The sequence below is a fragment of the Euleptes europaea genome, chromosome 20 (genome assembly GCF_029931775.1).
Source record: "Euleptes europaea isolate rEulEur1 chromosome 20, rEulEur1.hap1, whole genome shotgun sequence".
Classification (NCBI taxonomy): domain Eukaryota; kingdom Metazoa; phylum Chordata; class Lepidosauria; order Squamata; family Sphaerodactylidae; genus Euleptes; species Euleptes europaea.
Window position 1 is genome coordinate 5506287 of NC_079331.1, and position 244975 is coordinate 5751261.

The 244975-nt window shown below is 50.0% G+C and overlaps 11 protein-coding genes and 2 non-coding genes across 18 annotated transcripts in view; 7 read left to right on the forward strand and 6 right to left on the reverse strand.

Annotated features, from left to right (window-relative positions):
• SEMA7A (semaphorin 7A (John Milton Hagen blood group)) overlaps window positions 1-17607 on the reverse strand; it is a 31223-nt gene extending 13616 nt beyond the window's left edge. Inside the window, exons 1-8 of the mRNA XM_056866048.1 lie at window positions 17447-17607; window positions 7400-7458; window positions 3438-3571; window positions 2770-2808; window positions 1942-2010; window positions 1744-1839; window positions 732-816; window positions 16-120 (exon numbers count right to left, since the gene is read on the reverse strand). Of these exons, the coding sequence (XP_056722026.1) occupies window positions 16-120; window positions 732-816; window positions 1744-1839; window positions 1942-2010; window positions 2770-2808; window positions 3438-3571; window positions 7400-7458; window positions 17447-17607 (748 nt within the window). The remainder of the gene's footprint in view (window positions 1-15; window positions 121-731; window positions 817-1743; window positions 1840-1941; window positions 2011-2769; window positions 2809-3437; window positions 3572-7399; window positions 7459-17446) is intronic.
• Window positions 17608-24723: 7116 nt separating this feature from the next.
• UBL7 (ubiquitin like 7) lies at window positions 24724-33579 on the reverse strand. The gene is made up of 10 exons (XM_056865865.1): window positions 33381-33579; window positions 32048-32167; window positions 31488-31570; window positions 30078-30162; window positions 29398-29455; window positions 28552-28685; window positions 28130-28179; window positions 26779-26946; window positions 25626-25748; window positions 24724-24899 (listed from the first exon to the last, which is right to left on the reverse strand). The coding sequence occupies exons 1-10, from the start codon at window positions 33562-33564 to the stop codon at window positions 24762-24764; spliced, it is 1143 nt and encodes a 380-aa protein (XP_056721843.1). The 5' UTR covers window positions 33565-33579; the 3' UTR covers window positions 24724-24761.
• Window positions 33580-40181: 6602 nt separating this feature from the next.
• On the forward strand, window positions 40182-41297 carry LOC130492342 (actin, clone 302-like). Of its 3 annotated transcripts, none has more exons than XM_056866144.1 (2): window positions 40206-40784; window positions 40959-41297. In XM_056866144.1, the coding sequence occupies exons 1-2, from the start codon at window positions 40230-40232 to the stop codon at window positions 41295-41297; spliced, it is 894 nt and encodes a 297-aa protein (XP_056722122.1). In that variant the 5' UTR covers window positions 40206-40229. The 3 variants fall into 3 exon arrangements, with proteins under 3 accessions (XP_056722120.1, XP_056722122.1, XP_056722121.1); XM_056866143.1 differs by having other exon boundaries at window positions 40212-40311; window positions 40387-41297; XM_056866142.1 differs by having other exon boundaries at window positions 40182-41297.
• Window positions 41298-42266: 969 nt separating this feature from the next.
• On the forward strand, window positions 42267-43397 carry LOC130492216 (actin, clone 302-like). Of its 3 annotated transcripts, none has more exons than XM_056866015.1 (2): window positions 42297-42893; window positions 43059-43397. In XM_056866015.1, exons 1-2 carry the CDS (start codon window positions 42315-42317, stop codon window positions 43395-43397), a joined length of 918 nt encoding a protein of 305 aa, XP_056721993.1. In that variant the 5' UTR covers window positions 42297-42314. The 3 variants fall into 3 exon arrangements, with proteins under 3 accessions (XP_056721991.1, XP_056721993.1, XP_056721992.1); XM_056866014.1 differs by having other exon boundaries at window positions 42297-42401; window positions 42474-43397; XM_056866013.1 differs by having other exon boundaries at window positions 42267-43397.
• A 5778-nt stretch (window positions 43398-49175) lies between these two features.
• LOC130492192 (actin, cytoplasmic type 5) lies at window positions 49176-50313 on the reverse strand. The gene has a single exon (XM_056865987.1). The coding sequence runs from the start codon at window positions 50304-50306 to the stop codon at window positions 49176-49178; it is 1131 nt and encodes a 376-aa protein (XP_056721965.1). The 5' UTR covers window positions 50307-50313.
• A 9559-nt stretch (window positions 50314-59872) lies between these two features.
• On the forward strand, window positions 59873-94455 carry ARID3B (AT-rich interaction domain 3B). The gene is made up of 8 exons (XM_056865744.1): window positions 59873-60478; window positions 72933-73004; window positions 73997-74069; window positions 88934-89117; window positions 90044-90306; window positions 92060-92314; window positions 94032-94136; window positions 94278-94455. The coding sequence occupies exons 1-8, from the start codon at window positions 59909-59911 to the stop codon at window positions 94433-94435; spliced, it is 1680 nt and encodes a 559-aa protein (XP_056721722.1). The 5' UTR covers window positions 59873-59908; the 3' UTR covers window positions 94436-94455.
• Window positions 74824-161992, forward strand: CLK3 (CDC like kinase 3). 2 transcript variants are annotated; one of them, XM_056865742.1, is made up of 14 exons: window positions 74824-74827; window positions 138470-138505; window positions 146666-146817; window positions 150057-150273; window positions 152610-152703; window positions 153009-153075; window positions 154722-154838; window positions 155773-155945; window positions 156590-156684; window positions 157926-158055; window positions 158366-158448; window positions 159835-159914; window positions 160456-160546; window positions 161796-161992. In XM_056865742.1, the coding sequence occupies exons 3-14, from the start codon at window positions 146666-146668 to the stop codon at window positions 161979-161981; spliced, it is 1485 nt and encodes a 494-aa protein (XP_056721720.1). In that variant the 5' UTR covers window positions 74824-74827; window positions 138470-138505; the 3' UTR covers window positions 161982-161992. The 2 variants fall into 2 exon arrangements, with proteins under 2 accessions (XP_056721720.1, XP_056721721.1); XM_056865743.1 differs by lacking the exons at window positions 74824-74827; window positions 138470-138505; window positions 146666-146817; window positions 152610-152703 and having other exon boundaries at window positions 150165-150273.
• LOC130492251 (synaptotagmin-15-like) lies at window positions 95608-114465 on the forward strand. Its single transcript, XM_056866049.1, has 9 exons — window positions 95608-95620; window positions 104569-104667; window positions 104755-104853; window positions 104941-105039; window positions 105168-105386; window positions 111022-111911; window positions 112738-112897; window positions 113496-113662; window positions 114301-114465. Exons 1-9 carry the CDS (start codon window positions 95608-95610, stop codon window positions 114463-114465), a joined length of 1911 nt encoding a protein of 636 aa, XP_056722027.1.
• Window positions 154349-154417, reverse strand: TRNAV-GAC (transfer RNA valine (anticodon GAC)). The gene has a single exon. It is a non-coding gene; the product is annotated as a tRNA-Val (tRNA).
• Window positions 161993-165058: 3066 nt separating the features above from the next.
• Window positions 165059-183813, reverse strand: EDC3 (enhancer of mRNA decapping 3). The gene is made up of 6 exons (XM_056865847.1): window positions 183639-183813; window positions 180502-180821; window positions 175566-175898; window positions 168906-169059; window positions 166488-166705; window positions 165059-165394 (listed from the first exon to the last, which is right to left on the reverse strand). Exons 1-6 carry the CDS (start codon window positions 183800-183802, stop codon window positions 165060-165062), a joined length of 1524 nt encoding a protein of 507 aa, XP_056721825.1. The 5' UTR covers window positions 183803-183813; the 3' UTR covers window position 165059.
• Window positions 183814-192605: 8792 nt separating this feature from the next.
• LOC130491978 (cytochrome P450 1A4) lies at window positions 192606-198591 on the reverse strand. Its single transcript, XM_056865748.1, has 6 exons — window positions 197755-198591; window positions 196778-196901; window positions 196157-196246; window positions 195292-195415; window positions 194470-194556; window positions 192606-192894 (listed from the first exon to the last, which is right to left on the reverse strand). Exons 1-6 carry the CDS (start codon window positions 198589-198591, stop codon window positions 192606-192608), a joined length of 1551 nt encoding a protein of 516 aa, XP_056721726.1.
• A 21670-nt stretch (window positions 198592-220261) lies between these two features.
• TRNAD-GUC (transfer RNA aspartic acid (anticodon GUC)) lies at window positions 220262-220332 on the forward strand. The gene has a single exon. It is a non-coding gene; the product is annotated as a tRNA-Asp (tRNA).
• Window positions 220333-221195: 863 nt separating this feature from the next.
• LOC130491981 (cytochrome P450 1A5-like) lies at window positions 221196-226685 on the forward strand. Its single transcript, XM_056865752.1, has 6 exons — window positions 221196-222041; window positions 223449-223569; window positions 224197-224286; window positions 224381-224504; window positions 225104-225190; window positions 226379-226685. The coding sequence occupies exons 1-6, from the start codon at window positions 221208-221210 to the stop codon at window positions 226683-226685; spliced, it is 1563 nt and encodes a 520-aa protein (XP_056721730.1). The 5' UTR covers window positions 221196-221207.
• The last annotated feature ends 18290 nt before the right edge of the window (window positions 226686-244975 follow it).

The window sequence follows — 244975 nt, forward strand, 5'->3', positions numbered from 1 at the left end:
TCTGGCCATACTCACGGCTCCATAGCGAATCTCCAGAATACAGATCCCAAGACCCCCTCACGCGGCGAAAACGAATCAAGTTTCCCCCGTTCTTACTGATGGCAGAGTAGATGTAGTCTCCTGTAAAGCAGGGAAGGGGGGGGGGAATTAGGTGGTGGAGGAGGAGGAAAGTGCCGTCAAGTCAACAGCTGAGTCATGGCAACCCGGTAGGGTTTTCAAGGCAAGAGACTGAACTACGGTGGTTTGCCATTGCCTGCCTCTGAATCACAACCTTGGACTTCCTTGGGGACCTCCCATCCAAACACTAACCAGGGCTGACCCTGCTTAGCTCCCAAGGTCTGATGAGATCAGGCTAGCCTGGGCCATGCAGGTCAGGACACAACTAGGAGCTAGGGTTGCCAGGTCTCTCTTCGCCACTGTCAGGAGGTTTTTGGGGTGGAGCCTGAGGAGGGCAGGGTTTGGGGAGGGGAGGGGCTTCAACGCCATAGAGTCCAATGGCCAAAGCAGCCCTTTTCTCCAGGTGAACTGATCCCTATCGGCTGGAGATCAGTTGTAATAGCAGATCTCCAGCTAGTACCTGGAGGTTGGCAACCCTATTAGGAGCTTAGAGGAAACCTGAGCTTGTTAGATAGTTTCTGGGACCCCACAGAGGAGAAGATCCCTAGGAGTGGCAAAAACTTTAGAGGTCACGCATTACTGGGTGCCAACATCTTCGAAGCGCACACGCATACCGTAAAAAAGGACGAAGGAATTTTGCTCAAGGTAATGGGGGGCCAGTCCCCTGGCTTCAATTCCTGGCTCTTTCTTCCTGTCTACCTGCAGGGAGAAAAAAAGGCAGTAGTGATGAGTAGATATGTCCAAGGAATGTTCCACCTAGCCTCAAAAGGGTGAAAATAGAGGTGGCAACACCTTCCTCTTCACACCCAAGCCTCCCACCCCCCTACACCAAGGGTCCCCAAACTTTTTAAGCCTGCAGGCTTAAAATAATCGCCACAGCTTAACTTCAGTAACAGAGTGCGGATCCTTGTGTTGTGGTGGTAGCTGCTGCCGAAGCAACATGGAAATTAAATCGCCAATAGTCAATTGCCACACCAACTCTTAGGTGGGATCTTGTGATGATCATTACGGAGGGGCATGCCTTGTTGGCTTGTCGCAGCAAAATTCGACAGGGATCTAGCGATACCTTAAAGATGAACAACATTTTATTCCAGCGTAAGGACCGGGAACTCACTTGTACACATGAACACATGAAGCTGCCTTCTACTGAATCAGACCCTCGGTCCATCCAAGTCAGTATTGTCTACTCAGACCGGCAGCGGCTCTCCAGGGTCTCAGGCAGAGGTCTTTCACATCACCTACTTGCCTAGTCCCTTTAGCTGGAGATGCCGGGGATTGAACCTGGGACCTTCTGCATGCCAAGCAGATGCTCTGCCACTGAGCCACAGCCCCCTGTATCTGAAGTAGCAAGTCCTAATCCATGAAAATGCACGTAGGAATAAAATGTTGTCAGTCTTTAAAGTGCTTCAAGACCCCGATTTAATTCTTCCTAGGTTGGGGTTTCTCAAAGAGAGATGTGCTTTCTCAAAGGTCTTCTTTTTCTTGACCTCGGACCGCTTCAAAAAGGAACGGAAACAGATGCACAGCTCCCAACTTCCAGGATGGAGGCCTCAGATCAGCCGCCAGAAGTATCAATATTTGCAAGAACCAGCGCTCAGCAGCCAAAAACCAGGCTCCATCACATACCCAGTTCCAACAGGCTGGAGAGCAGGCGTTGGTCCCGCAAACAAGCAGCTTCCCTTCATAGTTCGCCACAAGCGTGAGATAGTTCTGGGCATGTTTCTGGGGGGATAAAAGCAAAAGGAAGGAAGGTGAAGATGAGGGGCGAGAAACTCCCACAAACAGCAAAGCCACTTCTAAGGACTGTTGACTCCGGCCGCTGACCTTGCAAAACCCAGACCCAGAAGAGCCGCCCACACTTGGCCTGGAGCCCAGCTGATAATCGCAGGGAGCCTGGGGTTGAAGAGACAACGGCAGCGTCCCACGGTGTGGGAACAAAGGACGATTTGCAAGGTTTTAAAAAAGACTTGGGTAACAGTTTGGAAGTACTCTGACTGGTAGGAGCTCTCCAGGATCACAGGTGGAGAAAGGTCTCTCTCAACACCAGCGACGTGAGAGTTTTTTACGATGACAGTTGCAAGGAATGAACTGGGGAACCTTCTGCTTGAAAGAGATCGAGTCCCCAGCCCACCCTAGGGTTGCCAGGTCCCTCTTCGCCACCTTTGCAGGAGGTTTTTGGGGTGGAGCCTGAGGAGGGTGGGGTTTGGGGAGGGGAGGGACTTCGATGCCATAGAGTCCAATTGCTGTAGTGGCCATTTTCTCCAGGGGAACTGGTCTCTGTCGGCTGGAGATCACTTGTAATAGCAGGAGATCTCCAGCTAGTACCTGGAGGTTGGCAGCCCCGCCCCACCCCGTTGAGTAACTACGGCCATTTATGCACGGCCGTTTTCTTGCAGTCACCCCACCGACTACTTCAGGGCTTTGATTTATGTTTTTCATTTTTCCGACTATCAGAGGTCGCCTCGCTCTCCCTGCTTGTTTCTGCACATTTCCCCCACGTTTTCTGGATGCTGGCTAAACACAAATCCAGAAAACGCGGCCAAAAGAGTGAGCCAACATCTGACGGTCAAAAAATGCCCCAAAGTAGTCAGCGGGGTGACCGCGAGGAGACAGCCGTGCATAAATGCCTTATAGGTATTATTCCAAACTTACCGAATTTTCACAGTTGGACTCTGTTATGTTGAAAGGTTCCTGAAAGAGAAAGAACCACACTGTTAATTCTGGTTTCTATCTATATCCACTGAATGCCACCCATCCACCACAAAAAAGCTACAAAAAAATGATATAGCCCGATCGCTGTCTAATAAGAGACAGTATTCACACACACACAAACCAAACTTGTAGCTTAGGAAGGTATAATGGAGGTTTAAGAAAAACCTCTCATTGGGCATAACAGTGAACGAGTGTCAAATTTAAACAGAATTCCACATTTGAGGATCCAAACAAATTAAAATGCAATTTTGAGGTCTGAATTTAGAATTATAGAATCATAGATTTAGATTTAGATTTAGAAAACAGATTTAGAAACAGATTTAGAATTATAGAATCATAGAGTTGGAAGCAGAAGAAATCTATTCCCCGAAGGAATAGGATCTGTGTGATTGTAAATGTATGTATGTGGTTGTTTTTTTCTTGTTAAAAAAATAATAAAATATCTTGGGGGAAAAGAAAAGAGTTGGAAGGGACCACCAGGGTCATCCAGTCCAACCCTCTGCACAATGCAGGAAATTCACAACTACCTCCCCCTCCCACACCCCAGTGACCCCTACTCCACGCCCAGAAGATTTGGATGGCTGAATTTGGTCCCCGGTTTCCCTTACCACGTAGTGTTCGGACGTTTCAAAATCATAGTAGTAAAGCTTGTTCATGGCGCCCACAAAGACCGAAGAAGTCCCGTTTTTATGGTAGAGCGTCACATGTGCCTCTGTGGTGTTGAATAGGAATCGTTTCTCTCCTATAAAAACACAAAAGGAAGGGAAATACAGTACCAGGTCATTCCCAAAAGGAATACCCATTCCCAAAAGGGGTTTTCATGCATTCTGTGTACAGAAACCAACATGTTGCAATTCAGTGGCATTTCTGCACTAATTCTCCGCTTAGATCAAGAGTGAAGACTTGGTGGCCAAAAAATACACACTGAAAAGAGCCCATCTTAATAGGAAGCACTCTTCAGTTGCTTCGTCATCATGAATGATCCTCTTCTGGACATCTTCCAGCTCCGAAATACAGTTATATAAGTCATTGTGGTCAGGGGGGCTGGCACTGACCCAATGCCCTCCATGGTTTCTCTTACACTCCCAATCGAACTAGGGTTGCCAACCTCCAGGTACTAGCCGGAGATCTCCTGCTATTACAACTGATCGCCAGCCAATAGAGATCAGTTCACCTGGAGATAGGGTTGCCAGGTCCCTCTTCGCGGGAGGTTTTTGGGGTGGAGCCTAAGGAGGGTGAGGTTTGGGGAGGGAGGGACTTCAATGCCATAGAGATCTCCAGCTAGTACCTGAAGGTTGGCAACCCTAGTTCGATTGGGAGTGTAAGAGAAACCATGGAGGGCATTGGGTCAGTGCCCGCCCCCCTGACCACAATGACTTATATAACTGTGAAGGAGGGCTGGCATCAATCCAGGGCCACCCATAGTTTCTCTTACACTCCCAATCGAACGGTACAAGGGAAGTTTGTGCTGAGTTTTCCACCGCTTTGGCGAGAACGAAACAGCGCTATAGAAACTGAAGGCAAAGCATCACACACCACACCTTCGAAGTCACTCACTTCTGTATTCTCGAGACTCTGGAGGCCGTGATATCACTGCTCTAAGGTGTAAGTGTGGCGATACCTCTTCCCTGAGGTCCTATGAGTCACTGTTTATTATAGAGAGAGGGAATCCTCATGCGATGACTCAGTACGCCGCTAATCACATCCCGCGCGGCTTCACAACCCTCCTTGCTGGTGCCCAGAAGCACAGTGATAGACACACACCGATGGGCCGAGACGCACCTTTTCCATGCTTCCGATTTGTTGATGCAATTGATGCCAAACCTCCATGGGATTGTGAGCCCGGGTGCCAAGACCGGTGTGCGGCAGAATCTTTGCTGCAACAAACAGGAGGCTAGCGGCACGTTAAAAACCAAAATGTTCCTTTTTGCAGAATGACCTGTGGGCTTAGGGTTGCCAACCTCCAGGTACTAGCTGGAGATCTCCTGCTATTACAACTGATCTCCAATCGATAGAAATCAGTTTCCTCCCTGGAGAAAATAGCTGCTTTGGAGGTAGGGTTGCCAACCCCCAGGTAGGAGCTGGAGATCTCCTGCTATTTCAACTGATCTCCAGCCAATAGAGATTAGTTCACCTGGAGAAAATGGCTGCTTTGGCAATTGGACTCTATGGCGTTGAAGTCCCTCTCCTCCCCTAACCCCACCTTCCTCAGGCTCCACCCCAAAAAACTCCCGCCGGTGGCGAAGACGGATCTGGCAACCCTATTTAGAGGGCTGTAGAATCTGCCCTCCAAAGCAGCTATTTTCTCCAGGGGGGAAACTGATCTCTATAACGTGGACACCAAGTCTAATTCCAGGAGATCTCCAGGCCACACCTGGAGGCTGGCAACCCTACTGTGGAGCTTCCTGCCCTCCCCAAATTCAGAGCCATAGATTTTGATTTTATTTTCTCAATAGCAGCCTTTGTCCTGAGCAACTGAGCATAGCAGGGGAGGGGCAGGGATGAAGTCACCCTTCCTTATCCATGGGCAGAAAAGATAAACGATATCTCTCCTCCATCTGCACAAGGGCCACACTGCACAAAACATTTCAGCAGAATGCACCACCTTATTAGAGAAGAGAAACTGCTTTTATTAGAGAAAAGAAACTACTTTTACAGTACTGGAAATACTTTTTGTGGTTTCGTACCCATCCACAAGCAGCCAGCCCTGTTCACTTCCCCGCAGTTCTAGAGATCTTTTCATACATGCTGGTTCTTTTATTTTTTTAATTCACTGCCAACCAGCATCCTTGCCTCGTGACTAGGGTTGCCAACCTCCAGGTAGTAGCTGGAGATCTCCTGCTATTACAACTGATCCCCAGCTGATGGAGATCTGTTCACCTGGAGAAAATGGCTGCTTTGGCAATTGGACTCTATGGTGTTGAAGTCCCTCCCCTTCCCAAACCCCGCCCTCCTCAGGCTCCGCCCCCAAAATCTCCAGGTATTTCCCAACCTGGAGCTGGCAACCCTACCCGTGGCACGTGTTAATCTAGTAAGCCCAAGGAATTCAAATGCATGCATTCCATCAGACCACTTTCCTAATGTGCAAAACGCCAAAAGGAGTTAATGTGCGGTTTCGTGTGATACAATAGCAGCGTTGTGCCGGTCAGCTGACATGTTTGAACAAAACGGCCCAGTCACATCCTTTCCAGCCTGGGGCCAGCGTGGTTTTGAGCCCGCCCATGCCGACTTAACCACACGGCCGTGGGCTGCTGAACTAAGTGCACCCTGCCCACGCCAGTGTGGTTAAGTCTATTTTGTGCTCAGCGGAGCCATGTGCTGAAGTCAGCACCAGAGGTTTGGCAAGCCTGAACACCACTATGGGTAGAAGGGCAGGAGAAGGGGAAGGGTGAGACAGCGTTTCGAGCCATTCCAGCCTTCCCTTGAGTCCAATGGCCAAAGCGGCGATTTTCTCCAGGTGAACCGATTTCTATTGGCTGGAGATCAGTTGTAACAGCGGGAGATCTCCAGCTAGTACCTGGAGGCTGGCAACCCTACTACCCTCTACAACAAAACAAAAAAGACAGTTGAATGCCCAGTTTAATACCAAATGTTTAATACCAAATTGTCTTTCATCGAAGAACTTGTCTTTGCAATATGGTGTTCTTTGCAAAATTAGCCTCTGACTTGCTGCCCGCAAACAAGCACACTCTTTTTTTTATACAAGGAAGGGATTGTTTTCAAAAGATGTTTGTCCACGCAGAAAAGGAAAACAGTCTCCTGGCTGAACATGTTTTCTTTGGGCCTCAAAGATACCCCGGCTTGGTATGCAGTTTGGTTTCGAGACAAACTGTGCAAGGTCGCCCTCCCAAATAATAAATTCCTCCGTGCTCTGAGCGAAGCAAAAATAACTTATCCTTGGAGGAAATGTTTCTTACCCGTTGATCTGAACGTCAAATAGATTTTGTGGCTGTTCAGTCCTATATCCTGCACCATTGCATGGATGAAAACAAGAACACTTGGGTACATATAAAATCCCTGTGGCTCTAATTATCACTCTGATCATTAGGGTTGCCAGGTCCCTCTTTGTCACCGGCAGGAGGTTTTTGGGGTGGAGCCTGAGGAAGGTGGGGTTTGGGGAGGGGAGGGGCTTCAATGCCATAGAGTCCAATGGCCAAAGCAGCCTTTTTCTCCAGGGGAACTGATCGCTATCGGCTGGAGATCAGTTGTAATAGCAGATCTCCAGCTAGAACCTAGAGGCTGGCAACCCTACTGACCATTGTATTGCTGCAGTGACTTATCCTGCAGGAGGTAGGGTTGCCAATCTCCAGGTAGTAGCTGGAGATCTCCTGCTGTTACAACTGATCTCCAACCGATAGAGATCAGTTCACCTGGAGAAAATGGCTGCTTTGGTCATTGGACTCTATGGCATTGAAGTCCTTGGTAAATAGACACCACTGGAGAATAGCCATATGACTTTCGAGCAGGATGAGGCCACGTTTCAAATGCTGTTGAGTCTCAGAATATTCCTGTTTTGATTTTGTCTTGTGTAAAGCTAACTAGCAAGTCTTGGGTAGGAGGATTCCCGTACCGTTAATAGTAGCGGAGACTGCTATTTGCGGTTCATTATGCCAGAAGAAGGCAAAGAACCTTGAGGCAAAAAAGGGGGGAAAAGATCCAGCAGGAAACCCTTAAATAAGAGTCCAGGCAAGTAGCTCAGAGGAAGAGGTAAACATAATTCAAGATAAAAATGTTTATAAATCAGAGATCGCAGGGGTCATCTTTGCATCTTTGGCCAGAACAGCCTACGTAGGGTCCACGCAATGCCCTTTGTACAAACCCCGTGGCAGCCTCAAAGTTGAGGACTGTATTATCTGAACACTGTGTACTTTGTGGGCGGGGAGGACACTGAAGATACTGTAATCTGAAGAGGAGGGAAACAAACTTTACAAAGACAGAAGCGTGTAGGTAGCAGCCAAGAATCCATCGAAAGACTTAGAAGGGGATGTTTCATTTTAGGATTCTTACATACGAGGTTGTGTCTGGGCCAAAGTTTTTGCGTAGAGGAAGAATTAGGATTGCTATTGTAAATTTAGGGGAGGGCGTGGCTCAGTTTGAAGAGCCTCTGCTTCGCATGCAGAAAGTCCCAGGTTCGATCCCCGGCATCTCCAGTTAAAGGGACTGGGCAAGTAGGTGATGTGAAAGACCCCTGCCTGAGACCCTGGAGAGCCGCTGCCGGTCTGAGTAGACGATACTGGCTTTGATGGACTGAGGGTCTGATTCTGTATAAGGCTGCTTCATGTCTTCATGTCGTGTCTTCAACTTTACCCCCCTTCCATCCGTTCATTTGAACATGGCGCTCCCAGTCAGGCAGAGAGCACCAAGCTTATGCACACCTGTACCCATGTAGGCTGTCCATGTGATCGAGAACTCTACTTTTTGGGGACAATAATGCAGAGAACTCCATCCTTGTCTTATGATTGCCAACCTCCAGGTGGAGGCTGGAGATTTCCCGGTATCACAACTGATCTCCAGGCGACAAAGATCACTTCAGCTGGAGAAAATGGCTGCTTTGGAAGGTGGACTTTATGATATTATACCCCATTCAAGTCCCTCCCATCCTCAAACCCTGCCCTCCTCAGGCTCCACCCCCAAAAACTCCAGGTTTCCCCCAACCTGGAGCTGGCAACCCTACCCTGTGTACATGTGTATGCATGTAGGTTGTAAGGCCCATTTCATTGAGTATATGTCAGTCGGAGTGTGGAACCTGTTGTCATTCTTCCCCTGGATGCCATCTCCCGGTTGGGAAATTCATGAAGATTTTTGGGGGGTGGACCTCTCTGTCCACCACAGAGGGAACAACCGCTTCCACAGCTGATATCAGAGGTTAAGAATAGCTAGCCTGGACCATCCAGATCAGGGCCCACAATAATTAAACCAGTTTAAAACAGGTTTCCCTTGAAAGCAAGTGTAGGCATTTGTCGAACCCCGGCTGAATCCTGGAACCGTTCCCACCCCCTGCAGGTATGAGCTGGAGAGAAAGAGAACAGGAAAAGTGACCTAATCTGGAACAGGGCACCTTTTCAACTACTGAAGGGAATTGTCCGACATCCCGATGAGCGCTTCACCTGCGGGGAAAACCAATTACTTTGTACATGGGTTCCTGTTTAAGCGTTTTACTCTTTCCCCGCAAACGCTCCAGAAAAGCAGGCGCCACGATGAACTAAAGCCGACCACGCAAGTCCAGGGCTGCGGATTCTGCAAGAAGTCAGATAGCGTTTTGGACGGGCAAACAATATTTTGTATTGTGCTACAGAACAGGGTTTTAAATATGGGGGAGCGAACCTCCAAGGCCAAAGGGCTAAATGCAGCTGCAGAACAAAGCACCCCATTGTCTTTATGGGAACAAGCCACAGCGTTGACGTCTTGCCGCGTTTCGGTTTCTTTCAGCCCTTGTGTTGTGTTGTGTTAAATTGTATTCCGTAGCTGGCAACTTCCCAGGTCCTCCAAGGCCACATCTAACATACCATTCCACTAAAAGTTCATAGCTTCTCAGTGATTATAGCATTCCTTACCCTTTTTCATTTTTACTCTGGCATCCCCTAAAATAGTTTTGGTTTATAATTTTATTATTAAAGGTCTCAGGGTGAAAGCTGGCAGCCACTTGCAGCTGCCGTTCAAACAGACAACTCTCATCCCGTCCTTAAAACTGCAGGCCTGATGCCGCCGCGATTTGCCCCGGGACTGTGCAGGAAGAGAGGGTGTTTAACCCTTCGACTTCCACATGGTACTGCTATCCAAAATCGGTCTCCCCGGTTTGTTAGTATTTTAAAAGGGCGGGATAGGTCTTTTAAAACAAGGCTTTGTTTCCTACAGGAGTTTTTGAAGGTAGGTTGGTAGAAGGAGAGTGCCAGCGTGGCGTAGTGGTTAAGAGCGGTGGTTTGGAGCGGTGGAGTCTGATCTGGAGAACAGGGTTCGATTCCCCCACTCCTCCACATGAGCGGCGGAGGCTGATCTGGTGAGCAGGATTTGTTTCCTCGTTCCTACACACAAAGCCAGCTGGGTGACCTTGGGCAAGTCTCTCTCAGCCCCACCTACTTCACAGGGTGTCTGTTGTGAGGAGGGGAAGGGAAGGGGATTTTAAGCCGGTTTGAGTCTCCCTTAAGTGGTAGAGAAAGACAGCAAATAAAAACCAACTCTTCTTCTTCTAATGTTTAGGGTTGCCAGCTCTGGGTTGGGAAATATCTGGAGATTTGGGGGGGATGGAGCTTGCGGAGGGTGGGATTGGGGAGGGACCTCATTGGTATATAATGCCATAGACCCCAGCCTCCAACGCAGCCACTTTTTCCAGGGGGACTGATCTTGGTTGTCTTGAGACAATAGCAGGAGCTCTGCAGGTGACAGCTGGAGGTTGGCAACCCTACTAATGTTCCCTCTCAACTATCTTCTCCTTTATCCCCCTCCCCACCCACCTTGTTTTTCTTCTCTGCTAAGCTTAATTCTAGGCTTGGAAACCAGATTAGAAGGGAGTGACCATAAGAGAACGTGTTTAAATTAAAAATGGGGGGGGGAGCAGGAGACAACTGGTGGGTGTAAGAAAAGGAAGTCCAACCACATCGCCCTCCCGCATACTTATTATCTCCTACAAATCCACCTTCCAGCTTAGAATTCTGAATTTTTTTAATTGTTTGTTTTATTTTAAGTAATAAAAATTTAAATTTTTTTTTTTAAGTATAGATTTTTGAAGGCTGTTATGTGACTCACAAAATTATGGCTAGAAGACAGATCAACTTTGAAGTTGTCCCCGAGACCACCAGTTATGATAATTACTACGTCTGCTGTGTGAATAAAAGCAAGCAGAGACCTGACTGTAAGACCGAGCCCCTGAATCAGAACCAGCTAACGTTACTCCAAGGGGAAAAGGAAGAGAGACTCATTGGAAACGGAGAAATTCATCTTTCTTCCAGAAGACCTCTAAATAGATCATACATGATTCAGCATCACTACGGACCTGTTTTATTTAAAGAAACGGCGTTTCCACCACAAAACTTAAACTCAGCTGTCCTCCTGAGACATAGACCGCACGTCCTGAAAAGCTCAGCAGTTTTGTTTTGTTTTTAAAGTTTTGCGCTCGGGATGCATATAGTTCAGCTGCATGCACATTTTAAGTAGGGTTGCCAAATCCAGGCTGGGAAACTCCTGGGGGTTTGGGGATGGAGCCTGGGGAGGACAGGGAGTGGGGCACAGTGCCACAAAGTCCACCCTTCAAAGCAGCCATTTTCTCCAGGAGAACTGATCTCTGTAGTCTGGAGATGAGATGTAATTCTGGCAAATCCCCAGGTCCCACCTGGAGGCTGGCAACCCTAAGTTGAAAGGACCAGGCAGTAGGTGGGGTTGCCAGGTCCCTCTTCTCCATCGGTGGGAGTTTTTTTTGGGGGCGGAGCCTGGGGTGGGCAGGGTTTGGGGAGGGGAGGGGACTTCAATGCCATAGAGTCCAATTGCCAAAGCGGCCATTTTCTCCAGGGGAACTGATCTCTATCAGCTGGAGATCAGTTGTAAAAGCGGGAGATCTCCAGCTGGTACCTGGAGGTTGGCAACCCTAGCAGTAGGTGATAGGAAAGACCTCTGCCTGAGATCCCGGAGAGCCACTGCCAGTCTGAGGAGACAGTACTGACCATGATGGACCAATGCTCTGATTCAGCAAAAGACAGCTTCACGTGTGTTACTACAGCACAGAGGACTAGGGCTGTGCCGTAACCGTGGCTATTCAGAGCAAGAGGAAGGGGAAGGGCCATAGCTCAGTGGTAGGGCACCTACTTGGCATGCAGAAGGGCCCAGGTTCAATCCCCTGCATCTCCAGGGCCGTGCCCGTGGCTATTCAGAGCAAGAGGAAGGGGAAGGGCCATAGCTCAATGGTAGAGCACCTGCTTGGCATGCAGAAGGGCCCAGGTTCAATCCCCTGCATCTCCAGTTAAAGGGACTGGGCAAGGAGGTGATAGGAAAGACCTCTGCCTGAGACCCTGGAGAGCCGCTGCCGGTCTGAGTAGACAATACTGACTTTGATGGACCGAGGGCCTGATTCAGTAGAGGGCAGCTTCATGTGTTCAAGAGCTTAGGAGGACAGACGTGTGCCGAGCGATCAGCAACTATGTTTGGAGAAGTGATGCTTCCCCCTTTAGTCAGCAAGGAAGAAGTCCGCTGCGCTGGAAGGAGAAGCAAATAGTATATACGAAATGAAAACACTGCTTGCGGGGGACGGGGAAGACTGGAACTTCTTGAGGGAAGTTCACAAGGGTAAGAGCCACTTTGGAGAAGCCCGTGCAACAAAGAGGGAATCTAGCATCGACACCCCGGGACTTTTCCCAGTGGCCTTAACAGTCAATTCTCCCCTGCATTGAAGGAAATGCCCACCAGTTTCCGTTCAAGCCTTCCCCCAGTTTTGTCTTCCTGGAACTTCATTCCAGCCCTGCTCTCCTCCATCCATCTCCTGTGATAATTTATTTATTTGTGACATCTTTAGCGTGCCTTTCTCGGACAAAGGACTCAAGGCGGGCAGCAGCTTTACATGAAAGTTCAACAGAGGCATCGGCAGCAAACAAAACGAAACCGCATAATTCAAATAGCAACGGCCACGCCGAGCCCTGGATTCTCGGCCTCCTACACAGGTTATCAGAAAACCACAAGCCAAAATAATACACCACGCCTTGCCTCCCATTTTTAACATGCCTTGGATGGGTGGTATCACCAGGTGGGGTTGCCCACCTCCAGATGGCACCTGGAGATCTCCCGCTATCATAATTGATCTCCGGACTATCAAGACGAGTTGACCTGGGGAAAATGACAGCTTTGGAGGGTGGACTGTATGGCATTATGTTCTGCTGAAGTCTCTCCCCTCCTCAAACCCCATCTTCCCCAGGCTCCGCCCCCAACATCTCCAGGTATCTCCCAACCCAGACCTGGCAACCCCAGGTAGGGGCTATGATGACTCCAGACTAGAACTCTATATTGCATAGAGAGACCCAGCGTGGTGTAGTGGTTAAGAGCAGTGGTTTGGAGCGGTGGCCTCTGATCTGGAGAATCGGGTTTGATTCCCCACTTGGACGCTAATCTGGTGAACTGGATTTGTTTCCCCACTTCTACCCATGAAGCCAGCTGGGTGATCATGGGCTAGTCACAGCTCTCTTAGAGCTCTCTCAGCCCCACCTACCTCACAGGGTGTTTGTTGTGGGGAGGGGAAGGGAAGGGAAGGTGATTGTAAGCCGGTTTGATTCTTCCTTAAGTGATACAGAAAGTTGGCATATAAAAACCAACCCTTCTTCAGCCGCCAAGAGCAAAAGGCAGAGCTCTTTATTATCCTCGTTATTACAATGATTTAACTTTGGAATTTTATTTACATATTGATGCTTCATTTCCCCTTCTCAATAAGGATCAAAAGTGGCTTACAATGTCATTTCCTCCTCCTGTATTTTATCCTCCCAACAACCCTGTGAGGTAGGGCCGGCAGAAAAGAAGGTGACTGGCCCCAGGTCAACCAGCAAGCTTCTACGGCAGAGCGGGGATTTGAACCTGGGGCTTCCAGTTCTTAGTCTGACACTCTAACCACTACGCCATGCCGGCTCGATCAGTACCATACTTCCCAGAATTGGCTTTATTGTGTGTGTGTGTTTTAGTCTATCTTGTTTGAGGTTGACACCCCAGCTTTGTTGCCGCCTGTGCAAATTAGACCGATCCCCGTGCTTCAGAGAGAGTTTGGGGCCATGAGAAAGGGAAAACAGCAAAAATGTCACTTGGATCAAGATTAAGGAATAAGGTGTCAGGGCCCGAAAGCCACAGACAGACACCTTACAGGTTTTACAGGTTCAGAGTTTTCATTACCTGGGTGCTTCGTTTGCCTACGTGATACTCAAAAACGGCATTTATTTGTAACTACTCTGAAAATACCGTAAACCAAACTGTTGGGGGTTTTGCGAGAGGGGAGGGAGAGGGGAGGGAGGGGAGGTGGCATGGTATAGCCCCATCTCATCAGGTCTTGGAAGCTAAGCAGGGTCAGTACTTGGAAGGGAGACCACCAAGGAAGGCTCTGCAGAGGAAGGCAATGGCAAACCACCTCTGCTTAATCACTTGCCTTGAAAGCCCCTCGCTGGGGTCACCATAAATTGGAAGCTAAGCAGGGTCTGTTCTTGGAAGGGAGCCCTCACATGAAGCTGCCTCATACTGAATCAGACCCTCGGTCCATCAAAGTCAGTATTGTCTGCTCAGACCGGCAGCGGCTCTCCAGGGTCTCAGGCAGAGGTCTTTCACATCACCTACTTGCCTAGTCCCTTTAACTGGAGATGCCGGGGGATTGAGCCTGGGACCTTCTGCATGCCAAGCAGATGCTCTACCACTGAGCCGTGGCCTATCCCCATGAAGCTGCCTTCTACTGAATCAGACCCTTGGTCCATCAAAGCCAGTATTGTCTACTCCGACCAGCAGCGGCTCTCCAGGGTCTCAGGGAGGGTTCTTTCACATCACCGACTTGCCTAGTCCCTTTAACTGGAGATGCCGGGGATTGAACCTGGGACCTTCTGCATGCCAAGCAGAAGGTTCTCTGGGAGGCACAAAACATGGCAGCTGCTCCCTATGTTTTGCATGTGCCTCATGGGACTTGCTCACGGGGTCACCATGACACCCTATATCCAAGGGAGACTCTGCAGAGGAAGGCAATGGCAAAACCACCTCTGCTTCTCACTTGCCTCAAAAGCCTCTTGCTGGGGTCGCCAGAAATCGGCGACTCGAGGGTACTTTACACACCCGCACAAGGGAGAGGGGAAGAGATTTCTCCCTCCTTGCACTGGGTTGCCAGTTGTCATTTACAGATTGCAGTAACTTATTACGGGGCCTGGCCAAAGCTTTTTAAGCGCCTAACCAGGGGGTTCCCCAGCCACAACTGCAAAGGAAACGAATACAGATTACCTGCTATGTCTGAAACAGAAGACTCCCAAGGGGAGACGTTTCTTAATTAACTCCCCAAACTATCTTTTTGTTGAACTGCGTTTACCCTTTTGGGGAAATGACATAACAAAGGGTTATCTTTTTTTCCAGGCAGGCATAAAAAGCAGCTGGGGGTGGGATTTTCAGTAAGAAAAAAGGTACGAAGGGAAAGGGTTTTACAATAACCCCTCTCCTTCCACCCTGGACTTAGCATCCTCAGAAGTTGCAGGGTGTTTTATTTTTTAGCATCCCAATGAAGAATTGCACATCAGGTGTGTGTTTGCTTCATGGAAGCCCCATGGCAGAGGCAGGGATTATAAAATAATGCCTTGGGGGGTTGCTTTTGGGGGGGGGATCCTTCTCAGGCAAGATACTGCTGTAACCCTTCTCTCATTTCTCCATCCACTACGTGCATTTTGGTACATTTATTTATACATATATGCACTTTACTTCCCAGCTGGGCCTCAAACCGGCTTAGAACATCACTCCTCTGTTTTTTTCACAACAACCCTGTGAGGTAGGTTAGGCTCAAGGTCTGTGACTGGCTCAACGTCACCAAGCGAACTTCCACAGTAGAAGTAGGGATTCGAAGCCAGGTTTCCCAGGATCCCAGCCCAACACTCCATCTGCTACGCCTTGCTGGTTCTAAATTGATGGGGGGGGGGATTACCATAGGCTATCTGCGAATGCCAGAGGGAGAGGATAAATCAGCACATCAGAGCCCTGGGGCTGGTCCAGACATGTCCTCTGAATTCCAGTCAACTGTGCCAAGAGAGATGCCTTCTAGGAACATGCTCTTCTGCGGAGGTGGAGATAGAGCTGGCCAGTTCTAGAAGATCCGTACAAAATGGCTTTCTGGTCCAGTTCCCAGGATCAGTCTGTTCTTCCCATCAGTCACCACCCAAGACTCATCTTCCTACCCTTTTCTGTAACCAGCATCCCAATAAGGCTGCTTAAGTGCTTAGGCTGTTTTGAGAGTCTTGCATCAGGCTGCAGAGGAATGAGAAGAGAACCAATCGAGAAAGCCTTGAGTAATCCAAGCCCTGACCTGGGTGGCCCAGGCTAGCTCGATCTTGTCTGATCTTAGAAGCTAAGCAGGGTCAGCCCTGGTTGCTACTTGGATGGGAGACCACCAAGGAAGTCCAGGGTTGCTATGCAGAATGGATGGGAGACCACCAAGGAAGTCCAGGGTTGCTATGGTTTGCCAGTGGCAAACCACCTCTGGACGTCTCTTGCCTTGAAAACCTTCCAAGGTCGGCATAAGTTGGCTGCAACTTGGTGGCCTTTTCCACCACAACCAGTGCAAGCAATTTCTTGCAAGGCCAAAGAGAAGCAGAACCGAACAGCAACCGCAACCACCAAAAAACGGTGCTCTCTTCAGCTAACGCACGTATGCTGCCCCAGCCGCTGGACTTTGCCTTTCTCCCTTGACCCTAGACATCACCTACTTGCCTGGTCCCTTTGACTGGAGACGCCGAGGATGGAACCTGGGGCCTTATGCGTGCCAAGCAGATGCTCTACCACTGAGCTAGGGTCTCAAGCGGAGGTCTTTCACACCACCTACTACCTGCTTATTTCCACTGGAGATGCCGGGGATTGAACCTGGGACCTTCTGCATGCCAAGCTCCTCAGCCTGAGACCCTGGAGAGCCATGAAGAGGGACCTTCTGTGTGCCAAGCGGATGCTCTACCACCGAGCTCTTCTTCACAGCTCTCAAGGGTCTCCGGCAGAGGCCTTTCCCATCACCTACTCGCCTGGTCGCCCTGACCTGGATGGCCCAGGCTAGCCTGATCTCATCAGATCTCAGAAGCTAAGCAGGGTCAGCCCTGGTTAGTATTGGGATGGGAGACCCCCAAGGAATACCAGGGTCGCTACGCGAACCACCTCTGAATGCCTCTTGACGTGGAAACCCTCTGGGGCCACCCAATTTTAATAAGCGTTCTCTTTTCAGCATCACTCAATCTGCCATCCAGTGGTGGGAACCTTGTGTTCTCATCCACCTAGAGGCAACTCTCAAAACAGGGATTTTTAACTTCAGATAGCACCAAGATGGCCCAGGCTAGCCTGATCTCGTCAGATCTCAGAAGCTAAGCAGGTTAGTATTGGGATGGGAGACCCCCAAGGAAGACCAGGGTTGCTGTAAAGAGGACGGCACTGGCAAACCACTCTGTTAGTCTCTTGCCATGAAAACCCCAGAAAGGGGTCACCATGGGCCATTTATTCATGGAAGGTTTTGCATTGGATTTGCCACTCTTTAGATGCACTTTCCCCCCACCCGTATTCTCAAAACTCAACGATAAGCCGCCATGCCGAGTTTTGAGAAGTCAGACGGGGAATATGTGCTTCTATAGAGTGACAAATCCAATGCAAAACCTTCCATGAATAAATGGCCCCATAAGTCGCCTGCGACTTGATGGCACTTGACACACTCACCCGCCTGGTCCCTTTGTCTGGAGATGCCAGGGGTTGAACCTGGGACCTCCCGCGTATCGAGCAGATGCTCTCCCACTGAGCCCTGTGCCGCACAGGGCTGCACTGTGTGGGGGGGGGGGGGGGAGCGAGCCCCAGCCTTCCAGCTCCGCCTGCCCCGGAGAGCTCCCTCCTCGCGAGGAGGCGCCCCGGGAAGCCCAGCCGACCCCCGGCGCGCATCCCTGCCCCTGCTCACCTGCCGGGGCGGCGCGGATCCTGGGGCTGGTCCTGCGAGGCGCCGCCTGGAGGAGCGGCAGCTGGCTGGACCACAGAGCCCCCAGCAGCAGCAGCAGCATCCTCCTCCTTTCCCCGCCGTCGAAAGCGCTCCGTGGCTTCGGCAGGGCTGGGCTGGAGCATCTTAAGGAGGCGGAGAGGTGGGCGGGGCGGGGCGGGCCCCCCCTTTCCCTGACGCTCCCCCAGGTAGGGAAAGCCCTCCTGGCCCCTTGGCGCACAGGTAGCAGCAGAGGCAGGGGAGGCGGAGTGTGAAGTCTCTGGAAACTGACTTATGAATTAATAGTGCTACCACTGAGAGCACTGGCTCCCAACCGGGGGTCATTTCGAGAATGAAATTCAGGTCCGCAGAAACCAAGTTATCAACCCATAATAAATTAAGATTTTCAATTAAAAGTTCTCGGTTGGATTGGCTTGGGACCTAGGGATGCGGGACCTGGGCACACACACCCGGAATCGCAGCTCCTCTTTCCACTACAGAGAGAGATCCGTTCCCCCGGAGAAGAGGGATGCTTTGCAGGGCAGGCTTTATGGCAGGGAACACGCGGAGCTCAGACCCTTGGTCCATCAAAGTCAGTATTGTCTACCCAGACCGGCAGTGGATCTCCAGGGTCTCAGGCAGAGGTCTTTCACATCACCTACTTGCCCAGTCCCTTTAGCTGGAGATGCCGGGGATTGAACCTGGGACCTTCTGCATGCCAAGCAAAGCCTCAACCACTAAGCCAGGGTCTCAGATCAAGGTCTCTCCCATCACCTAGTCCCTGCCACTTTTAACTGGGGATGCCGGGGATTGAACCTGGGACCTTCTGCATGCCAAGCAGAGGCTCTACCACTGAGCCAGGGTCTCTCAGTCTCTTCGGACTGATTTCAAAAGCTGATTTTAAAATAAACAGATAAAAATTGTTAGCCAGCTAGAAGCAAAAGCTGATTTAAAATAAACAGATAGCAATTGTTAGCTGGGCAGAACCGGTGCTCTAACTTGCCTCGTGATCCCCAGCGTTCTCATCTTGATTATGGCTTTCCTTGGCTGGGTTTCCGTACTATTTTAGGCATTAATTACGCTAATGCAGTTTCTTTTCCACCTGAAGACGTCTTCTGCCGGGAAGAGAGGTCGATTTTTTACATGCTACGCTGGTGTCATAAGCGTAGGAGACCGCACGGGGGAATGAAGCTGGCAATTAAAAACCTGCATTTTGCATTTCGCTTTTGCAATTCCACGCCATCTCTGTAGGCTAAGCTATTAAAATTCTTTGGAAGCTTGGGGGGGGGTATTGGCAGGTGGGGGGGAATAATGAAGGCTAATAGGTCCAAGACTCCCTGAAGACAAGAAGTTTTGACTCGGGGCATCTCTTCCTTCATTTTATCCTCACAACAGCCCTGCGATGTAGGATGACTGGAGAGAGAGAATTAAACAAGAGACTTAGATTTCTTTATTCGCCACTATATCTAATAGTTCTACAGGTGCCACTTCTTAGAAACTTTCATGGGTTCTTCCTATGATGTTTTATGATACTATAACCTTTTTACTGCCGGGGTTTTCAATAAGGGGGGAATTCCCCCCAGGGGGGAATTTTAGGGTTCGGGGGGGGGGGGGAGAATTTGGACCACTGTTCAGCAAAGTGTGATGTCCTGTAGATTATGTACAATCTGTAAAATTGTAGTGTTTTTTTGTTTTTTTTAGCAGCATTGTCTACTCTGTCAACGACTCCCCAGGATCTCAGGCAGAGATCTTTCTCATCCGCTACAGCCTGGTCTTTTCATCTGGAGATGCCGGGGATTGAACCTGGGACCTTCTGCATGCAAAGCAGAGGCTCTTCCACTGAGCCACAGCCCCCCTCCCCTTAGCAATTCACCTAGGGTTACCAGATATGGAAAAATTATCCATTCGAACCTTTCCCCATCACTTCTACTAAAACTCTCTTGCATGAAATTGGCAGGATATTCCACCTCCCCCCACCCCCAAGAGCAGAGAATAGGAAGCTGATGCAGAGGTCCTCTTTTTGCGGGATCCAACGTCAGCTGAATCTTTGCTTCCTTTTCATAACGTTTTAGCTCAGCATTCAAGACAACCCTGCCCTTGGTGGATTTAGGGAAACGGTGAGCTCAGTGCATTTCTTTTCACTATGGTTGGCCCTGGCAGTAAATGGCATGTTGTTGTTAGGGGTTTTTGGCAAGGTTTTAGGCACCCTCAGGAAAAGAGCTCCGTAAACATCACTTTTCTGAGCAAAGAGCCGGTCATCGTATGGGAGGCCAAAAGAAGGAGGTTAAAACGGGCAGCGGCTCCGAAGATCCACACCCAAGGTCGGTGTGAAGGAGTTCAAACTAATTTCCAAGAACATCTGGCTGACCTACCCTACCTTCTCATTGGTGCCAGGAAGGGTGGACATGGAAAATAAAACGTTTCCTACTGACACATGGAACAGAGCTGACATATGTTATGAGCAAAATATCACATAGTCAGGTGTTTCTACGGTTGCCAACCTCTAGGTACTAGCTGTAGATCCCCCGCTATTACAACTGATCTTCGGCCGATAGAGATCAGCTCACCTGGAGAAAATGGCTGCTTTGGCAATTGGGATCAATGGCATTGAAGTCCCTCCCCTCCCCAAACCCCGCCCTTCTCAGGTTCCACCCCAAAAACCTCCCGCCGGTGGTAAAGAGGGACCTGGCAACCCTAGATATTTCAAACGGCCCCAGGTCTGAATCCTGTCTATGTCATGGTAGTCAAAAACAGTAAAAGGCCCTTCCTAACACTCTAGGGTTGTCAACCTCCAGGTACTAGCTGGAGATCTCCCGCTATTACAACTGATCTCCAGCCGATAGAGATCAGTTCACCTGGAAAAAATGGCCGCTTTGGCAATTAGACTCTATGGCATTGAAGTCCCTCCCCTCTCCTAACCCCGTCCCCTTCAGGCTCCGCCCAAAAAACCTCCCGCCGGTGGCGAAGAGGGACCTGGCAACCATATAACACTCTTGAGTGCCTTCAAACAAGGGAAGTTCTCACCTTTACCAAACTTTTCTATTCCAACAAGGAAAAGTGCAGGTATATGATTTTACACTGCGACTTTCTTACAGGGTCCCCATTTAGATAAGGTGTACTTAAAATGTGAACCTTCAGCTTGCTATATTTTTTGGGGGGGGCAGACTTCTGCCCCACTTTTAAATCTGGACGGCCCCACTGCCAGCAACCTGCAATGTTATTTTGTTCTGTTAATTGTACAAGCCGGGCTGAATATTAATAAACTTTTTTTTAAAAACTGTACTCACGTCTTTCCAAACTCTGCAAATTTATGGAAAAGTCTGGCATAGCTGGTATGCCAGATGTTTCAGGCTTCAGCAGTAGAAATACAGCTTCTGGAAGCTCACACCGTTCCAATAGCCCTCCTTTTGGCTTGGGTCAAGGATGCAACTGAACCTGTTAATGGCGTTTCCCCCCTCCACCTATCATTTCCTATTCTCCAATTCTGCCCTCAAGGTCAATACCGAGGACATCCTGGAAACGGTCCTCTCAAAACTGCAGGAAGTGGAGTCTAAAATCTGGAAAACCACCTAGTGCATTTTTAAATTTGTCATTGTGTATTCTACCCATGTCATTTCTAAAGAAAACAGCATGTGTCAGAGGCCTGGAAGTTTACACTACCGATTGTCTGTTTGCGGGACAGAAGGCTTGTGAATTCTGACCATGCCTCAGGGTTTTTTACGGACCTGAGAGCCGGCCAAAGCGGGTCTACTCAGAAGCAAGCCCCATTTTATTCAACAGGGCTTACTCCCAGGACGGTGTTCTTAGGATCGTGGCCCTATCCTGCCCAGTTCTGGAATAAACGCAGACGTCACAATTGCACAAATGTTATTTTAGCCCACGCTGGCAATTATTTCCAGGTCGGAAAATTAGAAGTTGGCCTTGTGCAAGATTCTTTTTTCAAATATACAGAGATTGCACGCCACCAATTTCCTGTAGTTAAACACGCACAAACACTAAGACAAGTCTGTTAGCGTTGGACTTTCAAACCTGATCTACAAGTTTATAGAGATTCATCTTCTCTTTCCCAATAGTTTACTTCTTTAAAAAGGCTAAAAACCTGCTTTAGTTATATTCTCCAACATGAAAACGCTTCCTAAACCTATGGAGGCCAGTTGGAGACTCACAAGGATATGCCAAATACATTCTGAACATGCTCAGAGGTAGTTTTTCCAGGTCTGAGTTAAAGAACAGCTAACAGCACTAGTCTTAACGGACTTCAGCGTAAACAGTTCCCAAATTTCACACCCACCCACCTTTCCAGGCTGGTGTTTGGTTTCTTCGCTAGAACAACCGTAGATTACTCAGCTAAGCTATTTCTCATTTTCCTAAAATATTTTAAATTGCTCCAGAGGTTTGAGGTCATACCATATGTGACTGTAAGAACCTTTATGAGTTCCCCTTGAAAGCAAACATTGCATGACCGAATTTGATTTGCTGTTTTCCCCGTACCACATCAGCAGTGGAAGCTTGAGCAGAGCTTCAGCCTTCAACAGCTTCTTGACTTCAATGGACACCATGCGTTATGTGCCATCAAGTCATTTCTGTCTGACGGTGACCCTATGAATTAACAACTTCTAAAACATCCCCCTGTACCTGGATGGGGCAGACTAGCCCATTCTCATCAGGTCTCAGAAACTAAGCAGGGGTTGGCCCTGGTTAGTATTTGGATGGGAGACCAACAAGGAAGTCCAGTTGCTACACAGAGCCAAGCAACGGCACACCAACTCTGAATGTGTCTGCTGCCTTCAACTTTTCCTAGCATTACTGTCTTTTTCCAGAGAGCTCTGCCTTCTCACTAAGTGACCAAAGTACCATAGCTTCAGTTTAGTCATTTTAGCTTCTAGGGAAAAGTTCAGGGTTGAGTTGATCTAGAACCCACTGATTTGCCTTTTTGGTGGCCCACAGGATATGTAAAATTCTCCTCCAACACCATATTTCAAATGAAGCAATGTTCTTTAGAAGGTTATAATTCTGTTTACGATTGCATGGCTAGCCAATGACTGATAATAGTTTCCGTAGGGTGGGGAGCGTCTTACTTCACCGTTTATTATTGATGTGTTTTTGTAGAAGCGCACCCGTTTTGATTAGCGTTGCTACATTTTCCCCCAGAAAACTGAAGTAGAAAATTGGCAGGGCAAATCTGCGAGTGGGTGTCCAAATGATGCCCTTAAGAAAAATGCATCTGTGGTTATGTAATGTTCTGAGCGTTACCGTACATGGTGAACCAACTCCTTTTAATTGCAAACAAGCGCAGGGCTACCAAAGGTTTTTGAACAAGTGCTCATAGCATCGTAAAGAGAATTGAATCTGAAATAAGGTTTGGACACCCTCCTTGGAAAGGTTCCAAAGCAAATACAATTTCTGTACTTCCCTTACGAATTGGGTTTTCTAACTATACAAAAAAAATGCATGTCTATATATGCATGATGAAGATTCAGAAGCTGGAAGGAGTCTTCAGCGCCTTTTCTTAGGTGAAGTCGCAAATGCCTTAATTCGCTTTTAAAAGGTATAGGTAGTCCCCTGTGCAAGCACCGGGTCATTCCTGACCCATGGGGTGACGTCAAATCCCGAGGTTTACTAGGCGGACGACGTTTACGGGGTGGTTTGCCAGTGCCTTCCCCAGTCATCTATACTATACCCCCAGCGAGCTGGGTACTTGTTTTACCCGCCTCGGAAGGAGGGAAGGCCTGAGTCAACCTTGAACCGGCTGCCTGAAACCGACTCCCGTCGGGATCGAACTCAGGTCCCAGGTCGTGAGCAGAGCATTCGACTGCAGTACTGCAGCTTACCGCTCTGAGCCACGGGGCTCTTTTAATTTGCTTTAACAGGTACTTAAAAGAAGTCCTCTTCTCTGTCTTGTGTTCTGGTAGGGCCGGATTGCAATGCTGCAGCAAGTGCGCCCCCTCCTGGTGCAAAATATCTTTCCCAGTAGGCATCTTTTTTGAGCCTGTGGGGCACCTTTGGGATTCTGACACAGGTTGTTTTAGCCTGGCAGTTTCACCTGGGGCTCAAAGGTCGCCCGTCCCACACTCTTCTGTAGCGAATGCTTAAAAAGCCACGCACCGGCACAATCACCAGCTCCTGGCGGGTCCCCGCCCCTTGAAACACTGCTTAGTAACTGGCTGTGGTGCTTACTGTGAGAGAAACATCCAGTCCCCTTCTCCCCCACCCCCCGCAGAAACCCAAATGAAGAAGAGTTGGTTTTTATATGCCGACTTTCTCTACCACTTAAGGGAGACTCAAACCGACTTACAATCGCCTTCCCTTCCCCTCCCCACAACAGACACCCTGCGAGGTAGGTGGGGCGGAGAGAGCGCTAACAGAGCTGTAACTTGCCCAGGGTCACCCAGCTGGCTTCGTGTGGAGGAGTGGGGAATCAAACCCGGTTCTCCAGATCAGACTCCCCCGCTGTTAACCACTACATCAGGTTGGCTCAAGGGGAATTTCAAAATCCGGACACCCTGGTCTCAACCCAACACTATAACTCCTGCAGTATGATTCTGTATCGATGACCCACATTTAACCCCAACCTGGGACCTGCTTTTTAACATTTTAAGCATAGCTAGAATAAATATTTTTTTAAATACTACTTATCCAGATTTGTCATTCTCTTTTCCTTACCCCACCTTTCTCCTACAAAGATAGTTGTGGTACCACTGTCTAAACCCACCAGGTTAGGAAACCCGATACTCTACAGCACCTAGAAATGGCTTAGCTATAGCCAAGCATCACTGTCTCAGATCCTGAAGAAAAACCCTGGACGACCGGAGAAGGAGATATTTAATAAAATCCCGTACAGTCATGCAAGTCCGGGCGGACGTAGGAGAACGGCAGGAATGGAACTGCAAATGCAAAGGAGGAATAAAAGTTTGCAGATTCGGGGGCGGAGGAAAGAAAGTAGAACTGCTCATTTCTCTGCAACTGCTTCAGAACAGGTATTCAGAGCAGGATGCTAGTCTAAGGCGCTTGGGCCCGGGTTATCTTTCTGCCCCCCCTCAGCTGCTGCGAAAGGTCCCTGCATGCAAAAAGAACAAAATCATTCCGGGGTCAGCGCTCGACAGTTTCCCTCCCCCCACTCTGCTGCAGGCTCCATTCAGATGAGAAAAAGGGGGCGGGGCATCGTGCACGGGAGACGGCGGAGGGTCCGACGGCAAGGCGGCAAAGATATCTGAAGACGGAGCAAGCGTCGTAGAGATCGGACACCGCAAGACGAAACCACCTCCCAGTTTCCGGGGCCTCTGCAGAAAGGGGAGGGGCGCTAGGGGGCTCCTCCGGCAAAGATGAGCTCCAGGGCGGCCTGGATGTCCCCCCCGGTGGCCTGCAGGGCTCGGAGGCTGAGCTCGTCATCGTGGATGCCCATGTCCCTCAGCTGCTGCAGCTGCGGCTGCCACTGGCTCTGCGGGGAAGAGAAAGGGGAAACGGGGACGGCGTCACCCTCAGGAAGAGGAGTACGGGGCAGGGGGAGATGGGCAACAGGGTGGGGAGTTGGGAGAACTGGGCGCAAAATCCTTGCACAGCGGACAAAGCTTACAGAGCACCTCTGGATGAGATCCACTGTACCCTAGCCCAAGTGGGAAGGCAATGAACCTTCCACAAAGGGTTATGGGCCTTTCTGGATGAAGCGCTGTCTGCTGTACCCTACCCCATATGGGAAGGCAACGGACCATCTGCAAAAACCTACGGGACACCTCTGGATGAGTTGCTGTCCGCTCTAAACTAGCCCATACGGGAAGGAGACAAGATCTTCTGAAGATTACGGGGTACCTCTGGACGAGTTGCTGTCCGATCAACCGTCGCCCGTACGGGAAGGAGATGGGGACCTTTTGCACTCAAAGCATGGCTCCTCCCATATCCTCATACCAGCCAATTACACGTGCACAGGATGATACTTTATTTAAGACTACCCCATGACCTCCCAATAAATGGTCAATTCTTACGTGGTCCCGTGATACCAATATAAACTCATAGTTACTGAAATCCCTCTCCTACAAGCTACCCCCTGCCCCACACATGTATATTTCAAAAGGATTATTTGCCATGCTGTTAGATGCTGGGGGGGTTGCCCACACAACATGAGGCCGACCACTCCAAGGGTGTCTTGGCTACAGAATGGGCAACTAACCTGCAGGTTGGGCTGCCCGGAAGCCTGCAGGGCGTGCTGCAGAGCCTGGCTGAAGAGGTCATTGGTGATGGGCGTGCCCGACTGGACGCTGGAGGACATGGGCGACGTGCCTGAAGAATGGCCCTGGGAAAAAGAAGACTGATTATGATTAAGAGTCCTGGAGCCAAAAGGGATCTTAGAGGTCGCATCGTCCAAACGACCCAGGAAATCCAAAACTAGAGAATCTTACTTGAATTAAGAGAACCCCTAATTCTCTTTCTAACTCTCAAAGGGAGGGGCCATGGCTCAGTGGTAGAGCACCTGCTTGGCGTGCAGAAGGGTCCCAGGTTCAGTCCCCGGCATCTCTAGTTAAAGGGACCAGGCAAGGAGGTGATGTGAAAGACCTCAGCCTGAGACCCTGGAGAGCCGCTGCCGGTCTGAGCAGACAATACTGACTTTGATGGACCAAGGGTCTGGTTCAGCATAAGGCAGTTTCGTGTGTACCTAATGGAGGGTTGTCCACTCATAGAGGGGCCTGAAGATCTCAAGCAAGAGACAGACCAGCTAAGAGGTTCCATTGGCAAAGTACTCTTACCACTATGATAGTTTTCGGCCCCCAAGCATTTCCCTTCTACTCTAATCAAGCTGATTACAACGGGCATTGTACCCCGGCATCCCTCACAACACACCTCCCACCTTCTGAATAGCATAAAAGGACCCAGATCTCCATTTCTACTCGTATCTGATGAAGGCAGCTTTGATTCTCGAAAGCTCACACCCGGAAAACCTTGTTGGTCACTAAGGGGCTACCGGACTAGGATCGAGCTGTCTGACCATTAAAAGGTTCCTCCTAACATCTGACTGAAGTCTGCTAGAGCTGGTTTGGTCCCGCGGAGCAGCTGAGAAGTCTTTATCCTCTCCCATGTGGCAGCCCTTCCAGATATTTGAACACACATAGGCAGGTCACTTCACCAGCCTTCCCCTTTCAGGCCAAGGACTTGTTTCCCAGACCCCTGGGCACCTTTGACACCTCCTTCTGAACCCATTCTGGTTTGTCTACGCCTTCCCGGAAGCGGGGTCCCCAGAATGGGGTTTGCTCCCCCCCAAGGGGGCACTTCTTTCCCCGAGAGGTCTCTTTTGCCTGCCATCTTTGCTGCCCGTGACTCTCCTTTACCTGTGTCCCAGGAGTCGGGGTGTGTGAGCTGCTCTCGGGGGTGCTGGCCAGCGCCAGTGCTGTCGCCAGCTCACTCTGGGTGATGGGCCGGGGTCCTGCTGCCCCGGTGTAGCCGAGGGAGGCAGGGCGGGACCCAGATGTGCTGCTGGAAGGAGTCGTCCTCGTGCTCTGTAGAGAAAAAAGAAATCCTGCCGATGACCATCTTTTAATTTAAGTACATGAACGCACTCATGTCCTGCCTTTCCTCCCAAGAAGAGGAAGAAGAAGAGGAGGTTTTTATATGCCGACTTTCTCTATGTCAGACTCAGGTGTCCATCCCTAGTATCCCATAAACAGACACGCTCAGGCAGGTGGTCCTAAGCAATGCTAATTTATTAGGAGCAAAAAGACAGATAAACAGAAGTTGACTGCCTCTCACGCAGAAGAGAGTGTTAATGGGGTCTATGCAGGTGGGTTAAAGTATAAAAGCATTCTAGGCAAAAAGCAATACAAAGTGAAACCATAGGGCCGTACTAAGAGATAACGATTCCCAGAGACTCAAAGACATAACACAGATACAGGATAAACAGGATTTGCAGCATGAGAACAAGACCTTGACCAACAGCCAGAACCTGGCCTTGACAGGAAGCCAGCCTCTGGCCTGCAACTGCCAAACCTCCAACTTCAAAAGAAGCAAAGGCCTGACACTTTTCAAACGAAGGAAAAGCCTGACATTCTACCACTTAAGAGAGACTCAAACCGGCTTACAATCACCTTCCCTTCTCCTCCCCACAACAGACACCCTGTGAGGTAGGCAGGGCTGAGAGAGCTCTAAGAGAACTGTGACTAGCCCAAGGTCACGCAGCTGGCTTTGTGTGTAGGAGAGGGGAAACCAACCCGGTTCTCCAGATCAGAGACCACAGCTCCAAAGAGCTGAAGGCAGCTAAAAATATACCCTGAAAACTAACTGGTATATGCCACCTCAAGCTCATTGAAGAAGAGTAACGAATAAAACAAATAGATCCCCCACACACACACACCCAAAACTTAATCCTCACGATCATGTATCCTCAGCTAAGATGCCCCCGAATTAGAGACGGGATCGTCCAAGGAGCAAAAAAAAAAAAGACTCCATAACAAAAGTCAGATGACCATAACAGATTCTAGGCCACTTTATTTAATTTTATTACGCTCACAGACAGGCCAGCAATAACATAATCAGAGTCAGAAGGGATCTAGCCAGCCTGGGCCATCCAGGGCAGGGCAAAGCTAGGATTACAGAACTGAAAATAAAAACAAGCCCAAAAAAACTGTCTGAAGCAACCAAAGCGTTTCGAGTGATACTCGTCCGCCTCTCAGCCCTTGGCATTACCTGATGGAAGTCATCTTCGTCATCCGAGAGACCTTCGAACAAGAAACCACCTGCGCAAAGGAGACAAGACTGCCGTGAAACCCAGTTTCTTCCAAATTCAGGTTCCGTTAGACACCTCCCTCACCAAGCAACAGAGCCCCAACCCCTAGATTTAGAATTTCACATGCCTCTAAAGGAAACTCGTAGAAGGGAGGCAAAAACTTGTGAAGGGATTTCTGCTAATTCTGCGGTTACCCCTCCAGCACCACATTGCTCTCAGTTCCTAAACACCTCCCAAAAAAGCAATTTTCCAAGAGAAATGCAGGAAGCTGCGGTGAGACAGGAGAGAGTGCCTTTCTGTGAACCGTTCAGAGTTTGTTGGATCCGACCAGTTCTTTAGGAACTGTGCAAGCTCGCACCCCGGGCTGGAGCGCACCACTCACCTGGCATGTCCCGGTAGGAGCTGGACGGCATGCTTCGTGAGGAGCTCTCCGGGGTGGGCAGGGGTGTGCTGCCCGCCACGGAATGCAAGACCAGGACGATGGCGTTCACCAAAGCGGGATGGGTTGGGATGAGCCTAGCGAGTAGAGAGGGCAGAAGCGTCACGGGGGCCTGATCTTGATTCGGGATTCAGAAAACAAGCTTCTAGTCCTCAGGGCTTGCAAATACAGGCTTTGTGTGGGGGCAGAGTCTGGTAAAAATCGGCTAAAAGGTGGGAGCGAGCAGTTTCTACCGGTTAAGGCAGGCAAGCAGTTGACTGACCCACACACAAACATTTACGGATCACTTTTCTTATCAAAAGAGGAGTCAAGTTCATTGAATTATAGAGATGGAAGGGGCCATACATACTAAAAAGGGGGCAGAAGTTAGAATCATAGAATCATGGAGTTGGAAGGGACCACCAGGGCCATCTAGTCCAACCCCCTGCACAATGCAGGAAATTCACAACCACCTCCCCTCCCCCACACCCCCAGTGACCCATACTCCATGCCCAGAAGATGGCCAAGATGCCCTCCCTTTGTTATTTGATTACAAATGTCACCTGAGTCACAGCAAGGAGAAAATTTTATTTTTAACAGAATGTTTTATTTACTTACATAATTTTAACTAAGTAACCGTTATTCAGGTAAACTCAGTAAAGCAACTGCATATAATATACTATGGATTTCCCTGAAGAAGCCTGTTGGTGAAACGCGTAGGGAATTTTAACTGAGCAATAAAATATATTTTTACTTTATTTCGCACCATCGGCCTTGGGCCGTGACCCAAGGGGGCAATCTCAAACTCACGTGTCCAGCATGACCGGATCAGCAAAGACAGAAAAAAGATCCTTATCCTGCAAAACCCCTGAAAGAAAAAGGAGGGGGGAAAAGAAAACCAGGGAAATGCTAGTTAGGATTGTACAATGACGCCTGGCTAATTATGCTTTCTCTCCCTTCCCGCCCGGAGAAGAAAAAGAGAATTGGCTTCGCATCGCAATTCCGCACACCATTAATGGGATGCAAATGCCACCGAAGACTTGCTTCAAACTAAATTCAGTCAAGCTTGGGCTGTTCCGGCAAAAAGAGGAGCCACAGCCTCCAGAGGAAACAGATACGGGCGTGGTCATGATTGAGCAGAGAACTGAAGGATTCAGCATGCTGGGCCACATTAGAGCTCTTCCCGGTTTCCCATGGAAGCTAAGTCTCTATGGCAAGAGGGCAGGTTTCTAGGCCGCATGGAGGAGAAAAAGAATTTCGAATCCTTCGGCCGCCCCGAAATGTAACAGAACATGTCAATGAACATCCCCCCCACTGCCCCAAGTTAGGTCCCCCGGCGCAACGTGGGCCGCAACAAAATTTAGCCGGCAAACGAGAGATGAGTGTTCGCTGAAAACCTGGACCCGACTGCTCCCCTTTTTTATATTGCGTTGCTGATTGGGAACAGTAAAGTCCTTCCATTCTTCCCGCCCCCCCTATCCTCGACTCACCCAAAGCGAACGAGTCGCTGTTCAGCCCAGGAGTAGCAACGATGATCTGATCCAAGGACTCCTTGTTCCCCAGCATTTTGAAGACCTGCAGGGGAAATGTAATAATAATAAAAATGTGCCGCCCTCCCTCTGTCAAAGCAGGGTTGAGGGCGGTTTGCGTGTGCGTTAAGTGCCATCAAGTCGCTTCCGACTCACGGCGACCCTATGAATCAATGTCCTATCTTTGACAGCCTTGCTCAGGTCTTGCAAACTGAGAGCTGTGGCTTCCTTTATTTAGTCCATCCATCTCTTGTTGGGTTTCCACATTCTCTTTTAAACTCTCTTTGTACTTGTTGGGTCTTTCTCTTTTCCTACTGCCTTCAACTTTTCCTAGCATGATTGCCTTCTCCAGTGACTCTTGTCTTCTCATAATGTGACCAAAGTACAACAGCCTCAGTTTAGTCATTTTAGTTTCTAGGGTCAGTTCAGGCTTGATTTGTTCTATAACCCACTAATTTGTTTTTTGGGCAGTCCATGGTATCCGTAACACTTTCCTCCAACATCACCAATAATATAGGACATAAAAACACCAAAGTTAATATGTTAAAATAGAGAAAAGCACAACACTTAAAATATGGTGCCCACAAATCAATCAACCCCCAGCTGTTGGGAAATTAAGTTATTGTCCAACTGTGTGGGGGGGAATGATCAAAAATCCAGCCTAGTTAAAACAAAAACAAAAAGGGAGGTTGGAAGGGAAGAGAGCTGGAAGATCAGTTGGTTTTTATATGCCGACTTTTTCTACCACTTAAGGGAGACTCAAGCCGGCTTACAATCACTTTCCCTTCCCCTCCCCACAACAGACACCCTGTGAGGTAGGTGGGGCCGGGAGAGCTCTAACAGAACTGTGACCTGCTCAAGGTCACCCAGCTGGCTTTGATTGGAGGAATAGGGGAACAAATCCAGTTCACCAGATCAGCCTCCGCTGCTCATGTGGAGGAGCGGGGAATCAAACCCGGTTCTCCAGATCAGGCTCCACCACTCCAAACCACTACACCACGCTGGCAGGAAGAGGCAGGCGGGAGGGGAGCGCAAGAAACCAGACCAGTAAATAGAATGTCAGATGTAAAACCGCTGCTGCCCTCAACCTGGTAGAACACTGCTTTCTTACAGACCCTCTCGAACCAGGAAAGATTCCCCACTCCTCCACATGAGCGGGTTTCTACAGATTAGAGTCCGCCACTCATGTGGAGGAGCAGGGAATCGAACCCGGTTCTCCCTCCGGAACCAGGGCCCGGGTCTCATTGAACAGAGAGTTCCACCAGGCAGCAAGTATTTGGGAAACCCTGCGGATATCCTAAACTGGCTCTTCCCCGTCCCCCTGTTTAAAGGTCAGAACCGGCACAAGAGGGCAGATTCAGCTGTACCCACCGAATCCCGGAAGACCGGGCTGCTGTGTAAGGCGGTGTGCAGAACCCGGAACTCCCGAACAGCAGCCCCTTTATCCACTGGCTCTGGAAAAGGAAAGCCAACAAAAAAAGAGTCAGTCATACATCCATTGCGCCAAAGTTAAACACAGGGCATGAATAGGTCCTTATGCAGTTCTTTGCAACTGTACATCGAGCGTAGTATTCTGGAAAGGTCAGTTTACATGTAAATAACAAACACCCGTTGCTAGTTTCTTTGGTTGCAAAGACAGGCTCGAAAGCATGAGGGAAACTACTGTGAAATCCAAAGAAATGTTAGTTTTGAGTACTGCCGCTTTCTTCGTACAGCAAAGCAGGTGGTAAAGATTGTGCCGGGCAGACCGGAAACGGTGGGTCGGGTCTCTCAGATACAGGGCTGCATTCGAGGAGGAAGCCCACAGAGGTGGAGGGAAGGGTGGTTTTGTTTTGCTGAGGGAGGAGCAAAGAGACAATGGCCAGGCCACAAAGTATCCACAATGCTGCAGGTACAGAGATTCGTAGCATGCCGCGAATCATGCCCCTTACCTGGTTTCTGATCCGGTTCCGGCCAAGACTTGCGGAGGACGTGGACCGTGGAACCGGACTGGATCCCATAAAATTCTAGGGTCTGGTCGTCCCGCAGCTTCCGGCCACAATAGATCAGATCTGAAAGACAGTTCAGGCTTGTAGCTCTGGGTGACTCACCAGGAAATTTGCGAGGCCAGGACCCCACTTAGTTCTTTGAGCCATACCAGGCTACAACACCACAATCCCAGATTTGCTGCATAGCTTGCTTCCCTCTCCACAGTTATAAACAGCAAAGGCGGATAGATGCCTTTGACCAGCCGGAAAATTGGGGAACATTTCCCTAGAATCTGAAGGTTTTCCACTTGGCCCTTTTGTGGTGGGATGCGAAGCCAGGAGCAGGCAGGGGCCACAAAGATCTTTTGCGACATGCTCCAGGGGCATCATATCAGAAGGAAATTCCCCTGAGGCGGGCCCCTAGGCACAGATGGGTTTCTCCGTCGTTCTCCTTTCCGGAGTGACTTGGCAAAATTACTCAGCAGCCATCTAAGGTGTCAGACCTTTGGGTTTAAGCGTCCTAGCCCAGCAAGCACCACGGAGATTTGGTCTGACCTTAGCGGACCTCTGCTGGCAATCTTAAAATCATTGAGTTGGAAGGGACCACCAGGGTTATCTAGTCCAACCCCCTGCACAATGCAGGAAACTCACAACTATCTCCCCCACACACCCCAGTGGCCAGACGATGGCCAACATGCTCCCCCCCATGAACTGCCCAAGTTCATAGAATCAGCATTGCTGACAGATGGCCATCTAACCTCTTCTTAAAAACCTCCAGGGAAGGAAAGCTCACCACCTCCGGAGGAAGCCTGTTCCACTGAGGAACCGCTCTGTTAAAAAATTCTTCCTAATGTCTAGATGGAAACTCTTTTGATTTAATTTTAACCCATTGGTTCTGGTCCAACCTTCTGGGGCAACGGAAAACAACTCGGCACCCTCCTCTAGATGACAGCCCTTCAAGGACTTGACGATGGTTATCATATCCCCTCTCAGTCTTCTCCTCTTCAGGCTAAACATACCCAGCTCCTTCAACCTTTCCTCATAGGACTTGGTCTCCAGACCCCCTCGCCATCTTTGTTGCCCTCCTCTGAACATAAGAACATAAGAAAGGCCCTGCTGGATCAGACCAAGGCCCATCAAGTCCAGCAGTCTGTTCACACAGTGGCCAACCAGGTACCTCTAGGAAGCCACAAAGCTCTAGACACGTTCCAGCTTATTTTACCCAGTTACCAGCCTCCGTGAGGATGGACAGCCCCAAACCTTTAAAGTTCTGATAAGCTATAAAGCACTCGCTCACCAATAAGCTCTGGGTCGGGGACAGATTCCTGCAGTTTCCCGGTGATGAGCTGTTTCAGGTAGGAGATGCTGCAGCAGCCCAAGGGACATTCGCCCAGTTCCGTTTCCGGCAGCCGCAGGATGGACTTAGGAGCCAGCGGCTGGTCGGCTAGTTTCACCGCGATGTAATACTCAGAAACAGACATGGCGCCGGGCGGGATGGATTCGGCGAGGTCCCAATCTGAGCTCCAAGTGGAATCTGCAAAGGGATCCGAAGACAAGGAGGGAGAGTGGTCGGGGGCTGATTGTGCAGTGAGACACCTGGGAGAAGGGACCCAATAGGCGAAACCTCCTTCCCACCGAATTAACATGCAAAGTTTCTTGTTTGTCCTGCACTGAATATTTCAGACCCCAGTTGCTGCATTGTTTACAGAATATCATACACCCTTTTTCTTCATCCTTTTGTGTTCCTAACCGTTGTCCCCTTTCAGCCTCAGCAAGAAATCAGACTATTAGCATCTTAAATAAATTAATTAAATCAAGGCCTCAGAGACACATGAACACACGAAGCTGCCTTCTACTGAATCAGACCCTTGATCCAGTACTGTCTACTCAGACCGGCAGCGGCTCTCCAGGGTCTCAGGCAGAGGTCTTTCACACCACCTACCTGCCCGGTCTATGCGTTCCAAGGGCTACGAATTGCAGGCCATTGTTATTTCTAATCCCCGCTTTTAAATGTTGTCAAATTCTTTTAAAAAAAAAAACAATGATGAGAGACTCAATACTTATTATTTCCAAGAGACAGGCAAAAGCATTTCTTTTATAAAGACAAACCTCCCCACCACCACCACCACCAGAAACCAAAAGTATTCCAACCTATATTTGGAGGAGGTCAGCTTACCCTTACTGGGTACACCGATAATTTACTTATTTATACTTCCTGTTTCTATCCTCCACGGAGACTCACTGCAACATCCAAAATCATTCTCCTCTCCTGTTTTTATCCTCACAACAACCTGGCAAGGAAGGCTAGGCTGAGAGCGTGTGATTGGCCCAAGGTCACCCAGCAAACTTCCACGGAAGAGCGGGGATTTGGACCGGGGTCTCTCGGAACCTAGCCCGATGTTAGAGTATGTGAAACGCCCGATGTGAAACGCTGTCTCTGAGTCACAGACATTACATGCAACAATGAAGCTCAAGACTATGCGTTCTCCAGGGCTTAACAGAGATCTGAGATTCCTGTCTCATTACCAATGCTGATTTCTTCATAAGAACATAAGAAGAGCCCTGCCGGATCCGACCCAGGCCCATCGAGTCCAGCAGTCTGTTTACACGGTGGCCAACCAGGAAGCCCCCAAACAAGACAACTGCAGCAGCATTATCCTGCCTGTGAGCCAAAGCACCCAATATAATGGGCGTGCTCCTCTGATCCTGGAGAGAATAGGTATGCAGCATGACTAATATCCATTCTAACTAACAGCCATGAATACCCCTCTCCTCCATGAATATGTCCACTCCCCTCTTGAAGCCTTCTCTACTTAAGGATCGATGGGCTCACCTCCTAGCTGCTTCTGAAGAAGCGACCTGTGGCTCACGAAAGCTCACAAACCCTGCCAGAAATCTTGTCAGACTTTAAGGTGCTACTGGGCTCCTGCTCTTTTTGCAACTGCTAGCAACAGACTAACACAGCAATCTATTGCATGCAATGGAAAAGTGATTGGGGCTGCCAAGTCCCCACAGAGCCAAAGAGGAGGGGGGGACAGAAGAAACCTCCCCAATCTCACCTCCTAGCTGCATCTGAAGAAGCGACCTGTGGCTCACGAAAGCTCACAAACCCTGCCAGAAATCTTGTCAGACTTTAAGGTGCTACTGGGCTCCTGCTCTTTTTGCAACTGCTAGCAACAGACTAACACAGCAATCTATCGCCTGCAATGGAAAAGTGATTGGGGCTACCAAGTCCCCATAGAGCCAAAGAGGAGGGGGGGGACAGAAGAAACCTCCCCAATCTCAGCTCCTAGCTGCATCTGAAGAAGCGACCTGTGGCTCACGAAAGCTCACAAACCCTGCCAGAAATCTTGTCAGACTTTAAGGTGCTACTGGGCTCCTGCTCTTTTTGCAACTGCTAGCAACAGACTAACACAGCAATCTATCGCCTGCAATGGAAAAGTGATTGGGGCTACCAAGTCCCCATAGAGCCAAAGAGGAGGGGGGGGACAGAAGAAACCTCCCCAATCTCAGCTCCTAGCTGCATCTGAAGAAGCGACCTGTGGCTCACGAAAGCTCACAACCCTGCCAGAAATCTTGTCAGACTTTAAGGTGCTACTGGGCTCCTGCTCTTTTTGCAACTGCTAGCAACAGACTAACACAGCAATCTATCGCATGCAATGGAAAAGTGATTGGGGTTGCCAAGTCCCCATAGAGCCAAAGAGGAGGGGGGGGACAGAAGAAACCTCCCCAATCTCAGCTCCTAGCTGCATCTGAAGAAGCGACCTGTGGCTCACGAAAGCTCACAAACCCTGCCAGAAATCTTGTCAGACTTTAAGGTGCTACTGGGCTCCTGCTCTTTTCCAACTGCTAGCAACAGACTAACACAGCAATCTATTGCATGCAATGGAAAAGTGATTGGGGTTGCCAAGTCCCCATAGAGCCAAAGAGGTGGGGGGACAGAAGAAACCTCCCCAATAGACCCCCTCCCCCAACTCAAACCCAGCAACAACCCTACCTGGATGTTGACAACCGACACTATCCCCCAGCCGGAAACGCTTCGCCTCTCCCGCGAGAGGCATGCTGGGATCTGTAGTTTCCGCAGGGAAGGAACCTTTTACATCTCCCGCCGGCCGGGTGGCTGGCGACGGTGTCTTCCCCCCCAGGTGCGCCGCAAAGGATCCTGGGAATTGCAGTTCTCGACGACAAAGGCAGGGCTCTTGCTCCCTTATACGCCCAGGCGGAGGGGCGGGTTCTATGACGTCAGAGAGCGCCGCCTTGTTCCATATAAGGGGAAAGGAGGGGGCGTGGTTTCCTCCTCGGGCGGCCAATGGGGGCGGGAGGCCGAGGGTTTGAAAACAAAGGCGCGCGAATCTGGAGCGCGTGTGGACCGTATAATAGGGTTAATGGGTGTTATCTGTACGGGCAACCCAACCAAAGGGTTGGGTTGCAGCTCCCATTAGATGACTTTAAGCGTAAATGGCTACCACTATGTGACAAATACGCTTCAACCACGGATTTTTGCCAGTTGCATTTAATATACCAATTTGTTAAATATAATCTGAAGTTAATATTCAGTGCTAGCCTTTAATAGAGGGATACTTAGATCTGCTTTCCATCAACCAAAAAGATAATTCACAGTGGGTCGCCGTGTTAGTCTGTTTGCAGTAGTCAAAAAGGGCAAGAGTCCAGTAGCACCTTAAAGACTAACAAAAATATTTTCTGGTAGGGTATGAGCTTGTCAGACTGTAAGGTGCTACTGGACTCTTGCCCTTTTTGACTACATCAACCAAAAGGGAGACTGCAGCCAAGAAATCAGAAGGAGATTGAGACTGGGAAGGGCAGCCATGAAGGAGCTAGAAAAGATTCTTAAGTGTAAGGATGTGTCACTGGCCACCAAGACTCGATTAATTCACGCCATCGTATTCCCTATTACTATGTATGGGTGTGAAAGCTGGACAGTGAAGAAAGCTGATAGGAAGAAAATAGTTTCCTTTGAAATGTGGTGTTGGAGGAGAGGGTTACGGATTCCGTGGACTGCCAAAAAAACAAAATCAGTGGGTTATAGATCAAATCAAGCCTGAACTGACCCTAGAAGCTAAAATGACTTATTGTATTTTGGTCACATTATGAGAAGACAAGAGTCACTGGAGAAGACAATCATGCTAGGAAAAGTTGAGGGCAGCAGGATAAGAGGAAGACCCAACAAGAGATGGATTGACTCAAATCAAGGAAGCCACAGCCTTCAATTTGCCAGATCTGAGCAAGGCTGTCAAAGATAGGACATTTTGGAGGACTTTCATTCATAGGGTCGCCATGAGTCGGAAGCAACTTCACGGCGCTTCACACACACACACACATCTGTATGGGACTATATACGCGCATGCTGGAAATAAACATTTCACCTCTTTAGTCCAAATTCATAGCAAAGAGGAGACGACTCAAAGATCAGGAACGGAGGTTTTTGTTTACCGACGGGGGAGAAAGAAGCTTCAGTGGTTCAAAGCAATTCTCCCACCCTTACACCATTATACATCTTTGCATTACCCATATTAGGATTTACACGACTGGGAACTTATCTTACACTTGCTAGCGGTTTTGCTTACGTCTTTCCTTAGTTTCCATTCTCTCGGCTCCCCCCTACCTTTGCATTTCAAGCGGATTGGTTATTTCATTTTCCTCCGCAGGTCTGCCCTTTGCTTGAACTGTACATTCTACCTAGAGTTGCTAAAAATGTTATTTCCTCTTCTAAAGCTCAGGGTGTATTTCTGTGCCACCAGGCAGCTTTCTGATAACAACTGATACATAGTTATAGCACAAGGTCTGCATTTGCAGTCTAAAACAAGTTGTAGCGCCCTTATATCTATTGCAACTGTGGGTGTACATATGCATCCCCCCGCACCTTAAATCAAGGATAAACCCCTCCTCATTTGGGAGGTTGTTCTGGATTGGAAGGTGTCAGAGATTTGAATACAATAAAACATATACAATCATAGAGTTGGAAGGGACCACCAGGGTCATCTAGTCCAACGCCCTGCACAATGCAGAAAATTCACAACTACCTCCCCACAACACCCCCAGTGACCACTACTCTATGCCCAGAAGATGCCCAAGATGCCCTCCCTCTCATCGTCTGCTTAAGGTAATAGAATCAGCCTTGCTGACAGATGCCCAGGGGCTTGTCTTATTGCTGTACGCTTTAGGGCACTGGTTCCCAAACGGGGGTCCGGGGACCCCCAGGGGTCCGCGAGAACTAAATTAAGGTCCGCAAAACAAAGTTATAAACCCATAATAAATTAATATTTTCAATTAAAAGTTCTCTATTATAAATATATATATATATTCAAATATTATTCTAAGTTTAATGTTTAACTAACAGTTATGATTAAAGTTTATTTTCAAATTCTCAGAATTTTTATTTTGAACCTTGGGGTCCCTGCACCGAACAAAAAAGTCCTAGTGGTCCCTGGTCAAAAAAAGGTTGGGAACCACTGCTTTAGGGGAAGTCGCAACTTTCATTCATTTGAGGAGGGAAAAATTAGAAACGGTTATGACCCAGGCTCAAAAAAAAAAGTGCAAACAAGAGGTCTGCCTGGGTGGAGCCAAGACAGGGCTGGGTGTTGCAGGTCGTCCGGGTTTAATTGTGCTTCCAGCAGACCCTTGAAGGAAGCGGTCCAGCGGCAACTGCTAAGGTACGTGGGGTCAGTGCTGGCTGCGTGACTCCTGCCCTCCCCCTTGGTGGTGCGGTGTAGTAGTTACGGTGGCCTGGGAATCCCCGCTCTGCCGTGAAGCTGACGGGTGCCTCCTGAGCCAGTCGTTCATTTCATTTTGTTGCATTTCCTTTGGCATTTCCCTGGCTTTCTCCCCAGTGGGGACCTCAAGCTGCTTACTTGGCTCTCCTCTGTTTTTAGCTTCACAACAACCCTGTGAGGTGGGTTAGGCTGAGACCAGCCCGAGCTTCCAGGGCAGGGTGGGGATCTGAGTGTATGCCAACACTCTAACCAATATACCGCACTGTGAGAGGACGCACTCATGAGTGTATAAATGGGGCAAGAATCAATGTTTTATCCCTGTTTCCTCCCCTAATAACGGTGGATTTTCAAAGGGGTTGTGAGTGTCTCTGCCAGCCAGCGTGGTGTAGTGGTTAAGAGCAGTGGTTTGGAGCGGTGGAGTCTGACCTGGAGAACCGGGTTCGATTCCCCGCTCCTCCACGTGAGCGGCGGAGGCTAATCTGGTGAACTGGATTGGTTTCCCCACTCCTAGACGCAAAGCCAGCTGGGTGACCTTGGGCAAGTCACAGCTCTCTCAGCCCCACCTCCCTCACAGGGCGTCTGTTGTGGGGAGGGGAAGGGGACTTTCAGCCAGTTTGAGTCTCCCTTAAGTGGTAGAGAAAGTTGGCATATAGAAACCAACTCTTCTTCTTCCTATGGGCTCCATGCAACAAAATGCGCTCGATTCCTGCCGTTTTACTTATTTCCTTGTCTCTTCCCTACCCCCTCAAGCACACCCCTTTATTGGACTGAAGTCAGCGAGCCTGCAAAAGCCGGAAGACTCTGCTTAAGTAAACAGAGAGCAACAGAAGGAAACAGAGAGGATGAGTTTGTAGGGGGCAAATAATTGTACAGAAATTGCAATTGCTTTGGGGGACCATTTTGACTGAATGCAACCGACTGACAAGGGGGAAATGGAGTTGTCTGTATTATTAAGAGCTGATCAAGGGCTAAGAAAGAGAGTGAACATGATTTCTGTCGGAACGAGAGCTTTACATGAACCTGCTCTTTCTGTCTATAACGTACGTGTACGGAAAGGTGTGTCAGTGTGCCTCGTCTATAAAATAAGGTTAATGTTTCTGTGAACGTTACAGACACATGGGTAGAGCCCGAAATGGGAGGAAAAGGGAAAATTTCATTTCAAATTAAACCGGATTCGGTTTGGCCCGTGGATCATTAACCAACTTCATAGCCATGCAACTATTTGCTTTGGTTAAAACATGAAGGAACAAACATTCTGGCTTCATAAGCTTTGCAAGCTGACGGATCCCCTCCCCATGCTACTTAAATGAAAAATGAACATAAGTTAGTCTTCGTTTCTGTTTGCATTATCAGCAGAATAGCTTGAAATGGCGAGTGGCAGAACTGCCACCGTGGTGGTGGACAACGGCGGCAGAATGTGCAAAGTGGGATTTGCGGGAGACGACGCCCCCCGAATCGCGTTCCCTACTGTCGTTGGGAGACTCCGACATCAAGGGGACATGGGCCAGAAGGACACCTACGTGGGGGACGAAGCACAGAGCCAGAGGGGCATTCTTGCCCTGAAGTACCCTATTGAATATGGCTACGTCACCAACTGGGATGACATGGAGAAGATCTGGCACCACACTTTCTACAATGAGTTACGGGTTGCCCCAGAAGAACACCCAGTCTTGCTTACCGAACATCCCCCAAATCCCAAAGCACACAGGGAGAAGATGACACAGATCATGTTTGAGATCTTCCACACGCCGGCTATGTATGTGGCCATACAGGCTGTGCTGTCCCTCTATGCCTCTGGCCGAACCACTGGATTTGTCATGGAGTGTGGAGATGGAGTCACCCGCCCTGTGCCCGTCTATGAGGGTCATGCCCTGCCCCATGGAATCCTGCGTCTGGACCTGTCTGGCCGTGACCTGACAGACTACCTCATGAAGATCCTGACCGAGAGAGGCTACAGCTTTACCACCACGGCTGAGAGGGAGATTATGCGGGACATCAAAGAGAAGCTCTGCTACGTGGCCCTGGACTTTGAGCAGGAGATGGCCACGGAGACCTCATCCTTGGAGAAGAGCTATGAGCTGCCCGACGGCCAGGTGATCACCATTGGCAATGAGCGCTTCAGGTGTCCAGAGGCCCTCTTTCAGCCCTTCTTCCTAGGCATGGAGTCCTGCGGGATCCACGAGACGGCCTTCAACTCCATCATGAAGTGTGACATGGACCTCCGGAAGGTCCTGTACGCCAACACAGTGCTGTCGGGCGGTAACTCCATGTACCCTGGCATCGCTGACAGAATGCAGAAGGAGATCACGGCCTTGGCCCCCAGCACTATGAAGATCAAGATCATCGCTCCACCGGAGCGCAAATATTCTGCCTGGATTGGCGGCTCCATCCTGGCGTCTCTCTCCACCTTCCCGAAGATGTGGATTAGCAAGCAAGAGTATGATGAGTCTGGCCCCTCGATTGTCCACCGTAAATGTTTTTAATGGTTATGGGCTGCTAAGTTCATAGCTAGAAATGGAGGGTATACGAATGAAAGATATTTTTTAATCTGCAATTGTTTACCAAGGGATATTGTTTTTGTGAGAATAAATTGAGGAATGATGCATGTCGCTTGGGGTCCCTTTGGGGAGAGAGGTGGGATACAAATGACAAAATAAACAATAAATAAATGAATGCTTGGCCTTCGATCATCAGATCTACCTACAAATTCTGCAGTTTCCTTCTTTTTAATATGCTCCACAATCCAACAAAATTCCGGTGTTACTAAATCTGCATAAAATTGGAGCGGGGGGGAAACAAACTGGCTTTCTTTGCACAAAGGTGGTGTTTATTTTTAAATTATTGGAATAAAGTCCAGTTGGAGGAGATCGCTAAACTGCCAGTTCTTAGCTGTATTTAATTGTTTGTTTACTGTTAATTTATCACTCGCAAGGAAAATAAGGAACTATCAGAACAGACTTTATTTGCAGTCATAGACCATCAAATATCCTAAAAAAAAGAAAAGAAATTAAATACATACATAAATAGTTATGGACCGGTAATACAAAAGGTAAAAATGTAGTAGAGATTAATAACGGGATAAAATCCTCCAAGATATGCATAAAACAGTAGAGGTTCTAATCACAGATTGGTTATTCCAGAGCTTTAAGTGCATTTTGTCTTATTTTAGTTGCCAGCCAGGCAAATCTAGGCATACTAACAGGATAAGGAACTATCTAGAGTTATATGGTACTGAATTCATTACACGTCCGCTTATGTCAACAACAGTGGTTCAAACACTCAAAGCACGAATCTTGTGAGATTGCTTCAATCGGCTTAGGTTAAAAGAGAAGGCATGAACATGCGTTCTTCTTTCATGAACCCACTGACGGATCCACCCCCATCCGTTCTACTTAAAAAAGAACGTCAGTTAATCTTTGTTTCTGTTTGCATTATCAGCAGAATAGCTTGAAATGGCAAGTGGCAGAACTGCCACCGTGGTGGTGGATAATGGCACCAGAATGTGCAGAGTGGGATTTGCGGGAGAAGATGCTCCCCGAATTGCATTCCCCACCGTCGTCGGGAGGCTCCGTCATCAAGGGGTCAAGGTGGGCATGGGCCAGAAGGACAGCTACGTGGGGGACGAAGCGCAGAGCAAGAGGGGCATTCTGACCCTGAAGTACCCTATTGAACATGGCATCGTCACCAACTGGGATGACATGGAGAAGATCTGGCACCACACTTTCTACAATGAGCTGTGGGCTGACCCGAAGAAACACCCAGTATTGCTCAACGAACCACCCCTGAATCCCAAAGCCAACAGGGAGAGGATGACTCAGATCATGTTTGAGACCTTCCACACGCCGGCTATGTATGTGGCCATCCAGCCAGTGCTGTCTCTCTATGCCTCTGGCCGGACCACTGGAATTATCGTGGACTCTGGCGATGCAGTCACCCTCCCTGTGCCCATCTATGAGGGTTATGCCCTGCCCCATGCCATCCTGCATCTAGACCTGGCAGGCCGTGACCTGACAGACTACCTCATGAAGATCCTGACCGAGAGAGGCTACAGCTTTACCACCACGGCTGAGAGGGAGATTGTGCGGGACATCAAGGAGAAGCTCTGCTACGTGGCCCTGGACTTTGAGCAGGAGATGGCCACGGCGGCCTCCTCCTCCTCCTTGGAGAAGAGCTATGAGCTGCCCGATGGCCAGGTGATCACCATCGGCAACGAGCGCTTCAGGTGCCCTGAGGCCCTCTTCCAGCCCTCTTTCGTAGGCATGGAGTCCTGTGGCATCCACGAGACGGCCTTCAACTCCATCATGAAGTGTGACGTGGACCTCCGGAAGGTCCTGTACGCCAACACAGTGCTGTCGGGTGGTAACACCATGTTCCCCGGCATCGCTGACAGACTGCAGAACGAGATCACGGCCTTGGCCCCCCGCAATATGAAGATCAAGATCAACGCCCCATCGGAGCGCACGTATTCTGCCTGGATTGGCGGCTCCATCCTGGCGTCTCTCTCCACCTTCCCGAAGATGTGGATCAGCAAGCAAGAGTATGATGAGTCCGGCCCCTTGATTATCCACCGTAAATGTTTTTAATGGTTTTTGGCTCCTACGTTCATAAGTAGAAATGGAAGGTATACAAATGAAAGGTACTTGTAATCTGTAACAGCCTACCAAGGGATACTGTTGTTGTGAGAATAAATTGAGGAATGATGTATGTCGCTTAGGGTCCCCTTCTGGGAAAAAGGTGGTACATAAATGACAGTAATGGGCCATTAATGAAGAGATCTACCCATTAATTCTGCAATTTCCTCGGTAGTAGCCAAACTGTAGTCCTCTTTTTAATATGCTCCACAATCAAACAAATTCCAGTGTTGCTGAAGCTGCGTAAAATTGGGGGGGTTGGGGTTGAAAATACAAGCAGGCTCTCTTTGCACAAAGATGGTCATTATTTTCAAATGATCGGAATAAAGTCAAGCTGGAGATAATTAAACTGCCAGTTCTTAGCTGTATTGAATTGTAACATTTACTGTTAATTTATCACTCGCAAGGAAAACTAAGTATTCTAGAGTTATATGTAGGGTTGCCAGGTCCCTCTTCACCACCGGCGGGAGGTTTTTGGGGCAGAGCCTGAGGAGGGTGGGGTTTGGGGAGGGACTTCAATGCCATAGAGTCCAGGTGGACTGATCTCTCTCGGCTGGAGATCAGTTGTAATATCAGGAGATCTCCAGCCGCCACCTGGAAGTTGGTAACCGTAGTTATATGGCACTGAATTCATTACGCACCTGCTTATGTCATCCTTTGCGGGATCACTTCTAGCCCAAAGTCACCCAGCAAGCTTCCGTGCCATACGTAAGAACTTGGGCCAAATAGATTGTGAGTTTGTTAATGTTTAAATGCTACAGTTGAGATAGATTTAAAAGCTGCTTTATTAAACAAGGTTTACATCCCCCTCTCACAACTATTTGAGTAGTTTTGAGCAATGTTGAGAGTTTTCAAGATTTCCAAAAAAGAGGTACTTGCAAAACCCAGTGCATAGGGGGGGAAACCAGAACAAAGTAGTCTGAGTGATTTTCTTCGTTTCCTTTTTCTATACAAGCCAAGTCTGGCTCATGCTTTTTAAAAACCTTACAAACCAGCGCCAGTGCTCGCTCTTTCTGATTCACACATGCACCTAATTCGCTTTAGCCTTGCGCACCCTCTTCTGGTTTAAACGCTCAGCAAACCCACCTCCCATTCGCGCGTCACAATCACAGGGGCCATTTATGCATGGGAGGTTTTGCCACTCTCTAGATCAGTGGTTCCCAAAGTGGGTAGTACCACCCCCTGGGGGGCAGTGGTATTACCTAGGGGCGCACGAAGAGGCAAGGGGGCAGCAGGGGGGCGCTAGAGGTGGGCCCCTTCAACTGTGTTGTTCTCTAATTTACAATAGATCAAGCTATGGCACCGTGCTGGCAAATTTGGAGGAAACTATCAGATTTTTTTTCCAGACTTTGAGGAGCTGGTACCACTGGATCAAGTCCATCAGTTTTGTTGAATAAATTTCAACTAAAAAGTTTTAATTTGATTTTGAATAGATGTGCAATTAATTGTTACTGTTTTGAAATTTTATTGTTATGAATCATGCAAACCCCTATTTTGAATAATGCTTTTTATAGGGTAGGGGGCACTGGGGTTGAGTTTGTGGAACCAAGGGGGCGGTGGCCTGAAAAGTTTGGGAACCACTGCTCTAGATGCACATTTTCCCCATCCGAATGCTCAAAACTCTGCATGGGGGCTTATTGATGAGTTTTGAGGATTTGGATGGGGGAAATGTGCATCCAGAGAACAGCAAATCCTCCCGTGCATAAATGGCCAAGGAAACCATGCCCCTCTATTTCCTTTATATGGAAGAAGGAGGAACTCTCTGACGTTCTCTCCCACCCATTAAATGCACAAGGGTGCCGGTGAGAGCTGCAGTTCCCAGAGAGCAACCTGAAAGTTGGAGCGGCTTCCGGCAGGTCCCTCGCCCGGGATCAGAGTCACAGTTCCAGCTAGAGGCTTGGTAAATGGACATCATTGGTGGGGAGGTTCACCCACTTCATCATCTGGCCTCTTTGGCATGTTCCTGGTCTGCTGACTGGGCATTGGGATCTTTGGCCAGCCCAGGTTGCAATGCTGCGTTCCGTAGGGACAGGGTTGCCAACCTCCAGGTGGGAAGAAATCATAGAAGGGCTAAATCGCAACACAGCCAAGCACCAATTCCATCTCTTCATATATTAAACACACATCGATACTGTGTATTACACATGACAATTATGCACACAAATTATAGCAAATATGCATAAGCCGATTGCAATAAAGGCCATATAAAGGGAAAACCATAGCTCCAAAATAATTAATTTATGTGCACAATTGACACAGTATCAATATGTGTTTAATATATGAAGAGATGTAATTGGTACTTGGCTATGCTGTGATTTAGTCCTTCTATGTTGATTTCTTCTCAGTGTTAACCCCATTAACATAGAGGTGTTTTATTTCTTTGGTAACCTCCAGGTGGGGCCTGGAGATCACCAGGAATTACATCTGATCTCCAAGAGATGGAGATCAAGTCCCCTGGAGAAAATGGCTGCTTTGGAGAATGGAGTCCAAGATTTGCCAGTAATCCGCCAGGGCACCTTTGCTGTCTGACCTGATTCAAGCTCCTGACAGTTTGACTATCTGTAGAGACGTACCCCTGGCATTTCTAAAATGAAAGAATGCCATTCAGCGCCCCATCCTGGCAGGAAATTAACCTTGGTTGCATGTTCAAACTGCATTGCCGTCAAACAGGAACAAGTTTATTATTAGGACAGCCAAAAGCTTTGTCAAGCATCTTTTTACTTGACTACTCCCTTAGTTGATTAAATCAACATACGCTTAAATGAAGCTAAAGCCACACTTCGGGAAAGAAAAGTAGTTTGAGGATTGAGGCCACGCATGTGCACAAAAGCCATTCAAAAGATTTCGTCCATTGAAAAGAGCAAAATGAGAATACCTGTCTACCTGCTACCGTTTTGAAAAATGACCTTAAAAACAAACAAACCTGCCGTACAACTAATTGGAATGATCTTTGATCAACCAATTTTTTAAAACCCATCTCAGCTAAATACTACTGCTCTAAATGTGTTGAAACTAACAGCATGATTCTTACCTGTATGAAGCTGAGGGTCCCTAAAATCAATGACAAAAAACAACATTCAAAGTTATCATCCATCAGGAACATGCAAATCGGCCACAGACACTACTACATGGCCTAGCATGCAGCATGTTTGAACAGGCACAGGTTGGCTCTTTCAGGAGCAACTGTCCCCTGTCCGTATCTCCCTCAAGAGGGAGACAGTTCAAGGAGAGGCTGTGGCTCAGTAAAGAGCCTCTGCTTGGCTTGCAGAAGGTCCCAGGTTCAATCCCCAGCATCTGTTTGAATAGGTTGATACTTGCACACGACTTATGTGGGAGACATATACAGCCCAGCATAAAAACCAGATGTTGGTGTAATTGGTTATACAACCTATCACATCCCTGGTCTGTTGTATATTGCCTGTACATGTAAATATATTTGTAATGTGTGTGCATGTTTTATATATGATTTAAACAGACCACTGAGGAAGGCCATACAGGCTGAAACACGTTTGGCTTGCGGTGACAGACACCAACCTTAAGAAATGCCATTGTGCTATTTTAATGGTTTTAAAATAATTTTAATTCTTATATAGCGTTTCTAATAAATTATATATTTTCATTATATATATATTCCCCCCCCATCCCACCCAACCTTGGGTACCCAAGTTCCGTTTTCTAGGTTGGGTTCTATTCCCCTTTTTTCTTCTTCAATCCCTGGCATCTCCAGGAAAAGGACCTGGCAGTAGGTGACATGAAAGACCTCAGCCTGAGATCCTGGATAGACGCTGCCAGTCTGAGTAGACAATACTAACCTCGATGGACTAATGAAAACGTCTTCACGTGACAGTGTGTGTGTGACAGTCTTGGACACCCATCTGCCATGGCCCTTTTCGTGCCAACACCCGCAAACCATGTTTAAAATCCTAGCAACTGCCTCCACCGCTTGAATCTATACATAACCAGGAAGGGACAGTGGAGAAAAGTGCATGGCACTAAAAAACATTGAACGGAGATGTCCAGAATGCTACCCTGGAACTGGATTGCACTCTACTGCAATGATTAGCACAGGTTATCACCTGGTTTCGCTGCATGGCCCTGTATCTTGTAATCCACTTTGTGTTGTTTGTAGCATAACTAAACAAAAATGTAGCGATGCCTTGCAGACTTAACAGGGCTAGCCCTTTATAGTCTACTGCCATTGAGAGTGTGCGAGCATGGTTCTCCGATTGTCATTCTAGCCCTACTGCCTTGTCGCATCAGTTGCGGTACGCAGTCTGATTACAGTTTGTGTGTCCTGTGAGCCAGTCGGGATCCCAGCAAGAAAGACAGACGATTTAGAAAACACTTCCTTCAAGTCTCCTCCAATTCTGGGGAGGGCCAACTCTAACCTTCCTGCACTTGGTGATGCGTGTGAGATTCCAGGCCAACTATGGGGGGAGGAAGCTAAAGAATACTAGATAGGCACACCTGTCTTCACTTTGAGAGGTGCATTGTTTACCTCTTCCGTCTAGGAACCAACCCCTCTAGCAGAGTCTGCAAACATGCATGTAAGCAGAAAATACTCTTGCATTACTCGGACAATTCAGGCACCGATAAGGATCTCGGCGACCTCAGTAATTTGTGCTGGCACAGCTAAAACGCTGGAATGCTGAAAGGTCAGAGGTAGACACAATTGCATTGCAAGGGGTAAACAGCCTGGCTCTGCACAGACGGTCCCGCTGGTACAAGGGAGAAGCTTCACAGCCAGCCTGGACAACCAGGTTAAGATCCTTCTGGGATTACCAAAGGAAAATGGAAGCCCAAGGAGGATGCTTTGAATAAGCAGCCATCAGAGGTTGTGTTCCCCACCATCTCCAAATGGCAACACTTCTAAATTAGTAAAACCTGATTCATATAGGACTGACTTGCTAGAGCAGGGGGGGAATTGGGGGGGAATTGGGACCACTATTCAGCAAAGTGTCCTGTAGATTATGTACAATCTGAAAAACTGTAGTTTTTTTGAGACTATCTTGGGAAGGGGGGAATTATATTCTGAACAATGGTGAAAGGGGGGAATGGAGCAAAAGTTGAGAACCACTGTGCTAGTGTCTTGGGGAATGAAGCATCTCTTCTGTGGACCTGGCCATGTTGAGACAGTGTAGACAAGGTAGCCAGTTTGCCCAGTTCCCTTGCAATTCATCCTTTAGCTACAACTACTTATTAAAACTGGGGAAAATACTGCTTAGCCCACTCTAGAAGTACTACCCAACAATGTTCTTGTGATATTTAAGTGAAAGACCTACTGAATCACAGATCTAAATGTCATCTTCTGCTGGTATAAGGCTTATCCCCCCCAACTGAAGTAAACAGCAGTGTGTCAATGCCTCCTTCCCACTGAGCGGGGGATTTACATCAAGCAACACGATTATTGTTAGCAACCATTTATTAGCTTTCCTTCTACAGAAAAACTGCCAATATCGGCATCTACAATTCCTACTAAGGTGGTTAACATTTCATCCTCAAACACCACCAACGTTTAGGGGAACAGAGGTGGCAAAACACCAGCAATGGTCCCCAAATTGAATTTTGTCACTGGCCATTCAATGGACCTCAAGGTTAAAGAGTATGCGAGACGTGTTTTTGGAATGGGAGAGATTATTCAGAAACAGTCCAATACTAGGGAATTTACCAGAAAGATTGGCCTCATTTTCCACAGCTGACTCTACACAAAAGACTGGCTTTGTGGACCCATTAGAAACATTTACGGTGGACGATAGAGGGGCCAGACTCATCATACTCTTGCTTGCTGATCCACATCTGCTGGAAGGTGGAGAGAGACGCCAGGATGGAGCCACCAATCCAGACAGAATACTTGCGCTCCGGTGGGGCAATGATCTTGATCTTCATAGTGCTGGGGGCCAAGGCTGTGATCTCTTTCTGCATTCTGTCAGCGATGCCAGGGAACATGGTGGTGCCGCCCGACAGCACCGTGTTGGCGTACAGATCCTTTCGGATGTCCACGTCACACTTCATGATGGAGTTGAAGGTGGTTTCGTGGATGCCGCAGGACTCCATGCCCAGGAAAGAGGGCTGGAAGAGGGCCTCGGGACACCTGAAGCGCTCGTTGCCGATGGTGATCACCTGGCCATCGGGCAGCTCATAGCTCTTCTCCAAGGAGGAGGAGGAGGCCGCCGTGGCCATCTCCTGCTCGAAGTCCAGGGCCACGTAGCAGAGCTTCTCCTTGATGTCCCGCACAATCTCCCTCTCAGCCGTGGTGGTAAAGCTGTAGCCTCTCTCGGTCAGGATCTTCATGAGGTAGTCTGTCAGGTCACGGCCTGCCAGGTCCAGACGCAGGATAGCGTGGGGCAAGGCATAACCCTCATAGATGGGCACGGTGTGGGTGACTCCATCTCCGGAGTCCATGACAATTCCAGTGGTCCGGCCAGAGGCATAGAGAGACAGCACTGCCTGGATGGCCACATACATAGCCGGCGTGTTGAAGGTCTCAAACATGATCTGAGTCATCTTCTCCCTGTTGGCTTTGGGATTCAGGGGAGCTTCAGTGAGCAGGACTGGGTGTTCTTCTGGGGCAACCCGCAACTCGTTGTAGAAAGTGTGGTGCCAGATCTTCTCCATGTCATCCCAGTTGGTGACGATGCCATGTTCAATAGGGTACTTCAGGGTCAGAATGCCCCTCTTGCTCTGCGCTTCGTCCCCCACGTAGCTGTCCTTCTGGCCCATGCCCACCATGACCCCTTGATGCCTGGGCCGCCCCACGATGGAAGGGAACACCGCCCGGGGGGCATCGTCGCCCGCAAATCCTGCTTTGCACATTCCAGATCCGTTGTCCACAACCAAAGCGGCAATCTCCTCATCTGCCATTTTGAATTGTTCTGCAAGAAACAAGCAAGGAGTTTTATCTTTCAGACATCAGTTTTTTTTTTAAGACCGGCAAGTAGCAGATATTGGAGACTTTGATATGGTTATTGATAATGAATTTGTTGACAATCTAAAATCAGGAAAAAGCCCAGATTCAGTTGGAGAAGGCAGAATAGACAACCTCTTAGCACAGCTACAACCATACCTGGCCCTTTCCCCTGGCATTGCTTACTGCACTTTAAGCATTTTACTTAATCTGGCAGCTACATTACACCATAAAATAATAAACTCCTGTTACTTCTCATCTTTTGAGGATCTCTCCTCTGGACCCAATTACGTAATTATTTGCTTATACCCTCCTTTCTTCCTGCTGCGTTGCAGATTAAGGCTACTGCTGCTCAAAACCTTCCGTTCCCAATAACTTAGTGCATGCTTCATGCCACGATTCCCCTTCACCTGTTAGCTACAGCCTGCTCCCCATCTCCTGTTCAACTCCCCACCCCCAACCTGTTGGTACTAGCTCCCTCCAGCTCTGCTTCACACCCTTTTAAGCACCTACCCTTTGTCCTGTGTTCAAAAGGGGAAGTGCGCTTACTCACCTCACCCCTCCAAAGACTGCCTCCCAACAGACCACGCCTCACCTCTCTCCACAAGGCGGAACAACAGGCTCAGCAGGCAGATAACCATCGCGCCACAAGCTGCCTCTCCCCTTAGCCAATTACCGTAGCAATATATTTTTTCCCCTCTGCACAGTGTGGTCAAACAGCTTCTCTCCAGGCCTCGCCCGCAAAAAAACTGCTCTGTAAGTGCTCCCAGCTCATTAAGTCCACTTTATGGCCCTATACCTACACAAATCTTGAGTGCGCTTTTCAAGTTGTAGCCATGGCACCACATTGCCAGGAGCGTGACAGGCTCTCCCTTTGGCCGCATCACCCTAGCAAAAGTTCCACCGGCCCTTTCTACCCTGGTGCTTTTCTGAATGGACCCAACAGGCTAGAAATGCCATTCAGAGGGTCTAAGACAAGCAGTAAAGTTATGCTGGGCGCCATTGAGCGTAGCCAGCCTCAGCCCCACCACCAGGCCTACAGCAGGGCTACTTTTTAAAAGGTGTTAACTGGAAGACCCCTTTCAATCTCCCTTCGCTCCACCTGCCAGGCAAGATGCCTTATAGGAATATGGGGTTGCCAGGTCCCTCTTCTCTACCGGCAGGAGGTTTTTGGGGCGGAGCCTGAGGGTGGGGACTGGGGAGGGACTTCAATGCCATAGAGTCCAATGGCCAAAGCAGCCATTTTCTCCAGGTGAACTGATCTCTATCAGCTGGAGATCAGTTGTAATAGCAGGAGATCTCCAGCTACTACCTGGAGGTTGGTAACCCTAGATTGCCAGCTCTAGTGTTGGGGAATTCCTGGAGATTTTTTTTTGGGGGGGATGCAGCCTGGGGAAGGAGGGGCTTGGGAAGGGACCTCAGCCAAGGTATAACTTATTTATTATTTTATTTTATTTAATTTATACCCTGCCCAGTGGCACTACACTGGAATTTTAAAAAAAGGAAGGGCGAGGCAAAAAAGAGGAACAGGGAGTCTTCTTAAATTTGTTACTTGGCTTCCCCCCTCCACCCCAGAATTTTAAAAGTGACAAATGAAAGTAGGAAAAAAAGGAGAAGCCTATAGAAATTTATTTTTAAATGTGCAAATAGTTATTTTTAAATTTATGTTAAATTCATATACATTATGCATGCTATATGTTACACACAGACGTGTGTGTGTGTGTTTTAAAAACAAATCCCAAGGTTAAAAATAATTATTTGCAAATTAAAATAAATGTAGAACATATAAATTTAGTATCTATATTCTACATTTATTTAAATTTGCAAATAATTATTTTTAACCTTGGAATTTGTTTTTAACACACACATATGTTTGTAACATAGAATGCATAATGTATATGAATTTAACATAAATTTAAAAATAACTATTTGCAAATTTAAATAAATGTAGAACATATAAATTTAGTATCTATCTATATTCTACGTTTATTTAAATTTGCAAATTATTACTTTGAACCTCGGAATTTGCTCTTAAAAAAGCGGAAAACAAACAGAAGAAGGCCTGGGCCTACTTCCCGAAATAACCGCCATTTCCACCCACCTCGCAGCTCCTCACCAACAAACGCGACCAGAAGCTCCGCCGACGGGCCGTTGAGCGGCCGCCTCCCGACGCGCGCCTCTTATACTCCCCCGGCGCAGCCCCGGCGCTCGCTCTCATTGGCCGCCCCCCTCGGAAGTCCCGCCTCTCCCAGTCAGCGCGGCTCCCTTCCCTGGCGACATCCCGATTTCCGAGTTCGGCGGTTGCTATGGTTACAGTCCCTACGGTGGCCGCCGCGCTCCTCCCCCCCCCCGCTGCCCCCTTCTGTTTAAAATCTTTTGCCTTTTCGGAGGATTCTCCCCTCCCTTCATCCCAACCTCCAGGTAGTGGCTGGAGATCCTCCGTTATTACAAACTGATCTCCAGGTGACAGATATCAGTTCCTAGGGTTGGGAAATACCTGGACATTTTTGGGGCGGAGCTTGAGGAGGGCGGGGTTTGGGGAGGGGCTTCAGTGCCATAGAGTCCAATGGCCAAAGCGGTCGCTTTCCTCCAGGGGAACCGATCTCTAACGGCTGGAGGTCAGTTGTAATAGCAGGAGATCCCCAGCCACCACCTGGAGGTTGGGAACCCTATCAGTTCCCCCGTAGAAAACGGCCGCTTTGGCCATTGGACTCGCTGGCCTGGAAGCCCCTCCCTAAACCCCGCCCTCCTCAAGCTCCGCCCCCAAACCTCCAGGCCACCACCTGGAGGTTGGGAACCCTATCAGTTCCCCTGTAGAAAACGGCCGCTTTGGCCATTGGACTCGCTGGCCTGGAAGCCCCTCCCTAAACCCCGCCCTCCTCAAGCCCCGCCCCCAAACCTCCAGGCCACCACCTGGAGGTTGGGAACCTTATCAGTTCCCCTGTAGAAAACGGCCGCTTTGGCCATTGGACTCGCTGGCCTGGAAGCCCCTCCCTAAACCCCGCCCTCCTCAAGCTCCGCCCCCAAACCTCCAGGCCACCACCTGGAGGTTGGGAACCCTATCAGTTCCCCTGTAGAAAACGGCCGCTTTGGCCATTGGACTCGCTGGCCTGGAAGCCCCTCCCTAAACCCCGCCCTTCTCAAGCTCCGCCCCCCAAATCTCCGACTTCTCCACTGACTAGTGCCGCTCTATCCTTTGGCTTCTCAATAGCCCCCCGCCTGGTGGCGCGGGGGAGCTCGGAAGTTCCGTTCTGTACCGGAAGCGCGCTCGGAAAGTGTACCCGCCCCTGCTCCCCTGCCCCACGCAGTCAACGACGCGGGAGACGTCAGTTCCGGCCCAGCGCCAGCCCGCCCCCCCACCTCTTTCGGCCCTCCCTCAGCCCCCATTTCCGGTCTGGGTGGGGGAGGGGAGCGGGGGCGGCCGCTGCGCGTGAGGCGGCGGCTGGCTGGCTGGCTGCGTGAGGCGAGGCCGGGGCTGCGGGGGCCGAAGGAGGCCCCCCCCCCCGAGGTGAGGTAAGCGGGGCCGGGCAACCCGAGGCGGGGTGGGAAGAGAGAAAAGCCTCCCCCGTCTACTCGCGAGGAAGCCTAGCCCAGCTCCTCAGGGGCTTTACACCCAAGCCGCCCTGAGGCCTCCAGACTCGGGGTTTACTCGCAGGTAAGCCCCCCCCGCCCCTCTTTAATGGGGCTTGCCCCCAAGTAAACAGGTAACAGCCTCGGGGAGACTTCCCTTTTTTAATTTTTTATTTTTTTATTTTCTTATATAATTCCATACATTTAATTAACATTGTCATTTAATCCCTTCTAGATCTATATTTTAATCTACAATGTAGAATGCTACATAAAAAAATCCCCCCTCTAACTTCCCCTCTTCTTATCTCTAACTTATCTCAATAATCCTCTTTGCAATTATCTTCTAATTCATTACAAAATATCCTATACTTATATTAAACTACTTAATTTCCTCTTTCATCTAACGCCTCGGGGAGACTTTCGCGGAGCAAAACTTGAAAGCCTTTCGGCTGACTCGGGAGTAAGCCCCGGGGTTTGCCACCCCTCCCGGTGAGGCCGGGAGATCTCCCGGAATGGCAGCTGATCGCCTGGCGACGGAGACCAGCTCCCCTGGAAGAAAAGGGCTGCTTTGGAGGGGGGGCGTTATGCCCCACTGAGGGTCCTTCCCCAACCCCCCCTTCCAGGCTCCACCCCCACCCCCCAAAATCTCCAGGAATTTCCCAGTCTGCAGTTGGCAACCCTAATAAACAAGCCCTCCAGGATTTTTTTATGGCGCTCTCGTTCAACTAAATTGTATTTATTTACTTATTGGGCTTACAGCAGATGCGGGGCTCGGGGCAGCTCACAAAATAATAAGATATGCAATTAAACGCCATAGCCGTGTAAAAGCAATTAGTTAAAATGGCCTTCTAAGATAACAGAATAAAACATCAGATGTTCCAGTGGTGCTTGGCTTGCAATATAAATGCCTTTGTGGGCGTGTGGAGGGGGAGAATAAAACCTTCTAGCTGATATTTACTTGGAAGTCCGCCCCACGGGGTTTGGATGGCAACCTTTACTGGACTAAATCTGGGGGAGGAGGGGGGAATAAAGCCTTCCAGTGGGCATTTACTTGGAAGTAAGCCCCACAGGGTATAATGGTACTTGTGCATGTGTGTCACAAATCAACTTATGGCAACCCCTCATGGGGTTTTCAAGACAAGACTAACAGAGGTGGTATGCCATTGCTTTCCTCTGCATAGCAACCCTGGTATTCCTTGGAGGTGTCCCATCCAAATACTAACCAGGGCCGACCCTGCTTAGCTTCCAAGATCTGACAAGATCGGGCTCTACCCTGCCTTCCCTCCACGATGGTACTTACACACTACTAAAATTTTGAAGGCTCGTGGCTTTACGTTTCTGTCCCTGCTGATTCAGAAGTTGCACCGAGTTGGATATAAGGGGACATAACCTCCACATGTGAACGCTTAGGTTTGCAGCCTTCACTTTGTTTTTGGAAGGCCGCTTGTAGATATTGCAGCAAAGTGTGGGGTGGTATTTGTGGGTCTGGCCAAGCATTGGGTGATGCTTTGAGAGTCTCCAGGATATAAGCTCTTGGGAGTCACAGCTCTTGTCAGTTGCAACCCCATTCCCACTTGCATCTGATGAAGGGAGCTTTGACTCTTAAAAGCTCATACCTCGAAAATCTTGCGGGTCTCCAAGCTGCTACTGCACTCCAAAGTAGTTATTCTACTTCACACCGACATGGCTACCCTCGTAAACTATCTTCGAGGATAGAGGATTACGGGGAGCCTGAACCACTTGTACGTAGAGGAAGAGAGACTTGTAGGGTGTGGGATGTTTTTAAAGGATACGAGGAAGAAAAGCTTCTCTGATGGTGTGGGGGTGCATGAGTGAGAGAGAACTCCTTTGGCTGTAATGCAGTGGTCCTCTGCACAACAACCTGGGAGTATGCTTTGTGAAACATAGTGGAACTTGGGTAGAATTGTGCTTCTAGCAGTGGCCAGACAGATGCCTTCCCTAGAATGCTTGCTAGGTGGGACCTGATGAGGATCATAATCCTTTTTGCCTAATCCCTTTAAAAAAATAAAGCCCGAACGCTTAGTGGGTATCGCCGCACCTTGTGGCAAGGAATTCCTAGACTTGATTATGCACCACACAGATAAATGCTCTTTCTGGTTAGTGGTGATCTTGCCGCCTGGCAGCTTCAGTTGTGGTGCGTTGAAAGAGACAGTTCCTCCATCGTCGTTTCCTTCACACCCTTTCGCAACGCACTTCTCCTAACGAGATAACGGGCAGATTGACAGTGCCACCCTAAACAGAGTCCCACCCTTCTAATCCCATTAACTTCAGTGGATTTAGGAGGGTGTAATTCTGTTTAGGATTGAACTATGCAAACCTTACCTGGGATCGAGCCTCACTGGACACAGTGAGCCTTGATTCTGAGTAAACAGGTATGGGTTTGGGGTGCGGGGGGAGGGAGCATAAGACTCAAGAAGGAAACCAGTTTATGGCTGGCTCTTAGGAGTGGAGAAAATTCCAGTTCTTCTGGACCCTGTGACATTGCTTGAAGGGGAGGGTCTTCGTTTAAGAAGTCGGATTGTGGTGAGGGATATAAGGTTTTTAGGTTGCATCTGTTTGGAGGAAAACAGGAAAAGAGGAAGACCCAACGTGAGTTGGCTTGACTCTATAAAGGAAGCCACGGCCCTCAGTTTGCAAGACCTGAGCAAGGCTGGGAACGATCGGACGGTTTGGAGGTCCAAAGAGTCACCATGAGTCAGACGTGGCATGGTGGCATTTAGCACGCACCCTCCGTTTGGAGATTAATCTCTTGCTTTGGTGCTCACTTCCGTAGAGATGTGTTAAGGGCGGTTGTGTATAGTTCTGACCCATTTGTTTAGTTGCGATTTTGGTTTTGGTCGATAAGATTTATGGCTGGGGAAGGGCACGCGTATGGAGAAGAGTACTAAGGGCCAGGCCATGAGGACGATCTCACGCAGAGTCAAAGTGGGAACAGGATAGCGAAATGCGTACAGAACTGGAAATGCAACATATTGCATAGACTGGTGTTTAATTATATTACAGGGTGATGGCGATGGTTATTTATTATTCCGGAACGTTAATCGGAGGAACAGGGATGTCAGGCTTTTTTCTCAGGGTGATTTTTGAGAGTCAGCCAGACGGAAATCCTTACAGATACCTCGTGATGGTTGTAGTTGCCCTTGGATTCCGTAGGGTATTGAATTTACACAGCTATTCTCTGAGGCAGTTATTATATTGGCAAGCTGTTACTTCGAGGCTTTAATCCTGAACATGTGTGCCACGGAACAAGTCCCGTTGAACTCGGTTCGGCTTCCTCCTGCGTAAACATGTTCCAGGTCAGATATAGATCCTGCTCAGAGATTGAAATCCAGATGACACTTAATTGTCAACAAAAGATGGTAATCAAGCGTTTAGTGTGTTTTGGGGCAGCCATTTGGAAGGCTTGGTAAGTTACTATAGGTTGGAATTACGCATTTTCCCTTTGATGCCCCCAAAGAGCCTAGCAATTTTGGAGGAAAGCACTCTGGGGACTGGAATATTCTGAAAATGTCCTGATGGGCTTTTGATGATTGCATTAAATGCTCAAGGTGTGGCGGGCCTCGCTCCAAAGCCTTTCTTTGGCTCCGGAGGCGATTGGTGCTCCGCAGTCATGTTTAATTGCCACACGCCGAACAATGTGTCAGGCTTGCTCGAACCTGCCATTGGAGGGTTGTTTCTGACCTGGATGAGACCTGCAGGATCCAGAGAGCATGTCTCTGCACCTGCGACTTCCCCCCGGCACGTCAACGAAACATCGAGTCATGAATTATAGTATTGTTCCTCTGGCGCGTGTTCCCTGTTCATCATCTTTAGGTGTCTTTGCGCCTGAAGCCTGATGATAATAAAAGCAAGGGAAAGATGATGTGCTATAAAATGTGTCATGCTGCAGTTTAGCCATAACCTCACTCTGCATCCTAATGCCACACTTGTGTTAATATCCTTATTTTCCAGGAGTTAACACTCCTGCCATTTATAAACAGTACGTCTGGTATTGGCTTAGCCATTATTGTATTGTTTCTGGCATTGTAATCTATCTGAAAGCCCACAGTGAACTACTGCGGGAGCTGATGGATCGATCGCTTTGTGATTTTCTCAGTCTTTCTTTATAACTTGCAAATGTTGCTTTTTAAAATTTTGTTTGCAGCCACTTTATGGGAACATTTGAGAGAGACCTAGAAATGCTCGATCGCTGCTAAATTAGGAAGGGGTAGTTTTTATTACCCTTTCATTCTGTCCTTCCTCCAGAGTGATCGGGTTGGTGTTTCTAGTTCTGTCCTCCTCCATTTTACCCTTGCAACACCCCTGAGAGGTGGGCTATGCTGAGGGAAAGGGGTTGAGGGTGACTGGTCCGAGCCTAGCAGAACTTCAAGCTGGGCATTGCCCCTTGAGATTAAATGCTTAATTTTAGCAAAAATATCCCCAGTTTTTAGAAAGCATTTCTTCAGCAGAAGGGTAGTGGAGACAAGGATGAGATTTTTTAAATTGCTGTACGCCTTCTGATTTACCACTTGAATATTAGCATGGTCTGATAAAGATTGTGCTTCTTGTAATTTATCCTGAGAAAGTTCACTCTTAACTTTTAATGTTGCTTGTATGGAAGGACACCTCCTCAATTCCACCATCCCCTTGAAAACTCAACACCGTTTTCCTGATTCTGGACTAGGGAGTGAATTTTCTTTGAGGATTATTGATGTCAAAATTGTCTACTGCAAGTTTTCTTGTTACTTCTTTAAAGCCACCTGACAGTCACTGGTTGTTTGGGGGCCATATCCATGGGCCTCAAACTGTCTTACTAAAATAAGAGCTGTTGCTATGGGAGAGGGAATCTCTTTCCTGGCACCCTGTTGGCGTCGTAGTGGCGACTGATAATGCTAGTTCCTAGCAAGAGTCTTTCTCCCGTCCTGTCCCCCCATCTCAATTTTTCCACAGGCATTTTGTTTCTGAAGTTGGACATATTTCTGTAGTCGGGAAGAGTGTTGTGAATGAAGGGGGAGGTTTGCTAAAGATGTATGTACGCACCAGATAATAAATTTATATTGTAATCCGCCTTGTGTGTCCCAGGGTAGAAAAGCAGCTAATAAATGTGTTAAATAAAATAAATAAGTGAATCCGAGGGGTTTGATCACACGTTAGATGGGTCAGTCCAAAGCATGGCTACTCTGAATCCTTCTGAGGTCTGTTCAGTAGGGCTTACTCTGAGGAAAGAGTTCTTACCTCGTTTGTTACTTTTGTTTGTTCCTGAAAATGGCGTCTCACTGACCTCTGGCTTGGTTCTGACACCCAGTACATACAAACAAAACCCTCTGATACTTGGATAATCCCAACCTTACTGAAACAGCAAACGGAGCAGAATATTTTTTTCTCCCTGCAAACATGCTTCTAGGTAAAAACAAGTCTTTCTCAATTCATTCAGAAATATAAACCATGGCAATTAATAAAGAGGCCTCGGTTTTGGTTTTCACTGTATAGATTGTAACTGTTCATTTTCCGTAAATTGTATTTCCATTGAGATTTGCGTCCTGCTAAGGGGCTGGCAGGCAGGATAAGTATTTTAAACAATACACACAGGAAATGTAATATTGTAAACATAGTAAATATTTAGAATATTTGGCAATCAGGGAGAAAGACGCTCCCTTTCCACAGATAATGGAGCCATTTTTGATGCTGTATTGGGGTGTGTGTGTGTAAATGAGCACTGTATCGAGTTGGGAAAGGAACCCAGCATTGATTGAAAATGTGAGCTCCCCCCCCCCCCCAGTGATTCCCGCTCCAGGCTGACCGTTTGGGTTTTTTTTTTTTTTTTTGCAGCCGCCTCCTCGTCCTGCGGGGGGTGGGGTGGGGGTGGAAGCCTGCGAGTGATTTACCCAGGGCCAATATTTGTGTTTCAGATTTCATTGCACCGTGGCGGCTTTAGCTGGGTCCCGGTCCGGCAGAACCCCCCTCTCGCCACAGACATGTTAACAGCAGGATGAAGCTGGAGGCCGTGGTGGAGCAGCTGCAGAAGCAGCAGCAACAGCAGCAGCAGCAGGCCCCCCTGCAGATGGATCCCCGGGAAAGGCAGCAGAGGCAGATGCGGGAGGCACAGCTGCATTATGGCCAGCCGCTGGCAGCGCAGCAAGCGGCGCTCTCGGCCGCATCCGGCAAGCCTTCCGGCGGCGTGGCCCACGCCCACGCCCCTCCGGCCCGAGTCCCGCCCGTGTTCGGGGCTGCCCGAACGTTCGATCAGAGCAGTGTGAACTCGGAGGAGGAGGAGGAGGAGGAAGGCGAAGAGGACTTGGAAGACCGAGACCTGGAGGACGGTGTCACCACCGCCACGCGCAGCAAGGACGCGGGCTCCGCTCTGAAGTATTTTCAGCCTTCCAAAGCGGCCCCCCACAACCAAAGAGTGGCTTCCTCCTCACATCCCTTACCAGCCCTTGGGGCGCAGCGGGGACACCAGGGAAAGGAAGAGCAGGGTAAAGACGCCGCAAACCCTCTGTATTCTGGCTCCTCGTCGGGGAGGCAGTCGTGGAGACTGGATGAGCAGCAGCTTAAGCAGGTCAGTGAAAATGCTTGCCCCCCCACCGCAGACATTGGTTGTTTAAAATGAGAGAGAGAGAACACACATTTGATGCTCTTGGAGGCAACATTTCCCATGTGGGTTCCGTTGGTGGTGGATAGGGCCATCAAGCCACAGGACTTATGGGGTTTTAAAGGCAAGAGAGTAACAGGGGTGCTTTGCCATTGCCTGCCTCTGACTAGCAACCCTGGACTTCCTTGGTGGTCTCCCATCCAAGTACTAACTGGGGCCCTCCCTGCTTAGCTTCCAAGATCTGACGAGATCAGGCTAGCCTGGGCCATTTGTGACTTTGTTCCGGTAGTATTGCCACCTGCCAAATAGTTGTAAGGTCGGAGCACCCTGTTGGCTAGGGATCAAAAGACTTACTGCAGTCAGACTCCTTGAGAAATATGGGTTCAAAAAGAGACAAAAAAGGTTCCTTGGCCATCGGTGCAGCTTCTCGACTATCTTTTAAGAGCAGCAGTAAAATGGGGGGGTTCCTTTTTGTGGTTCCTGCCTGCCAGATGGGGCCCCAAAAGGGCCAGGGAAACTTGCAGCCAGGGTGGGGTGAGGTGCTCCAGTTGTGCAGGCCCCTGGAAGCCTCCCCTTCATCCATTTGGCTCAATTTGAATGTTGACAGCATTGGTGTGGCGTGACCTGATTGGCAGTGTGTGGTCTGCTGTGCGACTCTTGTGGTCCAAGGGCCTCGGGTGTTGTAATTTAAAAAAAAAAACACTCTTCAGGGTGATGCAATTGGCAGAAGTCCACCACCCCCTGCAGCTGCTGAGTCAATGGTGAAACAGGCGTCTACGTTTCAGGGAGTTCATGAACCGCCTTGCGCAGGGGGCTGGCGGCCTTCCAGTTGTGTTTCCTGCTCGCCCGTTGCTCAAGAGGGACTGTTTTTGAAGGGCAAAAGACGTCTCTGCAGATGGAGAAGCGTGATGTGTCAGATAGGTCCTTTTCAGAGAATCGGCACGCTTTCGTATGCTCTAGTGTATAGAAATCTTAGCAGGAAGGGATTTCTTTAGAACGGTATGATCTGGTAACTGTAAAGCAACTTTAGGAGAGGCCATGGCTCAGTGGTAGAGCATCTGCTTGGCATGCAGAAGGTCATCTCCAGTAAGGATCAGGTTGTAGGTGATGTGAAGGACCTCAGCATGAGACCCTGGAGAGCCGTTGCCAGTCTGAGTAGAGGATAACTATATTTGGCGGACCAATTCAGTATAAGGCAGCTTCATGTCTTCATGCAGGCCTGTGCACATCGTGGGTCACTCTTGGTAACCCTTCTGGTAAAGACTCGTTGTCCAGTGATCTGTGGCTTTCGAGCAGATCGAAGCGGCAATATAAACGTCCTGGCTGAAGTTGGGGGACCTTGTGCAACGTGGTGCAAATTCTGCCGCTGCGAATCGTAGAGGGGCTGCTGCCCCCGCTGTCTCGTGTGAGTGCGCTCGAAATAGTTTTGGAAATTGCTAGCCCCTCGACGTTAGAAGCAGTCGCTGGTGGACTCCCCCGCCCCCCCAGCCGTGGGAAGGTTGGGTGCCTCCTGAAGGTTGGGTGCCTCCTGCTGTCCTCTCGTCACAGTGTTTGGAGGGATTCGGCCTGCGGTCGCGCGGCTGGCAGTTGTCGACAGAGCACCTAGATAAATGATGCTTCCGCCCCAGGGAGTAGCACTCAAGAAATTTGGCAGTGCATGTGAACTGGGTTCGCATCAAGAGTCTGTAGGTTTCGGAACAATTTGAGTCCCTTTTCACGGACAAGCGTCCTCCCTCACCCCTTCTCTGTGATGGACAGGCCATTTTAGATTAAGTTGCCTATTAAGAGCGTCTTTTTCCTCATCAACCGGACTGAGTAGCAGATGCAGGCCATACATGTTTTTTGTGCAGAAACAAAGAGCCGTGGCTTCTTCTGAGTAAGCGTCTTGCTGGCCCTACCTTTCAAGTCAACCTATGAACTGATTACAGGCTAGTGTGTTGTTGTGTTTTTGTCCTTACTGGCAGGGTGATTTCAATAGGATTTATTTTGGAAGGGGGGGAAGAAAGTTCTATAATGATAAAATTTTACTCAGTACTTGATCCTATGTAAAAGACTGTCAGCCTGGTTCTATGTCTAAGCAAGGTATTTTGCACTCCCCTCGCCCCTCCCCAAAGAGACCCTGGAGCATAAGAACATCAGAAAAGCCTTGCTGGATCAGACCAGAGGTCTGTCTAGTCCAGCATCCCGTCTGGCACAGTAGCCAGCCAGTTCCTCTGGAGGTCCAACGACAGGGCATAGAGGCCGAGGCCTTCCCCTGATAAGCACATAAGAAGAGCCCTGTTGGATCAGACTAGTGGTCCATCTAGTCCAGCATCCCATTTCACACTGTAGTCAACCAGTTCCTCTGGAGGTTCCACCGACAGGGCCGTCTCCTGATGTTGCCTCCTGGCACTGGGATTCAGAGGTTTACTGGCTCTGGAGATTCCCTGTAGTCACCATGGCTAGCAGTAGCCACTGATAGACCTCACCTCCATGAATCTGTCTTATCCCCTTTTAAAGCCATCTACGCTTGCAGCAATCCCTGCATCCTTTGGCAGTGGACTTTATATTTCAGTCATTCATTGTGTAAAGAAGTATTTCCTTTTATCCGTCCTGAATCTAGTGCCTGTCAGCTTCATGGGATCCCCTTGATTTCTCCCTCCCTGCCTCCCCCCCCCCCGCTGCTTCCTAAAAGGGAAGCATTTAATAAACAGACCCCCCCCCTGTGCGAGGCCCCCGGAAATTCATTTTGTGATGTAAAGCTAAATTCCACAGCCACAAAACCGGAATTATCTCTACAATCCTTGTTTGGATGCCGGCTGGTTTTGCAAACGGCTGGCTTTTGCAGTGGTTCGGTTTTGTTTCATCCTCATTGCAAAAGCTTATAGGCTTTTATCAGACCCCAACAATATATATATATTTTTTTACAATGAAAGGCGCAGCCTGGATGGAAAAGGGAGGGGAGATTGCAGTGACTGTCTCCACCCCTCAATTTGTTGTAGCTGCTGATTGTGACTCATGGGCCCCTTCTCCCCAGATAGCAAACAGTTTTCCCTTTGTGAAGAACACATTTTTTGCTTCGAGGTGGCCTGTTTGTGATGCTGGTGCAGTTACGAGAGCCGAAGCGAGTTGGCTTGGATTGCCAGGCGAAGACTTTGCAAGCCCCAGACTGCCATAAAGTGTTCTGTAGTGATGCATACCTATTCTCTCCAGGATCAGAGGAGCATGCCTATTATCTTAGGTGCTGTGGAACACAGGCAGGATGGTGCTGCTGCAGTCATCTTGTTTGTGGGCTTCCTAGAGGCACCTGGTTGGCCACTGTGTGAACAGACTGCTGGATTTGATGGGCCTTGGTCTGATCTAGCAGGGCTTTTCTTATGTTCTTATGACTAATGTGAGATTAGTGGTTCGGGTTATTTTAACAGAATTTCCCTGCTGCCTTTGCGCCTGGAAAGGAGTTTTTGAGACAGCTTAAACATGATGTAAGGTTGTTGTTGTTTTTAGAAGTTGGAGTTTGCTTGCTTGGCCTTGTGGGTCAGATTGCCTCCAGCGCCCCAGCTAATGTGCATGTGTTGTGTAGCGGGGGAGGATACACGGGGCAGGGCCCCCAGTTTTCTCTTGCTTTCCAGGTGCTGCTGACGCTTGCTAAGTGGATAGCTTTGCCCCCTGAGTGAGCTCCGTCCTCTTTGCCCATCGACTACCTTACCCCTTCCAGGTGGGAGGTATGGAATCTTTTGATCCTTCTTGGATTATTTGACAGATACCTATTACTGCTCGGCAAAGCAATACAAATTGCTTTTTCCTATTGACTAGCACACACTCTTGATCAAAACATGGCCCTTCCTCTGCCTCGCATCAACATTCAGAATCGACGCCTTCCGGACTAAAAGGCGTTCTTGCCATCACCTGCGTTCTTTTTGTTACTTCTTTCCCCCCCCCATCCATTTTAGTTGTTGTTGTTGTTGTTCAACTCAAACCTCGAGTGTCCTCGCCACGACGTGAAGATACTCCAGCGTCTATGGTTACTCGGAACGCCCGACTCGGATGAATGCAGGCGTCCACGCTCGGCTGCTTTGAATTCCATTCGGCCTCCCGCCCACCCCGAGTAAATAATTGTCGAACACACTGGTGGACAAAAGAGCTGGCTCAGCTTCTGACATGGGGGCGGCGAGAATCTTGTCAGCACAAAACAAGGAGGGAAGTGTTGGCCGCTTGTCAAGGGTCTGGCAAATCCCCAAAGAAAGCTCCCCCCCTTCTGTCCTTCTTAGCAGTTCCCAAATCCATCTGGAGTCAATCGACAAGGCCTGTGACTAGGGACCAATTCTGGGGGTTTGCCATTATTGAAAGGAAGAGAAACGATGAGAAAAACTTTATCAGGGGAGGGGAAGAATGTGTTCCTGTCACTCCTTGCAAACCCCCCCTTTTAGGCATAGCTGAGCTGGTTCTCAGGTTTCTAGGGAGGGGAAACCCTGCATAGACAGAACTCCCAGCAAGTTTTTTATTTATTTATTTTAGGCTATTTTAATCCCGCCTTTCTGCTATATTCTCTCAGCGCACAGGGCAGCTGACGAGAATCTAAAAATATCCAGACGAGGTGCAGATGTTTGGATTCTGCAGTTAAAGACCGGGGTGTCTAGAAAAGGCAATCCAGATTACGAAAGGCAGCGGGCGTCAGAAATATTACTGGGCTGTCCTCTCTGGAAAAAAGATCCGCCTTGGTGAGGAAGGGGAAACATAAGGCAAGCTTTGTTACGGACTGTTATTGATCTGCTCTGCATAATCCACTTTGCATCTCAGTGAGAAAGGCGGACTATCAATACAGCAAAATACTCTTGACAGAGAGAAGTCATTCCCAGGTCCTGAGAGGTTTGGAATTGCAGATGCCAAGGATTGAATCTGGGCACATCTGCACAACACGTGGCTCTACAACTGAGTGTGCACTTCTAGGCATGCACGTGTGCACCGAGGGGCCCCTTCGAATAAATATCCATGCTCTCTGTCAGAACAATGGATGTGTTGCTAGTAAAAATTGCAAGGGGTCAGTATGGTGTCAAAGAGCATTGGATCAGCCAAAGTCGTGTAGTGGTTAAGAGCGGTGGTTTGGAGCGGTGGATTCTGATCTAGAGAACCGGGTTTGATTCCCCACTCCTCCACATGAGCAGCAGAGGCTACTCTGGTGAACTGGATTTGTTTTCCCACTCCTACACACAAAGCCAGTTGAGTGAACTTCGGCAGGTTACAGCTCTGTTAGAGCTCTTTCAGCCCACCAACCTCACAGGGTGTCTGTTGTGGGGAGGGGAAGGTGTTTGTAAGCCGGTTTGAGTCTCTCTTAAGTGGTAGAGAAAGTCGGCATATAAAAACCAACTCTTCTTCTTCATCATCAGGATCCGGAAGACCCGGGCTCAACTTCCCTCTCTGCCACACAGCTCCTTGGGTGGTTTTGGGCACTCCACTCTCTCTCTCAGCCTCACCTACCTTATGGGGTTGCCGAGAGCATAAAACCAAGGCAGGGAAAACCATAAAAGCTGCCTGGAGCTCTGCTTGAAGTCAGGGTGGGATGTTAATGTCCTAGGTACACATGAACACACGAAGCTGCCTTCTACTGATTCAGACCCTCGGTCCATCAAAGTCAGTATTGTCTACTCAGACCGGCAGCGGCTCCCTAGGGCTTCAGGCAGGGGTCTTTCACATCACCTGCTTGCCCAGTCCCTTAAACTGGAGATGCCGGGGATTGAACCTGGGACCTTCTGCATGCCAAGCAGATGCTCTGCCACTGAGCCACAGCCCCCTCCCATAGGATTTTCACTTGCCTAAATCCACAGTTCTGAGGATGGGGTGTGTGTGTGTCTTTGTCAACACTCTCTTCCACTCAGAATAATCTTTCTGAACTGTAATCTCTCAACTTCCCATATTATTTCAGGTTACTTGTTATTAGAAAATACTCAGATTTATCTAATTGTTGCCATTAATTGGGCTGCACGCTGGTGTTTCATTATCCATTGTTTGAAGCTGTGATGTTTTCTGTCTGAGTGGGTCAAGTTCTTAGATTGACACGAACATGGAGGGGAGATATAACGTTGGGTGTCTTGCAGATGGGGCGGGGGAGGGCAGAAATCGTTCTTTGCCACCATGTTATTTCAAGAGATCCAGAATGGAGTATCCGGAATGATCTGTGGGGTCGGAGCACCTTCCTTATGAGAAATCAACTTTTTTAAAATGTTTTGTCCCTCCCCCAAACTTAGTACCCTATATGCATCGTGGAGCCTATAACACGAGAAGATCAAACGCTTAAACCAATGGGCATCAGATTCGGGACAAATGAAATTCACAGCACCTGTTCTGGCGACGATAGAGAAGTCCAAGACTAGAGCAGCACCATTCCTTGCCCAGGGAGAGAGAGAGCTGGACCAAAGTCCCCCCTCCTTCTCGCCCTAAACTCTTTGTGGCCAGGTGAAGCTCTGCGGATCTCTAAAACTTCCACTTTTCAGACCTGAAACATGGGGGCGCTAGTGGAAGGGGGGGCAGAAATGAGATTGTAATGCCTTCTCAACAACCGTGGCAATTGGTAGTCATAAAAGCCCAGCTCAGATCAATGGAAGGCCATATAAACGTGAAACCTTGAAGGAAACAAGCATCTATTTATGTGTGCGCCTGTTGTAGCTGTGAGAAGGGGCACTTCGGCGGAGGCGGGCAGAGCTTCGATTCCCGTCTGCTGCTCTTCTGACAAATGCTCGAACTGGGTGACTTGGGAGTAAGTGCGCCGCCGAGAATGCTCCCAGGGAAATCCCAAACGAAAAAGGCAGCTGGTCGGCTGCCCCCGGAACAGGGAGCGTTTCCTATTTCCCGCACCTCTTAACCTTGAGATCCGCTTGATGCTTCTCGAGAATTTTTGAAAGCCGCAGACACGATTCTGAGCTCCCGTGCCTCTAACAGGGGACAGGATTATTTCTCCTGCCCTTGCAACCTATAACAGGTAGTGGAAGGGGCGGGGGCGTGTTTGTATGTCTTTGAGATAATTGCCACTCTTCTCCTGGCAGGGCTGTGAGCTTCCAACCCAGAGCAATAATCCTGATCTTATCAGAGTTCTGTACTACAACAGGTTTTCTTTCCTTTCCTTTTTTTTTTAAACAGCATCTGGTTCACTTCCTGAGGCTCATCTCCACCCACAGAAGGAATTTCTGCTGATTCTCTGATAATCCTCGAATGGGGCGTTTCCCTCCTTCCTTTCTCCCCTTTAGCTCAGTCCCTGCAGCAGGGCCGGAGGAATCAAGTCCAAACGGTTCCCTGGAGGAACCGTTTCCTTCTCTCAAGATTGGGTGTTTGTTACTGGGGGGAAGCAGTCGCTTTAGAAAACAGCCAGGCTTGGGAAATCCAATTGGAGCTTGGTGGCGTGCTGGGTAGAAAAGCAGGAGGTCAGCAAATAAAGAACATTGAATTAACATGTGGCTTGCAACTGGGGGTGGGGTGGGCAGAAACGGGGCGCAGGCCTTGGTAGGGATCATTCTGCCCCCTCACAGAATGGGATTATTTGGGGAGTGGAGGTGTTTCCGCCTTCATGGCTGTCCCTGAAGTGTCATCATGGTGGCCAGGGAAGAAACTTTCCCTAATTCTAATTCTACTCAGCCGAGAAGACTTCAGTTGCATTTTTCAAAATTCGGGTGTAGCGGTTGTGTTTTGTAATAGCAGTCTTCAGACTAAATTAAAGAAGCACGTTATATGTGGGGCCGCCCCTTGTTCGAAAGCTGCTGTGAGATTTACAGCAGTTTATTAAGTTTGCGGTAGCAGACTTTTACAGTTAACAGCAGTCAAGACCTGGGCTTTGATCACACAAACACATGAAGCTGCTTTATACTGAATCAGACCTTTTGGTCCATCAGTATTGTCTACTCAGACTGGCAGCAACTTTCCAAGGTCTTAGAGCTTTTCCACATCCCATACTTCCTGGTCCTTTTAACTGGAGAGGCTGGGGATTGAACCTGGGACATTCTGCATGCCAAGCAGATGCTCTGCCACTGAGCCGCGGCCCCTCCCATTCCTTGAATACTTCTTCCAGAATGAAAAGGGTGGAGTTTTGATATTTGAGGTGTTAGATGCTGTTCTGTTATCCCTCGAAAGTTATTTTTTTAAAGGTAATGTTATATCTGGGCATGCATCTTTTGAATGGTCTAATAAACATAACACTTTGACAATGTTTCAGCAGTCTCCTGGCCTGCTCGACATGAGGCATAAACTCATGAACACACGAAGCTGCCTTATACTGAATCAGACCCTTGGTCCATCAAAGTCAGTATTGTCTACTCAGACCAGCAGCAACTCTCCGGGGTCTCAGGCAGAGGTCTTTCACACCACCTACTTGCCTAGTCCCTTTAACTGGAGATGCCTGGGATTGAACCTGGGACGTTCTGCATGCCGAGCAGAGGCTCTGCCACTGAGCCACAGCCCCTCCCCAAACTCCAGGAAGGCTCTTCCTGTCTATACCATTGATTTGAAGCTTTGCTTCCGAGAGGACCCTGCACAGACCTTGGGACCTTCCTCAAGGAGCGACAAGAAAAATACGTTAATAGCGCGAGTTCTTGCATTTGCTCTTGAGGAAAGGGTTAACCGGCCTTTAATTGGGAGGGGAAGCACGGCAGCAAAACTGGAATTGTTTTGGACATCTGAATTCCACTCTAATAAGATGTTCCAGGTGGCTCGGGGAGTAATCCTAAAATAGCCGCTGGTATAATTGCTTCTGTAAAGTCAGGCTGGCAGGCTCTGGGGAGGAGCGCTTTTGATAGCTAACTAACCTCAGGAGGAGTGTTGGGGCGGAGGGAAGGGGAAGTGTAGCCTGCAGGCGTGGGGCGAGAGGAAGGGGGACCTAAAACTGTTTTTTAAAGGGTGGAACACTTAGGAATGCTCCCATGCGGAGCTGAAACCCAATTGGGCAGGATTTCCTCGCAATGGTCAGGCATCCTAGAAATTCATATTTGCGAGGGAGCCGGACGAATTTTTGTGTTTGCTGTGGTGTAGATTGAAATACAATTGTATTAGCAACAATGCTATTAACCAGATCATATGTACAATCTGCATATGATCTAAGGATGGGAATTCCTCTGAGCAAAGGATGGATACCCAATTATACAGTCAGTAGGTAGTCCATAAAAGTAAAATCTTCAGAGCAAGTATATCGTGAATACTCAAAACAACCATGGTCAATCCCAATTCCAGATGACTTTCTACTCATTTCCCAAACCAGGTTTGCATGGTAGTGAGGTTGCTGTAACAATTAAATGTATCTTGGTTTGCATCTAATGAAAAACTCTGATGCTACTTACGGGCACAGCCTGAAACGTCTGGCCGTGCAGAGGACAATCCTCTTGCGCTATACCACTTGGATTTGCATATCGACCCTGGAGGCAAGATGTGAGGGAGTAACAAGTGGATTTATCTTTGGCTGAATGTGGTCATTAAACGTGAAAAGTGTGCGAACCAGTTAGAATGTGTTGAACGTGTCTTATCTTCCCCTTACCCTAGGTAGCTCAGGGTAGTATGCGTAGTTTTCCCAGCCCTCCACTGTGTCCTCGCGACACCCCTGAGAGGTAGGTCGGGCTGACAGGGAACAACTGACATGGGGTCTCCCCGCAAGCTTCATGGACAAGCAGAGATTTGACTTGGCGTTTCTCCAGGCCTGCCCGGATACTCAAAAACTCTACGCCTCACCGGCTGTATGGTCCTGGGTTCTCTGCTCAGGTGCTCGGAACGTCCCAGGAATCCAGGCTGTTGACTCCTGGGCAAAATTCAGGGAGGGACCGTGGCCCAGTGGTAGAGCATCTGCTTGGCATGCAGAAGGTCCCAGGTTCAATCCCCGGCATCTCCAGTTAAAGGGACCAGGCGGGACCAGGCAAGTAGGTGATGTGAAAGACCCCTGCTTGAGACCCTGGAGAGCAGCTGCCGGTCTGAGTAGACGATACTGACTTTGATGGACCAAGGGTCTAATTCAGCAGAAGGCAGCTTCATGTGACCATGTGAAAATTGCCGCTAGATCTTGGCTGAGGTCGAGAGGAACCTTGGTTTGCCGTTTCCAGCGTCTCCTTGCAAACGACAGTCTCGGGTATTGAGAAAAACCAGTCATTCCTGTTTTCTCTCTCCCCCTGATGTAGCCTTTTATTCCCCCCCCCAAAAAAATTGCCCGTTTCTCCTGACTTGTGGGCCGAGCTGTTCCCGCAAGTCTTGTTAACTCGCTTCTTTGATCAGCAGAATTTTTTGGGAGGATCGGTCGGACGATGGTTGTCTCGCGGAGGGGGAAGGAAGGCACGGAGAGGTGATTTCTGCAGGAAGAGCCTTCCCAGAACCCCAGTTTTCTTCTCGGCACTCTTCTCGAAGGAGAGGAGGGCCTGCCCTAATAAGCAGCTGACACAACAGAAGCGGCAGTAATCGCCCATTAAATATCTTTCAGCCGGTTGGGGCTCACCAGATAACTGACTTTCCAGCAGGAATTACTGGCTCAAACTAAATCAGCGGGCATTAAGGTGGCAGGCTGCTTTTTTCCAGAGAGGGGGTGGGGAAGGGGTTTGTCTGACTGTGACAGAGGCCATTCGTCTTGGTAATTCAGCGTCCGCATCACGACCAAATGACACTAAGACCCGCAGACATTAAAGTGGCTTTAATTTGAAAAAAGCAAAACCCTGTTTTTGTTTGCAAACCCCTTCGTGAATTTCGGTGGTGGCTGTTTTTATCCGATTTGAGGTATCCATGTTGGCCTCCTCTGCTACCAGATGGTGGGTGGGTGATCCAAACCAGCCGGCGATGTTTGACCTCCCTTGGGGCGGCTTCTTGGCTGGTTGCCCCGGCTACCTTTTCACGGCGGGTGTTAGCAGTTGAGATGGCTGCAGAATCTAGCCTTCCCGTTCCCACTGTCATTAGAGGCCCAACACAACTTTCCCACCTCCTTCCTGGAGGGTTAACCCTGTTTATTTCTGGTCACCTGGCTGAACCGTCCCTACCTGTGCAGTCACGACACAGGTCGGAGGGCCAGTTCAGGAGTAACAGGAGGCCGTGGTTTAATTAGGGGCCGTGGCTCAGAGGTAGAGCATCTGCTTGGCATGCAGGAGGCCCCGGGTTCAATCCCTGGCATCTGCAGTTAAAGGGACCAGGCAAGTAGGTGATGTGAAAGACCCCCCTGCCTGAGACCATGGAGAGCTGCTGCTGGACTGAGGAGACATTACTGACTTTGATGGACCTAGGGTCTGATTCAGTAGAAGGCAGCTTCATGTATGCGGCTTGGGACTGGCAGACACTAATGGTAATCTAGTCCCATCTGAGCCCACCTGACCATTACATTTTGGGGAGAGGCTATGGCTCAGTGGTGGAGCATCTGCTCGGCATGCCGAAGGTCCCAGGTTCCATTCCCGGCATCTCCAGTTAAAGGGACTAGGCAAGTAGGTGTTTTGAAAGACCCCTGCCAGAGACCCTGGAGAGCCGCTGCCGGTCTGAGTAGACAATACTGACTTTGATGGCCCAAGGGTCTGATTCAGTAGAAGGCAGCTTCATGTGTGTGTGACCACGTGTGTGGTATGGTTTTATGAATGCAGACAGTCAGCTCAGTAGGGGCCGTCAGGATATGTCCAAGCAGGTTCTGAATCGCCTGTCTGAAGTTGGTTTCTTGGCCACGCTTAGGCTGCGAGCCTCTCATTTCTCCACTCATCCATCCCATGACGTTCCTTGGGGGGCTCCCCATTCTCCCAGGGGGACATTTTAGGGGGTATTTTGGGCTGCAGCAAAGAGGGGGAAGTGGGGGGGATTGCGCTCTGGGCACAGAAGTCTTTTGGCTGTTGGGAATCCTCCGTGGGATTCAAGCCCCTGTCTGAAATTACTCGGTGGGATTCCTCAAGGACTCTTCAAGGGCTGTCTGTGGGTGCAGAACTTGCAGGCTCTCAGGTACGGCCCTTGCCAGCCTCCTTGCGGAAGGCACTTGGGACAGGTCGGACAGCCAGTGTGGTGTAGTGGTTAAGAGCGGTGGTTTGGAGCGGTGGACTCTGATCTGGAGAACCGGGTTTGATTCCCCACTCCTCCACATCACTGGTGGAGGCTAATCTGGTGAACTGGGTTGGTTTCCCCCACTCCTCCACACAAAGCCAGCTGGGTGACCTTGGGCTAGTCACAGCTCTCTCAGCCCTTCCACACAGGGTGTCTGTTGTGGGGAGAGGAAGGGAAGGCAATTGTAAGCCGGTTTGATTCTGCCTTAAGTGGTAGAGAAAGTTGGCATATAAAAACCAACTCTTCTTCTCCTTCTTCCTGTTTCCTTACTTCAGCACTTCCTATCCTGTGAAAAAAGTTCCCTTGGCCATCTCCGGAACAGCCAAGGAGCATGACCTATCTCGCTGGGGTCTTGGAAGTAAGAATGAGATGTCCTTTCATATTTCGACATGCTGTCTCCTGTTAATTTCCTTCTTTCTCTTTAAAGAATGGGAACCTGAGCTGGAACGAAGATGCAGACAGCAGCAGAGGAAGAGAGGTGTCTCGAGACTTTGCCAAGGTTCGTGCCGTGACTTAGGTTTCAGATACCCTGTGGGATGATGTCGAACTCAGATCTCGAAGTACCAGGTTCCTGATCCCCCCCACCCTGCCACATAACTTACCGGGCGCGGGGAATCTTGGGCAAGTCATATTCTCAGCCTGATCTACGTCATAGGGTTGTTGTGAGGATAAAATGGTGAAGGGAGAATCCCTGAGTATTTTGGAGGGAGGCTGGGGTAAAAAGGTAACTAACTAATAGCTAGAACAGACTAAGAAGGACGCAAACGGAAGCAAGGCTTAGGATCCGAGCTGGTATCCCTTTGTGTGTCTAAATGGCTGAACCGTGCTTCTTTGGCTTCGGAGCCCGAAATGCAAACCTGTATCTAGCCCTCATAGAATCATAGAGTTGAAAGGGACCACCAGGGTCATCTAGTCCAACCCCCAAGATGCCCTCCCTCTCATGATCTGCCTAAGGTCATAGGATCAGCATTGCTGACAGATGGACATCTAGCCTCTGCTTAAAAACCTCCAGGGAAGGAGCGCTTACCACCTCCCGAGGAAGCCTGTTCCACTGAGGAACTGCTCTAACTTGGTCCATCGAAGTCAGTATTGTCTATTCGAACTGACAGCGGCTCTCCAGTGTCTGAGGCTGAGGTTATTCACATCACCTACTTGTCCAGTCCCTTTAACTGGAGATGCCGGGGTTGAACCTGGGACCTTCTGCATGCCAAGCAGAGGCTCTACCTCTGAGCCACAGCCCCTCTCCATAGCTCTCCAGGGTCTCAGGCGGAGGTCTTTCACATCACCTACTTGCCCGGTTCCTTTAAGTGGAGATTCTGGGGATTGAACCTGGGACCTTCTGCATGCCAGACAGATGCTCTACCACTGAGCGACGGCCCCTCCCCTCATGGTTAGTTTTCTCCATCCTTTTCTGTCTTCCATCTGACTCGAGCCCCACCGAGCCCTGTTGGAGTTAATTTTTTTTACTTGCCTTCCCCCCCCCCCCCCTAGTTGTATGAACTGGATGGTGACCCTGAGCGAAAGAAATTTCTGGACGACCTCTTCGTTTTCATGCAGAAAAGGGGTGAGTGAAACTCTGTATTGGGATAACCTGAAAAGAGACAGTGGCGGCATTCACACATGGAGACAAACCTGCGTTCGTTCACCATGCGCACAAACAAGGCACATTCGCCGTATCAGCACGCCTCCCTCCTTCGCTTCTTCCCGTGCGCTGAAAGCTTACTGGTTTGGGAAGCCTTGCGAGAAACCCCCGTTATTCCGTGTCGTCTGAATGAGGGTGCCCAGGCAAACTGGAGTTTGTTTTCTCCTGGTTGTGAACTGGAAGAGAACCAATTCCTGTGTACCTCCTGTGTGGGAACTTGAATAATAAAGAAAGCTGCTTCTTCAAATGTTCGGGGGTGGGGGTGGGGATGCAAATCAGGGTCTGGTTCTTCTAAGGGGATAATGATACGAGATCACTCTATGAAACTGCGTTTCTGCTTGATATTGGATTATAGAGGTATCCCCAGATCTGCCCTTCCCCCAGACTTGTTTTGGAACAGGTGGTATGCCGTCGATGAACTCTATGTTGTGTGGAATACCTTAACGGAGGGAGGGGGGGGGGAAACCTAATCCCTGCCCCGAACATCTCACAATCTGAATTTCTTCACCATTGTCGGGGCCGGGCCCTGCTTGCTCCTGGCCACCAGTGGCCCTCGAGGGCAGCGGCCCACCAGGAAATTTCCCTGCAAGTTAAACGGCTGGTCCACCTCTGCTGAAAAGCCTCCACACTTGGATAATCATCCTCTGGAAGGCGCATTCTGCGCACGATGCTCTGGAAAGGAGTCAGCTCGAGCACGTGGGCCACCTTGGTCCTTAAGCACAGCGGCTCTCGCTGGCGATAAAATCTCTCCTGTTGCAGTAACAATGGGGGGAGGGGTACGGGTAAACCCACCGGGCGGGTCGAGGGGGTCGCCCCGGGCCTCTGTGGCAATCCAACAGGAAATGGAGAAGAAACTGATCGGATGCATCAACATTATCCCGGGCTTTCGAATTATAAGACGTGATTTTAGCCCCAGGAAAACCTCACACGTTCTTTCCTGTACCTCTCTGCTTGAAAGCGACTGTTTGCCCTTGGTCGGAGGCCCTTCCGGCCGCTCTGCAGAAGGAGCCGAGCAAGAAACAGCCGAGCTCGTTCAGGTGTTATCCCCTCCCTACAGCGGTGGATAAACAGCCAACTTATCTGTCTCTAATGCAAACACCTTTGAACTAAAAACTGATCAAAGGACCACACTTCAAAGAGGGGGGTTGTAGGGCTAGTGCAGCGCGCCCCCCCCCCCAGCATCCTCAGCACAAGAAGAGGAAGGTTCATTAATCGAGCACTTTTTTGTGGGGTTATTCTTGTAGCATGCCCCCTTCCACGCCTTCTGGATTGATCCTCACTTCTTACAAAGTGGCAGGCGATACTTTTTATACAAGGAGAAGGGAAAAGAAATAGTCACCCTTCTTTTATGTAAAAAAAGATCAGGCCTCTTAAATCTACGGAAAGAGAGCGCAAGGGACCTCTGGAAATTTTATCTCTGGCACACAACAAATCGATCAAAAACTATCGAAGGCTTTAGTTGTTGGGGGCTTCATGCTGAGTGTTCAACAGCTAGGAACAGGAACTGATTGAAACTAGCTATGTAGCTAGGGTTCATTAGCAGCTTCAGTAATATGAGCACATGAAGCTGATACTGAATCAGACCCTTGGTCCATCAAAGTCAGTATTGTCTATTCAGACTGGCAGTGGCTCTCCAGGGTCTTGGGCAGGGGTCTTCCACATCACCTACTTGTGTAGTCTCTTGGTCTGGGGATGCCAGGATTGAAACTGGGACCTTCTGCATGCCAAGCAGATGCTCTACCACTGAGCCACAGCCCCTCCCCTCATGGTTATTTCCTTTGCCTAGAGAAGATCCCCTCATGGTTATTTCCTTTGCCTAGAGAGGCCCAGTTTAACAAAGCCGGATTACCCCGTGACTAGTTAAATCTGTTAGTCTGATCTAGTAAAGTCAGTCTTGTTTTAAAGTTGCAGCGTTCTTGTTTAGATGTTCTGGTCTTCTGCTCCGTTGCGTGATGGGGCTACATCCTGACATGCATGGACATTGTGGAACCCTCTCGTAATAGTAGGGGCTGCCGTAGGCGAAGAAGCATTGTCGCTGTGTGTATGTATGAGAGAGAACGAATGACTTCTGGAACTTGGGACGGCGAGTTTGTTAAGACTGCAAACGGCGCCATGGCCGGGCAAAAATGCTTTGTTCGCTTAAGTGCCTCCTTTGTGACAAATCTTGTAAAAAAAAGGGGGGAGGGAGGAGCTTCTGATCACACCACGCTGCTACTGCTCAAGGTTTCTGCATGACCTTAGTTTTCCCAGGTGGCTTGTCCATTCTGGTTTTGATGTGTATATACATAGAAGGGGCTTTGTAAGCCGGGGCGTGGGGTTTTAATGTTTTCCTGCTGTTGTATGCCTTATCTGCACGTCTTCAGATGTGGGAAAGCCTGCCGCGAAAGGCTGATATTGATGAAAGGGTTTGGCACTGGGCCCTTTTATCTGTGGGCACCGGCGGCGTTTATCTTTCCTATCTAGGGAATACCCTAAAAGCCCTCCCTTTTCTCAACCTTTGCCAGTCAGCGGTTTTTGTTTTTTGCTGCCTGGAAAGACTATTCCATAGCGAAGGATTGACCGCTCTGGTGCCAACATTCTTAATCTGAAATCCTGCCACCGGCTAGGGATTTTGACACCGTGATAATTTCCCCAATACCTTGTTCCCCTGCCCAGTCACTGTGCCTTGGGCCTTTTCTTAATTTTCGGTTGGCAAAAAAACCCTTTGTTTTTCAGCAATTAATGTACCTTCCCCCATCCTTTCAAACCATTTCCTCGTTTGGTTTTCCATACCTTCTGCTACAGTGCTGCTTACTTCTGCCAAAAAACCTTTTCTTCTCTGCTACTTCCGCCTACTTTATTAGGCACCAGGCTAAACCACATCTTTCTACCTAAGCTTTTAATTATGGGTTTCTCTTATCACTTCTTTAACCACCTCCTTCTGTTTTATGGATAGTTTTTTATGCTGCTTGGATTTTAATGTTGTGGTTTTTCCTTGCATGCTGCCTCGAACAGGATTTTGAAGAGGCAGCATAGAAATATTCTAATTTTTTTAAAAAAAACTTTCCTCTTGATTCTCCTCTGGACTGCTCCCCCGTCTTTTCGATACTCAAGGCCCGATCTCTGTGCAAGCTTCTGACCTACGCTGTTTGCCCAACGGGACTGCTCACACTTCCATCTTTGGCTTATAATCGCCTTCCCTTCCTCTCCCCACAACAGACACCCTGTGAGGTAGGTGGGGCTGAGAGTGCTCTAACAGAGCTGAGACTAGCCCAAGGTCCCCCAGCTGGCATCATGTGTAGGAGCGGGGAAACAAATTCAGTTCGCCAGATTAGCCTCCGACGGTTCTCCAGATCAGAATCACCGCTCCAAACCACCGCTCTTAGCCACTACGCCACGCTGGCTAGCTGGATTGGTGCTCCCCCCAAAAAACTGTCAGCTTGGTGGCCATTCAGAGGGGGAGAGCAGGCCCTGTTTGGGTCTCCACCCACTTTTGAAGGCTACACCTCTTCCTGCTTCCAGCGTCATCAGATCTGCCCACTCAGGGCTTCTAATGACTCCGGCAGAGGTGTGATTGTTCAGATCTCTCACTAGGGGGGAAGGTATAGATTCATCTGGGTCCCCTATATCTCCTCAAAGCCTCTCCTTAGAAGTATAGCTTCTGCTTCTCTGAACGTCGGTTGATTCAAAATATTTAACTCCCCATAGGGTAGGTGGCGTGAGGATCGTATATTTCCTCTTTTGCTGGGGGATGCCCACAATCTGGTAGATGGCCCATCCATTCGGCACTTTTCAGCTAGTTAAGGTCTCATCCCTTGGGGTATTCTCTTGGGTACTGACAAAAGCAGGGCTTTGGGCCATGACGTCACCAGAGGTCTTCTCTCCATCCCTGAAGCTGGCCAGCTTGGGGTGTCAACATTTCAGCCTCAGACGTCAACGGGGAACTGCTTTAGACTCTTCCTTCTCTTTCCTTTTGGGGGGGGGGGAACAACACACGTTTCGACTTAAGATTTCACTGGGGAAGAGGAGTTAGTCCAAGGGTCAGAGGGGTGAGAGCCCCACCGGTAGCAGAGCTGTCGAGCATCTGGTAAAGATGTTGCGAGTACGAAGTATATTAAACCCAGCTGCGCCAGTAGCCGGTTGAGTGATTGAGCACCGGCGAGGCTTGGTGCGAAGAGGGGCGTCCTCCGGGAGGGATAGACACAACGGATACGGTGGCTCCATCGCGGTTACGAAAGCGGGGATAAGCTTCGGGCCCGGCTACTCGTCTGATAAAACAGCTGTGATCCGTCGGGGTCTCGGTACTGGTGGCAAGCGGGGGCGGGGGGGGGGAGCAAAGCCATGGCATTACCATGGGCGCAGATAAGTCAAATGTCGCATGATTAATCGCCCCCCGTCCCAAGCTCAAGCTTCGATAGCTGCGCGTGACGGTCCGCAGGCCTGCGGATCAGGTAATGACGGTCGCGGTGGGAGGTGCAGCAACTGGCTGTGGAAGTAGGCAGAGGTTGGGGGTTGTGGGGGGGAGTTCTGAAGTATTCTGTGGGGGAGGAAGCGAACAAGGATTTCTTCCCCTCTCTTCCGCCGCATTTTTCATATCAAATCTTCAGCCGTGACCCACAACTAGAGCTAGCAGCTTGTTGCTTTGCCATGCACATGGCGGTTGGGGTCATGGGCACCAAATTCTTCATCTTGCCCAGCATGGTGTAGTGGTTAAGAGCGGTGGTTTGGAGCAGTGGACTCTGATCTGGAGAGCCGGGTTTGATTCCCCACTCCTCCACGTGAGCGGCGGACGCTAATCTGGTGAACTAGATTTGTTTCCCCACTCCTGCACATGAAGCCTACTGGGCGACCTTGAGCCAGTCACAGTTCTCTCAGCCCCACCTACCTCCCAGGGTGTCTGTTGTGGGGAGGGGAAGGTGATCGTAAGCCGGTTTGATTCTTCCTTAAGTGGGAGAGAAAGTCGTCATATGAAAACCAACCCTTCTTCTTGGCCATCCTTGTGTGTGTTTGTGTGTCAGGGTTGTGTCGTCCCCCCCCCCCTTTAACAGACAGGAATCAGTTATAACCTGACCCATGTTTCCTGTTAGCTCTACCCCCTTGAAATTGTTGGTTACGGAACCTGTTTTGTGTCAATACGGTCATGGAGGCTAAATAGCCATGGGCATTATGGAGGAAGGGCATTATGGGAAAGCAGGCGAAAGGTACAGAACTTTAGGCAGAGAGCAAAGAGATCTAATTCCCCTCCACAGTTCTTTTTCGCATCCCTTCTTGTAGCTGCCTGTTGCTTAGCTAGACCTATACCTGCTGCTTTTTGGCCCGCATACTGCACACAAATAAGGCTATAAGTTGGATAGCAAGTTCAGAATGAAGCATCCAAACTGGTAGCGTATGAGCGTCAAGGGGCTGCATCCCCCACCTCCAATGATGTCAAAATGAAGAAATTGAGTATTTTCTTGGCTTTTCACGGCACAATTTTTTCTTTATTATTCAAACTCCTATATGTGTGTAGTAGCTATTCCAGGGCTGTTCAAACCTGATACATTTAGGCAAGGCAACCATAGAATCGTAGAGTTGGAAGGGACCTCCAGGGTCATCTAGTCCAACCCTCTGCACAATGCATGAAATTCCAAACTACCTCCCCCACACACAACCCCAGTGACCCCTACTCCATGCCCAGAAGATGGCCAAGATGCCCTCCCTCTCATGAACTGCCTATGGTATAGAATCATAGAGTTGGAAGGGAGGTACCCTTTATATATATTCCTAATTTTGCAATGGTTTTTGATGCCAAGTCTGGGTTGTTGTTTTTTTTTAAAAAAAAATAGCTTTGAATACAATACACATGCAAAAAGAGATGGCCAAAGCTCAGTCAAAAATATATTCAGATACTGCTGACACTCAGAATCCTAATGTGTTCTGATTGATCATTACATTCAGGGGACTATTTAACGCTAACTCCAGCAGGATAATCGCGGGGGGGGAGGGACTCAGTAGGTGTATCTGCCTTCGACTCAGAAGGGAAGCCGTTGTGAACCTTACAAGCCATAAGGGAGATGGGCTTATTGATTTTTTTTCCTGAATATCAAGCTACAGCTGGCGTTAAAAATCTCGGCTTTGGAACAATCAATTTTCTGTGCATCCATCACGATTGCTCGTTTTTTCTTTTCCTCCTCCTCTTCCTCTTCTGAAAGGGGAAAAATGATGAAGGTGGAAAAGCTGGCATGGCAGACGTATTTCTCATCTCTTAAAGAGGTTTGCAGGTATCCATTTTTTACCTCAGAAGTCATTTCCAAATTGTTGCCATTTTGAAAGGTATCATGAGGTTGGTTTAAACCAGATTATAGAATCATAGAGTTGGAAGGGACCACCAGGGTCATCTAGTCCAACCCCCTGCACAATGCAGGAAATTCACAACTACCCCCCACACACGCATACACCCAGTGACCCCTACTCCATGCCCAGAAGATGGCCAAGGTGCCCTCCCTCTCATCACCTGCTTAAGGTCATAGGATCAGCATTGCCTATAGATGGCCATCTAGCCTCTGCTTAAAAACCTCCGGGGAAGGAGAGCTCACCACCTCCCAAGGAAGCCTGTTCCACTGAGGAACCCCTCTAACTGTTAGAAAATTCTTCCTAATGTCTAGACAGAGCTTATATGTATGTCTGGATTATATGTATCCTATTCTCTAGCAGGGTCTCTTTCTGGCCACGATCCCAGGGATGGATTTTTAAAATTTGCTGGAGGTAGGTTTAAACACGCATGAAGTCTACGCAAAATTTCAAAAAATCTATGGCTGCGATGCAAACCCACCCCACCCCCATTCATCGATTTGGGGTGGAACTCCCTCAGCCCTTACCAGAACTTGAACACGCACTCCAGAAAAATATCTCTGGCATCCTGGATATTGGAAGAAAATGCAGCCGCAAATAAATATGCGTCTGGACTGAGTGAAGAAAAGTTGCCACCTTGACGCAGAATGTGGAGCCTGGGTGCCAGAGTAGACATAATCCCAAGTTCCCACCCCCTTCCCCCCACACTATTCCTCTGCAGATCTTTTTATCTTTCCCCTTCACGTTGCCCTGTCACATTGCCTCTTACCCAGCTGGTCAGGTGGTCTGTAAGACAACAAGTTTCCCGCTGTCCGCGCGGAGCTCAAACCCTCTTGGACATGTAACACCATTCAAACATACATTTTTGCCCAGTTTTTTTTTTGGGGGGGGGGGATGAGAAGGATACATATGTGCTTGCTGCCTCGGGCATTTTAGAGGGAGAGGCAGGGCGGAGATATTTTAAGTATAGGCTGGACTGACCCTTCTGCGAGCTAGCACAGGTCTAAGGAGAGAACTATCTGTAGTCTTGGTGCTGTGTGTGTGTCAAGTGCCGTCAAGTCGCAGACAACTTATGGCGACCCCTGTTTGGGGTTTTCATGGCAAGAGACTAACAGAGGTGGTTTGCCAGTGCCTTCCTCTACACAGCAAGCCTGGTATTCCTTGGTGGTCTCCCATCCAAATACTAACCAGGGCTGACCCTGCTTAGCTTCTGAGATCTGACGAGATCAGGCTAGCCTGGGCCATCTTGGTGCTATCTGAAGTTAAAAATGCCTGTCTTGAGAGTTGCCTCTAGGTGGATGAGATGGCAGATTGAGTGATGCTGAAAAGAGAACATTTATTAAAATAGGGTGGCCCCAGAGGGTTTTCACGTCAAGAGGCGTTCAGAGGTGGTTTGTGTAGCGACTCTGATATTCCTTGGAGGTCTCCCAACCAAATACTTATCAGGGCCAACCCTGCTTAGCTTCTAAGATCTGATGAGATCGGGCTGGGCAAGAGATGCAGAGGTGGTTTGCCATTGCTTGCCTCTGTGTGGTGACCCTGAACTTCCTTGGTGGTCTCCCATCCAAATAGTAACCAGGGCCAACCCTGCTTAGCTTCTAAGATCTGATGAGATCGGGCTAGCCTGGGCAAGAGATGAACAGAGGTGGTTTGCCACTGCCTGCCTCTGCGTAGCGACCCTGGACTTCCTTGGTGGTCTCCCATCCAAGTACTGACCAGGTCCGACCCTGCTTAGCTTCTGAGATCTGGAGATTGGGCAAGCCCGGACCATCCGGGTCAGGGCTCTGATCTTTTTCCTCTCCTTTTTAAAGGAAAGCCCGTGACCAGTAGTTGCGCGGCCTTCTCTGTTTTGGTCCCTCAAGTTTAGAACTTCCTCTGTTCTCACCATTCCTGGTGTATTCCCCCCTCCCCACTTGTTGAGAAGTGGAACAGGCTTCCTCGGGAGGTGGCGAGCTCTCCTTCCCTGGAGGTTTTTTAAGCACAGGCTAGATGGCCATCTGTCCGCAATGCTGATTCTATGACCTTATGCAGATGATGAGAGGGAACGCATCTTGGCCATCTTCTGGGCATAGAGTAGGGGTCAGTGGGGGTGTGGGGGAGAGGTGATTGTGAATTTCCTGCATTGTGCAGGGGGTTGGACTAGATGACCCTGGTGGTACCTTCCAACTCTATGATTCTAAGTCCAAGGCCCCAGCTATGCTATTCAGCATGGGATGTCCTCCATGCATGTTCCATGTTCGTAGAGTGCCAATTCATCATCCAGTTGGTGTGCCGTTGTCCCAATGCCCCCCTCCGAAGAAAAATTTCTCGCTCTCGGTTCTCTCTGGACGCAAAGGTGATTTGCCCCCCAAGTCTCGAAAAGCAGGCCTCTATTTATTATCTGTGTCCAAGGCCCCGTCTGATTTTGATTACTCGGTATCAAAGGTGAGGCGTCCTGGGATGGCGTGGCGGTGGGGGCGAAGAGAGAGTGGCTGTGTCCATGGGGCAGAGAGCGGCCGTTTCACCCGCAATCCGAGAGGAGAGGAAATGCCCCCCCACCTCGTGTCGACAAGAGTCCGGCCCCTCTGTCGAGATTGCCCACAACTTGTACATAAGGGGCTTTCTGTGCTTTGGGGTGGGGGTTGCGGGGGGGGGCAGCAAGTGCGGGCTAAGAAGGTACAGTAAAACGAGTTTGCCATCAAAAGCCAACAAGTCTTGCAACGTGCCCCCCAGTCGGTGACCTTTCCCTTTGGAATTCTCCCCTCTGACCCCCAGATCATTAATCCCCACACTGCCAGATGACAGTAATCCATCATGGGCCTTGACAAGGCTTTGCGGCCGGCTGTGAAGGATCCGCTCCGCCCTCTGCCTCTCCGCGTCCCATGATGCCAGTAGGCCTTTGCTGTTCCACGTGGAGGGGCTTCGCTTTCCCCTTTCTAGCAGAATACGTGTGTCTTTGCGTGAAGGAGCTTTCTCGGTAAGCGTGGAAAGGTTCTCGGGCTGTTTGCATATCTTTGTACCAGTGAAGCATGCCAAAATTTGCAGATTTGGCCTGGCTAGAGAGTGGGATATAAGTTTGATAAATAAATAAATACAAATTAATGAATTAAAAGGCCGAGACGACGACAACAACAAAGAAAGAGCAGGAAAATGCGTGGCTTTTAGAGAGGTGTTCGGAAAAAGTCCTCCCTGCCCCCAGGGAGTTCCTGGTTCTGCCCCTCTTGCTTCTTACCCTTACAGCAATCTTGTGGTGCTGTTCTCTCCCCTGATCTTTTCCTGGGTCTTCTTAGGGGGACACTCCAACTACTCCAGAGCAGCCAGCAAGCTACAAGTAGCTCGTGAACTACCTGTTGGAGACCCCCTGTCTATTCTGATTGGCAGCAGGTCTCCGGGGTCTTGGCCCAGAGGTCTTTCCCATCATCTCCTATCTGATCCTTTTTTTTTTTTTAACTGGAGACGCTGGGGTGGGGGATTGAACCTAGGCCCTTCTGCACCTGAAGCAGGTTGGCCGCCACTCATGCGCAGAGCCCCTCCCCACGTGTGGAAAGCAGCCTTGGGATTTTCCTTTGGGCAGCCAACTAGAGGTGCTCCTCCCAAAGTGCTTTCCGAATGCGCACCGAAAGCTGAAGCCGGCACTTCACAAAATACGTGCATGATGCTTGCCGCGGGCTGGGAGCCAACCTTTGCCGGATTTCTCAAGCGTGAGCACCACCAATGCTCCTTTGGAGCCTCTTAACAGCTTCCTCCCCTTTCACTCTCTGTCTGCCCCATCTGGTCAGTGGATCAAGCTTGCTTAGGGAGAAGCTAATGCCATTCTATAAATGGGATTGAGGAAGAGTGGGTGGGGAGATTAGCCACACGGGAGCCCCCCCCCCCCGGGGGGGGAGCGTCGAAGTGCATTTGGTTAATGCGCTGACAGTGCGTTCTGGGGATTTAATCTGTTAACGTTTTCCCGCACCTGGCTAGCACCGGCCCTCTAACCCGGAAGAATGTTTATCAGAAATGTGTTCGCATTTAAATATATTGAATTACTTGTGCAGGTAGAGATAAATGGGCAGCTCAACAAACTGGCAAAGTTTGTGGCCCGGGTTATAAAGATTCCGCCAAAATCCTCTTATGCAACATTGGACAATGAATAGTTCCCTGGTTTATCCTGGATCACTCCTCATTAAAATTGTATTTTAAACTATTTTAAAGGGTTACTGTTTTATTGTGTTTTAGATTGTGTAAGCCGCTCTGAGCCCGACCTTCGGGTTAGGGAGAGCAGGGTAGAAATGTAATTAATAATAATAATATAGGATCAGTAAACTGTTGTGATAAGTTTGTGATAGTTTATTGTCTGCGGCCGAAGGCCATCACAATCCACCATACAAAACATTAATATAACATTAAAATAACATTAAAATTAAAATAGTCTGACCCACAAGAAACTAGTATTTAAATATGTTAAGTTCCCTGATTAAAACCAGCTTTAGCTCGGATTTTCTTAGCTGCTAAAGCAAAGAGGGAGACTGTAGGAAACATCGGGATTGGCGTCTGATAGGAGAAAGAGCAGCTTCTCTGGATCTGGAGAAAGATTAGGCCCTTTAGAAACGCTCCGAGGAATTTAGATCTGGGCTCTGTGTAAAGAGGACAGAATAAGGTGTAATGAATTAGGTCCTCTGGAGCGGCTGTAAACTATTGTTCGTTGTCCTTCTTTTAGCTGTAAAGCTTGTGTGTTAAATTGCTTATTACGTATTTCAATCCTCTAATTGATATTTGATGGGTTTTACTCGGATTTTTTCTTTGTTTGTTGTCTTTATTGCTTTGCTACGGCTTTGAGCTTATGCAGTGAAATTTATCATTGAATTCCTTATTTAACTTTGAATAGGAAAATATTGCACTTCAAATTTCCATGGAAAAACCCGCATCACTAGTGCGCATGCACTAGTTTGAATTGCAAAATTTCCCTATTCAGAGTTAAATAAGGGATTCAGATATTTAAATATTGTTAGCAGAAGGAGGCCAGTGTAACCATGTACAAGCCCTGGGATTTATCCACGCGTCATATCCCGCATTTCAGCCCTTATAACATTAGATTTGAGGGCACGGCAGTCCTGGCCACTATAGATAAATGGTCTATATTTGCGTATGTGATGCAGAAATTTTTCCATGGAAAACTACTAGGAAATTTTTCCGCCCCGCATCACCGGCGCACACACTTTTTTCCTAATACATTCTCCGGGGTGAGGCTGTGGCTCAGTGGTAGAGCATCTGCTTGGCATGCAGAAGGCCCCAGGTTCAATCCCCGGCATCTCCAGTTAAAGGGACCAGGCAAGTAGGTGATGTGAAAGACCTCCGCCTGGGACCCTGGAAAGCCGCTGCCGGTCTGAGTAGACAGTACTGACTTTGATTGACAAAGGGTCTGATTCAGTATAAGGCAGCTTCATATGTTCATATATGTTCAAAAGCCACGTGTGTGGGGAGAGTGAGGACAGAGCAAGCCCCATGATCTGGGGCCAAACCTAGTCTCCACGACCATTTGGCAACCTGCCCAAGTGGAACATGTCTCATCTTGGGCAGAATATCAAGGGAACGTCAAGGATCCTGAATATTTTGTGCACTGGAACATGATTGAGGCTTCCAGGAAATCTGTCCTGCGGGCAGCATCTCTGGTGTTTAGTTAGAGGATTTCTTTTCCTTTCCTGCCGAAGCAGCTCATCTGCGTGATCTCCTCTCTCTGGCATTTCCTATTCCGATTTGTGTTTGCGTAGCTTCTTTGTGAGCCAGATTTGCTATTGTAATTAGCTTAGGAGAGAACCTCCAAAGCAGGCCGAGCGTTTAGAAACGGCGTTTGGGTTTACTGATCTGAAATATTTCCATTCCCACCTCGTTTCCTTAGATGCATGGCAGCCATTGAAGCAACGAATGAGCGGCAAGTTCTTAAAACTCAATGCAACAATCAGCTGGCAAGATAAAAACAGCACACAATATTTTTTTTTAAAAACAACAATCTGCAGCCTGATCCCTTAAAGCAATTTACCTTCCACCAACTGCTCTCTGAAATCGGACCATTTTGCATGCTTCCTGCATCCACTTTGCTAAGTTTCAAATAACAAATCCCAGCATAGAAGTGCATAGGTTTAAACTTGGGAACTAACAGAAAACATGCATGCGTGTATCCGTGGGCTTTCCTTGGAGAAGCAAAGCTGTTTCAGGAAGGGGGTACATGAACACACGAAGCTGCCTTATGCTGAATCAGAACCCTTGGTCCATCCCATTCAGTATTGTCTACTCAGACCGGCAGCGGCTCTCCAGGGTCTCAGGCAGAGGTCTTTCACATCACCTACCTGCCTAGGTGCCTAGAATATTACAGAGCTTGAGAAGGTGCAGAAAAGAGCAACAAAAATGATTAGGGGACTAGAGCAATTGTCCTATGGGGACCGGTTAAGATGCTTAGGGCTGTTTAGCTTGGAAAGAAGGCGGCTGAGGGGAGACATGATAGAGGTCAATAAAATTATGCATGGTTTGGAGAGAGTGGACAGGGAGAAGTTTTTCTCCCTCTCCCATAATACTAGAACACGGAGTCATTGCTAAAGCTGGAGGGTGAGAGATTCAAAACAGATAAAAGGAATTATTTTTTCACACAACGCATAGTTGAATTGTGGAACTCCCTGCCCCAGGATGTGGTGATGGCTGCCAGCTTGGAGGGCTTTAAGAGGGGAGTGGACATATTCATGGAGGAGATGGGTATTCATGGCTGTTAGTAGCATGGATATTAGTCATGCTGCATACCTATTCTCTCTAGTATCAGGAGCATCCCTATTATTTTGGAACACAGGCAGGATGGTGCTGCTGCACTCATCTTGTTAGTGGCTTCCTAGAAGCACCTGATTGGCCACTGTGTGAACAGACTGCTGGACTTGTTGGGCCTTGGTCTGATCCAGCAGGGCCGTTCTTATGTTCTAGTCCCTTTAACTGGAGATGTCGGGGATTAAACCTGGAACCTTCTGCATGCCAAGCAGAGGCTCTACCCCTGAGCCACGGCCCCTCAAGTCAAGTAATTTACAGCCTGGGATGACTAACTGTGTCCCTGCCCACCGTTCTGTTGCGGTCATTCACACACGCGTCAGCTGTTGGTGGCATAGCAATAGCTGCCGTTTTGGCTGTCGTAAAAACTCCTTGAATTTGAACCCAGACCCCAGCTATGCTCAAGTGAACCCCTGAAAGCCTGCAGAAGGAATTGGTTGTGGCTTGGCTGCCGATTGGCCACATAGTCAGCGTAGGACAACTTGCTATATTTGTTTGTGTGTGTGGGGGGGTCCCTTTTGGTACATCTTGCAGTCTTCCTCGGACCCTGAATTAAGCGTTGCACAAATATCCCCTTTCTAACCCCAATTTTTGAAACACTTGCTGACATTCCCCGCAGTCTGCAGCTTACGGACCGAGCTTTGTTTTTGAGCGAGACGCTGTTGGGTCTTTCAGCAGACCCCAAGATTTGAAAAAGGCTATGAGGCAAGGGGTGCGTTTCGAAACAACCCTTTCCTTGTTCTCTTTTCCAAATCTTGGGGAATTAACGGGACCACCGGATCCTCGGCTGACGGAAGGAAACGGTGCCTGAATCGAGAGAGAGGTCTTTAAGAGGCGACTGCCTTGAAAGCATCCGACCTCCAGGCACCGGTTGATACCCCGGAGGCCGACAGCTGTCCGTCACGGGATGATAAATATGTTGCTGACGAGCTGGGCAGTCTTGAAATCAGTCAAGTACAAGGTCACGGGCAGGCTTCAAAGGAACCTCGGAGATGTTTGGCATGGGATTTTTGCCCCTGCTCCGTTAAAAAAACAAAAAAACCTTCCTCAGTGTACCTTTTCAGAGAACAGTCGTTTCCTCCTCTCTTTAGCCCAGAGCACACAGGCAGAGGCTGTTTCAGATTTTGGGAGATGTCGCGAACCACTGTGTGTTGTGCCGTTTCTCCTGACGGTCCCAGATTCAATCCCCGGCATCTCCAGTTAAAGGGACTAGGCAGGTAGGTGATGTGAAAGACCTCTGCCTGAGACCCTGGAGAGCTGCTGCTGGTCTGAGTAGACAATACTGACTTTGCTGGACCAGGGGTCTGATTCAGCATAAGGCAGCTTCGTGTGTTCATGTGACAGGAGCCAGTATTTGTTACCAGGTTGGGCTACAAGTGAGGTTTTGTTTCGCTATGCTCTTCTCTCCCCTTCCTCGGGTAGGTGCTTGCCTACCACAAATGCGGTGGTTCTCGAACTGTAGATTAATGTTTTTTTAAGGTTTTAGGTTTAGAACAAAACAGTGTTCTTTTTCACTTGAAAACTACTCAAAAAAACCCATTAAAAGCAACAGTTTGGGACGCGTGGCTGTATTTCAGTCACATTTTATAGTAGCAAATTCTGCTTTCCCCCCTTTTTAGAGCAAGACAGTTTCCTACCTTTTATTTCCCCCCCCGCCTGCTCACTCTCTCCCCTTTTTCTCTCTCTTCCCCCCCCCCACCTGGCTTCAGGGACGCCAATCAACCGCATCCCCATCATGGCGAAGCAGATCCTGGACCTGTACATGCTCTACAAGCTGGTGACCGAGAAAGGCGGGCTGGTGGAGATCATCAACAAGAAGATCTGGCGGGAAATCACCAAAGGCCTTAACCTCCCCACCTCCATCACCAGTGCCGCATTTACCCTTCGCACACAGTAAGCCGCGGAGCCCTTTCCCGAGCGGCCGTGTTCTCTCTGAGCGTCGCCGGGTGAAACTGGAGCACTGAGGAAGAGCGTGGTTTGGGAGGCGGCGGAAGGACGCAGCGATCTGTTGCGTCGCGGGGGAAGGAAGGCCCTTGGGCCGGAGGAAAGCACTGCCTCTCGGGGAAACAGACCCCCGCCCCCAGGATCTAGCTCGTTCTTTCCGTTGCTGTCATTTTTACAGCAAAGCTCTAAGCATAAACCTATTAGTTTAGTATATCTGTATCTCCCACAAGGACCCAAAGCAGCTTTGAAAAAAACAACCAGTCTGAAACAAACGTACACAAAAAGCAATAGAACAACCAAACGAAAGACAAAAGAGTGGGTGAGACATCCTGGGTCGGGATCCCCCAAGTTAATCCATCTGGCTTGTGCTACTGGATAAGGGCCAAGAGCCCTTTGGCTTGCGCCCGCGGACATAACCAGAGGCTATAAATCACTGCAGCAGGTATTTTAAATCTTAAGAGATTGGCTTAGCCAAATCTATTCGGCAAGCATTACATTTGAGCAAAGGCTCAGTCCGCCTGTGGTCCATAGAAAATGCCACACCTCGTCCAGCGTGGTGTAGTGGTTAACAGCTGTGGTTTGGAGCAGTGGACTCTAATCTGGAGAGCCAGGTTTAATTTCCCACTCCTCCACATGAGTAGCGGACGCTAATCTGGTGAACTGGGTTGGTTTCCCCACTCCCACACATAAGGCCAGCTGGGTGACCTTGGGCTAGTCACAGCTCTCTCAGCCCCACCTACCTCACAGGGTGTCTGTTGTGGGGAAGGGAAGGGGACTGTAAGCTGGTTTGATTCTTCCTTAAGCGGTCGAGAAAGTCGGCATGTAAAGACCAACTCATCTTCCGAGTACTTACACTTCCCCTGTATTCCCTCCAGGTATATGAAGTACCTCTATGCCTACGAATGTGAGAAGAAGTGCTTAAGCTCCCCTGCCGAGCTGCAAGCCGCCATTGATGGCAACCGGCGGGAAGGCCGCCGGCCCAGCTACAGCTCCTCCTTGTTTGGCTACTCCCCCGCCACCACGGGGGGACCGCCTTCGCTCCTGTGCCCCCCCAAGATACGCTTCCCCGTCGTCAGCCTTGCCCCCAGCGGCACAACCAGCAACCCCCACCTGTCTTCGGCGGCAGCTCTCAGGAAAGGTCAGAACAGACTTCATCTGCGTCAAACATCCTAAAAAAAATTGAAATTAAATACATACATAAATAGTTACGGACCGATAATACAAAAGGTAAAAATGTAGTGGAGATTAAAAATGGGAATAAAGGGATAAAATCCTCCAAGATATGCATAAAACAGTGGAGCTTCTAATCACAGATTGGTTAATCCAGAGCCTGAAGTGCATTTGGTCTTATTTTAGTTGCCAGCCAGGCAAATCAAGCCATACTAACGGATAAATTTGGAGTTGTATCTGACAAAAGGAGCTCTAGACGATGTTTTCTGAGAGATCTGGGACAGTCCGCTAACAAGGGACTCAGAGGGCCTGAGCGTATATGATCGTACAACGCACACTCAAAAAGGACGCGTTCAGTGGTTTCTAATGTGTCCCAGTTGCATATACATTTTTGTGCATCCATTGGCTTTTTATTATATATCCCTTGAAGAAACTTGGAAGGGAGAGCATTATATCGAAGGAGCATGAAAGCCCTACGATATTCATGATTTGTGATACCTGACAAATAAGGCCTAGTGGCGTTCCTAATAAGCAGGAAAGGTCAGCTGGGTAACTCAGCATTTCTGCAAGTGGCCGGCAGACTGGCCCGTTGGCAAGGGGCAGGGACGCAGAGCCCGGGGGTCAGGGCGCGAGAAGCGGCCGCGACCGTCCCTCTGCCAGTTCCATAGGGAGGGTGTCTCGCTGCTTCTCCGCTCTGGGAGTTAACGTTTTGATATATCAAGTTTATTGCTTGGCTTTCATTTGCATTTTTGACTGTTCGGTGGCTTTGAGCGACTCGGAAAATACAGTAAATAGAGGGAGGAAGTAGATCGGGGTCCCCAGCAAAAGTGCCTGTGGGTGCCATGATGCCCACCAACACATTTACTGGCACCCACCGATTGTTTTTAGAAGAGTGGGTTGGGCTTTTTCCCCACAAGGCTTCTGATTGGCCGCTGGAGATTTGATGGGTTGTGCGGATTTTGAAAGATTTTGGTTTAGCAGCTGCCAGCACAGTACAAGGACCTGGACCGGGTGACTGAACATAAGCCGCGGCGGCCATTTGCTGGCTGGCTCCGCCTCCTGAGGCAGCCATTTTTTGGCTGTGCCCGCCATGCTGTGTCAGAATTCCAAAGGTACCCTCAGGCTCAACAAGGTTGGGGATTCCTTTAAAAAAAATTTTTTTTTTTAAATTAAGGATACAGAAGGTAAAAATGATAGGGAAAGGCAAGGCATTGACAAAACAAAGGGGAAAAAAACATACATTCTTGCTCATACAAAAAATTAACTGAGCAGGCTACATAAAGATTGTCTCTCAAATTGGCTATCATCTAAGTACGAATATACAAGTACGAATATAGGTTCATTCTGATAATAAACGTCATCATGTGTTTCTTATGACTGTTTACTACTGTACTTCGAAAAACTAACTAGTAATTATATCACTTTAGGCTTTTACTGTGGTTTCATGTAGCCTCAAGATAACTATAGAAGAGTTTCCACTTTTCATTATGCTGATCATGAGACATCTCATGATCAGCATAATGAAGCAGGGATTCCTGAAGCAGTTCGTGTAAGTTAAAGGCCATGCCTGCAGGGAAATAAGACACTCTCGAGTCTTTATTCTTTTAAAGACTTCTCAAGTCTCTACTCTGCAAGACTTTGGGAGCCTGCAGCTGTTCCCTGGTCACCTCGAGGAAGGCGCCTGGCTTGAGATCCTGAGAGCCTCTCTTGGTTTTCCCCAGGCGATGGCATCCCTGTGTCCGTGCCCACGCCAAATCGCGTTGCCATGCCTGTGACCTTGGCCAACCAGCAGGCCACCGTAGCAGCCAGGACGGCCACCCTGGAGCAGCTGAGGGAGCGGCTGGAGTCCGGGGAGCCCCCCGAGAAGGCCCCGCGGATGACGGAGGAGGAGCAGCGTTTCGTCCAGCAGGCCTTTCAGCGCAACCTGTTCAGCATGGCCCGGCAGCTGCCCATGAAGATCAAAATCAATGGCCGAGGTGAGGGGAGAGGGTGTTCTTCCTCTGTGAACACACATGAAACTGCCTTATAAGAACATAAGAAAGGCCCATCAAGTCCAGCAGTTTGTTCACACAGTGGCCAACCTGGTGCCTCTAGGAAGCCCACAAGCAAGACAACTGCAGCAGCATTGTCCTGCCTGTGTTCCACGGCACCTAATATAATAGACGTGCTCCTCTGATTCTAGAGAGAATAGGTATGCAGCATGACTAGTATCCATTTTGAGTAGTAGCCACGGGTAGCCCCATCCACCATAAGAACATGTCATAAGAATATAAGAACATAAGAAAGGCCCTGCTGGATCAGTCCAAGGTCCATCAAGTCCAGCAGTCGGTTCACACAGTGGCCAACCAGGTGCCTCTAGGAAGCCCACAAGCAAGACGACTGCAGCAGCACCATCCTGCCTGTGTTCCACGGCACCTAATATAATAGACATGCTCCTCTGATCCTAGAGAGAATAGGTTTGCAGCATGACTAGTATCCATTTTGAGTAGTAGCCATGGATAGCCCCATCCCCCATAAGAACTTAAGAAAAGCCATGCTGGATCAGACCCAGGCCCATCAAGTCCAGCCGTCTGTCCACACAATGGCCAACCAGGGGCCTCTAGGAAGCCCACGAACAGGATGACTGAAACAGCATTGTCCTGCCTGTGTTCCACAGCACCTAATATAATAGGCCTACTCCCCTGATCCTGGAGAGAAGAGGTCTGCATCATGACTAGTATCCATTTGGACTAGTAGCCATGGATAGCCCTATCCTCCATGAACATGTCCACTCCCCTCCTAAGCCTTCCGAGTTGGCAGCCATACCCAACAGGACCCTTGGTTCATCCACATCAGTCTTATCTACTCAGACTGGCAGCGGCTTTCCGGGGTCTCAGGCAGAGGTCTTTCCCATCACCTACTGGCAGATCCCTTAACTGGATATGCCGGGGATTGAACCTGGGACCTTTTGTGTGCCAAGCGGATGCTCCGCCACTGAGCCATGGCCCTTTTGTGGGTCTGAGGGCTGCCTTGCTCGGTGGCACTCCTGACCTTCGAGGCAAACGATCTGAGAAGCAGGTCTTGCACTGAGTCAGGTACTTCTGTTGTTTCGGTAGGTCCTGATGAGCTTGGAGCCAAAGATTTGCCTATTCCAAGTCTAGGAAATACAAGAATCGGCTACAAAAAAGGGTGGGGGAGGAATGCACAGATTCCCTCACAGTAAGGAACCTTTGAGGGAATCGTCTGAGGGCAGAATGGTGCTTGCTTATGTGTTTAGGGTCTGTTAATTCAAATCTGAAACATGGCAACGTTGAGCACATGAAGCTGCCTTATAGTGAATCAGACCCTTGGTTCATCAAAGTCATTATTGTCTACTCAGACCGGCAGCGGCTTTCCAGGGTCTCAGGCAGAGGTCTTTCACAGCACCTACTCGCCTAGTCCCTTTAACTGGAGATGCTGGAGATTGAACCTGGGACCTTCTGCGTGCCAAGCAGATGCTCTACCACTGAGCCACAGCCCTGTTAAGCATCTCTAGTTGTTTCCAGTGCATTGTCCCATATTAACTGAGACTTCTGGGATCTACGACATATATCCCCTCTCCTGGCGAAGGATAGTACTGCAGGCTGCTGCAGGTGACGGAATCCTTAACAATGAGACAATCACAACCCAAATCACACCACTGCATTTTTCCTCCCCCACTTCCTTTCCCAGCAGAAGATAAATCAGATTCGGCGTCGACGGCGGCATCATTGAATTGGACCCCGTCTGGCTTCGGAAGCATTAACATGTCGGTGGAAATCAATGGCACAATCTATGCTGGTGAGGAGAAGCGGCAGTTTCTGGCCATGGGGGAAGGCGGGGAGGTTGGGAGGCTCTACTAGCAATCTCTCAACGGCTCTTGGTTGGTTGGTTCTTGGGATAACCCTCCGTTGCGCTTTTCTCTCTCTGTCTGCCCCGCAGGAGTGCTGTTTGCCCAGAAGCCGGTCGTCCACCTCATAGCCGGATCCAGCGCGCAGAGTACAGGCGGGGGGAGCAGCAGCAGCTCCCACTGCTCCCCCAGCCCCACCTCTTCTAGGGGCACCCCTAGCGCCGAGCCCTCAACCAGCTGGTCTCTCTGAGGGAAACCGAGGGGCGGGTCTCTGGCCTTGGAGCGGCTCCCGCGAGCCAGAAAGGAGTCGGCCGAGTTTTCTTTCCTTTTTCTTTTTAAACCTCATCTTGAGGGAGCCCGCTTTTACGATTGGCTGATGGCAGAGAGCGGGAGATTCCGTGCCGGCCGAGTTCCTCGTCGGGACGGTTCTCGCGGTCTGTCCATAGCCTTTCTTCAGGTTTTTACTGTGTCCTTGATGGGGGGAGGGGGAGAGTGGCAAAGAAGGACACAGGGCGTGTTTCAATCAGGGATTCTCTCGAGGGGCTGTGCATTTTTGTAGATGACTGAGCATCGCCGTGGTAGCAGAAGGCTGGAGGGTATTGGAAACCCATTCCCCAAATCAGAAGCCCAAAGGAGTGTGCTTTTAAAAATAATAATTTTAAATGTCTGCAGTGTATTGACAATCCTTATCCATGAGGCTGCGGCGGGACATGGCTGATACTTTCTCGCCCACCCTCTTGGATTCTTCTTCCCGGTTTGGCGCGCACGCTCACTCATTCACCCAACCCTTCCATGCATTGCCGGCACATGATACCCCTCCTCTCCTTCCCTCATGCGCCTTCCACTCCTCTCTCCTAGGCTTCATCGGCCAATGTGTTCCCCGTCCCCTTCTCTTCCGCCTGCCCCTTCTTCCTTGAGTTCAGTCCGCTGCCTTCCTCTGGAGGGTGCTGATGTCTGGGGCAAGTCTTGCGGGTGGGGGGCGGATGGGGAGGAAATCAGTACCGCCTTCTCCATGGTGGAGACCTTCACAAGCTCCTGGGAAAGCCCCACCCTCCAGCCTAGCTGGGCCATTACCTTTATGTTTGGCTGTGAAATTCCTTTGCCAAGGGGTACAGGTACCATTGGATCTTTTCTTCCCTTTGCCTGCCAAATATCTCAGAATTACGGCTGCTTGAGATTCCCCCAGAGGAGGGACACATGTGTGATATGCAGCTCTCCTTCCCTGCAATGCCGCCCCATCTCTTGGGGCCCACATCCTATCTGCGTTTGCTGCCGGGGTTAACTCTCTCCAGCTTTCAGCAGGCCCCCTTCCAAAATCTTCAGCGGACCTGGAAAATCCCTGTCGAATTATCATTATTATATTTTCATCCTGCTCGTCCAAAGAGCTCAGGAGAGCACGTGTGGTTCTCCCTTTCCTCCGCAATGCCCCTGAAAGGTAGGCCAAGCCAGGAACGAGCGATAGCCCCCCCCCCCAAGGTCAGGTTTCACAGACGTGGTGGGGATTTGAAGCTCTACCCCACCCCTTCCCCTAATCTGATGCGCTCTCACGGCTACACCGTGCCAACTCGGCGGGGCGTTTGCGAAAGGGGAAACAACCGCTCCCCCGTGTGGCTGCATCACGGCTCCACAGGGCCCCCCCCTTCTCATGTCTTCTTCCCTTTGAAATCATCATAGTGAGCAGGGAAACCATCTGGGTCGCTTCCACGTCTGGCGCTCCTCCTCTTCTCGCTGACTTTCCCTCCCTTATGCCTCCCCGTTTGTCCCCCTCCTGCGCCTAGACGCAACTGTCATTCTGGGCCGCCCTCTCTCTCTCTCTCCCTTCTCGATCCCTCCATTCATCCTCGCCACCCGGTTCCCTTGCCGGAGAGATCAGCCTTCCCCTCTCCTACCCCGGCGATCTCGGTCATCCTCCAGGTATGCACCAGCTTCTCCTGAGCAGATGAAAAAATACCTCAGAAATATACTTAATTGCTGTGTGTGTGCGTGTGTGTTTTTCCCCCCTTCTCTCTCTGTTCTGGAAGGATTTACGTATGTTAAAACTTATTTTATAAGTACTGTTGACTGCTTTTATTATTATTTTTATTTTATATATCGTAGCACCAAAGACACGCCCAGCCCCCCCCCCAAATGGAACCCCTGAGTGGGAAGGTTCAGGTAGCTTTTCGAGGTCTCTGATTCAGCGCGGAAGCGCTTGGCTGATGGTATCTCAGGCGAGGGGCTGCTAGTGGCGACCGATGCTGACGGATCTCTCCGGCCAGCTTGCCTTACGCTTGATTTAAAAGATTGAAGGGTGTGCTTGTGTATGTGTTCAGGGGTCAGGGTTTTCGGAACAACCCAGGTTAGACGCGCGCACTAGCTCGCCTCTGCTCTTTCCCTGGTTCTCTGAACATCAAGCCCTGCTTGTAAGAGGCAGTGACCGAAGGGAATCTTGGCCTGTCCGCGGCACTCCTAAGCTTGCAGGGTCCAAGCCCCAGCATGTATGGTAGATACGAACTCGGGTCTGGAAAGATTAGAGCCCATGGTTCCGAAACAGCTGGGTCTGATCGCAACTCCGTCCTCCCCTTATATTGGCCGCATTGTTAGCAGCGGTCGCTTTCCAGAGGGAAGGCAGGGTCCCCATCTTGGAAATTCCATTCTTGGCACTTCTATCGTGGGTTAAGCTGCTGTTCTGACACTCGTCCCCTGAGCAGAGGGAAGAGGGGAAACCCCCACAACTGGAAAAATTCCTGCAAAAAATATTTTTAAACGTTTATGGAGTAGTTTCTTTGGAACTGAAGAGCCACCATGGACATATCAAGGAATAAAATCCCAGGTGGACTTCTTGTTCTGACATCTTCCAGGCATGTTCCTCTGTAAAAATGTGTCTGAAATCATTCCTGAGCAGCATGTGATACTTGGAAGAAGTTCTCATGGGAAAGAAATTAGCCGAACACTCCCTAGCCAACAAAAAAGCCATGCTTTTTTGCTTGTCGCCTGCTCGATTAGCAGTGGGGCCTTTAGAGGAGAAAAAAGTTATATCAGGGTTCTGCCAGATGGTATGACAACTTTTGAGACCAGTTCTTCGGGGCAGAGCCTTTTCGGTGGCAGCCCCGCATTAGCACATACGTAACTGGCCCTTCTGTGAGCGGGCAGGCCGCTCGAGGCGCACCAGGCTTCTTTCCTTTTCCGGCTGCGGGGTGAGAGCGAACTTAAAAATGGGTGTCGCTGCGCTGAAGTCACCCCGGGAAAAGAGGGGATGCGCAGCAAAATGGTTCCCCACCCCCATCCGGAGAGCAGAGTGGTCATTCTGTAAGCCCTGGGTGTGGATACTGGCACCCTCTGCCGACAATTCTGCTCAGTCTGTCGCTCCTTGAAAGCACGGTGGTTCATCCCTTGGGAAAAGACGGGGATAGAAACAGCTGGACTGGAGAGCCAAAGTTGAATGCAGAAATCTGAGGGCTGCCTTCAAATTTTGCGCATTAAAAATTAGCAATAACACGGCAGGTCAGAAATGGGAGCAGGCCAACTGGTTTTTACCTGCTAAAACCGCTGGTCTTAATACTAGCTATTTTATTTTATTGTGGGCAGTGAAGTTAGGCTTGATCTCCCATCGACTTTGGCTTTCTCCTTTGCGCAGAATTTGCACCATAATCCAGTGGCCGGTCCCCCTTATTTCTCTGGGACATTTCGTTGCCTGCGCCTCATTGAGTTTCCCTTCCCACGCGCCCGAGGGATTTGTCTTCTTTGCAACAATGACGTTTAGCAAGAGAGGCCGTGGCATTCTGGGCTGGTGAATGTGACTTCTAGCATCCGTTCACGTGGAATCCTGTTAGCTCCTGTTTTCTTTTAAGAGCACATTTCTAGTCCTCATTACCAGAGGACAGGGAAAAAAATCAAAATGTGTGGTGTGTTTGTTGGATCAAACTCACTTCCTAGCCTTTCTAGACTTCAGCTCCCCAACATTCGGCAAGCCCCAGTATTCCTTCCCTAGTGCCTAAACAAAATGGGACATAAACTTTTTTTTCAAGCAGAAATTCTACAGCCAGAGCCGATGACGCGAATATTCTCCCAAACAACTTAACTTGTGCATTTCTTAGTTATATAGGTTGATTGGTCCCAGTTTCAAAAACTTGTAATTCTTGCCTCCACCTTTTCTTATGTAGGATTCTGAATCACTGTCCGAAGAGGAGTTTTATTGGGGGGGTGCTTTTCCTGAATGAATGATAATTTTTTTTTTTTGCAAGTTCTGAGGTCAAAGAAGCGTTCTGGGAGCTGGTTTTCGGTTGTGTTGGTCAAACACAAATATTAAGGCAAACCTATTTACTTACTTCTGGGTACTCCCCAGCTGTATATAAGGCAGGGGGCAGAGATCCGTGGGCCCACGTTCTGGCCGTAGGGGGGCTGAACCCTCCCCACGCTTCACACAAACACTCCCCCAACTTGCTTTTGATCTCCTGGCTCGACTCAACAAAAGCATCGGGGAAGAGAGACACTTTGGGGAAAGGGGAGCATTCATTACTTCGATCGAGCCGCCACCAACCCTGCTTCATGCACAATTTGGGGCTGAGCCAGGGCTTAAAACCGACGCCTGCAGCCTCTGTGTCTAATTTTGGTCTCGGGCGTCGCGTTTGCTTGCACAGAAAGCTGCTCGGATCACGGCGAAAAAGCTTCCGCGCCACGAGAGTTTTCACGCCTCTAAGCTTCACAGCTAGACAGGGCACCAGGCAGGGATGACGAAGATTGTCCGAATCCAGATCAGGGATAAAGGGTAGACTGCGCTGGGATTTGTAACCGTATATACCTCATTTTAAATAAGCTGCAGCAACACTCCGGGGCCTTTATTTCTGGGGTCAGCTGTTTAAAACTGTGAAAATCACAAACCCTTTTTCTCTACCCTGGTTTTGATGCTGGTAATTTTGACTGCATTTTTGTTTCTGTTTTTTTGTTTTTAAAGCCGTTTTTGCTGCTGTGACCAGGCCTGGGTGGGGGACTGGAATGAGCTTGGAACCAGCAGCGGAACAGTGACTGGGGTGAGGGCTTCGCCCAACCTATCTCGATTGTCGACCTTTAAAGATTTTATGGCACTCAGGGCTTTTGATAATGAGAGAAAGGGCTGTTCCTTCTAGCATGCTGGGTTTCCTTTGGCAGGGGCGCTCTGGCTCTCCTTCCCCGTGCCCCTTTGAGCGCCAGACCAAAGCCCCAGCTTGCGAGAGCAGCAAAAACCAAACCTTCAGTCGAGGCGAGCTGCCCAAAGGCTGATGAACGAACCTGAAGCCGTGTTTTGTACCGAGTCGGACCGTTTGGCCCAGTGTTTGACCCTGGGCGGTTCTCCAGGGTCTCAGGCAGTAGGCTTTTTCCAACCCGTCCTACCCAAGACCTTTCTTTTGCCGGTGATTCCAAGGACTTGAAGCTGGGACCTCCGGCACGCCACCGAATCTGCACCGACTGACTGAGCTTCTGTTTTGAAGGGGGACCCCAGCGCTTTCTAGCTGTACCAGAAGACTTATGGACACGGTTTCTTCTACTGTCGAGGGTGGGCGGGAAGGAGCGTTCTCCCCCAGAGTGTGCCCAGGGCCCTCCCAAACGAACCAGCTGGGATACTCAGTGCCCTTTTCTCGGCTGCTTCCGGGCGAGTTCCAAGGAGAAGCTGCTTCCTCGATCAGCAGCAGCAGCCGCCGCCTTGCGACTAGTTTATCATTAACTATTTAAAGGAAAATGAAATAAAATGTGATAGCCTAGATGGTGAATTAAATACCTCAGATGTCTCCTTCCAGCAAGTTGTCTGTATATGTTGTTGTTGGATTTTTTTTTTTTCTATCTTACATGTTATCTGAATGTTTATATTCCAGTAAACTTCTACCTCTTCATATAATGGCTGTGCATGTGTTCTTGGTCTATTTTTTCCCCTTCTTCTTCTGTGCTTCCTCCTTAGAAAGAGATTCTCTCGCCCTCCCTCTGGCCACCTTGAATTCTCCAAGCCGTTAATCTTCAGCTCGTCAAGTGGGTTGCAGATGCCCTTGTGCCTGCCAGATTGCAAGTCCTTATAGAGCAGGAGTCCCCAGGAACCACGAACACCTTTCCTGGTGCCCGCCAGCATTCTTAGAAAGTGGACAGAGGCAGGTTGGGCTTTTGCCCAGCAAAACTTCTGAATTGGCCATTGGAGATTTGGAAGGCTGTGCAGATTTTTTTTTAAAAAAAAAAAATCTTGCTTTAACAGCAGCTGCCACCACCCCACAGGGATCTTCACTGTGTGAAGGTAAGCGGCGACCGCCATTTTGTGGCTGGCTCTGCCTCCTACGGTAGCCGTTTTGTGGCTGCAGGCACCACACTATGTCAAAATTCCAAAGGAGCACACAGGCTCATAAAGGTTGACACCCCTGATATAGACTTTTGGTGGTGGGGGAAGGCTTCCTTTTGAAAGAACCTGCTGCTCATGCGCATGTGCAGGGAGCAGCGGGCACCACAGCTCCTGACTCTTGGCATGCACACAGAAAGGAGCAGAGGGGACAGTCATTCAGCAGCGGAGAAGAGCCCGTTTCAGACCCTTCTCCCTGCAATGACTCTCCCTTGTTCTCTCATTTCTGAGTCCGATCTGGCCACCCCTCACCAGTCAGTCCTCTGACGCTGCACACGGTTGCCATGTGGAGATCCCCCTCCCCACGGCTGAGGTCATAACTCTGGCTCCTCTTCCTGCCCCCCTTTGGGTCCTGTGCATCTTCCCAAGGAATAGAAGCTGGCCCTGCATCTGGAAAGTGAGGATTTTCTCGATCAGTTTCAGTATCCCAACGAACGAAACGAACAGAGTTTTTCCTGTTTGGGGGTGGAGGAGATTTCCATGCGTTTGGAAATGAATGCACATCTCTGATGAGGTCCAGGCAGTACCTGGGGCAGAGAAGTTACTTTGCAGGGGCCAATGCTTCCTGCTCCACTAAGCCCATCGTTGACTTGGGGCCAAGCAAAGGCTCCCTACAGCGTCTGGTGTGGCCAGAACCGGTTCCTAAATCCCATCAGCGGACGCTCAGGTTTGCTTCTTACAAGAGCTCTTAATATGCAGAACAACAGTTGTGAGGTTTACATATCAGACCCCGGAGGGAGCGGCGGTTACTGCCGTTGAACCAGTCTGGCTGGATGGAAACAGGCTTCCCAATTTTTGTTTGCGTCCAATTTCACAGGAGATCCGGAAGTCTGTAATGGTAAGTAACCCTAGAGAATAGGAGAGTATCCATGCTCTCTCTAAGGTGGGGGAAGCTTATCGAGTTTTATGTGCCCTTGTAGTGATTCCTCCCCCCCCCCCCCCAGTATGTAGTGGTATTTTCAGGGCTTGAGCAAATTAGACAAAAGGGGTGCTGAAAACGGGTATGTTTGAGAAACACGTTCCATTTTTCTAGCCGATCGGCTGGTTTGGTCAGGTTTTCAAAAACTGGTTGGCTAAAAAAGTAATTGCAATTTATCTATATATTTAGAGAGTGAGAGCTGGATTTTGTACATTCAAGCCGGTTTACGTATTAATATAAAAACGATCTAATCGTAGGAGATGCCAAGGATTGAATCTGGTGCCTTCTGCCTGCCACACGGAGGTTCTGCCACTGAGCCACACGCTATCTCAGCTTAGCCTCCCTCCCAGGGCAGTTGTGAGAATAAAATGGAGAAGAGGGAGAACGAAGTAAAATAAAATACGTTTTTATCATCCCAATGGTTGATTCCCGGTTGGCTTGTAGTTCTCACATCTGAACACCAGAGGGAAGCACTGATTGGGGGAAAACTACGAGATGCTCTAAGGATTTTCCCTTCTTTCTCTTTTGACCGGTTGCATCCTCTAGCCCAGGACCTGTTTTCAGACTTTTTTGTCCTGCGCCGCCTTCTGGGGAGGGGCTGCATCTGCTTGGCATGCAGAAGGTCCCAGGTTCAATCCTCGGCATCTCCAGTTAAAGGGACCAGGCGAGTAGGGGATGTGAAAGACCCCTGAATGAGACCCTGGAGAGCCGCTGCCGGTCTGAGTAGACAATACTGACTTTGATGGACCGAGGGTCTGATTCAGTAGAAGGCAGCTTCATGTGTGTTCTTCATCCAAACACACCACCACCCTCTTCCTGGCATCCAGCTCTTGTGCACTAAAGTAGTACAACTTAAAATGAATGCCTCTCCTTTCCAGATACATTCGTACTGGAATTACACCAGTCTGAGCATGTGAATTGCCACATTTATGCAGCTCCTACCCTCCTTTTATGAAATCTGGGGGCCACAGTGGGGCAGAAGCTTCCCCGACACGGACACTGCACCTGTCCAAATGTACCCATGTCCACCCCAGCTCAATGGCTCAACAGCCCCCCCTTCAAGAAGTAACTGGCAAGTCCCATTTAGCACAGTAGACATTATTTATTTCAATTGTCCTTTCTGTCCAACGTGGAGCGAAACCGACTTGCGTCTTTTCCCTCTCTTCCACTTTATCTTCGCAACAACCTTGTGAGGTAGGCAAGGCTGAAGGGTGTATCAGTTCCCCTGGAGGAAACGGCTGCTTTGGTGGGTGGGCTCTGGTGCATTGCAGCCTGCTGAGGTCCCGGCCCGCCCCCAAAACCCACCCTCCCCAGGCTTTACCCCCAAAGTCTCCAGGTATTTTTCCAGCCCAGAGCTAGCAACCCTAGGCGCTACTACATTTTCTTTTTGGGAGAGCTGCCAGTCAAGCAAGAGGGGCTGTGCAGAGCAGTGATTGGTTGGGGAACTGTGATGTCACAGAAACACCCTCCCCGCCTCTCCCCAGAGTGGTTTTTCAGCTTTAAAAAAATCCTTAACCCCCCTTCCAAAAAAACCCAGGTGTTTGTATCATTAAGCGACTAACCATAGATGCAGCACTTTACAAACAAAGGGGAATTTCCTGCTGGAATTAGTGGGCAAGTTAAGGTTGCCAACTTTGGGTTGGGAAAGGCCTGGAGATTTGAGGATGGAGCCTGGGAAGGGGCGGGGTTTAGAAAAGGGAGAGACCTCAGCGGGTAAAAAAAAAAAAGCCATCCATTCCACCCTCCAAAGCATCCATTTTCTCCAGGGGAACTGCTCTCTGTCGCCTGGAGATCGCTTGTCATTCCAGGAGATCTCCAGGCACCACCTGGAGGCTGGCAACCCTGTTCGATAGGTATGGCAATTGGCATCTGCTGCAAAGGAAGCCGTACCCCACCCCACAAATGCAGACCCCCCTTTCAAGCCTCCGTTTTTATCTATACCTAATTCACAGCGGGTAGCCGTGTTAGTCTGCCTGCAGCAGTAGAAAAGGGCAGGAGTCCAGTAGCACCTTAAAGACTAACAAAAATATTTTCTGGTAGGGTATGAGCTTTCGTGAGCCACAGCTCATTTCTTCAGATCTGAAGAAGTGAGCTGTGGCTCACGAAAGCTCACACCCTACCAGAAAATATTTTTGTTAGTCTTTAAGTTGCTACTGGACTCTTGCCCTTTTCTACTGCTTCAGATCTGAAGAAGTGAGCTGTGGCTCACGAAAGCTCACACCCTACCAGAAAATATTTTTGTTAGTCTTTAAGTTGCTACTGGACTCTTGCCCTTTTCTACTGCTTCAGATCTGAAGAAGTGAGCTGTGGCTCACGAAAGCTCATACCCTACCAGAAAATATTTTTGTTAGTCTTTAAGTTGCTACTGGACTCTTGCCCTTTTCTACTGCTTCAGATCTGAAGAAGTGAGCTGTGGCTCACGAAAGCTCACACCCTACCAGAAAATATTTTTGTTAGTCTTTAAGTTGCTACTGGACTCTTGCCCTTTTCTACTGCTTCAGATCTGAAGAAGTGAGCTGTGGCTCACGAAAGCTCATACCCTACCAGAAAATATTTTTGTTAGTCTTTAAGGTGCTACTGGACTCTTGCCCTTTTCTGCTATCTATCCCTAGAGTGTGTCAAGGGCTGTCAAGTCGCAGCCGACTTACGGCAACCCAGTACCTATGTCTGCAGGTGCCTTAAAAAAGTAAACAGGTAGGGTGCGACCGTTCCAAAACCCCTGGCCTGCCGAGGCCTCCTTTTCGGGAGCGCCCTCCCTGCGCTCCGGGCCTCGGGAGCCCTGAACGGGCCTCCTGCCTGCCATCCCGCTCCGCCGCCTCCCCTCCCACCAAAACTCCTCGGAGCCGGTGCCTTGGCAACAAAGCCCTTGAGAGCCAAGAGCTCCTTTGCCGCCTGGGCTGGCATCCCTCCCCCTGCCCTTCGGGTGTGGGAAGCTGTCCTTTCCTGGGCTCAGACCCGGGAGCAAACACTGGCATCTCTCCGCCTGTTTGCTCAGCCTGCCGAGCCTGAAGCGGTTCCCGGCCTCTCTTTATCAGACAGCCCACGGCCCTGCATCCCACCCGTCTCCCTCTCGGGCAGAGCCTCCGCCAAGCAGTTCTTAACTTTTCCTTCCTTCCTTGCCCCCTTCCAGGACTTTTTGCTGTGGACACCCTCGTGCCTGCAGTGCCAGGATCGCATGGAGAGTCGCCCGACCTGGCATCACACCTGAGAAGCAGCAAAGGGGAAGCAGGTGAGGAGGGAGAACGGGCAGTCCCTCTCGGGCAGAGCCTCCGCCAAGCAGTTCTTAACTTTTCCTTCCTTCCTTGCCTCCTTCCAGGACTTTTTGCTGTGGGCATCCTCATGCCTGCAGTGCCAGGATTGCATGGAGAGTCGCCCGACCTGGCATCTCACCCCAGAAGCAGCAGAGGGGAAGCAGGTGAGGAGGGAGAACGGGCACTCCCTCTCTGGCAGTGCCTCCGCCAAGCAGTTCTTAACTTTTCCTTCCTTCCTTGCCTCCTTCCAGGACTTTTTGCTGTGGACACCCTCATGCCTGCAGTGCCAGGATTGCATGGAGAGTCGCCCGACCTGGCATCACACCCGAGAAGCAGCAGCGGGGAAGCAGGTGAGGAGGGCGAACGGGCACGGTGGGCGGTTTGGGCACACCTTCGCCGGCCAGAGCCTAAATGAAGATCCAAGAGGCAACAGGCGGTTGTAGGACCCCCCGGGGTCATTTTGTCCTCCCCTTTTCAGGATTTCATCTGGCGAGCCTTCTTCTCGCCGGTTCTTTCGAGGTGAAGACGGCGGGAAGTATTTCTTGCTTACGTCTTGCTTACCAGTTCAACGTTTGCTTGCCAGTTCAACGGCTTGCTGCGAACACCCTGCGCCAATTGCTGGCATGCCTTTCCAACTCGATGCGCTATTGTCGTTTTCAAACAAGCAGGTCGACGCGGAAAGCGATGCGCAAGCAGGGTAACGGGAGAGAAGACGTCTGGGGCAAACAGGGCGGCTTGTGTGTGACAGTGGCAAAAAAAACCCGCCCTCCAGTGTGGTGTTTGCAGTTGCACCCCTGCAGGGGGGGTGTCACTGGGCCCTAGGGACATTCTTAGGGTCAAATCTAGCTAAAAAAATTTATCCCCCCCTTTGGACAGATGTGTGGGTTGTAGCAAGCGAAGAAAGCGGGGAAGAGGCAGCCCTTCTCCGTCACCTAGCCAAAAATGCCTCTCGTAAGATCACACCCTCTATAGTTTGTGTAAGTTGTTGTGTTTTTTAAAAAGGGAACCTTTTAAAAAATCTGGCGCTCGGTTGGCTGAGAGCTCCTTTTTAAGCTGATCACAGCATTTGGAATCGGGTTACTGTACTGACGGAGAGCAGCATTTGAGTCCTGTAGCACCTTTTTTTAAAAAAAAATTTTTAATAGAATGTTTATTGATAGGAAAAAAAATTTAACAATAAAGAAGTTACAAGAAAAAGAAAAAAGATTTTAAACAAAATTAAGGCAGGTTAACAAAAACACACGAAAAGTAATATAGAGTTGAAGGTGAGAATCCCTTTCCACCCCTCGTGTTATGTGCCCACCCACCCACCGTTGTGACTTCCAGAGAAGTACCCCTTAGCTTTATTTAATCCATTGTTTATTTAGTTTCCCTTTACTACAATATTTTATTTACAACACTGTCACAATCTTTGTAAAATCAGTCTTTGCCGTGTTATCCCAGCGTACAAAGGCCTTATGCCAGTCTCTTTTAAACTCTTCTACATCATCTCCATGTGGACTATTAGTTAACTTGGCCATTTGTACAAATAGAAAAAGTCCCGTAGCACCTTAGAGATTGACACGATTTGAAGGGGGGGGGGGTATGCGCTCTCGAGAAGTCAGAGCTCCCTTCTTCAAAGCTCTGACTCTCAAGAGCCCACACCCTCAAAATCCAAGGTGCTCCTGGACTCAGATCCTGCTCTTCTAGCGCAGACCGACATGGCTCCCCTCTGAAAAGACGTCGGCGAATTGCCAGAAGAGCTTTGAGGATCGGACCGATAGTCTTGGCTGACATCCCAGGACGATGCTAACCCCATATTCCCCCCCGAGAGCCTACAAGCAGGGCGGAGAGGCCACAGTCTTCCCCCTACGGTTGCTTTCCCAGCAGGTGGTATTCAGAGGTAGACTGCCTCTATGCAGGCAGGTTCCATTTAGGCGTCGGGGCAAACAGCCCTTGGGCGACGCATCCTCTTTTCTGTTTGTCCGAAGCCGCCCGTGCTTAGCGGTGGTCGCAACGCTACCGCCTTCGAGTGTTTGATATCATTCCGTGTAGAATGAAGAGTTAGTTTTTATACCCTGCTTTTTCTCTACCTTTAAGCAGTCTCAAAGTGGGTTGCAATCACCTTCCCTTCCTCTCCCCACAACAGACACCTTGTGAGGTAGAAGAGGCTGAGAGAGGTCAGAGAGAACCGTGACTAGCCCAAGGTCACCCAGCCGGCTTCATGTGTAGGAGTGGGGAAACCAACCCGGCTCATCGGATTAGAGTCCACTGCACATGTGCAGGAGTGAGGAACCAAACCCAGTTCTCCAGATTAGAGTCCACCACTCTTAACCACTACACCACCTACCAACATGGCTGGTGGGACATACATTGTATATTGTATATATTGTATATATACTTGACAACACATATGCCAGCCCCATTGCATGGGCAGGTTTGGTGGCCGTTGAAGGAATGCTTCTCCACGCGCTGCCCAGCCACCGATGCCCATGGAGTCACGCAGGTATGTTGGCGGGGCCGATGGCAGAGGTGCGGTTTACCTCTGAGCCTCTTTTGTTCGCCCGCTTGGGAGAGAAGGGCTCTGCTTTAGGAAAACAGTAGGGAGCTTTGTCCGGAGCCACAGAAGGGAGGGGACGTTGCAGAAAGGTGCAGAGTTACACGGGGACGGTGGGGGGGAGGCAATGGGGATCAGGAGAAAGTTAGAGGGCGGGAGCCGCTTAAAGGGCTCTGGGAAGAGCGGGGCAGAGTCGACCACGAACGGTCCATTCGCCAGTTCAGGCGAATGGACCATGCCAGGGCGGACTCGGGGCTCGATTTAAGGTACTGGCTACCACATACGTGGTAAGTATTTACTATATCATTTTGCCACTATAGTAAGTATTTACTATATCATTTTGCCACTATATCAAGCAAACGTGTGTGTGTGTTAAGTGCTGTCAAGTCGCTTCCGACTCATGGCGACCCTATGAATGAAAGTCCTCCAAAATGTCCTATCCTTAACAGCCTTGCTCAGATCTTGCAAATTGAGGGCAGTGGCTTCCTTGATTGAGTCCATCCATCTCTTGTTGGGTCTTCCTCTCTTCCTGCTGCCCTCAACTTTTCCTAGCATGATTGTCTTTTCCACTGACTCTTGTCTTCTCATAATGCGACCAAAATACGATAACCTCAGTTTAGTCATTTTAGCTTCTAGGGTCAGTTCAGGCTTGATTTGATCTAGAACCCACTGATTTGTTTTTTTGGCAGTCAAGCAAACGTATTGGTCTATAATTCTGTGGTTTTGCGTGTGTTTTTTTTAATCAGAGCATGCCCCTGTTTACTAGTTGGGACCAAAGCACCTGACCGTGAATTTCCAGGTAGAGTCAAAAAATAGATCTGTTGCTGCTTGTCCCTATCAGCTGTGCCAGGTCTGTCTAAGGTAGAAAGGAAACCTCTGCTGTTGTCCTGGGTACCTGGTCTGTCCTTGACAAGCCAGGGAGGACAGCTGCAGGCAAGCTTGGAACTCCCTGGCTGTCTGGGCACATGGCCCTGCGTGCCCTTGAACACGCCCCCCTCCCCCAGTATTGGTGTAGCAGTTAGAATCATAGAGTTGGAAGGGACCACGAGGGTCATCTAGTCCAACCCCCTGCACAATGCAGGAAATTCCCCACTACCTCCCCCCCAAAACCCCAATGACCCCTACTCCATGCCCAGAAGATGGCCAAGATGCCCTCCCTCTCATCATCTCCCTAAGGTCATAGAATCAGCATTGCTGACAGATGGCCATCTAGCCTCTGCTTTAAAATCTCCATGGAAGGAGAGCTTGCCACCTCCCGAGGAAGCCTGTTCCACCGAGGAACCGCTCTAACTGTTAGAAAATTCTTCCTAATGTCTAGATGGAAACTCTTTTGATTTAATTTCAACCCGTTGGTTCTGGTCCGACCTTCTGGGGCAACAGAAAGCAACTTGGCACCCTCCTCCATATGGCAGCCCTTCAAGTACTTGAAGGTGGTTATCCGATCCCCTCTCAGTCTTCTCCTCTTCAGACTAAACATACCTAGAGCAGGAGTTCCCAGCATGGTACCTGTGGGTGCCAAGGCAGCTGCTGACACTTTTCCTGGCACCAGTCGAGTGTTTTTAGAAAGTGGGCAGTTGGGTTTTTTTGCTGCACAGGGCTTCTGACTGGCCACTGGAGATTTGTTGGTGGCGGGTTCAAGAGGGGAAGGAGGGCCTGGGAAAACCTCGAACCGGCCCTTGCCTAAGAGCTGGTGCCAGTCAAGAGACAACAGACCAAGGGTCTGACTCTACAAGGCAGCTTCATTTGCTCACACAGTGCCCCCACCCCACCCCATCTCTCAGCGTACCCCTAAGTGAAGCAGGTGTGTTGACCCGGGCGGCACGTCGTTTCAAGGTAAGGTTGCCAACCTCCAGGTACTAGCCGGAGATCTCCTGCTATTACAACTGATCTCCAGCCAATAGAGGTCAGTTCCCCTGGAGAAAAATGGCCTCTTTGGCCATCGGACTCTATGGCACTGAAGTCCGCCCCCTCCCCAAACCCCGCCCTCCTCAGGCTCCGCTCCAAAAACCTCCCGCCGGTGGTGAAGAGGGACCTGGCAACCCTATTTCAAGGGAAAGTTCATTCCCATTTCCAGGTCTGCTCCCAGCCCGGGCTGCCAACTGCCTGGAGGGGGTGGTTAAAGGGAGGGTCCGGCGCTCTTCCTAAAGGGGCCTTTGAGCGGGCAGCCGCTTTGAGAAGGTTTTGCGTCAGCAAAGCAGCAGGTCTGATAAGGGGAGCTTTTTTTTTCCACGAGCGTTATCTGTCTTGAGGCTCGGCTCGGTTTATTTTAGCTTTTGTGCAAACGCGCCGATCTGATGTAATGGTTCCGGACATGCTTTGCCGCTGTGTTTTGTACGGGACGGGATTCGAAAGGGGGCAGTGCTCCTCATGGGTATCTCCGGCAAGCCCCCAGCCTCCTGCCGGCCTTGTTTCTACGTAGCTCCCAGTCTATTGTAGGGATGATATTTTGGACTCTCGTCCAGTTGGAGAACCAGCGGGTTAGCGTGTTAGACGAGGAGTCTGGGAGACCCAAGTTCAGATCCCCGCTCTGCCGCGGAAGCTCACTGGGTGACCTTGGCCCAGTCACACACACTCTCAGCCTAACCTACCTCGCAGGGTTGTCGTGGGGATAAAACGGAGGAGAGGGGGCCTGGAAGCTGCTTTGGGTCCCCGTGTTGGAGAAAGGCAGGGTACCAATGAAGTAAATAAAGAAACTGTGTGACCCGGGCTCGACGGAAGCACTTTCCCTTGCAAAGTGTTTCTCTCCCCGAGGTAGACTTCAACAGCTGCGTGCATTTTGCTGCATGTACATATAAAGGGATTCTTCAGGCCAACTGGATTTGATAGCCGTGGATTGACTTAACAAGGCCACGTTTACGGACGAGTAAAAGCAATCCTCAGCCTCTTTAGTATCGCAGAATGTTATGGGATGGGCGGGAAGGATGAGGGATGAGGCTATGTGTAGTTTTCTCTCCAAATGTGATGTAATATTGGTACGGAAGACCTGGTGTCTAGAGACACCCTTATTTAATGGTTTAAAAGCCTATGATCTAGCGTCTGAGCCCTCCCCATATGGAAGAGTGACAGGGGGCCCTGGGAATTTTAGTCTCTACAGTCCTGAATGTTAAGTTAGTCGAATAATACTCTCTCATAATACTAAGTCATCTGCTGAAGCAGGAGGGTGAGAGATTCAAAAACTGATAAAAGGAAGTATTTCTTCACACAACACAAAGTTAAATTGTGGAACTCCCTGCCCCAGGATGGGGTGATGGCTGCCAACTTGGAAGGCTTTAAGAGGGGAGTGGACATGTTCATGGATGGGTATTCATATCTACTTAGCCAAAATGGATACTAGTCATGATGCATACCTATTCTCTCCAGGATCAGAGGAGCATGCCTATTGTATTAGGTGCTGTGGAGCACAGGCAAGATGCAGTTGTCTTGCTTGAGGGCTTCCTAGAGGCACCTGGTTGGCCACTGTGTGAACAGACTGGTGCACATATAGATTAAAAGCATAAAACCCCTAATAAAGACAAAAACTAACACATTCAATATATACAAACATGAACAACTGCGATGTACAATCTTTTATTGACCAATATGGATCTCATTTTGGTCAATGAAAGATTGTACATCGCAGTTGTTCATGTTTGTATATACTGAAAGCAACAGCCATGCAAATCTGTGGCGGTGTCTTGAAATAGCAGAAGCGCTCGAAGGGCACATTTGGATGCTATTTGAAAGGGCCACGGAAGAATATGGAACAGGGACAGGACACGAACCCCTCAGATTCATGCCTCCACTTTTCTCTGTTCAGTAAACATGCAGGTATTCCTGGGAGCAGGGCTCGCCATCCTGTGCTTCTGCCTCCTCCTTGGCTGCGCGATCTGCTGGCACTGGCAGAAGAAGCAGAAAGACAAGAGCGAAGCGTGGCCGCCGGACTGCACCCTGGTGGATCTGGGGCCGGCCCTGCCTTCCCGAGTGACAATCCAGCAGCAGTACACGGAGATAGAAGGAGAGGTTCTGGAGCGTCCATCTCCCACGGTTGCTGATGCGCCGGGGGTATCCGGCCACGGCAGCCCACCCAAGAGCCTCCGCCGTGGCCGCGCTTCTTTACCCAGCATCCCCTTTCCATCAAAGCTGAGCCTGCCGGGCAAGCCCACGCTGCACCTGGAACGGCGTTGCACCATCTCCGTGAGTAGCGCGCTAGGGGACAAGAGCAGCCTCCTCTCCAGTCCCGTCCAGGGTGCCGACATCTCGCAGTTGTACGCCACGCCACGGAACCTGTCCGGCGCTGGTCCGAAGCCACGGCCGTGTCTCCACTTCACTTTGTTTTACTCGGAGCCTGAGGCCACGCTGATTGTGACGGTGATCGGCGTCTCCCACCTGCCCAAGGGCTTCCGAGCCAGCCGTGATTCCTACGTCAAGGTCTGCTTGCTTCCGAAGTCTGCCGAGCCCCAGCGCACTGCCGTGCACAAGAAGAGCCTGAATCCCGAGTTCCGCGAGCAATTCCATTTCGGCCACTACGGTCCGGAGGAATTGCGGGGTCTGACCCTGCGCTTTGCCGTCTACGCAAAGGGGTTCCACAACCTGAAGGATTTCTTCATTGGGGAGGTGATGTTCCCGTGCACGCAAGCAACCTGGGAACAAGGCGTATCCTCCGCCTACACCCAGGAACTGTCGACAACCAAAACCAAACTTAAAAAGGTGAGGGATTGTGCCAATGAACTGATAGGGGGGTGCTCCATACAAACACACATGCCAGCGTGGTAGCAGGACAGCAGGAAGTGAGGCAGGAAGTACTGTTTTACAGAGCTGCTGCTTGTCAAAGAAACTTAGTGCTGCTGTGGCTATTATGGGGTATTAGGGTTGGCACAGAAGAAAAAGTGTTTCACATGTTTATCCCAAGTTTCCACTAAGGAGCTCAGGGTGATCATTCCTCTCCACCACATTGCTCTCAAGACCACCACCTGAGGTAGATTAGACTCTTGTTGGTCTCTAACCAACACACCTACCCTATGAAATTAAAATTGCATGTCTGTCTTTCACATGTATAGGCCAAGGGGAGGGGCCGTGGCTCAGTGGTAGAGCCTCTGCTTGGCATGCAGAAGGTCCCAGGTTCAACCCCTGGCATCTCCAGTTAAAGGGACTAAGCAAGTGATATGAAAGACGTCCGCCTGAGACCATGGAGAGCCACTGCCGGTCTGAGTAGACAATACTGACTTTAGAGGAGGGGCTTTGGCTCAGTGGTAGAGCACCTTCTTGGCATGCAGAAAGTCCCAGGTTCAATCCACGGCATCTCCAGTTAAAGGGACTAGGCTATGGGAAAGACCCCTGCCTGAGACCCTGGAGAGCCACTGCCGGTCTGAGTAGACAATACTTGACTTTGATGGACCAAGGGTCTGATTCAGTATAAAGCAGGTTCATGTGTTCATGTGCCGACAGTACAAGAGAGGCTTGAAAGCCCTTTAATTGGCATGTGTGAAGTCGGTTGCTGTCTAACCATCTCTTTCCCCTACGTTTTTGATTCCAGTGTCTCAGTTCCCAGGACATGATCTCTTCGCTTTCCCAGCCCAAGTCCGCTGGGCAGCTGTTCCTCCTCCTGCAGTACCAGGCGCTTGCCAGTCGCATCAAAGTCCTGGTGCGCAAGGCCGAGAATCTGGGCCGGCTCACCCGCATCCCGGGGACGCCAGGTAGGATGGTCCAGATAGGCACTCCGCCGTATGCATCAGCCCTTTGCGATTCCACGCTTGCTAAAATCTTATCCACATTTAACCGGAGACGATGGGGCCCTGTGGCGCAGAGTGGTCAGCTGCAGTACTGCAGTCAAAGCTCTGCTCATGACCTGAGTTCAATCCCAACAGAAGTCAGTTTCAGGTAGCCGACTCAAGGTCGACTCAGCCTTCCATCCTTCCGAGGTTGGTAAAACGAGTACCCAGCTTGCTGTGGGTAAAGTAACCTCCCTGCAAACATAGTCTGCCTAGTAAACATTGTGATGTGACATAACCGCTGGATCAGTAATGACCTGGTGCTTGCACAGGGGACTACCTTTACCTTTAACCTTAACCGGAGACACCAGGGATTGAACCAGGCATCTTCTGACCTATATTGGGCCAGCCTCCCCTGGTGCTTCGGCATCCTGGACCATCCCTATCAAATTCCACCGTTTGCTAGTAAAGACAAGTATGCTGCAGACTCTTTTCCCCAAACCACTCTGGTTACAAACTCCTCCATCTTGAGGTCTAGATGCTTGGCCCTTTACCTACAAGTTCCCACTTTTCCTGTTTCCAGACCACTATGTCATGATCCGCCTGCACCACAACGGAAAGGTCGTAGATACAAAAGAGACCAAGTCCATTGCCGGCTGCAATCCCGTTTGGAACACCCCGTTCCTCTTCAGCGTTCCCGCGGGAGACATTCTAGAGCAGGCGCTGTCCCTGGAGTTCACGGTCATGCAGGTGAGGAAGAAGAGACCGTCTTCCGAACTGGTTTTTTTTTTAAGCGAATACATGTTTGCACGTAGCAGGCCCCGTGGCGCAGAGGGGTAAATGCAGTGCTACAGTCTTCACAACCTGAGTTCGATCCTGACGGAAGTCGGTTTCAGGTAGCCGGCTCGAGGTTGACTCAGCTTCCCATCCTTCCCAGGTCGGTAAAATGAGTGTCCGGCTTGCTGGGGGTAAAGTGTAGACGACTGGGGAAGGCAATGGCAAACCACCTTGCAAACATCGCCATCCCATGGGTCAGTAATTACCCCATGGGTCAGTAATCACCCGGTGCTTGCACAGGGGGCTACTTTTACATGTTTGCACATATCGGCAAGGAGGACTTTGCAGAAGAAGGCAGTGGCAAAACCACCTCTGCTTCTCACTTGCCTTGAAAGCCCCTTGCTGGGGTTGCCGGAAGCTGGCTGCGACTTGATGGCAGTTTACACACCCGCGCAATCTTTATGTTCTGGCGATGCATTTTTTTTAAGTGATGCATTTAATCACGGGGAAAGGTTTGATGCTCCCATGGGACGGCCGTGAGTCTCCAGGGACTCAAACAAATCATTCGCACCAACGCTGCTTTCTTCCTCGTTTCCCCTCACCCCTCCCAGGCTCGCCTCTACACTCGCAGCTGCCCCGTGGGCCGAGTGCTGATCGGACCAGACGCTCCGGAGATGGGGCAGACCCACTGGAAGGAGATGTGCAGCCGAGGGAACGTGGAGTCCGCTCGCTGGCATTCGGTTCAGCCCGAAAGAGTTCCTCTCTGCCCTCGATGAGCACCCCTAACGGTTCGTAGTCATCGGCCACAGGGGTGGCTGTCGTTAGCAGTGCTCTGGGGATAACGGGTGGAGGAGCCATCGCAGTGCCGGAAACCTCCTCTTCTACCTAGGAGGGCTTGGAGGAGTTTGAGACGGTGACTTTCGACTGGGGTGAGCCCGGCGTGAGAATGGAGCTAGTTGAGAGAGACTGAATGGACTCCTCCAAGCTGATATTGAATGCTATGAAGTAGGGCAGATCGGTGGCTTGGGAGATTCCCCCTAGACAACCCGGAGCTTAGAGGAAGTCCTGGGCTGTTCCAAGAACTGCCTGTACCATAAACAGAAAGGCCAAAGAAGATGGAAGAAGAAGAAGAGCTGGTTTTTATATGCCGACTTTCTCTACCACTTAAGGGAGATTCAAACCAGCTTACAATCACCTTCCCCTCCCCACAATAGACACCTGTGAGGTAGGTGGGGCTGAGAGAGCTCTAAGAGAGCTGTGACTAGCCCAAGGTCACCCAGCTGGCTTCGTGTGTAGGAGCGGGGAAACAGATCCAGTTCACCAGATTAGCCTCTGCCGCTCATGTGGAGGAGCGGGGAATCAAACCCGGTTCTCCAGATCAGAGTCTACTGCTCCAAACCACCGCTCTTAACCACCACACCATGCTGGCTCTCCAGGAGAGGGCGAACGAATAGAAACTTGTGTATGCTAGATTCTTTCCACAAAATCAGGGCATGCCCCTCTGCCCCAAAAGGGCTTGACTCAGATGCCATGAACAAGATTTTGTTTGTGATGAGAACGATCCAGGGAAGTCCTCAAGCTCTTTCCTGATGCGTGACGCAGAGATCTAATAAACTGCAGTTTGTCCCAATGCCCAACTGTGTCTTGCTGCCTCCGACCTGGGGTTCAAATCTTGGTTTATAGGCAATGGAACAAACCACAGTTTGTCATTGTTCCTGTTGTTCTCTAAGATGCTACCAGGCTCGAATCTAGATCTTCTACTGCCGACCAACATGGCTCCCCTCTGAAACTGCCTCCCGTTTTGAATCGTTCAGAGCATCGGGTTAAAGTTTGGGCTTTCGAGCCCGGCTTACTTTTTCCTGTCCCTATAATTCTGTATTTTCACTCCATAGACCCAATCATCCCGCATTCCTAGCTTATGCTCCTTGTAATCCAGAAAGAGGAAAGTCCTAGGGGAAAATATTAAAACAAAACTCTCCGCGTAATATGGAATCTTTTAATTAAAGGGGGAAGGGAACACACACTTCTTAAAGTTAAAATGTGGGGCATAAAGTTTGGCCTTATGACGGAAGCATCTTGTTGGACTTGAAAAAACTGAGATCTTAGAAGAGGTAGGAGAAGCTGCCTTTCCATTCAGTGCTTCTCTCTGTCCTCTGGAAGTTCGGGGCTCCCTCTGAATCTGAAGGGGGACCAAGGCCTGGGGGGACCAAAAGGCCTGGGGGACAGAAGAGCCGAGCCCCGGGGACTGAGTAAAGCCCCTTCGCTGTCAACCTGCAGAGGAGGGACGAGCTCGAGCGAGAAGGATTTGGTGGGAGGCCCGGCGGGAACCGGGGGGCTCGGTGGGGCCAGGGGCAGCGGGCCGGCTCCCTCATCGGAAGAACTGCCCCTCCGCTGGTCTTCAGCGCCGGTGGGGTGACGAGAGGCCCGCAGAGCCTGGCTCAGGTCCTCTCTGCTGCCCGTGAACGGTGGCTCGTCGCTTTGGGGGGAAGGGATGGAGCTGTCGCTGCCCGGGACACTTTGCGAATCCTGCCCCAGGCTGACCGAGAGTCGCGGCACCATGATTTCGGGAGTGCTCCTTTCCAGCCGTTGCTTAGGAAGGTTGCGGATCTGCTGGATTTGCTGCTGGAACCTCAGTTTAGCTGTGTGGAGGAGGGAGGGGAACACAGGGTTCACGTTTCCCTGGGCATTAACGGAATAGCTCTGGCATCATTTGCAATGTGTCTGGAAACTGGCTTCCTAGCTGCACCGGCCGGCTCTGCTCCATGACGAGGGAGGAAGAACCGAAGCCAGGAATCATAGAATCATAGAGTTGGAAGGGACCACCAGGGTCATCTAGTCCAACCCCCTGCACAATGCAGGAAATTCACAACAACAACCCCCCCCAGTGCAGCCATGATCAGTGAGGACCAATGCACTGGATGCAAAGTAATACCCCCTCCCTTTGCGGCTTTGATATGGAGCTGCTGAGCTGTTGCAAAACTCCCGTCAAGGGTATGGATACTCATTGCCTTGTTATATACCCCAACTAACCACATGAGGTTTGAAGGGTTGTCATTTCAAGGGAGATGCCTTCCATTTTTCTGGACAATGGTAGGATCTTCTGGCAACCCTAGACTCTGATAAGAAGGACCTGGGGGTGGGGGCAGAGGTGTCTTTGGCAGAGGGGTACACTAATAAAAGTAACCCTATGAAGGGGGAAAGGAGGTTTTGAGGCCTTTCTTGCCAGCACATCAACATCAGAGAAAGATGAGGACTAGCCACATGACGCAACCCTTTGCCTGTTAAGGCCTGCAATTAAAAGCAGGGAACTGTGCTGGAACGGTCAGGGAAGCCGCGGCCCTACCTTTCATTAGAGACTCGTTCTTCTGCTGCAGAGCCTGAATCTCGGAAGCCATGGAGGAGATCTACAATGGGAGAGAGAGGGTGGCTATTCAGAAAATGGATCCCAGCGGAAGAGCATTACCTTGGCATGCATGAGGCCCCTGGTTCAATCGCCAGCTAATAGGACCAGGCAGCATGTGACATGAAAAACATCCACCTGAGATCCTGGAGAGCCACTGCCAGCCTGAGCAGACAATACTGGCCTTGATGGACTGATGGTCTGATTCATTCAGAACGTGATCATGTTAAGTAGCTGGCCCTGGGAGAACTCTAACAGAGGGGTAAGCTGGCTTTCTCCTACATCTGCGTTCTCCTACATCTGTTTCAGCTGCCGACAGCTGCCCCTTCCAGCTGTTTTGATGCAGTGGTTGCCGCCGTCCCCCCCCCCCACCCTCAAGATGCATCGAGAAGGACCAGCAAACTGGTCTCTCTGAGCAAAGCGGGACCTGACCCCTCGCACTGCGAGGCCAGCAGGGAAAGAGGCCCTGGAATGGCCCACGAGTCCCACTTTACTGTTTCCGTTTTCTCCTTCAGCAGTTGCCGGAGGCTCTGTACTTCTGCGCTGCTGCTGGGAACGTCGGGGGCTTCCGGAGGCCTGGTGCACTTGGGCGCAGCCTGTACGGAGAGACGAAGAAGAAATCCTGGGAATTCCAGAAGGCTATTTGCTAGTCGTCTTTAGGGAACTGCAGCCAGGCAACGTGGATCCGCGCTAGAGCTCAGGGGCACGATCCCAAACCCATACATAACAATCCCGTGACTTGCAAAAGGAAATAAAAAAATTGCGGCTCTCTCACCCCCTCGAGAAGTGGCGGCTCTCTACAGCATAGGGTTGCCAGGTCCCTCTTTGCCACTGACGGGAGGCTTTTGGGGTGAAGAGGTTGGGGACTTCAATGCCATAGAGTCCTATTGCCAAAGAAGCCATTTTCTCCAGGGGAACTGATCTCTATTGGCTGGAGATCAGTTGTAATAGCAGGAGACCTCCAACTAGTGCCTGGAGGTTGGCAACCCTACTGCGACACCCCAACCAAGAGGCACACGGCAGGCACGACGGCAGCCAAAACAGGAAGCCCCAAAAGAAAAAGGAGGAAGGGGCAGAGTTCTTACCAGGACCTCTGGAGACTTCCGAGGGTCCCGCGACCGCTCTTCCTTGCCCCCACCGGGCTGTTTCTTGGACTGCTCCAGCTGCTGCCGCTGTCTGAAAAGCCCCTTCAGCTATTGGGGGCGGGGGGGGGGAGGAAACGTCAGATCCAGATGGAGGCCAGACATTGCAGAAGAAGAAGAGTTGGTTTTTATATGCCGACTTTCGCTACCGCTTAAGGGAGACTCAAACCGACTTACAATCACCTTCTTTTCCCCTCCCCACAACACACACCCTGTAAGATAGGTGGGGCTGAGAGAGCCCTTAATAGAACTCTGACTAGCCCAAGGTCACCCAGCTGGCTTCATGTGTAGGAGTGGGGAAACCAACCTGGTTCTCCAGATTAGCCTCCGCCGCTCATGTGGAGGGGTGGGGAATCAAACCCGGTTCTCCAGATCAGAGTCCCCAGCTCCAAACCACCGCTCTTAACCACTACACCACGCTCTCTCTCTCTTACCAGGGCAATGCAGATTGCCCTGGGGGAGTAGGTGGGGATACCAAGGATGATTACGTTGCTCACGGGCGGTAGATTCAGAATGGACGAAAGGGAAATACTTTTCTACGCAGTGAGGGATTAAAATGTGGAATCTGCTGCCAGAGGATGTTGTCACGGCCGCAGGCAAAGTTGGCTTTAGAAAGGGATTAGACTAAAAGAGCCAAGGTGACTAAATGGAACCTCCACGTCCAGAGGCAGTCAGCCTCAGAAAGCCAGTTCCAGGAGGTGACCTCAGGGGAAGGCTCTGTTGTTCGACCTGCGGAGGAACTGGTTGGCCTGTGTGAGGTGGGGCTCTTCTTATGTTGGATAATCTGGTTTAGATGCAGTACTTAGGTACCCAACGGTTTGGGCTGGGTTGGGGGGTATTTAATGTTATTTCTTTTTTGGTCCAATTATCTCGATCAGTAAAGTGTTGTTAATTTGAGTGGTATATTCAGACACAGGGACAGGATTCCTTTAGGCTTTTGTGGGGTGGGTGGGGAGGAAGAGACAACGCAAACAGTTTAATTTGGCTTTCAAATGTCTTGCCTCGACCAGCATTACTCCTGGCTCGGAAAAACAACAACCCTGAATTGCCCTTGGCTTCAAGCGACTAATCCAGAATCTCTGAAGCCCATTACAAGGATGCTCTAAAGAAGAAAAGCAAACAAGCTAAGTCTTTAAATGTAGCTGCGACAGACTTGGGGAACTCGCCACGCAGGGGGAGATGACGCGAGCCGTTCCGGATCGCATCCGGCGGCTCACGCACATCCCCGCACGCCCACGCCGTGACATTTCCTTCGGCCTGCTCTCTTCCAAAAAGGCGCGAACCGTACGATGCACCAGAGGGAAAGAACGGAGGGCCCAATAAGGGCAGCGGCTCACCTGCTCGGTCACCAGATGATGCTGTCGCCTCAAGGTCTCCCGCTCCTGTTGGGGACTCTGGATAACTCTCGCAGAGGGGTCTTGGCTTGGACTCGGGCCCTGGGTGGGAATAAAACACACCTGCATAGGTAAAAAGGAACAAGCGGACCGCCACGTCTCGCTGGAATCCCCGTGGCTTCGGCACCTCCTAGCATTTGTGGGTGGAAGGTGGATTCGAAATCGGGACTTGCTGTGAACGGGTCACTCGCCAAGGGCTAGGACAGGGCCGCAAAGAAGTAACCAGGTGGGGGCATACTTTTGAGTCGCACCACACCGGTTGCCTGCCAACCTGTTCTCCCAACCCCAGTGCTACATACACTCAAACAGATAGTCCTTGGAATCTCATATTAAAGAATCTCAGGCAAGAGTTTTTCAGAAGGACCTTTCTCGGCCTTAGAGAACGTCCTCTGTAAACAACAGATAAGTACTCAATGGACCAAGATGGGGAAGGGAAGGCAGCACGGTATAACCTGATCTCGTCAGATCTCAGAAGCTAAGCAGGGTCGGTCTGTGGAAGAGAGACCCCCAAGAAAAACTTTGCAGGGGAAGGCAATGGTAAACCCACTCTCTTGCCTTAAAAACCCCTTGCTGGGTTTGCCATAAGTTGTCTGTGACTTGACAGCACTTTACACACATGAACCAAGATCCTGAGTTGGGGTGAGACAGTTTCTTTGGTTCATATACATGGTGGTAAGCTCTCCTTCCCCGGAGGTTTTTAAGAAGAGGCTAGATGGCCATCTGTTAGCAGTGCTGATTCTATGAGCAGCTCATGAGAGGGAGGGCATCTTGGCCATCTTCTGGGCATGGAGTAGGGGTCATTGGGGGTGTGGGGGTAGTTGTGAACTTCCCGCATTGTGCAGGGGGTTGGACTAGATGACCCTGGTGATCCCTTCCAACTCTATGATGATATGACTTGCTTCCTTCGTCAGTCAAGGTGCACATGAACTCATGAAGCTGCCTTATACTGAATCAGACCCCTGGTCCATCAAAGTCAGTATTATCTACTCAGACCGGCAGCGGCTCTCCAGGGTCTCAGGCAGATGTCTTTCACATCATCTACTTGCCCAGTCTCTTTAACTGGAGATGCCGGGGGTTGAACCTGGGACCTTCTGCATGCCAAGCAGACGCTCTACCACTGAGCCACAGCCCCTCCCCAAGATTTGTGTCTCTCTTTTGCATTTCAAGAGGCAGGATCGTAGCTGTGTGCTACAGCATGAATAAAAGCCTACAATTTACCCCCTCCCATTAAACAAGATTCTCAGCAGAGGCGGAAAACAATTTGGGATTGAGAGTTAGGAGAGCTACCCCCAAGCATGGAAGACTGGTCTGCGTTAGAAGCACCAGTAATCTGGCTCAGTAGACGGCCACTTCACATATCTACAACTCCAATGGGGTGGAGGGGGGGCACTCAACTATCCAGATTTATTTATTTTGTATTACAGGGTGCCTTTTCTCCACCTTCCTATCCATTACACGGGGCTATTGCAGGATGCTCAGCTCTCGCTGCTGGATATTTGTAAAAATATGCTAACTACAAAATGTGTGTGGATGCACTTAAAAAAATGTAACACCGAGTCCTTCCACGCTTGCCCTTTTAGAGTATGCTTACCGGGGTGGGAGCCACGGCCAGGTCTGATGTACTCCCTTTCAAAAGGTCCTGCACTTGGTACAAGCAAGCCAAGGTCTGATCTTCCTTCTCACGTTTTATCGTACCTTTTCCAGCAAAAAAAAAAAGGGGGGGGGACAAAGCAGCACAAGAAAGAGCTGAGTCAGAATGACCACAGTGTTTCCATAATAAGAAAGGCCGTGCTGGATCAGACCAAGGCCCATCAAGTCCAGCAGTCTGTTCACACAGTGGCCAACCAGGGGCCTCTAGGAAGCTCACAAACAAGACGACTGCAGCAGCACCATCCTGCCTGTGTTCCACAGCACCTAAGATAATAGGGATGCTCCTCTGATCCTGGAGAGGATAGGTCTGCATCATGACTAGTAGCCATGGATAGCCCCATTCTCCATGAACATGTCCACTCTCTTAAAGCCTTCCAAGTTGGTAGTCATCACCACATCCTGGGGCAGGGAGTTCTAATAGATAAGAAAGATTAGAAAAGCCCTGCTGGATCAGACCGAGACCCATCAAGTCCAGCAGTCTGCTCACACAGTGGCCAACCAGGTGCCTGTAGGAAGCCCCCAAACAAGATGGCTGCAGCAGGACAGTCCCGCCTGTGTTCCACAGCACCTCATATAGGGATGCTCCTCTGATACTATGGAGAATAGAAGGAAGGAACATAAGAAAGGCCACGCTGGATCAGACCAAGGTCCATCAAGTCCAGCAGTCTGTTCGCACAGTGGCCAACCAGGAAGCCCATAAACAAGATGACTGCAGCAGCATTGTCCTGCCTGTGTTCCACAGCACCTAATATAATGGGCATGCTCCTCTGGTTCTGGTCCATCCATCCCACAGTGGCTCTAGCATTCTACATCTACAGCCCACAGAACATCGGAGAGCAGATCCTCCCAGCTCCCTACTGTGGGAGTACTTGGTTTCATCCCTGCTCTAATAGACAGGGATCATCGAAGACAGGGATCAAAAGCTCTTACTTTGAATCGCTTGATTCAGCTGGGCCAGAGCAGCCCTACAGTGGCGGCATGTCCCCCGGGATCCGCTGTCCTCGCCCGGCGCGCTCTCCCGCACTTCTTGGGTCTCGAGAGCTCCGTTCGACCCCAGTCCTTGGAGATCTTGTCCCGGTCCCATTTCTGCCAGCTAGGAAGAGCGCCAAAGGGGTATCAGCCAGGAAGAACGGCAGGGAGGCAGAAAGAGATGTGCCCCCTAGCTCATCGCATGTATCAAGTCGCAGCTGACTTATGGCCACCCCGTACGGTTTTCCAGGCAAGAGACAAGCAGAGGTGGTTTGCCGTTGCCTGCCTCTGTGTAGCAACCCTGGACTTCCTTGGTGGTCTCCCATCCAAGTACTAACCAGGGCTGACCCTGCTCAGCTTCCCAGATCTGATGAGATCGGGCTAGCCTGGGCCATCCAGATTATGGCCCCTAGTTCATTAGTTCTACCTTCCAAAGTGGACATTTTCTCCAGGTGAACTGATCTCTGTTGCCTGGAGATCAGTTGTAATAGCAGGAGATCTCCAGCCACCCTAGGATGGCAACCCTAGGATGGAGATCTCCCAGAATTACAACTGATCTCCAGATGGTGGAGCTCGGTTCCCCTGGAGAAAGTGGCTGCTCTGCAGGGTGGCGTTTCTGAGGCCCCGCCCCACCTTCAAACTCCAACCTCCACCCCCAAGTCTCCAGGAATTTCCCAAGCTGGAGTTGGCAGCTCTACCTTCTGCCCGGCATCTCCAGTTAAAGGGACCAGGCAAGTAGGTGATGGGAAAGACCCCTGCCTGAGACCCTGGAGAGCCACTGCCTGTCTGAGTAGACAATACTGACTTTGATGGGCCAAGGGTCCATCATCATTCAGTATAAGGCAGCTTCATATGTTCATGTGGGTCTCTCTTACCTTCCTCTCCAGCAAAGAAATTTTCATCTCCCTCTCTGTTCTGTCCTCATTCTCGGCTTCCTCGAGGCATCTCAGGGCCTGTTGTCTGAAGACACAAGAGTCGTCTTCTGTGGTCTGTGTGGTGCCACGGATCCACACCGCTTCACCCCTCCAGCAATGTTTCCCTCCAGCAATGTTTCCCCCCCACCAGTTTGCTCACTTCTCTGCCAGCTGGTCTTCCAGAGAGGCAACGAGTCGATCCAGACGCCGCTTCTCTGAGAGGCATTCTGCATACTGCAAAGAGATCAGTAACGCACATCAGGAGAAGCGGAAACAAAGTTTAGAACGAACAATGTGGATTCTTGTAGGTTATCCGGGCTGTGTAACCGTGGTCTTGGAATTTTCTTTCCTGACGTTTCGCCAGCAACTGTGGCAGGCATCTTCAGAGTAGTAACACTGAAGGACAGTGTCTCTCAGTGTCAAGGGTGTAGGAAGAGTAATATATAGTCAGAAAGGGGTTGGGTTGAGCTGAGTATTGTCCTGCAAAAGTAATGTGCTAATCATTGTCTTGTAAGTATCAAGATAATGTGCTAATGAGGGTATGGTATGTTAATATGGAACCATTGTATCCTGAAGTGATCTGTTAATGTGTGTAATCCAAAACTAATCTGCATGGCTATTGTTGAATGTTGTTTTTGTTAGTCTGGAGGTTTTCAGAACAGGAAGCCAAGCCTTATTCATTCTTAAACTCTCCTCTTTTCTGTTAAAGTTGTGCTGATGTTTATGAATTTCAATGGCTTCTCTGTGCAATCTGACAAAATAGTTGGTAGAATTGTCCAGTCTTTCAGTGTCTTGGAATAAGACCCTGTGTCCTGTTTGTGTCAGTCCATGTTCAGCCACTGCTGATTTCTCAGGTTGGCCAAGTCTGCAGTATCTTTCATGTTCTTTTATCCTTGTTTGTATGCTGCGTTTTGTGGTCCCGATGGCCAGGGAGGTTTATATACCACATGTCTTACCGTATCATCATGTATAACGGTGGAAGCAGCAAATTAGAAATGATAAAAGAGGGTTTCCTGCTGGAACTACAGGGAGAGGAATTTGCATTGACAGCTTCGGCTTGGGAAATTCCTGGAGATTTGGGGGGTGGATCCTGGGGAGGGCAGGGTTTAGGGAGGGACCTCAGTAGGGTGCAATGCCATACAGTCTACCTTCCATTTTCTCCAGGGGAACTGATCTCTGCAGGTTGGAGATCAGCTGTAATCCCAGGAGATCTCCAGCGACCGCCTGGAGGCTGGCAACCTTAACTCTACCTGGCTCCTGGTAGATTCCAGTTCCAATTGCTTCTCTTCCAGTTCAGCATCGCGAGCCTTCAGCACGTCCCGGAGTTTTTGGAGCTCCTCTCGGACCAAGGCCACTTCTCCGTCTACTTCCTGTAGGGGAGTCGAGGATTTTAGAGAGAAAGAGCTCCTCTTCGCGGTGAAGGCGGATACGCGGTTGTAACTGAAAACTAGACTCGCTGCTAAAATGGGTGGTTGTTTTTTTTTTTTATAGCGTGGGTGAATTGATGGGGAAACAAACAGAGCGGTTCCTCGGCAGGACAGGCTTCCTCAGGAGGCGGCGAGCTCTCCTTCCCTGGAGGTTTTTAAGCAGAGGCTAGATGGCCATCTGTCAGCAATGCTGATCCTATGACCTTAGGCAGATGATGAGAGGGAGGGCACCTTGGCCATCTTGTGGGTGTGGAGTAGGGTCACTGGGGGTGTGGGGGGGAGGTAGTTGTGAATTTCCTGCACTGTGCAGGGGGTTGGACTAGATGACCCTGGTGGTCCCTTCCGACTATGATTCTACACCAAAATGCAGCCAGGAGGCCCAGATCTTGCTATCGGAGAAGCGAGGGGACACTGCTAGCCAGCTTCAGCAAGGTCTCCTGAGGCAAACTGGAACTGCAAAAGCCTGAGGGGGTGTCGGACTCACAAGACAGTCCTCGCTTGTAGGAATGGCGTCGGTCTGGGTCCCGGACTCCCAGCGCTGGACGCGATGACACGGGGCCCAGCTGTGGTTCCTTTCCAGCTCCGGTTTACAAGCTTCTAGCGGGATCTGGTGAGGCAGAGGAGTTTCCAGCTGCCCGGGGAAAAGCAGAATGGAGACTGGTCGATACAGGACGGATCCATTCCAAGACAAAAAAGGGAGTTTTTGCCTTTTGTTTCCACCTAGCCAAAAAACACCCTCAGATGTGCCACCTTCCTACACCTTTAGCAGCAACTAGGATTTCAGCCGATGAACCTTTTTCCAAGGAGGGGCTTCCAGGCCAGAAAGGGGGAAGCCCTAGAAGCAGGCGGCGAGAGGGGGGCTCTCTGAATGCCACGCACCTGGGCAGGTGAGGCTTGGTTCTGCAGGCGCATTTGCTCCAGCTCCTCCTCCTTGGTCTTCAGGGCGGCGGCCACCTGCTCCCACCTATCCTGCCAGTCCCGGGACATCTGCTCCTGCTCCGCCAGGCGCCTCTCCATCTCCTCCCGCTGGCCCCGCAGAGCCGCTTCGAGCTCCAGGCAACAGGTCTCCAAGCCACCTTTCTCCCTTTGCAGAAGGGACTGAGATTCTCTGCCGATCAGAAGAAAAGTGTGCATGGGATGCTATTGCGGGCAAATCCGAGAAAGTGCGAATAACCCCGTCCCCAAACGCTAACGAAGGGCTCGCAAATAAGAAGGACAGGTCGGAGGTCGTTCGAAACCTCTCTCTCACCCAGATCTCTCCGGGTCTAACGGTGCTTCTGCTCCTATTTGGTCCCTACACTCTAATACCTGCATGGATTCCCTGTACCACCACGTCCAAGCATTTAGTACTTTTTGTTTTCAACTCCCCCTCCCCATAAAACATCTGCGTTGAGAAGATTCTCCCGTTGCATCTGAAGAAATAGACTAGTTCAGGAGGGGATAAAATTATGTTAGCCGTTATTCATTCATGTAGAGATCTATACCTACCTTTTCTCCCACAAGGGAGAAAAGCAGTTTACAAGACTCTCCCCTCTTCCAGTGTGGCGTAGTGGTTAAGAGTGGTGGTTTGGAGCGGTGGAGTCTGATCTGGAGAACCAGGTTTGATTCCCCCACTCTTCCACATGAGCGGCGGACGCTAATCTGGTGAACTGGGTTCGTTTCCCCGCTCCCACACACGAAGCCAGGTGGGTGACCTTGGGCTAGTCACAGCTCTCTTCGAGCTCTCTCAGCCCCACCTACCTCACAGGGTGTCTGTTGTGGGGAGGGGGAGGGAAGGAGATTGTAAGCCGGTTTGAGTCTCCCTTAAGTAGTAGAGAAAGTCAGCATGTAAAAACCAATTCTTCCATTTTTATTCTCACAACAACCCTATGAGGTAGGTTAGGTCACCCAGTGAGCTTCTACAGCAGAGTGGAGGTCGGACTGTGGGTCTCCCATATCCTGGTCTGGCACTCTGACCGCTACACCATATGTAGTGGGTAGAACGGTGAACTAGGACCCTGGACAACCTGGGTTCGAATCCCCACTTGTACCACGGAAGCTGGATGGGCAACCTTGGATCAGACCCTTGGTCCATCAAAGTCAGTATTGTCTACTCAGACTGGCAGTGGCTCTCCAGGGTCTTTCCCATCACCTACTTTCCTAGTCCCTTTAACTGGAGATGCTGGGGATTGAACCTGGGACCTTCTGCATGCCACGCAGATGTTCTAACACTGAGCCACAGCTCGGCTTACCTCACAGGGCTGTTGTGAGAAAACGGAGGAAGGGAGAACGATGCTCTAAAAGCTGCTTTTGGTCCGAAATGGGGAGGAAAGCGGGATATAAACAAATGCGAACACATGCAAAATACCTGAGATGTTCACAGGTCACTTGCACAGCGTGAAGCTCCTCCTCCCGGCTTGGCCCATCCAGCTGTCCTTTGGGGGTCTCTCCTTCCCTCTCCCTCAGCAGCCGGCCACGTTCGTCCTCCAGAGCCTGGATGCGGCCCTCCAGGGTCGTCTTCTCAGCCTCCAAGTGACGAAGGCCGTCCAAAGGGGCTTCTGGGCTCTGGCGGCTCGCGGCCACCTCCAAGGAAAGTTCCTCGTTTCCCTGCAAAGACAGATTCCCTCAAGGCCGCAGTCTATTGGCAAAGCCACGGAGACCAGCCTCCAGCACCAGAGGTGTGCTTTGCCGTAATAAGAGCACAATTCGAATCCAATTGCACCTTAGAAACCAATGAGATTTGGGGGTGGGATATGAGCTTTAAAGAGTCAATGCTCCCTTCATCAGATACCTTTGACTCTCGAAGGCTTATACCCCCCAGATCTCATTGCTCTCAAAGGTGTTACTGGACTCCAATCTAGCTCTTCTGCTGCTGACTTACATGGCTTCTCTCCTGAAACTGCCCTAATAAGGATATCCTCCCCTATGCAACACCCAAAGGAACAGTTACGTATATATTGTTGTGTCCAAGTACTCTGAAAGGGTCTGCGGAGAATGGTAAGAAGAAAAAGAGTAGATTTTTATACCCCGCTTTTCTCTACCTTTAAGGAATCTCAAACCGGCTTGCAATCCCCTTCCCTTCCTCTCCCCACAACAGACACCATGTGAGGTAGGTGGGGCTGAGAGAGTTCGGAGAGAACTGTGACTAGCCCAAGGTCACGCCGCAGGCTTCATGTGTAGGAATGGGGGAGCCAACCCAGCTCACCAGATTAGCCTCCGCCGCTCATGTGGAGGAGCGGGGAATCAAACCCGGTTCTCCAGATTAGTGTCCGCCGCTCTTAACCACTACGCCATGCTGGCTGAATAAAGCCCTTTAACGCCCATAGACGGTACCTCAATGTGCCCCAGTTAGGCTGCGAATCTCCAGGTAGGGTCTGGAGCTGGCCTGGAATTACAACTGATATCCAGATCACAGAGATCAGGTCCCCTGGAAGAAATGGCAGCTTCATAGTGTGGACTCTATAGAATTACATCTCTGCTGAGCTCCGTCCCCAAACACCACCTTCCCTGGGCAATTGCAAAATTTGCAAAATTTGCTAATTTGCCACGTTGGAGTTGGCAACTCCCAGCTGTGTTTCTGAGCCTAGGAGACAGAGAAGGCTTGCAGAAGACAGAGCAGCTGGGAATTCCCCTTCTCCATTTGGCCCTCACAACAACCCTGGGAGGTTGGTTAGGCTGAGGATGTTTGATGGAGCCCGAGCTCACTCAGCAAGCTGAGTGGGTATTGTATTTCGTCTGAGGTCTCCATTCCCCCCCACCCCCGTTCCTTATTGCCGGGGTCTGTTTCCCTGAGAGGCCGACCGGCACCCTTGGAAGTCATTTGTGACCTCCGCAGGGAATCATTCACAAATCCGCTCAGGGTGCACAAAAGGAAAACCCGGCTTCAGTGCCCAAGCCGTGGCTTGTGAATCAGCTCTCAGTTGTCGGCAAACTGATAAAATAATGGAAACTATTTCAGATAGGGTTATCTGAAACGTTAAGCTGATTGTCGTGCTTTCCCCAAAAGCGGGAGCCGGTTAGGTCCTTTTCACACGCCCCAAAGTCAAATTTGTTCTGGCTCGGTGAAACATGAATGCGGCTCTCAAAGGCTACCCAGAACTCAGTTTGGCGTAACTCTGTCGGACCAGAACCAACGGGTTGAAATTAAATCAAAACAGTTTCCATCTAGACATAATTTTCTAACAGAGCGGTTCCTCAGTGGGGAACAGGCTTCCTCGGGAGGAGGTGAGCTCTCCTTCCCTGGCGGTTTTTCAGCAGAGGTTAGATGGCCATCTGTCAGCAAGGTTGATTCTATGACCTTAAGCAGATGATGAGAGGGAGGGCATCTTGGCCATCTTCTGGGCATGGAGTAGGGGTCACTGGGTGTGTGTGTGGGGGAGGTACTTGTGAATTTCCTGCATTGTGCAGGGGGTTGGACTAGATGACCCTGGTGGTCCCTTCCAACTATGATTTCCCCCCTGTGTGTTTGGTTCTCAGTCTTTCCAATTACACTTTTTAAATGCATTACTGTCACATGTTTGACTGAAGATTTTCCTCCCTGTCAGTTGTTTGCAATCACAGCACATTCAAAATTGGTCTCTTCAATTCAAAAAAACTTTTTCACACATTATTATTATTATTATTATTTTTGCAAACTGGAGGCATATATGCTGCAAAATTCACAGATGGCGATATTTGTTTCCCAGCATTTTGTGTTTCCCACAGTCGGCGTGTCGGGATAGCGTGTGGTAGATTCCACGTTCAAATCCCAGCTCTGCCATCGAAGCTGGCTGGGTAACCTGGGGCCAGTCACATACTCTCAGCCCAACCTACCTCGCAGGCCTGTTGTGAGAATAAAACAGAGAAGAGAATGACGCAAGCTGTTTTGGGTCCTGGCTGGGGAGAAAGGCGGGGTACAAAGGAAGTAAAAGAAAAATAAACTAAAAAAATGAAATATATCAGGAATGTTGGAGTCAGGGTTTAGTAAATCGAGAAAGTGTGCCGTGTTCATTTTATGTGCTGCGTAAGTCTCTCAAAAGCAGTTCTGCTCAGGAGCTCTGGCTTCTTTGGGGTCTCGTCCACCAACCACTCCGAAATTTGCAGGCTCCCGTTCCAAAAGGTTTTGCTCTTTGCAAACCTAACTGAAATACCTGATTCCGGACAGCAGCTCATTTAGCTTTTTCTATGGACTACGGTTGCCAGCCTCCAGCTGGTGGCTGGAGATCTCCCGCTATTACAACTGATCTCCAGGCGACGGAGATCAGTTCCCCTGGAGAAAACGGCCGCTTTGGAAGGTGGGCTGTATGGCATTGAAGCCCCTCCCCTCTCCAAACCCTGCCCTCTTCCGGCTCCACCGCCAAAAAACCCAGGCATTTCCCAGCCTGGAGCTGGCAACCCTTCTGCGGACTGCTCCCACGACTGGAGGAATGAGCACAGGATCCATTCCCACAGCTGAGAATCACCTGCCTGGTGGATTCCAGTTCCCCTTTCAGGAGGACTGTCTCTTGGTCTTCCTGGCTGACCTGGGACTTGGAACCCATAATGTCCGGGCGGAGAGCCGCCGCCTGGACCACAGGCCCTTCCGGCTTCTGCACACACTCTGGATCCAGAGGGAGCTTCCCCGCCTGGTGGTAGAGGGCATCTTCCTCCTGCATCTGTAGCAACAGAAGCACAAGTCACGATGGGAGCCAGCTGTTGGCTGGATAGATAAATAAATGCAGAGGGAAGGAACACATGAAGCTGCCTTCTACTGAACCAGACCCTCGGTCCATCCAAGTCAGTATCATCTACTCAGACCGGCTGCAGCTCTCCAGGGTCTCAGGCAGGGGTCTTTCACACCACCTACTTGCCTAGTCCCTCTAACTGGAGATGCCGGGGATTGAACCTGGGACCTTCTGCATGACGAGCAGATGCTCTGCCCCTGAGCCACGGCCCCTCCTCAAACGCTTGCCCGAAGCCCGTCACGACAAACCTCTCCAGCAGATTTCATCCGCTGTGCCCCTGCCTCCCGCTCTTTGACCGAGGCCTTTATGCGCTTCTCTTGAGCAACCAGGGTTTCTTGAAGGGCCGGCATGCCTTGGCTAGCATCCTTCTTTCCCTGGAATTCAAGAGGGCAGGAAAATCAGTGTGAGGGAACGGGCCAGCCGTATCTCCTTTTGCGTGAATACAATTCGGCTTGCAGGATCTCCATTTTCAAAGCGATACGCCTGCCTTCGGTTCTACGGTATCACACTGGTGGCTGTGAAACGCCTAACCCAGATCGGCTGAGCTGGAATGCAATGCCAGGGAACGTTCTCGAACATCCCAACTGCTCAGGGAAGCAAGTGGGCAAGAATGTCCGCAGTATCTTTGTGTTAAAAAAAAGAAACCCGACAACCTATAAATCCCTTCACTCGGGCAATTCAAATTTCACATTAAGGGACATTCCGGGGTCCTGTACAAATTATGCAAACTGAGAAAACCTGCACAATTTCTCTTATTCTGCATAATTTATTCTGGTTTTGCAAGAATCCAGGACCAATGCAGCTGTTGACGCTGGCCCAACACCACTGGTAACCTATTTCAGCTCTTTCCCGCTGTGGCCTGCCTCCCCCTTTGAAGCATTTCTTTACCAACATAAGGACTAGGAACTTGCGTTTTTTAAATTAACCGGCAGAAGTCAACCCAGCGTGCGGCTGCTGTAAAAAAAGGCAAATTCAATGCCGGCCATAATTAGACAAGGAATAGAGAATAAAACTGCTGATATCATACTGCCCAGTTCCCCCTGTAACCTTACCAGGCCTTTCTTACCATTTCTCGACACCGGCTGGAGTCCTGGGGCAGCAACCCGTCCCTCCTTCTCCCGAAATGCAATTTGGCTTTCAGCAGCTCCGTTGTCAAAGTGCAAATCCTAAAAAATAAGGCGCCTCCAGTCAAACAGGTGCCCTTCCATCGCTCCCGCTAAGGTCGGCTCATTGAATTTCCTTATGTGAACGGACCACGAAAGAGTGACGTTAGCTAAAATGTACACTTGGTTTTTACAGGGCTCTTTCCAGCCTTCTGTCCCAGCAGCAACATCGACAGAGAGATCCTAAGAATGCTTTCCTGGGAGGGAGAGCCACTGGGACTTATCTTCTACTCACTTCTCCTTCCGCTTCCCTTTCCTCTTCCTGTCTCCAAAAGGCATCGTTTCCAACCACGTCTTTTCCTTTTCCAGTATGGCAAAGGAGCTCTCCATCTGCTCGAGGAACAACACTGAATTAGAGAGGAGATGGCAGAGGCAAAATGGGAAACTGACCCCATTAAGGTCAGTATTCTCTACTCAGACTGGCAGCCCCTCTCCAGGGTCTCTGGTCAAGGACTTTCCCGTCACCTGCTACCTGATCCTTTTAACTGGAACTGCCGGGGATTGAACCGGGGACCTTCTGCATGCAAAGCAGAGACTCTTCCAGCAAACCAGGGTCTCTGGTTAAGGTCTTTCCCATCACCTGCTTCCTGATCCTTTTAACTGGAGATAGTGGGGATTGAACCTGGGACCTTCTGCATGCCAAGCAGAGGATCTACATCTGAGCCATGGTCTCTGGTCAAGGTTTTTCCCATCACCTGCTACTTGATCCTTTTGACTGAAGATGCTGGGATTTGAACCTGGGACCTTCCGCATGCCAAGCAGAGGCTCTTCCAAGGAGCCACAGCCCCTCCCCAGGAGTTAACAGGGAACAAGTTTATATGTTTGTTTTTCATGCTTAGCTTTTCTGAATATATAGCTGTACTTCAGAGCTCTCCTGCACATTATGTGGAGACAGCCCCCCCATTTGCCACTGAGCCTCTTCTCCCCCCTCCTCCCCCTCCCTCCTGTCCCCATGACCAACCTGCAAGAGAGGTTTTTGGGATGGAGCCTGAGGAGGGTGGGGTTTGGGGAGGGGAGGGACTTCAATGCCATAGAGTCCAATTGCCAAAGGGGAACTGATCGCTATCTGCTGGAGATCAGTTGCAACAGCGGGAGATCTCCTGCTAGTACCTGGAGGCTGGCAACCCTAACTTCAATGCCATAGAGTCCAATTGCCAAAGCGGCCATTTTCTCCAGGGGAACTGATCTCTATTGGCTGGAGATCAGTTGTAATACCGGGAGATCTCCAGCGACTACCTGGAGGTTGGCAACCCTACCCACAGCTGATTTAAAAGCAATGGTATTAATAGCAGATCAAATCAAGCCTGAACTGACCCTAGAAGCTAAAATGACTAAACTGAGGCTATTGTATTTTGGTCATGTCATGAGACGACAAGAGTCACTGGAAAAGACAGTCATGCTAGGAAAAATTGAGGGCAGCAGGAAAAGAGGAAGACCCAACAAGAGATGGATTGACTCAATAAAGGAAGCCACAGCCTTCAATTTGCAAGATCTGAGCAAGGCTGTCAAAGATAGGACATTTTGGAGGACTTTCATTCATAGGGTCGCCATGAGTCGGAAGCGACTTGACGGCACTTAACACACACACACATTAATAGCAGACCCCACGTTACCTTCTGCTTGAGGGACAGCAGCTCAAATTTCATCACGTTCAGATCCTCCTCCAGCTTCCTGAGCTCTTCCATTTCTCCTTTCGGCATCTGGGCAGCGTCCTTCAGGAAGGCTGCCAACTCAGCCTCCTTCTGCACCCTCTCCAGCAAGGGGGCTCTCAGGTCCCACTCCGAGACGCTGCGCCGTCTTCTGGCTGAGGTCTGGGTGGGACCCGACGTTCCTGAGTCGCAGCTTGGAAGCCGGGATAAGGAACGCCACCGACCCATGGTCGAGCGGGAATGTCCCCCAGAGGACTCCACATCAGAGTTTAAACCCCTGCAAAAGAGTCAGCAGGCCATGCATCAGGGTTTTGAAAGGATTTGGAAGAGAGAGCTTTCCCAGCTTGCTTTAAACGAGATTTGGGCTCTCGCGGTTTATATTTTCGTACTGATACACACTGCTCAATTATAAGACTGGAACAGTGAACCTTGAAACTTCCTAGTCCCAGAGGGTGTCTGAATGGCCGTCTTATGAACACATGAAGCTGCCTTATACTGAATCAGACCCCCCTTGGTCCATCAAAGTCAGTACTGTCTACTCAGACCGGCAGCTGCTCTCCAGGGTCTCAGGCAGGGGTCTTTCACGTCACCTACTTGCCTAGTCCCTTTAACTGGAGATGCTGGGGATTGAACCTGGGACCTTCTGCATGCAGAGCAGAGGCTCTACCACTGAGCCACAACCCCTCCCAATCAGCATTGTCTACTCAGACTGGCAGCGGCTCTCCAGGGTCTCAGGCTGAGGTCTTCCACATCAACCGCTTGCCTGGTTCCTTTAACTGGAGATGCCGGGGATTGAACCTGGGACCTTCTGCATTCCAAACAGATGCTCTACCACTGAGCCACGGCCCCTCTCCATGGTTCCCCAGGGTCTCAGGCGGAGGTCTTTCACATCACCTACTTGCCCAGTCCCTTTAATTGGAGATGCCACGGATTGAACCTGGGACCTTCTGCATGCCAAGCAGATGCTCTACTGCTAAGCCATGGCCCCTCTTATCTCATAGGTTCCAGCCCAGGGATTCAGATCACAGGGAGAGGCCCTCTTGACTGTCCCGTCCATCAAAGAAGCTCATCTGGTGGACACATATTGGCAGTCCTAATTGGGAGTTTTAAAATTGGGACCGTTTATGTGTTTTTATGAGTATTGTTTTATTTTGGGTTTTTTATTTTTTAAATTATCTTTATTTATACGGCAAGCTGCCTTGAGTCCTGCAAGGGAGAAAGGCAGGTAAATGTCTTAAATAAATAAATAGTTCCGCAGTACGGTGGGGGGGGGGTGCGGTCCTGAAAAAACGTTCGCCGCTTGGCTCCCCACCCCAGCCCCTGAAATACACGATGAAAATCATTTTTGCCTGCTGGGTTGAAGCGGGCTGTTGGAAACCAAAACCTACATTCCACTCTCCCTTCGCTGTGGACTAGAGGACCAGGCTCTGTGAAAACGCTGGAGGCCGAGGGATACCCCGCCGAATTCTCTCCCTGGTCTTCTCCAGCAGCTGTGCTCCAGAGATCCCGGGGTCCCGTCGGCAACCCCCTGAATGACAGGAGAAAAATAATCATTTTCAGAGGTCTCTCCCCTCCCGGTTATCCCTTTCTCCTATATGCGCCTCCTCACTGGCAAATGCATCACGTTTACATTGCTAACAAGCAACTCCAGTCTCCTGTGCATAGTCTGGTTATCGCTCCCACCTCGTTGGATGTGAGCTACCAAATTTTGAATTTCCATGGAACTACACTGTGTCTTTCCCAGTGTTTTTGTCGGATTACTTCATCCAATTAATTCCCAGATTAAATTCTTGATGGGCTATAATGAAGGGAGTTAATAAGGCAAAGCTTCAAGTAACATATTCATAAAGGAGTTGCCTGTTACATCTCTGTATGCTTTACTGCACTGCCATTGTCTCCTTCCATTACTCCTCTACCAGTGGCCTGTCTCTGTGTGAGGCGCAAGTAGGTCGCTTGTAACACACATGCAGCACAATCACCCACCCTCAGAGGATGGTGATTGTTCCATCTCTGCGTGAGTCACTGCACAAGGCTTGCCTCTTCTGATCAGCTTCTGCCAGATCTGGGCATTTCTGCTATTTTTCAACCCGCCTCAGTGCAGAGACACAACACGGTTTCTCTTCTTAGAGGACACCCCCCCCCCCAACAGTAACTCTTACAGAGACATAGAGATGACCTCTTCGAAGACTGAATATTTCTTACTCTAAAAGCGAACTGGGGCGGGAGGGTTAAAACTGGACTATGTAATTTCAATTTAGAAAAAAACGTATCTCTGATAAAAGTTTGGAAATGCACTCATCTGCCACATGCAAGAAACCCATCTATAACACAGTGCAAGAGACCTGTCGTAAACGGATGTAGGAATGAGGCGTGAATGACATTTGTAATGCGGTCTTTTATAAAAGGCTCCTTGCAAGAAGAAAACTAGCAGTTAGAAACTTTATTTCCTTGACATGCTAATTTTTTACTTGCAGGGAGTGGGGGGGAGAATCCAAAATAGCTTGCATGACCTGCAGTTTGCAGTGGTGTTCTTCACTCTCCCCCCCTTAGGCTTTTGCCACCTGCTTTCTGCACAGCCGAGCCCAGAGGAAAGAAATCGGACCAGAAGGGGGCGATCAGTGGGAGACCGTGCTCTCTTACCTTTGCCGGAGAGAGAAACGTATCCATGTTTCTCCATTCATGTGCAGTACTAGCAAAGGACTGATAGTTTCTTGTAGGACTTGGATCTTTGCTGGAGAGACCTGGGGACTCAGTCCCTGAACCACACCGCAAGCACCTGCTGCTAGGGCGGAAAGGGGAAGGCAATCCCACATATCCGTTTTTCCTCTGGAGTAACATTTACAGAGAATCACAAGTGAAACCTGCCCTCCCTTGCGGGGTTTGGTTCAGTTGCCAATACCGGAAGTCTCCCAGATTCAGGTTCACGGCTCAGGAGGTCGGGAGAATCCAAAAAATGGCCAGAACTGCAGAACGACGGAAAGAGAGATCTCATAAATATGTCTAGTTGTAGCTCCCGCAGGCCAAACACCATAAAGACTGACATCTTAGATCACGTCATATCTCTCCCCTTTTAATATATAATTCTAATGCCTCTGTGTCTGACATTATGCCTTTTTTAATTAAGCGACAGGGATCCCAAGGCTATATTGTCACTGGCAAGATTTATATCAGTCCTTATATCCCTCAGACATTAGATTTAAAATTATGCTGCTCAAGATCAATGGATCAAGGAGCTTCTAAGGGATAAAGGAAAGACCGACATGTTAAAGATGCATGGAGATACAGTATATTTTTATAATATGCGAACTGTCCCAAGTCCCTCTTGAGTATCACATCTGGACATGAATTCCCTTGAGATGTCCATAGGCAGTTACAGTGCTGCAGGTGGTGGCACAACGGTTAGAGCTTTGGACTAAGACTCAGGTTCGAATCCCTACTCTGTCTTAAAGCTCGATGGGTGCACCTTGGGCAGTCATTCCCCCTCAGCCTAGCCCACCTTACCAGGTTGCTGTGAGGATAAACCAGGGAGAGGGAGAACTGCATATGCAACCCTTGGAGGAAAGGGGAGGGTAAAAATAGAGAGATCGTTCTCAGGTGTATCGAGCAAGCGAGCCAAGCGCCATGCACAGGAGAAGCCATTCTCAGGGGCCGCAAATAGAGCTCTGCCTTTCATCCAGGCTTACCTCCTAACAACCTGCAATGTGGCCAGGGATCCCAAATGTGTCCAGTCGCCTGCTATGCGCCAGTGTTCCCCCATGCTAAGAAACACAGGGCAGCTGCTACTATGGAAACCGTGGCTGTAACAAGCCTCCCAGCGCTTTGTACAGATTGGCCATTGTGAAACTAATGACCTGTCAAGCCGGAACTGAACTGAAAGGAGTGTCTCTTCTATGCAACGCTAGAGAATTACTCCAGTCTTTTCAGTAGGCTTAGACTGGAGCAACTGCATGGGACTGCTCTGAAAACCTTATCGAGAACATTCCTTAAGGGTTTGTGTTTATTTAAAAAGGAAAGTTAAGGTCAACATGATCTTGCATGAGAAATCTGCGGGGGGTCAGGCTGCCCTGTGCAGAGAGCATGCGTATGCGTGCGCACGTAAAGCAGTGCGCTGTGGTTTGAGAGAGTATTATACATGTATAAATGTTTCTATGAAATGTTGGAAGTAGGGTTGCCAGGTCCCTCTTCACCATCGGCGGGAGGTTTTGGGGGCGGAGCCTGAGGAGGGCAGGGTTTGGGGAGGGGCTTCAATGCCATAGAGTCCAATGGCCAAAGCAGCCATTTTCTCCAGGGGAACTGGTCTCTATCGGCTGGAGATCAGTTGTAATAGCAGATCTCCAGCTAGTACCTGGAGGTTGGCAACCCTAGGATCCAAGCCAACTAGGGTTGCCAGCTCTGGGTTGGGAAATCCCTGGAGATTTTGGGGGTGGACAAGGGCGGGGTTTGGAGAGAGGAGGGGCTTCAATGCCATAGAATCCAATGGCCAAAGCAGCCATTTTCTCCAGGGGAACTGGTCTCTATCGGCTGGAGATCAGTAGTGTGTGTGTTAAGTGCCGTCGCTTCCGACTCATGGCGACCCTATGAATCAACGTCCTCCAAAATGTCCTCTCTTTGACAGCCTTGTTCAGATCTTGCAAATTGAAGGCTGTGGCTTCCTTTATTGAGTCCATCCATCTCTTGTTGGGTCTTCCTCTTTTTCCTGCTGCCCTCAACTTTTCCTAGCATGACTGTCTTTTCCAGTGACTCTTGTCGTCTCATAATGCGACCAAAATACGACAGCCTCAGTCTTTCAGTAGTAGATCAGTAGTAGTAGCAGATCTCCAGCTAGTACCTGGAGGTTGGCAACCCTAGTTGAAAGCTATGCAGAAAGCAATGGTTTATAAGTGATTGCTATGTCTCTGGACTTTCTACGCATGCCCACACGGCATATCCTTCCATGAATATATTGAAAATATTTTTGCAAAGGTTATTTATGATTACATTAATTTTTTATTTTTTTAAAAAAGCAAAAAGATAATGACTACAATTTAAAAAAAACATATACAAAATTGTCAAACAACAAAGGTTACAATCATATCAACTCGTTTAATTATTTCTTTTTTAAAAAATGATATCCTGCCCCGCTCCCCCTCCAATGTATTTGCTCGTTTCCCTCCTCCAGGCGCTTGAAATCAGGACCCGGAAGTTTTTGCAGCGCACCTTTGCCGCAGTCATCCACGGCGACAGAGAGGGAGCGCTAGAGCGGCCAGCGGCGCAGGAGTGGGGGCGCGCGAGGCCGCTCTGGCCCGCGCGACGCCTCCCTCTCTCTGGCCGCCCGGGGCAGGGGGAGTGCGCCTGCGCAGAGCCTCGCTACGACGACGGAGGCAAAAGAAGAGGCGGGAGGGCGCTGGAAACCTCCGCTCTCCCTCGGCCGGCGTCGAAAGCAGCGCGGTGAGGGGCCTTTGTGACCGGTTCGGCGGCGAGGAGGCGGGTAGGGAGGGCCGAAACTCCCGCCGTACCCGGAGCGGCGCCTAGGCCGCTCCCGTGAGGGGAAATCTCGGCTCCGAGGTCGTGGGGGGGGGGGGAGAAAGAAAGGCGGGGCTGTTTTTCCTTTCAGGGAAGCAGGCCTGGGCCACGCCCCCTGGGCAAGCCCCGCCCCCTGGAGCTGCGAAGCGACCGGCGCGATCTCGGGCTGGGAACTATCGCGATATTGTAGCTTCTCTAGTGGCTCCGTCCTTGTTCGTACGTGGAGTGGGGGCAAGTCTCGCGATATTTAGCTTTTCTAGCGGCTCCTTCCCAGCTCTTGCGTGGGGGAACGAGATCTCGCGATAGGTTGTCCCACTCTGCCTTTCGGCGTCCCGCAAGGCGACGCGTTGGCCCCTTTTCTTTCTCCCTTAAGGGGCGGCGGGTTCGATCCCCGCCTTCCTGGGGTTGAAGGATCTTGGCTCAGAGGCAAGTAGGCGTCGGTGATCCTTAAAATGTGTGGGTTGGGTTGGCGATTCTCTCTCGTTACAGATGGGGTGCGAGGCTCGGAGGGGTGGGGAAAACAAGGAGAAACAGGATGTTCTGGGCGGTGGCCAGTGTTCCTTCGCACAACAGCTTAATGAAGCTGTGGAACTCCCTGCCCCAGGATGTGGCGATGGGGGCCACATTATTAATAGGGGAGTGGGCTTGCTCATGGAGGAGGGGGCTACCCATGGCTGCTAGTCATGATGCGCACCTATTCTGTCCAGGATCAGAGTTGGAAGGGACCACCAGGGTCGTCTAGTCCAACCCCCTGCACAATGCAGGAAATTCACAAATATATCCCTACACCCCCAGTGACCCCTACTCCATGCCCAGAAGAGGGCCAAGATGCCCTCCCTCTCATCATCTGCCTAAGGTCATAGAATCAGCATGGCTGACAGATGGCCATCTAGCCTCTTCTTTAAAACCTCCAGGGAAGGAGAGCTCACCACCTCCCAAGGAAGCCTGTTCCACAGAGGAACTGCTCTAGTAGAAAATAGGAGCATGCCTATTAGGTGCAGTGGAAGACAGGCAGGATAATGCTGCTGCAGTTGTCTTGTTTGTGGGCTCCCTGGTTGGCCACTGTGTTAACAGACTGCTGGACTTGATGGACCTTGGTCTCATCCAGCAGGGCCTTTCTTATGATCTTATTTGCTTACTTAACTGCTTCGTTGATACCCCTCCTCTTTTCCCCAGTGGGGGACTCACAGCCATGTACACTGTTCTCTCCGTTTTAATCTTCACAACAGCCCTGTGAGGTAGGCCAGGCTGAGAGCGTGTGGCTGGGCCAGGGTCGCTTCCACGACAGAGCAGGGATTTGAAGCTGGGTCTCTCTGATCCTAGATCTTTTTAAAAATCTTTTATTAATACTGTCAACTGACGAATCGCGTGCCAACGCATCAAACCCTGATCTTAGATCAACACTCTAACCCAGCGTTTCTCAAACTTTTTACCCTTGTGGAACCCTTGAAACAATATTCGTGTCTCAGGGATCCCCTACATATGATTAGCCTATTCATCACTATTTCTCACAGAACCCCTATCGATTTCTCGTCGGAATCCTGATTGAGAGAAGCTGCTCTAACCAGTAAATCACTCTGGCTCTTGCTTCATGTGCAAAATGGCTCTGAAGTATCGCGCCTTGCTAAAAGAACAAAATCCCGAGCATATAGCTGTGTAGGTCTGTTTCAAAATCCTAAAAGCCATCTAAATGAAGCGTCTGGTTTTTTGCCTTATTTTTAGCCTGTTACTCAGTAGTGGTGTATACCTTTAAAATGATGTGGAAACGTATAAGCTTGATGTGTGTTTCAAGGATGCAAGGTTTCTGCATTTCTTGATGGGGAGTGGGGTGGAGTTGTTTGGCCAGGATATCCCAGAAAAATGCAGTGAGCTTAGAAATGGGGTTCCTTTCAGAAACTTCTGAAGACCGTGGTGTTAGGGAAATGTCTTTCTCTGCCTCTTCTTGCCAGTCCGATAGGCAACACTGGGCTGGATAGCCTAACTGCACGAGACAGTTTTGTACTGGGAGGGGCCGCAGCTTAGTGGTAGAGTATCTGCTTGGCATGCTGAAGGTCCCAGGTTCATATCCCCGGCATCTCCAGTTGAAGGACTAGGCAAGAAGGCGATGTGAAAGACCTCTACCAGTATAATGCAGCTTTATGTGTACATTCCTGCTTACACAGGCCTAGTTCACTGTCCTACACCCAGTGGGGGTTTGCATTTGGGTTTGTGTTCATGGCTGTTTCCCCCCCCCCCCAAAAAATCTTTTTATAAGCATCTTTGAAGGTTTACATAACGCTTCCGTCAGGCTGCAGTAGAGCAGAGCAGATTATAGGCAGGGGTTTGTGCAGCTGGCTGCTCCTTTCTGCCAGCAGGGAGGGGAAAAAAACCTTCCCACATAGAAAACGAATATGTCACGAAGGAAGATGGGTTTTAGCTGGGTAAGGAGGTTCTGTGTAAACGCCAGTTCTTTTCCCCTTCAATAGGGCAGAACATACAGTGGAAGTCGAGCGCCTTTCAGCTTGTGATTCCGAATTTGCTTGGTTGCATGATATCATACTGTCTTATGCATGTTTATAATGGGATTTTGGATAAAAGGTCTGCAGCTGGGCTCCAAATGCTCCTCTGTACAATATATTATCTCCATATAGAAGAGTATCATGTCGAGGAGAAGGATTGTTCTCTCTAAAATGCTGTTTTTCTGTATGGATTTTTTTTTTAAAATAAGGAACATTCATTCCTTATCAGCTCCCATTTTCCATCAGATAAAGAACAGTCCTGACAGATTCATCTTATTGAGAACCAAGCTTGAAAAAGGCAAGTTCTCCTTTACAAAAAGGAACAAACCTCTTTTTATAAGCCCCAGTTGTAATTTTAAAGCATTTTCATTTGCTTCTGCCCCATCCCACTGTTAATTGCATGTTTCAGATCTTTGGAAGTTGTGTAAGGTTATTTTTGGATGGGAGATAAAACTGTGTAGATGCTAATGTCTCTCTGAACCTGTGTGTGTGTGTTTCGGTGTATCACACAAATTGATTTGCTTTTGGAACAAGAGAGGTGGCTTGCGAGACAGGAGAGAAAGAAGCCTAAAACTCCCTCATTTGGCTGCGTCACAGTAATATTTTGTTGATGTCGATTTCGGCTATCGCTTAATGCCAGGTAGTGTCTGAAAGAGGCCTGTCAGATGAGGAAAGGTGTATAGGTTAACGTATCTTAAAATATCACATTCATGAAGGGAATGTCCATCAGTGGCTACTAGTCAAGATGACAAGAGAACCTCCACCTTTAGAGGCAGTAAACCTCTGTATAGCAGTTTTAGGGGGCCTTGGCCTTTATGTTCAGATAGCTCCAGTGAGCTGTGACTCATGAAAGCTCCTACCTTGCCAGAAATTTTGTTGGTCTTTATGGTGCTAATGGACTCTTGTTCTTTTTCTACTGCTACAGACAGACCAACATGGCTACCCACCGTGGACTATACATAATTGTTCTATATTGTTTAAACTTTTAAGGAGAGAGGGTTGTGGTCTTTTGGGATTGGCTTGCTGGTTACACCTCCAGGGAGTTTTGAGCTGAGTTTGAGGCAAGGCATAGCAGTCTCTCCTGGAAATATTTGCTTGCTAACACAACAGCTGTTTTACGTTGGCACAGTCCTTAAAATAAGGAAGACGTTGGCCTTTCATCCCTCATTTCTTTTTGGGTCTGTAGGGCTGTCAGACTGACAAGAGAATGTTACCAGAATGGAGGGGGTGGTGAATGAACACCTCCAAGAAAACAGGATCAAAGGAATTTGCTGTGAACATAACTAATAAATAATTTAAAGGGTGTAATTAACTCAGTGCCCTGACCTGGATGGCACAAGCTAGCCCGATCTCGTCCGATCTTGGAAGCTAAGCATGGTTAGACCTGGTTAGTACTTGGATGGGAGACCACCAAGGAAATCCAGGGTTGCAACACAGAGGCAGGCAGTGGCCAAACCCCCCCTCTGGACATCCGTTGCCTTGAAAACCCTACAGAATCACCATAAGTGGGCTGGGTCCGATTCCACCACCAATTCACCTGACAGGGCTTGCCAGTATGTTCCTTTTCAGTATAAAATGTCAAGAGAGCCAGCGTAGTGTAGTGGTTAAGAGCGGTGGTTTGGAGCTGTGGACTCTAATCTGGAGAACCGGGTTTGTTTCCCCACTCCTCCACATGAAGCCAGCTGGGTGACCTTGAGCTAGTCACAGCTCTCTTAGAGCTCTCTCAGCCCCACCTACCTCACAAGGTTTCTGTTGTGGGGAAGGAGATTATAAACCAGTTTGATTCTCCCTTAAGTGGTAGAGAAAGTCGGCATATGAAAACGAACTCTTCTAAATATTTCTGTAGGCAATATTATTTACGGATATACTTTTAATCATGTTTGTTTCTGGACTATGGTATCACTTTGACCCAGGCCTTCCTTGGAGTGCATTGGGCTTATTAACACTATGGAGATTACTGACTCAGGTACCTCTTCTGTTCAGTTGTACCCCGATACTAAAAATAACATTTAATTTTTTAAAGAAGAATTTATGTTGTTTTCATGAAATTGGAGCCTGATCAAGCACTATTAACTTAATTGGGGTCTCAGTACCTCTTCTGTGAAGTAGTTTTCCCCAAGGCCCCAGCTATTTACTTGCTTAAACCATAGGCCACAGTGATCAGATATCATTAAAACATAATAAAGGGCACAGGAACTCTGGCCATTTATGCACAGAAGGTTTTGCCTTGGATTTGCTGCTCTATAGAAGCACATTTTTCCCAACTGAATTCTCAGAAATCTACATATGGGCTTATTTTTGAGTTTTAAGAATTTTTGATGGGAAAAATGTGCATCTAGAAAGCAGCCAACGACCACAGCCAGAACAGTGCTTTTAAGAGTTAACTCACAAAAGGCATTTTCCTGGAGCGGTGCGATATTTCGAAATGCATCTTATTTTTAAAACATGCAGACACCTCCAACTGCAGTTGTGGCAAATGTGTGTGTTGCGTCAACAGAGGAACAACTTGGAGCTGCCCTGATGCATTATTAAAGGTTAGCTGTGACTGCTTAACAAAAAAGCGTCAGTGGAGCAGCTGGAGAGAGGCAGGGAAAGGGAATACGGAATTATTACGTGGATGTCTTAATGGCATTTCAGGTTATTACTTGGCTGTCCTCAGCCAGCAATGTTTGCTCTCAGGCTGCTGAACATGCACAAATCGTACAGCTGGTTTGTTTATATATTTGAAGGGACACTAGATTTCCGAGTCGCTTTGCTTTTAGCAGCTCCACCCATAAAAGGAGCTGCTGGTGGTGACTAAACATGGCCTAGCAGTCTCAAAGGAAATGGTTTTCTCCCATATGTACCAATTAACTGGTCTCTTTACTGATGTCTCAGTCAGTTCTTTTCTAGTCCTGTCATTGGAATGTCATGAAAACGGAGAAATCCTGCCTTGCCCCTCACCTAAATTACACCGTCTTGAAGTATCGCCTGTTTTAAAAACAAACCAACTATTCCTGTGTTCTAATTTATAAATCTTTATACGGAACCACACTTTTTAATGTTTGCTTCTGGCTGCTTCCTGCCGCTGCAGTCATCGAGCTATAGAAGTTACCTTAACTGCAAGAGTGACATTTATGTTAGAAGTTCCAACATAAACAGAGAACGGACAATAATTTTAAGAAGATTTTGAAACTGTCGTTAATTACCTCGTGTAAATGTTTGTATCGGGTGTCGAAACTCTGCAGTCAACAGCCCGCATCCTGCCTTTCCACCCAGTAAGTTGGAAGCCTTCCTCCAATTTAACCAGACCTTCTTCCTGCAGAAAGAGCCACTCAAGGGGGGGGGGATGTCTCTTTAAACTGAGGGAAGGGCTCCAACTTTGCATAACCAGGTGGTAGGATATGGGCCATTGTCTTTGAAGAAGATGAAGAGTTGGTTTTTATATGCCGACTTTCTCCACCACTTAAGGGAGACTCAAACCAGCTTAAAATCACCTTCCCTTCCCCACAACAGACACCCTGGGAGATAGGTGGGGCTGAGAGAGTTCTAACAGAGCTGTAACTTGCCCAAGGTCAACCAGCTGGCTTCGTGTGTAGTAGCGGGGAAACAAATCCAGTTCACCAGATTAGCCTCTGCCACTCATGTGTAGGAGAGGGGAATCAAACCCGGTTCTCCAGATCAGAGTCCACTGCTCCAAACCACCCTTCTTAACTACGCTGGCTTTGAAATGGCTGGAGGAATCCATGCGAGAAGTCAGTTGAAATGCAAATTATTTTAATCCACGGTTCAGGAAATTGTAATTTTGAATCCACATTCCTGCCAGGGGAATTCTAGAAGTAGTTCCAGAAGTCAGGAGAGGCAGATCGCTTTATTCCGTTTTCCCCTTCTCCCTAGGACAATGCCACACCCTGGGATAAAGACATTACTGCCCTGTATGTCCAGAGGGGTTTCCCTTAAAGGAGGGTAGCCGGCTTAAATGTGCCTTCGCAGGGTGGCATGCATGTGTAATGTGCTGATTAAAATTACTGTTTTAATTGTGTCCTCAGGTTTGCTGAAAACCAAGACAGATTTGTTCTGTAGGGACCATATAATAGTTCCCAGACAGCAGAGATTACTTTTTGGCCATGAACATCTGGCCGCCTGGTCTTCCGGATGCTGTATGCTATGGCCAGACCAAACCAGCCTGTTGACCACGATGCCATCTGTTCTTCGTCTTGTGACAAACCCGCTGAGTTCTTAGTCCTTTAAGAACAGGTGCCACCCAGTTCTCGGCATGTTTACTTGGATGCCAGTCCTGTTGAGTTCAGAGAAGCGTACTCTTAAGTTAGTCGCTTTAAGAGTATGTGCTCTTATCCAGCTGCCTCTACGTTGGCTGTTACACATTTCTGATGAGTGTTTCCTTTGGGTCAGCAAAAGCAGTGAACTCACCTGCAGTCCTGAAAGCACGTTGCATCGGTACGGATGCAAAAATAGGATTCGTGACAAGGAATGAAACCTTGATACCCTCATTGTCCTATGGTACTCGAAAGGGCACATCTTTCAGATGCATTTGGGTGATGTCTCTTCTAAAAAGGTGGTTCTCAACTGGTATATATTTGTGCTACGTGCTGTCAGGTCACTTCCGACTCATGGCGACCCTATGAATCAATGTCCTCCAAAACGTTAATGTCATTAACAGCCTTGCTCAGGTCTTGTAAACAAAGGACTGTGGCTGCCTTTATATACTCAATCCATCTCGTGTTGGGTCTTCCTCGTTTCCTGCTGCCTTCAGCTTTTCCTAGCATGATTGTCTTTTCCAGTGACTCTTGTCTTCTCATAATGTGATCAAAGTATGATAGCCTCAGTTTAGTCATTTTGGCTTCTAGGGGCAGTTCAGTCTTGATTTGATCTCTGTGTGTTAAGTGCTGTCAAGTTGCTTCCGACTCATGGCGACCCTATGAATCAATGTCCTCCAAAATCTTTGACAGCCTTGCTCAGATCTTGCAAATTGAGGGCCGTGGCTTCCTTTATTGAGTCAATCCAATTGGGTCTTCCTCTTTTCCTGCTGCCCTCAGTTTTTCCTAGCATGATTGTCTTTTCCAGTGACTCTTGTTTTCTCATAATGTAACCAAAACACGATAGCCTCAGTTTAGTTGTTTTAATTTCTAGGGTCAGTTCAAGCTTGATTTGATCTATAACCCACTGATTTGTTTTTTTGGCAGTCCACGGTATCCGTAACACTCTCCTCCAACACCACATTTCAAAGGAATCTACTTTCTTCCTATTTGATCTAGAGCCCACTTATTTGTGGGTTTTTTTGGTGACCCTATACTAAACTGGTACTATGACTTTAACATGATGGGTCTTGCAGGATGTGATGCTTATGTCACAAAGGCCCTTTTACTGGCACTGAGACATGAATACTCTGGGCCTGAATTTCCTACCACGCCTGGCCTAACTGCCCAGCATAAATTTAAAATACACCTTTTAAAGTACAATCAGATTCACATGGTGTGAGTAGGCACATCAAGTTGGCCAGGATTGCAGGAGCGCTTTTTTAGGACGGACTCATTTCGCTGACGGCAGCTTTCTGGTGTTTACCAAAGTGCTTCCTTTGCGTCCGCAGATGCATCACTGTAAGCGCTTCCGCTCCCCCGAGCAGGAGTCCTACATGACCCACAGATGGAAGAGGAGGCGGTCTCGCAGCAGAGAGCATCACGAAGGGAGGCCGCGATACCCCAGTCGCCGGGACCTGTCGCGGAGGTCACGTTCCAGAAGGTGAGCCGAGCCTCTTTTTGGAGAACAATTCTTTGCGTCAAGGCCGCGTACATCTGCTTAGGATATTTACCATTCTTCAGAGTTTGAACGTTAAGAAAGCGTAGGGCCGGAATGGGCTTACGTCTCTGACCAGCGCCAGGGCCTTTTCCGTCGTGGCCTCCCTGAAGAGGTGATGGGGGGAGGAAGAATCACCTCCTTGGGGATCTTCAGGAGGCGCTGTAAGGGCTGCCTGCTTGCCAGGGTTTTTGAGGGGGGTTTGAATGGCAGGCATCTTTTAAGGGGTGGGGAGAGATTTAGGGTTTGCCATTTTATTTTGTTTTTAACTGAAGTTGTTTTTAACTCTTATTGTAAGCCGCCTTGAACCATGAGGAAAGGCGGGATAAATGCTTTAATAAATAAAATACTAATATTACTAGTTGTCTAGTCAAGAATGGTTTCTAGTCAGATGACCCAAAGCGGGCTAACCAGGGCAAGATCTCCATCTCCACTTGTCTGAGTTCAGGAGCAATCAGGAGCAAGTATATAATAATGGGAGATGAGCCGTCTGTGCGTGTGCAGTTGTTAGGTGTGATATTGGCGACGTGATTCCCCCTGAAATAAACCACCAAGCGGATGGATCCCAAGATGGATCCCATCTCGGCTTTAAAAGTGACCAACCTGGAAGGATTGCAGGTTAGCATTGGATTTCACCGGGCTGGCTGGGGGGGCGGGGAGAGGGAGAGAGCCGGCCGGCACAGGAATAGATGAAACCGAAGAAGGGAGCGCAAAGGTCAGCACTGACTTAACGTTGTGGCTGGGAGGCTGTTGAGCAGCATGTGAGAAATGGGCAGCATTTGCTAATAGGAAGAGGACCCCCCCAATTTGGGCCCTTGATCCAGCAGCCTTTGTTCAGGTGAGGGCTGTTAGGAAAGCACATGTGTCTCTTGAACCTTCTTTGCTCTGCTGCCCCCCCGATGGGAAATGGCCAGACCATTTCAGTGTCTCCAGCAGGGAGTGGTCCCACTCTGGCCTGCTGCGAGCCTTGGCTGGCATCCAGCCCCTGACGCCAGCCTTGCTGATGAGGTGGTGGCTTTTTTGCAGGGTTGCAAGAACGTATGAATGACGGAACTCTCCGTGCCTTAAAAAGGGGCTGCAGAGAAATGATGGATGTGAAACGGTCGCCTCTCCTCTCCTCCCCGCCCCCCCAACCCCGGTGACTTTGTTTCTCGTGAAATAACAAATGCCCAAATGCCACCTTTTGAAGAGCAGCCTCTGCCAGCCGTTCATTATTAAGCTCGAGGCTTCCACATGCTGTGAAAAGCTAGTACGAACGATGGATTGTAGGATAGCCTCATTCAAGAGTTTTGAATTTTGCCCTTGCCGTGATCCACATAGAGGTACGCACGCACATACCCATGAGTTCTCTTTCCGTGCACGTGCCTATGTCCTCCTTGCTGCAGCCAGAGGTCTGGATACAGCCAGCAGTTGGGGAGGGGCTGTGGCTCAGTGGCAGAGCATCTGCTTGGCATGCAGAAGGTCCCAGGTTCAATCTCCTGTGTCTCCAGTTAAAGGGACCAGGCAAGTAGGTGATGTGAAAGACCTCTGCGTGAGACCCTGGAGAGCCGCTGTCAGTCTGAATAGACAATACTGACTTTGATGGACCAAAGGTCTGATTCAGTATAAGGCAGCTTCATGTGTGTTTGGGAAGAAAGAACCTAATTTTGGGGGTGGGTGGGGGTGGTACGCAATTTTCTGTTCTCCTGCTAACAACCAGCCGGTCCCTGGGCATACCCTCTATGGCCCTGGTAAAGTGGCTGTCGTTGGCAGAGATGAAGGCGAGAGAAACTAAAGGACGCTGGCTTTCCAGTACCGCTCAGCAAATTCAGAGGTGCCTGCCTCCACCCATTTGTACCTTTGCTAGTGGTGTGTGGCAATAGGTGGAGGTAGGAATGTATGCTGAGTGTGCTCTCTGGAGTGTTGGCAGTTTGGTCTGAGATACTCGTCATACCAGTCCTGGGAGTTTGGGCTGTCTCTCCCACAATCATAGCTCGCAGAAACTTGCTGCTTAAGCTACCCCAGCTGCCTTCGCCTCGCCCTGCAGTGAAAGTGTAGGCCAGCCACTGTCCAAACCATGGAGGGGAGGGGCCGTGGCTCAGTGGTAGAGCATCTGCTTGGCATGCAGAAGGCCCCAGGTTCAGTCCCCGGCATCTCCAGTTAAAGGAACTAGGCAGATAGGTGATGTGAAAGACCTGAGACCCTGGAGATCTGTTGCCGGTCTGAGTAGAGAAGACTGACTTTGGAGCCAGGGTCTGATTCAGTATAAGGCAGCCTTAAGTGTTCATGTGTTCACACACCTCATTGCCCATGCACTGTTGGGCCACTGTAGCCTGTCTCTTCTGTGGGACCGCGGCTCAGCGGTCGAGCTTTGACTCCGCATTGCAGAAAACCCCCAGTTCAATCTTCGGCAGCAGTTAAAAGGATGAGACAGTAGGTGACGGGAAAGACCTTGACCTGAGACTCTGGCTGAGTGGTAGAGCTTCTGCGTTGCATGCGGAAGGTCCCAGGTTCAATCCCCAGCATCTTCAGTTAAAGGCTCAGGTAGCAGGTTCACATGAACACGTGCAGCTGCCTTATACTGAACCAGACCCGCGGTCCATCAAAGTCAGTATTGCCTACTCAGTCTGGCAGCTGCTCTCCAGGGTCTCAGGCAGGGGTTTTTCACATCACCTCCTTGCCTAGTCCCTTTAACTGGAGATGCCGGGAACTGAACCTGGGACCTTCTACATGCCAAGCAGATGCTCTGCCACTCAGCCACAGCCCCTTAACCAGAGATCTTAACCAGAGACCCTGGCTTGCTGGAAGTGTCCCTGCTTTGCATGTAGGAGGTCCCAGGTTCAATTCTCAGCATCTCCACTTTTAAAGGATCAGATAGCAGGTGGTGGAAAAGACCTCCACCTGAGATCCTGGCTCAGTGGTAGAGCATCAGGTTTGCACGCAGAAGGTCCCAGCTTCAATTCCCGCCATCTTGTGTTGAAAGGATCAGATAGTCGGGGATGAGAAAGACCTCCGCCTGAGACCCCGGAGAGCCACTACCAGTCAGAGGCAGCAAGACTGACCTTTATGGACCTGTGGTCAGATTCAGTACAAGACATGCCCCCCCCAAACATGAGTTTTGTAATCAATCAATCGATGGATCTTTATTAAAAACAGCCATAGACCAGCACAGCTCTTTTGTAATCTGGTTTCTATATCCGCTTCAGCCAGGACAGAATGCCCTATCAGAGACGATACCGAGAGGGAATGGACAATGAGGTCTACGGGTTTGAAGAACGGAGCGCATCTTTCGGAGAGGACTATTACTCTTCCCGCCGCTCACGCCACCGCCGGAGATCCCACGACCGAGAGCGCCACCGGACACGGAAGCACCAGCATCGCTGCCGGAAACGCAGGACCAGGTCTTGTAGCAGTACTTCCTCGGTGAGTAGCATCCAAAACGAGTTCAGGATTGGTGAGGGACCTAACCCCCTTCTAGCTTTTTCACAGCTCTGAGTTAACTTTGGGTGAGTACCTCTAATCTCTGTCTTCCTCCTCCGTACAGTTGTAGAGTTCCATTTTGTTGCGCATTTTGTGACACTGGTTATGTTAGCTGGTCTCAGATTTCTTGCTGATTCCCTGACGGGGGTGTTTCTTAAGGTGAATTTGGGAAGGAAAGCCAGTCGAGACAAATCGGGCATGTGTCCATGCGATCCAGGGGTCTATATTCACATATATGCGTGCGTGTGTGTGTGTGGTTTAGGATGGCCGTGCCTTCTGCCATCGCTTGGCCCCCCTGGGTTTGCTGACGTGGCGTTGCGCTCCTTAACTGAAAACTGCGACACTATACGGTTCCGTCCGGGGATACAGGGCAGCCCTGCACCAAGGTAGAGGGACGTTCCTGCCAGCGCCCGTAACTCCTCAAGGCCAAATCAAGCTATGTCAGATGCATTGCTAGGATTGCACTCCAGCTTTCCTTTCCTACGGCCCGCGGCGGCACTGTTAACTTCCTGAGGTAGGGGGCGTGAAAAGAAGAGTGCTGAGCACCTGAAAAAGGTTGTAATAAAGACCGGTTGGCCATCTTTAGTTAGTTGGGTCTTAAAAGGCCTGCAGCCTAAGGTTCCTCGCTTCAGCTTCGCAATAGCACATCTTGCATTGCAACACAAACTCACACTTGCCGTCTGCATCCCCGGTATCTTATTTAGCATCTTACTGGGTGGTTGTTGTTTTTTTAAAATGAACGCTATTGTTACTGACTTTGACTGTGATTCACAAGCAAAAGTAATCCCCAAGTCCCATCCCTGCAGAGAGCAAGAAATCTTGAGAGGAGGGAGGTTGAGGCCCTTGTATGACTCCGTTTCACCAGCTCAGTTGCATCCCAAGTATTGAACATTGTGAGCGCTCAAATGGGGCTTAGCCTGTAGTTTTTTAGGCAGTGTGGTTGTTGTGGTATCGACACGGGCTTCGATGTTCTGGAACAAGCACACACAGGTAGAGCCCTCTCCGTCCTCTCCCCCCGTTTTTCAGTCACGTTTACTGACGTCTCAAAGTTTGAAATAACCAATGCTCCCGTAAATACACTCCCCTTTGGGGAAATCTGTCCCATGGTTATTTGCGCGCGATGCTAAAAAAGGTGTGGACTTTGATCGAGGTGACCTTTTAAAAACTCTTTCTCTATTGCAAATCTTCTTTTAAGGATCTCCTGATGTGTTCTCTCCACTTTCCCCTCATTTTCAAACCCTCTTTTAGGATTTGTGCGTAGTTCTGTCCTGCAGTGCAGGGGGAATCGAAGGCTAGGGCACGGAGCCTGTGACCGGTTTCTTGCATCTCAGCCGAAAGATGATAATAGGAGGGAGGGAGAGGAAAGCTGTGAATTCTTCATAATACATGGAGCCCTTCAGGACTGCTTGGCAGTTTTTGGTCTTCTTCCCCCTTCCCCGTCAGTAGAAGCTAATAGCGATGCAGGATCAATCCGCAGCTGGTTCTTTCTCCGAGAGCAGAAGCTGTGAGCCGAAAGGTTTCCCACAGCTTGGGAGGCAGGTGTCCCGGTCGGCCACGACACCCCCCTCTCCCCCCCCGTCCTAGATCTTCCCACATTCAGCCGGGGCTGTGGCCCTTGCCGCTGCTGTTCCGCCCAGTTTTATTTCTGCCGGAAATGGAAAGCTGAGAACTCCAGCCCAGTTCTGTGGGAGCTGGCTGCATAGGACAGAGTCCCGCAGGGAGGGGAGGTTTGCCTCCGGAGGGCGCTGCCAGCCAAACTGACTCTCTTTTGGGTTGCCCGTTGCCGACGGAGAAACTGCCATCCTTGAGTCCTCTTCGCTGCACTGCTGGTGGTTCCCCCCCCCCCAGCAGTTGAGAAGGGGCAGGAGGTTTGTCCTTGGGGAGGGGGGTGTCCAGCCACGGGAGAGTCCGAGCCGCCGCTTCCCTGCTTGAGAACCTGGCGGCGCTTACCGCTGAGACGCTGCCCGCCGCCTCCGCCTCCCGTAGCTATTCAGAGTTTCTTTTACGTACCTGTAGCTGTCTTTTTTTAAAGAGAAAAAGAAAAGAAAAAAAGAACTTTTGTTTTGAAGTCGGTTTTGTGTCTTGACGTGTCCCCTTGCAATATCCCTATCGTTATATATGCTGTGTGCCTTATGAAATGCCTGGGATCTGGAAAATCCAACCAACCACCGGACGCATCGTCGTCTCTCCGCCTTTGAATGACAACTCAATCTGCCAATCGGAAACTGCCCGCTGTGCGCGATTGGTCGGATGGCCGTTTCGGGGGGCGGTGTGTGCAGAGAAGCCAACAGAGCAGTAAACGCGGCAGGAGCGTGGAAGATGACAAGGAAGGTCACCTGGTGTGCAGGATCGGCGATTGGCTCCAAGAGCGATGTACAGCCACCTTTCGTAAAACTTTACCTCTCTACTTTCTATCCCCCCATGTTAGACGAGATCGCTCTCAGTGTACGGGAGGGGTCTCTAGCGTTGTTGTTTTATTTTTTTATCGTTTATAAAATGGACTGACCAGTAAAAAAATTGCCTGAAACAGGAAGTAGCCACTTGTGTGTTTAAAAAAAGAAAAGAGGATAGTAATTGAGAGAGCCTTTTTCTTCAGATTTTGTATGCTGTGAAATTGCAGGACCATCGCTCCCTCTGCCTCCCCGGCGCTCACTTGGGGTGTCTGTTTTTTCTCCTAGATGAAATCGTCGGGAGCCTGGGCGAGGGGACGTTTGGGAAAGTCATGGAGTGCGTGGACCATGCCAGGTAGGCCCTCTGCCTCTTGTTTCCTCTGCCCCCCACCCCTGAGCCAAAATGAAACCAGGAACATGAGGCATTTACTGATCTGACTGAAGGCTAAAACGTTATAGAATCATAGAGTCGGAAGGGATCACCAGGGTCATCTAGTCCAACCCCCTGCACAATGCAGGGAATTCACAACTACCTGCCCCCCACACACACACCCAGTGACCCCTTCTCCATGCCCCGAAGATGGCAACCCCCACCCCTCCAGGATCTCTGGCCAATCTGTCCTGGAGGAAAATTGCTTCCTGACCCTACAGTGGCTATTGGCACATTGCTGCCGTCCTCCTCCAAGGGAGGTCAATCTTGTGGCACAGGTGATTCCTCCCACCTGGTGCGGAGGCAGGTGCTGTCTTATGTGGAGCTTCCTTCTCCTGTTCCTTTCTGCCTAGGAAAGGGGATGCAGTTGGTTTAGAAGAGGGTTTTTAAAGAGAAATTCTCTTTAATTCCTCCTTAACCAAGTTCTCCCTGAAACCCAACAATCTTTTTTTCCCCCTTTGGAATTTGGAGTCAGTTTCTAAGCCGCCCCATCTTGATCAAAGAGAAACACCAAGAGGGGAAGGTTCTGCAAAAATTTCACTCTGTGGGTCCTCCGTGGCAAACAATGTCTTCCCAAACCCCTGTTCCATTTGCTAGGGCACCCCCCACCCATTCCGTGGGATGTACCATAAAACTGCTGAAAGGGCCGAGAGTTACAGAAAGGCACATTGATTTCCCTTCATAGCAAAACAGAAATGAGAGAAATCCTTCTTTTAATAGAGGGAAGAAAGAGAAATAGATTCATCAGCGGCTAAATGTTTTTTATTATTCCAAGCTACCTTGAACCGTGAGGAGAGGCAGTATGTAAATGCTTTAATAAATAAATCTAAGAAAGTGAATTTCAGGGGGGAAAACTCCACTCCCTGTAACTCTTGTTTAGAAGAGCTCTAAATATATGTGGAGAACATGGTGGATTCTTGCAAGAAGGAGGTCTCGGGAAAGGGCACGGGAACATCTCTTGAGTACAACCCATCGCTCAAATGAATATAATGGGCCCAGCTGGGCTGGTAGAACCAATCCACTGGTAATTGTTTTGCACTGGATAAATAGCTCAAGTCGCATGAACACATGAAGCTGTCTTATACTGAATCAGCCCCTGGGTCCACCAAAGTCAATATTGTCTACTCAGACCGGCTGCAGCTCTTCAGGGTCTCAGGCTGAGGTCTTTCACATCACCTACTTGCCTAGTCCCGTTAACTGGAGATGCCAGGGATTGAACCTGGGGCCTTCTGCATGTCAAGCAGATGCTCTACCACTGAGCCACTGCTTTCTTCTTTTTTCTGAGCCGTGACCCACCCTTACTAGACCACCCTTACTAAGAGTCACAGGAGTCGAGGAAAGCGAACTTTTAGCTGTCCCCCCCCCTTCAAGTTTCGGCATCTGTCTCCTCGGAGATCGCATTTGGGGGCCAGAAGGGAAGTACTCGCTTCAGGATTCATCTAGCCGAAAGCGCGAAGGCTTGAACTTAGTTCCGGCCGTTTTCTCCCCTCCCCATCCAAAGACGGTTGCCGCTGACTTTGTTCATGTCTCTCTGCCGCTCCTTTCTCTCCCGCCCCCTGGCCGTTCTGCAGGGGCAAGTCTCTGGTAGCTTTGAAAATCATCCGAAACGTGGGCAAGTATCGGGAGGCGGCCAGGCTGGAAATTAACGTCCTCAAGAAAATTAAAGAGAAGGACAAGGAGAACAAGCAGTAAGTCTCACCTCTGGGATCAGCTTTCGTATTGGCTGTTTCGGGGTTTTTTTCCCAACTCGTCCACCGCCACCACAGAGTCTCTCAGGGTCCATCCTTTCAGTTCTTTCTCCATTCGTGAATACTGAAACAAGAAACTGTTGAGGGTGGCCAGAGGCAGCTGGGAACTGTAGCACAGTGGTAGCATTCCGTGTATCCCTGTAGCTGTTAGAAGCGGCAGGAGCAGTGACCTGAACACACATGAAGCTGCCTTATACTGAATCCGACCCTTGGTCCATCAAAGTCTACTCAGACCGGCAGCGGCTCTCTAGGGACTCAGGCAGAGGTCTTTCACATCACCTACCTGCCTAGTCCCTTTAACTAGAGACGCCAGGGATTGAACCTGGGGCCTTCTGCATGCCAAGCAAAGGCTCTACCACTGAGCCACAGCCCCTCCCCTAAGCTCTCCAGGGTCTCAGGTGAAGGTCTTTCACATCACCTACTTGCCTGGTCCCTTTAACTGGAGATGCCAGGGATTGAACCTGGGATCTTCTGCATGCCAAGCAGATGCTCTACCCCTGAGCCACAGCCTCTCCCTGCTTGGATATCGATAGGAATTGGAGTCCTGTCTCTATTATACAGCTTGATCTTTAAGAGAAGGAAGGCTCTCCTAACACTTGGGTTTTCCCGAAGGAGTATTGTACAATTCAATCAAGCCTAATTCCCTCCCACCCCACCGCACCCCAGCCTAAATGTCGCAAATAATGTGGCAGCAGGAATGCTGTGCTGTTGTTCCCGGGCAGGTGTGTCAAGTGTGTGTGATTTTGCCGTCAAGTCACAGCCGACTTACGGCAACCCCCGAAGTGTTTTCAAGGTCCTCGAAGGCTTGCTTAGGAGGAACGGTCTAGCCAGTACCTCGAAGCCGTCTTCTCAACGCTTCTTGTTTTGCCTTCAGATCCAGCTTGTGCGTCCTGATGTCAGACTGGTTCAACTTCCACGGCCACATGTGCATCGCGTTTGAGCTCCTGGGCAAGAACACGTTTGAGTTCCTGAAGGAGAACAACTTCCAGCCCTACCCCCTCCTGCAGATCCGGCACATGGCCTACCAGCTCTGCCATGCCCTGAAGTGTAAGCCTTCCTCGTTCTCAGCCTGTTGAAAAGCTCGGCTGCCTTCTTAGCCCACGGGTCCTCAACCTTTTTGAGCCTGTGGACACATTTGGAATTCTGGCGCGACATGGTGGGCGCAGCAGCAGAATTATTGCCACAGCTTAAGTTCGGTAACACAGTGTCGATCGTTTTGCTGTGGTGGCAGCTGCTGCCAAAGCAACATTTTTTAAAAAAAAAATCTGCACAGCCAATCAAATCTTCAGTGGTCAGTCAGAAACCTTGCTGGGCAAAGGCCCTACCCGGCCCCACAAATTCCTAAAAACACTTGACAAGCACCAGAAATGTCACATGAATACATGAAGCTGCCTTATATTGAATCAGACCCCCCTTGGTCCGTCAAAGTCAATACTGTCTACTCAGACTGGCAGCAGCTCTCCAGGGTCTCAGGCAGAGGACTCACATCCCCTGCTTGCCCGGTCCCTTTAACTGGAGATGCCGGGGACTGAACCTGGGACCTTCTGCATGCCAAGCAGATGCCCTACCACTGAGCCACGGCCCCTGTCGATGGACAGCCTTGAGCTTTGCCCCTCGGCAACCACAAACGCCGGTGCGGAGGGCCTAAGAATTTTGAGAAGCAAACAAACCTTTTCTCTTGTCTTCTGCAGTTCTACACGACAACCAGCTGACTCACACTGACCTCAAGCCGGAAAACATCCTGTTTGTAAATTCAGATTACGACACCTTGTACAACGAGAAAAAGGTGGGCTTTGAGGGTGTGATTGATTGTACTCTGCGTTGCTCTTTTTATTGTTTATTGTTATTATTCTTTATTGGATTTCTATCCCGCCCTCTGTCCCAGCTAAGAAAGAGGCTGGCGTTCCCCCACTGATTTTATTCTCTGTCCCTTAGCTCTTTCCTAGGCAGTCGTTCGGGGCATGGCTTGCCTTACCTTAGGGAGCCAGCATGGTGTAGTGGTTAAGAGCGGTGGTTTGGAGCGTTGGAGTCTGAACTGGAGAACTGGGTTTGATTCCCCACTCCTCCACGTGAGTGGCGGAGGCTAATCTGGTGAACTGGATTGGTTTCCCTGCTCCTACACACGAAGCCAGCTGGGTGACCTTGGGCAAGTCACACTCTCTCATCTTCACCTACCTCCCAGGATGTCTGTTGTGGGGAAGGGAAGGTGATTGTAAGCCTGTTTGAGACTTCCTTAAGTGGTAGAGAAAGTCAGCATATAAAAACCACCTCTTCTTCTTACCTTCTGCCACTTTGTGTGGCCTGTTTGACATGCTGAGTGTTTGCTTTCATTGTTATTGTACTATCTTTTAACAAATGGTCCACATCTTCTCGAGCAACTTCGGAGCAAAAGGTTCAGTTCCTCTTAGAGGACTCTGACCCTCAGCGTACTTATTTTGTTGCTTGTTTTTTGGAGGCTGCAGAGAAGAGACGAAGGGAGGTGTTTTTAGAGATGGGTCTTATTGAAATGTTATGGTGTTGTTGTTCAAGACCTTGGTCTAAGAACAGGAGGGAAAGAAAGAAAGTCATTTTACTATCATTCCGTAGCCGCCTTTCTCCCTTGCCGAATTCAAGGCGGCTTACAATGCAAATAAAACGACAATTTAAAAGAAGCACGCACACATAAAAGGCCGCATTTAAAATCTCCAACTCGGACTGCCAGTAAACAAGAACTGAATGAGTCAAATGCAGTCCTGAATGAAACTGCCTCCTAAAGAATGAATGTGAGGGGGCCAGGCGCACATTTCTGGGAAGGTTGTTCCATAACTGTGGGGCCGCTCCCAAAAAGGCCCTCTCGTGTTCTCCCCAGACCAGCTTCTTTGATTGGCAGAACAGTCAGGAGAGACTTTTCCTTGCTATCCGAATTCAGTCTCCAAGCCCCCCAGTAAAGCCTTTGCTTTAAATCTCCGACTGTAGCAGACGGTCATCTGCTAGAAGATCCCATCATTGGAAGCTTAACTGAAAAGGGCCCTGTCTCGTGTCTTACAGAGCTGCGAGGAGAGGTTGATCAGGAACACGAGCCTCCGGGTGGCCGATTTTGGGAGCGCCACGTTCGATCACGAGCACCACACCACCATCGTGGCGACACGGCACTATCGCCCGCCGGAGGTGATCTTGGGTGAGTCGGCTTTGCCTGCCAAGATTTTGAGCAGCTAGGAAAGTAACACAAAGGAGGAAATTTTTATGGGGCAGGGGGGTACATATGCTGGTTCTATGACCTTAGGCAGTTCATGAGAGGGAGGGCATCTTGGCCATCTTCTGGGCATGGAGTAGGGGTCACTGGGGGTGTGTGTGTGGGAGGTAGTTGTGAATTTCCTGCATTGTGCAGGGGGTTGGACTAGATGACCCTGGTGGTCCCTTCCAACTCTATGATTCTATGAAAAACGAGTTTCCAGCCTTCAGTCAGCATTGTGTGTTCCTCTTTGCAGAGCTGGGCTGGGCACAACCGTGTGACGTGTGGAGCATTGGCTGCATCCTCTTTGAGTACTACCGGGGGTTCACGCTCTTCCAGGTACGTCAGTTGGGATAAATCCAAATGTGCCCGCCGAAATTATTTTTTAACTTCCCCCTCAACCGATCTAGCAAGCATTTCTCAATGCTCATCTGTGGTTAGGGACCGCTCTGTAAGTGCTGGGAAGCCGCAGAAAAACAAACGTTGATGCACCACCGCTGGGCAGTGGGCTCCTTCCACCTTCATCTTGGCAGGAAGTGGGGCTGGACTGAGGATTAGACAGGGCAGCACATGGCCCAGTATCTCTCTGTCTCTCTCAAAAAAATGCAGGGCTTGGCTGGACAGGATTGGGGAGGGGACTGAGGATTAGACAGGGCAGTATCTCTCTCAAAAAATGCAGGGCTTGGCTGGATTGGGGGGAGGGGTTGTGGCTCGGTAGAGCATCTGCTTGGCATGCAGAAGGTCCCTGGTTCAATCCCTGGCATCGCCAGTTAAAGGGACCAGGCAAGTAGGTGATGTGAAAGACCCCTGCCTGAGACCCTGGAGAGCTGCTGCCAGTCTGAGTAGACAATACTGACTTTGATGGACTGAGGGTCTGATTTAGTACAAGGCAGCTTCATGTGTTCATTAGACAGGGTAGCACACGGCCCAGTATCTCTCTCTCAAAAAATGCAGGCATAGTGATGTTCTTTGAATAGCTAAGACAGGGATCAGGCAAGTGATTTTAGAAAGAGGGCAGGCCAGGTAGGGCTTTTGCCCAGCAAGACTTTGATAACGCCATTGGCTGTGCAGATTAAAAAAAAAAACAACGTTGCTTTGGCAGCACCTGCCACCACAGCACAAGGATCGTCACTATGTGGCTGTAGGTAAGCTGCAGCAGCCATTTTGTGGCTGCGCCCACCACGCTGCGTCATCATTCCAAAGGTGACCACAGGCTTAAGAACATTGGGGGACCCCTGAAGTAAGAGCTGCTAAGAAAGGCTGTTAAAACAGCCTTGTCTCATGCCCTGTTCTGAGGCAACGGAGGATGGTTGTTTCCTCAGGAAGGCATATTGGGCAGAGTTGACATAGAATCATAGAGTTGGAATGGGCCATACAGGCCATCTAGTCCAACCCCCTGCTTAATGCAGGATCAGCCTAGAGCATCCCTGACAAGTGTTTGTCCAGCCTCTGCTTCAAGACTGCCAGTGAGGGGGAGCTCACCGCCTCCCTAGGTAACCGATTCCACTGTTGAACAACTCTTAACTGTAAAAAAATTTGTTCCTAATATCCAGCTGGCACCTTTCCTCCTGCAATTTAAACCCATTTTTGCGAGTCCTATCCTCTGCTGCCAACAGGAACAGCTCCCTGCCCTCCTCTGACAGCCCTTCAAATACTTGAAGAGAAAGGCAGGGTATAAATGAATAAAATAAAATAATAAAATGTGTCTTTTGTTTTACTCCACAGACTCATGAGAATAGAGAGCATCTTGTGATGATGGAGAAAATTCTCGGCCCGATCCCACAGAACATGATCCGCAAAACAAGGTGAGCCCATTGGTTTTGTCGAGCAAAGACCTGCCTTCCTCGGGAGGTGGTGAAATCTCCTTCCCTGGAGGTTTTTAAGCAGAGGCTAGATGGCCATCTGTCAGCAATGCTGATTCTGTGACCTTAGGCAGATCATGAAAGGGAGGGCATCTTGGCCATCTTCTGGGCATGGAGTAGGGGGTCACTAGGGGTTTGGGGGGGCAGGTACTTGTGAATTTACTGCATTGTGCAGGGGGTTGGACTAGATGACCCTGGTGGTCCCTTCCAACTCTATGATTCTAAGAAAGACATAGTGAGAGAACTCCCGCTCTGTTTTCTCGATGAATATGAGCAAAACTCTTTCCTCCCAGTTTCTCTGGAGGCACTAAGCCCTCTCTGTAGATAGCAAACTTGTGTGCCCTGGACTCCAGTTGTGTATATTTTGCTTTCGAGGTTGCCCGTGTTACAAACCCATGGCGAAGTTGTCGTGGGGAAGGAAAGGGTCCTGCTTTAGACGTTGGTAACTCTGTTCTCTTAACCGCTTCTGTCTCTTCCCACCCAGGAAGCAAAAGTACTTTCACAAGGGAGGCTTGGTGTGGGACGAGAACACCTCTGACGGGAGATACGTCCAGGAGAACTGTAAACCACTACAGGTGAGAGCGGGCGACGTTGAGAAATAGCGAGCAGGTTCAAAATAAGTGTGTTCTGACCTCACAGGGCTCCGTCAGTGATGGAGCATAGGCAGATGGTCTACTCGGTGCCTGCAAGATTCTCTTACATCATTCTTCTCTCCATTTTATCCTCACAATAACCCTATGAGGTAGGTTAGGCTAGGAGTGTGTGACCGGCCCAAGGTCACCCAGGGAGCTTCTATGGCAGAGCGAGGATTTGAACCTGGGTCTCACTGAGCTAGCACAGTGTGGTGGTGAAGAGTGGCGGACTCTGATCTGGAGAACTGGGTTGGTTTCCCCACTCCTCCAGGCGAAGCCTCTTGGGTGACCTTGGGCCAGTCCCAGTTCTCCCTGAGCTCTCTCAGCATCACCTACCTCCCAAGGTACCTGTTGTGGGGAGAGGAAGGGAAGGCAATTGTAAGCCAGTTTGATTCTACTTAAAAGGTGGAGAAAATCAGCATATAAAAACCAACTCCTTCTTAAGAACATAAGAAAAGCCCTGCTGGATCAGACTAAGGCCCATCAAGTCCAGCAGTCTGTCCACACAGTGGCCAACCAGGTGCCTCTAGGAAGCCCACAAGCAAGACGACTGCAGCAGCATTGTCCTGCCTGTGTTCCACAGCACCTACAATAATAGGCATGCTTCTCTCATCCTGGAGAGAAGAGGTATGCATCATGACTAGTAGCCATTTTGACTAGTAGCCATGGATAGCCCTCTCCTCTATGAACATGTCCACTTCCGTCTTCAAGCCTTCCAAGTTGGTATCCATCACCACATCCTGGGGCAGGGAGTTCCACAATTTAACTATGCGTTAACTTCCTTGGAGGCGTCCCATCCAAGTATTAACCAGGGCCGTCCCTGCTTAGCTTCCGAGATCTGATGGGATCGGGCGAGCCTGGGCCCATCCACAGGCCTTGATAGACTGAGAGTTTGATTCGGTACAAGGCAGCTTCATGTAGGATTTTTTAGCACTTTTTGTGCTTCTGTTTGTGGACTGCTCGGAAACTTGCCGAAGCAGTGTGTCAGCGAGCCCTTTCCTTCTCTCGCCACATCCTGGGGCAGGGAGTTCCACAGTTTAGCTGTGCATTGTGAAGAACTACTTCATTTTATCAGTTTTGAATCTCGCCCTCCGGCTTCAGCAGATGACTCCACGTCCTGGTATTACGAGAGAGGGAGAAAAGCTTCTTCTCCTCATTCCCCCTCTGACTTTTCTTCCCTTCCCCCCCCCAGACCTACATGCTGCACGATTCCCCCGAGCACATGCAATTCTTCAGCCTGATGAGGCAGATGTTAGCGTTTGATCCCTCCCAGCGGATCACGTTCACCGAAGCCCTGCTGCACTCGTTCTTCGCCAGCCTGTCCCCGGAGGAGAGGCGTCTGACCTGCCGAGACTCGAGCCGGGACCTGAGCAGATGACTGGCGGGCGGAGGCGGGGGATCCCGCGGGGAAGTGTACATAGTGCAAGACTGGCCTGGCCTGTGCGTCGGGGGCTCCGGAGAGCCTGGCGCGGCGCGGCATTTCGAGGCATCGGTGCAATGTCAAACGGACCCTGGTCATGGGAGGGGAAGAGACAGCTCCTGAGAAGCACAGATTTGTCTCATATTTATATGTTGTAAAGTTGAAATAAAGTGTTTCATATTGTTTGATAATTTACTTGTATGATTGCGTCCCGCTGTTTTTTCTCCCCAGGTTTACGGACCTTTTTTTTTTCTTTTGGTTTAACAATAAAAACAGTGGTTTTGTATCTTGCCACGAACTTTAACCAGGAGTTTACAAAGTAGTTTCTTACCTTGCTGTGTACCAGTCAGCCCTTAACTTTCTTTTTTTGTGTGTGCAAAGGAGCCAGTGTAAGATGTAGGAAGCGGGAATGGGAGTATGATTTTTGTGCAGCTAATCCATGCCTTGGTTCCATCACCAGCCAAAAGGGAGACTGCAGCCAAGAAATCATAAGGAGATTGAGACTGGGAAGGATGTGTCACTGGCCACCAAGATCAAGTTAATTCATGCCATCGTATTCCCTATTACTATGTATGGGTGTGAAAGCTGGATATTGAAGAAAGCAAGTAGATTCTTTTGAAATGGGGTGTTGGAGGAGAGTGTTACGGATACCGTGGACGGCCAAAAAAAAAAAGGGTTATAGGGGCTTCCAGGAAGCCCACAAACAAGATGACTGCGGCAGCATTATCCCGGCTGTGTTCCACAGCACCTACTATAATAGGCATACTCCTCTCATTCTGGAGAGAAGAGGTGTGCATCATGACTAGAAGCCATGAATACCCCTCTCCTCCATGAACATGTCCACTCCCCTCTTCAAGCCTTCCAAGTTGGCAGCCATCACATCCTGGGGCAGGGAGTTCCACAATTTATGCATTGTGTGAAGAAATACTTCCTTTTATGTGTTGCGTCTCCCGCCCTCCGGCTTTAGCAGATGACCTCTGAGAAACCATTTAACTTGAGCGCTGACGGAAGCCTTCCTTGAGAATGCATAACCGCAGTGACATTGCTAGATTCCAGTAGCACCTTAACGGCTGCCAATATTTCCGGGGGGCCAGCTTTTGACAAGTCAAGCTCATACCCCCCCAAAAGCTTGTTAGTCTCGAATCTGGCTGTTCCGTTGCAGACCAACACGGCTACCCTCTGGAACGACAGTTAAATTAGCAGCCAATTTAAACATGTATGACCCTCCTGAAATTTCAACAGTGCCAGTGATGCGCATCAAAGCTGCCCTCATACTATGTGCAGCGCCTCTTGTCTATTGACGGCAGGAATGTCTACGTTGCCGGCAGCTCTCTAGGGTCTTTCCCGTCACCCACCCCTCCAATCCAATGAAGTTTCTTTTTAAAAACAACAAGCCGCCCTCCTTAAAGGAGGTTTGTTCTAAATCTGTTTTTTATTTCCCCCTTAGGGTAACTCCCAATGGATCCCAACAGAAGTCGGGTTCAGGTAGCCAACTCAAGGTTGACTCAGCCTTCCATCCTTCCGAGGTCGGTCAAATGAGTACCCAGCTTGCTGGGGGTAAAGGGAAGACTGAGGAAGGCACTGGCAAACCACCCCGCAAACAAAGTTGCCTGGGAAACGTTGGGATGTGACGTCACCCCATGGGTCAGGAATGAAGGGATCCTTTACCTTTTAAGGTAACTCCAGCAGGAGAAAAACGGCTCCTTCGAGACAAATGACAACACACGAAAAGGTTTCCTGCTTTTAACTGTATGTTTTAATCACTGTCACGGCTGGGCAAGAGAGTTTCAGTATGGCACCTGTAGAGACACGGACACGGGGTGTCGAGCGCGGTCGATTGCTCGGGAGGCATTCAAGCTTGGTCGCTTCGCAGCGCTTTTCGTCCCCGAAGCCTAGACAGTGCTGGGCCACACAGCACCCTGGGGGAACAGCAAGCGGCTGCCAGCAAGGGGCTAGTCTCCTGAGTGGGAAGGGGAGACAGCGGCAACGCACGACTCGCTGGCAGTGTTTATACAGAACTCATGCTCGAAGCGCAAGAGCCAGGTTGGATCAGTGCAACGGCACATGCGGGGACAGAAGTGAGTATGCAGGCCGGCCTTGGAGAACGCCATCTTCTGCGATGCTGCACCCTCGTGTTCCTGACCGAGACATACCGACAACGGCGTGAAACAAGATGCCGCGGTTGCGCATACAAATCTTCCTTCGGCTTTTGAGCCGCGGGGGGCTGAAGTGCCTTCCTCCGCCCGCATTTGTTCCCAGAACCTAGATGAAGAAGGAATTGTGGGGGGGGGGGGGGAGAGAACCACCAGCAATGTGGATTCTACAGTAACATCGCAGGACGACTACTTGTGAGTGGCCAGCACAAGTATCAGCACCGTTTCGCCCGCTCCCTCTCAGCTTTAAGCCACTTGCTCAACCAGCGAAGAAAGAAACAAAACCCCAAAAAGGGAAGCGACCGCTAGCTAGCTGGTTCGGCGTCTTCCCAGCTGCCAGCGAGGACACCAGGCAGAATAGTCCAAGGTCCCAAAGGGTGGGTTGAGGTGTGGATTGAGAGATGAGCTTTAGCTGCACAGGAAGGGGGCGCACAGTAAAAGGGGTGCAAGAGTTCCCGTGTGATGAAGGAGTGGGGGGCTGCACCCGAGAAACCCCTCCTCCCACTACAGGGGAAAAAAACCCCCACAGAAATCCCATCATCCAGTACACAACTGGGCAGGGGCACTTGCATGTGTGAATGGACACATTTCCCCACCACCGACAACTTTCTTAACCGGTTGAAGCCAGCGGCTCTCCGGGGTGTTCGTTCAGACAACGAATGGCACTGGAGCAACCAAGGCTCTGCGGTAACACACCAAGTCCCTTCTTCGTTCTCTCTAACACTTCGGGTTTCTCCTGGAAGGAAACAACAAACCCAGGGCTTTTTTTCTCTTTTTTTGCTTCCTTAAGGCGTCACAGTTTTAATAAGGTCAGGATTCCTTTTGTGAAGGGGGCGGGGGGCGACTCGGCCCCCTCCCGCCTCCCCAGAGTCTGCGGCCGGCCCTAGGTCGAGTGCAGGGGGATGACGAACTTGCAGCCGAAAGGCGAGTGGTAGTTGATGCCCACCTCCCGGAAGACCTGCTGCGGGATGCCGATGTCGCACAGGTACACCCGCCCGGCCCTCTCGCCCAGCGGCAGGGGCAGCCCCAGGGCCAGCGACCACTTGGCGTCGATGCCCTGCTCCGCCTCGCTCACGGGGGGGTCGATGCTGAGGACCGGGGCGCGGTTCTGGTTGGCCCAGTCCACCACGGCCTTGTACCATGGCTGGTCCCGCAGGAAGGCATTTTCGTGGCAATCCAAGCAGTTTATCACTAAGTCGACGGGCGTGGCTGGAAGATCTGGTGAGAGAAAGAAAGGGCTCGCTGACACACCGCTTTGGCAAGTTTCCGAGCAGTCCACAAACAGAACAACAAGTGCTAAAAAATCCCACATGAAGCTGCCTTGTACCGAATCAAACTCTCAGTCTATCAAGGCCTGTGCCTGTGGATGGGCCCAGGCTAGCCCGATCCCATCAGATCTCGGAAGCTAAGCAGGGACGGCCCTGGTTAATGCTTGGATGGGACGCCTCCAAGGAAGTTAACTAATAGTTAAATTGTGGAACTCCCTGTCCCAGGATGTGGTGATGGATACCAACTTGGAAGACTTGAAGAGGGGAGTGGACATGTTCATGAAAGAGAGGGCTATCCATGGCTACTAGTCATGATGCATACCTCTTCTCTCCAGGATCAGAGGAGCATGCCTATTATATTAGGTGCTGTGGAACACAGGCAGGACAATGCTGTTGCAGTTGTCTTGTTTGGGGGCTTCCTAGAGGCACCTGGTTGGTCGCTGTGGGAATAGACTGCTGGACTTGATGGGCCTGGGTCTGATCCAGCAGGGCTTTTCATAGCAGTCCAGGGCTGCTATGCAGAGGCAGGCAATAGCAAACCACCTCCATACCTCTCTTGCCTTTAAAACCCAACGGGGTCACCATGAGTCGGCTGTGACTTGACGGCACTTTACACCACCAAAGTCCACTCAGATAAGCAGCAGCTCTCCAATCTCCTACTCTGATCCCTATAACTGGGAGATGCCAGTTGCACGTTTCCTCCCTCTGCATCAGCCAAGTCTGAAGCCTTCACTCCGAAAGAAGCCCCCCCCCCCCGAGAACTTTGGCTGAGCTGAGCGGCAGGGTATGCCACGTCGCCCCTTTCGGATTACGCGTCCTTCGGTAGACCCACAGGGATGTTAGAAACACACCAGGACTTTTGCCACTAGATGGAGCTCCTCCATCAGAAGCCTGTGCTGCGCAGCCTAAACTGGCCTCTTGACCGGCACGCATATCACACCTCGGCGTTTAACTGATTAAAGGCGTGCGCAAGGCTGCCCTAAAAAAAAAAAAAGACGGACCCGGGCTCTTCAGCGCCATGCTCTGAGAGATGCTCGCCTTACCTTTGACGCTGGACACTTGCTGCCCATGAGTCTTCCCGAAGAGCGTCAGCTCGTTGGTGATCGACTCCAGCATCTTGACGAAGTTGGGAAGGAAGAGGATGACCTGGACGTCGTGGTTGGAAAGGTGCCGACCGCAGCTGATCCCCTGGGCCCCCTTCACGTGGGGGCCGCACAGCAAGGCCACCGTGGGGCGCTGGTGTATGTTCTTCGGGTTCAGCCTGGAAGTTGAGAGGTGCGGAAGGTCAGCTGGTTTCCCAGAGTGCCTTTGTCATCTATACTCGCGGCGTTCAGGCTAAGAACCCTGGCCTTTCCAAAAGGGGGGCTTTGAAAATCACAGTGGTTCAGACGGTGAAACTGCTGTGATCGTAACTCTTCAAGACCCCGGGAATGAGAAGGGCATGAAAATCTAGTTCCTCAAAGGTTATTTATTTGTTATTTTATTTAATTCATTTATACTCCCCCTTTCTCCCCAATCATAGAGTTGGAAGGAACCACCAGGGTGATCTAGTCCAAACCCTGGCACAATGCAGGAAATTAACAACTACCTCCCCCACCGCACGTGACCCCTACTCCATGCCCAGAAGATGGCCTCCTTCTCATGATCTGCTTAAGGTCATAGAATCAGCACTGCTGACAGATGGCCATCTAACCTCTGCTTAAAAACCTCCAGGGAAGGAGAGTTCACCACCTCCCGAGGAAGCCCGTCCCATTGACTGTTCTGATAGAAATGGGGTCTCAAAGCCGCTTACATCATTCTCCATTTTATCCTCACAACCATCACCCTGTTGAGAGTCCCAAGGTCACCCAGCCAGCTCCCAAGGCAGAGTGGGGAATTCGAACGCGGGTCTCCCAAACCCTAGTCCAACACTCTTAACCACTACAGCATGCTGGCTCTCAAGGCTGCTTTCTAAAAGTGCCGGAACAATTCTGTTGTCTCGCTGGCACAAACGAAAGGTTCGCAGTTGATATCTCACGCAAAACTACAATTTCACTACAGTAGTTAGCTTGCGAAGCCAAGATTCGCTTTATGGTTTCAAACCCCGGTTTGCCTCAACAAATGCTGGCTCCGCTGCCATCTCTTCGTTGTCTGGGAGGACACAGCCAGGAAACAAGCCAGCATGTCTGAATTCATACACCACACAAAACCGTAGCTGACTAATTGGGGACTGTTAACAAACCAACTTCCCTCTTTCAGACCCATTAACTGCTAGCGCGGCCTGCGTGCAAACAGACAATCCCCATTATCCACAGTTAATTTAAGCAAGCCGCGCCGCCTGTAATGAACCAGAGAATCAAACGCTTAGATCTCCTCAATCTTGGCAACCGACCGAATCTTCGGAACATGCCGTTCCTTCTCCTGCGTTTGATTGCACCAGCCGGCGGTGCTGCCAGGTGAATTCCCCGGGTCAGACTGCGCCGACACATTCCGCTGGCGTGCAGGAATGTAAACAAGCCCTTCGTGGAGTAATGAAGCCGATGGCTTGACAAAGGAAGGAGAAGCGGAGGTTCCAAAGTCTTCAGGTGGTTGGCTTGTGGGATTTCCTTGCAGCTCACAGGCAAGGGCCCTTTGTGTAAAACAAGAGGGCTGCAGGCTCAAAAGAGGTAACGGGGGTCTCTGGGGAGATCCCCTGAAGCACGTTTTAACTTCCACTGAGCAAACGAGATTTTTTTTTTTTAAGCCATGCTAATAGCCCCAACTCTGCTGCCCTTTAGTCTGAACTATGGCTTGTGTTCCTTGCTGGGAAGGAGAACCCCAGAGTTGCTTGGATCCACTGAAGGATTCCTACAGACAAAAAGGGGAGGCAATTTTAACATGGTTCAACCCCTCCTGCTGCAGACTCCCAAGAGAGAGCTAGTGGGGTGTAGTGGTTAGGAGCGGCAGACTCTAATCTGGAGAACCGGGTTCGAGTCCCCGCTCCTCCACACGAAGCCCGCTGGGTGACCTTGGGCTAGTCACGGCTCTCTCCAAACTCTCTCAGCCCCACCTATCTCACAAGGTGTCTGCTGTGGGAAGGGGAGGCGACTGTAAGCCGTTTTGATATTCCGTAAAAGGTAGAGAAAAGCAGGGTGTAAAAATCAACTACTCTTCATAGGTCCCTGGGAAAGTAAACAGGGCTGCGTGCCTGCTTCCCAGTGTGGTGTAGCGGTTAGGACTCTAATCTGGACACTCAGGTTTGATTCTCCGCTCCACCATGAGTGGCAGACACTAATCTGGTGAACTGGTTGGTTTCTCCACTCCTACACATGAAGCCAGCTGGGTGACTTTGGGCTAGTCACAGTTCTCTCCGAGCTCTCTCAGCCCTGTCTACCTCACAGGCGGGTCTGTTGTGGGAAGAGGAAGGAGAGATGATTGCAAACCGGTTTGGTTCTCCTTAAAAAGGTAGAGAAAGCCAGCATATAAAAACCAACTCTTCTTACCTGTTGGGTCCTCCGAGCAGACTCAACGCCATCTGACTGGCACAAACCCCAGTCATTTCCAGCCTCCGCTCCAGGGTCAGCCCGTGTTTTTCAGCCACTGAGAGCAGCTTCTTGTGCAGTTCGTAAGAGACGCTCGGGACGACCAGCCCAGAATCTGAAAGGCGGAACGGAAGGACACGATTAGGCAATCCCAACTCCTCTTCCCCCCAAAAAAGCAGCTAGCTCTCACGCACGCGCAAAACGGTTCTGCTTTCGTACCGGTGTTGTCTTTTCTTGACCACCAAAGGCACACAAATGCAGACAAGTAGCTGCGCATTTCACACAGAATTAAACACAGTAAACAATTATAGTTGAAAGGGACCACCAGGGTCATCTAGTCCAACCCCCTGCTCAATGCAGGAAATTCACAACTACCTCCCCCACACACCCCCAGTGACCCCTACTCCATGCCCAGAAGATGGCCAAGATGCCCTCCCTCTCACCATCTGCCTAAGGTCATAGAATCAGCCTTGCTGACAGATGGCCATCTAGCATCTGCTTAAAAACCTCCAGGGAAGGAGCTCACCACCTCCCGAGGAAGCCTGTTCCACTGAGGAACCACTCTGTCAGAAAATTCTTCCTAATGTCTAGACGGAAACTATTTTGATTTAATTTCAACCCGTTGGTTCTGGTCCGACCTTCTGGATCAGTTCTAACCTATTCCAAACTGGGCCTTGATGAGTACATCAAGACTAGAACCGGCCGATGCAGCCTTGGGGGGATAAGAAGAAGGAAAAGAACAACTAGGTCTCGGAGCCTAGTTTACATACTAGAATCAAAGTAACCGATGCAGCACTGAACGCAATCACCTCGTACAGAATCAGACCAACCGCCCATCTAGCTCGGTAACGTCTACTCTGATTGGCAGTTAGTTGCTCTTCAGCATGGTGTAGTGGGTAAGAGCAGTGGTTTGGAGCGGTGGGCTCTCATCTGGAGAACCGGGTTCGATTCCCCCACTCCTCCACATGAGCGGCAGAGGCTAATCTGGTGAACTGGATTTGTTTCCCCACTCCTCCACACGAAGCTAGCTGGGTGACCTTGGGCAAGTTACAGCTCTGTTAGAGCTCTCTCTGCCCCACCTACCTCACAGGGTGTCTGCTGTGGGGAGGGGGAGGGAAGGGGTTTGGAAGACGGTTTGATAGTGATAGAGAAAGTTGGCCTATAAAAACCAGCTCCTTTTCTTCTTCAAAGGGTTTTATGGCAGATCTTAAAAGAAGCCAGGGACCTTCTGGGTGTGAAGCACATGCCGGTCGGAATAGACCTGGGTTTGGCTCAGCGTAAGGCACCATGTGTCGTTCATGAGTGTTTTCGCCTAACAACCATGTCCTTTCAGGATGTCCACACACACGGGTGTTGGTCGTTCACCTGGCTGTGAACACCTGTGTACATGTAGCCCTTGTGCTTGCCATGCAGCCGCCCACAGAGGTACGTTAACTTGCAGGACAGCAAGCAGCTTTCGGGGTAAGAGTTGTTAGGTCAGCTGCGCTAAGAGTTAACCAACTGATCTAAAAAGATCTAAAAAGGGACGGAGAGCCACTAGGAAAGGTCCAGGAGCGTGGGGAGCTGGCTGGAGACGCAACCCCCCTCCCATCTACACACCCCAATTGTTAATTTAATTGTAGGCCATTTTGAGACTCCTTAAAAGGTAAAGAACTGTTAATTGGGAGGGACTGTGGCTCAGTGGTAGAGCATCAGCTTGGCATGCAGAAGGTCCCAGGTTCAATCCCTGCCATCTCCAGGCAAGTAGGTGATGTGAACGACCTCAGCCCGAGACCCTGGAGAGCCGCTGCCAGTCTGAGTAGACAATACCAACTTTGATGGACCTTGATGGTTGGATTCAGTATAAAGCAGCTTCATGTGCAAAAAGGCCTTATGGCAAGCGTGGGAAAGGTGAATTGCTTATACACCTGACCTCGCATGTTAACAGCCAATTAAGATAATTGCCTTCCCTTAATCAGTTTTATTGCGTGCATCGCCCAGGTTAACGCTAAGTTGTTCTCAAAAACACTTGATAGCAGAAGCTCGGGAGGGGGAAAAAACCCCACAAAACAAAACCCGAACGTTCAAAGTCACAAGCCCCCCCCACACACACACACACTTCTGAACTTGTCACACGGCATTCACGGCGCGCCTTCTAGAGTCATGCAAGGGTCAACCGCTGCCTGCTCCCGCCTGCCTTGGATCCAAGCTCCCGGCATCGAGAGCTGGAGGGAAATTCAGGGGCCGAGGTGGACGGCGGAGCTGTGCTCCCTGCCAACCCACATCCTTTTGCTGTCTTGCGACGGCGTCCCACAGGAGCAACCACCACCACAGGCCTTCGTAGGCGCAGCTGGTTTTTTTTCATCTTTTCATGTTCTGGGAAATTTGTTCCGTTCACACTCTCGCCTTCCTCCCATTTGGGAACTTGGGATGGGACACGGTTCCCCAAAAGTCTCAGCAGGAAATAACCCGAGCCTACAAGCCCCGTGGTGCAGAGTGGGAAGCTGCAGTACTGCAGTCCAAGCTCTGCCCACGACCTGAGTTCAATCCCGACGGAAGTCGGTTTCGGGTAGCCAGCTCAAGGTCAACTCAGCCTTCCATCCTTCCGAGGTCGGTCAAATGAGGACCCAGCTTGCTGGGGGTAAAGGGAAGAGGACTGGCAAACCATCCCCTAAACAAAGTCTGCCTAGGAAACATCGGGATGTGACATCACCCCATGGGTCAGGAGTGACCCGGTGCTTGCACAGAGGACCTTTACCTTTTTTTTACGAGTGACTTTGCAGCGGCCCCTAACCAAGTTGGTACCTGTCAAGATGGGAGAGGAGGGCTTAGCTTTGAAAAATAGTGCATGTGGACGAGAGGGGTCCATAAATATTCCAGGATATGGTCATTAAAAAAAAATGCTGTCAAGTAGCAGCTCACTTATGGCGACCCTTCATGGGGTTTTCAAGGCGAGAGACAAACAGAGGTGGTTTGTCATTGCCTGCCTCTGCATAGCAACCCCGGACTTCCCTGATGGTTTCCCATCCAAGCACTAAGAGCTAGCATGGTGTAGTGGTTAAGAATGGTAGTTTGGGGCGGTGGACTCCGATCTGGAGAATTGGGTTTGATTCCCCACTCCTCTGCATGAGCGGCGGAGACTAATCTGGTGAACTGGGTTGGTTTCCCCACTCCTCCACACGAAGCCAGCTGGGTGACCTTGGGCACGTTTCAGCTCTTTTAGAGCTCTCTCAGCCCCACCTACTTCACAGGGTGTCTGTCTGTTGTGGGGAGGGGAAGAGAAGGCGATAGGAAGCGGGTTTGAGTCTCCCTTAAGTGGTAGAGAAAGTCGGCATATAAAAACCAACTCTTCTTCTTCCTCTTCTTCTAACCAGGGCCGACCCTGCTTAGCTTCCCAGATCTGACAAGATTGGGCCAGCCAGATAAGGGCAAGAGACGGACAGAGGTAGTTTGCCATTGCCTGCCTCTGTGTAGCAACCCTGGACTTCCTTGGTGGTCTCCCATCCAGGTATGAGCCAGGACTGACCCCGCTTAGCTTCTGAGACTGGACAAGACAGGGCTAGCTTGGCCTATCCAGGTCAGGGCAAATGTGGCCTCCCAGCCAACATTCGAAATCCGTATCCTAGGCAAATGCCATTCTAATCCGAGGGCAGCTGACTCAGAAGCAGGTCCCAGTATCACAGTGGGCCCGACCTGTGTTGCCAACAAGATGCCCAGATTCAGGCTGCGACGCTTGGCAGAGCACGAAGCAAGACATGCCCCGTCCTGCACACAAAAGCCAGAAAGGAAAACAGACCAGAGGCAGAGTCGGAGAGCCAAGAAAAATGCCACGCCAGCCAAGATCCGCTGTAATCTCCGCGCACCGGGGCTCCTAATCAAGCAGCTTCCGACCCCTGGCTTGGATACATTCCCTAGCACCCCTCTCCCCGCCCGCCCCCCCAGATCAACAGGGAAGAAGCTTGCTGAACTGCCTATGTGGTCCTGCAAGTCCCCCAACCCTCCTCAGTTACATTCTGTCCAGAAGCTTAGGCCAAGCTTAGGCAGAAAGTCCCAGGTTCAATCCCCGGCATCTCCAGTTAACGGGACTAGGCAGGTAGGTGATGTGAACAAAGGAGAAGAAGAAGAGTTGGTTTTTATATGCCGACTTTCTCTACCGCTTAAAGGAAACACAAATCAGCTTCCAATCACCTTCCCTTCCCCTCCCCACAACAGACACCCTGTAAGATAGGTGAGGCTGAGAGAGCTCTAAGAGAGCTGTGACTTGCCCAAGGTCATCCAGCTGGCTTCATGTGTAGGAGCGGGGAAACCAATCCGGTTCACCAGATTAGCTTCCGCGGTTCATGTGGAGGCGTGGGGAGTCAAACCCGGTTCTCCAGATCAGAGTCCACCGCTCTTAGCCACTACGCCACACTGGCTCTCAGCGTGAAAGACCCCCGCCTGAGACCCTAGAGAGCCGCTGCTGGTCTGAGTAGACAATACCGATTTTGATGGACCGAGGGTCATGTGGCAGTAAAGGACCGTAAAAGCTCGCATCTCTCCACAGCGAGCCCCGCTGAAATAAACGGGAGCTGTGCAAGGGGAAAGAGAACCTCCACGGGGAAGATCGTGCCCAATTTGACATGCGCTTCAGCTCCATTGGTTCGACACCTACAGGGGTTTTGGATTGTAAGCCCTCCCCCAGAGAATGATATGACCTTAGACAGGTATGATCTTAGGCAGATCATGAGAGGGAGGGCACCTTGGCCATCGTCTGGGCGTGGAGTAGGGGTCACTGGGTGTGTGTGTGGGGGGGAGGTGGTTGTGAAATTCCTGTATTGTGCGGGGGATTGGACTAGATGACTCAGGTGGTCCCTTCCAACTCTATGGTTCTATAAATTACACACACACACACCCCGGTTCAGTTTCTGGGAGCTCTCCAGTCCCAAGGCTGCTCCAGGGACATAGTTTGCAGCGGGAGAGGTAGATAAAGGAGGGAGATTACACCGCGCTCTTGCACGCGAGGACGCCGTGGCCCCGAGCGGCATTGACGCTCGGCCCTGATTGCCTCTCCAGTGGAAGCGTGCGAGCTCCCAGGCGACTTCCCTTCTTCTCACTCACGCAAGGCCCGACCGGTCCGACCGGCTTATCGGAGCCAGACTGCACTAAATAAACTCAGAGGGGAAAGCCGATCGGGAGGAGGCGGCGGCGTGGAAACCTGAAGAACAACACGGGCGGCCACAGAGGAGAGCTGGACGGGGGCCAGGCTGGGTTGTGCTCGGGCCGGGAGACAGAGGGAGGGGGGGTTGTATTGTTCCCTAATTAAGAGGTAATAAAAACAGATCCGTTCAGGCCTTGATCTCTTTCACAGCCGCTGAAGACACCACAAAGGCAGATACTGGAGAAATGCTGGGAGGGGGCATTTGCCACACACACCCCAACTGTGCTCTGCCCCTGACCTGGATGGCCCTGGCTAGCTCAGTCTCATCCAATCTCATAAGAACATCAGAACGTAAGAAAGGCCCTGCTGGATCAGACCAAGGTCTATTCACACAGTGGCCAACCAGGTGTCAATCTTGGAAGCTAAGCGGGATCAGCCCTGGTTCGCGTTTGGATGGGAGACCGACAAGAAGAAGAAGAGTTGGTTTTTCTATGCCGACTTTCTCTGCTACTTAAGGGAAACTCAAACCAGCTTACAATCACCTTCCCTTCCCCTCCCCACAACAGACACCCAGTGAGGCAGGTGGGTATGAGAGAGCTGTGACTAGCCCAAGGTCACCCAGCTGGCTTTGTGTGGAGGAGTGGGGAAACCAACCCGGTTCTCCAGATTAACCTCCACCGCTGCTCGTGTGGAGGAGTGGGGAATCAAACCCGGTTCTCCAGATCAGACTCCACTGCTCCAAACCACCGCTCTTAACCACTACACCAAGAAAGTCCAGGGTAGCTATGCAGACGCAGGCAGTGGCAAACCACCATCTCTTGCCTTGAAAACCATACAGGGTCGCCATAAGTCGGTTGCGACTTGATGGGGAAAAAAACCCCAAACAAACGCAGAACAAACTCTGCTTCTATATCCCGTCCCCTCTTCGTACTTCCCGCTTGCCGCCACTTCTCAACACCTGTGACTACGTGTGGCAGAAACAAAGCTATTTACCTCTGTAGTGAGTGTGTCACATAACCACAGTGCTCCGTACAACAACCTTGCAGAGTAGGTACATATAACCCCCCCCCCCCCGGCCTTGTTACAGATTACAGAAGTACTGGCTGGATATTAGGGAAAAGTTTTTTAAAGGAAGAGTTGTTTGACAGTGGAATCAGTTACCTGGAGAGGTGGTGAGCTCCCCCCTCACTGGCGGTCTTTAAGCAGAGGCTGGACAAGCACTTGTCAGGGATGCACTAAGATGATCCTGCATTGAGCAGGGGGTTGGACTAGATGGCCTCTATGGCCCCTTCCAACTCTATGATTCTGTATTTCTGTTCTTCTCCAAACACTTGTGCAGCTTTCCACACAACACATGGAAAGAGGATCACACTGCACTTAACAAAAGGGCTTCGCCGAGATGAAATCTGATTAGCCCAGATGGTCTATGCTGACAACACAACCCTCGTCAAATCGTTCTCCGGCTATACCCCAAAGCTGCCAAGTTTACTAAAAAGCTGGCATACCAGTGCAGAACTCTTTGCTGGCCTGGGGCACGGTGATCCTCCGGTACACGATGGGCTCGGATTCCAAGATGTTCTCGTCGTGGCGATAGCGGGCGGACTTCTCGTTCGGCGTGCCCCTGGAGCGGGTCCCGCTCTTCCGCTCAAATGTCTCTATCTCCTCGAACACGGCTGCCTTGTCGAAGAGCGCCAGGTTCCCCTCGAAGTCGAAGTCGGTGTCCGGGATCTCCTCAATGTCGTCCCCAAAGCACTCGTCGTCCTTGTTCTTCATCGGCCCGTTCTTCGCACCGCTCTTCTTCGGGGTGGCCTGGTTCGGGTGGCGGCTGCTGGAGGACCCTGCATCGAAGAGCGAGGCGGGGAAAGAGGGTCAGGCGCAGGAGGAAGGACTCGGGGTTAGCAAAACGCTCTTTCGCTGCGGGACGTCCACGTATTTTAGGAATACGTGAAACTGCCTTATGCTGAATCAGAACGTTGACCCATCAAGGTCAGTATTGTCTACTTAGACTGGCAGCGGCTCTCCAGGGTCTCAGGCACTTAAAGGTCTTTCACATCCCCTACTGTCTGGTTCTTTTAACTGGAGATGCTAGGAATTGAACCTGGGACCTTCTGCGTGCAAACGCTTTACCACTGAGCCAGGGTCCCAGATCAAGGTCTTTCACATCACCTCCTGCTTGGTCCTTTGAAATTCGAGATGCAGGGGACTGAACCTGGGTCCTTCTGCATGCAAAGCAGCTGCTCTACCACTGAGCCAGGGCCTCGGGTCAAGGCCTTTCCCCTCTACTGATCTTAACAACCAGAGACGCCAAGGATTGAACCTGGGACCTTCTGCATGCAAAGCAGAGGCTCTTCCAATGAGCCAGGGTCCCCGATCAAGGTTTTTTTTAATATCCTTGATCATTAATCTTCTAACCAAAGCCCTTCAATGTCAGCTGTGACTCAGTGGTAGAGCCTCCACATGGCATGCAAAAGGTCCCAGGTTCAATCCCTGGGACCTCCAGTTCAAGGGCCCAGGCAAGTAGGCGATGTGAAAGACCCCTGCCTGAGACCCTGGAGAGCCGCTGCCGATCTGAGTAGACAATACTGACTTTGATGGACAGAGAGTGTGATTCAGCATAAGGCAGCTTCATGGGTTCACAAGACGGTAAAAGTTCAGTTTTCTCTAAGAGAACTGTGACTAGCCCAAGGTCACCCAGCTGGTTTCGTGTGCAGGAGTGGGGGAAACAAATCCAGTTCACCAGATTGGCCTCCGCCGCCCATGAGGAGGAGCGGGGAATCAAACCCGGCTCTCCAGATCAGAGTCCACCGCTCCAAACCACCGCTCTTAACCACTACACCACGCTTGGCCCCTAGACGCCGACAGAAGAGCTGTCACCAGAGCAGAAAGAAACGATAGTTGGGACGCTCCCTGCAAGCTCCCAGCAGACACCCTGAACCAGTGCCAACCTCGGGCCCCACCAAAGCTAAACACGCCACGGAGGTCAGCCGCTTAATCCGCCCGAATGGCTTGCCAGCCTCAGAATCTTGCTGACTCCGCGGCTGGCTTCGCTATAAAGACGGTGGAGAACCAAAAGTGACATCACGTGTCAAGATCAGCCACCGAAGCCTGTTGGCCGGCGTCCTCAAAAGCACCGCCGGGCCATGGGGAGAGTTCGAGATGAAAACCAGTCAAGAGGGGCCGGGGGCGCTTTCTGCAGCGATGCATCAAACTGACTACGGGGGGCGGGGGGAGAACCTCTCAGTTTTAGGAATGGGGAGAGTACATTTTATTCTCGAGATCAGAACTTCTCAACCATAAATCCTCAACCACTATGGGTCCAAATGCATGAGGTACCAGGCAAATGAGGACGGGATCCGCCCAGCATTTTTAAAATGCAAACGCGCGTGATCTCCTAGGGGCTTGTCCATTTTAACCCCTGAGGGAGGTCCCTTCCAAGAAGAAGAGTTAGTTTTTATATGCGATGTTCTCTACCTTTTAAGAAGAATCAAACCAGCTTACAATCACCTTCCCTTCCCCTCCCCACAACAGACACCTTGTGAGGTAGGTGGGAATGAGAGAGTTTGGAGAGAACTGTGACTAGCCCAAGGTCACCCAGCTGGCTCCATGTGGAGGAGTGGGGAAATGAACTCGGTTCACCAGATTAGCGTCCGCCACTCCTAACCACGACCCCCCACAACGGGCTGCTGCCCCCCGGTCTATGGACCAGATTGCCTCTAGAACAAGTTCTCAACAAGGGGGGAATTTTAGGGTTCCAGGGAGGAATTTGGACCACTATTCAGCAAAGATGTCCTGTAGATTATGTACAATCTGTAAAATTGTAGTTTGTTTGTTTTTAGTTATCTTGGGAAGGGGGGGGAATTATATTCTGAACAATGGTGAAAGGGGGGAATGGAGCAAAAAAGGTTGAGAACCACTGCTCTAGAACCAGCATGGTGTAGTGGTTAAGAGTGGTGGTTTGGAACGGGTGGACCCTGATTTGGAGAATCGGGTTTGATCCCCCACTCCTCCACATGAAGCCAGCTGGGTGTCCTTGGGCCAGTCACAGCTCTCTCAGCCCCACCTACATCACAGGGTGTCTGTTGTGGGGAGGGGAAGGTGATTGTAAGCCAGTTTGATTCTTCCTTAAGTGGTAGAGAAAGTCGGCATATAAAAACCAACTCTTCTTCTTCAGGTTAAAATCCCCACTCTGCCACGGAAGCTCGCTGGGTGACCTCAGGCCGGTAACCCACTCTCAGCCTAACCTACCTCACAGGGTTGTCGTGAAGAGAAAACGGAGGGAAGGAGAACCGCTCTGGCTCCCCGTCGAGGAAAAAGGCGGGGTATAAATAAATAAATAGAGCGGTTTGCCCTGAAGTCAAAGATTTTTTTTTTGCCCGGCTGCTTCTCGTTCGCTTGGCAGCCTGCCAGGAGAAACCTCCCTTGGAAGAAGGTAAACAAGGGCTCCCGGGATTATTCAGCCACCGGCGTGAAACCACCCTGGCGGGCCTGCCTCCAAAAAACTCCTTTCAATGCCGCGCTGCCAGCCCTCGCGTGGAAGAGCCCAGCGCCAGCCCTGCACGCAAGCCATTGTTGTACGGCCTGTACCGCTTTTTTGTTTATGGATTCCTTTCGCCCCGGCGTTAAAAAGAAAGAAAGGTACGTCGCGACTTTGCCCCTGCCTTCGCACGCACGCCGCAGGGCGCCTGAAGGTCAGCTCTCGCTCATTCAATGCAGGGCAAAGCTCTGAGGAATAATAAAGAACATGGGAACATTTTATCCCTGTCCTCCTTGGGTTCCTCAGCGTTCCAAAAGTTAAAATTGGTCATCGCGGGGTCACTGGAAATGATGCACCCTCCGCATGAGCAAAAAAAAGGGTGTGCGTGTGTGGAAGCTCATTCAAGGCCTGGAATGTCTGAGCCAACGTCTGAACCAACCCCAAGTCCTCAAACTAGATTAGCAAGATGGTGAGGGGGGGAGGAAAGGTTGAAGGAGCTGGGTATGTTTAGCCTGGAGAGGAGAAGACCGAGAGGGGATATGAGAACCATCTTCAAGTACTTGAAGGGCTTTCACATAGAGGAAGGTGCCGAGTTATTTTCTGTTGCCCCAGAAGGTCGGACCAGAACCAAATTATATTAAAGGAGTTTCCATCTAAACATTAGGAAGAATTTTCTAACAGAGCAGTTCCTTGGAAGGTGGGCACAGTTCCTTCCCTGGAGGTTTTTAAGAAGAGGCTAGATGGCCATCTGTCAGCAATGCTGATTCTATGACCTCAAGCAGATCATGAGAGGGAGGGCCTCTTGGCCATCTTCTGGGCATGGAGTTGGGGTCACTGGGTGAGTGTGGGGGGGTGAGGTAGTTGTGAATTTCCTGCATTGTGCAGGGGGTTGGACTAGATGACCCTGGTAGTCCCTTCCAACTCTATGATTCTAAGAGGATGGAATATGGAAGCAACCCCTTTCTCTTGCTGCTCTGGGCTACTTGGACAGTATCCAAAGGTGAGCATAACCAGTTTGAAGCTGGATGTTCCACCAAGGGGAGAAACAGTGCATTTCAGTCTACTGTTCACCCTTCCTAGGGTTCCCAACCCAACCTGGGCAGGATGTGACGTCACTTGTGCATCACCCTCTGGGCCCCCTCCCCATGTCTCTACGTTCTTCATGACGTACCTGGAATTTCTCGCTTGAACCGCTGCAGACTTGAGTACTGGCGAGCAAGAATACTTTGAAAATGAGTAAACTAGCCAGCCGAGCCAAGGGCCGGGGGAGCCTTTATGGACAAACCGATGATGTCACAAAAGCCCCCCCTCACACCTGCCGGGATGACTCCTGGGACATCCGCAAAGCCAACAGGGTGTTTCCCCTCTCCTCCACATGAAGCCAGCCGGGTGACCCCGCGTCCCACTTTGGCCATAAGGAACCCACGGGGCTGCCTTATACTGAGTCAGACGGTTGGCTCATCAGCACCGTCTGCTCTGGCCGGCAGTGGCTCTCCAGGGTATCAGTGAAGAGGTCTTCCACCACCTACTACGGGGGCCTTTTAACTGGAGATGCCGGGGACGGAACCGGGATCAGAGGAGCATGCTTACTGTATTAGGTGCTTTGGGACACAGGCAGGATGGTGCTGCTGCCGTCGTCTTGTTTGGGGGCTTCCTAGAGGCCCCTGGTTGGCCACTGTGTGAACAGACTGCTGGACTTGATGGGCCTGGGTCTGATCCAGCACGGCTCTTCTTATATTCTAACTGAGGACTTTCTGCACACAGTCGCTGGGTCTTGCCCAAAGCCCACCTCGAGACTTCCGAGAGAGAGAAGCCGGCAGCAGTGTGGCCACAAAAATGCCAGTAAAGGGGGTTAAGATTCTTTCTGGCATTTGGGTTGACAACACACAATGATAACTTTGCCTGTCCGTCGGCACGGCCACCAGCCTAAAGAGGACGGGTAGCCCCCCCGCAGCTGCTACACTCACACGAGTTGTGCCTCCGGCGGAAGACCTTCGACTGACTCAAGGACTCCATGTGCCGATCCATGTAGCTCTTGGAGCACTGATGCTGCTGGGGGGAGACAGCCACGTCTTGGCTCCTCCCGTCGGCCCTCCTGGGGATGTTCTGGGGGGCGCTGCTGGAAGAGCCGGGCTTCTTCGGCAGTTTGCCAGTGCCGTTCTGACTGACGCCCCCTTGGCATCCGACACCGGGCACGCCAAGGTCGTTCTGCTGGAAGTCTCCACACGGACCGTTGTCTCCAGGGCCCGGGATCTCCAGGATCTTCAGCTCGGTGATGTCCCCCGCTCTGCACAAAGGAAGAGGGCCAAACAAAACGTGACTTGGAAAGAAGGCGGTTAAGAGGAGACATGATAGAGGTCTATACAATTATGCATGGTTTGGAGAGAGTGGACAGAGAAGCTTTTCTCCCTCTCATAATGCCAGAATGTGGGGTCATCTGCTGAAGCTGGTGGGTGAGAGATTCAAAACTGATAAAAAGAAGTATTTCTTCACCCAATGCATAGTTAAATTTTGGAACTTCCCGCCTCAGGATGTGGTGATGGCTGCCAACCTGGAAGGCTTTAAGAGGGGAGTGGACATGTTCATGGAGGAGAGGGGTATTCATGGCTACTAGTCAGAATGGATACTAGTCATGATGCATACCTATTATCTCCAGGATCAGAGGAGCATGCCTAGTATATTAGGTGCTTTGGGACCCAGGCAGGATAATGCTGCTGCAGTCACTTTGTTTGGGGGCTTCCTAGAGACCCCTGGTTGATTATTGTGTGAACAGACTGCTGGACTTGATGGGCCTGGGTCTGATCCAGCAGGGCTTTTCTTACGTTCTTATGACTGCGCAAAAAAGTTACTGACGTTTACAGGAACGCCAGGCCGGTGAGCGGGCTTTTACACCTGGGAGGGGAAAACCGGCAAGGACTTGTGCCGGCGTCGTTCCGTTGACAGTTTATGTCACCGCAGGGAAACGCACCAGGGCAAAACGAAGAAAAGCACCAAGCTTCATGAATCAACGCACATTCGCAAACAGGGACCCAGAACCAGTTTTTCAAGTTTCACGAGGCAAGCGGACTCCACGGAGCTGCCAGTTATATTCTCTTACCCATACTGAAAAATGTTGAGCAGGTGGGGGAAAATAAGGATCTGTTCCCTAGGGTCACACGAACACATGAAGCTGCCTTATTCTGAATCAGACCTGTGGTCCATCAAGGTCAGTATTGTCTACTCAGACTGGCAGAGGCTCTCCAGGGTCTCAGGCTGAGGAGGTCTTTCCCATCACCTACTTGCCTGGTCCCATTAACTGGAGATGCCGGGGATTGAAGCAGATGCTCTGCCACTGAGCCACGGCCCCTCCCAAGCAATTTTGATGCACTATTCCTCAAAGCATGCCTTGACTCAGTGAGGTTTCTCAGATATTTAAAGGGGAGGGGGAGAGAAGGCAGGGCTCAAAAACTTGAGGGATTCTTCAGATTTGAAATGAAAGGTGATTTTCAGATGCAAACAACTCCCATAATTAAGCCTGTCGCTGCAGAGTGGCTAAGAGAATAAGCTTCTGCCCAGGAGGTCACTGGTACAAATCTCTCGCCCATCGTATGCTCATTAGGAGATGTTAAGAATACCACTTTCTCTAGCCACCCCCCTCCCCAAAGTGGGGACAATACCGGCCTACCTTACAGTGCTGTTGTAAAGACTACTGAGCTGTGTGTGAAATGCTCTGATCACTGAAAGTGCGGTGTAAAGTATTTCCACTGCTGCACTAAAAACAGAAACACGGGCAGAGGGAATGAGAATTTATTTCTCAGAGCTGACAAGTTTTCAACAGGAAAAAAAAGAGTCCTTGAGAAAAAACAAGGAGTTGCTTAATCCCGGTTTCCAAACTGGGCTGTATCACATGTCCTTTTCTTCCTGTTAAATAACTGCAGCAAAAGGTACATTCATAAAATGCCATCGTCCCTCGACGGCAGTAGGTGTGTTGATTTTGGACGGTCTTCTACTTTTCAGCAAGGTAAGGAAACAACTGTCAACCTGTTATCTGGAAACTGTTTCCCCCGCCCTCCGCTTACATGTTCCTGCCACATACTGCAATCTAACCGACAGCTCCCATAATCATGTTTCAACGGTGAAGATCCAGATTACCCGTGCAATTGAAAGAAAAGCACCGTGAAAAACACGTCCTTTCCTCCTACATATGGAATGGCAGAAATCACGGGACGCTGCTTCCCATCTTTGTAAAAAAGCAGAAAAGGACAGATAGATGGACAGGCAGGCCTTTTAAAAATAAATAACTTTTTTCTAGAAAAGGAGTTGGAAATAAGGGTAATTTCTTCCCGGCCAACCACACACACAACTTGACAGGCTATTGTTAAAGTGAATGGGAAATTCAGTTCATTATTTCTTTTAAAGGTTTCTTGTGGCACAAATCCCAATAGCAGAATTCTAAAGACCGTGAGCTAGGAAGCATATAAGTTCCAGCCCCAATTTTTTTAAAACTTTCAAGATTGGCTAGGTTGTATCAATTGTTCAAAAGACAGCTCGAGTCTTTATTTTCCCGATCTGGAAGGTACACATTTCAGACTAAAATGCTTCATAAGAAAATAAAGAAAAACCACGTACTTGTTACCTCGATTTGGCCCGACCCCTTCCTGCAAATGAAAAACTCTGAATTCCTCACATGTAACACATGCACATACTGATAGCAGCTTGTGTGTGTGTGTGTATTAAGTGCCATCAAGAAGCTTCCGACTCATGCCGGCCCTATGAATCCAAAATGTCTTATCTTTGACACCTTTGCTCAGATCTTGCAAACTGAGGGCCATGGCTTCCTTTATTGGGTCAATTCATCTCTTGATGGGTCTTCCTCTTTTCCTGCTGCCTTCAACTTTTCCTAGCCTTATTGTCTTTTCTAGTGACTCTTGTCTTCTCATAATGTGACCAAAATATGCCAGCTTCAGTTTAGTCATTTTAGCTTCTAGGGTCAGTTCAGGCTTGATTTGATCTATATCCCATTCGGCTCCATGCCTGACATTTTTGAGCAGCTTGTACGTCTCTGCATATTTTCTGAGATGGTTTGTAATGTTCCAGACATTTGTACGAGCAGGTGGACACTTACCTGAAGGTGACCTCGGGTACCAAACACTTGACCCCATTGTGAAAAGGCCGCGTTAGAGAGATCGTCTGGCTGACTTGGTCCACGGCTGAAACTCTTCCCTGGTAGACTCCCAAACTGTCTCCACAGTTGATTGAGACGATGCTTCCAAGCCAATCTGTAGCCATGTTTTCCCTGATCACTGCAAAGCAAAGGGAGAACGGAGAAGGCAAAAAAAAGTTAGATTAAAAAAATATATATATTACAGTGATTTCACACACGCTTCAAGCTTGGCTTCAGACCACTACCGACACCCATTTTTCTTGAACACGTGAGCACATGAAGCTGCTTTCTACTGAATCAGACCCTTGGTCCATCAAAGTCAGTATTGTCTACTCAGACCAGCAGTGGCTTTCCAGGGTCTCAGGCTGAGGTCTTTCATGTCACCCACCTGCCTGGTCCCTTTAACTGGAGATGCCAGGGATTGACACTGGGACTTTCTGCACACTGAGCAGATGCTCTACCACTGAGACATGGCCCCTCCCAAAAGAGAACACAAGAACACATGAAGCTGCCTTATACAGAATCAGACCCTTGGTCCATCAAAGTCAGCATTGTCTGCTCAGTCCAGCGGCAGTTCTCCAGGGTCTCAGACAGAGGTCTTTCACATCACCTGCTTGCCTGGTCCCTTTAACTGGAGATGCCGGGGATTGAACCTGGGACCTTCTGCATGCCAAGCAGATGCTCTACCACTGAGCCACTGCCCCTCCCCATGAACAACCCTGAAACGTCTAAGTGATTCCAGTAGCAAAAAGCTGATGCAATGCCCTCTCTTCGAGCGCATGCTGAAACAATGTGTTTTCATGCAACTCTGTCATCTCGGTTTCATTAATATGATTAGAACACAAAGAAAGCCAATCAGGATCAGAGCTAGGATGTCATGCTCTTTGGAAAGCTAGCATGACTACAGCGCTTCAGATTGTATCAGGTATGGAAAAATGTCAGGCGTGGAGTTGAATGGGTGGAAGGTGCCAAGGGTTCGCAGACATGGACCAAAGTTATTGCGCCAGTACGGGGTAGTAGTTGGACCCGGACATTTGTAAAATGTCACTGCCAAATGTTCTAGTTTTAAATTGACTTCTGTTTTATAACCCAAAGATTCCAACAGCTACAATATTTCGTCTTTAATCTTTACTCCATCCTACCACAGGTTAACATAAAGAAATTACATGAATGCATGAAGCTGCCTTCTACTGAATCAGACCCTTGGTCCATCAAAGTCAGTATTGTCTACTCAGCTCTCCAGAGTCTCAGGCAGAGGTCTTTCACATCACCTACTTGCCTGGTCCCTTTAACTGGAGATGCCGGAGATTGAACCTGGGACCTTCTGCATGCCAAGCAGATGCGCTACCTCTGAGCCACAGCCCATCCCCAAATTCAAGCAATTATTGCGATGTGGCTGGCAAACAGGGCAGGGGTAACAAAGGAACTGGTGGGGGGGACACAGTGTGCCTCCCTAGAATGCAATACATGGTGGAGGGAAAGGCTCAAAGCAGTTCCACTCTGGTTTCCTACAATCCCATCTGTTTCTTCTAAGGCAACCCCTATCAAAGAGAATCATAGGAGTCAAGAAAAAACAAGGGGTCTCTTACCTAAGCTAGGAACAAGTTTGGCCAGGGATCCTGGAGGGTTCCCGCCCCCAAACTTCTGTGCATGGAGCAGGGGTCACTGGGGGTCTGGGGGGGAGATAGTTGTGAATTTCCTGCACTGTGCAGGAGGTTGGACTAGATGACCCCAGTGGTCCCTTCTAATTCTATGATTCTCTGATTATAAGTTATAATGAAAGGTCAGGAAAGGGGGGGTGAGGTAGTTGTGAATTTCCTGCATCTTGTGTTGAGATGTCCTCTTTCTGCTGCCTTCAGCTTTTTCCTAGCATGATTGTCTTTTCCAGTGACTCTTGTCTGCTCACAGTGGGACCAAAGTATGACAGCCTCCATTTATTTATTATGAGTTTTATTATCAGTTTTGTACCCTGTCCTCACTCCCTGGCTGGAGCCAGGATTGGAGCGGCTCACAACATACAAACAGAAAACCTTCCATAGAAGCGCACGTGCCTTGGTTGTTTTCACTGGAACAGACACGGTTAATATTTGCACACGGTGGTTACCGCCACAGAAATAACCCTGCCTTTCTTCCATCGCTTTCGGGGCAATGCGGAGTTCTCACTGTAGCCTCCCAACCACAACTAGTGACAAGATAGCCTGAGAAACAGCAACTGGCCCAAGAGACATACAGAATGTGAAATCTTGCAATATCAGAATAGGACCTATGGTTTTAAAATTATATGCTTTAATGTTACAATGTTAATATTATATTGCATATTTATTATTGCTGGAGGCCTAATAAACTAAACTAAACAAGCCTGAACTAAACTAAACAAGCCTAATAAACTAAACTAAACTAAAAGTTTAGGTTTGGTGTACAGCCAAGCGCCTTGGGTCCCAGTTAGATTGGGAGGGGGGATAAACAGAAACTACAAGGAATAACAATAACAATATATTAACGACAATCAGGGATTCCTAGAAACTGCAACAACTTGGTCAAAATAAAGCCACCATCAGTGCAGCAAGAGGCCAGAATAACAACAGATAACAACCAGTATAAATACTAACATAAGAACGTAAGAAAAGCCCTGCTGGATCAGACAAAGTCCAGCAGTCTGTTCACACAGTGGCCAACCAGGGGCCTCCAGGAAGCCCCCAAACAAGACTGACTGCAGCAGAATTGTCCTGCCTGTGTTCCATGGCACCTAATACAATAGCCATGCTCCTCTAATCCCGGAGAGAACAGGTATGCATCATGACTAGTATCCATTTTGACTAGTAGTCATAGATAGCCCCATCCTTTATAAGAACAGCCCTGCTGGATCAGACCAAAACCCATCCAGTCCAGCAGTCTGTTCACACAGTGGCCAACCAGGTGCCTCTAGGAAGCCCACAAACAAGACGACTGCAGCAGCATTGTCCTGCCTGTGTTCCACAGCACCTCATATAATAGACATGCTCCTCTGTTCCTGAATAGATATGCATCATGGACTGGTATCTGTTTTGACTAGTAGCCATGGATAGCCCCATCCTCCATAAGAAAGGCCCTGCTGGATCAGACCCAGGCCCATCAAGTCCAGCAGCCTGTTCACACAGCGGCCAACCAGGTGCCTCTAGGAAGCCCACAAGCAAGACGACTGCAGCAGCAGCATCCTGCCTGTGTCCCACAGCACCTAATATAACAGGCCTGCTCCTCTGATCCTGGAGAGAAGAGGTCTGCATCATGACTAGTATCCATTTTGACTAGTAGCCATGGATAGCCCTCTCCTCCATGAACATGTCTACTCCCCTCTTCAAGCCTTCCAAGTTGGCAGCCATCACCACATCCTGGGGCAGGGAGTCCCACAATTTAGCTATGCATTCCGTGAAGAAATACTTCCTTTTATCAGTTTTGAATCTCTCACCCTCCATCCTGCCTGTGTCCCACAGCACCTAATATAATGGACATGCTCCTCTGATCCTGGAGAGAATAAGTATGCATCATGACTAGTATCCATTTATGGCTAGTAGCCATGAATACCCCTCTCCTCCATGAAGCTGCCCACTCCCCTCTTCAAGCCTTCCAAGCTACCAGCCACATCCTGGGGCAGGGAGTTCCGCCGTTCCGCTCTGCTAAGGACCCATTTAACTATACCAACACTAAAGATATAATAACAATATTGTGTTTTTTTGGGGGGGGGGAATCTTAAACCTGAGGCTTTGGCCTCCCGACTCGAGGGGGGAGGGGTGGGGGGAGGGGCAGGGGGCGGCTCCCCTCGCACGCCCCCCTCCTCAGCCCAGCGGCCCTACCGAGAAGGGGGAGCGAAGCAGGAGCCCCCCCCCACGAGACGACCCCCTCCCCGTCTTCTTCGCCCCCCCCCCCGGCCTCCAGACCTGGGCCTAAGGGGGGGGCCGCCACTCACTCGCTCGCCTCTCCGCCTCCCTCAGCACTCTCCCACCGGAAGTGCCCGGGAGCCGGACGTCACTTCCGCCCTCGCCTTCCTCCCCTTCCGTCCCTTCGACGTTCCACGGGCGGGGGGAGGGGGGACGCGGCCGGATAGAGGAGCTGCGCATGCGCGCGGCGCTCTTTGCAGGAAAGGTGGTTTTTTTCTCCGCTCCCCCCTGCCGCTGATTCTTTTTTTCTTTTCTTTTATTTTTATTATATAAATTTTTATTAAGTTTAACCAAAAAAGAAAACATAACAAATTATTTTAAAAAAATAAAATAAATTTAAAAAAATAAAATTAAAAAAATTCTTTTTTTCTTAGACCCAGATGGGCAGCCGTGTTAGTCCGTCAGTAGCAATAGAAAAAAAAATGCAAGCAGAGACGAATTAAATCGGTTAGAAAAAGAGACTGCTGAATTGCAACTAATAATGAAGCTCAAGACAATGCATTTCTCCTGGACTGAACAGAGATCTGGGATTCCTCACTCATTACCAATGAAGCGCAAGATAATGCATTTCTCCTGGACTGAACAGAGATCTGGGATTCCAGACTCATTACCAATGAAGCGCAAGACAATGCATTCTCCTGGACTGAACAGAGATCTGGGATTCCTGACTCATTACCAATGAAGCGCAAGACAATGCATTCTCCTGGACTGAACAGAGATCTGGGATTCCCGACTCATTACCAATGAAGCGCAAGACAATGCATTTCTCCTGGACTGAACAGAGATCTGGGATTCCAGACTCATTACCAATGAAGCGCAAGACAATGCATTCTCCTGGACTGAACAGAGATCTGGGATTCCTGACTCATTACCAATGAAACGCAAGACAATGCATTCTCCTGGACTGAACAGAGATCTGGGATTCCCGACTCATTACCAATGAAGCTCAAGACAATGCATTTTTCCTGGACTGAACAGAGATCTGGGATTAGTCAAAATGGATACTAGTCATGATGCACACCTCTTCTCTCCAGGATCAGAGGACCATGCCGAATATATTAGGTGCGGTGGAACGCAGGCAGGACAATGATGCTGCACTGGTCTTGCTGGTGGGCTTCCTGGAGGCACCTGGTCGGCCACTGTGTGAACAGACTGCTGGACTTGATGGGCCTTGGTCTGACCCAGCAGGGCCTTTCTTATGTTCTTATGACTCACATTCAAGCTGTATCTGAAGAAGTGAGCTGTGGCTCACGAAAGCTCCTACTCTGCCCGAAATTATGTTAGTCTTTAAGGTGCTACTGATCTCTTGCTTTTCTCTACTTCTTTTTCTTAAGCATGCACAGAAAGAACTTGAGGGGTTTGTGTGGACTGTGGCACCTGGGCGGGGAAGGAGGTGGTCGAATGGGTGGTGTTTTTAATTTTCAGTTTAAATTAACTTAGAAACACAGTTACATTTTTTGAAACAAAACCCAGTTCAGCTTTTGTTCATGTCGAACGTCCCATCCCGTTACCCTTTCCCCCAAACTCCTGAAAAATAAACATTGGTTAATTTCTGATGTTAAAATGAAGAGCACCGATCCTTGATTTTTAAAGTACTTTTATTAACATTCCTGACAGAGCAGTTCCTGGGGGAAACAGGCTTCCTCGGGAGGTGGTGGGCTCTCCTTTGGAGGTTTTTATGTATGTGTGTGTAAAGTGCCGTCAAGTCGCAGCCGACTTATGGCGACCCCCTTTTGGGATTTTCATGGCAAGAGACTAAGAGAGGTGGTTTGCCAGTGCCTTCCTCTGCAGAGCAACCCTGGTCTTCCTTGGGGGTCTCCCATCCAAATACTAACCTGCTTAGCTTCTGAGATCTGACGAGATCAGGCTAGCCTGGGCCATCCAGGTCAGGGCTTGGAGGTTTTTAAGCCAGGGCTAAATGGCCATCTGACAGCAAGGCTGATTCTGTGAACTTCGGCAGACCGTGAGAGGGAGGGCAGGAAGGATTGTGTCAGTGTGGCTCTCCTGGCCATTTCTTGTATGCCCAGGGCAATGCTGATCCCTACTTTGGGGTCAGGAAGCAATTCCCTCTAGGCCAGATTGCCCAGGGATGCTGGAGGGTCCCCCCTTCTTCTGGCATGGAACAGGGGTCACTGGGGTGTGTGGTGGGGGAGGTAGCTGTGAATTTCCTGCATTGTGCAGGGGGTTGGACTAGATGGCCCTTGAGGTCCCTTCCAGCTCTATGAGTCAATGATTTCAAATAACACTGAGAATATCCTCCTACATAAAAGGGTTCCCAAAAACTTTGGCTAGAGTAAAATGTTGCTAGTCTTCTGGAATGGCGCGAAGCTCCTGTTCATTTTTTTTTTGCTGTGAGCGGCTTAACATGTTTACCCCAAAGTGCTAAAGAAAAAAAAAGATCACTGGACCTAACCATAGCTTGTATGCAAGTGTAAAGCAACTCCCAGCTGCTAGGGTTACCAGCCTCCCTGCGGCACCTGGAGATCTCCCACGATTACAACTGATGTCCATACAACCAAGTTCAGTACTTCTGGGGAAAATGGCAGCTTTGGAGGGCAGCCCCTATGACATGATACCCCACTGAAGTCCCTCCCCAAACCCCATCCCTCCTCAGGCTCCACCCCCAAAAGTCTCCAGATAGTTCTCAAACGGGGGCTGACGACCCTACTCGTTCTTTCTCCTCTGGTAGAAACTCAGACTGATGCATTGTGAACTTCTCACAGAAGTGTTTAATATGTCTCTTGCAATATCAGATGACAGTGATATACCAAAGCATTATACACATATAAAGTAGAACACACACAAACCAAGAGAGCCTCCTGTTCTACGTTCCTGCTCCCAGCAACTCAGGTAGCAGCTCAGAAAAGTGGAACTGACGAACAGTAAAAGAGTCCCATGGGGCCTTCTTCAGTCTGGTGGTGGCAGGCGGCCTACCTTGAAGGGGAGACGTTGAGGTTGGGATGCTCTTTCCTACTCTTTCACCACATCTTTCCCTTGAAAGCGAGTCTGCGGACAGTTTTCTTTGCTAGCGTGGCCACCCTTTGTTCCGCTCGTTGGCTCCTGCTGACTGCGACTATCTACGGCTACTTCCGGATCTCTTTCCAGCTTTCGCTTGATCAATGGATTAGAACTCTGTGCTTGTGGCCACCGAGTCCTATTTGCATACCCTTTCCCCAGTTCCCTAAATTCCTGGTTCATTTTGTCCGTCTCCTAGTTCTCCAGCATCCCCCCCACCCCCAAGAACATTCCTTAACCCAGAAAAAGCATGGTTCCTCGGTAGCATCCCACCCTCTTGCCCAACATAAATATTTGAGATTATCTTGCATATGATGCTCCATAAATTCATATAGCATTGTTCTGTAGGGTTGCCAGGTCCCTCTTCGCCACCAGAGAGAGGTTTTTGGGGCCTGAGGGGGGCGGGGTTTGGGGAGGGACTTCGATGCCGTAGAGTCCAATTGCCAAAGCGGCCGTTTTCCTCCAGGGGAACTGATCTGTCGGCTGGAGATCAGTTGTAATAGCAGGAGATCTCCAGCTAGTACCTGGAGGTTGGCAACCCTATTGTTCTGGTCGCTCTATTGCTTAATCAAAGATGCAGTATTTGGTACACAAAAAAAGGAGGAAAAGGGTGGGTGGGGGAAATGCCAAGATTTACCCCATCTGAAAAGGAGGATTATGGCAAGATTTTCCCCATCCAAAAAGTTCCATGTCGAGCGACATAAAATTTACATGCAAGAGAGCTTCCATCTATCCCCAAATCTGGCAAGAATTCGCTCCTGTTAAGAGCTCTGTCAACTTAGTACAGACATTTAGATGTCAAGATTTCGAGAACAATCAGCTAAAGACTTCCTGAGGAAACACCGTCAAAATGAACGGAAGATGAGCAAGCCTTATGAATTGTGGTCTAATAATTGTTTTAAAACAGAAAGCCTGCTACATCATTTTGGAATGTAAATTGTTTTTTGGTTCTTTAGAGTCTTGGGGATTCTTTAGGGGTGGAGGTGGGGGGGAGAAACAGAGTTGCCACCCCATTCCTCCATTTTATCCTCACAACCACCCTAGGAGGTAGGTACGTTTGGCCCGAGATCATTCTCTAGCAGCCCAAGCAGTGAGCTTGGCAGATGAGTGGGGAGCCCAGTTCGAGTCTCCTTGGTCCTACGCCAATGCTTAACCACTACACCCCCAGTATGACCCATGCAGTGCTATTAAAAGGCAAGGTGTTCGGAAATGGCATCCTGGTAGCATTTCACAAGACCTTCCACCAGTCATGTTTGATGGCCACATTTTGCACATTTCAAGTGTCATAAAGGGTTATGCTTCCACAGCATGCGGTGGGGTTTTTTTCTTCTCATCCACAAGAAATGCTCCATAAATTCATATAACATTGTTCTGATGGCTCTATTGCTTAATTAAAGATGCAGTATTTGGTACACAAAAATGGGGGGTTACCAAGATTTTCCCCATCCAAGAAGTTCCACGTTAAGCGACATAAAATGTACAGGTGAGAGCTTCCACCTATCCCCAAATCTGGCGAGAATTCGCTCCTATTAAGAACTCTGTCAACATGGTACAAACATTTAGATGTCAAGATTTCGAGAACAATCGGCTAAAGTCGTGTTTGATGGCCACATTTGCACATCTCAAGTGTCTTAAAGGGTTATGGCTTCTGCAGCAAGCGTGGTAAAAAAATGCTCTTTTCAGTCCATTAAGTTTCACCATCACAATAATATGACTCCAACTGATCGGAGATACTAGACAACATACACCAGCGTGGGCCGGAGCTTGCTTTGAGTCTTGGAAGCGCAAACTTTCCGCCGCTTCCGGTTAGACGTGGTACCAAAAGACCACCTCCTTTCCTTAACTGAGAAAGGAGGACACATCTGCGTTGACCTTAGCATCAACCCACAGTTTCAGCCTGGGAGATGAGCCCACTCCGGGGCAAAATTTAAAGCCGAGTGAGACAGACCGGAAGAGATACTCCTAAGCATCAATCTTTGTTCGCTTCCGGTTTTGCTGTTTAGAAACGCTGCCTGACCTGGTAGCGCGCGCACTTCTTGGGTTTCATCGTGAGTCCGTACTGAGGAGTGACGTCCACCATCGGTCCGGGGCACACACTGAATTCTAGTTTCTGGAGCAGGGTGGTCAAGAAAAGGAAGACTTCCCCCTTGCCGATGGATTCGCCGATGCACCTCCTCTTCCCCAGACCAAAAATCAGAACCTTCTCGCTCTCCACTCGATTTATGCCGGCCCCGTCGACGGTGAGAAAACGTTCCGGCTGGAAAGAAGAAGGGTCCTTCCAAAGTTTTCTGAAAAACAAAGAACAGCATGTGCTCTAGACGGCCGGCCCGAGATGTCCCCCTGATAGGGTTGCCTGATCCTCCCTGGCCATAGGGTTGCCAACCTCCAGGTACTAGCTGGAGATCTCCCGCTATTACTACTGATCTCCAGCTGATAGAGATCAGTTCACCTGGAGAAAATGGCCACTTTGGTCATTGTACTCTATGGCATTGAAGTCCCTCCCCTCCTCAAACCCCGCTCTCTTCAGGCTTCGCCCTAAAAACCTCCCACCGGTGGGGGGAAAAGGACCTGGCAACCCCACCTGGCCACCAGCAGAGAATGGGAGAGGGTGGTTGCCAGCTCCAGGTTTGAAAATCCCTGGAGATTTGAGGGTGGACAGGGACCTCAGTGGGTAGGGTTGCCAACCTCCAGGAACTAGCCGGAGATCTCCTGCTATTACAACTGATCTCCAGCCGATAGAGATCAGTTCACCTGGAGAAAATGGCTGCTTTGGCAATTGGACTCTATGGCATTGAAGTCCCACTGGTGGCAAAGAAGGACCTGGCAACCCTATCAGTGGGGTACAATGCTATAGAGTCCACCTTACAAAGCATCCATTTTCTGCAGGGGAACTGATCTCTGCAGTCTGGAAAGGAGCTGTAATTCCAGGAGATCCCCCAGGTCTCACCTGGAGGCTGGCATCCCTACCCCTTGACTGAAATGGCCCAGGCTGACCCGATCTCATTGGGTCTCCGAAACTAAGCCGGTTTGGCCCTGGTTAGTACTTGGATGGGAGACCACCAAAAACCACAGAACACCTCTTGCCCTGAAAACCTTACGAGGTTGCCGTAAGCCGGCTGTGACTTGACGGCGCTTTCCTCCACCAGGCATAAACCTCGCCAAGCAGTTTGCCGCTATGTTGCCCTGTTTACAGCTTGCCAAGGCAGAAACGTCTTGGTGGGTTAACGGAGGTCAGGGGTGTTGCCGATACAGATAAGGTCCACTTTGGACTCCAATGATTGCAAATGATTTGTTCCAGGTGGCCACATTTGCCATTGGAGCCCAGAAACCCAGGAAGGTGTTTATGGAGACGTTTGCAACTGCCTGCCAAGGAGAGGATTTTTATCAGGTTTCTATTTTATTGTTTTACATTGCATAAGGTGTTTGGTTTTCGGTAGTTAAAAGGCTTCTCGTTGGCCAATAAACGAAACCGGACTCCCGTTATGTAAAATCCAGTTGACCTCAAACCCTGGATCCAAAAACTTTGTGAAACTATCGAAATCGTCAGAACTTGTTCAACGGAGTTCTAGTATTACTATTCCTGAAGGGGCTGAACACATGAAGCTGCCTTATACTGAATCAGACCCTTGGCCCTCAAAGTCAGTATTGTCTGCTCAGACTGGCAGCGGCTCTCCAGGGTCTCAGGCAGGGGTCTTTCACATCACCTGGTCCCTTTAACTGGAGATCCCGGGGATTGAACCTGGGATCTTCTGCATGCCAAGTAGATGCTCTACCACTGATCCACAGGTAGACTTCCTATAGCCCAGAAATGTGAGCAAAGTTGGTTTCAGCAGAATTTCCGGGAGGGTTCCAGGGGCACTTACTCATCGTGGTTCACCTGCCACTGGTTGACAAACACGCAGATGTTTTTAGGGACGTAGAAGCCGTTCAGAGCCGTTTCCCGAGTGGCGCTACGAGGAAAAGCAAACACTGCGATTTACTCAAGGGTAAGCCACTGCAATCTGATAACAAGCTGTTTTATAGGATAGCGTGAACTAAACAGAAGAAGCTTGCGGTCCGAAGCTTATTCACGTGGAAGAAAGTCCATTTGAAGAAACTTATTTCCAGTTAAAAGGGTTTAGGGCTGATTGAAATGCAAAACGCAGAGACCATATTGCAGGGGATAAAACACCTTATTCTTTACTTGGGATTTTCAGAGTGCGATCCTCAGTAGGTCTTAGCCACCAGTGGGAGGTTTTGGGGATGGAGCCTGAGGAGGGCGGGGAGGGACTTCAATGCCATAGAGTCCAATTGCCAAAGCGGCCATTTTCTCCAGGGGAAGTGGTCTCCATCAGCTGGAGATCAGTAGTAATAGCAGGAGATCTCCAGCTACTACCTGGAGGTTGGCAATTCTAGTTGCCAGCTCCGGGTTGGGAAATACCTGGAGGGTTTTTGGGGCAGAGCCTGAGGAGGGTGAAGTTTAGAGAGGGGAGGGACTTCAGTGCCATAGAGTCCAATTGCTAAAGTGACCATTTTCTCCAGGTGAACTGATCTCTATTAGCTGGAGATCAGTTGTAATAGCGGGCAGTCTCCAGCCACCACCTGGAGGTTGGCAAGCCTAGAAATGGGAGCTTTTTCCTCTCTCTCTCTCTCTCCAGGTTGTTAGCAAACAGAGATGTCATAATCCAGTCCTGAACAAGCCTTACCAATGAGGGATTGTGAAGGGCAAAAAAGAAGACTGTCTGAACATCTCTAGCAGAAAGGCTTCTGTGTACGGCAGCATGGACCGGTCAGAGAGCCGGGGCTTCCTTTCCCTGCCAATGGTTTGGTCTGCGGGACAGGCGAGAGAAAAGAGATTAAATAAACACACAGTCGTTTTATTTACGGCATTTATACCCAGCCTTTCTCCCCAACAAGGACGCAAAGCAGCCCACATCATTCTCTTCCATTTTATTCTCACAACCACCCTGCGAGGTAGGTTAGTAGGGTTGCCAACCTCCAGGTACTGCAGAGAACCAGCACTGTTGGTCCGCTGTCCAATATTCTAATATACCAGCTATATAAGGTTCAATAAAGAATTTGTTATCTAAATAGTAATTTTTCAAATGAGTTTTTATATAACACTTGCTTTAACTGCATCAATGCAATAACACTGGATACAGAAATGACAGTTGAAAGTCCAATTTCTTAATAGGATACACAATAGTATCAATCTTCACTTATACATGGGGGGTAGACCAGCATGAATTGGGTTGCCAACCTCCAGGTACTAGCTGGAGATCTCCTGCTATTACAAATTATCTCCAGACAATAGAGATCAGTTCCCCTGGAGAAAATGGCCACTTTGGCAATTGGACTCTATGGCGTTGAAGTCCCTCCCCAAACCCCACCCTCCTGCAACCCTCAAAGTTTCAAAGGCACCCACAGGCTCAAAAAAATTGGGGGGGGGGACTTGCTCTAAGCGCCACACCATGCCAGCTCACACACATTATGTAAAGTACGCGTCCCGCACCCCCCCCCCCAAAAAAGCTAGGTTTCTTAATTCTGAGTGGTGGGGGGATCTGGATTTACCTATCTCATCCTGAATCTTCTTTTGGGTTTCCGGATAGGTCACCAGGTACACGAGGGACCACGACAGAGCTGTGGTCACTGTGTCGAAACCTAGACAGAAAGAAGCGGACCGATCAGCAACAAGACAGGCAGAAGGCCGAACATAAAATGCCCAGATTATCTTTCTAAGAAGTTATACGAGGCCTCATTCTTTGTAAGAGCAATTTGTAGATGTTCATTTGAGTGTATTTACACCCTTGTTTATTGCACTTAAATTGCATCACAACACAGTCAGATTTAATGCTGTTTTGCTTTGTTTAGTACCCACACGTTGCAGCATTGGTGATATTTTCCTATCCTCCAGGCGGTGGGGGCGTGGTGGGGATGTAGTTGTGAATTTCCTGCATTGTGCAGGGGGTTGGACTAGATGACCCTGGTGGTCCCTTCCAACTCTGTGATTCTATGATTCTAAGTGACGATATACCGCCACCAAATTCTGTGCATTGGCACGACCAGCACAGTAGATCATATAAGCAGCCGCTGTAATTTGTTTTATCATCATCTCTAGAATCCGCTGACTGACACAATTATTGGGCAGAGAGCATGATGGGGAAGAAGGTCTTTTGATTATCAGGTTCTTACCTGCACCGAAGAGATCACCGACAATATTGACAATCTTTTGATCCGAGGGCTGGACGTTGGCGTTCTCGTCCACTTTATCTTGGCAGTGATCGATCAGGGAATCGGTGATGTCTCGGATGTGCTCCTAAAACGCAAGGGACCAGAAGGGAACAGTGGTTCAAAACACTGAGAATTGCATCGTTTGTTCCTTGGCGGTCTCCCATCCAAATACTAACCAGGGCTGACCCTGCTTAGCTTTTGAGATCTGACCCCCGAGGGTTTGCAAGGCAAGAGACATTCAGAGGTGGTTTGCTATTGCTTGCCTCTGCACTTAGAAACCCTGGACTTCCTCGGTGGTCTCCCATCCAAATCCTAACCAGGGCTGACCCTGCTTAGCTTCTGAGATCTGACGAGATCAGGCAATACCATGCTGCCTTCCCTCCCCCAGCAACACCTTAGAGGCCAAAAATATTTCCCGGGTCTCTGATGAAGAGAGCTTTTACTCTCGAAAGCTCACTCCCCAAAAATCTTGGGGATCTCCAAGGTGAACATAAGAAGAGCCCTGCTGGATCAGACCGAGGCCCCTCAGGTCCAGCAGTCTGCTCACACAGTGGGCAACCAGGAAGCTCACAAACAAGACAACTGCAGCAGCACCATCCTGCCTGGGTTCCCCAGCACCTAATATAATAGGCCTGCTCCTCTGATCCTGGAGAGAATAGGTATGCATCATGACTAGTATCCATTTTGACTAGTAGCCATGGATAGCCCTCTCCTCCATGAACATGTCCACTCCCTTCTTCAAGCCTTCCAAGCTGGCAGCCATCACCCCATCCTGAGGCAGGGAGTTCCACCATTCAACTATGCGTTGTGTGAAGAAATGCTTCCTTTTATCAGTTCTGAATCTCTCACCCTCCAGCTTCAGCAGATGACCCCCCGTTCTGGTATTACGAGAGAGAGTAAAAAGGTGCTTCCGCATGGGATGAGCTCCCCACATTTACCTTGTCAAAGCTGTTGTAATGATCTCTGACGATCTTCAGCACAAACGCCGTGAAGCGCTTATTGATATCCTTGAAGGCCGCCATGGTCCGGTTGGGAAGATACTGGAGGATGGGGATGAAGTCGGCCGGGTTCCCCGAAGCCGCCGCGTCCCCAAACTCGTTGTTCATGTTGACCAAGCTGAGCAGCTCCTGGTCGTCGTGGCCGTAGCGCTTCCCGAAACACATGGCGCAGATGACGTTGGCCACCGAGACCACCAGGGACTGGTAAGGGTCGAAGCTCTTCTCCTCCTCCATCCGCTCCTGGAACTTCGCGATCAGGTAGTCGGCTTCGTTGGAGACGTGCTCCTCCAGCAGGCAGGAAGCTGAGGTGGGGCTGGGGGAGGCGGAGAACGTCTTCAAGCCATTCTGAGCCAGCTTCCGGCCGGCCCGCCACACTTCTCCGGAATCGTGGCCGAAAGTTAAACTCTGGCCGTCGGCGATGTGCCGGAAGCTGTAGAGGTCAGGGCGCCCCATGAAGTCTTCCCCCTGCTTCACCAGTGCTTGCCGGATCGTGTCCAACCCACTCAACACCAACACGGGCTGGGTGCCCAGGTGGATCTGCATCACGTCCCCGTACTTCTGACTCATCTGAGTCAAGGCCAGGTGGGGGTTCTTCCCCAGGTCCAGCATGTTGCCAATCAAAGGGTAGCCCCTCGGTCCTGGGACCCTCTTCAGCCCCTGTGGGACGGGCTTCCAGAAGGACTTTGCGATCATCAGAACCAGACAGGAAACCGCGCCGGCGATGAGCAGTTCTGTGAGTGGTAGGATGCCTTGGTTTTCCATCAGGGCAACCTTCATCTTGCTAAATTGAGGAATCTTGATGCAAGAAAAATAAAACAAGGGAAGGAAAACATATTGAACAAGAAGTAAGTATCAAGATAATATGTATCTTGATACTTATAGAACAATGATTAGCACATTACCTTTAATACTTTGCAGGACAATGACTCAGCTCAAACCTAACCCCCTTCTGACTATATATTACTCTTCCTACACACTTGGCACTGAGAGACACTGTCCTTCAGTGTTACTCCTCTGAAGATGCCTGCCACAGCTGCTGGCGAAACGTCAGGAAAGAAAATACCAAGACCACGGTCACACAGCCCAGTTAACCTACAAGAACCGATGAACTCTGACCGTGAAAGCCTTCGACAATATTCTAAAATAGAACTTATCCGTTAGGATTATAACATTTTAAATTTTTTATGGGGTAAGGAGAGACATAGGATAGCGTATAATAATTTAATTGAATTAAAAGAAACAGGAGGTCTCGGAATACCAGATTTGAGAATGTACTATCAAGCAGCTTGTTTCACCTGGTTAAAAAACTGGATTCTGTTAGAGAATCCTAAAATATTAGAATTAGAGGGATTCAATTTACGTTTTGGGTGGCACGTATATTTATGGTATGAAAAAGAAAGTAAATAAAGAATTTAATTTTCATGTTATTAGAGGTGGTTTACTCCAAATTTGGAAGAAATATCAAGGATTCTTGGAATGTAAAACCCCGGGTTGGATTAACCCAGTAGAAGCCTTTATGAAGAGAGGGGTACAATTAAATTTAGATATTGATATTTATATAGAATGTAAGGAAGGGGTTTGGTCGTTAAGGACTAGAGAAGAGCTTAAAATTAAAGACTGGTTTATGTATTATAAATTAAAGGATATATTTAATAAAGATAATGTGAGGGGATTTAATCAAAATAAATCTAAATTTGAAATTATATTAACTAAGGGAAATAGATAGGAAGAATCTATAAGCTATTAATTGAAGTGAATCTGGAACAAGAAAGAATAAAACCAGTTATGGTAAAATGGATGAAGGAGTTAGGATATAATATAGATTTAGAAATATGGGAAAACTTGTGGAAGAGGAAATACAAATTTACAATCACCAATGAAATAAGAGAAAACTTATAAGATTTTTTATAGATGGTACATAACTCCGATACTGTTAAGTAAAATGAAGAAGGATGGTATGGGTTTATGCTGGAAGTGTGGAATCGAAAAGGGCACATTTATGCATGCGTGGTGGTACTGTAAGAAAATTAGGAGATTTTGGAGATTAATAATAAAGGAAACTAATAATTTGATTAGTACAAAACTAAAAAAAGATCCTGCATTTTGTTTATTGGGAATTCCTAAAAACAATGTGGATAAATATGATAGAGTTATATAGCTTTGCAGCAGCAAGAATTACAATAGCAAAAAAATTGGAAACAAGTAAATAAACCTTCAATTAAGGACTGGAGAGAGAAACTGTGGATGTATATGCAGATGGCCAAAGTTACAGATTCTTTACATGGTAAAGATATGGAAGAGTTCAAAAAAACTTGGCTAAAGGCCATCACATTTTGGGATGAAATGGCAAAATTGAATTTTACAAGTATAGTTCATGAATTATAGATAAAGTGTAATGTTGTTTATATAATAACAGTATAAGGTAATTTTAAATATTGTCAGATTACTTCTCCGGAAGTCCATTGGTGGTGGGATACACATTTAAGGTGGGTGGTGGGTACTGGGCACTGTTTATTCTATAGTATTATAATAGATGATATAAAACTGTCGTATAAGTGCTCCTTTTGTATTTTTTTTGTTTTCTTTTTATGTTATGTTGTTTTTCTTATAAAAACTAATAAAATTTATATATAAAAAAAGGATTATAACATTTCCAAATCTTCCAAACATGCCTGTTTTGCAGGAAAGCTCAAGGTGCAAAAAGAGAGGAATACTCCGCAATCCTAAACCAAGTTACACCTTTCTAAACCCATCGACTTCAGTGGGTTTAGAGAGGCCTGACTCTGTTAAAGATGGCACTGTCCCTCTCTTGTGAAATTGGCATTTCCCTCCAGCTGAGTTCCCAGTTGATGCACATTTCCATGGGAGAGACAGAACAGTGGAAATGATCTGTATTCTATGGCCATTGATGCACGGGAGGTTTTTGCCTTGGGTTTGCCACTCTCTAGGTGCACGTTTCCCCCATCCGAATTCTCAAAACTCTGCACCGGGGGGGGGGGCTTATTTTTGAGTGTTGAGAATTCAGACAGGGGAAACATGCATCTAGAGAGCAGCAAACCCAAGGCAAAAACCTCCCATGCATAAGTGGCCTATGTTGTTTTTAAGTGAATGCCCAGAAAACACAAAGCCGGTCACAAAGCCGCTACGCAAACAGAATCTCGAAGCGGAGGAGAGCCAAGCCGGCCTGCAATAGAAGCGCCAGATTCGAGTCCAGCAGCCTCTTAAGAGACTCACCAGATTGTCAGCAGATGGGCATTTGAAAGGCGAAGCTCCCTTCATCAGATACAAGTTAGGAACGGAGATCCCTCCAGTCCTTGAACCAAGTCAGAAGGTGAGAAGGGTGATACAAAAAAAAAAAAAAAAGAGAGGCCAGGATACAAAGGATATTGTTGGTCTCTTAAGGTGCTGCTGGACTCGAATCTAGTCCCAGCAAAATTGCCTTTTGAGGTTTTCTCGTTCCACATCAGAAACTTAGAAGGGACAGCGACTGCCAACCGTGCATTTGAGTCTTCAAGCAGCAGAGAGAAACAAGTGGCATTTTCCCTCAACGGCGACACAGTCACTAGCCAGTAGGTGCTTAATTATAGCATAAGCGTGATACTCATTGCTGCATTAATTGCTTGTGTGTGTGGGGGGGGCATTTCTCTTGCAACTCCCTACAGTTTGAGTGGAAGGGAAAGACAGTTTTCCCCAGAACCAGATGTGCAAACGGGGCTGCAACATCTGGATGGTAGTTAAATAGGTAACCGCACATGTGCGCACACACATCTGGAAATTACCTGGGGAACTGCAAACTGCAGCCGAATTTTTTGGGGGGGCTTAGGGGGGGGCACAAAGGGACCTAAAATTAGCCTTTTATAACAGAGGAACCCAAATCACAGCCTGCTGAGAGGATTTTGCACACGCTCAGAGGCATTTGGCATGACCCGCTCCAAATTTTAATTTGGCTAGAAAAGGGGGGGGACCAAATTAAAATTGAATTCTAGTTAGGAATATAAAGCAGCATTTAAGCCAATGAAACCGATTTGGTCAGCCTCGGGAGAACCCCTCCAGCATGTGGAAAGGGCTTCCTCCTAACCTAAGAGGCCCTGTCATACATGAACACATGAAGCTGCCTTCTACTGAACCAGACCTTCAGTCCATCCAAGTCAATATTGTCTACTCAGACCGGCAGCGGCTCTCCAGGCTCTCAGGCAGGGGCCTTTCATGTCACCTACCTGCCTAGTAACTGGAGATGCTGGGGGTCAAACCCAGGACCTTCTGCATGCCAAGCAGAGACTCTACCGCTGAGCCACAGCCCCTTCGCAGTTGATTTACCCTTAGGGTATGGAAGGGTCTCAGGCAGGGTCTTTCACATCACCTACTCACCCAGTCCCTTGAACTGGAGATGCCGGGGATCGAACCGGGGACCTTCTGCATGCCAAGCAGAGGCTCTACCACTGAGCCACAGCCCCTTCGCAATTGATTTACCCTTAGGGTATGGAAGGGTCTCAGGCAGGGTCTTTCACATCACCTACTCGCCCAGTCCCTTGAACTGGAGATGCTGGGGGTCGAACCCGGGACCTTCTGCATGCCAAGCAGAGGCTCTACCACTGAGCCACAGCCCCTTCGCAGTTGATTTACCCTTAGGGTATGGAAGGGTCTCAGGCAGGGTCTTTCACATCACCTACTCGCCCAGTCCCTTGAACTGGAGATGCTGGGGGTCGAACCCGGGACCTTCTGCATGCCAAGCAGAGGCTCTACCACTGAGCCACAGCCCCTTTGCAGTTGATTTACCCTTAGGGTATGGAAGGGTCTCAGGCAGGGTCTTTCACATCACCTACTCGCCCAGTCCCTTGAACTGGAGATGCTGGGGATTGAACCTGGGACCTTCTGCATGCCAAGCAGAGGCTCTACCACTGAGCCACAGCCCCTCTCCATGGGTCTCCAGCAAGGGTCTTTCACATCACCTACTCCCTTTTAACTGGAGATGCCGGGGATCGACCCTCTGCACGCCAAGCAGAGGCGCTAGCACTTGAGCCACAGCCCCTCCCCGCCGGCAGACGCGCGCTCCCGCATGCACACGTGCAAGCAAGCGAACCCCGCGTCGGCCAGGGCTCAGAAGCCCGGTTACCTGCGGCGCGCCCGACTCCTCCGCGGTCCAGCCGAGTTTGCCCGGGATGCCCAAGCAGATCCCTTCTGCCGGCGTGATCTTCGCCCTGCCGCTCTCTGCCGGCTTTATATGCACCTCCTCGCCTCCCGATTGGCCGAGCCGCCTCGGGTCACGAGCCAGGAGGGCGATCCGAAGCGGAGTGGCTCCGGATTCCCGAGAAACTCCCCCCACCCCCCAGGTCCAATCTCTCTTGCTTCCCTCCCAGATCAGTTGGTGGGGCAGATGCGTTCTGTCCTGGAGAGGCGTTTCTTTATTTGCAGTCCTAGACCATCAAATATCCCCAAAACAATGGCAATTAAATACATACACAAATGATTATGAACTGATAATGCAAAATAGTATTTGCATTATCAATAAAGACTCAATAAAGGAAGCCACAGCCTTCAGTTTGCAAGATCTGAACAAGGCTGTCAAAGATAGGACTTTTTGGAGGACTTTCATTCATAGGGTCGCCATGAGTCGGGAGCGACTTGATGGCACTTAACACACACACACACACACACACACACACACACACACACACACACACACACTGCAAAATATAAAGATGTAGAGGAGATTAAAAACTGGAATAAAGGGATAAAATCCTCCAAAGTATACATAAAACAGTAGAGATTCTAATCATAGATTGGTTAGCCTCCCCAGATCGTTTTCATGGAAAAGACCCCAGGGTTTGGTTTGGGGTGGGGGCTTGTCAGAGTTCTGCAAAGACACCCCCCTCCTCCAGTAGATGAGGTTTTGCCTTGGATTTGCCCCTCTCTAGATGCACATTTTCCCCCATCTGAATTCTCCAAACTCTGCGTGGGGGCTTATTGTTGAGTTTGGGGAATTTGCCTGGGGAAAATGTGCATTTAGAGAGGGGCAAATCCAAAGCAAAACCTCCCGTGCGTTTTTGCCCCAGGAGCGGTCGTTGCTGGCAGATCCGGATTATACCCCGGGCTATGCACCACGGAGGAAAGCTTCGTCCCGCCAGGGAGCGAGTTCAACTCTTCCTGGCTTTGGGGCAGAAAGGTTCAGGGGCAGAAAGGCAAAATTCCCTTGGCAAGGGGCATCTGTGTGTGGGGGTTTCCAATCCAAACCCCATTAGCACTGATGGGTTTTGACCCCTTGCAACCCCCAGGGGTGATAGACTTCTGCTGGCACTGTGTAAAGGGGGACCTTACCCGAAGTCCCTGGTAGGGTAATCCGAAGAAGAGGTGAACTCTTAGGGTTGCCAACCTCCAGGTACTAGCTGGAGATCTCCTGCTATTACAACTGATCTCCAGCCGAAAGAGATCAGTTCCCCTGGAGAAAATGGCCGCTTTGGCAATTTGACCCAATGGCCTTGAAGTCCCTCCCTTTCCCAAAACCCTTAGGCGCCGCCCCAAAAATCTCCCGCTGGTGGCAGAAGGACCTGGCAACCCTATTAACTCTGCATAGGGTTGCACTGTACGGCTAACTAAGGTCAGAAGTGTCTTCTTGGACACTATGGTAGGCTTTCCAGGGTCTCAGGCGGAGGTCTTTACCTGATCCTTTTAATTGGACATGCCGGGGAATTGAACCTGGGACTTTCTGCATGCCAAGCCCATGCTCTGCCTCTGAGCCACAGCTGTGATGGGGAGAGAAAATGACCTCTCTGAGTTATTGAGAATGGCACCAGAGAATCCTGGACTTTAGCAACAGGCCAAAGTTACCAGGGAGGGAAGGCGGCATGGTATAGCCCCATCTCCTCAGATCTGGGGAGCTAAGCAGGGTACTTGGAAGGAAGACCACCAAGGAAGGCAATGGCAAACCACCTCTGCTTCTCACTTGCTTTGAAAGCCCCTTGCTCGGGTCGCCAAAAGTCGGCCAGAAGGCGATTCACACACACAAAAGTTACCAGTGACACACAGAAGGGAAACCGACTAGGCCTTTTATGCATGGCTGTTTCCCTTGCCGTCATTTCCCATCTTTGTTTCACATCACCTACCTGCCTAGTCCCTTTAGCTGGAGATGCCGGGGATTGAACCTGGCACCTTCTGCATGCCAAGCAGATGCTCTACCACTGAGCCACGGCCCCTCCCCTACAAATCTTTTGTTGGTTCATCTATTCATCGCACAGATTACAGGTTTCAGCTCTAATTTGCATTGGTTTTGGTTCCTGCACTGTATGTAATAATAAGAAGTAAATAGCATTTGCATGACCTTATGAACATGCATTTGCGCCCATCTGTAATGGACAAACACACCCTTGGAATGCACAATACTTGCTATGATAAGCAAAAGGGAGGGGCCGTGGCTCAGTGGCAGAGCATCCGCTTGGCATGCTGAAGGTCCCAGGTTCAATCCCCGGCATCTCCAGTTAAAGGGACCAGGCAAGGAGGTGATGTGAAAGACCCTTTTCTGCCTGAGACCTTGGAGAGCCGCTGTCAGTCTGAGTAGACAATACTGACTTGGATGGACCAAGGGTCTGATTCAATATAGGGCAGCTTCATGTGTTCATGTGTTCAGTCCATTGGAACAGTATACTTTGGGCCTTCAGGAAAGGCACCCGTTTTCTCCTTCTTCTGGAACTCCAAATCCAGATTGGTTTGACAGGAACTCTGTGTGAACGTATTCCTGTCTCAGTTATTCAGAACTGTAAACCGTGGACAATGGGATTGGAACACTGTGTCTCCTGCATCAGATCTGGGATCTGTTCCACCCACGGTGTCACTGGATTGTTGCGCCCGCAGAAGGAAAATACCTGAGTGAACCAGGCCCAAACGCACCATCACCCAGTGCCAGCAAATCAAGCAATGTGGAGTTGCGCATGTATCAACCGGTCTTTGGATTGTCTTGGACAAGCGGAGCGTTTCCCGGCCCGAATGTGCCACGCGTTTTCAGAAGTATCTGCGGCTGCCAGCTGGCGTGGAAACCCAGAAACTCCCCCTTGTTGACCCACAGTGATCCACACATGCATAGGGATGGCGCGGTGGGGTTTGGAGGTGGTGCAGGGGATCGTACGCTTCAGGGAGGAGGGAATGACATTGTTCACATGCTCCCCTATGTGCAAACTCCCCGCAGAAGGAAACAGAAGGAAACGCAGGAGAAAGCAGAAAACTAGGTTGGAGCTTTTCTTTCTGAAGTTCATTTTTTCCACTTGCTGAGCAGGTCTGTTTGTCTGTGAGAGCCAGCATGGTGTAGTGGTCAAGAGCGGTGGTTTGGAGTGGTGGAGTCTGAACTGGAAAACTGGGTTCGATTCCCCACTCCTCCACATGAGCGGCGGAGGCTAATCCAGTGAACTGAGTTTGTTTCCCCGCTCCTACACACTAAGGCCCTTTATGCATGGGAAGTTTTGCCTTGGATTTGCCACTCGGTAGATGCACATTTCCCCCGTCCAGACTCTCAAAACTCTGCGTGGGGGCTTATCATTGAGTTTTGAGAATTCGGATGGGGAAAATGTGCATCTAGAGAGTGCCAAATCCAAGGCCAAACCTCCCACGCATAAATGGCTGAAGCCAGCTTGGTGACCTTGGGCTAATCACAGCTCTCTTAGAGCTCTCTCAGCCCCACCTACCTCACCGGGTGTCTGTTGTGGGGAGAGGAAGGGAAGGTGATTGTAAGCCGGTTTGAGTCTCCCTTAAATGGTAGAGAAAGTCAGCATACAAAAACCAACTCTTCTTCTTCCTCCTCTTCTTCTGCCTCTATCTATCCATCCATCCATCCCTCCCTCCAACCACCTCCACTCTGAACTGGTACAGTCCTTTCTACCTTTCAGGACTCTACCGCTTCCTCAGGATTTTTTTTTTAAATCTCTTAGTGAGCCACAGGTCTCTGGAGAAGAGATAGAGAAACCAGGCGCAGGTGGGCATACTACTGCTCCAAGGAGCGCACCATTTGCCCTGTGAATCTCTTCAGGTGACCTTTCCGGGCAAACTCTACCCGCCTTATCGATCTTCCGCCAACAGAACAGATAGCATCCCTCCTGGCTTGCAGGGTGCCCCTACAGTTGGGGGAAAAGTGAAGGGTCAACATCTTTCTGAGCTTTCAAACTCCATGTTTGCACAGGTCAGCCGGAGGAGCGGTGGGGCATCGCCCAGTGCCAAACCGGAGGGGAGGGAAGGCAAAAGTTCACCCGCTCATGCCCCTGAGCGTGCGGCAGGTTAAAGATTGCCCGGCTTCGCGTGAGAAGCGCTGGGGCTGGGGTTGGCGCCGCCAACCGGGTAGCGATTTGGGGAGGGAGCAAGGGGAGGAGCCGGGCATCCGTGGCGTGCCAAGGGGAGCGGAGCTGGGCTGGCACGGAGGGGCAGAGGAGTCGCGCAACTTTCAGCCCGGACAATCCGCAAGGGCGCAACTTTGGCAAAGCAAACCCATCCTTTGCGCGCCGGGCAGAGATTGACACGCGATGCTCAAGAACTGCAGAGTCCCTTGCGTTGTAACCTTAAGAATATTTTCCTGGTAGCGAGCCCCGCTGCATAAAGCGGGGCATACTTACGGACGGGCAGTGGCTCAGTGGGAGAGCATCTCCTTGGCATGCAGTAGGTCCCAGGTTCAATCCCCAGCATCTCCAGTAAAAGGGTCTCGGGCAAGTAGGTGATGTCTGCCTGAGACCCTGGGGAGCAGCGGTCAGTCTTAGACAATGCTGATTGGGAGGGACCATGGCTCAGTGGTAGAGCATCTGCTTGGCATGCAGGAGGTGCCAGGTTCAATCCCCAGCATCTCCAGTAAAAGGGACCAGGCAAGTAGGTGATGTGAAAGACCCCTGCCTGAGACCCTGGAGACCCTTTCATACCCTAAGGGTAAATCAGCTGGGAAGGGGCTGTGGCTCAGTGGTAGAGCCTCTGCTTGGCATGCAGAAGGTCCCAGGTTCAGTCCCTGCCATCTCCAGTAAAAGGGTCTCAGGCAAGTAGGTGATGCGAAAGACCTCTGCCTGAGACCCTGGAGAGCCGTTGTCAGTCTTAGACAATGCTGATTGGGAGGGACCATGGCTCAGTGGTAGAGCATCTGCTTGGCATGCAGGAGGTCCCAGGTTCAATCCCAGGCATCTCCAGTTAAAGGGACCAGACAAGCAGGTGATGAGAAAGACCCCTGCCTGAGACCCTGGAGAGCCGCTGCCGGTCTGAGTAGACAATACTGACTTCGATGGACTGAGAGTCTGATTCAGTACAAGGCAGCTTCATGGGTTCATGTGTACTTCCGAACAGGCCTGCCTAGGGTCGCTCCTCTATCCTGCAAGTTAAGCCCTGCTAAACACGTGTCCTGAGCATGACCCACTGCAGTGTAAACCGAAACCACGCCTCCAGCCGATCCCCATCACGAGGCCGGGTTCACACATGCAAGAAATCTAGGTAGTCGTGGGGGGTGCTGAGATGGGAGAATGGACCACACGGCTTCAGGTGTGCGCGCGCGCGTGAGTCCAACTCTGCACATTTCCTTCGCGTAACTCCTTGCAGCCCTGACCTGGATGGCCCAGGCTAGCCTGATCTCGTCAGATCTCAGAAGCTAAGCAGGGTCAGCCCTGGTTAGTATTAGGATGGGAGACCCCCAAGGAAGACCAGGGTTGCTGTGCAGAGGAAGGCCCTGGCAAACCACCTCTGTTAGTCTCTTGCCATGAAAACCCCAAAAAGGGGTCGCCATAAGTCGGCTGCGACTTGAAGGCAGTTTACACACACACAACTCCTTGCAAGCCGAAATCTAGCGCAAGGAAAAAGGCTCGACGCTATATTTCTAGCTGCGTGGAAGTTTTTTTTGGGGGGGGGGTTGCCAGGGGGGAGCCCTTCCAAAGGCGATCGTCCACCGGCAGGCTCAAAGGAGGGCAACCCACGCCGCCTTTCCCCGCACGTGCGAACGCGCCCCGTTCAAGCCCGTGCCCGGGATCTCGGAAAGATGCGTGGAGGAACCCTCCCGGGGTAGAAGGACTTCCACCCCGCGCCTTTCCGATCCTCCCTCTCCCGCTGTTGCATAAGGCACCGGGGCGGGGGTTGAGGTTTGCGTGAGAAGCGGCAGCCCGGCCCGGCCGGCATCTCGGCACCCAAAACCCTGCCAGGCGCCCGGTCCCCTCTGCAGGCACGCGATGGGCATCGCCTTCGCACGCAGCCTGGCAGCGCCCTCCCGGGCGTGTGGCTCCGGTCCGGGCCGCGCCCGCCCCGCCGCCTCCTTCGCACGCACCCCCGCCCGCCTGCCCCGGGGAGACCGGCTCCCCAGCCCCAGGGCAGGAGCTGGGCGCCTGGAAAGAGGGATGCCAGCCTCCAGGTGGGACGTCAGGGTGGAAGGCCCTGCTGCATCGGACCCCGGCACAGCAAGTCCAGCGGTCGTAGGATCGCAGCCTCCGAGAGTTGGAAGGGACCACCAGGGTCATCCAGTCCAACCCCCTGCACAAGGCAGGCAATTCTGTTCCCACAGTGGCCAGCCAGGCGCCTCTCGGAAGCCCCCAAACAAGACGACTGCAGCAGCATTTATCCTGCCTGTGTCCCACAGCACCTCATATAACAGGCATGCACCTCTGATCCTGGAGAGAATAGGGATGCATCATGACTAGTATCCCTTTTGACTAGTAGCCATGGATAGCCCCACGCATAAGAACATGAGAAAAGCCCTGCTGGATCAGACCCAGGCCCATCAAGTCCAGCAGTCTGTTCACACAGGGGCCAACCAGGGGCCTCTAGGAAGCCCCCAAAGACGACTACAGCAGCATTATCCTACCTGCGTTCCTTAGCACCTCACATAATAGGCCTGCTCCTCTGATCCTGGAGAGAATAGGGATGCATCATGACAAGTATCCAGAGGAAGGAGCCCGCCTGCAGCAGCACATATCCTGCCTGTGTTCCACAGCACCTAATATATTCGGCATGCTCCTCTGATCCCGGAGAGAACAGGGATGCATCATGACTAGTATCCATTTTGACTAGTGGCCATGGATAGCCCCATCCTCCATCCTCCATAAGAAAAACCCTGCTGGATCAGACCAAGGCCCGTCAAGTCCAGCAGTCTGTTCACACGGTGGCCAACCAGGGGCCTCTAGGAAGCCCCCAAACAAGATTTTGACTGCAGCAGCATTGTCCTGCCTGTGTTCCAAAACACCTAATGTATTGGGCATGTTCCTCTGATCCTGGAGAGAATAGGGATGCACCATGACTAGTAGCCATTTGGACTAGTAGCCATGCATAGCCTTCTCCTCCATGAACATGTCCACTTCCCCCTTCAAGCCTTCCAAGTTGGCAGCCATCACCACATCCTGGGGCAGGGAGTTCCACAAGTTAACTATGCATTGTGTGAAGAAATACTTCCAAGGATCCTCTGGAATTACACCTCTAGGGTAGCCTAGATGTTTCCCCCTCCCCCTACATTATCCTCACAACAACCTTGCGAGGTTGGACAGTTCCCCTCCTCGGTGAGTTTCTACATCCTCCTTTGGTTGGCATCCCTGCCGAAGAAGTCAGGCGGCGACGCAGGCGCCCTGTTGACCTCTGTGGCCTGCTGAAAGGGATGCTGAGTCTTCCCATCCCATGCGTGGCTGAAGGAAGGAAGGAAGCTGGGTGTGTTCGGCTGGGTGTGTTCAGTTGCGTGAGACTGAGCAGTAGCCTGGCACGCAAGCCGGCTTCCTGACCTCGTGCGCCTCAGGGGCAACCAGTCTCTCTGGCGTTGGCAGAGATCGGGAGACACGACGCACACCAAGGGCCTGCCTGACTTACACAGGCCGACCCGACGCATGGTGCTCCCATGGTGCGATCCTGTGCGCGCATATAGGATCGCTCTGGTCTCAAAGGGAGCACAGTGCTCAAGGTTGGCAGCAGAAGGGAGCAGAGCCGGGCTGGATTTTGCCATCCGTCTCTGATCGTGTCTGCACTTGAACACATGAAGCTGCCTTATACTGAACCAGACCCTTGGTCCATCAAAGTCAGTATTGTCTACTCAGACCGGCAGCAGCTCTCCAGGGTCTCAGGCAGGGGTCTTTCACATCACCTACTTGCCTGGTCCCTTTAACTGGAGATGCCGGGGATTGAACCAGGGACCTTCTGCACGCCAAGCAGAGGCTCTACCACTGAGCCATGGTCCCTCCCAATCAGCATTGTCTATGATTGACGGCGGCTCTCCAGGGTCTCAGGCAGAGGTCTTTACATCACCTACTTGCCTGAGACCCTTTAACTGGAGATGCCGGGGATTGAACCTGGGACCTTCTGCACGCCAAGCAGAGGCTCTACCACTGAGCCACAGCCCCTCCCCTTAACACCTAATTGGCTTTTATTTGGGTCCCACTGTTGAAGTAGGAGTCTGGTTATCTTCCTGATTCGAGCAGAGCTTCTTCTTCAGTCCTTCTCTTTGAAGACTCTTGGAAAACGATTAAGACTTCTGAATCCAGTTACTTCCTTTATAGGCTGTAGACTTGGGCAGGGAGCAATGCCATAGAGCCAGCGTGGCGTAGTGGTTAAGAGCGGTGTTTGGAGCGGTGGAGTCTGATCTGGAGAACCAGGTTTGATTCCTCCCTCCTCCACATGAGCAGCAGAGGCTAATCTGGTGAACTGGACTTGTTTCCCGCTCCTACACAGGAAGCCAGCTGGATGACCTTGGGCTAGTCACAGCTCTGTTAGAGCTCTCTCTTCCCCACCTACCTCCCAGGATGTCTGTTGGGGGGAGGGGAAGGTGATTGTAAGCCAGTTTGAGTCTCACTTAAGTGGTAGAGAAAGTTTGCATATAAAAACCAACTCTTCTTCTTCTTCTTCTTCTTCTTCCCCCAAAGCTGCCCTTTGCTCCAGGGGGAACTGACCTCTGTAGTCTGCCTATCAGTTGAAAAGTCCCGGAGATCCCCCAGGCCCCACCTGGAGGTTGGCAACCGCCAGGCCAGCCAGGGCAAGGTCCGGTGAAAGTTTTATCAGGCCAGTTTCCAAGCAGCACTTTCCACCGGTCCCTGTCCCCCCCCCCCTGCAGGTTAAAGATTGCCCCGGTTTGCGTGAGAGAAGGCACTTGGCTGCATTTCACGGTTTCCCGTGCAAATGCAAAAGGGACTGGGGGGGGGCAGCGGGGTCACTTTCAGGGACGTCGCGTGAGAACAAAGCGAGGCTGGGAGAGGGCAGGAGGCAGGGAGGGGCTGGTCCTTGGGGGAAACCAAGGAGGACAATGAGCAGTCACCCCCCCCTCCCAAATCCCTCCGGCGGGAGCAACTTTCTTAAAACAATCTTTTCAGCGGCGCCTCTCAGCACGCTTCCCAAGGGCCAAGAAGTCAATTGCTTTGCAGGGCGGCATTGACATCAGTTTAAACCAGAGTCACTCTGGTTTGTTAGCGCTGTCTGCAGCCTGCGGAGATCGAGTCGTGGAAACAGAGTGCGGAGCAACGTGGGGCTGATCCAAACGCCGCACTGTTGAAGAAAGTGGTGCTTTCTTCTGAGTAGTAGAAGAAGGTTGGTTTTTATATGCCGACTTTCTCTACCACTTAAAGGAGACTCACCTTCCCCTCCCCACAACAGACACCCTGCGAGGTAGGTGGGGCTGAGATAATGTGACTAGCCCAAGGTCACCCAGCAGGCTTCGTGTGGAGGAGCCGGGAAACAAAGCCAGTTCTCCAGATCAGAGTCCACCGCTCCAAACCACCGCTCTTAACCACTATAGCACGCTGGCTTGCATGCGATTGCACTGCGGGTGAGACGCACTGAGTTTAATGCTAGCGCATAGTGCTTCACCTTGGATGGCTTGCACTGCAAATGTGAATGTATGCAACGGTTCCTTGGTGTTTTCCCCTCTTGTATTTTCCTTTAATTCTTGGAAGCTGATCTCCAAAACCCAGAGTTGACTGGCTGGCTGCTTCATCTCCCACGGAGCTCAGGTTGCACACGTTTCTCTGTTCCTCATTGTCTCCTCCCACCAACCCTGTGAGGTAGGTTAGGCAGAAAGGAGCATGACTGGTCCCGGCCACCCAAGTGAGCTTCCAGGGTAGAGTGAGATTTGATCCCGGGTCTTCCAGCTCTCAGGCTGACGCTCTAACCACATGCCACTGTTGACACCACGCTGGGTTCAAATGCAGGGAATCACACCTGAAAGATAGTTGCATAGTTAAATTGTGGAACTCCCTGCCCCAGGAGGTGGTGATGGGTGCCAACTTAGAAGGCTTTAAGAGGGGAGTGGACATGTTCATGGAGGAGAGGCTATTCATGGCTACTAGTCATGATGATGCATACCCATTCTCTCTAGGATCAGAGGAGCATGCCTATTATATTAGGTGCTGTGGAACACAGGCAAAACAATGCTGCTGCAGCTGTCTTGCTTGTGGGCTTCCTGGAGGCACCTGAAGAAGTGAGCTGTGGCTCACGAAAGCTCCTACCCTGCCAGAAATTTGGTTAGTCTTTAAGGTGCTACTGGACTCTTGCTCTTTTCTACTGCTCACGATAGACTAACATTTATTTACTTACTTATATTCACATTTATAGCCTGCCCTCATTCCCGGTCTGACCTGTCCGTTTCGACGTGGCTCCCCATCGTGATTTTCTCCAGGGGGATTGACCTCTGTCCTCTAGAGATCAGTTGTAATTCTGGGAGATCTCCAGGCCGCACCTGGAGGCTGGCGGCCCTACCTGTCGGTTACCTATCCGACGGCATAAGGGAGTCTTAAGTAAGCATTCTGGAACTGCTTAGATGCAGAGCGGGGTGTTAATGGAACCAGATTAAAAAGACACCCAACCTGCGTGCTTGGCAGATGCTTCCAATTGACAGCGACTCATTTAATAGCTGGTGGAAACATCCCAGCCAGGAAACAGTAGCGTTGTGTGTTGTAAACAGCTGTCAAGTTACACCGGCTTATTACCCGGAGAGATTCCAGAGGGCGGAACAGAATGTCGATCTGTGATTCTTTCTTCTTTTTTGAATAGGCAGATTTTAATTTCAGATGGTGGCTGTTGCCGTGTAAATAGCCAGCGTGGCATCGTGGTTAGAGTAGGATCTGGGAGACCCAGGTTGAGGACTCTATTTGGCTGCAAAGCTTGAACACATGAACGCACGAAGCTGCCTTATCCTGAACCAGACCCGTGGTCCATCAAAGTCAGTATTGTCTTCTCAGACCGGCAGCGGCTCCTCCAGGGTCTCAGGCAGAGGTCCTTTGCATCGCCTTACTTGCCTTTAACTGGAGATGCCGGGGATTGAACCTGGGGCCTTCTGCATGCCGAGCAGATGCTGTACCACTGAGCCACAGCCCTGGGAGACCTTGCGCCAGTCCATCTCACCTGCTCTGCAGGACTGTTGTAAGGATAACTGTTGGGAAAGGAAAACCGTCTAGGCTTCTTGGAGATGACCCTGCAGGGGAGGGGGGCAAACTCTAGGAAGGAAGGGCTGATCCTTTACTGTGAAATGTAGTGGTTAGCAGTTTAGACTACATGGTGTTCAAATCTCTGTTCGTCCACTGGGACTCGCTGCTCTCTCTGAGCCTAACCTACCTCACAGGGTTGGTGTGACGAAGGGAGGCACGCAGCTCAGAGCTGATCCCCAGTCGACAGAGATCAGTTCGCCTGGAGAAGAAGAAGAAGAAGAGTTGGTTTTTATATGCCGACTTTCTCTACCACTTAAGGGAGACTCAAACCAGCTTGCAATCCCCTTCCCCACAACAGTCACCCTGTGAGGTAGGTGGGGCTGAGAGAGCTCTAAAAGAGCTGTAACTTGCCCAAGGTCACCCAGCTGGCTTCATGTGCAGGAGTGGGGAAACCAATCTGGTTCACCAGATTAGCCTCCGCTGCTCATGTGGAGGAGCGGGGAATCAAACCTGGTTCTCCAGATCAGACTCCACTGCTCCAAACCACCGCCCTTAACCGCTACACCATGCTGGAGAAAATGGCCACTTTGGAAGGTGAACTCTATAGCATTATACCCCACTGAAGACCCTCCCCTGCTCAAACCCCACCTCCTCAGGCTCCACCCCCAAAATCTCCAGGGGGAGCCGGCAACCCTACCTATAATCCAGAAAAGGTGATGCTGGGATAGATCCGTCCATCTTTAGTATGTAGGGTTGCCCGGTCCCTCTTGGCTACTGGAGGGAGGTTTTTGGGGCGGAGCCTGAGGAGGGTGGGGTTTGGGGAGGGGAGGGACTTCAATGCCATAGAGTCCAATGGCCAAAGTGATCTCCAGGGGAACCGATCTCTGTCGGCTGGAGATCAGTTGTAATAGCAGGAGATCTCCAGCTAGTACCTGGAGGCTGGCAACCCTATTAGTGTGCAACAGTATACTTGATTCACGTGGACTGCAGTGGGTGCCTATTGGGAAGGGGGGTGGGAGAAGGTGAATCCTTTCTCCCTGAAATAATGAGACACTCTACACCCAAGTAGGCATTTGAGACTGTTTGCTCACTCCTAGCCTGGAGCCAGGCGCTTTTCCCACGGCAGGGACTGTTTGTCGGAGCGGAGCAATCTTTGGAGGAGGCAGCATGCATGAATGTGTGCGTGCGTGAGAGAGAGAGAGAGATCGGCAAGGGTGTGTTCAGGTGTCGGAGGCTGAGAGCGATCCTCCCCTGGCACGCAAAGCCAGTCTCTGATACCCGGCAGCTGGGAAGTGCCCTGCCTGGCATGGGCAGATGCCTGGCTCCCAATTTGAGCTTGTCACGAACATGCTGCTGATCCGTTTGATCTGGGTTTGTGTGGGAAATGTGGGGACGCAGCCCAGCAATTGTTTCGCCCACAGGTACTCAGGTGCCCACGTTGCCGGCGCTTTGATTGGAGGTGTGAAGAGTTACCTTTTCACGCAGTAGCTTCCCTGACCGAGGAATTGCTCCCGAGTCGCTGTGAGCAGGCGGCCTGTATCCCGTCCACTAGGGTTGCCAACCCCCAGGTTTATATTATATTACTTTGGTTTATAGTCCGTAGTTCTGAGCCCTGCGAGGCTTGTTATACTAACGGATCCAGATGTAATTTGGCATGCTGTTAATGCTGCTCATAAGATCATTTCTTAGTAGTAAATAATAATAATCTCTTTGAGATTTATCTACATCACGTGATTTTTTTCCAACTAGGTTCATAGACCAATAGATGTGATTTACAGCCTCCGTGTTCCCAGTTCTATTGAGTTGTTCTCATTGCCAGCACAGGTTTTTATCTTTTACCCAGCAAACCTCCAGGGGGTGGCTGGAGATCTCCCGCTATTACAACAGATCTCCAGCCGACAGAGATCAGTTCCCCTGGAGAAAAGGGCCGCTTTGGCAATTGGACTCTATGACATTGTGCAGGGGGTTGGACTAGATGACCCTGGTGGTCCCTTCCAACTCTTATGATTCTATTCTATGATTCTATGGCATTGAAGTCCCTCCCCTCCCCAAACCCTGCCCAACTCAGGCTCCACCCCAAAAACCTCCCGCCAGTGGCGAAGAGGGACCTGGCAACCCTACAGATCCAGTCTGGAAGAGCAGCCTAGAAACCCAATAAAATAAAAATAATAACAATAATAACTGAACTGTAGAAACTTCCTTTCCCAGCAAACTTGAAGAAACTCTGTTTGAATGAAGCTGGTGCTTAAGGAACTGTTCTATAACGGCTGGAGATCAGTTGTAATAGCAGGAGATCTCCAGCTAGTACCTGGAGGTTGGCAACCCTACTGGCGACCCTAAATTGTGAACAGTTCTCAGAATTACCTCCCTGCCAATATCTGGGATGGAAAGCTTTTCACACTGGCCCCTCTGCTATCTCTGGCCAGAATGTTAACCCTTCTCCGATAGCCAAGCAGAAGCCAGCTTTGATCTCTGCCTTCGCCCCCCAAGCGCAGGTTAACCATTTGCCCAGGTTCGCGTGCGGAGCAGAAGTTGGACTGTGGTCACCTACGTCCTCCGGGCCAAACAGGGAGAAGGGAGGAGGCTGAGAGGCCGGGGGATTCATTCATCACTTCCTGCAATGTAGTCGGTGGGGATGAAACGTGACCAAGGAACCCATAAGCTACCAACTAAGAGGATCTCAAGGAAAGGAGGTCGACTTGGCAGAAAGCCACTGGGGTCATTTGCAGAGAAGAAGAAGAAGAAGAAGAAGAAGAAGAAGAAGAAGAAGAAGAAGAAGAAGAAGAGTTTTTATATGCCGACTTTCTCTACCACTTAAGGCAGAATCAAACCCGCCTACAACTGCCTTCCCCTCCCCACAGCAGACACCCTGTGAGGTAGGTGGGGCTGAGAGAGCTCTAACAGAGCTGTGACTAGCCCAAGGTCACCCAGCTGGCTTCATGTGTAGGAGTGGGGAAACCAATCCAGTTCACCAGATTAGCCTCGGACGCTCATGTGGAGGAGTGGGGAATCGAACCCGGTTCTCCAGATCAGACTCCACCGCTCCAAACCACCGCTCTTAACCACTACACCTCGCTGGCTCTCTAATAGCTTGGAAAGGAATTTCCACGGCCCTCCGCTGAGATCCTCGCATTAATGTGTCCTCACATGTGTTTGTGTCTGTTATGGGCCGGCCAATTGTCTCCGACTCATGGCGACCCTATGAATAATGACCTCCATAAGATCCTGTCATTAACAGCCTTGATCAGGTCTTGCAAACCGAGGGCTTCCTTGATGAAGTCAATCCATCTCATGCTGGGTCTTCCTCTTTTCCTGCTGCCCTCAGCTTTCCCCGGCATATATTGTCTTGTTCCAGTGACTCTTGCCTTCTCATAATGTGACCAAAATACGATAGCCTCAGTTAAGTCATTTTAGTTTCTAGAGTCAGTTCAGGCTTGATTCGATCTGGAACCCAATTACTTGTCTTTTTGGACTGCCCAAAAAACAAATCTGTGGGTTATATAGATCAAATCAGGCCTGAACTGACCCTAGAAGCTAAAATGACTAAACTGAGGCTGTCGTATTTTGGTCACGTTGTGAGAAGACAAGAGTCATTAGAAAAGACAGTCATGCTAGGAAAAGTGGAGGGCAGCAGGAAAAGAGGAAGACCCAACAAGAGATGGATTGACTCCATCAAGGAAGCCACGGCCCTCAGTTTGCAAGACCTGAGCAAGGCTGTCAAAGATAGGACATTTTGGAGGACTTTGATTCATAGGGTCACCATGAGTCGGAAGCGACTTGACGGCACTTAACACACACATGGTATCCGTAAAACTTCCCTCCAACACCACATTTCTGAACATGCAAAGATTCCTTGTACGAGATTCCTTCTTATTCAGAAGTCCCAAATTCCTGCACCTATGATGCTTCCTTATACAAGAGTCCTTCCTACTCCTTGGTAAACAAAACCAGCACTGGTTCAATCCCCCAGTCATGTCCACTGTGAGTGGAAGTTAGAGTTGCCAGCCTCCAGGTGGGACCTGGAGATCCCCTGGGATTACAACTGAACTCCAGGCAACAAAGACCAGTCCCCCTGGAGAATATGGCTGCTTCGGAGGGGGGACTCTATTGCATTATACCTAGGGTTTCCAGGTCCCTCTTCGCCACTGGTGGGAGGTTTTGGGGGCGGAGCCTGAGGAGGGTGGGGTTTGGGGAGGGGAGGGACTTCAATGCCGTAGAGTGCCAAAACGGCCATTTTCTCCAGGTGATCTGATCTCTATCGGCTGGAGATCAGTTGTAATAGCAGGAGATCTCCAGCTAGTACCTGGAGATTGGCGCCCCTTAATTATACCCCACTGAGGCCCCTTTTGTCCCTAAAACCCACCTTCCCCAGGCTCAACCCCCAAATCTCCAGGAATTTCCCAACCCGGTGTTGGCAACCCTAATTGGAAGCAGCCCTCCAAGGACCAGAAAAACCTGCTACTTATGAGGTCCTTTGTTTTATGGGGGATTGAACCGGGGACCTTTTGCACACAAAACAGAAGCTCTCCCGCTGAGCCATGGCCCCTTTCCCCTTGGACCCCCATTTTCTTTTCATAGCCTGATCTCTGCCTGTTCTCTCCTGTTTGGCTGCAGGGGACAGTGGGATTCAGCCCAAGAGCTTCTCACGCAAACCTGGGCAATCTTTAACCCGAGCCTGACCTACGTGCCCAGAGGCCAGCGGTGTTACCAATCTGACCTTGTGGGTTTGATCTGCTGTTGGAATCGAGAACCCAGAGGGCCTTAAACCAGAATTTCTGTCATATGGGCGGTTTGTCATTGACTGCCCCCGCTTCACAATTCTGATAATCCTTGGAGGTCTTAATGCTGTTTAATTTTATAACAGTAGCACTTCAGAGACCATTAAAATTTGGGGGAGGGTATAATATTTAAAGGGTCGGAGCTCATATCTGACGAAGGGAGCTTTGACTCTTGAAAGGTTATTACTCCCCCCCCCCAAATTTTGTTGGACTCTTCATTGTCCAACTTTCACATCCATAACATAGTAACAGGGAACACTATGGTATGAATTGTCTTTATCTTGGTCCTGACACTTAAGGATCTTTGCCAGTTCCTTCACGGCTGCCCGTCCAAGTCTCACCCTCTTTCTGATTTCTTGGTTGCTGTCTCCCTCTGGGGGATGATTGATCCAAGAAGAAGAAGAAGAGGAGGAGGAGGAGGAGGAGAAGAAGAGTTGGTTTTTATATGCCGACTTTCTCTACCACTTAAGGCATTATCAAACCGGCTCACAATCACCTTCCCCTCCCACAACAGACACCCTGTGAGGTAGGTGGGGCTGAGAGAGCTCTTAATAGAACTGTGACTAGCCCAAGGTCACCCGGCTGGCTTCACGTGGAGGAGTGGGGAAACCAACCCAGTCCACCAGATTAGCCTCCGCCGCTCACGTGGAGGAGTGGGGAATCGAACCCGGTTCTCCAAATCAGAGTCCACCGCTCCAAACCACTGCTCTTACCCGCTACACCATGCTGGCTCTCCAAGGAATAGAAAACCTTTAACAATTCCTTCCTTGTCAACCCTGACGCTGGGTAATGGCGTGTTTAAAATGCTGACTGTTCCCACTGGGTTCCAGGAATGACGCAAGATCGCAGGGGACCGTGCGGAGAGTATCTGACGAGCAACAACCTTGCTGGGGACTCCTATTACCAAAGTCCCAGCGCTTCCAGTGTTGCCGCTGGAGTCTTTCCAGTTGTGACCCGTTTATCAGCCTGGACTTGGCTGCAACGGGGAAACTTCGACCACAGAAGGGGAGGTGGATTATTCCTCCCGCTGCGCTCTATAAAACGACCTCTCCACCCTGCTGAGAAGGCACAACTTGTCCACCAGCAGAAGAAGATCCAGATTTGTTCACGGTGCCCCCAAGTCACCACCTTGCCGTTCCTCCTTTGTCTGCGACGCAAAGGTATTTATGTGCTTGGGGTCAGGATGAGCTGCGATGTATCATTTTATTCTTTCGTTGGGCTTCCTAGTCAGGATTGACAAAGCGCCAAACACACGCTAGGAGCTGTACAGAAGATTGCTATTAACCGACGCTGAAAGGTCACCTCTGGTTTGGCTCTTAGGGAGTTTACAGATTAGTTCTTTTCTCTGCTATGTGGCTCAGTGGTAGAGCATCTGCTTGTCATGCAGAAGGTCCCAGGTTCAATCCCTGGCATCTCCAGTTAAAGAGACCAGGCAAGTAGGTGATGTGAAAGACCTTCTGCCTGAGACCCTGGAGAGCCGCTTCCGATCTGAGTAGACAATACTGACTTTGATGGACCAAGGGTCTCATTCAGTGTAGGGCAACTTCATGTGTGTTCATGCGAGTTAAAGGATCAGGTTGTAGGTGATGGGAAAGTGCTTGACTTGAGACCCTGGAGAGCTGCTGCTGGTCCAAGTAGACATTACTGACAATACAGACCAATGGCGTGATTGAGAGGGGAGGCAGGCATGGCTCAGTGGTGGAGCATCTGCTTGGCATGCAGAAGGTCCCCGGTTCAGTCCCCGGCATCGAACGTTCAAAGGACCCAGGTAATGTGGAAGACCTCTGTTTGAGAATTTGGAGAGTCATTGCCAGAGTAGACCAGATTGACCTCGACGGACCCCAGTAGATTCAGTAGAAGGCAGTTTCATGTGTATTAACTCTTGATTCGATACCCATGCAAATGGGTATTGCTCATGTTAGAGCGGTTCCTCAGTGGAACAGGCTTCCTCGGGAGGTGGCGAGCTCTCCTTCCCTGGAGGTTTTCAAGCAGAGGCTAGATGGCCATCTGTCAGCAAGGCTGATTCTATGACGTTAGGCAGATGATGAGAGGGAGGGCATCTTGGCCATCTTCTGGGCATGGAGTAGGGGTCACTGGGGGTGTGGGGGGCAGGTAGTTGTGAATTTCCTGCATTGCTCAGGGGGTTGGACTGGATGACCCTGGTGGTCCCTTCCAGCTCTATGATTCTATGTGTGCCAGTATCGACCTACTTGCTTGCTAAACATATTTCTTGGAACCCTTTCCTTGTGTCCAATTTTAGTAGGATTCTCGGGCCTTGGTACCGAAGGTCACAATGTTATTCTTCGCAAGCCTGGGCCTCATGTCAGCCACGGAATTCCTCCTCGCCGTGGCTATTTTCTGCCTGATCTTCATCACCATCAAACCCTCACGGAAGCGGATACCCCAGGGACTAAAGGAACCCCTGGGGCCGGCGGGCTACCCGTTGATCGGCAGCATCCTGGCGGTGGGCAGGAACCCCCATCTGAGCCTGACGCGGATGAGCGAGAAATACGGGGACGTGATGAGGGTCTACATGGGTACGAGACCCGTGCTGGTTCTGAGCGGGCTCGAAACCATCAAGCAGGCCTTGGTGAGGCAAGGCGGGGACTTTGTGGGGCGGCCGGACCTGTTCAGCATGCGGCACGTCGCGGACGGCCAGAGCATGACTTTCAGCACCGATTCCGGAGAGGTGTGGCTGGCCCGCCGGAAGCTGGTCCAGACCGCCTTGAGGAACTTTGCTTCTTCCCCTAGCCCGGATTCCTTGTCCTCCAGCCTGCTGGAAGAGCACGTCTCCAAAGAGGCGGGACACCTGGTCGCGGAACTGGGGCGGGTGATGCGGGAGCGGCAGGGATTCGACCCCTTTCGGTACCTCGTGGTCTCCGTGGCCAATGTGGTGTCCGCCATGTGCTTCGGCAAACGCTTCCGCCACGACGACCAGGAGCTGCTCGGCATCGTGAACGAAAACGAGGAGTTTGTGGAAGTGGCCACCGCCGCGAACCCTGTTGATTTCCTGCCCCTGCTCGAGCATTTCCAGAGGAACTACATAAAGAAGTACAAGGAATTCAATCGACGGTTCTCCCTTTTCCTGGAGAATATTGTTAAACAGCACTACGACAGTTTCAGTAAGGTAAGGAACTGGGGATTGTCTGGGTATGCCTTGAAGGAGCAAGAGGTAGAATAATAGAATCATAGAATTGGAAGGGACCACCAGGGTCATCTAGTCCAACCCCCTGCACAATGCAGGAAATTCACAACCACTTCCCCCCACACACCCTCAGTAACCACCTACTCCATGCCCAGAAGATGGCAAAGATGCCCTCCCTCTCATGATTTGCCTAAGGTAATGGAATCAGCATTGCTGACAGATGGCCATCTAGCCTCTGCTTAAAAACCTCCAGGGAAGGAGAGCCCACCGCCTCCCGAGGAAGCCTGTTCCACTGAGGAACCGCTCTAGCTGTTGGAAAGTTCTTCCTAATGTCTAGACGGAAACTCTTTTGGTTTAATTTCAACCCGTTGGTTCTGGTCCGACCTTCTGGGGCAACAGAAAACAACTCGGCACCCTCCTCTCTATGACAGCCCTTCAAGTACAGAGAAACAGCCCTGCAGGATCAGACCCGAGGAACTTCTCGTCCAACATCCTGTTTCTCACAGTGGCCAACCAGGTGTCATACAGACAGATTCCCCTTGTTTTTGTGTGTCCCCTGCCCTCGACAAATTTCATTCTACCTTTCAACATGGAGGCTGTATTTAGACATTGAGGCTAAAATCCATTTATGAACCTCTCATGAACTCATGAAGCTGCCTAATACTGAATCAGACACTTAGTCTATCAAAGTCAGTATTGTCTACTCAGACCGGTAGCGGCTCTCCAGGGTCTCAGGCAGGGGTCTTTCACATCACCTACTTGCCTGGTTCCTTTAACTGGAGATGCCGGGGATTGAACCTGGGACCTTCTGCGAGGCAAGCAGATGCTCTACCACTGAGTCACGGCCCTTCTCCCTTCTCCTCCATGAATTTGTCTAATCGGTTTTTAAAGACATCTAAGCTATCTGCCAAGAGGCCCGTGGCGCAGAGTGCTAAACTACAGTACTTCAGTCAAAAGCTCTGCTCATGACCTGAGTTCGATCCCAACAGGAGTCAAGTTTCAGGTAGCCGGCTCAAGGTTGGCTAAGCCTTCCATCCTTCCGAGGTCGGTAAAATGAGGACCCAGCTTGCTGGGGGTAAAGGGAAGACGACTGGGGAAGGCACTGGCAAACCACCCAGTAAAACACAGTCTGCCTAGTAAACGTTGGGATGTGACGTCCCCCATGGGTCAGTAATGACCTGGTGTTTGCACGGGGACTACCTTTACCTTTAAGCAATCAGCCATGGCTTCACTCTGAAGCAGTGAGTTCCACAGGTTAACGGTGTATTTCTGGCTTGCTTTTCTGCTTGGGCTCAGTAGCCACCGTGAAGTACTATAAAACAAATCTGTAACTGCCACAGACCCTGTAGAAGAAACTCCCTTTTTCTTTTCTTTTCCTTTCCTTTTCAGGACAACATCCGTGACATCACGGACTCCCTCATCGATCTCAGCCAAGAAAAGGACAAAAATATGAAGATTCAGCTCCCCACTGGAAAAATAGTGAACCTTGTTAATGACATTTTTGGTGCTGGTAAGTATGTCTCTAAACTTTGGTGCTCCAAAGTTCAAAGACAGAGAGATGTCTAGAACAAAATCAGAAACAAGTTGCAGATAAGGAATCCTCCCCCCTCAATATTGCTTTGCGACAATGGAGACAGGCTTGTTTTCGCTTGCCGTCTTATCCCTATTAAGATCCTTCATGTATACAGTGATGCTTTTGACAGATACATCCTGGGGTATTTCCAGACAACATTCAGATCCTGCCATCTCTAGTTTGAGAATCCCAGGTAGCAAGTTGGGGGTGGGTGGGGAACCATTGGAGATTCGGCCAGAGACCGTTCTGAGCTAGAGACCAAAGGTCTGATTCTGTCTGACACAACTTTGTAGGATTGTGCAGAAAATCTTTCACAAGCCTTAAAAGGTAAAGGTCCTCTGTGCAAGCACCGGGTCATTCCTGACCCATGGGGTGACGTCACATCCCGACGTTTACTAGGCAGACTTTGTTTTACGGGGTGGTTTGCCAGTGCCTTCCCCAGTCGTCTCCCCTTTACCCCCAGCAAGCTGGGGTACTCGTTTTACCAACCTCAGAAGGATGGAAGGCTGAATCGACCTTGAGCCTTAGCATCGACCTAACGCTGCTCTTTCGGTGTTTCTACAGGTTTCGACACAGTGACCACGGCCTTATCCTGGTGTCTCGCGTACCTTGTAGTTTATCCTGAAGTGCAGAAGAAAATTCAGGGAGAAATAGGTAAATCCAGATTTTAATTTTTTTTTGCAAGCTCTTAAATCTCTTTCTGGGGAGCCGGTGGTTCCGATTTCTCTCTCTCTTCTCGAACCTGCAGATGAAATCATCGGCAGCGAGAGGAAACCAAAGCTGTCTGATCGCCCCCTGCTGCCTTATATGGAAGCCTTTATCCAAGAAGTCTTCCGACATTCCTCTTTTCTACCTTTCACAATACCCCACTGGTAAGTCCCGGTCATTTGAAAGAGGCAGCTGACTATGGTACGTGCTGTAGGGTCGCCAACCTCCAGGTACTAGCTGGAGATCTCCTGCTACTACGACTGATCTCCAACCGATAGAGATCAGTTCCCCTGGAGAAAAGGGTTGCTTTGGTAATTGGACTCTATGGCGTTGAAGTCCCTCCCCTCCCCAAACCCAGCTCTCCTCAGGCTGCACCCCCCAAAACCTCCTGCCAGTGGTGAAGAGAAAGTTCAGGCCTATAGACGGCTAGGGTTGCCAGGTCCCTCTTGGCCACCAACGGGAGGTTTTTGGGGCGGAGCCTGAGGAGGGAGGGGTTTGGGGAGGGGAGGGACGTCAATGCCATAGAGTCCAATTGCCAACGCAGCCATTTTCTCCAAGGGAACCGATCTCTATCGGCTGGAGATCAGTTGTAATAGCAGGAGATCTCCAGCTAGTACTTGGAAGTCGGCAATGCTATTGATAAGGCTTACTCCCAGGAAAGTGTTTTTAGGATTGCATTGCCAGGCTTTTAACCTGTGCTCCCACCTAACTGCTGGCCATAACACAGGCTTTTAAAATGAGTGAATTTCCTTTCTATTTCCAGCACAACCAGAGACACCGCCTTGAACGGTTACTACATCCCAAAGGATATGTGTGTGTTTGTCAACCAGTGGCAGGTGAACCGGGATAAGTGAGTAGCTCTAAAAAACCTTTCACGGGAAAAAAATCTGGGAGCACTATTCACAATAGAAGAATTGGTTTTTATTCGCCGACTTTCTCTACCACTTAAGGAAGAATCAAACCAGCTTACAATCACCTTCCCTTCCCCTCACCACAACAGACACCCTGTGAGGTGGGTGGGGCTGAGAAAGCGTGACTAGCCCAAGGTCACCCTGCTGGCTTTATGTGTAGGAGCAGGGAAACAAATCCGGTTCACCAGATCAGAGTCCACTGCTCCAAACCACCACTCTTAACCACCGCACCACGCTGGCTCTCTAGATGTGATATTCCCAGAATCACATCTATCTGAACCCTGGCGATCTTAACTGTGAAGCATCCTTTCCAATTTTATTTTATTTATTTCACTTGGTCATTGCAGAGACTCGAGATGGATTACAAATGGCAGAATCTGAGCACTTCCCAGAAACTCTACGGCTTTTCCAAACCTTGTTTGGGAATTAAGGGCTCAAAATTAGGGGCCGGTGTTGTGTGGTGGTTAGAGTGCGGGGGTTAGGATCTGGGAAGATCCTGGTTCGAATCCCCACTCTGCCAGGGAAGCTTGCTGGGTGACCCTGGACCAGTCGCGTACACTCCGCCTAACCTACCTCGCAGGGTTGTTGTGAGGACAACATGGGGAGGATGTGGTAAGCCACCTTGGGTCCCCATTGGGGTATCAATGAAATAAATAAATTAATTGGCATGCAGAAGGTCGCCATTTCAATCCTCAGCATCTCCAGTTAAAAAGAACCAGGCAGGAGGAGATGTGAAAGACCTCTGCCTGAGACCCTGGAGAGCCGCTGCCAGTCTGAGTAGACAATACTGACCCTGATGGACCAAGGGTCATTCATTCATTCATTCATTCATTCATTCATTCATTCATTCTAATTTATTCTGGTCCTTGACCAGTGTTACAGGACCAAGGGTCTGATTCAATATAAGGCAGCTTCATAATGTTCATACTTTTCAGTTAGGTGATAAGAGTTTTAGAATTTGTGAGGATTTAGTTTTGGACATGTTCTCTGCCCAGATCCTTCGGGTTAGGTAACAAAACAAAATGCATCAATACATAAAGTGATGGGTTGATATAGTTGAAGAATTGCCAGGGTTTGAAACAAATATCTTCGAAGGAGCAAGAATGTAAAAACGCGCTATTTTCCAGGGACCTATGGAAGGATCCTTCCGCCTTCAAACCGGAGCGTTTCCTGACCGCCGAAGGCAAGGAAGTCAACAAGGACGAGTGTGAGAAGGTGCTGGTCTTTGGTTTGGGCAAGAGGAGATGCGTCGGAGAGACGATTGCCCGATGGCAGGTTTTCCTGTTCCTGACCTCTTTGCTGCAGGAGCTCGACTTCACCATCCGGGACGGGGTCAGCATGGACATGACTCCTCGCTACGGCCTGACCATGAAGCTCAAGAGATGCGAACACTTCCAAGTGACCAAGCACTCCCCAAAGAGGCCAGCTGAGTGAATCGAGAAGCGGAAAAGGATGTTTTCACACACGGAGAAACTCTGCAGGCTCTCGACTGCGCTATGCTTTCTATTTCTCTTAGAAGGACCCATCTCTCCTACTTTCTCCTCAGCCAAACTAGGTGCCTTTCTGTTAAAGGAGATGCAATTTCAGGGGAATATTGGTGTGATATATTCCTCTGATCTGTGATTGTATGATCTTCACCCTTTATTTGTTCCATTCAGTTGTCTTCCTTCCTTCCTTCCTTCCTTCCTTCCTTCCTTCCTTCCTTCCTTCCTTCCTTCCTTCTCTATCTATCTATCTATCTATCTATCTATCTATCTATCTATCTATCTATCTATCTATCTCATTTATACCCTACCTTTCTCCCCAAGGGTGACCCAAAGCAGATTACATCATTCTGCTGTCCTCCATTGTATCCTCACAACAACCCTGTGAGGCAGGTTAGGGTGAAACAGTTTGACCGGCCCAAGGACACCCGCTGAGCTTCGTTGGCTGCTCAGGGATTCAAAACTGGGGCTCCCAGATCCTAATCTGACACCCTAACCCCGTGTTGGCGAACCTATGGCACGTGTGTTGCAGCCGGCACGCCAGGCCCTCTCTGTGGGCATGCGCGGACCCGTCGCATCTGCCTAGGGCTGTGCCGTGTTGCCATGGTGAGGGCGCTGAGGGCGGTGGTCCTTCTCCCCAAGCCCATGCTCCCCAAGCCTGCGCTGGCGCCCTCCCTCTCTCTCAGCTGAGCTGCCGCCACAGCTCAGCTGTTTGTCGGGCCCCGCCCTCTTCAGTTTGGACCGGGAGGCTGTGGCCAAGCACCTTGCCACGTGCCCCCCTCTCAGCTGAGCTGCGGGGCAGCTCAGCTGTTTGTTGGGGACCCCGCCCGACTTCAGTTTGGACAGGGGAGGCTGTGGCCGAGCACCTTACCATGCCCCCCTCTCAGCTGAGCTGCGTGGGCCCGCCCGTCTTCAGTTTGTCTGGGGCCCCGTCCATCTAAAAAAGCATTTAGAAAATTCTACAACATTTGCAGACAATCCTACAAGCCATCAGGAAATCTACAAGGAATTTTCTAGCATTGTAGCAGCTGCAAAGGTGAATTTTAGTAACAGATTTTTACAGTTCCGTAAGATGGAGACAACCCTGTGTTTTCTTACTTCTCCAGATAAAGCCAAATTTGAAGAACTTGATCTTTCCTGCCTACACTGGTTAGATTTAGAAAATCTGGAAATGGAGCTAATAGAATTTCAAGAAAGCTTTATCTGGAAAAAAATTTCTATGACCTGCGTGAAACACTTGAGAAGATAGAAGGGATGCCAAAGGACAGCCCAGTTAGTTCTGAAAATGAAATCCTTAAAGTGTGGAATTCTCTGCCAAATCATTTTAAGTCAATGAAAGCACTTGGGATTGCTTTCCTTACTTTGTTTGGATCATCTTATGCTTGTGAGCAGCTGTTTTCAGCTTTGAATTATATCAAATCTGACACCAGAAACAGGCTAACAGGTGACCTGAGTGCTGCATGTGTTGCTCTCAAACTTACAAAGTATGAGCCAAGGGTAGACAAATTATCGGCATGCACACAACAGCAAAAGTCACATTAATTGTTCAAGAAATTTGACGATGTCCTCAAAGATGTCACAAAAATGGTGAATTACATCATGGCTCGTGCTCTGAATTGTCGACAGTTTCAAGCACTTCTTGAGGAGGTTCAGGCACAATATAATTGTTTACTTATGTACAATAATGTCCGGCGGCTGAGCAGAGGACGAGTCCTGGAGAGATGCCTGTCAAATGCAAACTTTTACCTTTCAATAAAAAGTTGTTTGTATCATTGAAAGCTCTGTTATTGTGTTTTTCTTTTAACGCAAAATATGTGAATGTATGAGTTGTTTTTTCTAAACTAAAACCTCAGTATTCAGGTTAAATTGCCGTATTGGCACTTGGCGATAAATAAGTGGGTTTTGGGTTGCAGTTTGGGCCCTCGGTCTCTAAAAGGTTCGCCATCACTGCCCTAATCTAATCTGATCTATTTATCAGCTAAATTTTTCTTCACAGCCCTTGCTATGGCAGTTTTTTCAGCTTTAAGTTGTCGTTGTGTTGGATTTAGCCTTTGGAGGGTTGGGAGAGGGGGTTGTGCAGAAGGTTGGACTGGATGACCCTGGTGGTCCCTTCCAACGCTATGATTCTATGATGTGATCGTTTTTGGGATTGCAGTCCTAGGAACTTCCGAACTGGGGTTGTGCTGCCCCCTGCTGTTCACTTGCAATCTGCACAGGCCAAGTTGTCGACAAAAGCAAAATCCAAAAAGTGAAGACCCCCATCCACGCAATCCCTTTTATTAGGATCAACCCAAGCAACCATAGGAGTGTGCAAGCTTTCAGGTTCCCCAGAACTCTTCATCAGGCCAGGTGTTTAAAAGAGGGGGGAATAGATTGTAAGCCCCCCCTTTTTTTTTTGACACCATGTTAAGAAGACTGGGAAGGAAGGGGGCATGACGTAGCCCAATCTGGTCCGATCTCAGAAGATAAGCTGGGTCGGTACTTGGAAGGGAGCCGCCCAAGAAAGGCTCTGCAATGGCAAACCACCTCTGCTTCTCACTTGCCTTGAAAACCCTACAGGGTCACCATAAGTCACTTGCTAATACATGAACACATGAAGCTGCCTTCTACCGAATCAGACCCTTGGTCCATCCAAGTCAGTATTGTCTGCTCAAACCGGCAGCAGCTCTCCAAGGTCTCAGGCAGGGGTCTTTCCCATCACCTACTTGCCTGGTCCCTTTAACTGGAGATGCTGGGGATTGAACCTGGGACTTTCTGCATCCCGAGCAGATGCTTTACCACTGGGGAGGGGCCGTGGCTCAGTGGTAGAGCATCTGCTTGGCATGCTGAAGGTCCCAGGTTCAATCTCCGGCATCTCCAGCTAAAGAGACCAGGCAAGTAGGTGATGCGAAAGACCTCCACCTGAGACCCTGGAGAGCCGCTGCCGGTCTGAGCAGACAATACTGACCTTGATGGACCAAGGGTCTCATCCAGTAGAAGGCAGCTTCATGTGTTCATGTGTACTTTTAGCCTTTGAGGCTGCTTTTCAGTGTGGAAAGGACGTCGAGTGGCTGTTCGTGAATCCTCTGCATATTACCCAGCTTGGTTACACCGTGGAAGTTCTGCTTTTCCATCAGTCATGGTGTGATAGAAGACAAAGGTGTCATTTTTCACAGTGAACTACAGGTGCCGATGCTGCCTCACCTCTGGTTCCCCCCCCCCACAAAAGGAATATATTCCCACATGCATTAGGTTCACGGCCTAAGTTAATATTCTCTCTCTTTTCCACAACCCGGCAGTTAAAATCCCAGGAAAGTTTGCTTCTGAGAAAGCGTTCTTAGGTTCGCACCAGGCTAAAAAAGGCATAAGACTAAGCATTCAGAAACCTAAGTTTCGCTTCCTCGGCTGTAGCTTGTTCTACAAAGAAATCAACACCTGGAGCAGGAAAAGAAAAAAAACACAGCTTGACAGTGAAATTAACAGGAAGTTCCTAGAATGGTCATGAACCCGTTTCCACTTTTATGTGCCTTTTTAACAGCATGCTAGAGTCTTGGGTCGCCCCCCAAAAAATTTGTGTCCGAACCACACGGATGTGAGGTCACTAATTTCTGTCTCCCCCCCCCCCCACATCAGACCCCTGCAGGGACAGGACGGGTTCAGACCAAACACAGAAACCATGGTTTTATTTTAACCATGGCTAGTTTCTGAAGCCAGAATCTCTCCAATCCTAAGAACATCAGAACATCAGAAAAGCCACGCTGGAAAAGACCCAGGCCCATCAAGTCCAGCAGTCCGTTCACACCGTGGCCAACCAGGTGCCTCTAGGAAGCCCACAAGCAAGACGATTGCAGCAGCATTATCCTGCCTGTGTTCCACAGCACCTAATATATGCGGCATGCTCCTCTGATCATAGAGAGAATAGCTATGGATCATGACTAGTACCCATTTAACTAGTAGCCATGAATACCCCTGCTCCATGAACATGTCCACTCCCCTCTTCAAGCCTTCCAAGTTGGCCGCCATCACCACATCCTGGGGCAGGGAGTTCCACAGTTTAACCATGCGTTGTGTGAAGAAATACTTCCTTTTATCAGTTTTGGATCTCTCACCCTCCCGCTTCAGCAGATGACCCTGTGTTCTAGTATTATGGGAGAGGGAGAAAATCTTCTCCCTGACCACTCTCTCCACACCATGCATCATTTTATAGACTTCTATCATGTCTCCCCTTAACACATTTCGCCTCGAAAAATGCTCTTTCCCTCAGACCAGTGAGAGTCACCTAGAACGTCCGTTCTTGTACGTCACACCAAACCATAGTTAAGACCAACCGCGGTTAACCAACCAGCTTCAAACCACGGTTTCAGATCCTGGTTCAACGGCTCCTAACTCACTGTAATGAGTTTAGAGAACATCAGACTCCACATGGGACTTTCTCCCTCTGAACGTGACGTCTGAAACTCTTGGGGTATAGACTTTGGTTCACTTCATACAGATTTGTGACTTGCAAGAAGGCTGTCATCTAAATCAGGAGGAGTCGATGTGGCATTTCCTGGACCGTTTGGATTTTGTAGGTCGCCAGGGGGGTTCCATGGCTGTCGATTATCCCTCCATCGCCTTCCTGTCCTGTGGACGACGGTGTCATTAATCAATTTATTCGTGAAAACATTTATACCTGGCCTTTCCTTCTTCCTGGAAAAGCCCCCTTTCTGTTATATACCATTTACATGAAAAAGAACGTTTTCTGTGTGTGGGGTGGGGGGGAGGATGTTAATATTAATAGGTTAAAATCTGGTTGTAAATGAGCACAATAACCTTGCTAGACATGTCAGATGTTCGCCTCTTTTCTCTTCTGTTTGTTTCCCCCCTTTCTTCTGCTTGTAATTCTCTCCCCCACCCCGTTGCGGGCAGAGGCATTATTTTCATATGCAAAACCCGCTCACTGCATCAGTTTTCTCAGCGGGGTGTTTTCCCCTCCCGAGTACCCATTTGCTTGAGAGATAACCACCAACCCCACGCCCACGTAGGCACAAAACAGAAAGCCTGTCGCTTGAAATGTGGTTTTTCTGATTCTATTTCCACCAGCGGCTTCAAAAGGCTTTCTCTCTCTCCCTTTGGGAGGATGCCATGTTCTTTTCTCCCCTTCCCTCCTCTGAACGACCACTGTGACGCTTTCCATAAGCAAAGACGTATTCGGGAGGGGGGGTCCATCGCCAATATGTATCCTTGCGAGCTCCCTGTTCAGGAGCTGCCTATCTGAGCCACAGGCCCTTCTCCGTTGGGAAATTTCCTCTGTGTTGGGTTCTTTCTGTAGATTTGGGGGGTGGAGCACGGGGAAGGCAGGGTTTGGGGAGGGGAGGGACCTCAGTGGGGCACAGGGCCATAGAATCTACCCTCCGTTTTCTCCAGGGGAGCTGATTTTTGTCATCTAGCGATCAGGCCCCTAATGGAGGTTGGCAACCCTACAGGAAAACATCATATGGAATAAATTTATGCATTTATTTTTTTAAATAAATTATAAGAACATAAGAAAGGCCCTGCTGGATCAGACCAAGGTCCATCAAGTCCAGCAGTCTGTTCACACAGAGGCCAACCAGGTGCCTCCAGGAAGCCACATCTCCAACCTTTCTGCCCTCATAAGTAGGGTTGCCATCTCCGGGTTGGGAAAACCCTAGACAGTTTGGGTTGGAGCCCGGGGAGGGTGAAATTTGGGGAGGGAAGGGACCCCAGAGGGGTACAACGCCATACAGTCCACCCTCCAAAGCAGTCATTTTCTCCAAGGGAACCTGATCTCTCTAAGCTGGAGATCAGTTGTAATTCTGGGAGCTCTCCAGCTACTACCTGGAGATTGGCAACCCTAGAGGGGGTGGAGCCTGGGAGAGGAAGGGCCTTAGAGACCACCCTCCAAAGTTGCTATCTGCTCCAGGGTAACTGATCTCTGTAGTCTGGACTCTAACTGATCACATGAAGCTGCCTTATACAGAATCAGACCCTTGGTCTATCAAAGTCAGTATTGTCTGCTCAGACCGGCAGCGGCTCTCCAGGGTCTCAGGCAGAGGTCTTTCACATCACCTACCTGCCCAGTCCCTATAACTGGAGATGCCAAGGATTGAACCTGGGACCTTCCGCATGCCAAGCAGAGGCTCTGTCACTGAGCCACGGCCCCTCCCCTATTCTGGGAGATCTCCACCCCCTAGCTACTCTCCTAGGGGCCGCTGGAATCCTGCTTCCTTCCGGGCAGGGACAAAGATGCGCTTGATTTGAACACAAGTCCTGTTCTGTTTCAGCGAGGACTCAATCGCGGAGTGTGGGAGTAGCGGGGGCCCTCCTCCTGGGCTTAGACTGGGGAGGGGCCGTGGCTCAGGTGGCAGAGCCTCTGCTTGGCCTGCAGAAGGTCTCAGGTTCAATCTCCAGCATCTCCAGTTAAAGGGACTAGGCCAGTAGGTGATGGGAGAGACCTCTGCCTGAGACCCTGGAGAGACGCTGTCGGCCTGAGTAGACAATACTGACTTGCCTGGTTCCCTTTCACTGGAGATGCCGGGGAATGAATCTGGGACCTTCTGCGTGCCAAGGGTCTGATTCAGTAGAAAGCAGCTCCATGTGTTCATGCGTGACAGTAGCCAAGTCTACTTTCTAAAGGGGAGGGGCCGTGGCTCAGTGGGAGAGCATCTGCTTGGCACGCAGAAGGTCCCAGGTTCAATCCCTGGCATCTCCAGTTTAAAGGAATAGGCAGAGTGAAGTGAAAGACCCCTGCCTGAGACCCTGGAGACCCATGGAGAGGGGCCGTGGCTCAGCGGTAGAGCATCTGCTTGGCACGCAGAAGGTCCCCAGTTCAATCCCCGGCATCTCCGGTTTAAAGGAATAGGCAGAGTGATGTGAAAGACCCCTGCCTGAGACCCTGGAGAGCCGCTGCCAGTCAGAGTAGACAATACTGACTTGGATGGTCTGATTCAGTATAAAGCAGCATCATGTGTGTTCATGTGTTCAGCGTGGACTCAATCTCGGCGCGTGGGAGCGGCGGGGACCCTCCGCCCGGGCTTCCCCCCATCCCCGCCAGCGGAGGGGACGGCCAGCAGGTGGCGCCGTCGCCTCTCGGTCTGAGTCCCCAACCTCGGGGAGGGAATGCAAAGGCAGGGGAATGGAGCGCGGGGGGGGGGGTGGAAAAAAAGGCAGGGCGGCGCAGGCGCGGTGGCTGCAGGCGGACTGGCCCGGGCTCCGCTTCCCTGCTGCCACCAGGCCCTGCAGCGGAGGGCGGCGGTGGGGCTGGGAGGGGGGGCAGAGAGGGAGGGGGGGAGAGAGAGAGAGAAAGGGGCCGGCGCCGCCCCCGCGGCCAGGGATCGCGCGGAGGACCCCCGCCCCCTCCCCAACCCACCCATCTAACAGAGCCCCTTTGCATTGGGGGCGGCGGCGGCGCGCTTTGGAACGTTCGCCGCGCCAACGTTCCAAAGGTGGGGGGGGAGACCGGCGACGTTCGAAATTGGAACGCCCGCGGCGGCGACACTGTTTCCTTTGGAACGTTCGCCGCTCCAACGTTCCAAAGGGGGGGACCGGCAACGTTCGAAATTGGAACGCCCGCGGCGGCGGCGGCGACATTGTTTCCTCCTCCCCGCCCCTCCCCCCCTCTCTCCCTCCCCCGCCTCCCCCGATCGCCCCCTCCTCCCTCCCTCTGACCCCACCCCGCCCCCCGGGACCCCCTCCGACCCTCCATCCTCGACCCGCCCCACCCACCCACCGACCCCCTCCGCATGGACTACCCGACGTCTGGCTGAAGACTCCTCCCCGCCCCGAGAAGCCGGGTCTCCAAAGAAGAAGCCCCCCCCCTTGGGAATTGGAGGCAGAGGTGAGTGGCTGGAGGGGGGGCTGGAGGGGGGGGCAGAGAGGGAGGGGGAGAGAGAGAGAGAGAGTGAGATACACCCCACCGTATTCCATGCACAGGATCCCAGAGAGAGACCCCCGCCCCAATTATTGCGCAGAGATGCTCGCCCACCTGGTGCGTTTTCAGCCCTGGTGGGGCCAGGACGGTCGCTTAAGCGGCTAGTCCCTAGGGAGGATGGGGGTGGGGTGGGGGGAGGAGAGGGGACCTCGCACCCATCCAATGCACAGGGATGGCGGAGGCTTCCCTTTGGGTTGGGGGCAGCCCAGATGCCCCCCCGTCCTGAGGCCGCCTTCCCCCACCCCACAGCGGCTAATTTTATTTTTGCATGGGGCGCCTTTGCAAGACGAGCTCCCTCCTGCTTCGAGTCGGGCCCTGTCATTTCCTTTCTCTGCCCCCTTTCTTCCGTGGGGGGGGGACAGAGACAAAATAGGTGGCATTTTATTTGGTGCGGAGGGGTGGGGGCTGGAGAAATAGGACGCCTCGCTTCTTTTGGGTGCCCCCTGATCTCCTTTGGGTGGTATAACCAGGTGTCCAAATGCAAAAAGGTGTTGTTTTGTTGTTACCTGGTTGTAAAGACCAAGGAAGGGCGGGCTGGTGGTAGGGTTGGTTGCCTTGGGACTTGACAGTGGGTTTGCCTTCGCTTATGTCGTGCACAGGTGAGGATCGCTCTTACCTGGTGTGCTGAATGACGGGATGTCCGTTTTGGTTGTTACCTTTGCAAATCCACCCAACGTCCCTTTCTCCCAGGCGGTCCCGGATAACTCGGTTTGGATCCTTTGGCTTTCTTTACAGGATGTAGGCAGAGCCCCAAATTAAACTAAGGGGTGGGGGGAGTGAGGCCTCCTGGGCCACTGTTTTCTGCCCACATCTTTCGCATCAAGCTCATAAGGTTGGTCGTTGGCGTGATGCTCACCCTCCCTGACCCATGGTCCCGAATCAAGTTGGGATGGGGAGGCTCTTTGTCTCAGCATGGTGTAGTGGTTAAGAGCAGTGGTTTGGAGCTGCGGGCTCTGATCTGGAGAACCGGGCTCGATTCCCCACCCCTCCACATGAGCGGCGGAGGCTAATCTGGTGAACCGGGTTGGTTTCCCTACTCCTCCGCATGAAGCCAGCTGGGTGACCTTGGGCTAGTCACAGCTCTCTTAGAGCTCTCTCAGCCCTGCCTACCTCACAGGGTTTCTGTTTTGGGGGAGAGGAAGGGAAGGCGATTGTAAGCCGGTTTGAGTCTCCCTTAAGTGGTGGAGAAAGTCGGTGTATAACAACCAACTCCTTCTTCTCTCTCTTCCTAACCTAGCTCACAGGGTTGTTGTGAGGATAAAATGGAAGAGACGAGAATGATGAGCGGCAGACTCTATTCTGGTGAACCAGGTTGGTTTCCCCACACCTCCACATGAAGCCAGCTGGGCGACCTTGGGCTAGTCACAGCTCTCTCAGCCCCACCTACCTCACAGGGTGTCTGTTGTGGGGAGAGGAAGGGAAGGTGATTGTAAGCCTTAGGTGATAAAGTGATTCTGCCTTAAGTGATAAAGTTGGCCTATAAAAACCAACTCTCCTCCTCCTCCTCCTCCTCCTCAAAATGACAGGCAGGTTGGGGAATTAGCATGGCTGATATTCTGCTACCTTCCATGCTTTTAAAAACACATATCACTTTTGCTGTGGGACCGGCAGCGGCTCTACAGCGTGCGCCAGACCCTTTCGGAGTCACAAGGCCGGGGGGGAACACAACACAGCTATTGATGGCCGCCGGTCGGGATCTTTCCTTTTCTCCCTTCGCCGCCATCCATGAGTCATGTTGAAGCGCGGCGGCTGCTGGGCAGGCGGGCAGCGGATCTGCGCCTTCGGCTGTCGAACAGCTGCCGGTTGGCGCGCATGCCACCCTGGTGGGGGGAAAGGCGGGGAGGTTTGCTGCCCTCGGGAAGCTGCGGGTAGCCGTTTGATGGGATGAAGGGTTTAAGAGAAGCCCAGGGACGTGGCGCTCAAAGTGAGCGCCGCTAATTTGAAGGTTTGGCGGCGGGCTGATTAAAACCATCTCTTGGTTTGCGCCCGTGTGATCTCTTCTCTCTCTTTCTCTCTCTGAATCTGGACTCAAAGGAGCTCTCAGAAGAGCAGCTGTTCCCTGCTGAACGAAGAAAGTGCCTCTTTTCACGTCCATACTGCGCTTATTTATTTATTTTGGCGGGGAAAGGAATCGAGGCTTTTGTCCCGAGCGCTGATCCAGAAGGGCAAATCGGGAACTGAAAACGTCTTTGGTAGTTGGTTCTGGCTGTGGCTCAGTGGTAGAGCCTCTGCTTGGCATGTAGAAGGTCCCAGGTTCAATCCCCGGCATCTCCAGTTCAAGGGCCTAGGCAAGTAGGTGATATGGAAGACCCCTGCCCGAGATCCCGGAGAGCCGCTGCCAGTCTGAGTAGACAACACTGTCTTTGATGGACCAAGGGTCTGATTCAGTAGAAAGCAGCTTCATGTGTTCATGTGTGACAGTAGGCAAGTCTGTTTTCTAAAGGGGAGAGGCTGTGGCCCAGTAGTAGAGCATCTGCTTGGCATGCAGAAGGTCCCAGGTTCAATCCCCGGCATCTCCAGTTAAAGGGACTAGGCATGTAGGTGATGTGAAAGACCTCAGCCTGAGACCCTGGAGAGCCGCTGTCGGTCTGAGTAGACAATACTGACTCTGATGGATCGAGGGTCTGATTCAGTATAAGGCAGCTTCGTGTGTTCAACAAGGGGAACCACGTTGACAATTCGGGATGAGAACTGGACCGGCCAAGCTGGCCTCATCTTGCCGGATCTCGGAAGCTAAGCAGGGTGGGCCCTGGTTAGTATTTGGATGGGAGACCACCGAGGAAGTCCGGGGTTGCTATGCGGAGGCAGGCAATGGCAAACCACCTCTGTTCATCTCTTGCCTTGAAAACCCGTGGGGTTGCCATAAGCCGTCTGCGACTTGACGGCCCTTTCTACCACCAGATTCTCTAGTGGTCAGGAAGGGGGTTGACTTTTTTGCACCTATATATCTATTTAATTTATTTAGATATTTTATACCTTGCATTTCTCTCTCGTTGGGAGACACCCCCCCCAAACGGCTTGGGGACCCAGCGCCGCTTACACCATTTCCCTCTCGTCCATTTCATCCTCACAACGGTCCTGGGAGGTCGGTCAGGCGGAGGGACTGTGGCTGGCCCGAGGTCACCCAGCGAGCTTCCGTGACCCGCGTCGGGATTCGAACCTGGGTCTTCCAGATACTAATCTGATGCTTTTAACCACACTGGCTCTCTCCACATAGGGAAGGTGGACGCAGTGACGCACGGAAGGTCCTTTTGCTGGTGGTGAGTGTCCATGCAAAACTCAAGGTGTGGTTTGTTTACAAAAGATGTAGACCACCATGTTGGACTTTAGCAAAAGCCGCGTAATATCTTTTTTTGAAGACTGCCTAGTATAACAGTGACGTGTGTGTTCACACTTTCGCCATTGTGCGTCACTGAAGATCTGTCTAATGCTCTAACCACTACACTGCCTGTCCCTCTGGACATTGGCAGGGTTGCTCCAGGGGGACTGATCACGTTCGCCTGGAGAGCAGTTGTAATAGCGGGAGATCGCCAGCCACCACTTGGAGGTTGTGATGTACAAAAAACAACTGGGTACCGAAGGTTGGGTGAAAAGAAAATATATAAGTCTATGTATAAATACTGAAAGTATAATTTATTGGAAGCGCTATGTAAAAGTTAAAATTATTTAAAAGCATTAACATAGCACAATGGCATTTCCTGAGGTTGATAACTGTAACCACATACCAAGCGCATTTCGGCCTCTGGGACCTTCAGAAGTGGTTAATTTAAAACCCTTGTTAAGCCTGCACACATTTACAGAAATACATTAATAAATATGAACAGTTCAAACTCAACCAGGCATGTATATATGTTGTAAAATCTATTCCCAATTACTCAAACATCTGGTATAATAGGTTCTAGTTGTAATACTGGTTAGTATATCTCTCTCATATACTATGTGTGCAGGTATCAACCTAGTAAAGCTGGCTTAGTATACAAACAAAGTCAAATATCCATATCAATGTGTATAGCTCCAAGTCCATATCCTACGCAAGAATCCAGAGCTCAGTTCAACAAACAAACAATTGGATGTGGACATTTGACGTTGTTTGTATATTAAGTTGGGATTGGTTATCGTCAATTACAGCATTTGTGCCGTTCGGTGTTAATTTCACCACTTGGAGGCTGGCTACCCTAGTCACCGCTTATGCCCCGCTTATGCCCCAGGGAAAGAGAAGGGCAAGAACCCCACCGATTCTTCAACCAAAAAAAAACCCTCTGTGTGTTCAAGCGGCCGGTTCCTAAGATGAGGGCGAAGTGGGACGAGGTATCCGTTGGCCTGTGAGGTTCGCGGGCCCGTGTTAAAGTCTAGCTTGGTAGTTCTGGCGCCTGTGCAGACGGAAGTCGCCTAGCAAAAGGGAGAAGTTGGGTAAACGCCACACTGATCTGATCTGGGGTCTGCCCTACAGCCCTGCGCGAACTTCTTGGCTCGCAGTTCCCTCCCTAAGTGTGTTTATTAAAGCCTTATCTTTCCTCGTTCAAACTGAGCTCAGGTAGAGGAGCATAAACGCTGGGTTGGTTGTCGTATCGCAGGGTTCTCGTCAGATTCGCAGCGCATACCCAAACAGAGTCGCACCCTCCTAAGGCCATAGAAGGGCTTAAGTCTGTTTAGGATCGCAGTGTATGCCATTTACTGATTTCCGGGACAGAAATTGAGAGGGGATGTGATAACCATCTTCAAGTACTCGAAGGGCTGTCATACAGAGGAGGGTGCCGAGTTGTTTTCTGTTGCCCCAGAAGGTCGGACCAGAACCAACGGGTTGAAATTAAATCAGAAGAGTTTCCCTCTAGACATTAGGAAGAATTTTCTAACAGTGAGAGCGGTTCCTCAGTGGAACAGGCTTCCTCGGGAGGTGGTGAGCTCTCCTTCCCTGGAGGTTTTTAAGCAGAGGCTAGATGGCCATCTGTCAGCAATGCTGATTCTATGACCTTAGGCAGATGATGAGAAGGGAGGACATCTTGGTCATCTTCTAGGCATGGAGTAGGGGTCACGGGGTGAGGGGCGGGGAGGTAGTTGTGAATTTCCTGCATTGTGCATGGGGTTGGACTAGATGACCCTGGTGGTCCCTTCCAACTCTATGATTCTATGGAACGGCCTTCGCTGACAACCATGAACATGCTTAAGATTGTGACGCTTGTGTTTTCAAATGAGTGCAGCATGAAGGAAATTACATATGTGCGCTCAGTCCGAAAATGTGGAAGCTGTCTTTCACCGTGCAGGGTGTTGGTCCAGGCTTTCCCAGGTTCTTAAATGCGATGTGGCCCTCAACCGGTTATCCGGAAATGTCTCGACAGAGTTTCAAGTCTTGCCGGGTGATCTTGTCTTTGGGGATGCGCAATTCATGTGTTGTTGTTTTTTGTCGTGAGCGATGCAAGAGGCGTTTGAGAAAGGTTGCGTCCACGTAAATCACGTGCGGGTCTTTGTCTCCCCCAGTTAACCTGGCCCGGGGGGTCAACCCCACCCATGCCGTTTTAAGGGTATCATGTGCGGATAAAATTATGGGTCTCTGTAGATGCGTTTTATGCTCACAAGGGATTCCTTTATTCAGTCGCTTCGGAGGCTATGCCAAGGTTATTATCCTGAAACGACAACTCAGATGAACCTGGCTCTCTCAGATCCTATGGTGTGAAGATTTTTATGTAAGATAGTCTACAGCATTAGAAAATGATAGTTCTAGATACAGCTCTGTTAGAGCTCTTTCAGCCCCACCTACCTCCCAGGGTGTCTGTTGTGGGGAGGGGAAGGAGATTGTACGCCGGTTTGAGTCTCCCTTAAGTGGTAGAGAAAGTCGGCATATTAAAACCAACTCTTTTGCTGCTGCTGTAGCAGCAACAAAGCAACTGCTTTTCAAGCATGCATTTATTGTTTGCATGTGACTCGTTTAGTATACAGTGAATATGCTAGGATATTTACGATGGGAATACACAAACACCAAATCCTTCAGTAAATTCAATAAAATACGCAGCTATCTGCAGTATGGCTGCATGAGATTGTTTCTGTCCCACTAACACACTTCCTTTTGTTTACTACACAATTTGTGCTTTCTGTTTTCAGCGCTTATGTTTTCCTATCACAGTTTGCAAAAACTAAGTTACGTCTGTGGCCGTTTGCAACTGTCTCTCTCTTAGCATTGGCTATATTTGCAGTTTTGCTTGCAGAAAATGAAAGTGTGTTTATGCTTCTAAATTATATAAATATTGCAAATGGTGCGATTTGCTGACTAAGCTGTAAACGATGTTTTTTGTGTGTTAAAACCGAGAAAAGTGCAGGATTGAGAAAAACATAAATAATGACTACGGTATATTTCAACTCCCCCTTCTTCCGTTCCATTTTTTTGGGAAAGAAGTCCCCCCCCCCCACCTTCATGGCTTCAAAATTTAAGGAGATTTTATATCTCCCAATGAATACATGAATACGTGACACTGCCTTCTACCGAATCAGACCCTCAGTCCATCAAAGTCAGTATTGTCTACTCTGACCGGCAGCGGCTCTCCAGGGTCTCAGGCAGAGGTCTTTCCCATCACCTCCTTGCCTTGTCCCTTTAACTGGAGATGCCAGGGATTGAACCTGGGACCTTTTGCATGCCAAGCAGATGCTCTACCACTGAGCCACAGTCCCTCCCCATAGGTTCCGGCAGACCTGAGTTCAAATTCCGCACTCTGCCATGAAGGCTTCCCTGTGTGACCCTCAACCAGTCATCCTCGGTCATCTTTACCTACCCCACAGGAGTGTTAGGAAAACCAGGAGAAGGAGAGAAAATTATGGAAGAAGGGTGGGATAAGAAAATGTCTAGGCAGGCACTATGGAATTGCCGCACAATTTAAATCAAGAAATGTTGTGAATATTTCCATTCCACTGTTCTTCATTGTGGACCCAAGGATGCGTACCAAAATACACAAATCAGACAAAAATCAATGGAAGGCATTGATAGTAAAGCCGAACCTCTTTAGAAACCCTAATCATTCATACAAAAAATCCCATTTAAGAACTTCAAGAGGGCAACAAAGATGGTGAGGGGTCTGGAGACCAAGTCCGATGAGGAAAGGTTGAAGGAGCTGGGTATGTTTAGCCTGCAGAGGAGAAGACTGAGAGGGGATATGATGACCATCTTCAAGTACTTGAAAGGCTGTCATATAGACGATGGTGCCAAGTTGTTTTCTGTTGCCCCAGAAGATCAGACCAGAACCAACGGGTTGAAATTAAACCAGAAGAGTTTCTGTCTAGACGTTAGGAAGAATTTTCTAACAGTTAGAGTGTTTCCTCAGTGGAATAGGCTTCCTCGGGAGGTGGTGAGCTCTCCTTCCCTGGAGGTTTTTAAGCAGAGGCTAGATGGCCATCTGTCAGCAAGGCTGATTCTATGACCTTAGGCAGATGATGGGAGGGAGGGTATCTTGGGCATCTTCTGGTCATGGTGTAGGGGTCACTGGGGGTGTGGGGGGAGGTAGTTGTGAATTTCCTGCCTTGTGCAGGGGGTTGGACTAGATGACCCTTGGTGGTCCCTTCCAACTCTACGGTTCTACGACCGGGGGAGCTGCAGGGCAGCGCTATGGCGCTTTCACGTAAACACACTCCCGTGTCTGCTGTCCCCCCCACCCCAATTTGTCACTGACCCCAGGAGTCCGGCAGCCGTCGTAGTGCTGCTGGGGAGGAAGCGGGGCAACGTTGCGGCATCTCTGTGCGCTCTCACCCCATCCGCCTCCCCCTTCCAACGAGTCCGGCAGGTGTGTGAACTGCCCGGCGCAGGGTGAGGAAATGCTTTCGACGCTGCAGTTTGCATGAGCGAAGCCTCCTCCGTAACGGGTTCAGGCTCCTGCGCATTTGCATTCTCTCGGTTACAGGTGCGTTTCCTGCTTTAGCTTGTGACAGAGCCCCTCATGTGTAAAGAAAGACTGAGGTGGTGCGGGCAATCAGCTGAATCAACCGCTCGGAAACTTGAAGCTTTGGCGCAAAGCCTGGCAAAGGACCACACCTTGCCTTGCAAATTGGGGCTGTGCGTTCTGGCAGGCCTTTGTTGCGTTAGGAGAGCATTGATTGGACAGGGATTGGAGGGGGGCTTTGAGGTGGTCTTGGCCTGGGGTTGCCAACCTCCAGGTGGTGGCTGGAGGTCTCCAGCTATTACAACTGATCTCCCGGAGGGAGAGATCTGTTCGCCTGGAGAAAACGACCACTTTGGAAGGGGGACTCTATGGCATTATACCCCATTGGAGTCCCTCCCCTCCCCAGACCCCGTCTTCCTCAGGCCCCACCCCCAACATCTCCAGGTGGTTCCCAACCCGGAGCTGGCAACCCTATTTTAGCCTCTGGTGCATCATGAACACATGAAGCTGCCTTCTATTGAAACAGACCCTCGGTCCATCAAAGTCAGTATTGTCTACTCTGACCGGCAGCAGCTCTCCAGGGTCTCAGTCAGAGGTCTTTCACATCACCTCCTGGCCCGGTCCCTTTAACTGGAGATGCCGGGGATTGAACCTGGGGCCTTCTGCATGCCAAGCAAATGCTCTGCCACTGAGCCACAGCCCCTCCCCTAAATAAGTGAAGACGTGAACACATGAAGCTGCCTTCTACTGAAGCACACCCTTGGTCCATCAAAGTCAGTATTGTCTACTCAGTCCAGCAGCGGCTCTCCGGGGCCTCAGGTGGAGGTCTTTCCCATCACCTACTTGGCTAGTCCTTTGAACTGGAGATGCCAGGGATTGAACCTGGGACCTTCTGCATGCTAAGCAGACCCTCTACCACTGAGCCGCAGCCCTTCCCCAAAAATGCAGGCATGAACACATGAAGCTGCCTTATATTGATGTCTCAGGCTGAGGTCTTTCACATCACCTACTTGCCTAGTCCCTTGAACTGGAGATGCCGGGGATTGAACCTGGGACCTTCTGCATGCCAAGCATCGTTTGGTTTGCTCTGGTGGGTGGAACTGGGGCTCCGTAAATCCTTCAGCCGATGAGTGAGCATCCCTTCCTGGGTTTTTTTTTTTTTTTTTTTTGGAGAATGGCAAAGATTTTGGAGAAGGGCCCTGATTCCTTCCGTGCTGGTTTTGCAGAAGGCAGAATTGACATGGGCGAGAGAGATTGTGCAGCATTTTTGGCTTTCTGCGAACATCCCATGTACAATTGCATGTGGGTGTGAGCGAGAGAGAGAGAGAGAAGGCTCTAGTTTCATTTTGTATGACATTTTAAAAAATATATATTTTTACAGAAGCGGCATTCTCTTTTACTGCTTCTGCCGGGCGCCATGCAAAATGAAACGCAACCGGGGCCCCTCCTTCTTTGCCTCTCGAACCAGCCAAGGACGTGGAAGAAGGAGGCGGTAATCATTTTGGGGAGGGGAAAAAAAGGCGGCTCCTAAACTCAGGCCAAATTTGTGGGCACATGCTTGTTCTAAAAGGAATTGTCTAGCTGTGCTCACCGAGGGAGCCGTGGCTCAGTGGTAGAACATCTGCTTGGAGTGCCGAAGGCCCCAGGTTCAATCCCCGGCATCTCCAGTTTAAAAAGTTTCAAGTCGCAGTTGACATGAAAGATCTCCACCTGAGACCCCGGAGATAGGGTTGCCAGGTCCCTCTTCGCCCTCGGCAGGAGGGTTTTGGGGCGGAGCCTGAGGGTGGGGTTTGGGGAGGGACTTCCATGCCATAGAGTCCAATTGCCAAAGCAACCGTTTATCTCCAGGGGAACTGATCTCTATCGGCTGGAGATCGGTTGTAATAGCGGGCGATCTCCAGCTACTACCTGGAGGTTGGCAACCCTACTTGGAGAGCAGCTGCCAGTCTGAGAAGAGCAAGCCGAGCTTGTCATCTACGGGGTGCTTGCAGCGGAAGCTGACTGTGGGTGACCTGCCTAGATCTTCTTTAAGGAAGCGATTCGTGCTAAAAATGGAAACGTTCGAGACCAGCCATTCAGAAATCCCTCCCTCCTAATAGTGAGGTTTTAATAGTTCGGAAGAGGAATGAGGAAATCCACGCCTCTTGTGCAGGGGGTTGGGGGAGGATATTCATGGTGCAATAAGTTGATCTTTGCAATTTTGGACTTTCCCTTTAAACAAAGCCCGAGGGCTCCTTGGCTTGCTTGAGGGTCAGTTGCTGTGTTTTGCTGCCATGAAGCGTGAGAGCGAAAAAGAACAGAAAAATAAAGCGTGAAAGAGAGCCGGGGTCTCAGGCTCGAGGCCATCGGTCTGCAATGCTGATTCTGTGACCTTAGGCAGATGATGAGAGGGAGGGCATCTTGGCCATCTTCTGGGCATGGAGTAGGGGCCGCTGGGGGTGTGTAGGGGAGGTAGTTTGGAATTTCCTGCCT

Excerpts from the sequence above, each read along its gene's own strand:
- UBL7 (XM_056865865.1), bottom strand. The coding sequence starts at position 33,564 with ATGTCTGTTTCTGAGTATTACATCGCGGTGAAACTAGCCGACCAGCCG. Across the intron at positions 30,163-31,487 it reads GCCCGGTCTTCCGGGATTCG|GTCTTCAAAATGCTGGGGAA; the intron begins GTGGGTACAGCT and ends TTTCCCCTGCAG. Across the intron at positions 29,456-30,077 it reads CAGCGACTCGTTCGCTTTGG|GGGTTTTGCAGGATAAGGAT; the intron begins GTGAGTCGAGGA and ends TTTTTCTTTCAG.
- LOC130492342 (XM_056866142.1), top strand. The coding sequence starts at position 40,182 with ATGGCGAGTGGCAGAACTGCCACCGTGGTGGTGGACAACGGCGGCAGA.
- LOC130492216 (XM_056866013.1), top strand. The coding sequence starts at position 42,267 with ATGGCAAGTGGCAGAACTGCCACCGTGGTGGTGGATAATGGCACCAGA.
- LOC130492192 (XM_056865987.1), bottom strand. The coding sequence starts at position 50,306 with ATGGCAGATGAGGAGATTGCCGCTTTGGTTGTGGACAACGGATCTGGA.
- ARID3B (XM_056865744.1), top strand. The coding sequence starts at position 59,909 with ATGAAGCTGGAGGCCGTGGTGGAGCAGCTGCAGAAGCAGCAGCAACAG. Across the intron at positions 89,118-90,043 it reads GCATTTACCCTTCGCACACA|GTATATGAAGTACCTCTATG; the intron begins GTAAGCCGCGGA and ends TATTCCCTCCAG. Across the intron at positions 94,137-94,277 it reads CAATGGCACAATCTATGCTG|GAGTGCTGTTTGCCCAGAAG; the intron begins GTGAGGAGAAGC and ends TCTGCCCCGCAG.
- LOC130492251 (XM_056866049.1), top strand. Across the intron at positions 104,668-104,754 it reads AAGCAGCAAAGGGGAAGCAG|GACTTTTTGCTGTGGGCATC; the intron begins GTGAGGAGGGAG and ends GCCTCCTTCCAG. Across the intron at positions 112,898-113,495 it reads CCGCATCCCGGGGACGCCAG|ACCACTATGTCATGATCCGC; the intron begins GTAGGATGGTCC and ends TCCTGTTTCCAG.
- CLK3 (XM_056865742.1), top strand. The coding sequence starts at position 146,666 with ATGCATCACTGTAAGCGCTTCCGCTCCCCCGAGCAGGAGTCCTACATG. Across the intron at positions 155,946-156,589 it reads GCTCTGCCATGCCCTGAAGT|TTCTACACGACAACCAGCTG; the intron begins GTAAGCCTTCCT and ends TGTCTTCTGCAG. Across the intron at positions 158,449-159,834 it reads GGGGGTTCACGCTCTTCCAG|ACTCATGAGAATAGAGAGCA; the intron begins GTACGTCAGTTG and ends TTTACTCCACAG.
- EDC3 (XM_056865847.1), bottom strand. The coding sequence starts at position 183,802 with ATGGCTACAGATTGGCTTGGAAGCATCGTCTCAATCAACTGTGGAGAC. Across the intron at positions 169,060-175,565 it reads CAGCAAAGAGTTCTGCACTG|ATTCTGGGCTGGTCGTCCCG; the intron begins GTATGCCAGCTT and ends TCCGCCTTTCAG. Across the intron at positions 165,395-166,487 it reads GCAAGTGTCCAGCGTCAAAG|ATCTTCCAGCCACGCCCGTC; the intron begins GTAAGGCGAGCA and ends TTCTCTCACCAG.
- LOC130491978 (XM_056865748.1), bottom strand. The coding sequence starts at position 198,591 with ATGAAGGTTGCCCTGATGGAAAACCAAGGCATCCTACCACTCACAGAA. Across the intron at positions 196,247-196,777 it reads CGGTGATCTCTTCGGTGCAG|GTTTCGACACAGTGACCACA; the intron begins GTAAGAACCTGA and ends CTTTCTGTCTAG. Across the intron at positions 192,895-194,469 it reads TGGCAGGTGAACCACGATGA|AAAACTTTGGAAGGACCCTT; the intron begins GTAAGTGCCCCT and ends TTTGTTTTTCAG.
- LOC130491981 (XM_056865752.1), top strand. The coding sequence starts at position 221,208 with ATGTTATTCTTCGCAAGCCTGGGCCTCATGTCAGCCACGGAATTCCTC. Across the intron at positions 222,042-223,448 it reads ACTACGACAGTTTCAGTAAG|GACAACATCCGTGACATCAC; the intron begins GTAAGGAACTGG and ends TTTCCTTTTCAG. Across the intron at positions 225,191-226,378 it reads TGGCAGGTGAACCGGGATAA|GGACCTATGGAAGGATCCTT; the intron begins GTGAGTAGCTCT and ends GCTATTTTCCAG.